Below are 224,584 nucleotides of genomic sequence, written 5' to 3' on the forward strand. Positions count from 1 at the left end.
CAGTGTTCATTGCACATGAAGTATAAAGTCCCTTCTTTATGAACGGCCATGATTTAGAATATGTAGTTTTAACACGTTCGTGGATAATAAATAGGCATCTATAGTGTCGTTCTATTGTTCACGAACATAACCCTTACGATTATGATATTAGACGGTACCTATGTCACGCTTATAAGGCCATAAAATACTTTGAAGTTGAAAAATACCTTCAGTTTTCGAATATAAGTAGAGATATATTAATTATATTATCGTTACTTTTGTAATATGTTGAAATAAAATCTAACACCGGCATGGGATCATAACAAGAGAAGTATAGAGTTATAGTAACATTAAAGATATAGTAATAAACATGAAAGCTAAATGATTATGGTTAACTATTTGGTTTTTGTAGCCTTTACAATAAAGAGGTGCAACTTTTAAGAATCGAGAGAAGCAAGGGTTTTACAAGTAAACGTAACTTAGGAATCTGAAAAGTTTTAGGCCGATAGCCATTTAAATATCGCATCAATAATATTAAAATAGACTTTGGAATAACAAACAAAATGGCAATAATGAATGTTCAATGAGCTTATAATCTGTGAACTGGAAAATACAAAAGCGCTACTCATTCGTAAATCCCTACATCCTAAATAAAGTACAAATTCGATTCAGTTAAAAACCTGCTCATTATAATACCATTCAATGTATAGTTTAATTTTAACACAGATCTTTTAGAGTAGCACTTTTGTATTTTGAAGCATGGACGCGTGTTCGTAAGATAAAGCAATATCTAAACCAGCCAGCATAGCTAAGGTAACAATCGCTTGCGCTACAACAACGAAACGCTTTGTGTCTTTGTCATTTCTGTTTTAGTGCGTTCGTATCCCTTTCCTACGCTATAAGGATCTCCCCAAACATATCGTCGCCGAATTGGCATCAGCCGACCAAAAATCGCTCGTTAGTGTGAACATGCGTACGGATGCGTTCAGTGACGACGACGCATAAGCGTCTTCATACTAACGAGCGATATTTGGATGGCTTAGGGTTGCAAATAGAAAAAAAACCGAGCACCATTGTCTTTTTTTCTAAATATGTTTTTTTTTTCAGATGAACAAATAAGTAATTCGATAATAACGGTTTTTCGTGAGTTGTAATGTTAAATAACAATAACGTACATTTTAATTCGATTCACATTCAGTATATAATTTTATTGGGAAATCCCGATGCGGCGTGCAGAGAGGCGGTGGTGTTGCCAACAGTAAATAGCGATAACTACCAACAACATATTTTGTAAATGTTACTTTTATAAGACCAGAAATTAAAGTTATTTAATTAAATTCGTTTAATAGTTAACATAAAGTCTAAAGAAACCGTATAAAAGAATTAACTGCTTTGCAAATCTTGAGATTTCGTACTTTAGAAAAAAAAACTGTTCACGTTTTTTTTCATGTTTTTTTTAAGCCAGAAAAAAAAACCGTTTTTCGCAACCCTAGGATGGCTAGAGCCGTTTCCGATTCGATAGGTTTGGGGAAACCCCGAGGCGCGAAACGATTGGCACGTTGGCAACCTGGGTGCGTAGCCGAATGGCACAAACGCTCACGAAACGAAACGCTCGTAGATATCTATCTCTATCGCTCTTGTGTATCAGCGCGATATAGCCAGACTAATTTCGCGGCGTTTCGTTTTCGTTTTGCGTCGCAGAAGGGCCATTTTTTTCAAAGTTGTCCACCCCACTTTTTTTTTTGAATTTGGAATTTTTTATGTGGTTTCCACTCAGAATCGTGAGCTCTTTCTATTCTAATAGGAGAAAAAAAGTGTCCCAAGGTTTTTTTCCCATTCCGTTACCATTTTTAGGGTTCCGTACCTCAAAAGGAAAAAACGGAACCCTTATAGGATCACTTTGTTGTCCGTCTGTCCGTCCGTCCGTCCGTCTGTCAAGACCCTTTTTCTCAGGAACGCGTGGAGGTATGAAGCTGAAATTTATATCAATTACTCAGGTCTACTGTCCCTTGAAGCTGTGAAAAAATCAAACTTCTAAGCCAACGCAATCAAAAGATACAGCCGTTTATGCCGCAAATTTTCGACACTTGCAAGGGAATCAAAACCTACAGGGTGCTTCCCGTGAACTCAGAATCTTGAAATTTGGTACGAAGCAACGTCTTATAGCATAGATAAAGGAAAAATTACGAAAACCATAAATTTTTAGTTACATCACATAATATATTTTTTTTTAATAATTTTAACCTTACTACCCATTTCCTCATAAACGCGTAGAGGTATTAAATTGAAATTCATACCAAATACTCAGGTCTATAATACCTTTAAGCTGTAACAAAATCAAACTTCTATGTCAACGCAATCAAAAGAAACAGCAATTTAAGCTGCATATTTTGAAACTCGCAAGTACTCGCAAGGGAATCAAAACCTAAAGGGTACTTCCAGTCGACCTAGAATCTTGAAATTTGGCATGAAGCAACGTTTTATAGCACACATAAAGGAAAAATTCCGAAAACCTTAAATTTTTAGTTACATTACAAAATATATATTTTTTAATAAATATAAACTTATTACTTTTTTCCTCATGAACGCGTAGAGCTATCAAGTTGAAATTCATATCAAATGCAGGTTTGTACGGAACCCTCGGTGCGCGAGTCCGACTCGCACTTGGCCGGTTTTTTTCATACATTTTGTATGGCGGTAACGGAATGGAAGGTTCGAAAAAATGTATGGAAATCTTGGGACATTTTTTTTCTCCTATCAGGATCGAAAGAGCTCGCGATTCTGAGTATTAATCGCGTAAAAAATACCCATGTTACAAAAAAAGTGGGGTGGACAACTTTGAAAAAAATGGCCCAGAAATGCCATTCGGCTACGGCACCTGAGCTTAAACTTTGTACCGTGGTCATCTTAGTACGTCAAATATCAGCTTTTTCAGTTAAACATGCGTATTTCGAGACAAAGATGGCCGCTGAACGCAGGCCCTGTTTGGTGCTGAGATTAGAAGTCGTAGGAACCAGACTCTCCTGTCTTACCGATGCGGAACACGTATCTGTAGACCAGGCCAGCGACTACACCGCCGGTGATGGGGCCCACCCAGTATACCTGAAAATAAAATGATAATCATCAAACCTCAATCATCAAATCTGGCCCAGCGCGCAGCGACCCTGCCTGCTACGCCGCGGTCCCGGGTTCGAATACCGGTAAGGGCATTTATTTGTGTGATGAGCACAGATATTTGTCTCTGAGTCATGGATGTTTTCTATGTATATAAGTATTTGTATATTATATACATCGTTGTCTGAGTCAACACAACACAAGCCATCTTGAGATTACCGTAGGACTCAGTCAATCTGTGTAAGAAAGTCCTATAATAATGATTTATTTATTTTATCAACTGGGGAAGTACCTCCGCCTTACAAAAGACCGCAGCCAAATAGCACTAGACTCTACTCATAGTGTTATGTTCCTGCCGGTAAGGCTGCCAGAGCTCAACGAGGGTGCGGTGTGCTGGTGAAAGAAGGACCTACGGAACTAATTTGTTCCGTCTATTGTCCTTTGAGTCGTCGGCAACCCAAACCCTCCTTAGAACTTGTAGACTCTTTTTTGCTGTGTACTTTACTCAATCGCTGAATTTATGGAGGATAAGAATGTGTAATTTGTCCCCTAAATATTAAATAATTAAGTAGATAAATGATAATAATAAGTACATAAACTATTGATGTTATTTTCACCAAAATAATATATTTGAAAAATTTGTAAATTTATCGTTTTATTACTAGTAATGTAAGATGTTTGTAAACAATGTTTTGCTACATCCTTGCCAGGGTCCATTATGTATGTATATGCCCATGTAACATATTGGAATGCAAATAAAGATCTATCTATCCAATAGACTTAACACAGCAAAAAGGAGTGTACAAGTTTCTAATGGGTTGGCAACGCGCACGTGACACTCCTTGAGTTGTAGGTACTGATGTGCCGACAGAAAGTTTCCAAAATTCTGAAATTTTCACATAGGAAAACTTCGTAACCTTCTTACTTTGTATGGACAATTGTATGGATGGAAACTTTTCATTTCATAAATTTAAACCCTTTATTTTTCGTGAAAGTTTCGTGAATTTTTCAAGTTTAAGATTTTTTGGAAAGTTTCCGCAACTTGCACATCACTAGTTGTAGGCGTCCGTAGGTGACGGTGACCGCTTTCCATCAGGCGGACCGTATGCTTGTTTGCCACCGACGTAGTATTAAAAAAACCTAGTTCTTAAGGCACTGTCTAGAATAGCGCTTAAAGGCTGACGATAGAAACAGTGTCAAGTTGCGGAAACTTTCCTAAAAAATCTTAAATTTCTTGATAAATTCACGAAACTTTCACGAAAAATAAAGGGAATTTAAATTTATGAAATGGAAAATTTTCATCCATACAATTGTCCATACAAAGTATGGAAAGTTTCCGAAGTTTTCCTATGTGAACATTTCAGAATTTTGGAAACTTTCCGCCGGCACATCACGACTGCTCTGACAAGAGCGTACGATAGAGAAGAAGATAACCCTGTTTGACTGTTATTGTTTTGATATTTGACTGTGATATTTTAATTAAGTAGTGTATATTATTAATATATTTGTATGCCAATAGGCACGACATAGTGATACTGGAAACAATTATTGAACATCTTGTAACTTACCTATGTTGAACAAATAAAAATCTTTGAATCTTTGAAGTAGAGTTTTTATGACTGGCGTCCACTAGGCTCGCCGAATCGGAACTTAATAATTCGGCTTTTACATTTACTAAGAAACTGCGTTAATTGGCGATGCGTCGAACCGAATTCACCGTTAATTATAGAAGGCGATTTTTGCGACGAGCCTAGTGGACGTGGAGTGTTAAATAAAAATAAATAAATAATAAATAAATATTGGGGACACCTTACACAGATCAACTTAGCCCCAAACTAAGCAAAGCTTGTACTATGGGTGCTAAGCGACGATATACATACTTAAATAGATAAATACATACTTATATACATAGAAAACATCCATGACTGAGGAACAAATATCTGTGCTCATCACACAAATAAATGCCCTTACCGGGATTCGAACCTGGGACCGCGGCTCAGCAGGCAGGGTCACTACCGACTGAGCCAGACCGGTCGTCGAAATGGTCGTCGTTATGGGTGGGGTAATTTTTTAGTTCATTTGCCATTTCGTTCAAACCGTTAGATGATAAGACTGGCATTGAAACTTGAGCAGTGTGTTTGAACATGAATCTCTGCCTATCCATTTTCGGAAAACAGGCGTGAACTCATGTAGGTAATTATAATATGTTGAATATGTTGTAATTTAAATACACGCGTAGGTACATGCTATTTTCAGCGTTACGTTCGTACAGTCACCGGCATAAATAAGTGATGATTTCTGTACCTTGTCACTGTAAATCGTTTGACAATTTCGTATGACATTTCAAATAAGACGTTAATGTGACAAGGTATAGAAATCATCACATATTTATGCCGGTGACTGTAGATACTTAAATGTATCTAATCTTTGAACAGAGATCATATCCCGTTTACTTCCTATCCCATTCATCCCATTTACAGTCTTATCTTCGGTATCAAACACTATTTTTTGCTTCCAAGACGCAACAATAGCACTTAAGTGCAGTAAACTGACCCTTGCCACTCATTAGTGGCATCATCATTATGTAGGGACTTTAACAGATATTTCATAGAACAAAGCTATCGATCTATATCGGTGAAAGTGAAATCTTAGCAAGTTATGCAACGGCATGGAACACTGTTTTATAGCAATAGAGACGAGGCCAAATGACCGCCTGGTTACGCACAAACATATAATTGCCTTTCCTCGTTTCAAAATGTTATTTTCAGTACAGATGGTGTTTTTTTTACGCACTAGTGCGAGAAGTGGTTTATTATATGCCAGGTCGAAACTTCGGAGGCTCATCTGTACTGAAAAACGTCGTACGATACACGTGCGAAAAGGAAATTCGTAACTCGTGTCGATTTAAAACACTCCCTTCGGTCGTGTTTTAATTTATCGCCACTCGTTTCGAACTTCCTTTTTTACGCACTTGTATCGTAATGTACTATTTTGTGATTAGGTTAACTGAAAGAGATCCCTCAAATGGATAAAGATCGCCTGTATATTATAGCCTCATTCTTTTTAATAAGTGTTTTTGTACCATAAAGAGTTACTAATATAATATTAGTACATTACGATACAAGTGCGAAAAAAGGAAGTTCGGATCGAGTAGCGATAAATTAAAACACGACCGAAGGGAGTACCGAACCGTACGGTACACGTGCGAAAAGGAAATTCATAACTCGTGTCGATTGAAAACACTCCCTTCGGTCGTGTTTTAATTTTTCGCCACTCGTTTCGAACTTCCTTTTTTTCGTACTTGTATCGTAATGTACTATTTAAGTACCTACACATGGTATTTTTTCCCGCACTAGTTCGTAAATTGGTACATTTTTTGTCAGGTCGAAACTTCGAAGGGCCATATCGTCACTACTTTTAAAAAAACTTGTATCGATCTTCGTCTGTCAATGAAAAGAAAATTGTAGTAAGTATGTATGGAATGCATTATAGACTTACTTCGTTTTAACTTTGAGAAGCAGCGTGAGATACGAGATTTTTTAAAAGTAGTGATGATATGTACTGAAACACATCGTACGATACACGTGCACGTGCCTTTAAGATGGATGTACGCTCTTTATAGTTTATAAATATGTAGTATATTATGGGTACTTACCCAATGGCTAGCCCAGTATCCCATGACGAGGGCGGGTCCGAAAGAGCGCGCCGGGTTCATGCTGGAGCCAGTGAACGGGATCTGTGTACAAAATATAAATCTATGGATTACAAGTTATCTTTACTAGGTTAGTTTGACTAAAAATAAGGATTTTATAACATAAACTAAAACAGGATTTAGATAAAATGTTCTCCAAAAATGTGTAGTCAACATTCTAAATAGTATAGGTACTTCGAATGTTGAGTCCACATTTTGGAGCCCTTGTACCATATGAGAGTAATGCTCCATTGATTTCGCGCATCGGCTCTTCTTCATATCATATCGATGGCAGATAAGCGTATAGCCTGTATCATACAATAATACTTGCTTATGGACCACTTATGGACGCTTATATCTTCAGTAAATGAAAAATAAATACTTTATCATAGTCTCCAGTAAGTACTGGACTAATTCCAATAAGGTCTAGTTTGCCATTCGGGTTGGAAGGTCAGATGGCAGTCGCTTTCGTAAAAACTAATGCCTACGCCAAATCTTGGGATTAGTTGTCAAAGAAGACCCCAGACTCCCATGGGCCGTGGCAAATGCCGGGATAACGCAAGGAGGATGATGAGTCTTAAGGATACTTACGCAGGCAGCATGGCAGGCGGTGATGCTGAGGCCGATGGCGAGAGGAGCGGATCCCTTGACGTCATTACGGCGGTTGTCGCACACTCCGTTGACCACCAGCACAAGCACGAATGTGATGAGAGACTCGATGAGAACCGCCTGTGTAACAGACGACAAGTAGTTAAAAAACCTCCTCCTTTAAAAAAAGAACCAAAAAAAGAAGAAAAAAAAAATGAAGTCGGTCAAAAAGTGCAAAAGTAGAACGTATGAATGAATGTTTTGAATGAATGAATGAAAGAACTATGGAGGGACCTAGTCTTCAACAAAAAGACTGTCCAATCCTCAGCATCGAGGGACGTGAAAGTGGGTCATCTGTGGAAAATTTCATTTAATTAAATCGTGTATCGAGTACGTCTATGTTCGTCGCAATTGGGTCATCTTGGAGTAAGCCTACATGTTACGAGGGGAGGTTCAAATGATCGCGGAATGAAGTATTTGCAAATTAAATAAAACAACATAAGTATTTTTCCTTTTCTATATAATTACCTTCGAGCTTAATACATTTATCAGATCGACTAATTAATTTATGTAAACCGTCAAAAAAATATTTTTTATCTTTGCCCTCAAAATGAGCCGAAATTGCCTCCTTCACTTCTTCATCGTCACAAAATTTTTTTCCTCGCAGTTCTTTTTTTAAATTTGGGAACAAATAATAATCGCTGGGGGCTAGATCCGGGCTGTAGGGTGGGTGGACCAGCGATTCGAAGCCGCACCTGTTAAGAGCAGCAGTCGCAACATGGCTCTTGTGAACCGGTGCATTGTCGTGCAATAGCAACACACCCTTGGACAGTTTTCCCGCCTTTTTTCTTTGATGGCTGCACGTAGTCTTTCCAATAGCATTGCATAGTATGCCCCAGTTATGGTAACACCCTTGTCCTTGTAGTCGATCATAAGAATTCCTTGTGAATCCCAAAAAATGGTAGCCATCAACTTTCCGGCCGATTCTGATACCCTGAACTTCTTCGGAGGTGGTGCACCCTTCTTATGCCACTGCATCGACTCTTGTTTTGACTCAGGTTCAAAATGATGAACCCAAGTCTCATCTCCAGTCACAATTCGTTCCAATATGTGGGTAGGATTGTCACCGCACAACTTCAAAAATTGCTTCGATGCCTCAACTCGTTGTTGCATCTGCTGCGGTTTGAGCATTCTTGGTACCCACCTAGCACTCACTTTTGTCATGCCAAGATGGTCATGCAGGATCCTCAAAATTGTTGTATCTGATACACCAACTAATGCAGCTAATTGTTTCTTTTTGAGTCGAGCGTCTTCTACTACGAGTTTTTCAACTTTTTGAATGATTTCCGACGATGTGGCTTCAATTGGCCGTCCTGGGCGAGGGTCGTCTTCAATTGACTCTCGGCCATGTTTGAAGAGGCCATGCCATTTGTAAATCATGGTTTTAGCAGGGCACTGATCCCCGTAGACGTCTTTCATTTCAACCATTATAAGTTGCGGATGTTTTCCTTGCTTCGTTAGAAATTTTATCACGGCACGATATTCAATTTGCTCCATAGTCGCGAGTTTATTCCGAAATAATTTGTTTGAAAGGGGAAATCTTTAAAACAAATGACAGTTTGGAATTGACATTTATATATTTTTTTTCTTAAAGAGTTCCCATACCAAACGAGCAAAGAGGTTTTGTATTTTTTTACCTCCTTGTACTTCATTCCGCGAATATATGTACCTCCCCTCGTATATACAATGCCTACAAGTCATGTTTTTATGGTTTTTATTTTTAAGATTTTTATTTGCTAAATGTAGTGATTGACATAGTAGGACAGTAGGTAACATTAAATGCTTGCATTTTACTTAAAGAAGCATGCAAATTATTCTTATTAGCTAGGGATTCTTAACTAAGTATGTACAGCATGTAAATGTTATATAACAATACACCATGAATTTTCATTATATGTACTTATACCTAATACTAGATTTTTATACAGATGTACTGATTTTATGAACGAAAACACACACAAAGAAGTAAAAAAACCAAAAGTTATGTATAATAGTTATTTGTTATACTAGGGGGCAAAGTTGTATTTTAACACAGCGAAAGATTCTAGTTGAAACGAGCGAAGCGAGTGGTTCGAGAATAGAATACATTTTTTTTAACACACGCATTTGCCCCGAGTGTAACACAAAACTTTTCCCCTCACTATAGCGAGGAAACTACAACGCAAAAAATGCGTTCATCACTGCTTCCAGTAGTTCCACAAGTGGTAAATCATCTTCATTACTAGATTCACCTACTTTTATCAATTTTAAAGCAGTTAATTTGACTATATTCAAGGTCAAATTACTTTACCCACTAGTGGATAAAATGCGTTTTTACCCGCTGGTATTAAAGGATAAAACACATGTTTCCGAGCTAGTGAGGGGAAAAAGTACTTACCTGTCCGTCGGTGATGTTCTTGCCGGGCAGGGTCATGCCGAATCCACCATCCTTCACTTCAACGTCAGGGATGGCCAACTGTTGAAGAAAAAGAAAAGTTAAAATTTCATATCAATTGCAAGCTTTAGTTTTGTATAACCAATAAAAACGTCAATAGTAACGGGTTATAACTAGATTTATAGAAAGTAAATTACACACACGCTAGCAAATATATGGGTTGGTTCGTGGAATGGATTATGTGCTTTTAAAGTAGATCAGATATGAGTCATCATAACCCTATGGCTATGTTGACAACCCTCTAGAATTACCTACTCTAGAACTCTTAATATAGCTAAGCGAGCCAACTATATGCGCACATAACCTTATCGAACCATTGCCCCGTTTCACACTTTTCTATAAACTTAGGACGGATTCCTTTTCTATTTAAATTCTAAAACCCATTACTATTAAAATACGCAGCGGTAGGTCTCATCGTGTGTGTGAACTTCACATAACCACACGCGGGAAAGCCGTGCAGTCTCGAACCGCATAAGGTCACTCGCGAATATTGATTGCTAATTGATCGATCGCTCGTGTGGCGCCGAAGGTGAGCCGGGTTGAAGATTTGCAGCTACAGTTGTAAGGGAGCTTTGTACTTTACTTATTTACACACTACATATTAGGTACAGCGGGTCAAATCTCGACTGGAAGCAAATATAACTGGTCCATTTTATCCATGTTTTTTTTTAATGAAATAGGCAGCAAACGAGCAGACGAGCCGCCTGAACGGGGAGCAGTCATTGCCGCTAATTGACATAAGCAACATCAGGGGAGTCACTTATGCGTTGCCGACCTTTGATAACCCGAAATACTTGCTTCTTTAAGGACCCCATGTCATAGCGCAAGGCAAACACCTCAGAAGGTAGCTCATTCCACAACTTGCAAGTTCTGGGCAAAAACGAGCGAGGGGCCCGTTTGTTCTTGGTTTGCCACGTGTCCAGAAAGTGAGGATGAACTTTGTTTCCTTGGCTGGAGCCGGTGATAAAAGCGCGACGGTGTTTGTTTGCGATGTTTTACAATGTTTGGATTATTAAAAAGAGTGTTCACCGGTGTTCGGTGGATACATGTAGATTGTAGAACTCAACATCATAGTGTAATAATGGAAAAATGGATTAGTTACAATTGCCCCACCAGTCGAGATTTGCCCCGCTGTTTTTCGAAGCGAACAACAGTCACGTCACAGTTACGGGTAATTGAAATTTTCTCAAAAAAAAATGCAGGGATATCTGACTGTGCATAGCCCATTTGTCTGTTGGCTAAGATGCTCTGTGCCCACTGCTCACAGTTCACACAATGGGAGAATCTTCTAATGGACTATCATTGCTGAAGAAACGATTATAGCCCATTAAAATCAATTAACCATTAAAAAAATGCAATCAAATCGTAAAACTAACACCTTTTCCTTCTAATCTGCATAGTAATGATTTCTCGAAACTGTCAAGTGTGTGTTCTCATTCTCAGCGAGATCACTTAATAACGCCTTTGAGCTGTCACCGGCAACTCGGACGCATCTCGAAGGCCGCAGTTCCTTTATACCTTTAGTAGTACCTTTAATACCAGTGTCAGGGCGAACTACACCTGGAAAGGGAATCGGTTAATGGTGAAGGTGGGAGTGTGTGGGTAGGTAGCAGTGGCGGCTGGTGAAAATTTCTGCTAGGCAACACCAAAGTAAACAGAAATAGTTATTTGTTATACAAGGGGGCAAAGTTGTATTTTAACGCCGAGTGTGGAATTTAAAAACGAGCAAGTGAAAGGATTCTATAGTTGAACCACGAGCGAAGCGAGAAGTAAAATACATTTGCACCCGAGTGTAACACAAAACTTTTCCCCTCACTATGGCGAGGAAACTACAACGCAAAAAATGCGTTTATCACTGCTTCCAGTAGATTCACCTACTTTTACCAATTTTAAAGCAGTTAATTTGACTTTATTCGAGGTCAGATTACTTTACCCACTAGTGGATAAAATGCGTTTTTACCCGCTGGTATTAAAGGACAAAACACGTGTTTCCGAGCTAGTGAGGGGAAAACAAACTTAACATTAGGTACTTTACTAGTAATCAATATTAGGCAAGCCGGTGGGAATCGGCTTGTATGGACCAGCCGCTGCTGGTAGGTAGTAACCTAGCCTAGTGGCTAAAGCATTTTCACATTCAGAACTGTGCATAGAGGAATAAATAAGGGAAGAGTTGTTACTCAATACATCAGTAAATGCAAGTTATTTGTACTGACATCTAGCTTCATCCACGCGCCAATCACGCGTCAACTAGCGGAAATTATCAGTACTGCTATTTGTCAATAGATGTCGCGCCGTCAAAAAGTCTAATGCTCAACAATTTTTATGTAATATTATAATAGTATTAATCCAGTAGGTACTCTATTTTCAATTGCTTCTGCTTGTGTAATATAAGTTGTAAACTGTTTTAATTTTACACTTTTGGCAGACGCAACACTGTTGGCACCAAGTGTCGATAATTTACGCTATTTGACGCGTGATTGACGCTAGATGTCACTACAAATAATTTGCATTTACTGATGTATGGAATTACCACTCTTCCCTTACTTATTCCTCTATGGAACTATGGGAACAATTCAAGATTTGTATCAATATAATTCTTGATATATTGTAATGTAAAAAATTCGGAAAAAACCATGGAAGCACATTATCCGCCTTCAAACTTGGTCAATGGCGTCTTAGGGTGAAGTCCCATAATATCAGCATCGAGCAATTCGAGCAGAATTTTTAATCGCCTTTAATATTTTTGTGTATATAACTCGCTTGCGTACGAATGCTTTCAGCTTTCCGATGCGTATGCGTCTTCAACTTCATACTAACGTGCGGTTTCTCATACATGAAATGCAGCTCAATGCTGATAGATGTGACCTCACCTTTAGTCTTACTAAGATATCGGCACTACTTTGAAAAAAACTTGTATCTTCTTCTGTAAATGAAGAGAAAAATGTATGGAATGCATATAGACTCACTACATTTTGTCTTTGAGGAGCAGTGTGAGATACGAGATTTTTTCAAAGTAGTGACGATATCATTATTGTAGTGGAGAAATTGGGACCGGTTCTGTCATTAGTGTAGATCTATAACAACAGCGGACCGAGGTCGGCATAAAAATTATCAAAAATTCACAGAAAAAGTTGAGCTTTGAGTGGGATTCTTACCCTGATGAAGGCAGCACCAGCGACGGCGCCCAGGCACTGCACCACTATGTAGAACAGGGCCTTGATGATCTTGACCTCGCCGGCCGCGAGCAGCCCCAAGGTCACGGCGGGGTTGATGTGCCCACCGGACACGTGTCCGATCGTCTGTCAACAAAAGAAAACGTGGATAAGCACCTTTATTTTTGGAGGAAAAAAGGGCTAAGGGTTAAACCTCGAAGACTGTTTGAAAGAAGAATTTAGGAGACTGAAAAAGTACCTAATTATACCGAATCTATAATTATTAGGAAATAGAATAGAATAGAAAATATTTATTTGGCATATAGATACATAATAAAAACAACAAGTTTAATATGAAAACTGTACACCAAATAGTGCCACTTACCGTGTCTAATAGACGACGTCTTATAACTAAACGAACTTTCTGTTCACAGCAAATGTACTAAAGTCAGGTGGGTTCAGACTTAAGGTTGGCGTCGTCCACTAAGCTCGCTGAATCGAATCTCAGTAATTTTCCATCTACATTTACTATGAAACTGCGTCCATTGGCGACGAGGCAAGAGACAGTGTTACAGTAAATGACAGTGTGCCAAAAAGTCCTTTTATCCCATGTTACCTTATAAATCATAAAAACAAAACACATGACTTTCGCAGGCAAGTACACAAAAATCATTTTCGCGCAGAATCATATTACTGTGCATAATTTTTCACAAATAAATTCTAAAAAGCGCAATGGTCATTAAGACATTACAAGTACTGTATGAAATATATCAAATAGTAAATACAGTTGTGGTACAAAGTCGTGCAAATGCAATATCCGTTAACCCTAACATTTTGACATTTCTATCATAACATGCTAATCATGCAATGTTGATAATTCACTGTGGATTTAGGTATGTACCTATAGTTAATAAAGATTCTTGTTTCAGAATTTATTCAATTGATTTTACCATAGATTAAATATAAGAAGATCATACCATCCCATACATTAAAATGCGACCGCCTAAGAACGCGCATATATACTACACCACACATAGATAGCGCCACAAAAAATGCCGTGTTGCCATCGATTATTTGTAGATTGGCGTTAAGTGTCACTTTCGAGCCATAAATCTATGTCAAAAGTGACACTTAACGCCATCTACAAGTATAATCGAAAGCTACAAGACATTCTTTTTGTGGCGCCATCTATGTGTGGTGTAGTGTATGCGCGTTCTTAGGCGGTTAATGTATGGGATGGTATGATCTTCTTATATTTAATCTATGATTTTACTTAAAGTGCGTGCGCTCGTTAAGTAGTAAAAAGCTCTATTACTTGATGCCGATTAAATGGCCTATTTCTCGAAGCAACAAGTTACAATTTACAAGTGGTTGTCAATGTCTAATATGACAAGTTGGAAAGAGACAGCTTTCAGTTTTGAGAAATGGGCCCCAGGTAAAGTCGGCGTCAATGAGCGCCGGTAGAAGTGATATTTCTTCAACTAAAAATTTTCGATACTGATGGCGTGCCACTGTACGCTTGTTCGCCGTCAATAGTAAGAAGGGGCGCGCGTAAGGAGAAAGGATTGGGAACCCCTGTACCTGTACTATGTTAAACCCACGACCACTCTCATGAAAGGTTAAACACCAGCTATCTGAACGAGAAGAAAACACCTAAACACGTTAACGTTTAGCGCATACTGAGCGACTTTTACTAAGGGATCGATCCTGAAATCCCAACTTACGTTTTTGTCATGCGAAGCTGATTTTTAAACCCCCGACGCAAAAACGACCGGATGTTATAAGTTTGACGTGTCTGTCTGTCTGTCTCTGTGTGTGTGTCTGTCGGTGGCATCGTAGCTCCCGAACGGATGAACCGATTTAGATTTCGTTTTTTTTGTTTGAAAGCTGAGCCCACTAGGGAATGTTCTTAGCCATGTTTCATGAAAATCGGTCCATTATGTCGGGGGTTTTTTCAAAATTTTCATAACTAATTCATACTAATATTATAAATGGGAAAGTGTGTGTGTCTGTTTGTTTGTCCGTCTCTCACGGCAAAACGGAGCGACGAATTGACGTGATTTTTTAGGTGGAGATAGTTGAAGGGATGGAGAGTGACATAGGCTACTTTAGTCTCTCTCTAACGCGAGCGAAGCCGCGGAAAAAAACTAGTAAATAATAAATAAATAAAACAATTTTATTTCGGATAAAAAATCTATAGATAGCTGTTAGTAACGTATACATAAACGGGTTTTCAATTTAATGATTGCTCTTCGTTCGAATACATAATATACATGCAGAACACCTCTGCAACATATCCAGTACGTTCTAGACCAGCGGTTCTCAAACTTATTTTCCCATGGAACCCTTTTAGAAAGCAAAATATCTGACGGAACCCTTAAATTAAAAAAAAAAATGTCATCTTTATTTGAATAAATAATCCTATTAGTAAAATCGAATTATTAGATTCTAATGTGAGGTAATACCTGAAACTGTTTTTTTTTAACAAATGGTGAATATTTTAGTTTTATGAAAGAGAGTTGAAGTTGCATATCAGGTAACCAAAATTCACACGGAGCCCCCAAAGAGGCTTTGCGGAGCCCTAGGGATCCGCGGAGCACACTTTGAGTATGGCTGTTTTAGACCTTCGATTGAGCAGTAAAGTTCGTTGGATTCTCTCACAGCACCTAACGTGCTATTTATGGGTCACTGAAGATATTATCAACTTACACGATGTTAGGCTTTATAAATATCAATCTCTTCTAGGCATAATTGTAATTGTACATTAGCAGCCATAATGTTAATTGATCTTTGGTGGGGCTTATGTTTGCAATATAAACGATTATCAACTAGTAGAGAATATTGGTACCTAGGTATTTATTTTCTAATTATATACATATATATAAGTACTAGCTTTGCCCACGGCTTCGCTAGCATTACCTCTAGAAAGAGACAAAAAGAAGCTTTGTCACTCTCCATCCCTTCAACTATCTCCACTAAAAAAATCACGTCAATTCGTCGCTCCGTTTTGCCGTGAAAGGCGGACAAACAAATATATAGATATACACTTTCCCATTTATAGTATGGATAGGTACTTATTAGTATTCAGCGGATGAACTTATACCTATATTGAATAAGTTTAACCGCTTATAATGAGTTAACCGTTGTATGTTTGAATATCGCGAAATTCGATCACAGAGGCAGACGCGTGATTCTTCAAATGCCAGATTAGGTAGTCCATTATGGGGAGACCTTTATAGATGAAACTTGTAATAATTAAGGCAATTAAAAAGAGTTATTAGTAATAGTGTGTTAATAGTAGTAGTGTCAGGGGTAGTGAACCATTTTTGTGTAAATTTTTGTCATTTTATTTTGACATTTCAAATCGCAGATAAACAACAAGTCTTCCGATGTTCTCTCGCATCCATTTTCTAGACGGTACTTACCAATTGCACGTAATACCTGTGTCTGGGTACCGGCGCGAATCAGACATTACAAAATGTTAAAAACCACAAGCACTCGTAATGTCAGCCGAGATTGAACCCCCGGCGATTAACCCCGTGACCTGCCGTCAAAATCACTGTCAACATCCTACCACACCAGCCATATCACCGTTAGAAAACGCATCTAGAAATAAACCTTGTTTTCCTACGATAGGAATGAAGTTAGAGTTCGTTTTGAACATACATACGGTGGATATATATTGAAATGACAGTCTCTCCATGCCGTTCAAATGTAACGGAAAAGTCGACTGCTTGTGTGATGGTTTATCAGGCTAAAAATGGCGTGACTGACTGACAGACATAAATCGGAGAAGACAATAAACTAAATCACCGACCACACGAGTAATATGATTCACATACAAAACCAAGTGTATCTTGCTTATTATGTAAGAAAGTACGATAACCCCAAAGTGTCCAGTAAATGAACTTGACAGTTTTCTTGACAATCTTTAAAACATTAGTAACAGTGATTATAGATGTAGTGCGAAAAGGGCTTCCTTCGTATTTTTCCGGAAACGTTCGTATTTGTCATGCTAGTTCAGTCAATGTTAGTACATCTTGTACTGAGACTGACTGAAATAGCATGCCACGTTCGTACGTTTCCGTAACAAAACGAAGGATTGAACAATGGGTTGTGTTCTGAAGAACTGTTTGACATGATGCCAACGACCACTTTTCATTATCGCACCGCTCGCCATCGACACACCGTGTGGTTCCAGAGGAATTTCCTCCCACGAACGCTCCGGCTGTGGAATGAGCTCCCTGCCGAGGTATTCCTGATGAACTACAGTATGGGGTTCTTCAAAAAAGGAGTGGACAAGTTTCTAATGGGTCGGCAACGCGCATGTGACACCACCCTGAGTTGCAGGCGTCCATAGGTTACGGTGACCGCTTTCCATCAGGCGGGCCGTATACCTGTTTTCCACCGACGTGGTATAAAAAAAGGCAAATATTTTCGCAGTAAATCTGTAGTGTACGTATACAGCAACAGCACTTTAAAAACATCGCTGACGTTTATGCGTTGTTCTATAAAACTATAATGACCTACGCTTCGCTTCTAGGCCGCCGCAATTCCATTTTTGGTAATATCCAATCCGAATTTGTAAAATTGCACGTGTGCTATATAAAGTTCCCACGCTACTGTTACATTATAATATAAACCGATTTTATGGGTCACCAGCGATTAACAGTACCGCGGCCGTGGCATTGACAACATTTGGAGTATAAATTAGCAATTAATATTAAATGTTGGTTTTATAATAGTTATGAATCAGAGCGGTGGGCCTTGGCGGAACGGCGGGGGTCACCGCATGACCCGCGGCGAAAACTGGAAATAAGTAACGCGCGTTAAGTACGATACACACTACATAATTTATTAAAGATAAACATCCGCAGGAAGCTGGTAGAATACGTAGATTTTTCTAGGATTTCTTAACATTCAATTGAAAAATTACGTTCAACAACGAATTACATCGAAGGAAAAAAAACAATAAAATTGTCTACAAAAGAAGGAATCTAGTTGAACAGCACAAAATGTTCGTGCTAGAAGGTATATTGCCATGCATCAACTTTCTACTAAGGTGGCTTAGTTAAAGTAAGTAGCTATAGTAAAAATAACTTCGGTAAGGTTCATATTTAACACATATAAATACAAAATTAATATCATATCGCGTAGCTATAGCTGTTTTTATTCATGTAAATAAATATGTTCAACATTATTGATATTAAAATCTGCAATCCGCCGAGTGTAACTCAGGCATAAAAGTGACATGACAGCATCGCGTACGTATCGATAATGCCGGTGCCATTAACGTTATATCCCTCATAAATATACTTCATAACGGTTACCTCAGCTCACATCACTAATTTAAGGGCCGTTTCCTGGTGGTTACTGGTTACTGGTTACTCGTTATTTATGTCTGATACGCGGAAGAGGGAAATCTATTAGATGGCATTAAAATATAATGTATTCAATAAGTGTTTACCTTAGGGAAGATTATTTATTTAAATTATTAGGTATAAAAGTTGGGAAAATAATGAGCCCTTCAGGGAAAGGGCTTTTAAATAAAACCTAATATTTATGAGCACATGAAACTGCTCATTTTCAGTGTCACTCTTGGCAATGTCACAAACTTTATGTCTGTAATGTTAAGCGTAACAAAGTAAACAAGGTTGTGAACCCCTGGATTAAAAACCCTATATTAAACATACGAGATATAGGTACGCGCTTACAAAAAATATGTCAGGTAAACACATTACTATTTATGTTTCAAATACAGCAACCTAGAAATCTAACTTGTTGCATTCAATCATAAATAAAATGGAACCCTTTCACGTTATAATTAAGTTAAATTCTTATACGATACCTACACTAAAAATTTCGCGTTCTAATCTAACAAGGACAATATTTCCGATAAAAAATAAAAGCAGTGTTAAATGCACTTATGTACAGTCGACAGCACAGTTGTGAATGCACACAAAGTTCCAAAAATATACATACACATTACACACCTTAATGTACATCAGGCAATAAAGTTCTGTATACTTATTTTTGGCACTTTGTCTGTATTGACAACTGTGTTGTTGACTGTACCAGTAAAACATTATTAAGTCCATAAACTAGGTTACTACTGACGCAGTGAACGGGCACATATCACCTATGTAGGTACTAAAGTACCAAGCTGTATTTCGTAATGGCGAAATTGTACCGGATAATAATGATTTTATATCCGTTACTTGAGACATAACTTATAGCTGATTAGATCAAGTCACAGCCACACATTTTACCGTAGAATGCAGTATCTAATTTTATTCACGGACACAAAAAGGAAAATTATACAGCCAAGAATACATACATGCCACAAAATGGTCTCATCTCAGCATATTGCTGGCGATTTACTGCGCTGATCTTCCGATGAGACCATCTTATACATATTAGAAATAGGTTACCTACGATATTATTTATCAACATTGTTCATCATTCACACACTATGTCACAGTTTCGTTTTCTTTCAACCCCTTATTTGCCAAGAGTGGCACTGAAGCTTTAGTAGTTTCATGTGTTCTGCCTACCCCTTTATGGGATACAGGCGTGATTGTATGTGTGTGTGTGTGTGTGTGTGTTCATCATTAGGATAAGGGCCATTTTTTTCAACGTTGTCCACCCCACTTTTTTTGTAAAATGCGTATTTTTTACGCGATTAATACTCAGAATCGAGAGACCTTTTCGATCCTGATAGGAGAAAAAAAATGTCCTAAGAATTCCATACATTTTTCAACCCTCCAATCCGTTACCGCCATACAAAATGTATGAAAAAATGGTAACGGAATGAAAAAAAACCTTGGGACACTTTTTTCTCCTATTAGGATCTCGCGATTCTGAGTGGAGACCACATAAAAAATTCCAAATAAAAATATAATAAATGAGAGTGACAGCTAGAGATGATCAGTTGATCACATAGACTATGATGATTTGTACAGAACAAAGCACCGCAACCTTCGGTTCCTAATGAGAGTTCGAGAACTAAACCGCTGTCGACCCTGATCGATGATTAGTAGACCCAGGATCGTTAAACACATGAAGCTTATTTTATTCGTTAAAATGTCCCCGTACTTTCTTTCTAAATTCTCACCCCCTTATTCATAAACGTACTCTAAAGTTATCAAGCCGATAAAGTTCGTTTGTCCTTTTCTATCACACCAATAGGTCGGAAAGGGATAAACGAACTTTATCGGCTTGATAACTTTAGAGTACGTTTATGAATAAGGGGGTCAGTGTATGGTACTTCCTAATTCCTTCAAAAAGGGCGCACTTTACATAGTGAAGGACTGACTATGAATTAAACAACCAGTCACAAACAACGCTAATTTATTGTAAAAAATGCCAATTCTATATACATTCTCGATAATCATTTCGATAGCGCGATGTAGAAATTGTAACAGTTGGTACAGCGACATCTCTCGTGACATATATTAAACTCATTAGTATGACACTAGCTCTACGGAATAGGCTAGTATATTTTATGGAGTACACGAAATAAAGCACCACATAATTAGAAGAAAAATATGGACAGTAATAGTCATTTATAACTTAATTTATATTTAATAAGTCAAAGAGAAAGATATAAAGTAAATGAATTGACCGTGACGTCACTCCTCAGTATTTCATAGTAAGTCCATATTATCAAATCGTTTTGACAGTTCATAAAAAGAAGCTGATTTGACTATTAGGAAACTAGCCTATTACAGTTCCGAACACTCAGCAGCCATACTTATGTGGTCCATCGAACCTCTTTCTTTATTTTCTGCGAATTCATATAAGCAAACACATTATGTAACTCCGTATAGACGGATGGCGCTAATATTAATATTTGTCATTTTAACACATATCAGGAGCCGATTTTTGAGTCTCACTGTCACTAAAATACCGGTTGAAAATTGCCTATTATTTTTAGTGACAATTTTCTGAATTCGAATGCCGTGAGATTCAAAAATCGACCCCCAGGCTAAGAATTTGGGCCAAATTGTCAAAAATGAGGTTCAAAAGTTTTAAGCCGAGAGATGGCAGTCTTGAGTCTGTGCACTGTGATTACACATTTTACTTTGACAGTAACTCTCTATAATACTCGATCCTCTTCGTAAGTATGTTTAAGAGTACAGTTAATGTATTCAACTCAGATGCGTGCCAAAGTGCCAAAAATTTTATACCTTAACCCTACAAATTTTTGGTCGTTACAGGCGTGTTTAGATATTTTTGAGTACCCCGAGCGCTCTCATACTAATGGCGACTGCGCATGTCCCCCTGTGACAGCACACACGGCCGCCGCGGCATTTCTCGACACACCTCGAGCTGGCCGACGAACCGCGGGTATAATTCACGTAATACTAATGGCTCAGTCGCGATCAAGGGCGCCTACAATCCCTAACGCAACCACTTAAGGCATGAGCGGTAGCGGCAGAGTATAGGCATAGATTAATATAAGAAGATCAACCATCCCATACATTAAAATGCGACCGCCTAAGAACGCGCATACACTGCACCACACATAAATGGTGCCACAAAAATGCCTTGTTGCCATCGATCAAGTATACTAATCGAAAGCTACAAGAATTTTTTTCGGAACTCGAGTCTTTAAATCGGTCCGGCAAGCCGTCGCGATTTAACTTACTCTCGTTAGTAATATTCAACTTCCTCCGCACTTGTTGCATTCAAATGAAAATAAAGTATTTTATTGTCAAACATGTGTTTTACAATTTTATTATAGAGCATTGGGTTGCAACTTGCCGGTCGTTTAGATACTCATAAGTGCGTTTTCAAATTATCTAAACCGATATCGGATGTAGGAAGGAAGTCAAAGGCAAATCAAAGATGGTGCCTGAAATGTTGCTGTTGCTGTCGTTTGAGTCTGAAAATAAGTGAGGTGTCTGCAAATGTACAGGATATCGGATCGGTCCTACATCCGATATCGAATCGGATGATGTGAAAACGCGCTAATAGTCGTATTATTTATTTATTTTTTTCTTCCCGTTTTTGATACGCTGGTGGCGTAGCGGTAAGAGTGTGCGACTTACAATCCGGAGGTCGCGGGTTCGAACCCCGGCTCGTACCAATGAGTTTTTCGAAACTTTTTTTTTATGGGATAGGAGGCAAACGAGCAGACAGGTCGCCTGATGGTAAGCGATCACCGCCGCCCATGGACACCCAAAACACCAGAGGTGTTGGAGGTGCGTTGCCGGCCTTAAGATGGGTGACGCTCTTTTCTTGAAGATTTGAAGTTATGTCCGAAATATCATTTGATATTTGCCAGTCGCTTTTCGGTGAAGGAAAACATCGCGAGGAAACTGGACTAGTTCCAGTAAACCGGGTTGGAAGGTCTAGCCGAATTCGCTCACGAAACGCTCACGAAACGAAGCGCTAGTTATCTATCTCTATCGCGCTTGCGTATTGGCGCGACAGAGCCAGCGGCGTATCGCTTTCGTTTGGCGTCGGAGAAATGCCATTCGGCTACGGGGCCAGATGGCAGTCGCTTTTGTAATAACTAGTGTCTACGCCAAATCTTGAGATTAGTTGTCAAAAGCGGACCCCAGGTTCCCATGAGCCGTGGCAAATGCCGGGATAACGCAAGGAGGATGATGAGTCGTAATTTTTCTACCCGCCAGTCTCTCGTGACACGCGGCCAGCGCAACCGTATCACACATGGAAATACCTTCTCCACCGGACGTATCAATCCGATTCATGTACTATTTCATTCACGAACCTACTCTGCCGGTTATCCGAACCATGTTTACAGCCTTTAATGAGATGACCATTTATTTTTAATGTTACAAGATCTTTAATTAGTTTTATTGATGTTTACGATAGTTACGTTACTTATGGATGACTATTTATCACGATATTTCAATGTAAGATGTACGATTTCCTTTAGCAAGACGTATATGTGTAATTTTAAACAGTAATAATAATTAAGTAGTAAAATTATGTGAATGAATTTGTTCCATGATGGGTAGGTATAGAAAAATGTATGTAAAACCAAATTATATTTACACACATCCAAACTAAAATTATAAATGTGTGTGTCTGTTTGTTTGTCCGTCTTTCACGGCAAAACGGAGCGACGAATTTACGAATTTTTTAAAGTGGTGATAGTTGAAGGGGTGGAGAGTGACATAGACTACTTTTTGTCTCTTTCTAACCCCCCACTTTCCTAAAATAGGGGGTGGAAGTTTGTATGGAGCATTGCGCAATTTTCGAATTTAACGTGGGCGAAGCCGCGGGAAAAAACTAGTACTAAATAAAACCCATATGATCCTATTAAGAAACGAACGAAGTGAGTATTAACCCACATTCGAGGTTTTAATGCATTTCATTATGTAGCAATCACATAAACTACTAATAATATTGTGCATGTATTTTTATTGTTTCTTATCCCGTTAGAACGACGAATTCATTAAAAACATACTAGAAGGAAGAATTGAGGCAAGAAGGCAAAGGGGGAGACCAAGGAGAGCGTATATGACCCAAATAAAGGAAAAAATCAACGTTGTGTCGTATCAGCCGGCGTATCATGCTGCCAATTTTATCACTTATCCACGTGGATAAAGCATCCGTCACGCTTTAGCAAGTATGTCAGTGTGAGAGTGACAGATGTCTTATCCACGTGGATAAGTGATAAAATTGGCAGCATGATACGCCGGCTGGATGTCAAAAGGAAGGCAGAAGACCGGCACGCATGGAAGTTGCTCCACCGACAAGAGTCCAACTCTTAAATGATTGATGATGATGATGATGATGATGATCCCGTTAGAATTTCCTAGCTCCATGTCTTATGTTATTGATGTCCATGTTAATTCGTATGACCTAGGAGCACTTCAAACTGGCACGCGTCGGTGCAAATTGTATCTAGTTACAACTAAAGCGAAAGTGAGTGTAAAAAAATGCCACACCGAAAACTCAGTTATATTTGGCCCGACGTTTCGAACATCACATTATGTTCGTGCGGTCACGGGTAGACTGGCGAGGAATTGCATCAACATCTTCTAGCCGCGCGAGTTTCTCGAACTACCCGCACTTGTTCTTGATTATTCACTTTTGCGCTAGGGTTGTCACTTTGCCCACACACAACACTCACGATATCAGCCGGTGTGTCCCTAGGTGTTTTTTCACGCTTACATTTGCTCATTCTGGTTGAAATTTCGATTCTTTCTAATTTCAATCGCTTCACGTACATACTTTTCTGCTGTAGAACCAATATATGTCTATATATGTTATTAGTTCTCTTTAATTGAATCATTAATTCATTAACCACCAAGCCATTTATTTTCATGCCCTTTTCATACACCGTGTTAATTACGCCTTCTAATTACCGCTGACATTCTATTGTCCTCTGACGTGATAATGCGTCTAATTGCGGGTGTGGCCGCTAATCTAATGATTGAGCTGTAAACTGTAATACAACTTCACTACCGGTTGTGAACACGATGTATAATTTATCGTTTTTTTTGAGGATTTTTCTATAACAGGCCCCGTAGCCAAATGGCATTTCTGCGACATCAAACGCCGCAGAAATGTAATCTATCTCTATTGCTCTTTGCGTATTGGCGCGATAGTGCCAGACTGCATTTTTGCGGCGTTTTCCGTCGCAGAAATCCCACTCGGCCATTTCTACATATTTTAATGTTTTGCCCAAAAATCGATGAATTTTATATACTCGCAATTAGAGCAATTAGAGAGGACTCTTATACTTGATATGCATAATGTTAAACTAGAAACAAATCAAATTATTTTATTAATTGTTGAGGGGTCGAAGTAGTGTAGAGGTAATCACGTTAGCGACAGCGACAGCTGGAGAGCCGGGTTCGACTCCCGGTTTCGCCACCAGTCGGCTTGATAATTTTTTCTCTGGTGTATGGTATCTATTTCGATTTATAATGCATTACGTTAGTATTAACATTAACAATAGTAACATAACAATTGGCTGAAAAACAACGTAGTCAGGTGCACCGGTCATTCATAAATACATTATCGGCGTAGGCCGCTAACTGTTAGATTCAAAGCATTTTCAATACAACGACAGTGGCAAACAAGCATAACGTCTACCTGGTGGGAAGCAGTCACCGTAGCCTATGGACGCTTGCAAATCTGAATGTATTTACATACGCCTAGCCGATCTTTTAAAAATTTGTCCATATTCAAGGTTTTTTAAATTACATAGGGCATGAAAGGGTTTTTATGATGTTTAAAAGGTTGGAATAATCTAGTGCTTACGCGCAGGTGGGCCGTAGTATATCGAACTCACATGACCTGATTCCGATGGACCAATCGCGTTCGAGACACTTATCTAAGGATTGCAGATTTCATACTGTACTGTGTTAAATATATGTTTGCGCCGGTTTTAAAGCTTGGTTTCCAAAATGTTCAGCGCCCATTAATCTAATTGTCATTTACATATTACATAAATGGTTTAGTAATAGTAAAAGATATGGAGCGTGTCTACTTCTAAGCATATCGAAGGTTAACGACAAGAAAGCAGAGGGTAGCAGAAAGAGGATGACAAACATATAAAAAAAATAAACGCAAAATGATATAGGGGTTGGTGATACAATGAGGCTACGAAAAATCATGTGGTTTTTATGAACGATTGGCATCTTGGCTAAGCGTTCAGAGTGCGTAGTCAATTGAACTGTATCTACATACACTACATACAGTACCTACCAGTCAAATGCCTTATAAAATATAAGTATAGATATTAACGTTTTTACAATATGATGCATGATTTTAACATTTTTAACCAAATTCAAAAATATAAACCATGTAAATTTACTTGGAAGCGTTTAGATGAAATATAAAGATTGTAATGTACTTAATCATCCTCATCGTATGAATGAAATATCCCATAAATAAAATAAAAAACTCATAAACATTTTACGACTTCTAATTTAATCGATATTAACGTTATTCACATAACAGTTATAACGTTTACCGTTAAAAGTGCATGCTGGCTGCATATAACTGTTTATAACATTTAACTTGAAAATCGAGACAGTTTTACCAGGTTACCACACCTCGGACACTGACGATCAAATATATGAAAGAGGCGCGTTCCTAGCACTCAGTCTTAGCTCGTGTAGGTGAACGCGTACTATGCTTGATGAGTGAAATATGACAGATCGACTGTTAGCGTTTTTGACAGGCGGTAACTGTGAGGCGACCGAGCAGGGGTGGGCGGCACTTTCAGCGGGGAGCGGGAGAGCCCATACTGTACGAAAGTACTCTTTATTATACTGTGGTGTTTAGTCTACAGGTGCTAAGATATTCATAGATATTGCCCACTAATTGAAATTCTGTAGGTGCGTAAAAAACAAATGAATTACCAATTATTAATTAAGTAGGTACATAACGTGTAGCTATACTGCACGGATGAATGTACCTATGTACATTTTAGATAATGTATCGACATGCATTTCGATTTTTCCATAAAAATAATAATTAAATATATCCATACTAATATTATAACTGGGAAAGTGTGTGTCTGTTTGTTTGTCCGTCTTTCACGGCAAAACGGAGCGACGAATTGACGTGATTTTTTTAAGTGGAGATAGATGAAGGGATGGAGGGTGACATAGGCTACACTTTGTTTCTTTCTAATGCGAACGAAGCCGCGGGCAAAGCTAGTATTTTATAATGAATCCAAGTAGTCTCAAACTTAGTATTCGATCAATGGGTAATAGGCGACGATATTCATATTTTTGACACACATTGTGTGTTGTGTTTGTTTAACTGAACTAGATAATTCTAAGTATACCCACAGTTTCCAATATTAGTTTAAAATATGCTATAGTTTGTCAATGATTTTACAACCAAGTAAATGAATTCAGTTTATTCAGTGTTAATTAGTCGGCATATGCAAACGAACGCCGCCGGCAGTCGGCTTGTCGCCTGTCCTGCCTTCGCAGGGGTATGGTAATTCGTCGGACATAACGTCACTGTCTCGTTCACTGTGACCTTTGGTGAACTTCAACTTTGGTTAGAGAGTTATTCAACCTACGACCCGCGAGTTACTTTTGGATCGCTAGGACCTAGCGATCTAGGGAATCTAGGTATCTGGGGGCACGGCAGTGCCCCCACCAAGTCGAGCAAAAAGAGGCACGGCCGTACCATCCTTTTCTCGAAGCATTTCAGACCATTTTCAACCTCTCTTTATCTGTCTCGTGTCTCGGTTACTATAACGTTTGGTGAACTTCAACTTTGGTTAGAGCAGAGGTGTGCAACCTGTGCTGCGCGAGTTACCTACTTTTGGATCGCTAGGACCTAGCGACCTAGGGAATCTAGATATCTCTTTATCTGTCTCGAGTGTCTCGGTTACTGTAACGTTTGGTGAACTTCAATTTTGGTTAAAGCAGAGGTGTGCAACCTGCGGTCCACGAGTTACTTGTGGATCGCTAGGTGGTTGTCATTTGTTCTCTGTCGTCGTATCCTCGTCACGGCTGAGGGACTTGAAGACTGTGGGCACTTTCCCGGTCCCGGTCCCGGTGCTCACGGTGATCATTCAATTCATTCACTTGCCTTTATAACTGTTCACTTGGGGTCGGAGCATTATTTTTTGGCAGGTGATCCTGGACGCGTGACGAACACATTTTCACACGTTACTTTTATACGAGTAATTCTTGTAATGTTATTGCATGAAATATAAAAGTATATTATGCTAACTCGGATCCCCGAACTAGCTTAGAGTATGGGCCGAAGTTAATTGAATTAAATTGAAAACACACTGTGTACATCCTTGTGGTTCTCATCGTGTCACAAAAGATACATTTAAGTAAACTAAGTACCTACTACATATAATGCATAAGCTAACTGTATCACAACGGAGTGTGGAGTTGAGGATCTAGATTGCGCGCGCGCATATAAATCTGCTAAGCGACTTGGCGACGAACATGCACTACTTATGTTACTGTACATTTACTGTTATAGGCTACTTGCCTCCTAGTCAAATCAGCTTCGTTTTAAGAACTGTCAAAACGAATTTGAACGACTTGCTAATATGGAATTTATATGAAATCGAATTGAGTGACGTCACGGTCAACTCAGTTATTACTTTATATATTTCTACCTGACTTATTAAATAGAAATTGGATTTAAAAATAACTTCTGTCCATGTTTTTCTTATAATTATCTGATGCTTTATTTCGTGCATGGTATAAAATATTTTATTTTAACTTCAGTCAAGTTCCCTATTTTAATCTTTCAAAATAAAGTAGTTAGCTTGTGGTGTTAATAAGCAAAAATATTTAATTGAAAGAGGGCCAAGCATTCTATTACTTAGGGCCACTTGCACCATCCGCTTAACTCAATGTTATTGGGCTGTCAACTGTCAAATTCCATACAAAATGGTGGGTTAACCTCGGGTTAACCTTCCATTTTCGGTGGTGCAAGTGACCCTTAGTTAGTCAAAGATAAGTTTTGGCATCCTCGGCGGTGCTATGTTAAACGTCAAACTTCGATGAAATTATGACGTTTAGGTCAATCAACATTGTTTATTTTAACTTCCGAAACGTCGGATCGAATATAAACGTATGTGTTTACGCGAATGAGTGCCATTTTAATTTGAAAATATTATTTACCTACTTAATAAATACCGTGCATTTTGGTAGTACTTGTCTTATAAATACCTTCTGCGAAAAACAGTTCTTGCGTAGGACCACACCTTTATCACTGGCGCGTTCGAATCTCATATCATTAAGGATAACACCATCTAATACGCTAAAAGTCATATAAACCAAATTAAATCCACAGATTACCTACCATAAAACATTTTACCGTTCCAAAATGAACCATTAGCTCCTACTGTTATCTGTCAAAGCCTATTATCGGACATTTATTGTTTTACGATTCGCAATCGATTCCCGCGCCGATCATTTGTCAGAACAATAGATATCGATTGATAGCCGAATTATTTCCGATTGTATAATTCGGACGCACATGTTAGTGGTACCTACCGGTCGTGACCTGGCCGGCACTGACGGTTTTTCGTGATATGTATTAGTAGGTCAAATAAACAAATCTGACAGCGGTTTAGTCCTCAATGTGATACCGTATAGTATATAACCTAACCACAAAATTAAAATTTTGAAAAACCCCCGACCGCGACCTAGTGGGCCGATTTTCATCAAACATGGCTAAGAACACTCCCGACTAACTCAGCTTTCAGACAAAAAAAACTAAATCAAAATCGGTTCATCCGTTCGAGAGCTACGATGCTACAGACAGACACACACACAGACAGACAGACAAACAAACAGACAGACAGACAGACAGACAGACATACACACAGACAGACACGTTAAACTTATAACACCCCTTCGTTTTTGCGTCGGGGGTTAAAAACACTTAACTAGATAGGTATTATTGTCAAAAATTAACATTTCTTCAAAGACAATTGCTAAAGCAAAACCAATAAGGACTCTGAACAATTAAAATTTTGAAAAAACCCCCGACCGTGACATAGTGGACCGATTTTCATGAAACATAGCTAAGAACACTCCCGACTAACTCAGCTTTCAGACAAAAAAAACTAAATCAAAATCGGTTCATCCGTTCGGGAGCTACGATGCCACAGACAGACACACACACAGACAGACAAACAGACAGACAGACAGACAGACAGACAGACAGACAGACAGACAGACGGACAGACAGACAGACAGACAGACACGTCAAACTTATAACACCCCTTCGTTTTTGCGTCGGGGGTTAAAAAATACATATACCTAAACTAACCTAACCACACAATTAAAATTTTAATTTTGTGGTTAGGTTATTCTCCCCGCATTTTTTTGTGGTCCCATATTAAAACTTACTCAATGTGACCTAAACGGGTTTGAGAGTTTGTTCTTCATTGAGTTACATACTGTATACTTACTTTACTAAATAATCAGAGTGTAAACGCACATAACAACATTATGGTATCTTGCGTGCGCGCATGAATAGTAGGTATATGTAACAGCGAGTGACCGTATTTATTCGCAATTATCATGCCCATATGTGCTCATGCATTATGTATCGCGGTATTTACATTAATTTAAGGTTAACCTAATAACGCCATAAGCAGGTTATGTGCTAGAGAATCTAGAGATGCCACATAGGCAAATATATACCTACTTATAAAGACCAATAGGCTACTTGACTCTTTTTTTTAAGTCTATCTTATATTTATTAATTACTGTCCAATTAACCGAAAAAAAATATTACCATATTTTTATCATTACTTGAAAACTGCAGAAAAATATTTTTAAAGAATACTTTCACTTAAATAATCAGGTAAAAACAACATTAGCCATGTTAATCTATAGATTGTCTGTGCAACCAATGCTCTTCACCAAGAATAAAGCTAGGAACATACTACGCGGACGTCCGTCGTCGATCGACCGCGGACGGGGATCTGTAGGCCTAGCACATGATGGCCGCGGGAGTATGTCGCCGCGAGATAGATGCCACGTCTTCTTCTAACTGTATTAATGACATAAGGACGGGTAGTCTATCTCGCGGCGACATATCAACTGTGAATATACACTTAAACGTGCAAACTATCGGTCGACGGTCGTGGACGTGGCCTTGAGCGCATGGACGTCCGATCGAAATCTGGCTCGCTGGATGTTTTGTTCCGTGCACACTGATCGGTCGCGGTCGCGGTCGATTTACGACGGACGTCCGCGTAGTATGTTCCTAGCTTAACAGATTGCATAGACAGTCAACCGATTAACATGCAAATTAATATTGATCATACCGAGAGCGGGCTTCGTAAGTCTTATTGTTCTTAATGTGATAAATGGCACCGATTAATTTTCTATATGTTAGGTCGCTCGATTCACGTTTGTCTAATGCGAAGGACGAAGGGCGAGAATTTTTAAACAAAAGGTCAATGAAATAGAATTAATGTACTTATTAATAAGTTTATGTGACTGCTACATAATGAAATGTATTAAAGTATGAGTGCGAGTTATTAAAAGAATCGATGTGAACAAATCGATTTTAAAGTGCAGGTACCGATTAATAATCGATTCATTGCTGAATTCCACTTGTATATTGACAGCTCTAATCGATTATGATCGATTTATTTTAGGATCGAAAGATCTAAGCGGGCTTTAGTGGGTCAAATATTTACAAGTATGTGCTTAACTCGCTGAGGCATTAATTACGTAAACAGTTTAGACAATATCAATCAATCGCTAGTATCGCGGTGCAATTAAGAACCTACTATTCTACAAATTACATCAAACTTAATAATATATTATAACACTTATTACACATTTTTTTTGTTATTGTAAGTACTTACTATCTACTAGTACACAAGTTAGTACATATACTAAATAGGTAGTTAGAGTAACTTGCTCGGCTGATCGGTCAATGACATTTGACAATTTCAACCAAAAACTTTATTACTTTTGGCACTAACATAGGTATACGATATTATGTCTTTGTGTGAAATCTTATAACTCTTATAAGCATTGCTTGAATCGTGCAGTGATACAAATACTGAAAACGTAAACCCCGAACCGAATGTCTATAATATATATTCCGGTCCGTCCCAATTTTTTGATTTGTGTGATTTTTTGACTAAATATGTTTTTATATGGCATATAATTAACCGGGCAACTAAAATATTAAACGGGAAGTTAAGTCGGGCATACAATAATATAATTTGGCTGTGTTTTAATATTGTGGCGACAAAAAAAATATATGAGCCTCAAATATTAAGCATCATTATTATTGAAAAAACGGCAGCAAATTTCAAGCGACAAAAATATTGCCGAGGAACATTAAACAATACTTTGGCGACTAAAATAATAATTGGCACCTAGTATTGTAAAGCGTAAGATTTTTAATATTTGTAGTCATATAGATGTTAGCACCTAAATAATTATACTTAGCTCATCGTTTAAAGTAGTATTTAAATTGCGGAGGCAACTAAAAAAATTACTGGGAAGTAGGTTTTTTAAAAAAAAAACATATAAAATCGTTTCTTTATGGAAACGATGGTCCCATCGGAAAATCAGCGCTGGAAGTCACCAGCAACACGCTTGGATGAGGCCATTTCGTGGCACTTCATTCCTTTCCGTCTTGTTGTTATTATGTGTATTTTGTCTTGCCTGTGTTCACAAATAAATGTTTATTCTATTCTATTCTACTTATTCTATTCAAACATCGTATTTGCGACCCGTAAACCACGAGTAGTATTTAAATATATCTATAAGGAAACGCGTACCAAATCATTTTATAATAAATACACAGCAAAAAGGAGTGTATAAGCTTCTAATGGGTCGGTAACGCGCATATACCCCTTGAGTAGCAGGCGTCCATAGGTTACGGTGACCACTTTCCATCAGGCCGATCGTATGCTTGTTTACCACCGACATGGCATTTAAAAAAAATTACCGTGATAATCGTATAAATATTAGAGGTATAGGAGCAGAATTATTTTCTGCTAGCAGAAAAGTGGGTTAGTGTTAGGTTATTTTTTTAGTAGAATATAAGTCCTACCAAATTTGCTATGGCATAATTCTTAGGTACTTTGTATGAACAAAACAACGATAGCAAAAAGTAAATGAAATACAGTCCCAGAGGCACCGTTAGGTACGATGACGAGCGAAGCGAGGAGGAGTGTTAGGTATCTTGCATCCCCAACACACAAGACTCGCTATCAAAACAGAAATAGGAAGAAGATGGACAACTTTTTACTGCCTAAATATTATGCAAACAAAAATCTACGGAAGTACTAAGAGTACTTCCGTAGATTTTTGTTTGCATAATATTTAGAAGATTATTTTGCTCATTAACATTATGCCAGGATAAGATTGGATATTATAAAATCTGCGGAACGATTTATGCCAAGGCATATTCTGAGTAAGGTTTTTCTGCCAAAAAAATGAATCTTTCAGAGTGACGTTAAGACTGCGTAAGACCGGCCTTAGATTCGATAGAGTAAACGTCATGAAAAATTAAATTCATTGTATAGAGACGAAGTTGCCAGCACTCCCAAACACCTAATTTCTTACCCATAAGTACAATATTTTGTCGACCATTATATTTTATAAGAATCCTTTTTTTTTATTAAAATGACAGCTCAGGTGATGAGTGCCGATGTATAAATTTTAAATGTACTTTTTATGTTAATTTGCTATATAAATATTTTAAAAGAACTGTATATTTTATATTAATAGATAGCCGTTTTCCTATTAAACTGTCTCTCTTAAATTGTTTCCAATATAATAATTCAGTTGCCAAATAAATAGTTGGTACTCGCGTCTGAATAAACCGTAGCCGTAATGACATTAAAATGCTACCTCATATTGAAATAATTTGAGGCCCCATTTTAGTCGCCAAACTATTATATTTGATACCCATTTCTATGGTTATTTAGTCGCCCGGTTAAATACGTGCCTTTTTATATTCTCCTCCTTATGAAGTCACGTGTGTACGGGCCATTAGTTAATAATAAAGATATCTCTTACGAACAAAATCCTCACTTTCCGACATGCAATCGATTTTTATTGTGTAACCGAATAGAAAAAATAATAAAATAAATCGATAACCGGCCACATGACCGATTTGAAAGTGTTAGATCGTCGAGCTAAAGATGCATAGGAACATATCCATAACAGAACCAATAACAGGGAGAAAGTGTCTCAGTACTTTCACTGCTTTTTAGTTTTGCTAGCTTTCGCCGCCCGGGTAAAAAACAACATGTAGCCAAGAGGGAACTTGATTGTACTTAAAATTAAATACCATGCACGAAATAAAGTATCAGATAAATACAAGGAAAACAAGGATAGAAGTTATTTTTAAATCCAATTACCATTTAATAAGTCAGGTAGAAATATATAAAGTAACTGAGTTAACCGTGACGTCACTCAATTCGATTTCATATTAATAGACTACTTACCTCCTAGTCAAATCAGCTTCTTTTTAAGAACTATCAAAACGAATTTGAACGACTTGCCAATATGGGATTTATATGAAATTGAATTGAGTGACGTCACGGTCAACCCAGTTACTTTATATATTTCTACCTGACTTATTAAATATAAATTGGATTTCAAAATAACTTCTGTCCATGTTTTTCTTATAATTATCGGGTGCTTTATTTCGTGCATGGTATAAAATATTTTATTTTAACTTTAGTCAAGTTCCCTATTCCATATTAGCAAGACGTTAAAATTCGTTTTGACAGTTCTTAAAAAGAAGCTGATTTGACTAGAAGGCAAGTAGCCTATACGATTGGTTTGAATTGGGGTTTAGGGCCAGTTGCATCAACCACATTTGACAGACACATCATCGCCACGCAGCAGATGTCTATGGAACTTCCCATACAATAACATTTTACGAACGCTTTAACGGTGACAGACGGTTTGATGCAACCGGCCCTTAGGGTTATCAATAAAGTTTTTTAAGCAATTGGAGGTTCTCTCGCTTAGGAGCACACTCTCGATAACCTCACAGTTACATCCTGTCAAAAATGGGGCCGGTCTCATACAAGCATGGTACGCGTTCACCTACACGAGCTTAGACTGTGTGCGTAGGAACGCGCCTCTTTCATATATTTGATCACCATTGTCCGAGGTGTGTCGGAAGTCTGTCCCGTAAAGTCTGTTTCCCTACGGAACCGTGTCCGGCGCAAGGGAGCACTAACCGGTCGCATGTATGTCAAGTGCGCATGCGCGCTCTCGCCATAATCGAACTTTATAAATAGAATGCATGCATAGAACGCGACCCCTCGAAGGTGATCTTTTGAAGGACATATTGTTTACTAAAACGAGTTTTTTGATTTTTGTACGCAGTTTAGAACGCATGTTTGATACAAATAAATTAATAAGAATATTATGGGCCAATATGATATCATGATATGACACATCAATTTAGTCAAGCTAATAAAAGCTTAATATGTATACTTATACGAAGTTAGTTAATTAATATCCATTATGCAATGGACCTGTGATTGTGATATACATATTATGAATTGAGAGATGTTTTAATCATCCCATGTTTTTCTGTCAGCCCTGTAGGTACATACTTAAACTTTAATAAAATATCTGACATCATGTACTTAACGATCATTATCATTAATTTGTAGGTACACTGACTGTACATTTTATTTCAAAACCAAAGTGCTTAAATACATATATTTATCTTTATCAAGAGAAATAATCTACTCTCGTTTCCCCTTGGGCTTAATCCATTTTTTGCTCCAAAATAAATGCGTTTCGCGTAATCGACTGACCTTTTTCATACATCGGTTTCAGTACCCTTTTCGACCCATTCAATCATTTTGTTACTAACCGTGACATTTCTTGGTCCTTGTGAAACATCTCGGGGGTACTTTCGACTTGGTACTTTTTATGTCTGGAAAGATCTTCTTTGTCGTGATATGACTATGATTTTTTATACCACATTTAGGCAATAAAAGAAAGAGCGAGCGACTTATAGTTCGTCGAGCGACGAACTATACCTAACTCGCTCGCGCTATCATCGCGTCTCTTTTATTTACACGGGAGCGACTATCTTTTGTTCCTTTCTGTCACCGATAGCTCATTGCTTAATCGCTTTTGGTGGGACCAGGGTGCGTAGCCGAATGGCACAAACGCTCACGAAACGAAACGGTCGTAGATATCTATCTCTATCGCTCTTGCGTATTGGCGCGACAGAGCCAGACTACCTTTCGCGGCGTTTCGTTTTCGTTTCGCGTCGTATGAATGCCATTTGGCTACGGGGCCAGTGCCGATTCCTATGTGTTTGACCTCTAGTGAGTAGTGACGTAACGACTTAGGTACAAAACGCAGTTTTGTTTTATTTTTCGTGATCGGTGTTTATTTTGTTATAATGTTGTTTAGTTTTTTTGTTTATTAAGGAATGTTGTTTTGTCACTATAAATTAAAATAAAATAAGTAAACTTTGTGTAACTTGACGAAATCCAAGTAGGTACTATGTTCGTTTAAATTTTTAAACTCGTAATAAATTAGAATAAACGCAAAACACCATAGACGGGGCAGGTCGGGGTTCAGGCAGACCAAAAAGGAGATGGCGGGGCGACCTGGACGCATTCTACCCAAAATGGTGGGAAAACGCCGACAACAGGGTCGAGTGGAGAAAACGAGGGGAGGCCTTTGCCCAGCAGTGGGACACAAAAGAGGCTAATTAAAAAAAAAAAATAAAAAGACCTAAGGACAAAATCGTAGTATGGCGTTTCAGAGTATAATGTTAAACAAGACGTAGACATAAACGTACCTATGTACAGCTATTTTACTTTGCATAAGGAACCCTAAAAACAAAATACGTATGTATGTATACATGTAGAGGTCAGTGACTCAGCCCTTTAGGCTAAATTCAAGTGGTAATAAAATACTTTGACCAGCCGCTAAAATAAAATGGCGGCTTTAACCGATGTCACTCTCAACGTCGACAGATAAGATTATTTATTTGACAAGTCAAGGAGAATTCAAACTTTTTAATTCGGCTGCATATTTGAATGCTTGGTAAGTACAGTTGGCAGCAGAAGTAACAGAAAGGACAAAGGGCAAACTGTTTGATATAAAACGTTGAAAGAGCAACTTATTGTTTAAAGGACCAAGAAGTTGACTCCACAGTGTATATGTTGTACTTATAAAATTGATGATTTTTTTCCACTAGTTCGGACTATAAAGTTGCATACAGTAATTGTGAAAAATAAGGTACAGCGGTGCAAATCTCGACTGGGGGACAATTGTAACTAATCCATTTTTTCCATTATTACACTATGATGTTGAGTTCTACATGTATCCACTGAACACGCCTACCATATATAACCGGTGGACACTCTATTTACTAATGCAAACATTGTAAGACATATGGAAAAATAGACCAGTTACATTTGCCCCCCCAGTCGAGATTTGCCCCGCTGTACCTTACTGTAAAATATCAGGCAACTAAACTGGTAAGTAAGTACTTAAGTAGCATTCAAGTTAGGGCCAAGTAATTGGCGTCACATGTCATAATACTCATAATCATAATAAATAATAAAAATAAAATAAAAATTGTTTATTTTCAGACAATTACAGTCCATAGTTGTTAGTGAACACTTACTTGCTATGTTACGTACTTATAATCTACTTACATATTTTAATGCCTAATACAAAGTGAATTGAGTGATTTACCGAATCACATGTTTGTACTCGTACACATGTAATTCGATATATCGCCCCAAAATGTCAGAGTCGATTCGCTCTGCTATCATTTTCAGGATCCCATTGGCGCTCGTACTCTATAACAGGGTTAAGAATTAAGATATTGTTTCTTAGGGCAATTGTACCACCCGCTTATCCCGCTTATACGGAGGGTTAACCCACCATTTTACATGCAATTTGACAGTTGACAGCCCACTAACCTTGAGTTAAGCGGGTGGTGCAAGCGGCCCTTAGAGAAATTAACTGTAATTCACCTATGATGTTAACGGAAGTCAATAAAAACACGGGTAAGTACGGAGGCATACACCCTGTTTTTATTGAATTCCGTTAACTTTAAGGGAAGATTCTTTAGTTCAAATACAATCAATTTCTCTAAGAAACTAGGCTCTTAACTCTTACGGTTATCGAATTATATAAAAAAGAATTCAAGGTCCACACTAATTAATACATTTATTTTGTATGGACACAAAAAAAAATTAAAAAAAAATTAACAAAAAACGACATACAGGGTGGTTTCTGATGATGGACCTAACTGCGTGTCGAATTCAACGGAAAACAAAAAACACGGTGTATGTTAAATGTTGTGTGCAGATCCCAAAAACGACAAAATAATGTAACAAGTTATGCTTATCGCGTGATAAAAATAAATCCAATAATGAAGGGCATCAAAAATGTTCCCTTGACCCCGACCGCGTAAACAAACAGCGTACCACCAATAATTCACACAAATCACATTTTTTACTTCCCGTGATCTAATAGGAAACAATTAACACATATAGCACGGCCGCGTAGACAAGGCGCCAACCGTTTCGTAGCGTACCGAATAGCTATCTCTCTTCCGTAATTGGGATGACGACTACATAAAAAAATGGCATTCTGTTTAGTCCGTCAGTTAGATCGTCCAAAAACACTGAACACAAATTTTTCGCTTTTTCTAATGAATGAAAAAATACAAATATATGGAGCATCAAATTTGAGTCGCTTTTACAAATGAACTTAGATATTAACCTGTAAAGCGACGAATAAATTCTGATTGATGCCATACGACTAAATAAATCAAAGTACCGGAGTGGGGGCTTGTGACGTCACTGCTAAGTAAAAATTGTACCTAGGCGTGACGTCACGCGAAACTTCAACGCACTGTACCGTCGTCATTTTTCGTTTACGAGAAAAAAGAAAAAATATGTGTCTAAAATTCTTTGATAATCTAACTGACGGACTATTTAATTAGTTTTTTTTTAGTCGTCTCGCCTATTATCTCTCTATCGCTCTAAGTAATTGTGCAATAAACTGAGATAACTGCGGTCTCCGGTCATGCAAATCTTGTCACCCAAATAAAAAGCTTCTCATTTTTAGGGATGATATACCTTCGCGCCTATATTACATTTTTCAAATTTACCGCCTTTTTTCATTGACAAGATTAGCTTCACCGTATATGTATAGTTATGTATACCTACTATGATATGTAGTACCCAAGTAACAATTTCTGGTCCTATAGTGGTCGAGAGCACCAAATTAAATCACATTAAATGGTCCTATAAATAGTCTATATTGGTACTGTAGAGCCGATTTGGCGCAATTATGCAGCCATTTAGTGATATAATAGGGCTATAGCAGTATCATCCGTGACGTTTAAGGTCTATAATGGTGATGTGATGATGACTATTGTGCTAATTTGTTGACATAGAGGACACAGTAACGCTATTATAGTATCAATTTATGCTATAGTAGCATTTGAGATTCCGTTATACAGGTTTTTTGTTCTGTAATAGCAGTTGCCGTCCCTTTTAATGCGAATGAATGAAATTTCTAAAATAATTTAATGTGTGTAATATTTAACAAAAACTGTTCTAAACGAGGAACTTTATGAAAAGTGGCATGTGAACTTGTGAAGTTTAGTGTCAATCAAAATAATTTGGATTTCGTATAATTCCAACATTACTGCAAAAAGGTATGCGATGGAAATTTTACCGTTAAAAGAATATTAGTTTAATGGAGTATTTTAAGTGCGCCCTCGATTTATACCTGTTTTGAATAAAATAAATAAATATAATTTAATACAATAAAATTATTGGCACCATAGTTTCTACTATGGATCCAAGAAGTAAAACATACGCTTTTATAGTTCGACTATGTCACTTATCATACGCATTCACTGCCATAAGCCCGCCATTGTGGATTCAATTAGGGTTGCATGAGACTTTAACTATGATCCAGTTTAACTTATAAGTTCTTTATATAGAAAACAATACTTGTTTTCAATGTTTTACTATAGAAAGATCTTCTAAACAGTTTTTTTTTATAAAACATAATTATAGTAAACTCAGCTATAACGCTATTGTGTTTTAAAAGAGATACCGAAACCATTATTCCACAGTTCTGTGATATAAAAGAGTAATTGTGACGTATACGGCGATGAGATATAAAAGGCATTAGAAAACGACTATTAACGCTTTTCAAAGCTATATAAACGTATCCTGAAAACTTCATTATACAGCAAAATAGCTCTATAATGGTATTCATATCACTACTACAGTGTTAAATACTGTAGCAGTGTTTTCCAAAGCCACTATATCCCAAAATAGTGGTATAGTTAGGTTTTAATTTCTGTTAATATACGACTACTAAAAATACTATAAGCGGCTTGTTGGGAACCTTAATAGCGCAAATTGATAGCATAACAGTGATTCCTAACACTATTATACAATAATATTGTTCTTTAGTAGGTTATTTGATCCTGTTATAGACCAGGCCTATAGCGGCTCTATAAAATGGTGATATAAACGTTTACATCACTTCCTAATAACACCTTTTAGCTGTATAACACAACAACTATAGCGGCTTGTCGGGAACCTTAATAGCGTAAATTGATTGCATAACAGTGATTTCTAACACCATTATATAATAATATTGTTCTATAGTAGTCATATTTGATCCTGTTATAGACCAGGCCTATAGCGGCTCTATAAAATGGTGATATAAACGTTTACATCACTTCCTAATAACACCTTTTAGCTGTATAACGCAACAACTATAGCGGCTTGTCGGGAACCTTAATAGCGCAAATTGATTGCATAACAGTGATTTCTAACACCATTATATAATAATATTGTTATATAGTAGTCATATCTGATCGTGTTATAGACCAGGCCTATAGCGGCTCTATAAAATGGTGATATAAACGTTTACATCACTTCCTAATAACACCTTTTAGCTGTATAACGCAACAACTATAGCGGCTTGTCGGGAACCTTAATAGCGCAAATTGATTGCATAACAGTGATTTCTAACACCATTATATAATAATATTGTTCTATAGTAGTCATATTTGATCCTGTTATAGACCAGGCCTATAGCGGCTCTATAAAATGGTGATATAAACGTTTACATCACTTCCTAATAACACCTTTTAGCTGTATAACGCAACAACTATAGCGGCTTGTCGGGAACCTTAATAGCGCAAATTTATTGCATAGCAGTGATTCCTAACACTATTATACAATAATATAGATCTATAGTAGTCATATTTGATCCTGTTATAGACCAGGCCTATAGCGGCTCTATAAAATGGTGATATAAACGTTTACATCACTTCCTAATAACACCTTTTAGCGGTATAAGCTTATAGAGCTAAAAGGTGTTACTGGAGGCTTTTATACGACAAGCGGTCACGCCGAAAACCTTTATACGACATCTATAGTAGCTTTTGGCGTCGAAAACCAAAATTATAGTACTAAAATGTTACTTGGGTAGTAGTAGTAGTAGTAAAACTTAGTAAATCACTTTATTGTGTACAACAGGCCTGCTAGCCGAATGGCATTTCTGCGACGCGAAACTAAATCGAAACGCCACAGAAAGGTAGTCTGGCTCTGTCGCGCGAATACGCAAGAGCGAAAGAGATAGATAGCGTTTGTGCTTTCGGCTACACACACAGATTTATTTTGCAGCTTTAATTTGTAGGAATAGAGCCAACAGAGGTACAAAGACGAGCTTATCCCTATAAGGGATCTTCCAGCTAACCTTAGAGTATATGAGACAAACATTCAAGTAGGTATGCTACGGATCGTGGATTGGCTTCTTGTCTACGCAGCCTAGTGAACTTAGCACCGCAAACGGGAAGTAGGAAGAAGCGCCAATCAAATTGACAACAATATGTCGGAGGTCGGCCGATTTTCGAATTTGTAAAATACTTTTTGTTGACTTTTTTATCGAAATACGGGAAGGAGATTGGTATTATTTAATTAATTATTTTATATTAGAACCGTGAGGTTTAATGGAGTGCGTAATTTTGAAGCAATAAATTGTTAATAAAATATGGAGAGGCTTTCGAGTGTTAAAAAAACATTATAAGAACCTCAGAGTACTTGCGCAATGAATCATAGAATTTATAGCGTCCCTTCCACGACACTTTTCTTTCCGAACAGATTACATACCTATAATTTTTTTAACTTTTCTTCTTATTTAAATTACTTAACTGCATTTTTTTTAATTATTGCATTCTGCCCAATGATCATTTGTCTTGTCGACGGTATTAATGTCAGTATATCCGTAGTGATGATGACGATACAAGTATACAAACGACACGACTCACGTGATCACGTGAGTGTTACCTAACGGTTACGTTAAGCCTTGCTATATTAATATACATACGAATACTGCCGTGTTGAGCTAAAAATAAATTATACAACGTACAGAAATAAACTGACAGGTTATTAAAATGACCATAACAGAACAACCAGTTGTTTACGATTAAAGGCCTCATCAGCTATTTTATTTTAATCGTAAAAGCACTTTCGCTGTCTAAAGAGGACTAGCTTGCGGAATGCTGTATACAAACTTTCACCCTTTCACCCTCAATTTTAGGGATGTGGGATTGTGGGGGGTTAGGAGAGACAAAAAATAGCCTATGTCACTCTCCATCCTTTCAACTATCTCCACTTAAAAATCACGTCAATTCGTCGCTCCGTTTTGCTGTGAAAGACGGTCAAACAAACAGACACACACACTTTCCCATTAATATTAGTATGGATTGCAGAACTCAATAATGTTCTCTTGCAAAATAACATTTAACAACAAACCTATCTGGAAACGGTACATCGTGTCAACTGCTCGTGAGCTCGTAACATTTCAAATTATCAAAGGTAAAAAAGTTCTGAACGTGAACCACCTATTAGTTCAGACCAAAACTTTGAATAACATACATAGGTACAGTCAGCATGCATTTTAATAAATACAATATTTATTAGTAAGAATAAAATGCCATATGAGTAGGCATTCCTTGAACTTTCTACGAATATTTTGCAAGACTTCGTTTGTCCGTCTCTCACGGCAAAACGGAGCGACGCCGACGAATTGACGTGATTTTTTATTGGAGATAGTTGAACGGATGGAGAGTGACTGGCTATTTTTCGTCTCTTTCTAACGCCGAATTCTCTAAAATGGCGGGGGTGCTAGTTTACATGGAGCATTCCGCAATTTTCGCATCTAACGCGAGCGAAGCTGCGGGAAAAAGCTGTTCTGTCATAGTTTTTCTCGACTGGGGGTCCTGGGGGACAAATGTAACTGGTCCATTTTTTCCATTTTACAATGTTTGCATTATAAATAGAGTGTCCACCGGTTATATATAGTAGGCGTGTTCAGTGGATACACGTAGAACTCAACATCATAGTGTAATAATGAAAAATGGATCAGTTAAAATTTCCCCGATTTACCCCGCTGTACCTTACATATATGTAGGTAAGTACTAAGTAAAACAAAGTAAATCATCAATTATTGGGGAAAGAGATTGGTACGTTTGATTGTAGTCGATTCTGTTAGTTGCGATGTGGACTGTATCAGTCGCCTACGTTTTTGCATTTCCATTCAGAATGTAACGGTCCCTCGAATCAAACGCTGCCAAGATAAATTGGATAAGGACAAAAAATCGCGGTGCAGGCTACTCACACACGTGCGAGAACAGTAACTCGATTATGTACGTGTAGTGTATACTAACACGTTTGGTACACGGGCAGAATTAAACAAGTTAATCGGTTCCTAGTGATCCTATAAGGGTTCCGTTTTTCTCTTTTGAGGTACTGAACCCTAAAAATGTACAATGTATAATTCTAATACGGGCGAATCTCTTAACGGTGGTTAATATTTATAGAATATAAGAAAATAATGTAGTTAGGTAACTTTTACATAGAATTAAAATTAAAATTTTATCTACGCCGTGCTTTTTTTGTTTACCGTTAAATTCGACACGCGGTTAAGTTCATCTCCCTGTATATCGCTTTTTGTTAAATTCGAAAAAAAAAAGTTTTTTTCGGTTCCATACATAATAAATGGATTAATTAGTGTGAGAGGACCTTAATCATAACGTTAAAGTCATTGTCAAGTGTTATTTTTTATTTTTATTTATTCTATATCAAAAATCTTACATTTGTTTATACACCAGAGTGCTATGAAACCCTATCAGGTTTGTGTTGACACTCGAAAACTTGACACTTGACGGCACATGTTAAAATAAATAACATTATGAATTGTAAGGGATGCCAATGCCACACATATGTTCAGTAATTAATTTTTTTTTATCATTTGATAACCGTAAGAGTTAAGACGCTAGTTTCTTGTATTTGAACTAAATAATCTTCCCTTAAAGTTAACGGAATTCAATAAAAACACGGTGTATATACAAAATAATTCGGCCCGCGATGTAATGCAACACTCGCGTTCAATTCTTGTTGACAATTTACTTTTAAGGTCATATCGCGTATGTAAAATGTCATTATTTCATTAAATGTCATCAACTCATCACAACTATTTAATACATCGGCGCAGAAAAAATTACAAAAAATAATTAGGTATGGGGTTGAAAAGATTAACTTAAAAACACCTCTTAATTATTATTATAATTCATTAGGAATTCTGTTTGGTATAAATTATTGCCGGTATAAGGCTTACACACAGTATTTTTGAAGATTTTGGCCTCTAACCCATGTTTTGGGTCATGTAATAACACATTTCGTCACTACTTTTAAAAAATCTCGTATCTCACGCTGTTCCCCAAAGTTAAAACGCAGTAAGTCTATATGCATTCCATACATACTTACTACAATTTTCTTTTCATTGACAGACGAAGATACAAGTTTTTTAAAAGTAGTGACGATTTACCTAACCCAACCTTGTCCTTGTAAAGCATGGACTGCGCGAGAAAAATACTGTGGTAATATTAAAATAATAAAAATCACAAATATTCGAGTTCAGTTTCTTAGGTTTTAATTAAAGAGGATAGAGTATTATAGAGAGTTACTGTCGAAGTAAAATGTGTAATCACAGTGCATAGACTGCCATCTCTTGACACAGGCTTAAAACTTTTGAACCTCAGTTTTGACAATTTGGCCCATATTCTTAGCTTGATATGTGTTAAAATGTCAAATATTAATATTAACGCCATCTATCTGAGCGTTCCCCAAAGGTGTAATGCCATCTAAGCCACCGTACCTTTTTCTGTATAGTACTGAGGTACGTTTTTTTTTTCTTAGACTTTATTATCTGTCTATACGGAGTTATACAGAGTGGGGCCTGTAACAAAGGCGAAGAATTGAACTGTAGGCTATTCTCCTTATACTGATCAACATTTGTTCAGTGACTTTTAAAAATTATGAAGTCTTTAAAGTTTTAATTTTTCATACAAAATAAATATTAGCTTCAATGTACGCCATTATTGTTGTCATTGACGTTGTCTGTCACACTTTAGACTTAACAGAATTCGCAATACATTACCTCTTAGAAAAAACTTTCAATGGTGATAAAAATCAAAATACAAGTTATTTTTAAAAGTCACCGAACAAATGTTGATCAGTATAAGGAGAATAGAGCCTAGAGTAATAAATAGCCTAGAGTTCAATTCTTCGCCTTTGTTACAGGCCCCACTCTGTATATGTCTTAGGTTTTAACAAAATTACGTGAAACTTACGACACTCGAGGCCGCACGCTTTGATTATTCATTGGGGTAACAATTACGCTAGAAATCAGTATTACCGGATTTAAGCTATAAAGCGAGCAAACATACTTAGGCACTAGTCCCACGAAAAACGAGTAAGCGATGCTATAGCTATTGGCGATAGAAAAGAACAAAAGGTAGAACTGAAGGTTCTTGTGTAAATAAAAATTAAAATTTTGAAAAAACCCCTGACCGCGACATAGTGGACCGATTCTCATGAAACATGGCTAAGAACACTCCCGACTAACTCAGCTTACAGACAAAAAAAAACTAAATCGAAATCGGTTCATCCGTTCGGGAGCTACGATGCCACAGACAGACACACACATAGACAGACAGACAGTCAGACACGTCAAACTTATAACACCCCGTCCTTTTTGCGTCGGGGGTTAAAAGGAGAGAACGAGCGATTTAGATTCCATCGCTCGGAAACGAATTATAACTGGGCCATTTTTTTCAAAGTTGTCCACCCCACTTTTTTTGTAACATGGGTATTTTTTACGCGATTCATACTCAGAATCGAGAGCTCTTTCGATCCTGATAGGAGAAAAAAAATGTCCCAAGATTTCCATACATTTTTTCGAACCTTCCATTCCGTTACCGCCATACAAAATGTATGAAAAAATGGTAACGGAATGGGAAAAAAACCTTGGGACACTTTTTTTCTCCCATTAGGATTGAAAGAGCTCGCGATTCTGAGTGGAAAACACTTAAAAATTTCCAAATCCAAAAAAAAAGTGGGGTGGACAACTTTGAAAAAAATGGCCCAACTAGCTCGCACCCTCATCGCGTCTCTTTTTAACCCCCGACGCAAAAACGAAGGGGTGTTATAAGTTTGACGTGTCTGTCTGTCTATGTGTGTGTCTGTCTGTGGCATCGTAGCTTCCGAATGGATGAACCGATTTCGATTTAGTTTCTTTTGTTTGAAAGCTGAGTTAGTCGGGAGTGGTCTTAGCCATGTTTCATGAAAATCGGTCCACTATGTCGCGGTCGGGGGTTTTTTCAACATTTATTTTTGTGGTTAGGTTATATAGTTTCTATCGCTGATAGCTCATCGCTTACTCGCTTCCGGTGGGTCCAGTGCCTAAGGCACTGGTCCCACCGCGAGCTAGTAAGCTATGAGCTATCGGCTATAAAAACGAACAAAAGATAAGCACTCCCGAGCGAATAAAAGAGACACGGCGATATTAACAGCTCACCGCTGGGCGAGTAACTATGAACATCGCCGTGTCTCTTTTATTTACACGGGAGTGATTATCTTTTGTTCGTTTCTATCGCCGATAGCTCATCGCTTACTCGCTTCCGGTGGGACCAGTGCCTTAGGCATAATTTACATGCGCGGTTCAAACTTATCGTTAGATCTAGAAACGGGACGGACAAGGATATAAGTAGTGTGTTGAATACGAAATCCACAATTTCTCTAGTTTTGTTCTAAGAACTTTTTTTGCACTTCTGTTTGAGTTGGGACATAGATTAAATATAAAAAGATCATACCATCCCATACATTAAAATGCGACGGCCTAAGGCACTGGTCCCACCGCGAGCTAGTAAACTATGAGCTATCGGCTATAAAAACGAACAAAAGATAATCACTCCCGTGTAAATAAAAGAGACACGGCGATGTTTATAGTTACTCGCCCAGCGGTGAGCTATTAATATCGCAGTGTATTTTTTATTTGCACGGGAGTGCTTATCTTTTGTTCCTTTTTATAGTCGATAGCTCATAGCTTACTAGTTCGCGATGGGACCAGTGCCTAAGAACGCGAAGAAGGTTTGTGTTGTGGGTACAACGTCAAAAACAAGCGCGGATCCAGCTTTGAGCCCAGGGGGGGTCACGTGGTAAAGGCCCAGGCCCCAGAGGGGGGGTCACGTGGTCTATTTATATGGCCAATCTAGGTTCCAGGGGGGGGGGTCATGACCCCCATGACCCCCCCTGGATCCGAGCATGAAAAAACCCATGGTAACTGAGTTTTGAATTGTCTGAATTTTAGGAACCCTATAACCTTATGTATTCTCTTCGCAAGAACTGGTTTTATCCGGATTGGAATAGTCCGACTTGGACAGAATTTCCCACACAAAAAACGCACGTAGTATCATTTGAGTACGTAAACATCAGACTTAGACAATTAATCATGCTATTCAGATGCCAATTGTAACATTCTTAATGAAGTATGATCGGGAGAAAAAGTGGTAAATAGAATAAATAGTAGGCAAAGAGGATCGAGTGTACCGGGTGCCGTAGCCGAATGGCATTCCTGCGACGCGAAACGAAAACGAAACGCCGCGAAAGGTAGTCTGGCTCTCTCGCGCCAATACGCAAGAGCGATAGATATACAGAGTGGGGCCTGTAACAAAGGCGAAGAATTGAACTCTAGGCTATTCTCCTTATACTGATCAACATTTGTTCGGCGACTTTTAAAAATAACTTGTATTTTGATTTTTATCACCCTTGAAAGTTTTTTCTAAGAGGTAATGTATTGCGAATTCTGTTAAGTCTAAAGTGTGACAGACAACGTCAATGACAACAATAATGGCGTACATTGAAGCTAATATTTATTTTGTATGAAAAATTAAAAATTTAAAGACTTCATAATTTTTAAAAATCACTGAACAAATGTTGATCAGTATAAGGAGAATAGCCTACAGTTCAATTCTTCGCCTTTGTTACAGGCCCCACTCTGTAGATATCGACGAGCGTTTCGTTCCGTGAGCGTTTGTGCCATTCGGCTGCGTACCCGGGTGTTCCGTAAATGAACACCAAAATTAAAAGGGGTGATAGAGGACATCTCATTACCTATCATATTAAGCGAATTTTACCTGTATGGAAATGTCAATGTTTTTGAATTACTTATTGGCACGTTTTTTTCTTTACGTTTTATAAATTAATCGGCCAAATTAAAATGTCTAGTCACAGTGCATAATTATATTACAGGCTGCCATCTCTCGTAACAGGCTTAAATTTTTTGAAATATGTTAAAATTGACCACTTGACCCCCTCTTGAGTACCCACGAAGCTCGATTTGCCCTTGTGACTGATATTTAAGTCGCGAAAGCTTGCTGTATGAAAGTGATATTTAAATCTACAACTTTTGCACTCGACAGTACACACTCGTACTAAAAAACAGTGACTCTCCGGAAACTGCGATAATCATGAATGATGTCTTGCCTTGAACGTGGTCGAATTCGCAACCGTCATCGCAAAAGGTGATAAGAATAAGCAAAACTATGGTCACTTAAGCCCTTTTGTCGCGAATCAGAAATGGCAAAACTAATCTCAGTTCACGACTAAGCCTTCGCTAAGTGTCTTTAAATATATGTGGCAATGCAAATTGATGGGGTCTTAATGTCGCAGTACGTTGCATGATTACTGGTAGGTATGTACCTATGTAAAGATATAATAAATGGTAGACATAATGCGTAGTACGAAAGTTCGCGTCTACGATTGCCAGTTAAATAAATATAGGTAACCTATACATGGAAAACGTAGAAGTCTTCACGAAGTCTTTAGAGGGCGTCTTTTGGAAAGTCTATAAGTAAGAAAATATACCTATAGGTGGCCAAACTTATTTCATTTGGGGCCAATATTTGAAAGAATTTCACAGTGAGGGCCACCTGCACCAAAAATTCATTTTTTCTACAGTGCTGATGGGGCCCATTTCTCGAAACTAACAAGTTACAATTTACAAGTGGTAGTCAATGTCTAACATGACAAGTTGGAAAGAGACTTCCGCTTGTAACTTGTAACTTTTAGTTTTGAGAAAAGGGCCACTGGTCATATCACACTCTATTTTGAAGGAGCCTTTAATTGTGTAGTTCTTAGGTAACCAATTTGTTTATTTGTTTAAGCATGCAGTGTGTTATTGGGATTTATTTTCTATCGGTGAAGTAAGTTACTTGAACACAGAATAATTAGCGCTTTAGAACTAGCAAAGTCAATACGCGAATAATCACTCGTGTCGACACTCATGATTTGCGAATAGCATTGGGTAAGCTGATTTCAAATCAACCGTTTAATCCCTATTAACACTTCGTTAGTTTTCACAAGTGTTAACCATTTGGAATTAAATGTAAGTATGTTAAAAGAGGCCAATAACCCTGAGATTATAAGAAGGTTGTTTAAGAGACAATTAATATTTAGCATACTTAGCATAAGGATCCTATTCTTCCATCAGAAAATGGGTTAAAGAATTAAGGAACGTTCTTCTAAGGTACAGACACTGTGTTCTAAGGAAAGCCAAACATACTTATTCTGCTTTGCGAGCTATGGTACCTAGTTGAATTTTTAGTTTTAGATTTACAATTCTTATAAAAAGTTTTAAAAAGCTAAATAGTATAGGGATGATTTCTGTAAAATTCACTATGTCATAAAAAGGTAAATGTTTATAAAATATCGTTAGCAATTTTTAAAGAGATACGGTACAGCGGGGCAAATCTCGAATTGGAGGCAAATGTAAGTGGTCCATTTATTATTTTACAATTTTTGCATTATTAAATATGTAGAGTGTCCACCGGTTATATAATGGCAGGCGTGTTCAGTGGATACATGTAGAACTCAACATCATAGTGTAATATTAATGAAAAAATTGGGTCAGTTACAATTGCCCCCCAGTCGAGATTTGTCCCGCTGTACTTTATGTATTTTCGCAACTTATGCGTCTGTTCACAAAAAGTTGGTTTGATCTACGTGTACATACATACACATATGTCTATTAAAGTTATTTGTATATTATACAGGGTGCCCGGTAATTAATGGACAACCTTTTGCGTCCGCAAAAAGTTGGTTTGATCTACACATACATACACATATGGTTATTTGTATATTATACACCTAATATACTGGTCCAGAAAATCGACTTTAAGGTTTAGTAAAAGTCGCCTGGTTTTCAAAATTTCCACACTTTTTAAAATTTTAATACTACCTAAAATTTTAAAAAGTGTGAAAATCTCGAAAACCAGGCGACTTTTACTAAACCTTAAAGTCGATTTTCTGGACCAGTATAAGGTGCCCTCTTGGTGGTTAAAAGGTTGTCCATTAATTACCGGGCACCCGGTATATATCGTTGTCTGAGTACCCACAACACAAGCCTTCTTGAGCTTACCGTGGGATTCAGTCAATCTGTGTAAGAATGTCCTATAATATTTTTATTTATTTATTTAAAATGCGTAACTATTATGTTTGTATGGGAGCGGTTTTTTGGACGAGAGCTCGTGAGACAACTTAAAACAGTAGTGCCGCGCCGCGGGGCGTCATTGACAATGGCCGATCTATATTGCAAAACGTACGAATTCATATGAATGTCAAGTAAGCTCTATATCAAAATTAATTTGTTGGTCGGACGTCTAGTCGTTTACCAAAGAGGGTCGAGTATTATAGAGAGTTACTGTCAAAGTAAAATGTGTAATCACACTAATCACAGTGCATGCATAGACCGCCATCTCTGGACACAGGCTTATTAAAACTTGTGAACCTCAGTTTTGACAATTTAGCCCATATTAACTTAACTTGATATGTGTTAAAATGTCAAATATTAATATTAGTGCCATCTAGCCGAGCGTTCCCCAAAGGTGTAACGCCATCTAGGTCACCGTACCTTTTTCTCTATGGCTTTGAGGTGCGTTTTTTTCTTAGACTTTATCCGTCTATACGGAGTTACATATGTCTTTGTCCTTTACGTACAACTAAGCGTCTATTTTAAGGGTCATAACACGAAAACGGAGGCGGCGCCAAAAGCAACTGTACAATCGGATTTTTATTTTTTAAACAGATGTATATTATATGCTTTATTTGCATTTAACTAGGGATTGTAAAAGAAATAAGTTTTTTGCAAAAATTAAACTTTTGGCCCAAGCTTTTATCGCCGACTGTACCTTTCTTTCAACAGTCATCTACTGCTCTCCGAGACGTTTCTAAAAACCCCTTACTCGATGGGATACGACGTTTCATGACAGAGTTCCTATGACCACCGTTCTGCTCTATAATCAGATCAGCTCCATGATACCATAATATTGCATTGTCACGTGATTTATGTATGTGTGCAAATTTCAGCTCAATCGGAAACTGGCAAGTGGGTCAAATTTAGCTTCTACGTTTTGACGCACACTAACATACTAACAAGGTAAGTTGAATAAAAGTATGTAAAAATATAAATGTACAAGAGTAGATGTTTCGTCATTCTTTCTTTGTATACATATATTCCGATTCAATTTCTACAACAAAATATAATACAAGTGAAGCCAATGTTCATGAAAACAAAATATACGTTAAAAGCGATTCAGCCTATTTCACAGTCATGTTTCTTAAATTTTGAAACTAGATCGTAAACAAATTAGTTAAACAAATATATATACATCCTGTACATATGGTATGTATTACTTAATACCTATGCCCAAAATTGGATGTGGTTCGGATGTTGACCCTAATATTGTAGGCATATATTTGAGTTATAACATCTAAATATTGGATAACAATCGGAAGAAAACATCCATATAACCTTGTCACAATGATACGTATTTCCGTGAAAATACGTAAGAAATACCCCAGAAAAGAACAACAGTCTGTTGGCTAAAATATATCAGCACATCAAACTTATTTTTAGGTTTCATTCTGAAAAAGTATTACCAAAGACATATGTAACTCCGTATAGACAGCTAAAGTCTAAGAAAAAAATGAACCTCAAAACCATACAGGTACAGTGACCTAGATGGCGATACACCTTTGGGGGACGCTCGGCTAGATGACGCTAATATTAATATTTGACATTTTAACACATATCAAGCTAAGAATATGGACCAAATTGTCAAAACTGAGGTTCAAAAGTTTTAAGCCTGTGTCGAGAGATGGCAGTCTATGCACTCGCTATAATACTCGATCCTCTTTGGTATTACTATTTATAAAATACCTGTAAGGTAAAAAGGGTCAATGCCCGACTAAAGTACCCACATCATTTACCGCCTCTCAGTTCGAAGGTTTGATAAACAACTAAAGTAACATTCGCAAATAGCCATACCTCATAAACGCAGAACTCAAATTATTTGCGTTTGAAAAACTGTTTAACCAACTTAAAACAGAAGATTATCAAGTATTAAGGTTCAATATGGCGCTGGTAGTACTTTCAAAATGGTAAAGTAATGTTTGTTGAAGTGCGTGGGATGCGTTTAAAGTTTTTGTTTACGAGTGTGTTCCTCTTGTTGACTATGCATTAACTTAAAGTAACATTTTGAGTACTTGCATACGAGTATAACCCTATATGAAGCTCACTACGTATAGAGTCTGGCCAAGTTAAGTTAGGAACAATTTTGATAGCCCAGTCATAATTTCATCGAAGTTTGACAAGTATTCAAAAATATCATTTCAACCGGCAATGCTGTCAAAATCGCTACGAAGTATTTTTATAAGAATAAGTCCGATTTCACATTATCCGATCCGATATCGAATGTCGGAAGGATTTCAATGGATAAAATCCAAGATGGCGCCTGTAATGTATGGAATATCGGTCCTACATCCGATATCGGATAATGTGAAAACACACTAACCCTGCATAGTCCTTTATTCATTAAAACGTTATTAACAAATAAAATACACAACTGTGTAGAAAGTTTAATATTCTCAATATCATATAAATAAGAAGGATTTTTCCGCATATGAAGGTAAATGCATGCATATGACTTAGGAAGATGCGTTTTCCAAGTACTTTTCCTGGACAAATATGTCTTCCGAGCAAACTGACCTAATGATCATTATCAATTTGTTATGTTAACCAGGAAATTATAACGTGGTAATATAATTAAATAAGTATGACGTGAGTGAAATTTGCGCCGGATATATCGTGTCACGCAGGTTTTTTCATTCATCTCGATATCTCTGAAAATTAGTCTAACTAAAGTCGCGCTTAGTGGAGCCTAGAATTCTCTAGCCAAGAAGAAAATATTTTTCAAAGAATTTTATAGTTAATACGATAAGTAAAAATACAAAAGAGCGCAGCCACACGACTTCTTCATGAAATATTTTCACACGGCATCGGTGTGGATGAGGAGGTCATACTGTAAACAAAGTTTCCAGCAACTTTGTGCCAGTTCATCAACAAGAATGCATGATCAACTGATGATCAATAAATCATTACAATAAATATGGGAGCTTTTAATGCTGACTGTACTTTGGTTTCAAGACTCATCTACTATTCTCCACGACGTTTCTAAAAACCCCTTACTCGATGGGGATACGACATTTCATTTTTTTTTTTTTTAATTATAAATGGGCTTACTCTTGACCACAGACTAGCCAAAGGCAAAGACAGTGTTCATATCGCCCTTTCATTCTTTCCTGTTTCATCATCAGATCAGCTCCATAATATTGCAGTGTCACGTGATCTACATAAGTGTGCAAAATTTCAGCTCAATCGGAAACCGGGAAGTGGGTCAAATTTAACTTGCAAGATTTGATTAGGTATATACAGACAACAGCGGGACAGGTGAAAGTAAATAAAAACTTGTAAAAAAACCTTTTCAGTGAACTATTAACATCTTGCCCATTCGCCCCATAAGCCCGCCCGCAAAGAGGATCGAGTATTATAGAGAGTTACTGTCGAAGTAAATTGTGTATCACAGTGTATAGACTGCCATCTCTCGACGCAGGCTTAAAACTTTTGAACCTCAGTTTTGACAATTTGGCCCATATTCTTAGCTTGATATATTTTAAAATGTCAAATATTAATATTAGCGCCATCTAGCTGAGCGTACCCCAAAGGTGTAATGCCATCTAGGCCACTGTACCTTTTTCTGTATAAAATAAAATAAATAAATATTATAGGACATTCTTACACAGATTGACTGAGGGCCCACGGTAAGCTCAAGAAGGCTTGTGTTGTGGGTACTCAGACACAGCAGACAGGTTCACTACCGACTGCGCCAGACCGGTCGTCATGGTACTGAGGTACGTTTTTTTCTTAGACTTGATCTGTCTATACGGAGTTAATATGTATATGTCTTTGCCCGATAGTTAAGCAGTTCAGCACTTTTCCGCTCGAAATATCACCGCACGCTCGACACACAAAACCAAAAGTTGACATTGAGCCATTGTAGATTGTGATGTTAATAGTTGACGGATCGTTTCGACACGTCTACGGGACCGGTTGGACGGGGTGACGGCGAAAGGTCACGGTGTACTGTTGATACACTTTTGTTGCATTCAAGTTACTCCTACGATACATGTGTGCCTTAGCGTGTGTAACGGCTCAGCCACGACATCGGTCTAAGCGCGGCAGCGGTGAGCGGCGGCCATACATTGGAGCGAGACACAGCGATGGGACTTTTCATCGCACGTATGGCTGCCGCTCAAGTAATGTTAAGCCTTATGCTATGCTTCAGGTGCTATGGGGTCTTTCTCATGAGAAATTCCAAAAAAAACTGTGATAAAATGGTTCTTATTGACGACCGGCCTGCTACACCGCGGACCCGGGTTCAAATCCCGGTAAGGGCATTTTATTTGTGTGATGAGCACAGATACTTGTTCCTGAGTCATGGATGTTTTCTATGTATGTATGTATTTATCGATTTAAGTATGTATATCGTCGCTTAGCACCCATAGTACAAGCTTTGCTTATAGTTTGGGGCTAAGTTGATCTGTGTAAGGTGTCCCAAATATTTATTTATTTATAAGAACCCTATTTAGAAAGATGGATGTCGCTGCTTGCCAAGTAAAAATGTTAATTAAAGTCACTAAATAATTGCTATAGGTACATTTTTCATTAATATGTAAAGTGTATAGTTTAAAGTATACGAGTAACGAGTCGGTACAGTCACCGGCATAAATAGAAATAGAAATAGAAATAGAAATATATTTATTGCAAGAACATAGTTTTGTTACAGTCAGTGTGGTGTTACATTTAAGGAGGTCCTTATGTTCTACCCTATGATAGGCATGCAATATAAATCTAACATGCAAAAACAGTTCTATTAAAAACCTAAATAATTTAAAAGCATATCACAATGATAAAGTCTATAGTAAACCATACACAGGCTGGTAATTTTGAAATATAATACGATTTTAGAATTATTGAATTAATTTTTGCTTTTTAGTCAACAAATAATTTTTTGTTAAATTTATTTTTTGTTGATTAATGGAAATAACGAAGATTGAAAAAGTAAAAAAAAAACTCCTAACCATTGAGGAACAATAATAGTAAAATTACACATGTCAAAATTAAGCAAAAATAATCAATGAGCATTACGGGTTTTCATCAGACATAAATTCTTGGATTGAGTAGTAACATATTTATGCCGGTTTGATCACAAAAAAATTTGAAAATCGGTCCACGATTCTCGGAGATATCGAGTAACATACATACAAAAAAAAAATAAAAAAAAAAAAACATTCAGTCGAATTGAGAACCTCCTCCTTTTTTGAAGTCGGTTAAAAAACGCAGGTAAGTACCATAATATCGGCTGTCGTTTCGGTTAGTTTCATATCGAAGCTTTATGGAAACTTAAGGCTCAGCCACGACGTTGGGCTAAGCGCGACAGCGGTGAGCGGCAGCCATACATTGGAGCGAGACACAGCGATGGGACTTTTCATTCGCACATATAACTGCCGCTCACCGCTGTCGCGCTTAGACCAATGTCGTGGCTGGGCCGCTATTGACAAACGACATACATTATTACTTATTGCATTACAATCGCTATACTTAAGACGCTACAGTAGGCCTAGCACATGATTGCTGCGGGAGTATGTCGCCGCGAGATAGATCACACGTCTTCTTCTAACTGTATTAATGACATAAGGATGGGTAGTCTATCTCGCGGCGAAAATGGAAAATTGACAAAATGGAAAGGAGCCCCCTTTTAATTTGGGAATTTTAGTTAAATATACTAGTGTTATTAACTAGATTTGCCTTCGCCTGTTTCCTCCTTCAAAAGTAACGAAATTTCAGAATCTGAATAACAATGCAATAATCTGTGTCGGACCGTTTAGTTTTTTTGGCTAATTGTTACCAATTTTAAATACCACACCTTTTTTTGCACCATAATCAACAAGGCCGTTTTTGGAATTTTTTGATGGGCTCTAGCGTCTTTAAAAATAAGAATATCAAAAAAATCAAAACGGTCCGCCACAGATAAAAATAATAATAATCTGTGTTGAAAAAATCATTGCTCTATCGTCAAAAACCAGGGAGGAAATAGTCGAGAGCGTTTGTATGGAGAATTGACCCCTCCTGTATCGTCTTAAGATCCTAAAACCAATCATTGAATTATCGAATCGCGGTCACCAAGCTTTCTCACATCGATTTTTTATCGATTCGCCATCGCCCAAATCGACTAATCGGACCAATGGGACATTTGACAAATTAAGATCTGCCGCTAACCGATAACATTCGAATTAGGAACTAGAGCGTGATTGGTGATATGCGAACAGACAGACAGACAGATAACATGGTGAGGTTAGCGATTATCGCTTTTGAATGCTATTAGTTCTGAGGTCAAATTGTGACCATAAATCGATATAGCAATAAATCAATAATAGTTTATAACTGGACTATATTAAAACGCAGACGGAAAGGCGCGGCTCAATATTGGAGGTCGAGGTTCAATTCTCGATTAGATATAAAGAGGTTCTGTTAAATTCAATGTATAAAAAAAGTAGAAAACACGTGTCTGTCATTTTTTTGTACCACGTCGGTCACCGTAACCTATGGACGCCTGCAACTCGAGCGGTGTCACATGCGCGTTGCTGACCCATTAGAAACTTGTAAAGTTCATTTATTAATAGTGGTTAAAATACTGCCTTAGATGATACCTACTAAAAGTCACAGCTCCTGTTCCAGCACTCTGGCTGTCAACTGAGCTTCCAAGACCCCACGCATTTTTTCAAGTCTTTTTGTATACATCTCGCTCGTACCAATATCCCAGTACCTAAGAGAGACGCAGAGCTTTAAGTTAGACACGCCTAGCTCGTGGTAAATGTAGTGAACTATTCTTGACTAGTTACATACGGCAATACTTTTCCTCGTCACCGTCCGACAATGACGAATCATCTTCCTCATTAACTTACAATAATATATTACAGAAAATCAATCTAGCACTTATATAAGTAATAGTAAGTAATTTCAGTCTGTGACGGTGCAGTTAGTAAATAAATACGGTATAGTTTCGCTATTTGCGGGCGCTTTGATGCTGTGCTTGTTATCTGCACGCCATTTTACTATGTATACATATATCTATTATATCTTTACATTGTTACGTATGGCTTAATAATTTGCGTTGACACGATAGCCCCTTCACATCTCCACGGAACTTTTGCGAAGGCTGCATGAAATTAAATGAAATGAAATATTTATTTTCCAAGTAGGCATATCACAATGCACATATAAACGTCAAATAACGCTACGCCGGCTCTAACCCTACGCCTCAGCCTCGAGAAGATTTCAGTCCCCCCTCAGTTGGAGGGGGGTATCTACTATGGGACCGGCAAGAAATTTAACTCGGCGGGCCACTTCTTTTCAAAACATTACATCTTATAATTAACATGCATTAAAAAAACAAGATACAATTTAAAAAGCAAAACTATTCATCAGAAATAGTTATTTGTTATACAAAGGGGCAAAGTTGTTTTTTAACACACGAGAAGTAAAATACATTTGCACCCGAGTGTAACACAAAACTTTTCCCCTCACTATAGCGAGGAAACTACAACGCAAAAAATGCATTTATCACTGCTTCCAGTAGTTCCACAGATGGTAAATCATCTTTATTACTAGATTCACCTGCTTTTATCAATTTTAAAGCAGTTAATTTGACTTTATTCAAGGTCAAATTACTTTACCCACTAGTGGATAAAATGCGTTTTTACCCGCTGGTATTAAAGGACAAAACACGTGTTTCCGAGGTAGTGAGGGGAAAAAATATTAACAGACTAGGAACCTACTCTATGCAAATTGATTTCAATAAATTATACAAAGCTGCTGCAAAGGCGGCCGAAAAGGTAAAAATTGGCAATACCGCGGTCTCGACACCGAATACAGTTTCGTTCCATTCGACGTCGAGACCCTGGGTCTGTGGGGTCCGGTCCGGGTGCCCTGAGTCTCTTTGGAGAACTTTCAAAGAGACTCAGGGACACAAGGCGACCGTAGAGCTGGCAGTTACCTTGCTCAACGAATCAGTTTGGCAGACCAGCGAGGTAACGCAGTCAGCATCTACGGCACCTTACCGTGGGGACTTTTTTTAGATTTATACTTGTAATTACTAATATGTATTCTGTGGATTTAGTTTAGTTTTTTTTATTTCTATATACCTATAAGTATTTTTGTATTAAGTTTATATGATGGAAGTAGACATATGGATGTAACTATGTTATAAAATACTAAGTTTTACTAAGAGTGTGCTCAAGAGCTACACGAGCTTATTCCACCGTCCCCATTCTACCATCGGACTTATAGACGCGCGGCCGGTTTCCACCCTCACGTGGTACATATTCCACCATTTCGCACGAAGCGCTTTGCTTCTTCTTTTCTTATACTATGCACACTGTCAGGGAGTGGATTAGGTACCTAGCGACCCTTCAAATCAAGGATGAACAGGTACCTTTTGGGCTCCATCGTAGACCACGTTTTCGACTAGTCTGTGGTCCCGAGTAAGCCCATTTATAGTAAAAAAGTCAAACTTTTGGTAAGAGTAACACAGACACATTGATTTAAAGCTTGACCAGAAATATATGACCACGCGCCATGTTGCGGAATTTTATTAGAACTATTTTCTTCATACTAAACTGAACTGTCAGTATAACAGCGCCCTCTTCACAATAGTCTTATATTTCTGGTCAGGCTTTACAGGTTGTCCGTATCGTTCACAAGTAGCATAAATTAAATATAACAAGATCAATGATCTTATGGGATTTGATCTTAGATCATACCATCCCATACATTAAAATGCGACCGCTTAAGACCGCGCTTACACTCCACCACACATAGATGGCGCCACAAAAAAATGTCTTGTAGCTTTCGATTATACTTGTAGATGGCGTTAAGTGTCAGCTGTGTCACTTTTGACATAGATTTACGGCTCGGAATTGACACTTAATGCCAATCTACAAATAATCGGGGCAACAAGGTATTTTTTTGTGGCGCCATCTATGTGTGGTGGAGTGTAAGCGCGTTCGTAGGCGGTCGCATTTTAATGTATAGGATAGTATAATCTTGTTATATTTAATTTATGATACAGTTAAATTTACTCATAAGGTCCTAACACGACTCCCTCGAGGCCGTAATATTCGCTAAGGTCTGATCTGAGTATAGACAGTTCTATACATCTTGTTAGTACCCAAAAAAGAAACATGTACATCTTCAGCAGGGTTAGCACATGATTGCCGGGAGAGTATGTCGCCGCGAGATGGACTACCCGTCCTTATGTCATTAGTACAGTTAGAAGAAGACGTGTCATCTATCTCGCGGCGACATACTCTCGCGGCCAGCATGTGCTAGGCCTACTGATGTCAAAAATAAAGTTGCAAGTGCTTCAAACCAAGTTAGATAAGTACTAGAGCGTTCGATCATGAACATTAAATGCTAAATCTGAATTTATAATCAAGGGTATTGAAATTTCACAATAATATTCCCATGACCTTATAATATGTTATACACGTGTGCACTCAAAACTTATATTGCTAACATTAAACAAATGACAAAATGAGTGTGTACAATACAGCCTAGCCGAATGACAATAGTTGACGCTAGACGCCGATAGAAACGCAGTCTCGCTCCGTCGCGCAAATACGGAAGAGCGACAGAGATAGATAGCGACGATAACGATATTATCGTGAGCTGTGCATTTGGCTACATACCCTGGCGTGGTATTCTGTAGGTACATACTAGAGATGGGCCGAATATGGACTTTGCCGAATACGAATATTCGGCCGAACATTCGGTCCAGCTCTTACCGAACCGAACATTCGGCCGAATATTCGGTTACGTCATGTTTTTAAAGGGGATGTTCATTAATGTTCATTAAAACTATTAAATGATTGATAATGTTACTACATCTATGTTTTTATGATTTAGTAGATAACTAAAACTTAGTTAAAACAACTCTGAACTCATCTCAACTCTTAAACTAAGGTTTTTTAACTTTTTACAATACAATTGTATTTATAGTTTGACGCATAGGTTTCTCTTTTTTAGCAGTTCCTTAAAAAGCTACTAAAATAGGAGCATAGCAGTTCAGCAGTTAAAAGTTTGTACAAAAATTAAGGGAAAAGTTAAATTTGTTTTTATTAATTCCTATTTTGCTACTAAAATAGGAAAGTCATATATTATCCAATGGAATACAAAGTAAATTGATCTTCATTAGTTATTTACTTTGTTTATTCGGTAAATATTCGGCAACGCAACCGAATTATTCGGCCGAATACGAACATTGAAAAATTTGCCGAATATGCCGAATACCGAATATTTACCGAATATTCGGCCCATCTCTAGTACATACATGTACAATATGATCGATTTGCATGGACCTAGGTGCTGGGCGGTCACGGTCAGATTTCAATTGACTTTTAGACATCTGATTGAAAGTCAATGAAAGAAATATTGAATAAATTCTCCATTTGTACATACACTCCCACTTTGTCTATATAGGCGGCAAATTTTAAATAGGCGCGAAGGATTGACCTTCTTTAAAGATAATTTATTTAAGTATTTATTTAAACTTTATTGCACAAATCTACAAAAAACGAGTACAAATGGCGGACTTAACGTTTGAGGCATTCTCTACTAGTCAACCATTGAGCTAAACAGAAAAGTTTGGCGCAGGATTTTAATTTAATTTCTAATAGACAGTGTATGTCAGTAATCTACGTATCTATTCTAATACATTTAAACGAGCAATTCTTGTATATTTATTTATTTTCCGACAATCTCGTGGGAGTTTTCGGGGGTGAAAAATCGTTTTAGTTTAGTGTTGGGTCCCGAGAAACGCGAATTTTCGAGTTTTCGTGCGTTTTATCGCGCACGTAAAATACGGTATTATATCATTGTATGCTACGATAGGTATACATAATAAAATAGAACTCCGAGCGAAGTTCGGTCGCCCAGCCCAGCCCAGGTTTATCTTATACATAAGATACAGCGGGGCAAATCTCGACTGGGGGGCCATTGTAACTGATCCATTTTTTCCATTATTACACTATGATGTTGAGTTCTACATGTATCTACTGAACACGCCACCTATATACACCGTGTTTCACTTAACACTAAAAACCTGAAAACAGTTTGTTCAGAATCGAGAGTAGAATCGATTGAGCTATATCGTGATGGGGGTAATATTTTTATTTAAATTAGTATTATTAATTATTGTTACGTGCCCATTTTATTGTACTCGTAATACAACATTGTGTATATCGCATTGCTAGAGGTTGTTTACCTTTTTCAGTATTTAGGGGTATTAATACTGGCTGGTTACTTGGACGATTATTTTTTCCGCTACTAGTTAGACGTTGTTTGTCAGTTTAATCTTAATGTTTATCATAAGTCATAACAAATTGAACTCGTACCTAACTACAACCTTGTCATTTTTAATATTGGGTTTAAATTTGCTTACTGCGATTACCTGTCCAATTTGAAGTTTACTGTGATAAAGCTTTAAAGTGTTTTACAGTGACATCTTAGCTGTCTATTGGTAAACCTTATGTCGTTGCAGTAACGTACACAAATAAATAGTCTTATGGTTTATGATGGTAGTTAGCAATTATTTTATTGAGTGTAGAGCTAAAAGTTAAGTAGAGCTGTACAGAAAATTAAAAATTCAATTAAAAAAAAAGTAACGATCAGATTAAAAGATGAATACTCTAGATGAGTTTAAAAAAAAAATCTGTTGGGGTGTCTGAGGTTTTGAGTGATACCGGAAACACGTTGTATAACCGGTGGACACTCTATTTAATAATGCAAGCATTGTAAAACATGGAAAAAATGGACCAGTTACATTTGCCCCCCAGTCAAGATTTGTCCCGCTGTACCTTATACCGTAGGTACATACTACATACGGCACAGCGATCTCGATTTCGTTCTGTATTCAGATAACAGCGCGGAACACTTTCATTCTAATCTTAGTATGCAACACCCGTCCGGGTAAAATGCACCTGTGAGCCATTTTACTTACACACTGTACTTTTTACACATTTCTTTTATTTTAAATATTATTTCTTCTCTACTCAGAAAATTTCTAGCCAACATTCTCAATTCTAATAAAGCTAAAAGTGTTTCAAGTTTAAAACTCCTCATTGATTTAGCAAAATAGATAGAACAGACACACGGTTTATTGACTTAGAACAAAGAGGATCGAGATATAGAGAGTTACTGTCAAAGTAAAATGTGTAATCACAGTGCATATAGACTGCCATCTCTCGATACAGGCTTGAAACTTTTGAATCTCAGTTTTGACAATTTGGCCCATTTTGTTAGCTTGATATGTGTTAAAATGTCAAATAGTAATATTAGCGCCATCTAGCCGAGAGTACCCCAAAGGTGTAACGCCATCTAGACCACCGTACCTTTTTCTCTAGGGCTTTGAGGTACGTTTTTTTTCTTAGATTTTATTCGTCTATACGGAGTTACACATGTCTTTGACTTAGTTCGTTTTCACATTATCCGATCCGATATCGGATGTCGGACCGATATCTCATACATTACTGGCGCCATCTTGGATTTTTTCTATTGAAATCCTTCCGACATCCGATATCGGATCGGATAATGTGAAAACGCACTTAGGGTAACAACGATCTATATTTTCTTATGAATTCAATACACACTAATAGAAACGTCAACTGTTCATCCTCAAGTCCTTACAAATCAAGTCAACAGGCTGTACCGATCTATAGATCTCTTATGATCTATTCTCGGATCATTTTGCGCAAGCGCACAGCATCGTGACTGCTCTACGGTTAGTTCAAATAAAAATATTGTTCTAACCAATCTAGGTTGAATAGATATATCCACTTATCACTACGCTTTTTTTATAACTATGCGTGGGATGAGAGTATTTGTTCTAAACTTGACACCTTTTATTATGAATGTCTAGTGATTTTAGTAATTTTTATCTTAGTCTATTATTTTTATAGGTGGAATAATGGAACAATGCCTATTTTTATTACAACTGAACAAACCATTTTGCCTATTAATGAATTTTGTTAGGCATCATTAGATGAGCAATAATTGCGGATAAAAATAAAAATAAACTAAAGGGGAGACATTCTTGCAAGAGTTGCGAATCAAAGCTGCGGAAGCTGTCGGAAGGACTCCAATGGAAAAAATCCAAGATGGCGTTTATTATTTGTAATGTATGAGCTATCGGTCCGACATCCGATATCGGATCGGACAATGTGAAAACGCACTTAGTGTGACTTTAAATGAATGCATTCGACACCTAGCCCTATTTACCTCTAAAGACTGACCGCGCTATGTTGCTAAAATTTCATTAAGTTGGACTATTTTCTGAACTGTCTCCGCATTCTGAGAGCAACAGCGCCCTCTTGACAAATAGTCAAATATTTCTTGTCTTTAGAAGACTTTGTATAGGGCTCAAAATCAGCCATAGGTACTCAACTTTTTTTACAAACTACTTATGTTTCGCCTCGTGCCAAAGGCCTAATAAATTAGACGTTCGGATGGCAAGGTTAATTATCTATTTATCAGGATCACCTGTCGGATAAACGGTTGAGTCACTGCTCTAAATTCTAAATATAATAAACATGATACAATTAAAGGTTTTTGCACGACACGATGCGTCCATTAGGAGTTCGTGAGGTCGCTGTGCAAAATGCCCGAATGCTGACCTTGACACCGGTTGAGAGGCTCAGGTCTGAATGGAGGTAACCGCCTACACGGTAAATAGCTCGCATGTGTGACATATACATACATACATACATCCATACTAATATTATAAATGGGAAAGTGTGTGTGTATGTTTGTCCGTCTTTCACGGCAGAACGGACCGACGAATCGACGTGATTTTTTAAGTGGAGATAATTGAAGGAATGGAGAGTGACATGAAAAAGCTAGTAGAGCATAAACTCATGCCTAATGTATTCTCAAAAGGGATCTCGTCTAGATTCTGTATAAGATTAAGAACGGTTGACATGTCACGGGGGTAAAAAAGCTGGCAGCTTCCTTGATTAACGAATAAGCATTGCTATTCAGCGAGGAAATGCTACCAGCATCTTAAGCATTATGCCTCAGGGGTCCTCGTTTGATTTAGAGTTAGTTAGGTATAATGCTCCTAGGTATTGTATCAAATTTTAAATAAAAGTGATGTTTATTGAAATAAAAATATAATTCTGTAAAAAAAGGAAAACAGAAGTTTAAAAGGTTTAATAAAAAAATTATACCATGTATAATGTAACAAAGCATGAGATAATTATAAGAAAAACATGGACAGCAGTTATTTTTAAACTCGATTTCTAATGAATGTCGGATATATAGATAATATAAAGTAAATGAGTTGTCCATGACGTCACTAAACTCGATTTTATATTAATTCCAAATTAGCAAATCGTTCAAATTCGTTTTGACAGTTCTTAAAAAGAAGCTGATTTGACTAGAAGGAAAGTAACTAGCCACTATCTTATTATTGGTGTACAATTTACCATTTATGTAGATATTTTTATATTAAAGGAAAAAATGGAAAAATTTACGCTTCCGGCGAGACTTGAACCCGCATCATTTGCAATCCGTGCAAGGCTCTTAACCAATTGAGCTACGGAAGCCGCGCCGGACATCGCAAATCTTTCCATGCCTTTCCTTATGTACACACGTCTTGGGGTGACGTCTAAATTTTTCCATTTTTAGGGTTCCGTACCTCAAAGAGGAAAAACGGAACCCTTATAGGATCACTCGCGTGTCTGTCTGTCCCTCTGTCACAGCCGATTTCTCCGAAACTACTGGACCGATTTACTTGAAATTTGGCACACGTATGTAAACCTGTGGCCCAAAGACGGACATGTAATTTAATTAAATGAAATTTAATCACAGGGGTCACCTTTGGGGGGTAAAATTGAAAATTAAAAATCAAAGTTATTAAAACTATATTGTGTTACATATCAAATGAAAGAGAATTTTATCAGCATCTGAAATATATTTTTTTTATATTTTTTGTTTTGGTAATTTAGAAGTAATTTCAGAAAATAAGCAAAAAAATGACCATTCCCCCCCCCTTATCTCCGAAACTACTTAGCGTAAAATTTTCAAAAAAATACACGAGATAGCCCTCTCCCTGTAGATTACAGGAAAACCTATTAGAAATCTACAGTCAAGCGTAAGTCGGACTTAAGAGAAAAAAACTCAGATTACGAATTTCACTCACTGCCGCTGCAAGTAGTTACTAAACGTCTTAAAATTGTGTAATCGAGTTGGACAGGTATAAAGAAATTCATTTCTGTCTTTTTCTTTTTAGAACTTGTTCAATTTTTTTTTCATTTGTACAAAATGACTTAAGTTCCTACTAAAAAGGAGGCGCTTAAGACCGTTTATAAATTGACTGAGCAAAATTTTATTCAAATCGGTCCAAAAGAAGGTGTCTGTTGACGAAAACAAAGAATTTGTGCCACCGAAAGCCCAAATCTGAAGTCCATTTTGCTCTATCTCTTATCGTTTCCGAGATATATACGTAAAGTCTTGAAAGTGCGAAACGTTAACTTTGCCATCATAGTCGTTCAGGCGCTCATGAGTTCTTTGTATGGAAAAGTCAAAAACCGACTCGCACTTGACCAATGTTCATAGAACGTTGTGGTTTTTTTTTATTAGCAAAAATGACTTAAGCGCCTTCAGAAGTGCAGGTGCTTAAGACCGTTTGTAAGTTAAAGTTAGCTGTGATGGCTCAACGAAGAAAGAAGATTTCAATATCCTACTTATACATATTATTTCATTAATTTAACTATACAGTTTTTATTACTCAAGCCAAGCGTTAGGTTAGCTATTGCTATTGAAAGGAAAACTTGTGTATAATAAAGCTTGAAACAAATTATGGGACGCGTCTGACGGACGCGGCTGACGACCGCGACTGATAAGCCGATGGCTTGCGTGGGCGACGGTCGGTAAGCGATCGGACACTTTTGAGTGTCGAATTTGTAGGTGACAGTGTACCTATCTAGCCTCGTGGCGCCGAATGTACTTTGATACTTTCTAAAGTACATATAAATGGTTTCAATGGAATTTTAACTCTCATGTAAACAAATAAAATATAATTTCTTTTGTTTCTAAAATTTTTCGAATAACTGAAATTGAATTCAATCTCAAGTACAATAAGAATCAAAATTCCCTAGCAAAAATGTTGTACGGTGGGTGCCACGAGGCTAGGGAAGTTTAAATCGATGTTATCGCATCGATCTACTGAGGGGGGCGGTGCCTACAGCAGTTGTAGTTGTATGCATACCTAGCTCACGCACACAGACGCGTCCACTGGCGCCGCGCCGGTGTCCGCGTCATCCGCGTGCGCTCTCTGCAATGTCTCTGCAAATTCTATCACAGCGCAGAATATGCAGAAACCACATGGTGGTCTGTGGCAGAAACGCAATAGATATTTTTAGGGTTTTTAAAATAAGTTTCGTTTTCTTTCAACCCCTTATTTGCCAAGAGTGGCACTGAAACCTGAGTAGTTTCATGTGCTCTGCCTACCCCTTCATGGGACACAGGCGTGATTGTATGTATGTTGTATGTATGTAAAATAAGTACCTACGTGAAGTAACATGGTAAATTAAAAATTATCATTAGATACTTATTTGCGGAGGTGTAAACAATTTCGTTCGTTTTGCCATATATCAATAATTACCTATCTATATTAAATTCATTAATCCGTATACATTACATTTTTACAATTAAGTGTATGAATTATACTTTTTATCGTACGGTCAGCTACATAAATATCTATACACCTGTATTCATTCAATTTTGAACCTTCTTCTTCAGTAATAAGTTTCGATATGTAAAGAAATTGAAGGACGATACACAGGCGGGCGGAGACACCGCGCGCCGCTGCGGGCGGGGCGGGAGGGAGGAGGGGTGTCGATGGACGATGTCACGTGGGATTCGCCGCGCGAACTCATCATTCGCGCGGTCGGCTCCCTTCGCTGCCTGCACACGTTCGCTGCTCTCGTACGATTTGATATTATACAGGGTGCCCGGTAATTAATGGACAACCTTTTAACCACCAAGAGGGCACCTTATACTGGTCCAGAAAATCTATGGGATATGGGTTAAATTGTGGTGTAGGCGAGAGGCTGGCAACCTGTCACTGCAATGCCATAGTTTCGTTTTCTTTTAACCCCTTATTTGCCAAGAGTGGCATCTTATACTGGTCCAGAAAATCGACTTTAAGGTTTAGTAAAAGTCGCCTGGTTTTCGAGATTTTCACAATTTTTAAAATTTTAATACCTACTACCTAAAATTTTAAAAAGTGTGAAAATCTCGAAAACCAGGCGACTTTTACTAAACCTTAATGTCGATTTTCTGTAAGGTGCCCTCTTGGTGGTTAAAAGGTTGTCCATTAAATACCGGGCAGGTGCACCCGGTATATTTGTCAAGCAATTTCTGTCGTAAGAAAGCGCGACTCATTCGCGCAGTCGGCTCACGTCTCTTGTTGTCGTACAATCTGACATTATTCAGCTACCTTTTATCGCTTGGCTTTAGTTCGCATATACAGTGATACAAGAGTATAGGTATAGGTACTACAAGGTCCAAGGCAAAATACAACAATAGATAATGTATTTAAAATCGCTGTCAGTAGAAATTGCCAACAATGTAAACAAACCATTATACAAAATATCAATATTTTAGCACAATTTTATTATTTCAAAGGTTGAGGATCACAATTTGATATGAATTGATTAAATAACACATGGATTTAGCCAGTATCTGATGAGTTAGAATGAAAATTAAAGACATTTTGACTACAAGGTTTGTTTACATTGTTCACAAATTCTATTGACGGCGACTTTACTAAATAATATTTATTTAGAGATGATATGAAGCGAAAGCAAGTGAATGATGAAATGACGGATGATAGGGAGGTATGGAAGCGGAAGACATGCTGCGCCGACCCCAAATGAATGGGATATGGGCAGGCGAATGATGAGTAATTTCCCGCTAGAAACTTGCGTTATACTATTCTGTATACTTTTTCAGCTACCATAACCAAATTTAGATTAGATTAAAAAACCTTTAAGTAAAACTTAGAACCTTTCAGATTGTTTTACTCACCCTTTCTGATGTTTACCATACTTACTTACCCCGTTATTCATAAACGTACACTAAAGTTATCAAGCCGATAAATTTCGTTTGTCCCTTTCCGACGTATTGGTGTGATAGAAAGGGACAAACGAACTTTATCGGCTGGATACTTTAGTGTACGTTTATGAATAAGGGTGTTAAAATTTATAGCTACGAAATTTTACATGAAACACCTACCTACTTTAAAATAAAATAAAAAATGTTGAATTTGGTTAACATTATAAAAGACCTCACGCAAGCTGTGCTAATTAGTTCGCGAATTCGTCGAGAGGTGGCGCTAAACACAATTATGCTCATTAGAGAACCTATACTTCTAGCCTAGCCCAGTCCTTAGAATTATGTGAGTAACGTAAAAGTTTTGTAGGTACGGAACCCTTGGTGGGCGAGTCCGACTCGCACTTGGCCGGTTTTTTCCTTTAATATAAAAATGTTTAGAATCGTTAGCAGACGTTTCTGCTTGTTAAAAATAAATTTATGTAGATGCTGTAGTTTAAGTAAGTAGTAGCACAGAATATATAATAAAGTACAAACAAGTGTAGTAGTTAACCTAGCGTGATGATCTCTCGTGCGGCAAATCGAAACATTAGTAATACTTATAATTTCCATTTCTATTCGAAGAAAGTAAACAACGTGTGTAATTCTGTATTTTACAAAACATTATTTTGTATTGACTGTGAGTAGACTTGTAATTATTAGGCTACTTTCCTTCTAGTCAAATCAGCTTCTTTTTAAGAACTGACAAAACGAATTTGAACAATTCGCTAAATATGTATTGAATTAATACGAAATCGTGTCGAGTGACGTCACGGTCCACTCAAAATAATAATAATATCAAAGCCATTTTTTCACTCAATCACTTTATATCTTTGTTCAATCAATTACTTTATATTTTTCTCTCCGACTTATTAAATAGCAATTGGGTTTAAAAATAACTACTATCCATGTTATTTTTATAACTATTCGATGTTTTATTTCGTGCGTGGTATAATAGTTATTTGTTTTACAAGGGGGCAAAGTTGTTGTTTAACCGCACGTGCCAATATTGATACCCGAGCAAGCGAAAGATTCCAATATTGAAACGCGAGCGTAGCGAGTGGTTCAAAAAGTGGAATCTTGAGCGTTGCGAGGGTTTCAAGGCACGAAGGTTAAACAAACTTTGCCACCGAGTGAAAAACAAAATATTTTACCACACCAACACGAGTAAAATACTGACTATAAAACATCAAACTAAATCAAATCCATCAATCTATTCAATATTTATGATTTAAAATCATTATTCATTATATAAAGGTAAATTCTACCAGCCAGCTTAAGACATTGTAACGTTATACGTTACATGAAACTATTATCACTCAAATAAATAAAATCATAAATAAATGTACCTCTTAAAACTATATATTTTACAAGCTAATACTTATAACTATTTACAATATACATCTATTTTAAACAAACAAAGTGCAACAGTGTTCGTCGGCGCCGTTTTAGCGCTCCCAGAATAATATCGCGTGCAACATTTTAGCGGCCCGGCAACTAGTCCTTTTGTTTGTCACATCTGGTGACACCTATATCGCAGCGGCGCTTAGCCGCGCGACCATTTCCGATCTTCATTCGATACAGAACGCACGGCACATTAATATCGGTCTTTATACATGTATCGTTTCGACATGTAACCAATTAAATATTTTGTCGTCTCTAAACGTTCGTCGAAGTGCTCAACGTTAATATTTTTATAGTAACGCGAGTGTAATAAACCCCAAATTGGGTAAGTGGTACATTTAATAACTCAGATGTAGTTAATTCTTGCTTATTAGATTAAAAGACTTTGTGTTGTAATTTTAGTGCTTAAAATATCTTCCTCAAACATCAACCTATTAAATACTAAATACTGTAAACTATTTTGCACAATCATTTCGTTGTAACGGTATTGCATCAGAATTTATTTCCACCCTCATTTTAAAAAAATGTAAACTGCTGCATCATCTTTCCAAAATGTAATCTCCGATTCTGATTGTGAACATCCACGGCATCACTGCTACATCTTAGGTGCTTTCTCTTCCTTCCGCTTGCCGAGGATGTTCACAAATCATGCAGCCGGACTGTTTTCTCATGGATTTGGATGACGCGTTCCAGGGTCCAAGGTTCGGGCTGTCATTTGGAGTGTCGACTCCACCACAGCCACATCACCACCATCGCTACTCTCGCCAGGCAGAGCAGACCTCCCTTGCCGAGCCCTCGGACAGCCCCTGAGTACCTACGGTCGGCTGCATTTCCAGAGGGGCGTCCCCCCACCGACGGCACAAACCAGGCGAGAGTACCTAACCGCAGTGTAGACAGGATTTTGTGTGAATTTATAAAAACTAGAACCTACGACCTAAATTAGCTCAAAATTTAATCATTAAATTTCTCGTTTCCGAACTTCGTCTCCGTTTCCGACATTTAAATAAACTAATATTTTTTGCACGAATTTGGATTACTCATTTCTCTCTTTTAGCTAGTAATTCAGACCTTAATCGTGACAACATCAAGTTAAAATTTGTATGAAATTACTTCGCACTCTTGTGGATAAAATGCAATTTTGCTATCTGTTCTCGAATAGGAAAGTAAGCCTTTACCAGTTGGTGTGGTGAAAAATATATATTAAGTACAGGCAAGTTCCATATAATTGATGATACAATGAGGAATGATCGTTCATTCTTTCCCCTTAGCAACTAAATATGTGTTTCTCCCTGTATGTTGCTGTGTGTACATATAGTTCAAATGTACTATAAATAATGACAATAAACATGCAGAATAATAGGTTTCCCACGCTCCCAGTAGTGACATCAAAAGATTGACATTGATTTTACATCGTCCAGTCCAGACTCCAGTCGGACAGCAAAAAATATTCAAAAATCTATTGTTATTTTTTTAGTGCCCGGTATTTTTGATTGTGCTTTATGATTTTGGTCGCCGTAGTCATGAATTAGCATAATCTTTATGATGATCTTAGACCTTTGCAAAAAAACAATGTTACTTATAAGCTTTTTTTTGCTTAGCGTTTGTTGTACAGTCGTAGCTGTCGAGGTGCTCAAAAATATCAGGCCCCGTAGCCGAATGGCATTTCTGCGATGCGAAACGCCGCAGAAATGTAGTCTGGCTCTGTCGCGCCGGTACGCCAGAGCGATAGAGATAGATAACTACGAAAGAGACATTAACGTGAGCGTTTGTGCAAACGGCTACGCACACTGAACACACACTCCAAATCCTTGACAATAGAGGCGTGTTCAGATATTTTTGAGAGCCCTGTCCGCTCCGATATATCTGATGGCGACTTCACGTACTTTTACAATGATACTTTTTCAATTATGAACTTATTGCTCTCATAGAAGCAATTTGTACGCAAGTATAAAATAGCAAATAAAAAACTTAGTATTTAGGAGGTAGGATATAGCGAATGATAAGTAGGAGGTAGGGCATAGCGAATGATATTCCACTTTATGTGGTAGGGCACAGCGCAGCGGATATCATCTCGCTCGAATCTAGAGCAGAGCCCAACTGGGGAAGTAGGTACCTCCGCCTTACAGAAGACCGCAGCCAAATAGCACTAGACAAAAACGGGAGTGTACAAGTTTCTAATGGGTTGGCAACGCGCATGTAACACTCCTTGAGTTGCAGGCGTCCATAGGTTACGGTGACCGCTTTCCATCTGGCGGGCCGTGTGCTTGTTTGCCACCAACGTAGTATAAAAAAAAACTTCTATAAAATGCATATAACTTCACTTTACTTCTCGTGGGCTGGTTTTAAAGTAGGTACTTAAATAAGATTAATCAGGTAGACATAATGTACTTTTCCCGGGTTTCTAATACGACAGCACCTAATTACAAAATATTATGTGAGATGCATCAGTACCCCTACCATAAGTTTTCGACCGTTCAAAATACGTATCTCGGTACTCTCGGTAGCTTGAACGCCTAAATTATGAAACGAATAAAATTATGTATCTAAATGGGCCATTTTTTTTCAAAGTTGTCCACCGCACTTTTTTTTGGTATTGGAAATTTTTATGTGGTTGCCACTCAGAATCGCGAGCTCTTTCAATTCTAATAGGAGAAAAAAAGTGTCCCAAGGTTTTTTTTGCCCTTCCGTTACCATTTTTTCATACATTTTGTATGGCGGTAACGGAATGGAGGGTTGGAAAAAATGTATGGAAATCTTGGGACATTTTTTTCTCCTATCAGGATCGAAAGAGCTCGCGATTCTGAGTATTAGTCGCGTAAAAAATACCCATGTTACAAAAAAGTGACATGGACAACTTTGAAAAAAAAAATGGCCCAAATAAATGACTTTTATTTTATAAAACACAAGTGTTTTTTTTAACCACGTCGGTGGCAAACAGATATACGGTCCGCCTGATGGAAAGCAGTCACCTTTAGCTATGGACGCCTGCAACTCGGGGATTTCAACTTTTTGTCTCTTTCTAACGCGAGCGAAGCCGCGGGCAAAAGCTAGTTATCAATAAACGAATAAAAAAATACAAAACTAAGCGGATCGTCATAAACTGATGGTAGGGGTCCCGAAGAGTAGTTTAAGCTTTAAATCGTTAATCCTCGTAAAGCCTCGAAGTGTCCGAAGAGAAAGCTCATCCGTTAGCTTCCACGGATTAATCTAACGCTTTCCGAGTTAATTAACGAAAGGTACAGCGGGACAATTGCGACTGGTGGGCAATTTTCAACTGATCAATTTTTTTCCACTATCAACTTGAGTTCCACATGTATCTACTGAGCACACGTGCCATGTATGACCAGTGGACACTCTAACTATATAATAAAGCAAGAACTGTTAAACATGGAAAAAAATCGAGTAGTTGAAAATTGTCCCCTGTCGTAATTGCCCCGCTGTACCTTACTTATTCGACCTATTTGAACGTATGTGGCTGTCTAGCTCAGAAGGGTAAATATTATGCTTGAATGAAATAAAATGTCGAATACTTATGGAAGTCATGTGGCCGGGCCGATGCCACTTCTTTTTAAACCAAAACCACAGTATAATAAAGAGTACTATCGTACAGTATGGCCACTCCCTCTAGGTTACCTCACAGTTACCGCCTGTCAAAAATGCGAACAGTCGACCTGTCATATCTCACTCATACAAGCATTTTTTACCTTGTCACTCTTGAAAACTGCAATAGGCACATCAAAATATTTACGCAACTCTTTAAAAACCTACTAAGAATCTTTATCATATTTACAGTGCAAGTGAGATGTCAGTCTGTTTGTTCGTCTGTATCTCTGTATGCGGGAAGATTACGTCGGCTCTTCGCGATTGTGATAGATAAGTCCGGTAGCGTTTTATACAAGTCTTGTGAATAATGTGGCGTTCCATGCCCAAACGATCCATATGCATGATTGAAAATAATGACTATTTTTTTTCTTGGTCCAAATTTATTTATTAATAAGTAATAACGTTAAAAAAAAGACTTAATTAACAGAAATTCCGTGGAAATTAAGGATAGACTAGTTTTTTGTTTTTAAAGTTGTTAAACCGCATTTGCCAATATTGATACCCAAGCAAGAGAAAGATTCCAATATGGAACCGCGAGCGTAGCGAGTATTCATTTGAAAGTGAACACTGATAGCGCTATTTTTATATCATAGGTACATATATACATAATAGGTACATGTTTATTCTTAGGGCCAGGGCTTAGGGCTGTCAAAGCGGACCCCAGGCTCCCATGAGCCGTGGCAAATGCCGGGATAACGCAATGAGGATGATGATATATAATATATTCTTAGGGTCGGGTAAGATAACATTTCTAATACAATAAAACACAAAAACAGTAAGGTCAGGTAGGGTAGGAGGAACATTAGGGTAAGAAAGACACTAGCAAATAACAATAGTTATGTACCCTGTTATTTATTACTAATAATCTTATAAAGTTATCATCGATCCTGCTACCTTACTAAACCTAAAGTACTTCGCATGGCGGGCAAATCATATGTATAAAAAATATTCTATAAAATAAATCTATCCAATTATCACTATTAATGTCTTATTAAGTAATTTTTAATATCATACGTTTGACGTAAAACTCAGTTTTTAAAAATTAAATAAACTTATTTCATAACTAATAGGTTCGAAGAACGGTCATTAGTCTGAATTATTCTTGTCATTAAATACTCGATTAAACTATTTTATCTTGATATATAAGACGAAACTCATTTTATGAATATGCATTTAATCAATGATTAAAAACCCATTAAGAACGCGCTGCGCATTTTCTTGTGAGCATCGGAGTCAAAAAAGGGTAAAAAAGTTATATAAGAGTAAAAACTGCCGTAAAGATGTACTACTTAAATGGATTATATGAAATGTTTTGAGTAAATTAAACTGTACTTTAAAAAGGTATTAACTCTCAATCGACTTCTCGTAAATACATATAGAACTATCCCTATAGTCCACTTCTCCCGCGCTCCCCCTAACTTTCATATCACATGAGGATGGACTTTCCTTAGAAAGCGGAGGAAGCTAACTGCCGACTTCAATTATGGCCCTATTGTGGCTCGCATTAGTCTAATAGTTCCAGTTCAACCCGAGCCAAACTGGTTGCGATAAACGACGCCACTGGCTGATTACACGGAAGGAAGCATATAAAGAAGTTACGTGACGGTATTTGTTTATTTTGCTACTTAAACAGATGCTTGTAACGGTACGTTTTAAAATGATAAAATAGAATAAAACAAAAGAACCACTCGTCACGGATATACATACTCGTACGCAATTACGCACTAAGCAAAATACTAACGTTAACTATAGCATTTCGAAGGTTCTGGTTCGTTTCAGTAAATTATTTCTGTAACAGTAGCGTAGCCTAAAAATCCCAATGCGGGTGCCCATTTATCCCTTCTCTCCCCATTCGTAACCCAACTCCCCCCGCGAACCCTACTTACAACAAATTACGGTACGTTTTTGTTGACTTATACTTGTATTTAAAGCAAACGGTTAAAAAAATCAACAAGCTACCTCATAAATGTAAGTAGTATGTACAAAAAATACGAATGATAGACATTTGTTTCTCAATTTATGTATACGTACCTATTATATCGCACTTACATACGTCGCAAAAACAAGTCGGTAATAAAATCCGATTGAAAAACGCCTAACAATAAAAATACTACTCAGTTCTCACGCCCACCAAATATCTCCTAAACATCAACAAACATATCAGATTAGTCAGTCTCTGAATCTGCAAAATAATTAAACATGAATAAATAAATAAATATGAATTTGCCGAAGAATTAAAGTCGTCTTTTATTCTGCCACATAAAACGCGTAATAAAATAATCATACCTACTCATAACAGAAATAGAAATAAGACAAAAGTGAAAAAACTACACGTTCAAAAGAACAACCTAATATTGTTTACTCATAAAATTATCACAACAAGGAGGTTAAACACATATTTGCCCCGAAATGGTCCTCTCAGCATGGTGTCAGCCTGGGAGGGCCAACCTGATCTTCTGTTAGGGCCATATCAATAAACTAAGTCTTGAAATGATCTGATACCCAACACCGTTTTCCCTGTATAAGTTTATCCCATAAAAATCACTCTCAGTTAAATACAATAAATAAATGACTAAAATGGCCGTCCCCGCAGGTATAACATATCTAACTTTATTATTTCGGAAAAAGCAAAAAGTTCATTGCAAAATGCTCTTAAGTAAAATTGTCTGCCAACTCATGCAATGCTCTGATACCTAACACCATCTTCCCCACAAATATAAGTGTCTTTGAAATACTTCTCAGTTACACTAAATAAATTGCCAAAATGGCCCCCGCAGATATGACATGCGATATCTGACTTTATCCTGTCGGAATTACGCAAAAAAATCGTAGCAAAATGCTCATACGTAAAACAGATAACAACTCATGAAATGTTCTTTAACGACACCTTAACCCTAAGATGGACGGCTGTCTATCTTTAGTCACCATGTCTCTCATGTTCTAACAAGTATGTAAGTGTGAAAGTGACGCATCATATGACAAATGTCAAAAATACGACCATGATACGGCCACTGATTAATAATACAAGACATACCTGTACAATAGTGCCGACCAGCAGACCGAAGGCAAGCGCGATGCTGGTGATGTTCCCAACAGTGCCACCGATGGCGATGCAGGACGCCACACCGATGGAAGTCAGAAGGAAGGTGCCGATCAGCTCAGCCAGCAGCTGGCGCCAGATCAGCTTGTTGTCGGTCACGTCCGACAGGCCGAGGATCGAGCTGGTCCCTGGGGAGAAGAGATAGGGTTATTTAGGAATATTGGTTAGCATCGCAAGATTCGCAAGTGCAAACTCCTGGACTAAGGGTGCGGTATTTTGGCGGGCCAATAAGAGTCTGCCGAATCACACACCGGAATACGTAGTGCAATACAGAACAGAATTCTGAAGATATAACAAAGTATCTAAAGTGGCGCTAGTGTCGGCTTGCCCTTATGAAACCTCAACAGTGTACACTGAAACTAACATTGCATGCAAGTTCGTAAGTTTGTCAAATCCTACACTACTTATAGATGTGAAACAACAGGACACGTTGTCCATAAAATGTTTTCTAGTTTTTAAGATTTATATCATAGTGTATATTTAAGTATTTATGACAGTAATTATATAAAATATGTTTGTGTACGATGAGCCATAGTCCTCTACAGACAACATACTTAACCTTAAGTAGTTAGATTAACCAGGTCATATCCTTACTCGATATCAGCCCCCAGACAAGGCAAGTTGTCTAAAGGGTCAGGAAAGAGTTAAAATTCAACGCCTAAAGGGATGAAAATGGATTCAAAGCATCAGGAATTAGTAAAAATATAGAGATAGTAAAAGTGCCCATCGTGTTAGAAATACAGCGAGAAAAACGACTACGAAACAAGAGTCGAGATGTTCTCACGCAATCTGACGACATACGATATTTAATTATTCACTTGCATTTGTAGATATTTATTCGAAAACGGTATTTGTCTTAGATTTATAACGATGAATTAGAAAGATTTATTCTTAGTGTTTGCTGCCTAGCATAAATATTATTGAAAAATACTCAACGCTTCGAAATTTAAATAATTCTTACACATGATTTAAATATAAGTAGTAGCACTCAAGTAGCAGTTTTCTCCGAGAAATATTGTAGAGTAATATTGTAATGATATCAACACGTATTTATTTACATATCTATTTATTTAAACTTTGCAATAAGCACAGTCAAAATTGTATAAAAGGCGAACTTAATGCCAGAAGGCATTCGCTTCCAGCTCACATTTGAGGCTGCAAGAAATACATATAACTACTTTTCTTTTTTTTAATTTCTGAGATGAGAACGTTATTATTAGCGTTTAAGAAAGAAAATAGCTGTAAAGATTCGTTTATATTGATCATAATTGATATTATAATTCAGAATTTGAACCTAACAGGTAAGTACCTACATAAATATATGTCGTATAAGTTGCTTACATGATTGAAAGTGTACCTTGGGGGCCATTATAATCGCTTTTTTACGCCACCAATTTATAAATAATTTTAGGCACCTCAAATATCGGGTATGACCATTCGAGTCAAGACCACCGAGATTTTTTGACAAGAATCATAATGTCAACCCAATTCGTGATAAGCAGGATTTTTACTGTAACGTTACTACGAGTTTGACACTGGCATATTCTTTAAGTCTGTGTCTTATTTTTAACGGTACTAAACAAGAACTAGATCCATCACTCGTACTCGAAGATGTACTTAGTAATTTTGTTCTTAAATAGCAATACTACACGTTGCGACTAATACGGGTCTACAGTACTTACTCAAGTTAGTAATTACTTTATTATCTGCTAATAGTCTTCTAAATTAATAAGATCATTAATCGAAGTAATTTTTAAGATATTTTATGTTAATTTTGAAGATCATTAATTTTAATCAATGTGAGCAGATAAAAGAGATCTTTTTTCAGTATTTACGTATTAAAAATAAGTAGCTACTAGAAAAACATAAAAGGTATTTGAAATATGGCATACCTCATTCGACTTATCGAAGCGTCAGTTATTTTTAATCAATTCGATACGCGCGTCTGCGTATACAATCAATAACAGGTATTATTATGCAAATGCATGACAGAAATGTGACCGGAGAGCATCAGAAAATACTCGAAATAGATTAGGTTCGAAAAGTACCAAAAATAGTGTTAAAAATATGTTGTATGTAACATTTAGGATGATTATTACAATGAAATTAGTGAATGTCGCCAAGAGACTTTTTAAAGTTTTTAACAGTGATGGGAATAACATATCTATTGAAGGTTTTGTAAAGACATCACTCGGATGATCTCCGATTTTATTTATTTAAGGATTTGTAAAGGGCTAAGGACACAGCACAGCACAGTTTTTAGGCCGGTACATATTTTTCAAAAATACACTTTTCTACTCTCAACATCTACGTATGTAAAAATGAATTAAATGAAATTCTATAATTAATAAAAAATAAGTTAAAAAATGGTAAAATACCCTTACTCTTCTGCATCTCATCCATAGCGTAATCCGTCTTCATTTTCACTTCCTACGGCAGACCGCACCGTTTGCGAAATTGATAAACTCTAATTGAAATACTCTTAATTGAAAAATTCCGCGGTCGCAGCGAGTCGGGTTTGTCAAGCGGGCGAGTTGCGATGCGAGCGACTTGACCGCAGCGGGACTTGCACTAGAGTGGCAAGGCAAGTGGCACTTACAACCGGGGATGACAGCGGTGGAACGGAAATCTCACTACCAATGTTATTATTATATGTGAGTGTGTATAGTAAAACGTCCCACTGTGTCGGTTACCATTAAGGCGAGATTTACTTGTATTTTCATATGAATAAACTGACAAAGCGGCTTTATAGCAATCGACAAAGTGGGACGTTTTCACGTGCACACTCACATATACGCATGTTATCTCCGAACGATTAAAACCCAAATACACTTTTCAATTTCAATATTACGTGGAGCGCGATTGTGTTGAGACTCAAACTGACATATGTGAATTTCATGGTCGGTATTGAAAAACATCCGCTCGTTTATTCAGCTGAAACGAACTCTCCTCTTAAGTTATACACAAACACGTGTGAGGATAACTAATGTATACTTTATTGTATAAAAATAAGGTGTACATTTACAGTTATATACACATACGATATGTTTTTACTCTTACTGGGGCAATGTTATCAACATACGGATTGTTATGAAGGTTTCTTGAGCATCGGTTGAGAGAATTTCACTTGAATGTAATGGATGTCTGTTTAATGTAAGCTTAATGCGATATTAGTAGCCCTTGTCAGGACATATTGCAGAGCACATACTCGTACTGACACTAGACAGATTTAACCGTTTTTGAGCCATTTGGTTTCAGTTCGGAAAGCAGACTAAAGTGTTATGGTACGTAAATAATATTCTAGAATTATTTACCTACGCATTTCTCTTTTAACTATTAGTATCGGGCAGCATTTTTTTTAATGAATAATATTTTATGGTTTATATTACTGAAACGATCAAGTCCACTGGTGGCGGAGCCGGGAATCGAACCCGACTTTAGCTTGCGCGGCTTTTTTTTTTTTTGTATGAATAGGTAGACGTTTGACCACGATCACACCTGATGGTAAGTGATGATGCGGTCTACGGTGGATCACGCTTACCTATGAGATACCTAATTACTCTTGCTTTAAAGAGACCTGGATTGTACTCATGTGGGAACACAGACTCAGGCAGGGCATTCCACTCCTTGGCGGTCCTTGGCTATTTAATTTACCTCTACACCATCGGCGCTGGTCACTGCTCTGGACTTTTCTTATTTCTATACGACATTCGTACGGCCAAAAGAGCTTGCCTTTGGTGATCTACTAGAAAACGTTTGGTGTGAAGGACCAGGGGCCGGCCGTTTCTCGAAAGGTACGAGTACAAGCCTTGTATTACAAGTGCGCGAACTGTCAAATCGTATGGGTTGTCATGGAAACACACTTGTAATGCTTGTACCTTTCGAGAAACGGGCCCCGGGTACCGATGGATCGATGAGGTCCAGAAAGACCTGTGTGACCTACGTGAGACTGAATGGCATCAGATCGCACAGGGAAGAATCGAATGGCGAAGTCTAGTGTCGGAGGCCCATTTCTCGATGCTACAAGTTACAATTTACAAGTGATAGTCACAATGTCTAATATGACAAGTTGCCAGTGGCGGCTGGTGAAAATTTCTGCTAGGCAACACTGAGCAAAAAGAAACCTACTTTATTAAATTAGGTACTTTACTAGTAATCTATTTTAGACAAGCCGGTGCATGGGAATCGGCTTGTATGGACCAGCCGCTGCTGCAAGTTGCAGAGACTTCCGCTTGTAACTTGTAACTTTCAGTTTTGAGAAATGGGTGCCTATCGCTGAGCGATCGAAGTAGGAATACGCGACAAAATTCTATAAAATGGAAATTCACCTTGCTAGGAACCCCGTGGAGCGTTATCAGGCGGTAATAAAATTTCAGTGCGAAGGAGTGTGCTCAAGATAAGCTCCTTGGATAACATTATTGCATTATGGCTGTTGACTCGCCTCAAATCTGCTACTTGTACCCCTACCACAAGTCACTGACTGAGGGAAGATTTCTTACGAGTTAAGGTAGAAAGCCGCCCTTAGTACTAATACTATCTATACAAGTCGCTCGCACTAATATGTCGATAAGTTACCGCCGTAGATGTTGAAATCAGGGTTGAGATAATAAAAAAATGTCTTTATAGTAAACTAGCTTTTGCCCGCAGCTTTGCAAGCGTTAGAAAGAGACAAAAAGTAGCCTATGTCACTCTCCATCCCTTCAACTATCTCCACTTAAAAAAATCACGTCTATTCGTCGCTCCGTTTTGCTGCGAAAGACGGACAAACAAACAGACACACACACTTTCCCATTTACAATATTAGTATGGATATGGTGTTTTTTTCCGCAATTGCTCGCAAAGTAAGTATAATGTAGTACCAACATTACCTACTTGTGAAGTCGATATTTCAAAGGGCCATCGCGCGACCGTCGCCCACGCAAGACACGGCGTTAGCGATGAGGCCAATAAATGGCTGCTTGGACTTAATTTTAACGAATGAAAAATCAATAGTAGGAGACCCGTGGTAGTGGTACTGGACTCGTTTATTGAGACACGATTATCATCTTGTAAATACAGTAGCAATGTTTTACTGTATACTGTATATTTGTTGAGATAAGGACGTTACGAAAAGATCAGGGCCCTGTTTCACAAATTGCAACTATTGTCACGACAGTGACGATGTTTTTTGTAGATATAGGAGACTATCCCTTCAACTATCTCCACTAAAAAAATCACGTCAATTCGTCGCTCCGTTTTACCGTGAAAGACGGAAAAACAAACAGACACACACACTTTCCTGTTTATAATATTAGTATGGATAAGTACTGCTCTTTTGGTAGCCAAGTCATAAAAATATTGTCAGACACAAAATCGCTTTTTAGCGGTCTCAGAAAAATTTGAAGAATGACATTTCGTAAGGGACGTAGTTGTGGAATGTCTCGAAATAGGTTCTTGGAAACAACATTGCTTACTTGCTGGAACTGGACCAGTAGGTAAGTTCCGTAGCCAAAATGGCAAAAACGGAACCCTTATAGTATGTCCGTCTGTCCGTCTGTCCGTCTGTCCGTCTGTCCGTCTGTCACAATTAAAATTTGATGGGAATATGTGTTGTATGAACCGCTACAAAATTATGACACTAACATGTAACTGAGGGATGAAAATTTTTTTTCGATGTACTGTGTGGGGTATCAATGATATGATATACATTTTTTTTTTCAAAATGGCGGAACGTCTAATTACATATTAGGTAGGTACTCGTGGTTTTAGTGGTAATTAATCCTAGATTAAGATTTCGATAAACCGTGATGAGCTATAGTTTTTCTTCTTATTGTTTTTTTAATTGTTATAGTAACTAATTATGTTTTCTGAACGTAAACAATGTTTAATAACATACGTCCGTATGGTAAAAAATATTGAAATGTAGTTTTGAAGCGGCGCAGTTATTTTTTGTCACAATCAAATGATGATCAGCCAACGATTTTAGATGGTTCTATATTCAAAATAACAGCCAAAAATAACTTATAATTAACGTTGAGAAAAAACTTTATTGTTAACGTTTCTGGAGGAGGAACAAAATTGGCGAAACCAATTTTATCAAGTTGTTTTGTGTAATTCAATTACAAGCCTTGTTATTTCCTGAATGGCTACCAGCAGAGACAATCAGATAATTAAGACTGTTGATAGTGTTAATGTCTGATATAATGTCTTGCCAAATAATAGTGGTAGAAGGTATTAGGTACTACTCGCGGTACTAGACATGAAATTTTTTTTTTATTATTGGAGGACAACACAGATTAACCTAGCTCCAAACTAAGCAGACCTGTGGGTGATAAGCGACGATATATGTAGATAGTTATATAGATAAATAATACATAGAAAACATCCATAACTCAAGAAAAAATATCCGTGTTCATCACACAAAATAAATGCCCTAGCCGGGATTGATGGGTTCGAAATCCAGGACCGACTTAGAATGAATAGAAAACAATTATCCACCCTAAGCCGAATTAATTCTTGATATCAGTACCGATAGATGGCGCTCCTCCGAGTCCTTTAAATACCTCAGAGTGAGTAAATAAGTAATAAGTACTTCAATTTCTTGTCTATCTACGATTCGTAGTCTTATGTATTAACTTGTCTGTGCTATTATGAATAGCTTCGGATCACACATCTTTCTCACGATTGCATCTTACGGACAGAATACAGTATGATTTGCATAACTTATTGTCCGATCATCTCAAAGATATCTCCACAATCATGCACTTTACTTCATTGATATTGTGTGTACATATTTTTGAAGTAAAAAAGTCCATATTTCCCTGTTCAAGTCACAAAATTTAAAGCTCATTTGAATACGATATCATAATTCATTATAATCATTAATAATTGAAGGGCATTTAGCGCTAGCACAAATTTATCCTTAAGAAGTATAATATAGAATTGTAGATGACCTCATAATGTGTAATAAATTAAATAATTATGGCAACCAAACCGCTTTTAATTAGGAACACAAATTCAACTAGTTTATTTCATAAATCTTGACTTTCAACTTTAGTTGGATTTATGTTATATAATATTATATTATATAAAGCAGGCAACAAAACATACCCGATACCTCAGCTTGAACTTTCTGGTGTTGTATTGAACCATGTGAAGTCCTTTAAATATCTTGGACACTGGGTGACCGAGGACCTTACTGACGATGCAGATATGGAGAGAGAGCGCAGGGCACTGGCTGTCAGGTGTAATATGCTGGCTAGACGGTTTTCGAAGTGCACTAGGGAGGTTAAAATAACCCTTTTTAAAGCATTCTGCCAGTCATTTTATGCCTGTAGCCTATGGACCAGTTATACGCAGCGTTCATATAATACCCTGCGCGTACAATATAATAATGCGTTCAGGATCCTGCTAGGGCTGCCTCGGCATTGTAGCGCGTCGGGGATGTTCGCAGACGCGCGCACGGACGGGTTTCACGCAATCGTCCGCAAGAGAGTGGCGTCTCTCATGCGCAGGCTGTCGGGGGGCCCTGGCACGATCTTGAATGCATTATCATCCAAATTTTACTTTTATTTTATTTATTGTTATTATTAGTTACAGTATAGGACTTATAATTAAAACATATCCCTGCAAAACTGCATCTACAGTTTGTCTGCAGGTATGAGTCTCTCTGTCCTTTTATGCGCAAATGGAATGAAATGCACATTAAAATTTGATAATAATTATTATTTAGTTTAATTAAAATTGAGTGACTTATTGTAGTAGTGTTTTGAAATGTAATGTTTTTAAATACCTAATGTTATTTATGTTACGTTTTTTATTTTTCTTTTTTAATTTATTTGTTATTATTTAATTTTAAATTAATTTGATATGTTCCTATTGTTCCTACACTAACATTAGTCTTTAAGAAAAAAAATGTTACTAATACAAATATGGGTACAATACCTGAAATAAATAATTCAATTCAATTCAATAATATAACTTAGAGAGAGAAAAAGAAGAGTCGTGGAATGTATTGGACTCATACATTTCACGACTCTTCACTTTTCGAACAGACTGTATTATTTCGTATGCGAGGTAAGCAAGTAGGCACGCAAGTACCTAGGTACTTCCTCGGCCTATAAGGTGCTATATATTAGGTTAGTATTACCAGAGTAGATAATTATGTATAAGCAGATAATTTAGGATTGGTGGAAAACGCTAACACTGTATGACAGGTAGCTAGCCAGATTATTTGTACCTATAGTAATAAAAAAGTTTAATTCATTGTTTTACGCCATTATGTATACAAGTTATTAAAACTGATTGATTATCTACCTACATACATGATTAAAGTTTATAAGCAACAATATTAATATTTTTAAAATTTGTCCGGATTTTTGAAGGTCGTTTTGGGTCACAGCCCTCACAGGCTTAGGTTTACATACGGGTATGTGTACCGTGTATGTACATATCAAATTTCAAGTTTCACTTTAGCAGTTCCGGTGAAAATTGGCTGTGACCACTGTGACAGACGGACAGACAAACCCACGAGTGGACCAACGGTTCCGTTTTTTCCATTTTTAGGTATGGAACCCTAAAGAGTCAAATCATTAGGCCAATAGGGGCCCGTTTCTCGAAAGTTACAAGCCTTGTATTACAAGTGCGCGAACTGTCAAATCGTATGGGTTGTCATGGAAACACACTTGTAATACAAGGCTTGTACCTTTCGAGAAACGGGCCCCAGGTCGTTTTCATAATGTCATAATAACTTCGCTATACCGCCAATGCACTTTATTGCTTGCTAGTGATGCCAGTTATCACTGAATATTATATAACATCAATAACTGATATATTTCAGTTTATCGTAATAATTAGCGAGTGGGCGCGTGTATTCCTCTCTATATTCTACCAAGTCTATGGTAAATGTTCTTACTGGGTTTTGGAACACAAGCAGGACCATTAGCCTAACAGGACTTACGGGCAAAGACATATGTAACTCCGTATAGACAGATAAAGTCTAAGAAAAAAACGTACCTCGGAACCATAGAGAAAAAGGTAAGGTGGGCTAGATGGCATTACACCTTTGGGGTACGCTCAGCTAGATAGCGCTTATATTAATATTTGACATTTTAACACATATTAAGCTAAGAATATGGGCCAAATTGTCAAAACTGAGGTTCAAAAGTTTTAAACCTGTGTCAAGAGATGGCAGTCTATGCACTGTGATTACACATTTTACTTCGACAGTAACTCTCTATAATACTCGATCCTCTTTGCTTACGGGTCAATCCGCGGCAAGGGTAACATGAGTCACGATTTTATGGCATGTTCCATTTATTTACGATGCATGTGATAGTTGTAATGATAGTGATAATCTATCTCTAATATATACTTTCCGAGATATGCATCGGTCCTTTATTTATGTTATTATATCCTGTAAATTATACATATTTGTTCCGTTTGTATGTAAAGGAAGGGTTGCCACGGAAGACCAGCGTCAAACTATCCAAAAATAATAGGTACCTTGACACCAAGCTGAGTGGAAACTTTTCAGTGACGTTTTTTTCAATTTTTGTGTCATGTTTTTGTAATTTATATTGTTTAAGCGTCCTGAATAAAGTTTTTTTCTATTCTATTCTATTCATTTGCAGTAGTTCAAATAAAAACTCAATGAAGTCGTGACTCACGTTACTTTTACGTTGATTCACGCTTACCACTCGGCCAAAATAACTTCGCTTTTTTTTTATCGGCAATGCATTATATTGCTTGCTAGTAATGCTAGTTATCACAGATTATGATATAACACCAATAACTGATATAAGTCAGTTTATCGTAATGGTTAGCGAGCGGACGCGTGCGCTTCTCGTTGTCACGGTCAAAACGCGTTCCTATTCATACGTAACTCTTTGATGAGTCGAACAAACTGGCGGCCGGTATACAACGTGTATTTATTGATTTCCGTTAACTTTAAGGGAAGGTTCTTTAGGACAATGACAAATAATTTCTCTAAGAAACTAGTTTCTTAATTAGAGATATTAAAAAATAAATTTAATGGCTCAATAAATGCACTTTATAACTTCCTAGTATTATTTATCATGACATTTGCCGTCAGATACTTTACACTAAACCACTGTATTACAATATACATTGTTTTAAACTGTGACTTAAATTTAATGTTATATTCGGGTTGTGTACCTATAATTGTATTATTATGTACAAAACAATGACTTTTTTCGAATTAACACAAACTACTACCTATGTAATTATGTACGATTAGTGCATATTTTTACGTTTTTATTGAAAAAAATAAGGTTTTGATTTTTTTATTCTGCGTTTTCCACGCTTCATCTCAGTCTTTGCAAAATTACCTAGGTCTAATAACCTTGCTAAAATCAATATTGACTAATGTATAGCTATTTCGGGTGAGCTGATATCAGCTTTCAAAGTGACATGTTACATGATAGATATGACTATAGAACGCGCCATTCCCGAAGACGTGCGCGCGTCGTATTTTAATGCTATTTAAGGTTATATTTAGCAAATTCAGGCGTCAATGCGAATGACACGATGTAAATCACCGTAATAGGCGAGTGCTAAAGATACACTGGTCAAAAAGAGAAATAAAAAAACAAAGTGTGATGTAAAGCTGCATTTTTGGTATGTTATTTGGGGTCCTTGGGGGAATGTAGGACTATATTTTGCAAGCAAAAAAATGATGTGCTAACTTCGTAATTTAAAAAAAAAAGTAAAAAAATCAGACTTTTTTTGGTTTTTGCCGTTTTATTAAAAAAATATGCATTTTTGGTCAAAAGTTGCTTTGTAATGTTGAAAGCGCATTAAATTCCAAACAGTTTGACATCTTTTTTATCAATGTCCGTCAATAATTTTTTGAGATATGAAGCGTCAAAAAAAGAGCATTTTTCCCTTTCTATTAAAATATTCGTTTTGCTAATATTTTGAGACAGATATCAGCAAAACAACTCAGTCTATTACATAAATTGTAAAATAAAGATGTAGATAAATTTCACTAGCTTTCATTTAAGACCAAAAGAGTGCGAGTTATTTAAAAAAATAGGATTATATCATAAGTCTAGTATAACTGGATCAGAAATAATCGGTGGATGGTAATGGCCAAATGGGTTAGTTTACATATATTTACAGGAGGCGTAGCGGAGAACGAATTATTATTATTTGGGAGCTGTTCAAGTATTACTCAGACACATATTTGCGTATATCAAATCAACATTTATTTAGTAAGTTAAGTTTACGGTCAGAAAGACCTCCGGATCGCCGCTTGGCGGAAAAAAATATTTACGAGTAGAAAACCCTCATTAAGTAATTGAATCAGATTGTACCGAAATTCTTCTTGTACGGACTGGTTTTTAAAGCATATCACTGAGGGTCAATAACATCGATGTAATCTCACGAGCGTTGTCGTGGACGTGCCCGAATCATAGTATTCTCCGTTTAACGAAATATCAGTACATAGTATGTGTTGTATTGCACGCGCAGGTCTCTCACAGCCGCGCAGGTGTAGTCGGACCATAACTCGACAGTATACACGCTTGTACAAAAACTGAGGAACAGCTGTCTTTTAACGCTGTCACTACATTTGGCAAATCTTCTAGCCAACATGTTTGCCCTTACTGCGGTGGCTCGCCTCTGCCTTTCTATGTCCTCCTGGTCTTTTAAACTGGACAACAAGATGTGGCCAAGATATTTGACTTCGTGTACTCTCCGCAATTGAACTCCATCAAGCAAAAGATGTGGTACATGTGTGGGCATATGTGCTGCCTCCATGAGCATAAATTCAGACTTGTCCGGATCGTATCTCATGTTATGCTGGCTGGCGTATCTCTCGCATTCTGCAAGTAATTTACGCATAGCTCCCACAGATGGTGCTAGTAGGACCATATCGTCTGCATATGCGATGTGATTTATCATTTGTCCATTGATGGAGCAGCCAACCTCGGTACTGGTCAAAGCCTGCGACAGCCCATCCATGTACACGCTGAAGAGAGCCGGAGACATACTGCCTCCTTGTCTCACGCCACAGTTTAGCCCGCTGGCTGTGGACAGAGTTGACTTCCATCTTACTACGTTCTTCTGCTGGGAATACCACTTCTCCAGTATCTTAATAATTGGCGTGGGCGCTTTCCGTTCCCGTAGTTTATTCCACAGCAATTGGTGGTCAAATACAACTCAAGTGGACTTTCTATCACTACAGGAGTTGTGCCATCAAGATGCAGAACCAGGACCCTCAAAAAGGAAAAGTAAAATGTAACTAATTCTGTTTTATTTTTCTAATTTACTAAACTTCAAAATTTTACTGTATTTTATTTCTTCATTAGTAATAGTCAAATCGATGCAAAGTTAGCTTAGACAATTTTTTCAGATAAACGGATATCAAAGAAAGTAAGATCGAATAGATAGCACTTTCAACCTAAAACTTTTAGCGTAAACTATTTTACCTTAACCAATCTACCAGACTCTTGGCTTCTCTATTTATAGATTTTTTTTTTGTTTACCAAAGTAACTATTCGTCTTACTGACCTTTATTTGCACTAAAACTAAAGCAAAATAAATTTTATACAATGTTATATTGCAATATATATCATATCATGAAGTATTTTGCAGATATTTGTTTAAAAATATTGGCAAAATGCTACATTTTATAAATGCGTCAAAAATTAACCTTTTTTGACGCTTCATATCTCGAAAACTATTTGATGGATATTGATAAAAAAGATGTCAAACTGTTTGAAATTTAATGCGCTTTCAACATTACAAAGCAACTTTTGACCAAAAACGCATAGTTTTTTAATAAAAAAATAAAGATCAAAAAATGTCCGATTTTTTTCCTTTTTTTTTTAAATTACGAAGTTAGCACACTTTTTTTTTGCTTGCAAAATGTAGTCTTACATTCCCCCAAGGACTCTAAATAACATACCAAAAATCCAGCTTTACATCACACTTTGTTTTTTTAGCCGATTTTCATGTAAGATTTGACCGGTGTAAGAGATGTAATAGACAAATAGAGTTGAGGTGCTTTTCCGTTGAAGAGGCATATCAGGCTGTTTGTGATAAAACAAATGGTAGGGCTTTACTGAACACGCTTGGCAATGGCGTATTACCGAATGCGATAAAATACTCATCTTCTTAACTACCGACGCAAAAACGACGGGGTGTTATTACGTTTGATGTGTCTGTCTGTCTGTGTTGTGTGGCATTGTAGCTCCCGAACGGATGAACCGATTTCGATTTAGTTTTTTTGTTTGAAAGCTGAGTTAGTCGGGAGTGTTCTTAGCCATGTTTCATGAAAATCGGTCCACTATGTCGCGGTCGGGGGTTTTTTCAAAATTTTTATTTTGTGCTTAGGTTATTGACATATGTACTAATAAAATTTTACCTATAAATAACGACTTTTTTGTTTTAAAGGAACAACGTTACGATTATTTTTGAGGTTATAAAATTTCAGATCTGAAAAAACGGTATTTAGAAGGTCAAGGCTAAAACGTTTTACCATAACTGAATTAATTTCAACCACTAACCGATTTAAAGCCAAAAATAAGTATGTGCCAATAAATAATTAGACACCTCATTGTAAATGGACTATCATTACATAAAGCCTGACCACTCTGACCAGAAATATATGACTATTGTCAAGAGGGCGCTGTTATTATGATGTATGGGGTAACAGATCAGTATACTATGAAGAAAATAGTTAAAACCGAAATAAATTACACATATGAAAGAAAAAGTGACCAAGTCCTCTGGTGCCTGAGGCTGGAATCGAACCAAATGAAAAAATGGAATGGAGTCCTTGTATAGATTACTATTATGAGAGATAATTTCGACCTCGACAGCTGTGACCTGGGTGGCCGAGCGGATAAAGAGGCATCTCCCGCGATTGGAGAGTACGCTGGTTCGATTCCAGCCTCAGGCACCAGAGGACTTGGTCACTTTTTCTTTCATATGTGTAATTTATTTCGGTTTTAATTTATATACATAGTAGTGTGACTACTTTAAGACAGCACAAGTTGAAATATTTTCAATAGATTATAATTTAACTTGTGTTCATTAGAAAAGAAAATAGTTGTAATGAAACTCCGCAACATGGCGCATAGTCATATATTTCTGGCCAGGCTTGGATTAAACTAGTGAGCGTAGGTATTAGGTACCTATTTATTATATAATTTGGCTGGTCCGTGAGAGATATCGAGTTTAAATGATAAACCATACTAATTATAAATGGGAAAGTGTGTGTGTCTGTTTATTTGTCCGCCTTTCGCGGCAAAACGGAGCGACGAATTGACGTGATTTTTTAAAGTGGAGATGATTGAAGGGATGGAGAGTGACATAGGCTACTTTTTAGGGTTCCGTAGTCAACTAGGAACCCTTATAGTTTCGCCATGTCTGTCTGTCCGTCCGTCCGTCCGTCCGTCCGCGGATAATCTCAGTAACCGTTAGCACTAGACAGCTGAAATTTGGTACCAATATGTATATAAATCACGCCAACAAAGTGCAAAAATAAAAAACCGGCCAAGTGCGAGTCGGGCTCGCGCACAAAGGGTTCCGTAGCAGCAAATATAATAAACCAATAACTTAACCAAAATTACAGTTAAATCAACCTATCTCAAAAACTATAAGAGATACTTTGATCAAACCAAAAATCGTTGAAAGAGTTAATTAGCATGCATCACCTCTATTTTTTTTAGAATTTTATACCCCGTAGTTATAAAAATAGAGGGGGGGACATACTTTTTACGACTTTGAGAGCTGATATCTCAAAAACCGTTCACTTTAAGAAAAATGTTTTTTAGAAAACTTTATATCATTTTAAAAGACCTTTCCATTGATACCCCACACGGGTATGTACATCGAAAAAAAAATTTTCATCCCTCAGTTACATGTATGGGGGCCCCACCCCCAATTCTTTTTTTTACTATTTAGTGTCATAATTTTGTAGCGGTTCATACAACACATATTCCCATCAAATTTCATCACTGTAGTACTTATAGTTTCCGAGTAAATCGGCTGTGACAGACGGACAGACGGACAGACGGACAGACGGACAGACGGACATGACGAAACTATAAGGGTTCCGTTTTTGCCATTTTGGCTACGGAACCCTAAAAATGGAAAAAAATGTTTTATTGGGGTACCCCCCCTACATGTAAAGTGGGGACTGAATTTGAACTGAACCCCAACGTGTGATATATTGTTGGATAGGTATTTAAAAATGAATAAGGGTTTACTAAGATCGTTTTTTGATAATATTAATATTTTCGGAAATAATCGCTCCTAAAGTAAAAAAAAGTGCGTCCCCCCCCCCTCTAACTTTTGAACCATATGTTTAAAAAATATGAAAAAAATCACAAAAGTAGAACTTTATAAAGACTTTCTAGGAAAATTGTTTTGAACTTGATAAGTAGGTTCAGTAGTTTTTGAGAAAAATACGGAAAACTACGGAACCCTACACTGAGCGTGGCCCGACACGCTTTTGGCCGGTTTTGTCTCTTTCTAACGCGAGCAAAGCCGCGGGCAAAAGCTAGTACTAATTATAAATGGGAAAGTGTGTGTGTCTGTTTGTTTGTCCGTCTTTCACGGCAAAACGGAGCAACGAATAGACGTGATTTTTTAAAGTGGAGATAGTTAAAGGGATAGAGAGTGACATATGTATTTTGGTCTCTTTCTAACGCAAAAGCTAGTTGTAATCTTCTTCTTCTTCTTTGTCGTATCCTCATGGCTGAGGGACGTGACGAATGTGGATGCTCTTCACCAGTTGTCTCCACGCCACTCGATCATGGGCCCGGTGCATGCTAGTTTGCAAAGTGGTCTTTGTCTCAGACGTTATTCTGTCTGCCCAACGCGTGCCCATGCTTCCACTTCTTCTTCGTTGTAATAAGTTGTAATAAATAAAGATGCGATATTTCGCCTCTCGATGATTCCGCCAACATCAAGGTTTATAAATAGAATGAGGAGGCACATTCAAAGGTTATGACAGATGGCGCGACCCTATTAGTCCATACGTGAGAGCGAGAAGATGATATGTTTTTTCTCTCTCATATGAATGACAGTGACATGCCTAGACACTTGCACAGGCGCCGCCTGGCGGGATAAAAAGTCATGTGCCTCCTCATTGGCCGGCGAGGCCTACATTTTTCAGCCACCTCTTTTAATGACACGATTTGCTTGACCGTCTACATATGTATTATATTATTTATTTATTTATTATTCAAATAAGTTACACAACATAACAGTAAAACCAAGGCACTGTGAAACTAAACAATAGGTATAGCATCATAAATAGTAAAAAACAGATTAAAAACAGACGAGAAAAAAAAAACAATATTCTATATATGTATATATTATATGTATTATATTATATCACATATATTGTGTCAAAGTGTGGACGACGACCGGTCTGGCGCAGTCGGTAGTGACCCTGCCTGCTGCGCCGCGGTCCCGGGTTCGAATCCCGGTAAGGGCATTTATTAGTGTGATGAGCACAGATATTTGTTCCTGAGTCATGGATGTTTTCTATGTATATAAGTATTTATATATTATATATATCGTTGTCTGAGTACCCACAGCACAAGCCTTCTTGAGCTTACCGTGGGCCTCAGTCAATCTGTGTAAGAATGTCCTATAAAAAAAAAAATAAAAAGTGAAAAATATACCAAACTAGGAAGCTCGAAGCAAGTTATTGTATCGGCAATAAAGAATTGTGTTGACATTAGCGTGGTGCTGAACAATTTGTCGAATTATCACCTGGTTGCCACTGCCACGGCCATTTTATTTGTGCCGGTGTGTATTCTGACTGTGAAGCGTGCGAGTCGAACTATACCAGTAGAGATATAATACATACTATGTATCGTTTTCGTTTGGCGTTATTATAAATGGGAAAGTGTGTGTTTTTGTTTATCCGTCTTTCACGGCAAAACAGAGTAAGGAATTGACGTGATTTTGTCTCTTTTTGACCCCTCGCTTTCCTAAAATGCGGGGTGGGAGTTTGTATGGAAGTTTGTTCCGCAATTTTCGAATGTAACGCGAGCGAAGTTGCGGGCAAAAGTTAGTGTGACCAAAACCGAGAAAAAGGCGGATGGACTGTGAGAAAGACGATGGAACGAATGCATGTGAATGATGTGATGGCGGGCGATAGAGAGGTATGGAAGAGAAGGACAGCTGCGACCTCAAATGACTGGGATAAGGGCAGGCAAATGAAGGATGATGTTTCTAGATATACACCCTGTTTTTATTGAATTCCGTTAACTTTAAGGGAAGATGCTTTAGTTCAAAAACAATCAATTTCTCTAAGACTTTAGGCTCTTAACCCCTACAGTTATCCTAGGTATTATTATACAAAAAGCGATATACTGGATGGTTCCTGATGATGAACCTAACTGCGTGTCGAATTTAACGAAAAACAAAAAAAAACACGATGTATAAGAAATGCTAGAAAAATGGAATTTGGTTGAATTAGCACCTGACGATTATAAGATACAGAGAAGAATAGCGTAAAAGGCAGCGTGCGCAAAGGCTTGTTTACCCTACTCGTATATATAGGTACACGTGTTAAGAAAGACTGTCATTCTCCTTACAAATGTAATATTTAGCGTCATTTGTAGATAGCGCTACCCAGCAATACTTACAATAGTTATTTGTTATACAAGGGGGCAAAGTTGTATTTTAACGCCGAGTGTGGAATTGAAAAACGAGCAAGTGAAAGGATTCTATAGTTGAACCACGAGCGAAGCGAGTGGTTCGAGAATAGAATCCTGAACTTGCGAGGTTTTTAACACACGAGAAGTAAAATACATTTGCACCCGAGTGTAACACAAAACTTTTCCCCTCACTATAGCGAGGAAACTACAACGCAAAAAATGCGTTTATCACTGCTTCCAGTAGTTCCACAGGTGGTAAATCATCTTTATTACTAGATTCACCTACTTTTATAAAGTTTAAAGCAGTTAATTTGACTTTATTCAAGGTTAAAATACTTTACCCACTAGTGGATAATATGCGTTTTTACCCGCTGGTTATCAAAGGACAAAACACGTGTTTCCGAGCTAGTGAGGGGAAAAATAATTCAATGTACATATTATGTTTTAAATCCTCTGACTGCATGGAGTATGGAGACTGGCAGCCTGGCAGTCTTTACATTCAGCCGTCTCTGGCACTTTGTTTATGACAAGTGTCAACTTGTCACACGTTCGTGCATCACTAATATCGTCCATATTCTCCTCTAATATAATATGTGGATGAAAGAAGAGGAAATAGGCATGATATGCCGATTCTGTACGCGTAGCACGCCATTGTGGGTCGCGTGGGACGAGTGGCAGGCGATTCAGTTATTTTGTTTTGTTAAGCACCTTCATTTATAGAAAAAGTACTCTCGTATCTGCCATAAATGTATTTAATCATTTGCCTAATGATATAAAAAGTCTCGAAGGAAACATTTTTAAAAGTTCTTTAAAAAAAATTTTTATTAGAAAAAGTTTTCTATAATTTAAAAGAATTTTATAATTATGTAAACCTAAATTAAAATTTATTACAGGATATAAGTTAAAAATTTAGTTTAAGGCAAATACATTGTATTCCCGTAAAGGGTAAAACTGTTGATACTCTCACTGAAAAATGTATCTTTTGTTTCAATAAATTAATAAATAAAAAAATCACAAACGTCGTGTCTGAAACGTGACTGACGATGACAATGGGTTTTTGATTTAGTATAGGTGTTGGGTTAGTATTCGACCAATCAATCATGGCAGATGATCTTTTTTTTTTCAACTTATTAAAAGTTAAAAACAGTCAAGATTTTCAATTTGAGTCCTTTTTAAGTTTTGTAGTAAAATACTGGTATTTGCCTCAGAAAACCTGTAATTCTCACAAGTTTCGCCTTAGGTTGAAATGCGTTCAGAGTTCTGTTTCGGGCGGCTGCCTGACTCGAATTTTCAAGTGAAAACCAGGTAAAATTACGTACAGGGAATTTTCCACGTTACTGCGTTTCATTTCCATGTTTTATGAGCATATGCCACAAAGCTTTCTCATCCATAGAGTAGTGACTGCACAATCCCACAGTCAACCCGTGGAAACTGTTTTGTGGGACATTTTTCTAATGTAAACTGTAAATTCTAGTGTTAATAAAAAAATTAAAAAAAAAAAACCTAAACGCTCCCGCTTATCGCTTACGCAGCCGCTCAAGGCCGCATCACTTTAGGTTCGATACGGAGCACCGTGAAGGTTCAGATCAGACGTAATAGGAACGACGGGGTTACCAACATAAGAACATAACAGTTAAATAGTGAAAATATCTTCAACTAGCTTTTGCCCGCGGCTTCGCTCGCGTTAATTTCCAGTCCCCGTTTTAGGGAAGTGTTGGCTTTGAAAGGGAAAAAGTCGCCTATGTCACTCTCCATCTCTTCTACTATTTTCACTTAAAAAATCACGTCAATTCGTAGCTCCGTTTTGCCGTGAAAGATGGACAAACAAACAGACACACACACTTTCCCATTTATATTTAATATATTAGTATGGATTTGTTTGTGTTTTGCCCATACAATTACATAAAAGTGACATCATTGACCATCGCTTCATTGGAAACCTATTAAAAATAGTGGTTACTACTTCGGCCTTTCAAGTCTCGTCGTCCTTTAAGAAGACCAAAGGATCTGTTGACGGTACTTATGATGTTTTTATTTTTTATAAGAACAAATGGCATGCTTTTTATTTAATATCATAATATCACGTCAATACACATTTTGAAAAAAATACATTTGTAGGCAGCATCAGTGTAGTTATGATAGTATTTAATAGGTGGCGCTAAAAAAATGAGGTACGATTCTTAGTATGAGACTGTAAATCCTATATAAATAATCCTTGATATTTCTTTTCGATATTTCGTAATCGGGTAAGGTAACAATGACAAACGAAAACAGTAGTAATAATAACCCAAGCCCGTGACATGAACGACAACCGTGACGGTTTTTTCTGCCGCCATCAAACTCGCATCAAATCACGACTAATGGTTTCTTCGAATTGCCTGCAATGGATTTTTTTGCTGAGTTCCGAGTCCCCCTTTGTTTTAGGATAGGATGAGGAAATCACTTGTAAATTTTTTGAACGAGCTTCAGGGAATTAACTAATTTAATAGAATAGGGCTTAAAGAAAATAATGAAAGATATTTTACGTAAACAGTAAACAAGCATGCATTTTCTATTTGCTTATCTAATTTTACTTTTCGATCAGTGTATTTTAGTAGATAAATTAATAAGGCCTACCTATGTAGTCTAACTACTCTAACTACTTACTTTCATTTATTATTGACGATTTTTTTCTACCAGAAAAAATCGGTAAAAGTAGTTGTAAGTAGAATCACTGTAGGTAAGTTATATATACAGTTTATTGTAGGTATTTATATTCCGTTTTATCTTTGCATGCTGTTTTTGCAAATTGTAAATAAATTATAAATTATAGGACATTCTTACACAGAATTGACTCGCACAGTAAGCTCAAAAAGGCCTGTGTTCTGGATACACAGACAAGAATATATAATATACAAATACTTATACAAGTACAAAGAAAGCATCCATGCTTTAGGAACAAAATACCTGTACCTAACTCACACAAATAAATGCCCTTACCGGGATTCAAACTCAGTACCGCGACTTAGCACGCAGGGTTACTATCCGCTAGACCAGTGTCCGTAGCTCTCATACACCACCACAGAACCTTACGCGGAACTCTATCGTATGCCTTTTCCAGATCCACGAACACCATGCGCAAGTTCTTTTTTGCTTTTCTGTATTTTGTAAAAGTATGGTGTAACAAACTTCTCACTATTAGAACCAAAATTTTAGTATACCTACCAGACAAGCATACTTTGAGAAACCTGGACGAAGTTAAGACTCCTTATTCCTTAGAGCGCTCATCAATTTCACGAAACGGCCATCGATAGATGGCGTTGGCGCTCGGTACGCGAGCACCTGCAACTCAACGCGCGTTTCAACGCCGACACAAATAATCTTGATAGTTTTGAATTAAATTGGTAATAACATAATTTTCAATTTTATACGGGGAATTTCCTGTTCATGGTATGGTAGTAGTAAATAAGGTGTATGAATGTAGTAAAAGTATAGTAGTCTACATATACATATATAAATACAGGTTTCCTAATTAATTGATTCAACAACCAACACCGCTGAGCCGAAACTACGAAAGCTAGAAAGTCGAAATTTGTATAGATTGCATTAACAAAATTTCGAAGAGATAAGAATCGATTATGAAAATTTACACCCCTAGTAGAGGGAAAAAGGGGGTGAAAGTTTGTATCGGGATCAATTTGTTTTTTTTTATTAGGAAAATTTTAGTTAGGAACTGGAAATTAGAGAATAGTTTAATAGTGATTTCTGTTTTTTTATTGAATGTATATGCATACTGATTGGTCCCATTTTTATCAGAACCCAGTTCTGATGATGGGATCCTGGAGAAATCCAGGGAACTCCTCAAGTCTGAAAGGCATACATATAGCGATTTTTGTGTTTTTATATGAATAGCATGCATTTACGTACGGAACAATGACATTTGGTGCAGTGGAACTGTTGATGATGGTCAGACCGGAACTCCCTAAATCTAAACGGCACAATTATAGTGACTTTCATATTTTTATAAGAACAGCATGCACTTACGTCCAGAATAGTGACATTTGGTGCAGTGGAACTGCTCATGATGTTGTGTCACTTTTTAACCATCGCCTCAAATCTCTCAAGGAAGGACGGTTCTCAATTCGTCTGTTTTTTTTTTTGTTTGTTCCTCGATATCTCCGTCGTTACTGGACCGATTTAAAAAATTTAATAATTAAAGCATTAAAAGCAGTTTTAAAAAATACCTACACATTTCTACATGTGCTCTGCCTACCCCTTTATGGGATACAGGCGTGATTGTATGTATGTATTTGTACATAATCCAACATTCGCAAGTAGCTTTCATCAGAACCCAAAAGGCGGCGGTTTTTTTTTCTTAAAAATTATTAAACGTTTTTTTTATGGGATAGGAGGCAAACGAGCAGACAAGTTGCCTGATGGTAAGCGATCACTGCCGGCTATGGACACCCGAAGCACCAGAAGTGTTGGTGCGTTGCCGGCCTTAAAGATGGATGTACGTTCTTTTCTTGAAGGTTTGAAGGTCGCATCGGTCCGGAAATACCGCTGGCAACAATTCATTCCACAGTTTAACTGTGCATGACGTGACCTGTGCAAAACATTGCGTCTTAGAAACATTTGAAAGGGTGAAAATCAAATTATGTACATGTTCGTTCTAAAAGTAGCTGATCAAACATCGTCGGTTTGGAAAGCCTGCGGTTAAATTTTTGCTCCTTCCTTACTATACATATTTTATTTAGAGGGTTTTGAGATTTAGGTAATAAAACAACGCTTCATTAGGTTTAATAGCATTATGTAAAGTATAATGTCAATGTAAGTGCAAGCAGTCTTATGAATAGAATAGCAGTTCTGTTGACCACCTCCTGACTCCATCATGAGACCTTGGACCTCATCTAGTTCGATGGTGCTCGTCGGCCCAAATCTAATGAGCCCAAACATGATGGGGTTATAATGAGGAGAATAGCAGTTCTGTTGACCACCTCCTGACTCCATCATGAGACCTTGGACTTCGTCTAGATCGATGGTGCGTCAGCCCAAATCTAATGAGCCCAAACATGATGGGGTTATGATGAGGAGAATAGCAGTTCTGTTGACCACCTCCTGACTCCATCATGAGACCCTGGACCTCATCTAGTTCGATGGTGCTCGTCAGCCCAAATCTAATGAGCCCGAACATGATGGGGTTATGATGAGGAGAATAGCAGTTCTGTTGGCCACCTCCTGACCCCGTCATGAGACCTTGGACCTCATCTAGTTCGATGGTGCTCGTCAGCCCAAATCTAATGAGCCCAAACATGATGGGGTTATGATGAGGAGAATAGCAGTTCTGTTGACCACCTCCTGACTCCATCATGAGACCCTGGACCTCATCTAGTTCGATGGTGCTCGTCAGCCCAAATCTAATGAGCCCAAACATGATGGGGTTATGATGAGGAGAATAGCAGTTCTGTTGACCACCTCCTGACTCCATCATGAGACCTTGGACCTCATCTAGTTCGATGGTGCTCGTCAGCCCAAATCTAATGAGCCCGAACATGATGGGGTTATGATGAGGAGAATAGCAGTTCTGTTGGCCACCTCCTGACCCCGTCATGAGACCTTGGACCTCATCTAGTTCGATGGTGCTCGTCAGCCCAAATCTAATGAGCCCAAATATGATGGGGTTATGATGAGGAGAATAGCAGTTCTGTTGACCACCTCCTGACTCCATCATGAGACCTTGGACCTCATCTAGATCGATGGTGCTCATCAGCCCAAATCTAATGAGCCCAAACATGGTGGAGTTATGATAAGTAGAATAGCAGTTCTGTTGAACATCTCCTGCCTGACTCCATCATCATGAGAACCAGAACCTCATCCTGGTCCCAAAATATAATAATAATTCAAACTCTCAACAAACTTCACGTATAACTTAAAATCCAAAATCATATGAAAAGCATGTCGAATGCTAAAATTGCATAAGGTGTAAAAAGGATCAAGATTTGTTTAGTCGCAGTTTACGGCACTTCTCGGAACTATCGCGCTGCTTACGAAAGCTAGGTGCGCCGGACGATCAAACGCAGGTCCGTTGTCTTCGAGCGCTCGGCGCAGACTGAGCGGGCTCGCGTTAGCACAGTGTCTTTTATTCGAATTTTAGGTGTTTTAAAAACATATCTATCGACAGAAAGGTATGTCTTATATGTATGATTTTTTTTTATAGGTCAATAAGAAGTTCTAGTTTAGGATAATATTATTTAAGAGTTACAAAAAATGCAGGAATCGCAGGAAAAATACATAATGTAAACCTCTTTTTATCGAAAAAATGGGGAGGATACGGAAGGTTATTTATCCACCATTTCAAGTAAATCTTAAAATGTCAAAGTATTAGCTAACTCGTACAGGATATAACAAATAGGATTGTGATCATTTATTACCCCAAATAACATTTTTAACAGCACAATCACGATTCTAAACGAGCTATTCCACTACGAAATTTGAAAACGTCTTCCGAAAAAACTGATTTTTCGGAAGTATAAAAAGACATATTTTAAAGTAGTACCAATTGACTTTCTAGCTTAAGATATGTACTTTTAGGAACATTATCATTTTTTTCTTTAATAATCATTTATAGTTTCTTTATAATTTTGAATGAAAAAGGTTCTATTTTGCAAAAATATCGCTCGTCTTTAGGAATAAGGCCTCTTAAAGATTTTTAACACCAGTACCGGTACCCAAAAAGTTCAATTCCCGGGATTCGCCCAAACGCTTCACGATTCGTGAGCGTTTCGTGAAGCGTTTGTGCGTTCGGCTACGCACACAGACCAGTCGCCAAGGTATATTAAATTAGGTATCCTTCTGTATAGAAATATTTAAATTGTATCTATTTTCATATTTTACTTTAGCAATTAGGAAGTTGCGTCCGCGGCGTGCGGTCGGCTTAGCTATTTATTTCATCGCTGCGGTTGGCACTATGACACAATAAAACTATGCTAATTTAGGTATTTAAATAGATATAAACAAATATTCCCTCAAAAGACCAGTTGAGGGTAAATTAAGAGATTAATGCGACCAAATAAGGAGGTTCATAATAGTAGTCACTCGATGACAGATCTGCTTGGTTTTCCATTTTCCATTTCCATGAGGTTTGGCCGAATAGTTCGGTTACATTGCCGAATATTTACCGAATAAACAAAGTAAATAAATAGCGTAAGTTGTTTCGTAATTCATCGCATAATGACATCCTATTTCAGCAATCTAAGGAACGCCAAACGGAGTTAAAAATGCGTTAAAAAATATAATAAAATATTTTTGTAAAAAAGGTAAAATAACGTATCTTATTATTATTATTAATAGCCTACATGGTGTCCCACTGCTGGGCAAAGGCCTCCCCCATGGATCTCCATCCGTCACGGTCTTGAGCAATCTCCGGCCAGTCGCTAAGATATGCGTCCAGGTCATCCCGCCATCTCCGCCTAGGTCTGCCAGATCCTTGCCCGTCTTGCGGCACCCAGACCGTGGCAATTTTTGCCCACCTCTGCGGATGCATGCGACAGACATTGGCCGGCCCAGTCCCATTTCAGCTTGGCGGTCTTAACTCCAACATCAGTAATGCCTGTTTTAGAGCGCAGCGTAGAGTTACGGATTCTGTCAATCCGTTTCACTCCTAGCATACTGCGCTCCATGGCTCTTTGGCAAACCTTCAATTTGGTCTTTTGCGCCTCGGTAAGTGACCACGTTTGAGCACCATAGGTTAGGACAGGCACGTATCTTATGAAACAAAAACCAAAATTGTCTTAAGTATGCACTAAATTATAGGAACATTAAGAGCCAGTAAGATAAACGTGGTACACATTACCAATCATTAAAACGTTTTTAACTCTAAGCCAGGATTTAAAATACGGCTCAACTGAATATTCGGCCGAATGTTAGGTTCGGTAACAGCTGAACCGAATGTTCGGCTGAATATTCGTATTCGGCAAAGTCCGTATTCGGCCCATCTCTAATAGACATTATTTTCCAGAGATACGGAGCACTACAGATTAATATCTGCCGGAGTACATAGCTCGCAATGCAGGTTCCGCGAAAATAAACAAAGGTTTTTACCGAGATCTCTCGTCCCGATTAGGGCGAAATGACGCAGTCTCTTACACATTCTTCTGGTGCATAAATATTTCCACACATCTAGGATGACGGTTATGTCAAACGATACATGTTAGGAAATAATGTCGTGGACTTTAAAAAAAAGGTCGGTATTAAGTATATATTTAGGTATACGACGATTGGTCTGGCCTAACGGGTAGTGAGTAGTGACCATGCGGGCAATTATAGTCGCGCGATAAGTGATAAAATAGCAGGCCGTCCCTATCGCACTATTTGTAAGTGCGATAGGGACGGCCTGATATTTTATCGTCTATCGCGCGACCATGCTTCCCGTGCATGCCTGCTAAGCCGAGATCCCGGTTAGGGCATTTATTTGTGTGATGAGCACAGACATGTTCGTGAGCAAGGATTATTTAGGACTAGCTTTTTCCCGCGGCTTCGCTCGCGTTAGAAAGAGAAAAAAAGTAGCCTATGTCACTCTCCATCCCTTCAACTATCTCCACTTAAAAAATGACGTCAATTCATCGCTCCGTTTTGCCGTGAAAGACGGACAAATAAACAGACACACACACTTTCCTATTTATAATATTAGTATGGATTTACAATCTTCATACTATGAATCGTACCTCGATTTTTTAGCGCCACCTATTAAATGATGTGTATTGACGTGATAACATGATATTCGTATTTAATAAATAAATATGCCATTTCTTATAAAAAATAAAAACACGCAAACATATTCGGGGAAAATATGATTGAGGCCACTTCCAGGCTGCGAACAGCGCCATCCAGTTTTAAGCCTAAGAGGCCCATACATTTCAAGGATACCTACCCTTTTTAGGGTTCCGTAGTCAACTAGGAACCCTTATAGTTTCGCCATGTCTGTCTGTCCGTCCGTCCGTCCGTCCGTCCGTCCGTCCGTCCGTCCGTCCGTCCGTCCGTCCGTCCGTCCGTCCGTCCGTCCGTCCGTCCGTCCGTCCGTCCGTCCGCCCGCGGATAATCTCAGTAACCGTTAGCACTATAAAGCTGTAATTTGGTACCAATATGTAAATCAATCACGCCAACAAAGTGCAAAAATAAAAAATGGAAAAAAATGTTTTATTAGGGTACCCCCCCTACATGTAAAGTGGGGGCTGATATTTTTTTTCATTCCAACCCCAACATGTGATATATTGTTGGATAGGTATTTAAAAATGAATAAGAGTTTACTAAGATCGTTTTTTGATAATATTAATATTTTCGGAAATAATCGCTCCTAAAGGAAAAAAAAGTGCGTCCCCCCCCCCTCTAACTTTTGAACCATATGTTTAAAAAATATGAAAAAAATCACAAAAGTAGAACTTTATAAAGACTTTCTAGGAAAATTGTTTTGAACTTGATAGGTTCAGTAGTTTTTGAGAAAAATACGGAAAACTACGGAACCCTACACTGAGCGTGGCCCGACACGCTCTTGGCCGGTTTTTTATAAGGGCTTTGTCAGTCTAGTATTAAATCGTTCTTGTTCGTAAGTCATGGATGTTTTAGTATGTTCATACATATTTAAGTTAGTATTTGTATATTAACCAAATTTTAAGACCTATACTAACCCTTTTTCTGCAAATAAACCATTGAAATTGAAATTAGAATTGTCAGAGTACCCACAACACAAGCCTTTTTACCTTACGGTGGGACTTAATCAATCTGTGTAAGCAGTGTAAGACCGTTTTCACATTACCCGATCCGATATCGGATGTCGGAAGGAATTCAATAGAAAAAATCCAAGATGGCGCCTGTGATGTATGGGATATCAGTCCGACATCCGATATCGGATCGGATAATGTGAAAACGCACTAAGAATGTAGGTACTATAAACGAAAAGAGAGGTTTTTAAAAAAAAATCTGTATATTATTAATGCACTGTTTAAAGTCATGTTCCTAGAACGCGCAAGGCCGCCACGGGCTTTTCGCAGAAACCCAGCTTCTATATTAAAACAGGAAAACAGGCAATTGCCAAATGTCTAGAGGTAGATTAATCTACGCTGCAATCATGGCCGGTAATGACCAATGAGCGACAGACTAATTAAAGGATCGATTATTACATTTTAGAACAAAAAGTCGAGATTGTGTTTCGCACGAGTATACGTATAGATAAGATAATACGCATCATGCGCACTTTTATATTATTATGTTATTTACTAGCGTTTGCCCGCGGCTGCACTCGCGCTAAATTCTAAAATTGCGGAATGCTCTATCTATAGAAACTTCCACCCCCTAATATTAGGAACTGGGGGGTCAGAATGAGTCATAACATAAAGCAGCCATGTCACTCTCCATCCCTTCTATCTCCACTTAAAAAATCACGTCGATTCGTCGCTCCGTTTTGCCGTGAAAGACGGACAAACAAACAGACACACAGACTTTCCCATTTATAATACTTATTAGTATGGAGTATGGATGCGCACCTATATTATTTATATGCGATGGTTACCAACAGGCCTACGATGCTTGCAATTTTATCACTAATCTACGTGCGCACAGTATAATAAAGAGTACTATCGTACAGTATGGCCACTCCCGCTCCCCGCTGAAAGCGCCGCCCACCCCCTCTCGGTTACCTCACAGTTACCGCCTGTTAAAAACGCGAACAGTCAAACTGTCAGATCTCACTCATACAAGCATGGTACGCGTTCACCTACCACGAGCTTAGAATGTGTGCTAGGAACGCGCCACTTTCATATATCTCTATTTGATTGCCAGTGTCCCAGATGTGACGTGGGTAAGGCATCCGTCATCACGTTCTGGCTAGTATGTCAGTGTGAGAGATCCACGTTGTTAAGTGATAAAATTGCAAGCATAATAGCCCGCCCAAAATCGAGGCGAAACAAATGAAAATCTGACTTAAGAAATTGGTTTTGTGTTTTACTCAATATCTGCTGCTGGATATGTAAAGGTGATGAAAACGACATTCTGAGAGTTGTACTAATTAGGAGGACGAGTATTTTCTAACCTCTTGATTAATTATTATTAATTTAGGTTGCTACGATATTTTATCCTAAGTATTTAGCAAAGACATATGTAACTCCGTACAGACGGATAAAGTCTAAGAAAAAAACGTAAGCTCTTAGCCCTAGTGAAAAAGGTACGGTGGCCTAGATGGCGTTACACCTTTGGGGAACGCTCAGCTAGATGGCGCTAATATTAATATTTGACATTTTAACACATATCAAGCTGACAATATGGGCCAAATTGTCAAAACTGAGGTTCAAAAGTTTTAAGCTTGTGTCGGGAGATGACAGTCTATGCACTGTGATTACACATTTTACTTTGACAGTAACTCTCTATAATACTCGATCCTCTTTGGTATTTAGGAACAGAACTTAATGGATTTGACTAAAAGCAAATAACCACTCAGTTGCTTTTGGTAGCTCTAGTTACCAGCTGTCACCTTTATTTTACTTGACAATAGAGTCCACTGACAATTTTAGAGCAATTAAAAAGTCCCACATCTGAAAAAAGTCTAAAGTAATACCTACAACTTTTATGAAATTGCTTGAAAGGCAGTTGTAAAATGAACATTTTTGAACCCTATCTGTAGATGACAAGGTTTTCTATTGAGATTTTTTTTTAAATTAAATGTCTTCAGTCCATCATTGGGACTATTTCTCCAGTGTCAAGGTGATATGAGCCAAGATTAATTAGTGATTTTGGTGTACGGTGAGTTAGCACTTGTAAATTGATAGCTAGATTTTATAATACACTAGCAACCCGCCCCGGCTTCGCACGGGTACTATACCTACATGTAAACCTTCCTCAAGAATCACTCTATCTATTAAAAAAAACCGCATCAAAATCCGTTGCGTAGTTTTAAAGATTTAAGCATACATAGGGACAGGGACAGAGAAAGCGACTTTGTTTTATACTATGTAGTGATATCTTTTTTTTATCTATTAATTATTCATCAGCTTCTCACTAGGTACAACATTTACTGCATAATAAGCTATCGATATTACCCTTTAAACCACATTAATAAGCAAAAGCAAAATAAATTGTTCACGACACGAGACCGCTAAGATGGCGCTCGAACCGGTAGTCTTATTCTATTCTATGCTGTCATAGTGGCAGGGAGCCACCAAAGTGGTACGATTCATTTGGACAGTTCGTCACACAGACGGTTATAGCACGCCATCTGTGCTTTGATGTCGCCGACCGGCTCACAGACATACAAATAAAGTAAAGTCTATCATTAATTTTATGATTTATCGTAGAATTAATCTATTTTCAGCATTTCTGCATATATGCAGTGACAGTTCAATATTGTTTAAAAAGTGGCAAAGACATATGTAACGCCCTAGAGAAAAAGGTACGGTGGCCTAGATGGCGGTATACCTTTAGGGGAACGCTCGGCTAGATGGTGCTAATATTAATTGTAATTTAAATTCTATTTTAATTTTTTTCTAAATACCTATGCAGCTATGTGCATGTGACGTGTAAAAGTGCCCCTATGGCCTATTTGCTGAATAAATTATTTTGATTTGATTTGATTAATATTTGACATTTTAACACATATCAAGCTGATAATATGGGCCAAATTGTCAAAACTGAGGTTCAAATAAAAGCTTGTGTCGAGAGATGGCAGTTTATGTAGTATGCACTGTGATTACACATTTTACTTTGACTATATAATACTCGATCCTCTTTGAAAGTGGCAATGTTGTAGTGCCATCCCTTTCAAATCAATGCGTGTGAGAAAACAGGACGACACTACTAAGTTGTCACTTTTTAATTTCTACTCTTGTTGGTCAGACTGTAAATCATATTTCTGCAAACGCTCCTGTTTATCAGCTCGTCCGTACGAATTCTTACTTATCTCCGCATTGTTATATTTTTTCCCCTCACTAGCTCGGAAACACGTGTTTTGTCCTTTAATACCAGCGGGTAAAAACGCATTTCATCCACTAGTGGGTAAAGTAATTTGACCTTGAATAAAGTCAAATTAACTGCTTTAAAATTGAGCAAAGTAGGTGAATCTAGTAATAAAGATGATTTACCACCTGTGGAACTACTGGAAGCAGCAATAAACGCATTTTTGCGTTGTAGTTTCCTCGCTACAGTGAGGGGAAAAGTTTTGTGTAACACTCGGGTGCAAATGTATTTTACTTCTCGTGTGTTAAAGAACTCGCAAGTTCAGGATTCTATTCTCGAACCACTCGCTTCGCTCGTGGTTCAACTATAGAATCCTTTCACTTGCTCGTTTTTCAATTCCACACTCGGCGTTAAAATACAACTTTGCCCCCTTGTATAACAAATAACTATTATCACACACATGAATAATTGGCTAAGCGCAAACAATACGTACAATATTTACAAGTGCCATTGTGTGGCACGTATTAAAACAATAGGTATTTATGAGCAGTCATATAGTGTAGGTGTTATGTAGTCATGGGCTGCTGTCATCGGATTTTATTGAAATTATTTCTAGTGTATTCACAGCGTAGTCATATTGTACAGTCAGCAATCAAAAGTAGCGGATCAAAACGCTTCAGGGTACGCAACTACTCAGCCAAATATACAAACGCTCACGATAATATCTGTTTTGTAGCTATCTATCTCAGAGCCAGACTGCATTTCTGTCGGCGTCAGCGTCGATGATTGCCATTCGGCTACGCCGTAGTATAATAGGAAGTATAGAAAAGCCCTTTCTTTTATTTAATTTCCTCCAGAATGGTAGTTGTAGTTACTTCTGGCCTTCCTCTTCGTACTATTTGTAGGTGCGATAGGGACGCACCGATGCGATAAAGATTATCCAACTAGTGTGCTACGCCCGTAGGAGTAAACTTAGCGTGCATTTCGACATCATCTATTAAATAAACGACGGTTTAAAATTGGAACAACAGCTCGGCGTAATCCCACATAAGCCAAATTGTCCAGTTGCGTCACTTTCCGCGGATAGAACTAAGACGGACTGATTGAGAAGCTCCCACGCGACTGTTCTGCAATTTTATTTAATAGTATTTACACTTAAGCAAAGCAAAGAGGATCGAGTATTATAGAGAGTTACTGTCAAAGTAAAATATGTAAGCACAGTGCATAGACTGCCATCTCTCGACTCAAGCTTAAAACTTGAACCTCAGTTTTGACAATTTGGCCAATATTGTTAGCTTGATATGTGTTAAAATGTCAAATATTACTATTACCGCCATCTAGCCGAGCCTTCCCCAAAGGTCTAACGCCATCTAGGCCACCGTACCTTTTTTCTCTAGGGCTTTGAGGTACCTACGTTTTTTTACGGTCATGTATCCGTCTATACGGAGTTACATATGTCTTTGGTAGTAAGTTATAAGGAGCGCGCTTTCATATATCCTTCACCTGAGGCGCCCTTTTTAGGGTTCCGTAGTCAACTAGGAACCCTTATAGTTTCGCCATGTCTGTCTGTCTGTCTGTCCGTCCCGTCCGTCCGTCCGCGGATAATCTCAGTAACCGTAAGCACTAGAAAGCTGAAATTTGGTACCAATATGTATATCAATCACGCCAACAAAGTGCAAAAATAAAAAATGGTACAAAATGTTTTATTAGGGTACCCCCCCTACATGTAAAGTGGGGGGATTCCAACCCGAACGTTTGATATATTGTTGGATAGGTATTTAAAAATGAATAAGGGTTTACTACGATCGTTTTTTGATAATATCAATATTTTCGGAAATAATTGCTTCTAAAGGAAAAAAAGTGCGTCCCCCCCCCTAACTCTTGAACCCTTTAAAAAATATGAAAAAAATCACAAAAGTAGAACTTTATAAAAACTTTCTAGGAAAATTGTTTTGAACTTGATAGGTTTCGTAGTTTTTGAGAAAAATACGGAAAACTACGGAACCCTACACTGAGCGTGGCCCGACACGCTCTTGGCCGGTTTTACTGTATACTTAGCGCGGTCTTACATTAAATACTCGTACAAGGCAAGCGGAGCCCTTTCAACACGGACCAAAGCATGCCTACCCTACCATATACCCCACACTAGGTGTGCATATCATCGCATAGCATAAAATCGTGTCGTGTACATTATTTTTGGAATTTTGTCCATGTTCAAATCTATTACGGCCTCCTTTTCATTTTGACCTTTGCTTTGCGCTTTAAACATTTATAAAATATTTAGGTAGGTATGTTACAAATCCTAACCGAGGTTCTTTTTGTTGAGATTTATTTATTTATTTTTATATAATTATAAATGGGCTTACTCTTGGCCACAGACTAGCCAAAGGCAAAGACGCGGCCTATGATGGAGTGAGCTCGCCCAGAAGATGCCTGTTCACCCTTGATTCATATAATTTCCTCAAATTCATATCTCTTTGGTGGATATAGTTTTACTGCATTTAAATCGAAAGTATTAGTTGAGCATTTCTTTTTTTTTGCCATTTTTTTTTTATTTCGATTTTTTTAGGGAATTTTAGGTCAATAATTGTACTCAGAATCACGAGTACTTTCAATCTCAATGGGAGACAAAAAGTGTCCCAGAATTTTTGTTAGGTACTTTCCTCTTTTGTTATCCCACACAACATGTACGGAAAATGGTAACAAAATAAGAAAAAATCGTATGGGACACATTTTTTAACTACTAGGATTGAAAAAGCTAGTGATTCTGAGTAGAAATACCATATTTTTTTTTAAAATATCACATTTTATAAAAGTGGCAAAAAAAAAAGAAATGCTTAGTTAACAGATGCAAAATCATTTGAATAAATACCTATTATTTTAAAAATAGTTTTATCTTATCTCGACGCGGTTTTTGTTCAATGTTCATTAAAATAAAACATGAAACATAATCGAGAAAAGTGAATCATTGAATTCATGACATTCATAACTGTGTTGTTTCTATTTATCTTAAACTTATTTGTATTTTACATGATTATTTCACATAGTTCTAACAAACACCACGGTACGTAAGTACATAGGTACGTACATACTTACATATCGTCACTACTTTGAAAAAAACTTGTATCTTCTTCTGTCCTTCTTGTTGTTTGTTGTTGTTGTTGTTGTTGTGTTTTGTTCTTCTTGTGTCTGTGTTCGGTCTGGCGCAGTCGGTAGTAACCCTGCCTGCTGTGCCGCGGTCCCGGGTTCGAATCCCGGTAAGGGCATTTATTTGTGTGATAAGCACAGATATTTGTTCCTGAGTCATGGATGTTTTCTATGTATATAAGTATTTACATATTATATATATCGTTGTCTGAGTACCCACAACACAAGCCTTCTTGAGCTTACCGTGGGTCTCATTCAATCTGTGTAAGAATGTCCTTTAATATTTATTTATTTATTTATTTTATTTTTAAGTATGTATGGAATGCATATAGACTTACTGCGTTTTAACTTTGAGGAGAAGCATGAGATACGAGATTTTTTCAAAGTAGTGACGATATAATATAAATAAATGGACGCATCTCCGATCAAACGTAATATTCACTAAAGAAATCCTGTTCTGAGATTATGGTCTGGTCTAGGCCAGGTGAAAGTCTAGATCAGAACTTGCTGATAATGGCTTGATATGTTATAATTTTGATCGGTTAGAAAATGTGTAGTATTATTTAATTGCAGGTACAGTGGGCCAAGAAAGTGGTCTGCCAGTTTTGACAAAAGTTTCTGTGTGCTCTAACGATCGCTAAGGTTGACTTGACACATGGCATGACGTAAGTATCATATATAGACAGAGCAATTGTCACTGATATAATATTATTGCAATGGGAAATCGACCTTGTTGTCGCATGACGTTCAAACGAACCTCAACCGTAGGGTGGTAAACCACATTTTTGGTCGACTGTACTAGTGAAACATGGTGTCGCTTTTGGTAAAAGTACTTGAGCAATTTCATTTTGAAGAATATTGTAAACTGAACTGATAAATACTTAAGTAAGATAATTAATTTTTCCCCTTACTAGCTCGGAAACACGTGTTTTGTCCTTTAATACCAGCGGGTAAAAACGCATTTTATCCACTAGTGGGTAAAGTAATTTGACCTTGAATAAAGCCAAATTAACTGCTTTAAAATTGATAAAAGTAGGTGAATCTAGTAATTAAGAAGATTTACCACCTGTGGAACTACTGGAAGCAGTGATATAAACGCATTTTTTTGCGTTGTAGTTTCCTCGCTATAGTGAGGGGAAAAGTTTTGTGTTACACTCGGGTGCAAATGTATTTTACTTCTCGTGTGTTAAAAAACTCACAAGTTCAGGATTCTATTCTCGAACCACTCGCTTCGCTCGTGGTTCAACTATAAAATCCTTTCACTTGCTCGTTTTTCAATTCCACACTCGGCGTTAAAATACAACTTTGCCCCCTTGTATAACAAATAACTAATAATGCATTTATTTATAAGACCGCCATAAATACTTAATATGAGTTATAGTTATTTGTTATACAAGGGGGCAAAGTTGTATTTTAACGCTGAGTGTGGAATTGAAAAACGAGCAAGTGAAAGGATTCTATAGTTGAACCACGAGCGAAGCGAGTGGTTCGAGAATAGAATCCTGAACTAATTACATTTTCCCTCACTAGCTCGGAAACACGTGTTTTGTCCTTTAATAGCAACGGGTAAAAACGCATTTTATCCACTAGTGGGTAAAGTAATTTGACCTTGAATAAAGTCAAATTAACTGCTTTAAAATTGGTTAAAGTAGGTGAATCTAGTAATAAAGATGATTTACCACCTGTGGAACCACTGGAAGCAGTGATAAACGCATCTTTTGCGTTGTAGTTTCCTCGCTATAGTGAGGGGAAAAGTTTTGTGTTACACTCGGGTGCAAATGTATTTTACTTCTCGTGTGTTAAAAAACTCGCAAGTTCAGGATTCTATTCTCGAACCACTCGCTTCGCTCGTGGTTCAACTATAGAATCCTTTCACTTGCTCGTTTTTCAATTCCACACTCGGCGTTAAAATACAACTTTGCCCCCTTGTATAACAAATAACTATTGCACCCGAGTATAACACAAAACTTTTCCCCTCACTATAGCGAGGAAATTACAACGCAAAAAATGCGTTTATCACTGCTTCCAGTATTTCCACAGGTGGTAAATCATCTTTATTACTAGATTCACCTACTTTTATCAATTTTAAAGCAGTTAATTTGACTTTATTCAAGGTCAAATTACTTTACCAACTAGTGGATAAAATGCGTTTTTATTAAAGGCCAAAACACGTGTTTCCGAGCTAGTGAGGGGAAAAATATTTTACCGTCATCTATCCGAGAGCCAACCAAAGATAAATGGCACTACCATTAAGTTAACCATATTTTTCTTCATTGTTCCGAGCAAGGATAATTTATATAAGGATTGACAATCGACATAAGACTATAAGAATCGGGGCAAATCTCGACTGGGTGGAAGTGTAATGTGTAAAGTGGTCTATTTTTTCATTTTTTACAATGTTTACGTTATTAAATAGAGTGTCCACCGGTTATATATATGGTAGGCGTGTTCAGTGGATACATGTACCTATAACTCAACATCACAGAGTAATAATGGAAAAAAATTATCAGTTACAATTGCCCCCAGTCAAGATTTGCCTCGCTGTACCTTAACATATCATGTATGCAAATGTTTTGGCAATAACTGCCATGTAATGTACAAGTGATATGTTGAGCACATATCTATATCTTACGTGAAGATTAGATCATTTGCATTGTGCAAATAGATACATTCATAATTGAATGTAAGTTATGTCAGTGGGAAATGCATAAAAAGTGAAATGAGACTTATCTTATTTTGAATATCTATTAGACTTTCGTGTCGTGCCGTGGGAAATAGTTTTCCTGGCATATGGCGTATAATACCTCGTTTAGAACTATTTGTTAGTGATTGTACAGTGTGACAGCGACCTCAGCAGTCAAGAGTTTTCCCTCTTGTGAGCTCTTATGTAGGTTAGGTTAGGTTAACCCGAGGGCTAACTCACCCTTTTCGTTGGTGCAAGTTGTCCTTACTAGTATACTATGGTACCCTAATTACCTACTTATATTAATATCAAATTTTGATCGTATTCCAAATTATACTGTGGTAATATCCCCATTACGTCACATTAATATCAAATTTTGATAGTTTTCCAAAGTATGAATCGGCATTTCTCTCCGACCACACCTCGGACACTGGCGATCAAATATGTATATGAAAGAGTCGCTTTCCTAGCACACAGTCTTAAGCTCGTGTAGGTGAACGTGTACTAATATGCTTGTATGAGTGAAATATGACAGGTCGACTGTTCGCGTTTTTGACAGGCGGTAACTGTGAGGTAACCGAGAGTGGGCGGCACTTTCAGCGGGGAGCGGGAGTGGCCATACTGTACGATAGTACTCTTTATTATACTGTGCTCCGCGCGATGATTCCGAGCCATGATGTCACGTTGGAATAAAAGCCCTTCAAACTATTTCAGTTTCCAGTTTTCATCAACTTGTTGCGAAAGTTTCATTTCGTAAGATTATTTATAGAAACGTTCGCTTCTGAAAGTTGGGGAGACACAAATTTCGAGCTAATAGCTGTAAAAGTTGCAATGTGATTCAAAATATGAGAATCGTGTATAAAATTTGCTTTTCCTACTCGTCGACTTTAATCTGTCAATTAGGGTACCACAGACTAAACTATAAGTGCTGACTTTTCAGTGTCGGATAGTCTTTGACACTAAATCAACTATAATATATCATTACAGTTCACTTTAGTTAACTGTAATATTTCAAAAATAGAACTCATACAAGTTCTATACTAATTTGCGATACCTCAAATTTCTTTCTGAAACATTTTTTGAATTACATATACAATTGGTGCCAAGTTTGATGTTGATACAACAAATGAACGACGCCATTAACATTAATTTTTCCTTTAATTATGATATTTTTCGTCCATTGATGATGAAGATGATGACTCGTAGAAAAAGTATTGAATACAATAGTGATCTATTTAAGTTTTCACTCTCGTACCGTAAATATTAGGCCACTCAGCAAGCTTCGTGGCTGTAAACATGGTACAGTTGCAATGTGATTCAAAATATCACGATTGTATAAAATACTATATTATAAGAGTTTTGATTTTTTTTCTCAGCAGCAGCAATAAGTCTAATGTAGTGTATTTTTACAGACACACACTGTCAATATTTCAAGTACAAGATATCGTAATTTATTATTAATTATTCTGATACGAACGCCATTCTGGGTCAATGATAGGTTAAATTTAGTTTGGCAATTTAGCGTTTTTTCAAACCTGGGTAAATCCATTCTGCTTTAAGGTTGATTATATAAAAAAAAACTATTATTATCTGAAAGATAATCAACCTTATAGCAGAATGGATTTATCCGAGTATGAAGTTAAGCGACACGAATGGAATCCAACAAGATTTTCAAACTGAATGACTTTGTTTTAATAAAATTAATAATTAACAACATTATGAACATTTCCACATGATATGACCAGTTTGCTTTAGATATTAACGATGTAAATCATTTCTACACAGAGATTCGGAGAACAGCGACCGTCAATCATTATGCGACGGATATAAACTTTTCAACACTAGTGCGTTCGCGTTTGTATTCATAATAATAACGTGAACTAAATCATGTGGAATATAAATTTTGCTAAGAAGAAAATGTTTTTGATGTTCTTAATATGTAATGAGATGCATCTATTATTTACCAAAGAGGATCAAGTATTATGGAGAGTTACTGTCAAAGTAAAAAGTGTAATGACAGTGCATAGACTGCCATCCCTCGACACAAGCTTAAAACTTATGAACCTCAGTTTTGACAATTTGACCCATATTCTTAGCTTGATATGTGTTCAAATGTCAAATATTAATTAGCGCCATCTAGCCGAGCGACCCCCAAAGGTGTAACGCCACCTAGGCCACTGTACCTTTTTCTATATGGTTCTGAGGTATGTTGTTTTCTAAGACTGTAGCAGTCTATACGGAGTTACATATGTCTTTGTTATTTACTTACTGCTGTCATCGTAGCTGTAAAGTTTCATGATTTAATCAATATTAAATACCATGAGGTGCAAAATGATGAATGTTGTATTTATTACCTAAAACATTACAATCCATACAATATAGTAACCATGTGTTTCATGCACCCTCTCAGGCCATGCATACCAGTGATTGTATGGAACCTGCATCTATCTCATTCCCCTGACTATTCTTCTTCGCAAATTTCCAGAAGATTCTGCTATTTACATTAGCATCTCACTTTTGGTGACGGTGTATTTAACTCGTGTAATTGGGCAATTTTTTTCAAAGTTGTCCACCCCACTTTTTTTTTATTTGGAAATTATTATGTGGTTTCCACTCAGGATCGCGAGCTCTTTCAATCCTAATAGGAGAAAAAAAGGTGTCCCAAGGTTTTTCCCATTCCGTGACCATTTTTTCATACATTTTGTATGGCGGTAACGAAATGGAAGGTTTGAAAAATGTATGGAAATCTTGGGACATATTATTTCTCCTGTCAGGATCGAAAGACCTCGCGATTCTGAGCATGAATCGCGAAAAAAATACCCATGTTACAAAAAAAGTGGGGTGGACAACTTTGAAAAAAATGGCCCAATTAACAAAAACTGCTAAAAGAAATCTCATGGGAACTCTCGATAGATGTAGGCAGAGAAATGAGAATCCAGGAAAATGAGAGCATAATAAGTTCCAACGATTTCAGGACCTGTGCGAGTCCACCAATGGTATTAAAGAGATGGTCACCCTAAACCTTACGTGCCCACCAATGGTATTAATGAGATGGTCACCCTAACGACCTTGTGTGTATTAAAGAGATGGTCACTATCAAACGACATAAACAGTAGGACATCACGAAAGTGCACGAGAACGCACCCCATCAAGCCTTATCAATCACCATTTATGTAATGAGGTCACAAAGTTTTTAAACAATTCTAAAAATGTGCGTACTGTTAGCGGTATTTTTGAAACACAAAGTTTAGATGAGAAAAGGGCTCCTTTCTACAGTGTAAACTGAAAATCGGAATAAGTAACATGAAAATCGGGAGTAAATTAAATTGCAATATTAAAAATCAAAAGTTGTTTTCTGCACCGATGTCAATTAATGTACGTAGGCAGTATCGAAAAAATGCTAGAAAAATATTTAGATTATTCAAAGTATCCGAAGCCTCTGATTTATTAAAATAATGCCAGTAAAGATGTAGCAAAACTATTATTTCCTCTGCTAAGCACATTTGTTTAGTGACCCTCATCTATAAATGGTGATTATAACAGTAAATCGTACCCGACATCATTCTAAGCGGGCATATCCCATGTTTTAGACGCACATCACCGAAGGACCGTTGCTGAATATAAGAAAATAGTACACTGCTGAACTCTACTAATACATTATGCCGGTTCATATAAAACTTGACTGTATCGTTCACGATTAATTAATTTATTAATTTGGTCAGAAACTAGATCTGCCTAAAGGTACTATATTCTTCTGAGTCAAAATATTCATCGTTTATCGAAAAACGTCAATAGAAAAGTAGAAATAGCATACATTTTAATACCATTTTACTTTTCATGGTCAATGTTCTTCGACGACTTCGACAAATGATTACAATCTTGACTACGGTCCCATGTCCAGTACTGTGAAAAACAAAAATGGACATTTCCCTTCCATTTTCGTTTCACGCAGTCTCTGAACAGATCCCTTACACAAATAACCAATCACTACTCCGAGGCGAACGAACCTATAGTGATAAAAATTGTTGCGTATCGTTTGTCACGGAGTACAAGATGGCCTCTTTTTTGAAGACTTAAGGAGCCTACTGCGAACAATATCCTCAAAGGAGGAGTGATAATCTGTGCGAAAAGAGAAGAGTCGTGTAAGCGTCAATACGTGAAGTACAGGATATAAATCCGGATGTCTTCGACGTCCTCATAAATAGGCGTCTGGCGAAGCCCGACGCACGAGGACTAAATCCGAAGGTACTTAAGAAGATACAGGAGGGGTCAATTTTCCTTACAAACGCTCTCGACTATTTCCTCTCTGAGTTTTAAAGATAGAGCCCATCAAAATTTTCCAAAAACGGCCTTATTGATTATGGCGCAAAATAAGGTGTGGTATTCAAAATTGGTAACAATTAGCCAAAAAAACTAAACGATACGACACAGATTATTTCATTGTTATTTAGATCCTCAAATCTCGTTACGATGGATTAAGTTTTGAAGGAAGAAACAGTCGAGAGCGGAACCTCGATTTCAAAGATTTTTTCGCAATATCTTTTAACTGAGTTGTTCTGAATGGACAATTTTTTCGATAAATCTAGTAATAACACTAGTATATAGAACTGAAATTCTCAAATTGAAAGGGGGTCCTTTCCGTTTTAGCATTTTCGCTCCTGTAGCGTCTTAAAGAGCCAATACATTTCCCAACTCTTCTCTCTCCTCACAGACAGAATGTCTGCATTAGGTCCAGCAACGGTCCATGAACATATAGAAACAAAAGTGCATCGTGCTGACCCGTGTCGCCATGCGGCTTACCGAGCAGCGGCTTGGCTGGGGCAGGCTCCTCGGGCGCCGGCGTGCCAGTCTCTACATCTGCAAACATAACTCGGTCAGGAACAAGAACAAAAGTAGGAAGTACCCAAAAAATTAGAAGCATCTGCAAACATATTTCGGTCAGGAATGTAGCAAGGAATGTGCCGAACAACGAAAGAATAAAAGTCATATTAACAAGGTTTTTCCTTGTCGGAGTCTCACAAGTATTTTGTCTTATATATAATGTGGTAATGAAGGACACCGGGGCGTCATTATATCTGCAAATATATTTCGGTCAGGAACGGGTCACAAATATAGGAAGTAGGTAGGTACCCAAGAATTAGATGCGTCTGCAAAGGGTGCGCCAAAGTTCATATAAAATTGTTATATAGATTTTTGGTAGTCCGAAAATGTTTCTCATACAATTTTACATTATAACGATCATTATTTATAACAATTTTATGTTAATAACTATCGTAACTTCGAATGACTTATGTTCATAATGTCATTCATCATAAATACGTTTTATACTAAAGTTTATGTTTATATACTAATTGATTATAAGGATTGCGAGTAATATAATTTATCGTTATATTATTGTTAACAGAACAAACATCACATGTGACAGTCCAGTTAGGTGCGATGACGAGCGTAGCGAGGAGGAGCGTGTTAGGTTGACCATGAGCGAACCAGAAACGAATTTTTAATTTAAATTGTATATGTCACTGTAAAAGCTTCAAGCGCGCTTCTATAAATGGCACAAGTTCTTCATAGAACTTCCCCAAAACTTTTTAAATAATTTTATGATGAATGATTTTCTTAAACACAAAATTATGAATGTTATTAAATATTTGTATAGAATTTATGATTCAAAATTTTCGACTAAATGATTATTATGAACAGTGATAGTAGTACTATTGATAATAATGAAACAAAATTATCATAAGTAAAATTATGAGAAATGATCATTCGGAGCACAAATCGGTATAAACAATATTTTATAACAAATAATTTTATATGAGCCAATATGGACCCGTCTGCAAACATAGTTCGGTCAGGAATATGTGCCGAACAATGAAAGAATAAACATCCTACAACAAGATTTTTGCGTTACAGAATCTCTCATGGATTTTGTTTATCAAATGTCGTTCATCTTTATCAAACGCAAGACCGCCAGTATCTCTGCAACCGTAGTTTGATCAGGGACAGGCGGTCAAAAGTATAACACGAACCTTACGAGTTCAGCAAAATTACCATAAGAATCTTACAACGATCTAGAATTACTACAAAAATGATCCCCGTGTGATTATGGTCTATGCATGGTCGTATTTTTGTCACCTGTAGTCATGCATGTCCCGTTCTAACAAGAGGGTAGGAGCAAAAGTGACTTATGAAGCGATCATCTCGTACAACAACTCAAACCTATATCTAATTTTCTCATAATTAAGCTCGCAATGCTCTCGTTTTCATTTTCATTCTACATAATTATATGCTCCATCCTTCCCTCTGATTTCCTATGATCAACGCTAGATATAGACATTATAGACGTATCTAGATTTGACGATCGGTCTGGCGCAGTCGGTAGTGAGTGACCCTGCCTGCTACGCCGCGGTCCCGGGTTCGAATCCCGGTAAGGGTATTTATTTGTGTGATGAGCACATTTTGTTCCTGACTCATGGATGTTTTCTATGTATATAAGTATGTATTTATATATTTAAGTATGTATATCGTCGCTTAGCACCCATAGTACAAGCTTTGCTTAGTTTGGGGCTAAGTTGATCTATGTAAGGTGTCCCCAATATTTATTTATTTATTTATAGAACTTCACTCACTTAGTATTACCTAAATCTGACTACTTATCAACTATGTATAGGTACGTATGTATGATGAAATCTTTAAATAAGTGTAATTGATGTGATGTCATTATTACTTAAGTCTTTTTCCAAAACTTTCTACATCATTTGTCTTGAATAGCGGCATTTAATAATAAAAAATAAGTTAAATAGCATAGTTATATCTAAATAAAATGCGACAGTATAATTCTTCAGAATATATTACCCCTCTTTCTATGCCCTAATGGCCAATAACAATAGAATGACATATTTTATAGTACTTTAATGCGTTTCGCTTATTTTCGTTCAGTTGTAAATTGAATGTGTGTGACGTGACGTAATCGAAACGTTTAGAGCATTTGGTCCAAAGAGGATAGCGGACCACCGAAGTGCAGAAATAAAACTATAACTATATGTTAGGTACTTAAAATGTAAGGGTAGGTACCTCTAATGAGTAGTAAAACTAACTACTTACAGACAGTAAAAGGTGACTGATTTTATGTAGCTTATAATTTAAGTAGCTGTTTATAATTGCAATTTAATTTACCTAAAGGTCTTGTGTCTTGACAGTGTTCAAAATATTTTTGCGTTGTTATTACTGATTTTCCATGAATTTATCCATCCATTATTTTAACTAAAAATTTCATCTCCGCTGTTCCAACATATTCTATTTTTTTTTCCGATGAAAATATTATATTATTATTGGTATTTTTAGACAGACATTGAGCAATTCTTTACTAATATCAATAAAACCACATTTCATTTCGTGCAACCGTAGCGATGACTTAAGTGCGTAAATATTTTACTACCCGTACAGGAAAACCGTTAATGACATATAAACAGGATAATTAAATGATTCCCCGGGCAAATCCGGTCACCAGTTGTAACACTTTTTCAGAATAATGAGTTTACAAAAACCGCAAGTTATTATTACAGGTAATAACTTGGTAAATCGGCCAATAATTAATATGTCAGTCATTGTTTTTCCCCGATTAAGGTAAAGTTTGGACTCTCGCCAAGCTTAAACCGGACTAGTGACGTGTCGTTTTCGGTAACTTACGGTAATTTACCCGATTTGTATGTATGGGAAATACTTCCCGGGAAGTAACTTTCCCCATATAAATACGTAATTACCGAGAAAGGCTCATCGTTAGGGACTGAACTGTAACCTCAGCATGAGTTTTATGAAGACTTTAACACTATAATTGTATTAAATGAAACGCAGTGCATCTCACTTTTACCAACGTCAGTACGAGAAATGCATATTGTGAAGACGCTAGCGAATATGTCAGAGTGTAGACTTTTCCCGTAAAAGTATAGGATGTAACCAAAATCCATGCTTAAGGGTTCCCTATTGAGGTATGCCTCTTATTTTAAATCTGATCCGTTATTAACGTGTATGAAATTCATAACTTAATAAACATATGTACCTGCATATAGAAATTACCAAAAGTAATATTATTTGAGCTCGTTCAATGCCTAATAATATCGATATCGTGCTAAATTACGGACGCCATTTTGACAACAGACTTCCGCGTATTTAACACCAGCCTTAACAAGACGGAATGTGTCAGTAAAATTGTATGTCAATTTTATCAATTATTACCGGACAGTGTTCTCAATCTATATAATTATGTAGATACGTTATTCAAGATCATGGCTAGGCCGGACTACAACGAAACATACTTATTATGTGTAGGTAAATCAGCAGCGGCTGGTCCATACAAGCCGATTCCCACAGGCTTGCCTAAAATTGATTACTAATAAAGTACCTAATGTACCTAAGGTACCTAGGTTTCTTTTTTTCTCAGTGTTGCCTAGCAGAAATTTTCACCAGGCGCCACTGGTAGGTATACAACCTGTTTTTAGGGTTCCGTAGTCAACTAGGAACCCTTATAGTTTCGCCATGTCTGTCTGTCCGTCCGTCCGTCCGTCCGTCCGTCCGCGGATAATCTCAGTAACCGTTAGCAATAGAAAGCTGAAGTTTGGTACCAATATGTATATCAATCACGCCAACAAAGTGCAAAATTAAAAAATGGAAAAAAATGTTTTATTAGGGTACCCCCCCTACATGTAAAGTGGGGGCTGATATTTTTTTTCATTCCAACCCCAACGTGTGATATATTGTTGGATAGGTATTTAAAAATGAATAAGGGTTCACTAAGATCGTTTTTTGACAATATTAATATTTTCGGAAATAATCGCTCCTAAAGGAAAAAAAGTGCGTCCCCCCCCCCTCTAACTTTTGAACCATATGTTTAAAAAATATGAAAAAAATCACAAAAGTAGAACTTTATAAAGACTTTCTAGGAAAATTGTTTTGAACTTGATAGGTTTAGTAGTTTTTGAGAAAAATATGGAAAACTACGGAACCCTACACGAGCGTGGCCCGACACGCTCTTGGCCGGTTTTTTTATTAATTTCCGTTAACTTTAAAGGAAGGTTTTTTTAGGTCAATTACAATTAATTTCTCTGATAAACCAATCTCTTAATTCTTACTGTTATTGAGTTATTCAATTAATAAATTTAATGGTTTATTATTAAACAATTATAGTACGATATTTATAACTTCCTAGACTTCCTAGTATTAATTTCTGACAAGTGCCGTCAGATACTTGACACTAACTTTAATGTTATTCTTAATGGTATCACACTTATTACTATTGCCCGCGGCTTCGCTCGCGTTAGAAAGAGACAGAAAGTACCCTATATCACTCTCCTTCCCTTCAACTATCTCCACATAAAAAATCACGTCAATTCGTCGCTCCGTTTTGCCGTGAAAGACGGATAAACAAACAGACGCACACACTTTCCCATTATAATAATACTAGCTTTTGCCCGCAGCTTCGCTCGCGTTAGAAATAGACAAAAAGTAGCCTATGTCACTCTCCATCCCTTCAACTATCTCCACTTAAAAAAATCACGTCAATTCGTCGCTCCGTTTTGCCGTAAAAGACGGACAAACAAACAGACACACACACTTTCCCATTTATAATATTAGTATGGATTTTATTATGTATGAAAAGATGAAAATATATTTTTCGAATTTAACAAAGACTAAGTACTTATTACCAGTATTAATATATTAATAAGCGTAACGATCTGTCGAATTTGTCGAACGGAAAACAAAGAAAACACGGTGTATTTATGTTGTCCAAATCGTACATGTTTATAATCCCCATCATAAAGCATTGCATTAGCGAACAATATTATAAAGTACAGCGGGACAAATCTCGACTGGGGGGCAATTGTAACTAATCCATTTTTTCCACTACTTATTACACTATGTTGTTGAGTTCTACATGTATGCGCTGAACACGCCTACCATGTATAACCGGTGGACACTCTATTTAGTCTATTTAATAATTCAAACATTGTAAAACATGGAAAAAATGGACCAGTTACTTTTGCCCCCCAGTCGATATTTGCCCCGCTGCACCTTACAGTATTTGATTTTTAATACTTTGTTCCGTGATGCTCATGCAGTTACTTTTTATATCATTTAAAGCCAGCCGTACGTAACCCCATCGGGGACGGTTGCAATTGCGAGTAGGTCAACAAATTGATAATGATCGACGCTCAAGCAATTACAGGGGACCCACGGGGGTTTTAGAATTGTCAACGTATACCTACTGAACGACATCTTCTGCTCGATTTAATCTTATTTTTACAAATGCTTGCCTAATTAATTACTTGATACTTTATTCACATCGGACAAAATTAAACTATTAGGTATTCACGAATGCTGAGCTATCAAGTTACTAGAATACTTATTTTGGCCGATAATCAGCTTATTCCCGCCAATATTATTCCTCTAAAATATGTTTATCCCGCATGCCTTTATAAACATAGAGGTAAGAGTTGTAACGACATACATCAGGAAATGCAAGTTATTTGTAGTGACATCTAGCGTCAATCACGCGTCAAATAGCGTAAATTATCAGTACTATTACTCGACACTAGGTGCCAACAGTGTTGCGTCTGCAATGTAATATTAAAACAGTTTACAACTTATATTACAAGCAGAAGGAATTGAAAACAGAGTACTGATTAATACTATTGTAATGTTACCTAAAATTGTTGAGCATTAGACTTTTTGCTCGTCGCGACATCTATTGACACATAGCAGTACTGATAATTTACGGTAGTTGACGCGTGGATGACGCTAGATGTCGCTACAAAGAACTTGTATTTACTGATGTATGGAGTTACAACTCTTCCCTTACTTATTCCTCTATGTTTATAGATAAAGAAGGCCGTCCCTATCGCGCAATTTGTAAGTGCGATAGGGACGGCCTGATATTTTATCGTCTATCGCGCGACCATGCTTCCCGTGCAGCTGTTGTGGGTGCATTAGGTTAAAAAAAAATCGAAGTATTTCTTTCTTTATTTTAAAAATATTTCTTATCCCGCATGCCTATAAAGGCAAGGCACTTTATTGATCATACGCATGCTAAGGTTTAAAGTCGAAAGTGGCAGGCGCTTACCAGGTCGATTCAGCGGCAACGCGGCCACTATATGGTCGGGTTCGACTTCAAACGTGCCGTACGCTGGAGCTGTGAAATCCATTTTATATTTAGATCGTTTTTAAGAAATATATATGCAGCAGAACTGTAAAAAAATACATTTATTTATATCTGAATGCATTTCATAGTAAACGCATGTATATTTCATATATTGTAGTACTTTTTTTTAATTTTGTATTTGTACCTTTTCAGAGAGCATTTTCAGTTATCATAAATTCATCAGTTTCTGAGAAATCGACTTTTACATTTAGATAGTTTCTGAGAAATAGTAATGCAAATTTTTTCTAATTTAACAAAAAGCGATATACCAGACGGTTTTGTTAATGAGCCTGACGACGTGTCATATAACGGAGTACAAAAATAACACGGTGTAGAAGTACAAATATATATTTTTGAGCTTAGTATGTAGGATTAAACAAGAATGTTTCTATTAAGTATTCCTCATTTATTTGAACAAGAAATACATATGTATTATAATAAAATAAATAAATATTATAAGTTATTATCACACAGATTGACCGAGTCCCACGAAGTCCCAAGAAGGCTTGTATTGTGGGTATTCCGACAACGATTATACATAATATACAAATACTTTTATACATAGCAGTGGCGGCTGGTGAAAATTTTTGCTAAGCAACACTGAGCAAAAAAAAACCTACCTCAACATTAGGTACTTTACTAGTAATCAATTTTAGGCAAGCCAGTGGGAATCGGCTTGTATGGACCAGCCGCTGCTGATACATAGAAAACATCCATGACTCAGGAACAAATAACTCTGCTCATCACACAAATAAATGCCCTTACCGGGATTCGAACCCGGGACCGCGGCTTAACAGGCAGGGTCACTACGCGCTAGGCCAGACCGGTCGTCAAAAAATAAAAACATTTGGAGTATTTAATTGCAAAATGAAGTGTACTGTAGAAAGTCGTATCGTAATCACACCAAGTGACAAGTATAGTTCTTTGACTCCCGACAACTATAAATCTGTCATGATACACATTCGCAAGATACCTCAATGATTAAAACTGTATTTATTATACTTGGTAAACAATATTAGTCACCCGTTTGTATAATATGGCATTATAAACACTCATTTACAGTGAAGAATTTGCTATAAGTAATTATCATAACTGTGGCAAAGAGGATCGAGTATATTATAGGGAATAATTTCAAACTAAAATGTGTAATCACGGTGCTTAGACTGCCATTTCTCGACACAGGATGAAAACAATTTGGCCCATATTATTTGTATGTATGTGATAACATATATGATATGTCTTAAAATGTCAAATAGTAATATTAGCGCCATCTAGCTGAGCGTACCCCAAAGGTGTAATGCCATCTCGGCCACCGTACCTTTTTCTGTATGGTACTGAGGTACGTTTTTTTCTTACGCCGTGGCCCACGCAGGGCGACGGTCGCGCGATGGTCGCGCGACGGCGATGCGACGCATACGAAATCAAACCTTATCGATATGGAAGTAGACGATGCGATGGCGACCGTCGCCCACGCAAGACACGGCGTTAGACTTTATCTGACTATACGGAGTTGACGACCGGTCTGGCTCAGTCGGTAGTGACCCTGCCTGCTACGCCGCGGTCCCGGGTTCGAATCCCGGTAAGGGCATTTAATTGTGTGATGAACGCAGATATTTGTTCCTGAGTCATGGATGTTTTCTATGTATATAAGTATTTGTAGATTATATATGTCGTTGTCTGTTGGGACGATTGTTTAGTATATACTTATATTTTAATTCAATCGACCCATTTATGCCTCGATGTATATAGCTAACATTAAATAATTATGACAAATCGCGTAACATATTAAGGTTTTTGAACGTGCTTAAATATTAATCCCTTAATAGTATGTTTATAGTTTTATTCCGTCTTAGTAAACTAGACTAATATTAAAACAGCTCGGTATAAGTAGTCGTAAAATGGAACGCATACTCTTTACGCACTAGTGTGTAAAATCCAACTTCTCGCACGCTAAACAGCCAAAAAATGGGCTCTTTTTGAGCAACTGTATTAAAAAAATATTTACCTACATATTCTGAGCCATAGCCATCCTGTAGTAAAAATAGTGTAAGGAATGTATAATTATGATACCAATATGACGTATAAATTGATATGACATGGATATCACGAGACAAACACGTAACTAAAAATAAACGCTCGCTCGTTCATCATATTTTATCAATTACTATGTTCAGATACCATCAAAATCAGTTTTAGTAGTATTTTAATCTAATCCTATTTAGATGTTAATCGGACTAACACACGGGTAACACAACACATTGTTTATGACATAGAGTGGTCACATCTCGGCCATTTTTTTTTTCAAATTTATCTCCCCATTTTTTTTGTTATTTGGTGTTTTTTATGTGGTTTCCACTCAAAATTGCGAGCTCTTTCAATCCTAATAGGAGAAAAAAGTGTCCCAAGGTTTTTTTCCCACTCCGTTACCAATTTTTTCATATATTTTGTATGGCGGTAACGGAATGGAAGATTTGAAAAATGTTTGGAAATCTTGGGACATTTTTTTTTCTCCTATCAGGATCGAAAGACCTCGCGATTCTGAGCATGAATCGCGTAAAAAATACCCATGTTACAATAATATTTTTTTAAATATTAATTTTAATCCTTTAATCCATTTTACTTGTATTTGGTAAATAAATTATAAGGGGTGAACAACTTTGAAAAAAAAAATTGCCCATCTACCAGTGTCGAGCCGTATTTTATGAATAAGAAATCGCTCGCTAGTTTGAAGACGCTTACGCATCGGAAACCTGAAAGCATGTACGTGTGCTATTTTGAAGGGCAACATGTCAAACAAGGTTCGCGGTAGGCCTACCATAGGAGGAGTAATGCATGGAACTAAAACGTTTACAAAAACATTTTTTTTATGCATATAGGTATTATGTTTACATAACCAAAGTCCTTGTGTAGACGGGTTAAGAATTTCATCACCCCCTTTCTTCTCGTGTGTGTCGTAGAAGTCGACTGAGCCGATGGGCTAGCAACCTGTCACTGAAATAGTTTTGGGTTCTGTATAAGCTATGTTGTACCTTAAATATTGCCGGTTATATAAATTACAGCCTGTATTCATGTTATCGTTATCGTAAGTCTCGCCACCGCCAAAATATGCACAGTCAGAATTACGAGCTAAACGCTGTCCTGTAGGCCTAGCACATGATTGCCGCGGGAGTATGTCGCCGCGAGATAGACTACCCGTCCTTATGTCATTAATACAGTTAGAAGGAGACGTGTGATCTATCTCGCGGCGACATACTCCCGCGGCAATCATATGCTAGGCCTACTGGGTGGGCCCAGTAGGTAATTACGAGAGAAACACGTGCAAATAATGAAAATACGGGGCTGATTTTTGCGATGCAGTCGCAATTGGTCTAAAATGCAAAATGTAAGAGTCTCAGTCTGATGTTTTATCATTTATCGCGCGACCATGCTTATTTACTGTTTTTTTTTTAAGTTTCATGACGCATTGGATTTATCTGTAATGTCATTGAAATATGTTAAAAAAAAAACAGGTATAGCTAGGTTTTGATGAGAACTGGTGGGAAACGGGTCAGGACCGGGATACATGGAAAGGGAAGAGGGAGGCCTTTGCCCAGCAGTGGGACACTCTAGGCTCATATAAATAAAAATAAATATGTTGGAGGCTTGAATAAAGCCTCAATAAAGAAATATACCAAAATATGTTAAAGAATGCAGTGCAGTTGACTGCGATACTTTCCAATTCAAATCTAACTGACTGTTCCTCTCAGGATCCAACTCAACACGGCTGTCTTAATGACAGTGGTCATCTTAACCAGCCAGGAACTAATCCATTTAACAGCTGTTCGGGTCATATAAATAACAGACACTGTATCGCAGTCAAACACACTCAAGCATAGACTATTTCCATAGACTATATCTTGACATTCCAACATCCGCAGCCGTCATGCTGCGACACGGCCATTCTGACCTTCCACACGTCCGCGTGTGGAGAATACGATCAGGACCGCACAAGTAAACACTTTAGGTACAGGAGTACACATCCACTCGGTTATCCTGACTATAATCATACGTGCAAAAGCCAAAACAAGTTCGCAATAACCATTTTTAAATGACTAATGAAAATGAAACAATGCCCTAATTGCGTAACCCGCAATCTGCATCATTGGCCAAAACGACCAATGAAAAACACACGGCACACAGCCCACATTGCGTAACCCGCAATGCGCTTCATTGGCTAACCACCAACGGGAAACTCACGGCACACAGCCCACATTGCGTAACCCGCAATGCGCTTCATTGGCTAACCACCAACGGGAAACTCACGGCACACAGCCCACATTGCGTAACCCGCAATGCGCTTCATTGGCTAACCACCAACGGGAAACTCACGGCACACAGCCCACATTGCGCAACCCGCAATGCGCTTCATTGGCTAACCACCAACGGGAAACTCACAAAAATGTATGTATGAAATGAAGGTACAGGAACATTATTGAAGTACTCATTGCGAACTTGATTCAGCCTATGCTTCATCAGTATCGTCACCATCTAGATTAGTTGGATGTGGTATTATGTGTCATTTTAAATTAATGTAGGGGATGTTATTGTTGGTAAACCGATTGCCAATTAATGGTACTAATGTGTTCTATCACTTTTGTCTTCCGTTGTTACTAGGTACTAGGCACTCAAAAGGCATTTATTCGAAACGATGCACGATAGCACGGCTCAGCTGTTCTACAGCATACTATATACGGTCCGGTCCACCATTGTACCTACCCCGCAACGTGATGTACATAAAGGTATCTAATTGACCGGTAATATACATCCTCTGGGTTCCATTTCAAATTAAATCCGTTTCGCATCAAGTCGTATTTTCATATCTCGTTTAACCAATGCTGTTATTCAACCAATCATATGCAACCAATCATCTTTCACGAACGCTTTTTGTTATGTAATACTGGTCAGTATTTTACACTCGACGACGTGAACTTTATGATATCATCCATCGTAATATTTGAACGGAATAGAAATGCGATTTAAAAGTACAGTGAGCACATCAATACTTGCATTAATTAACTATTTAATATGATCATTATTTTCTTCTCATAAGATCGGAAGTGATTCTGAGTTAACAAGGAGAGAGATAGAGAGAAATACTGGAAACCTAAAATGAAATTTGAAAGTATAACTTTTAATATAAATTTCTTAACACCTTCGTTGCGGCAATTAAAGTATGTATACTTCGTAAGAAGTCTAAAGACCCCTACTGCAGTGAAAGTGTTAATCCATCCTTCCATTAAAAATGTGAATAGTGAACATTTTTACTTAGTAGATACATGGCTTTTATCTTCTATGCTGTTCCTGAAATGAAGACTATTGATTGTGTACTGAATTGAGTATTTTCATTTATCCGCATACTCTACTGTGATAAATGTCACCTTATTAAACACAACTTAAATATGGCAAATGTGCTTAATCGCATTCTCGTCGCGGTTCAGGACCTAGTAATAAAGGAGCCAGGATTTCTTCGATTGCCTTTGTTTTAGTAAGTGTATACCTATGCTAGAATAGCTATTTAAAAACTAACGTTGTCATTTTATATCTCATTGTCATCGCTGGGCATTTTAAATAAACAGAGAACAAATAATAATTGTAATTGACAACGTTGTTATTTGACTTTCTTGATTTGATTTCCATTCATCCTACCCCTTGGGAGAGAAGAAAAAAAAAATCGAATGAAGGTAGTCTTATAACCCGCTGCATTTTAAGCCGTTGTACGCCGCGCTGCACACATGTGACCGTTTTTTGTATGCGAAAATTAAGAGCGTGAAGACGTGCGAACGAAGCGTTTAAGCAGAAAAAAATTCAGCAATGAGATTAAACGTTCGACACTTGCATTCAGTGTCCAAACTTCTATAAGTATTGCCAAGATTCAAGCCCAAGAAAATATCAATCACGCAATTCAGGAGGTAAGTACATTTAATCGTCAAGTAATTATACTATAACCGTAGAATTACGCATTTAAATGTTAAGTTAAACACACTTCATTTTTTTATGGACTGGCATCAAGACGGTTCTAATAAATTCAAACATATGTAAACTATGTATATCGCTTGAAAGAAACGTTATAATACGGAGTCGATCGGGTATTATAATACCTAATCTAGGCTTTAGTAATTTCTGGATAAACTCATATCTGAATCCGTAAAACTAATAATGTTAGCTTTACACATTATACAACACATTAGCTTCAATCGCTTTAGTGCCAATTCACGTAAACAAACTACGTATTTTTTTTGTTTTTAAACGTTATGAAGAGTGAACGGCTCTATTTAAATTTTTGTTTATCAATGTCGAGCAATCATCTCAATTAAGAGTATGTCATGTCATATTCATCAATCTTACCAAAAGATAGACAATTTTTTTTTTGTGTTAGAGGCGTCAATGTCGCAAATATCGTTCAAAGATAATGGATAGAGAGGATTTTTGTCAGAGCAAAATGTGTAGCCAAGTTTTGCACAATCCGTCATACCCCGTAACAGGGTCGAATCAGGGCTTAACTCGTAGTTATGGTTCCGAGGTACGTTTTTTTTTTTACTTTTCTTTTATCTTTATTGTCGTCGTCTGATCAAGTGATCACCATGAACAAAGGCATTTAAAGTTGTCGTGCCCGCCGCAGTTAGCGCAAAAACAACTTTAATACATCAAATGCAGAAATGAAGAGAAAGAAGATACAGTTTCGCTGTCAGCACGGTACCTAGCCAACGTCACAATCGCTCACGCTTCGCAAGCGCATCGCAGTCAGCCCTCTCCATCGCTCCTCTGCAGCGGCGCGACAGAGCCAGACTGATGCGTTTCGATTGCCGCGCAGCGCTCACGACTGACACTTCGGCTAAGCCCGCAACACATTTAAGATGTTTTTTTTTGTAGTATGTGATGTTATTGCAATTTATAGCAAAAGAGCGTAAAGTCAGGTGCAGTAAGGCAGTTTACTGCTTTGGTTGTAACGAATTCAAATATATGAAAAACAAAGGTTGATAAATTCCTTCTTCAATAGTCGTACCAAAATTAGCCAATGTACTAATTCCGATCGAATTAAAAGAGCGCATTATTCTCATTTTTTTTTTCATACTAGCCATTAATATTGTCTGCGTGTTAACTAAAACATTTTTGCTATCAAAAAGTCACCAACATGAAAACGGCTCACCAAATCTGTCAGGTGCAATGCATCGTCAGCAGGACAGGAGCGTTCCTTCAACCAAGTCTCCACACCAACACCAACCGGACACGAAGTTAAACAGTTTAAGCGGCGTGCAGCATGCAGCTAAAGTAATAGTAGCGGCAGCAGATCTTCTGTTTACCATAGCAAGACTTTCCTGGAATTGTGTTTATATGGTATGAATACTAAGCAGTCATTTGTTTTCTAAGGATGTGTGTGGTACGGCGCACCTACCAGCAGAATTTTGACCACATCTCAACAATCATAAAAATATTAAAGTGCAAATAATATTGGTTGGAAAACAAACTAGGTAGTTAATATTTTCATGGCGTTGACTTCAACCTCGTAGTTTTAGATATTGTATGATTTTAAACCTCGCTTATTCTTCTCTAACAATATCATTAATTTGAAAATTCCATTTCAACAACGTTTTTCTGGTACCTACTGGCCAATGGGACAGATTCAAGCCTCTGAACTGTTTAATCAGCAGCGGCAAGATATTTGACATCATATGTAAAATGTAAACACATCTCTACTATGAAAAATACAGTTTAAAATTGAATGAGTAAGTCAAACGTCAAAATGGTTAAAGGGTTCATTTTGAATGTAAATAAATTCATACATACTTTAAAATGGAGTTGATAATCGTGATGTGTTAAAGTCAGCGCGAAACCATATTCACGCGAGTAGTATGAGCAAGCAAGTAACCAAGCGAGGCATGTATAGACTTTACTGTTGAGGGTTGCGCTATTATCGTGGGAAAAACTAAATTTACTTATGCCTTAATGTAGAAATTAATCAACAGCAATAGTATTTTGTTGCTGCACATGAAGCGAAGCTCACAAAATGGCAACAATTGTTGTAAGTATAGTTCTATGCATAGTTTACGGCGAAATATCGGTCAGAATTTTGTGATTTATTAATATAATCAAAGATTCTTGCCGTAACTTCCTGCAAAGCTGTCGTCAGTGTACCCCTAAATACACGTAAAAGTAGAACGAAACCTTCCCTTAATTACACTTCAAGAAGACGGACAGGTCTACGTGCGCTCATACATTTGCTTGGTTCGTGGGTCGCCGTGTCTGTCTGATATACATCCAGGTGAATCCCGTGAAGGTCCGGGCTGCCGGAGGACACTACGCTCAAGTAGGTTCACCTGTAATGTTAATTTTCATCCGAGCATGACAAGTTTTAGATGTAAGCACCAACACAGTTTGTAATGTCATGGATCATACCTGAACTGTAATTAAAATCTTTATTTGTTAACTTTTCTATTTAAAATATAACATTTATGTTTTGACAGTTGTTTACCAACATAACAGTTGCTAGGCAACTAAGTTTGTAATCATGATTTGTCATGATGTACATGAAGGAAAAGGTTCGTAACCTTTTTAACAATAATAGGTCTATAATGTACTAAATTATCGGAAGTCATGGAAAATAAAAACCCTATGGTAAGAGTTTGACTTTAGGGACAATAAACAGACGACTTTCGTATGTACTTGCTCGTATCACATGCACATTTTTAGGAAGCCTCTGGTATCCTTCACCACCGTGGTAACCACCAAGAAGATGAGAAATGGAACTCAGTCAATTAATATTCTCTATATAAAACATGCGAGCATGCTAGAACTCACCGGATGGATTTTCATAAAATAGCTGATCCGTACATTTAGATGTAGCCTTACCATTACCAAAATATGCACAATGGTCCGTGCGTGAAACAACTTATTTTTAAATGATTCTGTGGGAACAGGTCCAAGGGAGAGGTCTGGCAGATCGTGGTGCTTTGCCTCCGCCTTTTAACGACCACTTCTGATGTTGGAGGCTTGAATAAAGCCTCAATAAAGAAATATACCAAAATATGTTAAAGAATGCAGTGCAGTTGACTGCGATACTTTCCAATTCAAATCTAACTGACTGTTCCTCTCAGGATCCAACTCAACACGGCTGTCTTAATGACAGTGGTCATCTTAACCAGCCAGGAACTAATCCATTTAACAGCTGTTCGGGTCATATAAATAACAGACACTGTATCGCAGTCAAACACACTCAAGCATAGACTATTTCCATAGACTATATCTTGACATTCCAACAAGAATATTATATACCATGGATTTTGCGTGCCGACCAATGAGTTGAAGCCAGGTTCATTCACCTTTACTCCTATGTTCTATCTCTTTCCGACACTGTGATGTATTGCCAGATTAGTTACTAAAAAAACGTATAAAACATTCTTCAATCAAATTGACTTACTTTTCTTTGTATTATACGAAAAAAAACTCAATCAAAAACCTTATTTCTCCGGTATTTACCTCCTGCGTACTATGGGAACACTAATAATAAAAAAATATGCCCGATATGTCAGAATTGTCAAAAGTCATTCACCGATTCAGATATTTATTTTGCAAAATAAACGTTTTTCGACGATTTACTTAAGTTCTGCGCTATGTATTGCATAGTGAACCATTGTGGAAGTAAATGGAAACCGAAATCCGACGTAAAATTTCACAAGTAAGTACTTATTTTACCAAAATGTTCATAAACCTCGCTGGCAATAAATTTTCTGCTATTTTGCTTGTAATCTTGGTTAGTTCTTATCATTATATTGTTTTCATTGTCTCAAATTATATCAAAATTCCCACGAATAGGTTTAGAACGATAAATATGACCTTTAAAGAAAAATAATGCTATGTGTGGTTTTACGACTAGGGTGACCAATCTTTTTTCTTGCATGGTATTTACTCTTATTGAATGGAGCTAAATCTATCAACTTGGTACGGTTTCTATGTTCATAGTTCATATCACAGTATAATAATACCAACTTTATTGTTTATGTCTTTACAATTAACATGAATAATATTAAACTTTTCAGTGTTCCAAAAGATGAAGGAAGGAGGCAGCGTTGGCTGTCGATTGTACCGATAAAAGGAAATGTTTCAGAGCGTTAGACAATTTGCAGATTTGCACTTTAAGCCTGAAGATTATGACACAGAAAGAAATTTTAAAAATCGGTCCAGTAACGACGGAGATATCGTGGCATAAACATTAAATTGAGATACATATATATATATATATACATGCGAAGAGAATTGAAATACGTACGAATTGAGAACCACCTTCCTTGAGATTTGGGGCGGCGCTTAAAAATAAAGATACTGTTTTAAAACGTCCTAGTATTTCATTATTTCCCCATTGACAAATACTTCCCTTATATTTTTGTGGCTATTCCCACTAGTTACCACCAAGTTTTTACCTGTCCTAACTACTGGGATTTTCCCCACATTGTTAATTACCACACCGGGGTTGATAGCTACTGGGATTAGTTTTCCCAGTAGTTACTACCAAAATATTATTGTGATAGTTTAAAGTGACTGAAACATTTTTTAATAAATACAGGTGTCAGTAAAAGAAAAGTTATATTTTAAGCCTCATGTTGCAACACTCACCACGCTCTTATTCTGGAACGGTTCTGAAAAAAAAATCCCAGTAGTTTACCACTGGTAAAAACTGTACCGTATTTTGTGGCGTAAGGCAAAGTAACTGCAGAGTGGTATAGAAATGGACCTTATTGGCGGTTGACAAATTAGTAAGGTGCATTAGAGTAATTCCGAATGACAGAAATGTTCAGATAATTCCGAAAGGGGAATCTTGATATGACGGAAATAATGGTGATTTCTATGCGACTTTCCTAATTAGACGACTTTCGGAATTGCCCTAATGTACCTTACTTTTTGAGTTTGTGAGGATGGATGTTCACTTTCGTGATAAAACGATTGATCGGATTTGAATTTAATAAGTTACAAAATTAATCAGTCGTATAAACGTAATACGTCAAATTCCGCGGGATATCCCTAATGTATGCTTAATCATGGACACCCTAAAGAAAGAGATGCAAGACCGGCGTGACGTAATTCAAGGTCAAATTTTCTGGCTTCAACGTAATGTTCGGCACGCAATATCCATGGTATATAATATTCTTGCATTCCAACATCCGCAGCCGTCATGCTGCGACAAATAAAAATAGCTAGGTTAGATACGATAGGTAATATAGGTATCATCAAATGGCCGAAGGCCAAACTGCACAGAATAGGAGCCCCGCGTAAGCGGGGCACCGTCGATAAATAAGAAAGTTAAATAACGGAAAGAAAATATATGGACATTTTGCGTTTTAGACCAGTTGCTAGTGTTGCTACTAACCCGATTTTTGAATCTCTATCGCACGATTTCACCATTCGGAAGCTTGTGGAAAACGATGAAAAGCTATTTTTCTCAAACGTGCAATTTAATATTGTCTTTACGTTCCTTAAAATGGGCTGGGAAGTATCGCTTTTTGGGCGCATCAACTCGAGAGAGGACTGTAAAGGGATTTCATATTATTTTTTAGGACTAGGCCTGCAAAGTAACTTTTTTTTATAAAATATTGTCCTTTAGAGCATTTTTTTTTTATTTCATTGTATGTTTGAGAAAGGCACCATACATGCCTCGGCGTGAAAACGGATTTCCGGCCTCGTATCCCTATCCGTATATACCCACTTGGCCGGAAATCCTCATTTTCCCGGCCTCTGATGTAATGTACTATTTTAAAAAGGCGCGATAGTATTTTGTAATCTACTAGCAATGACCTTTCATTTTTAATACTACCTATTAGTAGAATTTAAATGGCTAGTAGTGGAGACACCTATTGTAAAATGTAGGTATAATGATATAGTGACACTTCCTCCGACATATATTAGTGAACTTTGTAATTATTTGAGTAAACTATCATTACTTAATGTCATAGTTAGAGACAGCTATCACGCTAAGTATTGGTTTAAACTTTAAACATTATCCAAATGTATCATTAAGTAATTACTATTATCTGACAATAGTTATTTGTTTTACAAGGGGGCAAAGTAGTTGTTTAACCGCACGTGCCAATATTGATACCTGAGCAAGCGAAAGATTCCAATATTGAACCGCGAGCGTAGCGAGTGGTTCAAAAAGTGGAATCTTGAGCGTTGCGAGGGTATCAAGGCACGAAGGTCAAACAAACTTTGCCACCGAGTGAAACACAAAAATTTTCACCACACCAACACGAACAAAATACTGACTATAAAACATCAAAATAAATCAAATCCATCAATTTATTCAATATTTATGATTCAAAATCATCATTTTATAAGTAAAATCTAGCAGCCAGGTTAAGACATCGAGTTAAAATTTGTATGAAATTACTTTGTCCCCTTGTGGATAAAATGCAATTTTGCTATCTGTTTTCGAATAGCAAAGAAAGCCTTTACCAGTTGGTGTGGTGAAAACATATTTATATTCTGTCAATAAAATAAAGGTGCAAAAGCTGTCCATAGTAACCCAACGTGGAAATGCTTCGAGCGTCATGGGCACTTTTGCACCGGGAACGACTGGGAACAGTTTATTTGGATAATTTTATGTTTTTATTGTTATTACTTATTAAGTATTGTTTAGGTTTATATAAAGTTTGTTAGGTTATTTAGTTTTAGTTTAATTATTATGATAAGTCTTAGTTACTTTTTTAAAATAAACTATATTATAAAGTAAAGTAAGCTATAATTCATTTTAAATACTTTTTTCTTTTTAATTCAAAATTGCTACCGGTAACGACATTTTAATCTTTATATCTACTAAGTGATTAGATTAGTTTATTTTGTACTTTTATCGTACATTGTACCTACATTGTATTAAAGTTATGTGATGTAATCTTGTTATATTCTGGTTTCTGGTTTAAGACATTTATTATCTCATAAAGAATTTACAAAATTCGCTTACATGAGATGTTAATTTTATATAAGTAAAGATATTTTATGGCTAGCGTGCAGTTCATACATAATACATATTTAGGTTTACAAAGGTTTGCAAGTTATTATTTGTTAACTACTAGTTACAATTTTGCATGTATGACAAAAAAAGTGGGTAGAAATCGTTAATATAATGAACAGCGGCTTAGAAACAAGTTATTTTGACCGTTCTGTTCAGATTCGTCGCAGCGTAGATAACAAACAAGCAAGAATACGAATGTTGACGAGTTATAATGAATGCGATGTCAGTGGATGCGGCATAGCTGTGCACACTACAGATGTTATTTGTTGATTGTTTAGATGGTTTTATTTGTAGTAATTTCGTTTGTTATAATATATGCATTTAAGCATTTATTTATATTATTAACATGATTTTATTACAATTTTATTTGTTTAATTATTTATTAAGATTATTATAGTTATTTATATATTATAAGTTTTTTAAATGTTTTTATATATTGCACATAATTATAATAGATATTTTTTATATTTACATATAAGTAGGTATTCTTATAAATGAGATATTTCGCGATCTGGTGGGCTTTTTTACTAGTTTTATAATATATACTTTTAATGTTTTTATTTATTTTACAGAATTATAATTTTTATTTTTATAATTTTAAAGGTTCTGGTGGCCTTTTTTTTTACTAGTTTTTTTTTTAAATAATAAATTAATATAAATTAGTTAATTATTATACTTAATATAACAATTAAATTGATATTATTACCTATTCTAGACGTAGATTATTGAATATATGGAATTTAAGGAGTTTTTTGAATGTTATTATAGATTTGGCCTCCTTAATATCTTTCGGCAGCTTGTTATATATTTGCGCGCCTTCATAAATGATGCTCTTTCTTCCGTAACTTGTCCGTGGCGTCCGCAGTATTAAATTGTCCGCATTTCGTAATTTCATTTTTTGTACTTGGTGTTTTTTTGTAAAATTTATTTGTGAGTGTATATCTTTTTGAAGTATTTTACGGATCAATATGCATGTATGGTAGATATATGACTGCTGAATGTTCATAATTTTAAGAGTTTTATAAATTTTTTTAGTCTGTGTTCGGAAATTGTAGTTAAACAGGGTTTTTATCAGTTTATTTTGGGCTATTTGTATTTTAGATAAATTGGTCTTAGCCGCTGCCCCCCATATTTCGATCAAGTAGTCGATATGTGGCTTGATTAAAGAATTATATACTAAATATTTAACCTTTTGTGGGAGACAACTAGCAATACTGCGGATAGCCCCAGTTAAGGATGTGAGTTTCGATTTTATCTTCTCAATATGTGGCCTCCATGTTAATTTATTATCGATGATTAAGCCAAGATATTTTTCGTTGGTTGTATTACTTATAATTTCATTGTTAAGTGACGGTGGAGTGTAAGTATTGATTTTTTTATTTTTTGCAGTAAAGATGACATAATGCGTTTTCGAAATATTCATGGTAAGCAAGTTATATTGAAGCCATGTATTGAGAAGATCTAAATCCGTTTGCACTTCTAGCATTATATGTTCTATGTCACGTCCAAAATAAAATAAACTGGTATCATCCGCATATAAAGTTAGTTTACCTTTTAGCCCGATGTCTTGAATATCATTTATATATAGAAGAAATAGGAGCGGCCCTAAAATTGATCCTTGAGGTACGCCATATGTTATTAGCCTAGGGCTACTTTGTTCTTTGTCAATTTTAACTATTTGCTGGCGGTTTAACAGATACGATTTTAATATTTCATGGGCTTTTCCTATAATCCCTATGTTACGGAGTTTGTTTAGTAGTTTTTCGTGGCTGACCGTGTCGAATGCCTTTTTAAGGTCGATGAAGACCCCTAACACTATTTGCCTTTCGTCAATTTTGGTTTTTATTGTAGTGACTAAGTCGATTGTGGCTGACAGCGTATTTGATTTTGGTCTGAAACCGTATTGATGTGGAGATATTATATCCTTTGTTGTAAGGAATTTACTGAGACGAGCGTAAATAACTTTTTCATAGACTTTTGAAATCATAGGGAGTACTGAGATAGGACGGTAATTTCCGGGGTCAGTTTTGCAGCCTGATTTAAAAATCGGAGTAACTTTTGCTATCTTTAGGGTATCGGGAAAAATGCCCTGTTCCAAGTTTTTATTTATACAATTGGTGAGTTCATCAGTTATTATTGGTTTAACGGATTTTATTAGTTTTGATGTAATACCATCGTAGCCAGAACTAGTATTTGTTTTTAAACTTGTTATAATTTTGCTTATTTCATCTGTAGTGGCTAGCTCTAGCTGATTAAGGTTTTCAATGTGATTTGAGTGAGAAACTGCACGATTCTGAATAGGGTCATGATCAATTACTGGAATTTTGTCAGCTAGCGATGATCCAATGGTAGAAAAATATAGATTAAACTGCTCGCACATTTCTGCTGTGTCTGTAATGATTGTTGACTCCAATTGCAGTTTGGCTGGCGGGGCCGTTTCCTTTCTTTGATTATGTGATAGCTCGCTTATTAGGTTCCACATCTTTCGAGGCTTGTGTACGCATGCCTTAAAGGACTTGTAATAGTATGTCTTCTTTGCATTTTGTATGTTCTCTGTTACCAGGATTTTCTGTTGGTCGAGCTCTTGCTTTAATTGTTCATTTTGAGAGTTATCATTTTTCTTATATGTCTGCCAAAGTACATTTCTTTTATCTATGGCTTTTATTATTTCTTTGCTTATCCAATCTTGTTTTGGTGGATTTAAAATTTTATATTTTATGGTTTTGCATTTTAGTAAACAGTTTTGCAGCTTTTGCTCAAGGTGTTCGTATATGTTGTTATCATTGTTGTACGTATGAAGATTTCTGTAGAATTGATCATAATCTATTGCGGTATATTCGATTTTATTCCTGGGAGGTGGTTGATATTTCTCGATTTCGCAAAATATTTGTTTATGGTCGGATAGTTGTGAATCAATAATGGCTATATGGAATTTATTATGTTTCAGGTTAGAGCAGACGTGATCCAAGATCGATTTCCTTGTTGATGTTTCACGGGTACAATGTGTTGGGTCAATTTTGTTTAGTATTTTTATGTCTTTTTCTTTGAGAGCCTGTTTGTATTCCTTTGTAACTGAGTTTGGTTTAAGTAGATCGTAGTTAAAGTCTCCGAAAATCAATAATCTCTGGCGTCCCTGTAACTGTTTAGAGTATTCCTCAATGAACTCTGTAGGATTCGTACGTTCTGGTTTATATATAGTTCCAATATCTAGAGAGAACTTTTTTATGTGGATCCATACAAAGTGATTGTCATTCACGCTGCGTTCTTCAATAAGGTGGTGTTTAAGAGTTTCATGTACAAAAATAGACACTCCTCCTCCTCTGCTATTTTGTCGAAAGTTGTAATAATGAACATATCCTGGTATTTGCAGTCTTTGTGCTTCGTCTTCATCCTTAATCCATGTTTCTGTTAAGGCGACGATATGTATAATCGTTTCAAAAGAGCTTAAGATACATTTAAGTTCGTCAAGTTTCCAATATTGGTGAACAATAAAGAATATTTGTATTGTATTGTATTGTACATATAAAAGTTCGACTGATTAGCGTCTTAAAAAAAATGAACTAGAGCATATTTCTCATTAGGAGGGTTTTGTTGATTGAGCAGGCTTTAAACTTCTATCTTCTTCTTCTATATGGTGGATCAAGCAACGTTAGAGAGGGGGGGGGGAGGGATCAAGCGGTCAATATGTGCGTTATATCTATGCCAATAAGTCAATTTATTGAAAAAAAAAACCTGTTATAAATCTAAAATGACAACGCCATCTAGATTTAAAAACAGCAATTGTCTACGAAGAACTTTGTTTTTTTCAACATGGTGTTCCCTACATGTAATAGATATTATTTACGATACAAGAAGTGTTTAAATAGAGAAAAAAATACGAAAACATGTTTAACGTTTTTTCTAATAAACAAGCTAGATGAACAAATGCCGTATTTTTGGCACACTGATTGAATTCAATTCTTGAAGGTCATAACAATTACACTACGACAATAATATCATTCAATATAGCTTTTGCCCGCGGCTTCGCTTTAAATTTGAAAATTGCGGAATGCTACATACAATCTTCCACCCCCCATTTGAGGGACTCCGGGGGTTAGAAAGAGACAAAAATACGTCTACGTCATTCTCCATCCCTTCAACTATCTCTACTTAAAAAATCACGTCTATTCGTCGTTCTGTTTTGTCGTGAAAGACGGACAAACACACACACACTTTCCCATTTATAATATTAGTATGGATATCGATTATGATTGTTTCTGAAATGATACGTGGGATAAAATGGAAAAGAGTAACTTTCATGTTACATAATTTTGGAAATTCTAAATTCAAAATGTAATAATACTAATCATTGGCTGGTGTTATTGTTTAAAATGATTAAAAAATATCTTTAATATAACCCAATACCCCTATACCTATGATACCTGACAGTATTTTTTTCAAAAATCTTGCTATCTATGAAATATTAAAACAAAATGTTAATACTATACGGTTGTTTACAGTTAGGTATAATTATGTTATTGCAACATTGGTGTACTTTTCATATTGCATTGTTAGTGTCTATTGAATACATAGATTCAGAAAAATATTATCATTATGAAATGGAAAACACTAAATCCATCCCAGTTGAAACTGTTGAAATGTACGTCAACCGGGGTGGCTTTAGGAAAATTTGGGGTAACTTTGATGGAATTGGAACGGCTTGAAAATAAACATTATTCATTATTAACTGAAACTTTTCATGTAACTAGTTAGATCAATGAAATATTCTTGTAAATCTACTATCTAAAATCGCGAATTTACTTACAGTATGACTAAAATTGTGGCGTAGGCGAGAGGCTGGCAACCTGTCACTGCAATGTCACAATATGGATTTCTTTCAACACCTTTTTGCCAATAGTGGCACTGAGACTTAGTAGTTCATGTGCTCTGCCTACCCCTTTATAGGATACAGGCGTGATTATATGTATGTATGACTTTAAAACTAAATGTTCAAAGTCGCCCCAGCGTTTTAAAGCCACCCCGGTTGACCGTACTTGATCGCACACCCAAGTATGCGAGTTACGTGCGATAACATAATATATAACTAGGTACTTATAATATTGCTCAGCTGGCCATCTATTGTTCGGACTAGAACAATCACCTGTTATCGCTCTATTACACTACAGGTGTGTGAGATGATTTAATTTTAATGTTTTTGTGCTCTGCATGTAGTAAGTGTGATATTTTATAATATTGAAGCTGTAGTCAATGTTTTTCATCTCATTCGTATTGTTCTTAGATGTTTGTTCAAGAGGCTGATCCTCTCGCATCCCGTCAAGTATAGTCATGCCCTTATGGCAATTTATACAAAATCCTTAGTCACAATAGGCAATGAAATGTTAGCGATGATAAGTGGTTAATAAAATAGTTTTATATTATAAAATATAAAATAAAGTACTTTTGTAATAAAACTATACAGAAATGAATTATATCCATTGTTTTAACTCATGAGTAACTATGGCGCTATAACAATATAATGTACTTTTGTATCCTGCAAACGCAATTTTCCTTCAATTTTATTCACATTTCGAAATTGACACCGTTCAACGGTTTTAATATTATATACCAATAATAGCATTGTGTTTAGGTACTAACTTCAATATTCCTGTTTATTATAATCAGTGATCGGGGATTTGAATGCCACACGGGGTGAATGACCTCAAACATTATGCTAGTATGCCGCTTTATGTGGTTAGAAAAAGGACAGATTTTTTATCATAATATTACGTATAATTACGTATTTATCAATTTATTGCTGAATTTACTTTTCTTAATTCGTTTAGTATAGGTCTCACTTACAATAAAAACTAAAATATGTCATTTATATAAAAAAAAACACTTTATTATCGATAAATAATTTAGTGACAAAGAAAGTTTGACTTTTTAATATTATTTACACCTAAATAATACCTACATTTCTGTACTATTTCGTTATTTTTATATAATCATTCCTATTTACTTATATCATAACCAACACTTGCTTATTCAATATTGTTTATTTTATAAATATAATATGTATTACCTACACGGGAATTGCGCTTATGTTTCGACCAGTTACTTGTAACTTCATTGTTTATTAGCTACGGTAGTTTCTTACCATTATTACCATGGGGCGATCCGTCTGATCTTTTGTATAGGATGAAATAAGAACAATTATCACGGGCCGGACGGACGGCATATCCATATATGACTGTTTAAACTTGACATTCCTCAGTGTGGCACCCAAATCCCCGATCACTGATTATCATGCAGAAATGACTGCGAGCGATATAGGTATTGAAATAAAAGGAAAAAAAGCGTGTTAAAAATGGGAACATTTCTGTATAAAACGCTTACCTACGTGTTTACTCAATTTCCCGAGAGATGTCACTTTTGCTACTTACAACTAGCTAACTGTATGTTAGTTTATGTAAGAGATTTTAGCTATTTCTGCAGGCATCGATGAGAGAAGACAAGAAGACCTGTGTGGTATTCAGATGCTTATTAATATTATAAATGGGAAAGTGTGCGTGTCTGTCCGTCTTTCACAGCAAAATGGAGCTACAAATTGAGGTGATCTATTAAGTGGAGATAGTCGAAGGGATGGAGAGTGACATATAACTCATAAGGGAACATACCCAAACTACGTGACCATATTTGTGCCGTTTTTTGCCCAACTGTTTAAACTGTATATATATATATATCCATACTAGCTGAAAATTGCGAAATGCGCCATACAAACTTCCACCCCCACATTTTAGGAAAGTGGGGGGTCACGTGAAACTTAACTCCATATTTTTCTCAGTATTTATTGGAACAATTAACGAGCACATGTTATTACCGAACAATATTGCAATTTTTTTGGTAAACATATATTCTAAATACGGCGTACTACAACTGTTCCGTTCCGACTGGCCGCCATTTGCGCACTGAATAGCTCCGTGGCACAATATTGAGGCCCCGCCTACCGTGGCACAATAGTCGTGGGGTTTCTTTTTGAGAGCTCTTTAGACATCTAGGTATATTAACAATCGCTGTATTGAATATACTAGTCACTTCACGTACAATAATTTGTCACAGTAGATCAAAGATGCAGCCTGCCTATGCCTCTCAAGAGCCTAAACAATATTCTGAAGTGGCAAATAAAGATATGAGGATTCCGACACAAGTGCTGCAAAATAAAAAGGTCGTATGTGGTAAGAGGGTGGTAGAGAGATAATGCTTTTTTTACGTAACATGAAGTGTCAATCGTATTTTAAGTGCTTTATAGTGGCGCCGATTTTACTGATTTACGGTATTTCAATATGAACACAGTAAATAAGAAAAATAAATAATCATCATCATCATCCTTGCGTTATCCCGGTATTTGCCTCGGCTCACGGGAGCCTGGGGTCCGCTTTGACAACTAATCCCAAGATTTAGCGTAGGCACTAGTTTTTACGAAAGCGACTGCCATCTGACCTTCCAACCCGGAGGGTAAACTAGACCTTATTGGAATTAGTCCAGTTTCCTCACGATGTTTTCCTTCACCGAAAAGCGACTGGCAAATATCAAATGACATTTCGCACATAAGTTCCGAAAAAGTTATTGGTGATACGAGCCGGAGATCGAACCCGCGACCTCCGGATTGAAAGTCACACGCTCTTACCACTAGGCCACCAGCGCTTCTAATTTTTTGGTCGCCATAATTTAATAATAATATCAACATATTCCTGACAGCCTGACCTTGAACACAAACATGGTCATTTTATTTCAGTATACGGATTTGTTACTCGCACAGTGATAACATGTCGAGAGGAAACCGCACATAAATTAACCTATTCATAGTAACTATGTATTGTATTCGTATTTTTCCCTATACCTCATTAGGGATAAACATTTCCTTAGCCAAAAGTAGTTTTTTGTAGCAATTAAATATGTTTAAAATATTATAAGGAAATTCTTACACAAATCGATTAAAGGCTGATTTACACGGTGCGAGATCTCGCATGCGAGTTACAATGAGGCGCTGATGACAATCCGAGATGGGACACACTGAAAACACTGATTGTCGTATGTGTGAAGAGGAAGACACTGTCACTGTATAAGGACGAGTCAGTAGTCACTCTCCGGCAGCGGCGTCGCGAAAGGTACCTACTGCGTTCTAAAGCACGTAGTTAAACAATAGTTATTTGTTATACAAGGGGGCAAAATTGTTACCTAATAGTTCTCTGATGTTTGCTACTTATATATTGTAGTTTTACTTACTAGATAGTGCTAAAATATGTATTGTTTCCGCTGAATTGTAAAACATGCTGAGTACACTTGTTTTGGATCTCGTGCTAGTTTTAAACCACTTAGCATAAGTTTTAATTGTTATCAAGATTTTGTACGAAATCTGTTTGGTGTACCTAATAAAGTAAAATAAAATAAAATAAGTTGTATATTAACGCCGAGTGTGGAATAGAAAAAGAATAGAATCCTGAAACTAGCGAGTTTTTCAATACACGAGAAGTAAAATACATTTGCACCCGTGTGTAACACAAAACTTTTCCGCTCTCTATAGCGAGGAAACTGCAACGCAAAAAATGCGTTTATCACTGCTTCCAGTAGTTCCACAGGTGGTAAATGATCTTCATTACTAGATTCACCTATTTTTATAAAATTTAAAGCAGTTAATTTGACTATATTCAAGGTCAAATTACTTTACCCACTAGTGGATAAAATGCGTTTTAACCCGCTGGCATTAAAGGATAAAACACGTGTTTCCGAGGTAGTGAGGGGAAAAGTTACTTTAAATGTTACTCGACATTATTTAATACTATTAACTTTAACTATTACAAATAATATGGTATTATATTATATCAGTCCGAAAACACAAAAAATATCATTATTCCTGCCAACAAACTGCTCTACAGTTTGGCGGAAAGTTTTATGTAAAAACTGTTTTACTTTTATTGAATAAATAATTTAAAATTTAAAAAATTTAAATTTTAATTTAATTATGCATATTATTCTTATCCACGTATATCCAAATCCGCTTGCATGTGTTGCGTACGTACACGACGCGCTAGTGTGCACCCCACTCGGCGTGTAAATGATATACAGGGTGTAAACCTAATACGGGCGAACCTCTTAACGGTGGTGAGTATAGGACATAAAAAATGGAATTAGATAACTTTTACTTAAAATAGATTTTTTTTTATCCATACAAAATTCGGCCCGCAACGTAATGCAAACACACTCGCGTTAACCGCTCGTTGACAGTTGTCATTGATTGTCATCGCAACCACGTTTACAGTACATTGCTGCTGGAAATTTTTTCAAAAATTCATTATGGGGTGAAAACTAAAAGTAACTCAAAAACACCTCTCAATTAATGATAACAATATTGAATTATATGCCTGGTTTCATTTATCGCCCTTATTAAGTTTACGAGCTGTATTATACGTTTGTTAGACGAGTTATTACTGGTTTATACTGTGATACTGTCAGACACTTAATGTGCAAATGTCACGCCCTCGCCAGACAAAGAATAAAGGATTTTGGAGCAGGTTACCTGGAACTAAAGGACTTCACAGAGCTACCCATGAGCCTCATCATCAAACACATGGAGATGGTTGAGATGAGAAGCTTTTGAATAGCTGAAGGATCTTAGGATCATAGAGTGCAATTGCTTAAAAGCTCCCTATGGGTCGTAATTATATCCGTAAGGCCATCCGCAGATATAATATAAGATGAGATCTGCCGTCTGAATCGGATGTAAATTAACCTCAATAGTCAATGTATCTAAAATCGCATGCGAGTTCGCGCGCCGTGTAAACGAGCCTTAAGTCCCGCGGTAAGCTCAAGAATGCATTTGTTGTGGGTATCCAATATCAAAACGATATATATATATACATATATATACTCCTTGCGTTATCCCGGCACTTGCCACGGCTCATGGGAGCCTGGGGTCCGCTTTGACAGCTAATCCCAAGATTTATCGTAGGCACTATAGTCTTACGAAAGCGACTGCCATCTGTCCTTCCAACCCGAAGGCGTTATTGGAATTAGTCCAGTTTCCTCACGATCTTTTCCTCCACCGAAAAGCGACTGGCAAATATCAAACGACATTTTGCACATAAGTTTCGAAAAACTCATGAGTTTTTCGGAAAGTATTCAAACGATATAATATGCAGAATGTTAGAATTTACATGATCCAAGTGATATATAAACTGATATGAAATCACATAAGCATAAAATCTGGATTCCATACATCGTGTATCGTGTCAAATTCAAACTATACCTATTTTGGGACGGCAAAAAAGATCGGATTTAAGAGTGTATATGTCTGTTCTATCAAAATTTATGATTATTACAAAAATCGGGCCTGTATCAGGATTCAAACCCAAGATCTTCGGCTTTACAGGCAGGGTCCCCAGCTAGGCAAGGCCAGTCATCAAATAATAATATAGCTTATAGCTATATTAATATTATATCATAAATAATAATATATTGTAAAGGTATTAGTTTAATTTGGGACTCAAAGTTTCCGTTTCCGCTTGATAAATTGGTATTTTTAATACGATAAACGCGATAATAATGGTTAATTAGGCATTACTCAAAAAGATAAATATATACCTAAGTAAGTATGTAAGTGTATGTACGTTAATCCATACTAATCCATACTAATATTATAAATGGGAAAGTGTGTGTGTCTGTTTGTTTGTCCGTCCTTCACAGCAAAACGGAGCAACGAATTTATTTTAATTTTGACCTTTCGTGAACCAAATAAAGTAGCATTTCTTTTGTCTCATTGCCTTTTAAAACTTCTTACCAACTTCTTATAGAACAAGATCAATTTAAAAATTTAGGAAAACTATAGTTCCCTATCTGGGGGCCGATTTTTGAATCTCACATATGGGATTTGTCACTAAAATACCGGTTGAAAACAGTGAATTGCTTAGTATTTTCAGTGACAATTTTCTGAATTCGAACGCGTGAGACTCAAAAATCGGTCCCCTGGTCCCTTAATGTTGGAATTTCACACAATTTGATGTATTAGGCCGGGGAAAAATCTTTTTATATTTTCTATGGATCAGGGGCCCGTTTCTCGAAAGGTACAAGCCTTGTATTACAAGTGCGCGAACTGTCAAATCGTATGGGTTGTCATGGAAACACACTTGTAATATAAGGCTTGTACTTTTCGAGAAACGGGCCACAGGCCGCAACAAAATAATTATGATTTAACGTTTTAATAAAATAAGAATAATACTTATTATGTTTTTTTTTTTAAAGTACATAAAAAAATGTTTTGCCATTTTTCATGTTTTCCGCAACAAAATAATTATGTTTAACATAAAAAAATGTTTTGCCATTTTTCATGTTTTCCGGCCATCAAAAGTGAATTTGATAAACTAGGTTATTGAACATTTTCAAATTTGGGCATGGATATATTTTAATATTAATATAAATTACGGGGATTCCTAAGTCCTGAGTTTAAAACGAGCAAAATAAAAATCGCATTTTGAACTACAAAGGAATTAAGCAAAGTATCAAATTCAACACAGAAAAAAAATTCTGGGTCTTACAAGGATAAACGATTGAAGATCTCCAAAGTAATTAATTTTAATACCAGTCTCTTTGAATAAATGATTTAAGCCCATAAATGCATGCACCTTTATAATTTGCGAAATTTAAAACAACACGGTGTATACCTATACCAACTTCTCATTTGATCCCAAAAGTAAGCACCTAATAAAAATACTACAGCAATACGTTCTTAGTAAATATAGTCTTTAATCGCAATAGCTAATTTCGTAAAGGTATACCTAGTCAGAAACGGGCATTTTCGCGAAAAAAGATTCAAAAGCTTATTTTTATAAAATAGGTAAATTTAATGTTTTTCCTACTCAGAATCACGAGCACTTTCGATCTTACTAGGCAAAAAAAAAGCGTCCCAAATTTAATTTTTCCACTTTGCACAGCGGTTACAAAGTGTATGCAAAATAATAGATAGGTCATAGAAAATTTTGGAACCATTCTTTTGTGTCTCGTTTTTTACCCTAGATCGAAAGGGTCGTGATTCTGAGAAAAAAAACATAAAATTTACCTACCTTAAAATTTTTTTTTTGGTGATTATTCTTGTGAAAATGCCCAAACATATTCGACTCAAAAAGTCAAGAGTGAAAAATCATGGCCCTAAACAAACAATTTACAAAAGACAAAAATACATTCGCTGCCAGATTAAATAGTTCACACAGATACTAATTCGTATAAAATGTCTTGTTATTTTATATACCTAAGTATAAAATTACATAAGACTGTTATATAATTTGAAAAACGAAATGAATTATTCACGAGATTATTATATGTGTATAATTGTAACACGAAAATATTCACTGACATTAATGTGAGTTTGTATTGAGCGCACGGCTGTATACATCGTAAATATTGTAACCGTTATTATTCAAACGTTCGATTTTCGAATCTCATTTTCGCTCGAATACAGAAGTCGCAAAAAGTTTCATTATCCTTCATGCGCAAAAAACTAATTTAGCAATTATATTATCCGATATCATTTTACCGAATACTTAAATCACAAAACATCTAAATCTCCCTAAAAAAACCCGCTACTGAAAAATACACGTTCCAATTTTAAAAACGTAAACATTTCAAATTTCGAAACTTACTTTGAGTGTTCTTGGCAGACATTCTGTTCGTTCGTTCGTCACTGATGGGGAACACGACACGTCTTGTGTAGTACGGGCGATAGAAAACTAAATTAATTACGATTTCAGCCGCGTGTGTTCGTAGCCGCGTTCAGACTGCGAGTGAGTTCTCCCGGTGAATATATTTATTAAAGCGATAAGTGGTAAATAGTTGGATAAATACGGTTTATATGGTGACGGATGACGGTTATATCACTGCCGGGAATATAATAATGTTGATATAATAACATTTTAGACACTGTAGAAACAGTGACGCCTGATCGCGCACGGCCGACTTCAAAAGTAAATGCCTTGCACTTTGAGGTTCCTTAGCTAAGAAATGGCGGTGGTTTTAAAGCTTCACCTTTACATGTTCTAAGTATATGTCAGTCACTGACAATCTAATGGAAAACTAATAAGATTGATGTTTTTTTTTGTAATACATAAGGTACAGCGGGAATTTCGACTGCAGAAATGCCACTGACACATTTATTCAATGTTTTACAACGTTTTCGATCGGTATTAAGTATATAGAATTCAATTTAATAGACTGTCCACTGGTTATATTATGCCACGCGTGTTCAGTGGATGAACGTGGAACTCATTTTAATAGCGTAATACATGGAAAAAATGGATCAGTTGCAATTGTCCCCCAGTCGAAATTGCCTCGCTGTTCTTTATTAAATTATCTATAAGCGGCAGTAGCAGCTTACACGTAGCATGATTCGACTGTTTTGTTTCTGTCCTATCTTTTCCCGAGAGTTAAATATCTCAGCATTTTGCTACGTTTGATAAAAGCTTGGGTCCGCTTTCACAACTAATCCAAGGATTTGTTTGTCTCACAAATGACACACGCTTAGGGTCGTAAGGTCCGGCATACTAGTAGGTACCACACCTCGGACACTGGCGATTAAATATATGAAAGAGGCGCGTTCCTAGCACACAGTCTAACTCGTGTAGGGAACGGTTACTATGCTTGTATGAGTGAAATATGACGCGAATATATTCGCGGTTTTGACAGGCGGTAACTGTGAGGTAACCGAGAGGGGGTGGGCGACACTTTCAGCGGGGAGCGGGAGTGTCCATACTGTACGATAACACTCTTTATTATACTGTGCTAGTAAATACCTATCCAACAATATATCACACGTTGGGGTTGGAATGAAAAAAAATATCAGCCCCCACTTTACATGTAAGGGGGGTACCCTAATAAAACATTTTTTTCCACTTTTTATTTTTGCACTTTGTTGGCGTGATTGATATACATATTGGTACCAAATTTCAGCTTTCTAGTGCTTACGGTTACTGAGATTATCCGCGGACGGACGGACGGACGGACGGACGGACGGACGGACGGACGGACGGACGGACGGACGGACGGACGGACGGACGGACGGACGGACGGACAGACAGACATGGCGAAACTATAAGGGTTCCTTAGTTGACTACGGAACCCTAAAAAGTCAATAGTGAAATCTGAATGACAATATGTCTAGACACTATTGAAACGTGATTATACTAGTTACTTGTATTCCATCCAGTTTGTTATCGTTAGGCGAAGAGATTATCTCCGTTTGATACACGTGTGAAATCAGACAATGACATTTTTGATCCCAGATTTAAATGCCATGTACATATTTTCCCCAGCCTAGCAATCTAGCAAACGACAGGATTGCTTAAGACGACACAGGAGGGGTCAATTCTCCATACAAACGCTCTCGACTATTTCCTCCCTGGTTTTTGAAGATAGAGCAATGATTTTTTCAACACAGATTATTATTATTTTAATTTGTGTGTGTCTTTTGATATTCTTATTTTTAAAGACGCTGGAGCCCATCAAAAATTTCCAAAACGGCCTTATTGATTATGGCGCAAAAAAAGGTGTAATTATTCAAAATTGGCAACAATTAGCCAAAAAAGCTAAATGGCCCGAGACATTATTTCATCGTTATACAGATTCTCAAATTTCGTTACGATTGATTTAGTGTTGAAGGAGGAAACAGTCGAGAGCAGAACCTCAATTATAAAGTTGTTCACAGAAATCGCGAAGCGTCTGGTTGAGGTAATTGGTGACCGAAGAGCTGGCGACTTCCTCCACAGAATATATAATAGTACAAGTACAGAAGGCTCACTGCTTTGATGTTCACGAAATGCCGCCTTTTTAAATACCTACAAAATTCTTACAAAGAAACGAGCCGCACGTGCGCGGCGTCCGGTGATAGGGTTACCAATGGATCCAAACGAATTAATACTCACATAAAATGTTATACTATTATATTCAAGTCTTGGGTATTTTCTAGTTATATAATTATACTGTATTTATATATTTTTGTTCAAGTTCCAACATCCTATTTTATTTAATATGTCTATTTAAGTAAGTATTATTGGCCATTCCACACGCGGACATCAAAAAACGTAAAGTCAGCATTTCCGATAACAGCCAGGAAATGTCGCCAGTGTTCTTGGTACAATTGCCCAGGAAATCAACAATGGGCCTATTTTAGACATTTAACTAGCTTTTAAGTTTAGTCTTAGTTTCTTATATAATTATGGAAATATGTTCATGTAAATAAAGAATTTTACAACATTATAAAGATTTTTTCGCAATATCTTTTAACCGAGTTGTTCTGAATGGACAATATTTTTTTGACAAATCTAGTTAACTACAATAGTATGTTTAACTAAAATTCCCATATTTAAAGGGGGTTCGTAGCTAAACTAAGCGTCTCGCTCTCCCTGTAGCTCTTCTGTAGTAGCTTGAAAAATGAGAGACAGAGAGGCAGAGACGCCATGTAGCGTCAACCAGTGCCACTTCAGTTTTTAAAAATTCTGTTGATTACTTGATTCCATAGGAAGTCACAAAAAATATATGGTGGTTTTACGCCACCTAAGAGCTCTTTCATTAAGCAGAACACCTGACTGTTGAAAAGAATTTAAAAAAAAAGTATCCTCTTTTTTTTTAATATGGCTTTACGAAAAGGTAAAAGATTGAAATCTTTCTCTTATAAATCTATCTGCTTGTCAAAAATCGATGAAAACCGTATGGAGAATCCTAAATAGTGTAAAACATGGAATATATTTCATCTAGTTGAAATTGCCCTGATGTTCCTTATGTATAAATAATACAATTAGATAATTATTTCAAACTCTAGTTTTTGTCGTATATCTATATCATCTATCAATTAATTTGAATGTGAACATAGCAAATTATATTTATCAGTAATAATCAATTCATTTTGATTAATGATTAGCAGCGGATGTCAGCTAAAAATGTTAATCACTATTATATACTAAACTAAATGATAACAAACATTCACTCATTTTATGATAAAGAAAAATATATACCGTATGTATACTGGATATACCTACAACTAAGTCAACTAACTCATTCAGAAAGGGCACACAGTCAATATAATACCCATCTATAACCTAACCACAAAATTACAATTTTGAAAAAACCCCGACCGCGACATAGTAGACCGATTTTCATGAAACATGGCTAAGAAAACTCCCGACTAACTCAGCAGCTGTCAGACAAAAAAAAACTAAATCTAAATCGGTTCATCCATTCGGGAGCTACGATGCCACAGACAGACACACACACAGACAAGACAGACAGAGACGTCAAACTTATAAAACCCCGTCGTTTTTGCGCGGGGGGCTAAAAAATGTCATCTTAGGTAATTAAAATGATTTACCAGCTTGAAAAAGTAGCATCATTTAAGGAGAACAGTGTTTGTGTATCAGGATTATCAGGAACACTTACTAACTTAAAATAGTACAGTCAAGTGTAAAAAGATGGGTGCGTACAACTTATCAAAAATATGTCCCATAGCACTTTATGTCGGCGGAATAAGGTCTCGTTACATATTTTTGAGCGGATAAAATCGATACGTATTTTTGCACTTGACTGTACCTATATACATATATTACGAATATGACGATACAAGTGCGGAAATGAGGAAGTTCGAAACGAATAGCGATAAATTAACACACGATCGGAGTGTTTTAAATCGACAAGAGTTACGAATTTCACCTTCGCACGTGTACCTATCTATTGTACGACGTTTTACAGTACAATATCTGGGCAACCGAGCTTCGCTCGGTTCTGTTTCGTATCCTTGACATGTGTCGCCATCTAGTTCAAAAATGAATAGTACCTACATCGAGCGAAAGAATTCTCAGCCTTAATAACACAACTACTCCACACGAGATGGCGCGCATTTCGCCACAAAAACTCAAATAGTGTATTTTCTATTCGTTTTAGCCTTGACCTGTGTCGCCATCTAGTGTTTGCAATAAATTGTACTTACATCGACCGAAAGAATTCTGTCTTAACAGTACAACTACTGCACACGAGATGGCGCGCGAAGAAAAACGCATGAAAACTCGAAAATTCGCGTTTTCCGGGACCTAAGGATAAGTTAGACCGATTTTTCACCCCCAAAAACCCCCACATAACAAATTTCTGCGAAATCGTTAGAGCGGTTTCCGAGATCGTCAGTGTAAATAAATAAATATATAAATAAATAAATAAATATACAAGAATTGCTCGTTTAAAAGTATAAGATATGGCCCTCTGAAGTTTCAACCTGAAAGCAACTAGAAATGAACCATTAGCGACGCAAAAACGACGGGGTGTTATAAGTTTGACGTGTCTGTCTGTCTGTTTGTCTGTCTGTGTGTGTGTCTGTCTGTGGCATCATAGCTCCCGAACGGATGAACCGATTTAGATTTAGTTTTTTTTGCCTGAAAGCTGAGTTAGTCGGGAGTGTTCTTAGCATGTTTCATGAAAATCGGTCTACTAATGTCGCGGTCCGCTTTGACAACTAATCCCAAGATTTGGCTTAGGTACTAGTTTTTACGAAAGCGACTGCCATCTGACCTTCCAACCCGAAGGGTAACTAGGCCTTATTGGAGTTAGTCCGGTTTCCTCACGATGTTTTCCTTCACCGAAAAGCGACTGGCAAATATCAAATGACATTTCGTATATAAGTTTAGAAAAACTCATTGGTACGAGCCGGGGTTCGAACCCGCGACCTCCGGATCGAAAGTCGCACGCTCTTACCGCTAGGCCACCAGCGCTTCAACCGTAGAATTGAATAACTGATTGAAACTTGTAAGTTATTCAATAGAAACCGGTCATACGAGAATATTAACCGCACAAATCCCAATGTGCATTACAATGTACACTAATTAACTAATTATATACCTATATCTTCCTAAGTTTTTGCCTGACGTCTGTGTGTGTAGGAGTTTGTGTACTATCTTTAAAATAGTTTAGTCATTAAGGTCACACACTAACATAGCATAATTAAAACCTAAATGTTACTAACAATAGCTATACCTAAGTTACTTAAAATATGTAAAAAGAGTGTCTCTTTTCGCTAACAAACTGCTGTGCAGTTTGGCGAAGATTTAAATTTAAATTTGTGTTATGTGTTTTCTGTAATAAAAAAAAAAAAAAACCGATAGCGATGGTGGCAGCAGTTAAAAGGTGCGACTTTTAATCCATAGGTCGCGAGTTCGAACGCCGGAACCAATGAGTTTTTCGGAACTCATGTGCGAAATGTCATTTGATATTTGCCAGTCGCTTTTCAATGAAGGAATACATCGTGAGGAAACGGTGACCGGGTTGGAAGGTGTGATGGCAGTCGCTTTCGTAAATAACTAGTGCCTACGCCAAATCTTGGGATTAGTTGTCAAAGCGAACCCCAATCTCCACATTTGACATTTTTTAGTTTTTACCACCCCTCGAAAAAAGTCTAGATCAAGCCCGTTTCTCGAAAGGTACAAGCCTTGTATTACAAGTGCGCGAACTGTCAAATCGTATGGGTTGTCATGGAAACACACTTGTAATACAACCTTTCGAGAAACGGGCCACTGGTGCTACATCCATCTATAACTGTGTCTGGCTTCAGGAACATGTGACAGGCGTATTCAATACAAACGCCCGACATGTCCGATCTTCCCTCCTATATGTGTGGCACAGTATAATAAAGAGTATAGTATCGTACAATATGGCCACTCCCGCTCCCCGCTGAAAGTGCCGCCCACCCCCTCTCGGTTACCTCACAGTTACCGCCCGTCAAAAACGCGAACAGTCGACCTGTCATATCTCACTCATACTAGCATTTTTTTATGGGATAGGAGGCAAACGAGCAGACAGGTCACCTGATGGTAAGCGATCACTGCCGCCCATGGACAACAGAAACACCAGAGGTGTTGGAGGTGCGTTGCCGGCCTTTAAGATGAGTGTACGCTCTTTTCTTGAAGATTTGAAGATCGTATCGGTCCGGAAATACCGCAGGCGACAATTCATTCCACAGTTTAGCTGTGCGAGGCAGGAAGTTTCTGGAGAAACGCACAGTTGAGGACTGCCAGCCATCTAAATGATGGAGATGGAAATGTTTTCGCGTAGGGCGATGGCGGAAATGGTGCATGGTGCGCGTTCACCTACACGAGCTTAGACTGTGTGTTAGGAACGCGCCTCTTTCATATATTCGATCGCCAGTGTCCGAAATGTGTCTGTGGCTGGATTGTTCTCCGGCGCGTTGTATCCAAAACAAAACGTACCCATTTTTTGTTTGTTTACCGTGCAAAAAAATGTGCTTTTCCGAATGAGGTGGGAATGCAGCAATAAGAACGAATAATGGACGGAAATGATAATTATACGGTGCAGACGTGTCTCGTCATCGTGACGTCGTTGGACATTGCAGTCATGTGTTTTATCTGATCTTCCATCAGGACTGATGAGAGTTGCTGATGAGTAAAATAATTCATTCGTTTTTTTTTCTACAAGGTGACATATCCTCAGAATCGTTTAGTTTCCGGAAATAATAAATAGGTTTGTGTAAAAATCTGGAATTTATTGACATGTCTAAAACAAATCCGTGTGCATCTATTTTGACCAAGGGCGGATCCAGCTTCGTGCCCAGGGGGGGCACGTGGTCAATGCCCAGGCCCCCATAATCCCCCCCCCCCTTCCCCTGGATCCGCCCATGATATTTTCTTTCTTCTCTTGATCCTATTCTAATCACATCTGGAATTTCTAAGTGCAGCCGATTTTAAGAATCTATGACCTCACACTCACCGTTAATATCCCCATCGTTTTCGCACTTGTCTCCTCATTGACTTGTTTTCATACCATCTTTAACATTTTCAGGATTCTACGGGGTAACTGTGGAGCAGTTGAGCAACTATATAGACACAGTATAATAAAGAGTAGCCGCCCACCCCCTCTCGGTTACCTCACAGTTACCGCCTGTCAAAAACGCGAACAGTCGACCTGTCATATTTCACTCATACAAGCATAGTACGCGTTCACCTACACGAGCTTAGACTGTGTGCTAGGATCGCGCCACTTTCATATATTTGATCGCCAGTGTCCGAAGTGTGTGATATATAAGTCACCAAATGCAAAAAATCAACTCCAGCAAAAGTTAACCGTGGTACGTGTGAACGCGTCTTTAGAAACATTTTGCCAAAGTCTTAATTGGTCGCTGACATTTAAGTATCCTTGCAAATTTATCCAATTATTTTATTGCTTTAAAAGTTCAATCAAAAAAAAAAAGTAACGATCAGATTAAAAGATGAATACTCTAGATCCACCGTGTAGGGTCTTAATTGGTCGCTGACATTTAAGTATCCTAAGCATTTAATCTCATTAAGAATTTTACAATTCACTATAAGCGCCTTGCAGCATGATCCAGGGGGCGCCATAAAAGCGCAGCAGCCGCGGATTATCGCAAAACCAACATAGCGGCCAAACAGAAGAAAGTAGCAGTGATAATAGTGACGCAATGCTTGCTTTGTCGGCGCCGGCCTTATCTGGTGTTTGGATAGCCAAGGCCAGTTTGCGTACCAATTGGTGAGAGGAAAGGGACAGATTTTTAAATCGCTTTTTCCTCTCTGGGTGATATTAAGGACAGGGTTAAGACAGGTACACATTCTATGTTGCGGAGGAGTGCCGAAAGTTGCGGAGGAGTGCCGAAACGTGCCTGCGACCTCGTCCTGTAAGCCCTGAGGCGGCAATCGAGGGGTTTTAGTGGGTACACCATGGGTCTCATTAGCCTATATGGGAGTCCCACATAACCATCCCAGGCCGGTCCCTGCGCCTGGGATGGTATGCGTAACGCATTTCCCCTCGTTAAAAAAAAAAGTACACATTCTATACCTAGGGTGCATAAACTCACGCCTTTATTCCCAATAGTGACAGGTGCCACTATCGCGACGCTAAGCGCGATGAGCTAAAAGCCAGACCACCTGTGGCTATTATAGTACGAATCTTCTGAGATGTTTTTTTGGCTTTTGCCGTAATCAGTTAAAATAAAACCCTTTGTTTCTATTATTCACGTCGGCTAGCTCTCGTCTTCACGGCACGCGCTGTAATCTCAGTGTAGTTAAAAAGCAACTATCACGATAGTAATAAGGTTCAAATCCATAAAAAGCCCTTTCGGAGATAACACGTTTTGTCATCTTCAAATAAGTTACCTGCATACTGCAAACTGTTTCATTTTGAACCTTATTGCTATCATGATAGTTGCTTTTTAACTACACTGAGACTTTAGCGCGTGCCGTGGAACGGGAGCCAGCCGTCGAGAATAATAGAAATAAAGGCTTTTCTTTAACAGATTACGGCAAAAGCCAAAAAAACCATCTCAGAAGATTCGTACTATACTTACAATAATGTCGGAGAGGTGCTGACCTGCCGTGAGTGTGGCCGCACGTTCGTAGCAACAATTGGCTACGTTAGTCACCGTATAGGTATGAGTAGAGAGGTCATATTCATGAGTAGGTAGAGTCAACACAGCGGCAGAGAGAAGAATGGAATGGCGATTACTCCACATACAAGAGCCAGGCTCTTAAGAATATGTTGATAATGAGAGCATATGAAACTTCTCAATTTTCAGTGCCACTCTGAGCAATTAAAGGGTGAGAAGAAATCGAAATCGTGACATTGCAATGACATATTAGCCCTTTGGCCTGTTGTACAACACCCACGGGCAGAAAGGGGGTAGTGAAATTGTTAACAACCCGTCACCACTCGTGTAAAATATTTTTGGGTTTGCACTCGGTCTGTATCGGCTTTCTTTTTTCAGGGTTTTTTTATGAAATGGCTGGGCTGTCACGTAATGGTTAGGTATTAAATATTACAATGAATATTGAATATAAACACGGTAAATCACGAGTAAACTGACAGGGACCAGATAAATGCAGTTAAAAAATAGATAAACAATAAAATAATTATCCTGTTTATTAATTAAACATTGAAATAATATTTACAACCGATGAAGCAGTAATTGCATGAAGTTCAATAATTAAAAAATACTAGTAACATTTTATATAAGAAATACAAATAAATTAATAGTTATATTTCGTTTTCCTTATGGGTGCAGGGTCGGTCAAGTCTTATAAAATGTGGCTCTCCTCGTTTAAAGGGTCCAGTCACCGGCTATAAATATAATATGTTACTATCCGAAGTGCAGTTTGTGCCATTCTAGAAAACATTCTCCCGTATCCGAAGGCTACATCTGTTATACGTACAAGGGTGTAAAGTTGTATTTTAACGCCGAGTGTGGAATTGAAAAACGTGCAAGTGAAAGGATTCTATAGTTGTTGTTGGTTCGAGAATAGAATCCTGAACTTGGCGAGTTTTTCAACACACGAGAAGTAAAATACATTTGCACCCGTGTGTAACACAAAACTTTTCACTGTAGCGAGGAAAGTATAACGCAAAAAACGCGTTTATCACTGCTTCTAGTAGTTTAACAGGTGGTAAATCATCTTCATCACTAGATTCACCCACTTTTACCAATTTGAAAGCAGAAAATTTGACTAATTCAAGGTCAAATTACTTTATCCACTAGTCGATAAAGTGCGTTTTTATCCACTGGCATTAAAGGATAAAATAAAACACGTTTTCCGAGCTAGTGAGGGGAAAAAATTTATGACACGCTCTAACTGATCTACGAATAAGATCGTGTCAGATATTTCAGCGGCCTTAAAACAGTAAAATATAATTGCCGCAGGGTTAGCACATGATTGCCGCGAGATAGTCTACCCGATCTTATGTCATTAAAATTAGAAGACGTGTGAACTATCTCGTGACAACATACTCTCGCGGCCACAGATGTCATATATACCATAGATCAAGCAAACGTATCTACTTAGCGTGTCAAATGAACTCAGTGAAATCCACTGAGTTGTCCGTCTTTACTCGCAGCTTGCAGCTTTCGGGCGTCAATTTTTGTAAGTTGAAGTCAACCAAAACATAAAACAAATATATAAATTTGTTTCTTCTATCTAAATTAAGTTCTGTGCTCGCGGCAATCGTGTGCTAGACCTGTTGGTTCTTATGCTTCATAATGAGGTCCTTTTAATTCGAAATTTTATCTAAAATATAAGCTGGGACTGAGGCCGGACCAGGTCAAATAAAAGTCCAAATGGAACTCTAACTTTAGTCAATTAGTTATGATTATGATCTCATAATAAAATTATTTTAACCTTAAAGAAAGACAATTATTTTAACCTCAGAGAACACGAAAGAGGACACAGGGTTTTCCTCAAGAAATATGGTTTGTAATTCAAAGAAATTTATAAATAAAAATCGTGCTGGTGGCTAACAGCTCTCCAAAGTATGTAGGTAATAAAAACGCTATGCAGCGACGACTCAGGCTAGTTGTATGAGTTTCAATTCTGTGAGTCTAGTGAAAAAGGGTATAACTCAAATTGACTCGGTGAAAAGGTCACAAGCCCGAGGTGGGACTTTTGCCCTTTTTCACCGAGTCAATTTGAATTATACCCTTTTCACTAGATCCACAGAATTGTTTGACATGCACGCCACAGGCCCCGCCCCGCCGCACAACCAATATGAGCGTGTACAGTCAACCAATTGGAACCCTAGGCCAGTCTACAACCATGTCAAAATGACAAGCAGTAAGAGATTTCTTACAATATGATTTCTAACGTCACTATGACATGGTTCTACAGTGGCCTAGGGTTCCAATTGGTTGACTGTACTCAGGCCTTACATTAAGATTATCCAATATTTTTTTAAATATATTTTAACATTATAAATTATAGCCGCGCCTATTTCATCATTAAATTGATTCTGGTCCAGTCAACACCGGATCTTCCGGTCACTACCTCGTGCCAAGCGAACAGGGAAAATTATAAATAATTAGGCGCGCGACCTGGTGGCACCAGTGTCAACTAATAATACGAGACGAATATTGATTCGTGTTGACACAGCCCATAGCACAGTATTAATAAAGAGTACACTGAGAGACATTTGCATTGTGAATTTAACAAGTTCGACTTGTTGCGGGTTTATCGTTTGAAACAAAAGTATTTATAGTAAACGGAATAATTAAATGACAATATTGATGATACAAGTCGAATTTGTTCGAACAACAAGGTCAAACTTGTTAAAAGATATTTGATTGAATCAGCCAAATATAATGTTTAAAACAATATATGTGTCATGTTGCTTTTATAAAATAGACTTGTTGATTCAAATAAATATTTTTGATTCAAATGACGAGTAACTTGTAGAATGTACTACCTACTTACCTAGTTACACGTAACGAAATCCAACTTGTTGTTTGAATCAAAAATCATGTAGGCGCTATTTTAACCAAAAAACTTGTTGAACGAACATGAAAACATGGTTGTTTTTTCTCTCAGTGTACTATCGTACTGTATGGATACTTGCGCTCCCCGCTGAAAGTGCCGCCTAGTGCTCTCAGTTAACTTACACTTACAGTTACCGCACGTCAAAAAGTCGACCTGTCACATCTCACTCATAAAGCGTGGTACGCGTTCGCCTACGCGAGCTTAGACTGTTTGCTTACACTGAGAGAAAATACAACCAGTTTTCATGTTCGTTCAACAAGTTTTTTGGTTATAATAACGTCTACGTGCTCTTTGGTTCAAACAACAAGCTACTTGTCATTTGAATCGGCAATATATTTGAATCAACAAGTCGATTTTATAAAAACAACCTGACACATATTGTTTTAAACATACGTTTGGCTGATTCAAACGGATAAACCGCAACAAGTCGAACTTGATAAATTCACAATGCAAATTTCTCTCAGTGTAGGATCGTGCCTCTTTCATATATCTGGGGGTCATTTCTCGAAGCTACAAGTTACAATTTACAAGTGGTACCTAGTCAATGGCTAATATGACAAGTTGGAAAGAGATTTCCGCTTGTAACTTGTAGTTTTGAGAAATGGGCCACTGATCGCCCATAGAGTAAATTGCATTCGTACTACACGTGACGTTTCGTTTTGCGGGAGTTAGAAAAATCGTTCTCCCTATTGAGTTATCAAATTTCTAGTAGCATATTTTTTCTTCTTTTTAAGATATATATTTCATATAAAAAAACATTACGTGTAACTCGGGGCGTAAGAATATTACAAACTCAAGTTTGAGTAAAGATATTTTGAGACGGTCTAACTAAATAAACCAGTAATTAAAACTAAGTAAATGTAGAAACAAAACTATAGGAAACATTGTCAAATAAAATATACGTACATGAGGTGGAAACCAGGATGGTATTTTTACAAATTCTATTGGGATTTAACATTAACCTCGTACATATCGGCAATTCACCCAAGCGTAACATAATTATAAGTTTTATTATAAAGTTCAAACTGACGACGACCATCTTTATCTCCATACAAAACTGCAATATATCGTCATACAACTAGGTTTTCAAATACGAAAACATATGTGCTATAATATATACGAGCTTGCGAAAACTACTTTCATATTGTCCATGTCCAAGCACCAAGTAAAAACTTATTATAGCATGGTTATAAGAAATCGCACGACTAAAAAGCTTTAAGTATACTAACATCTAGTAAACTCCTGAAAAACACCAAAATCGACAGCTTAGAGTAAATTTTCTAACGAACTTCTTCAAATTTTCTAATCGTGGTCAAACGTCTACCTATCCATACAAAAAAAAGTGCGTAAATTAAAAGTAAAAATCTGAAAAGTTTTTTGTGAATTAAAAAAAAAAGTTTTCAAGATACAAACACGATTATATTTTTCCTGTAATATTTAGCATAAAACCAATGTTTCCTAAAATTTTCATATTTTTTCGTTGGAAAACTTCGGAGATAAGGGGGGAACGGTATTTTTTTTTACATTTTCCTTCAAAATTCTTTTTTTTTCACAACAAAAAAATTATAAAAAATAGTTTATTTACGTTCAATTTGAGGTCTTTCTAACGATACCCCACTTGACCTAGTAACTTGAAATTTACAGTTTGCCCCCCTTTCATTTTGGCCATTTTCTACAATTAAAATTAATAAATTTAAAAAAATTATACCTTCTATTTGTAGAGGTTCCCAATGTTCACAACTATTCCAAATTTCAAGTTGATAGCATTAGTAGTTCTCGAGATATTTAGGAATGTGACAGACGGACAGACAGACGGACAGAGTCGCACCATAAGGGTTCCTGTTGTACCTTTTTGGTACGGAACCCTAAAAACTAAATAAATGAGTTAGGTTTCTTTGTTTTTATGCTTTGCACTGATTCCACCAAAAGCGAGTACCTAAGCGATGAGCTATCGTCGATAGAAACGAACAAAATACAGTGTGAGTTTTTTTTATGTGCACATCGGAAAATCCGAGAAACTACGACAAATTTTATCGATGAAAAAAGGGTTAAAATTTTTTTTTCGCTTTTAGGCTTTTAGGGTCGTTTATTATGATTTTTCAAAGTTTTTTTGTTCGCAATTTTATTTTATTTATTTTAGTGATAACAAACAACTATACAATATATAATTACAAGTATAAGTACAATAAAAAGAACTTAATGTATAGCCAACGACATTATCCACGAATTACTACTTACATCAGAAACTATGGTTGGCTTAATAGATAGGAGACAGTTAAGTTTTTAATACGTTATTAAAACAACAATATATATCTTAACATGAAAAGAAAGAGGAAGAAAAAAAAATGCAACATAGAATAGGAATGTGTGTGTTAGAGAGAGGGGAAAAAAACATGTGTTGTATACACAGTCAAATAACTTAAACTAGGTACTTATGAATTAACATGCAAGCAGGGAAAATTTCAAGCCGGATTTTTTATAGAATCTAAAATAGCATACTTATACTTAGCCTTGGGCAGATGATATATATCAAGGTGGGTAAAAAGTTGATTATACGTAGTAAGGAGCCTGCGAAGAGGCGCGCGCGCACCGGCGTTGGTGCGACACGGGGCCACCGCGAACAGCCGGTACGCGCGCGTGTCTCGGCGGTTAACAGTTCTGGGCCCTATGTAACATATCTTATTGACAAGCTGTTCACAGTCGAATTTGTTCTGGCAAAGTCCGTGGAGGAACATTGCTTGAAGGAGTACGCGTCTATTTTTTAAAGAGATTACTCCATACTTTTGTGTTAAACTACTGTACGTTAATTTCCTATTTCGATAAAGTTTGTAGTTGACATTTTTGAGGAATTTGTATTGTATTTTTTCAATTGCTTCTATATATTTATTATAAAAGGGATGAAAGGGAAGGGATGAAGATGATACTGGCATATTCAAGCTGAGGGCGAACCAGGCTATTAAACAAATAAATATATGTACCTAGTGGCTTTTTTAAAATCTTTAGCTGCTCTCGTAACAAACTGAAATATTTTGTATCCCTTTGAGACAATCATTTCTATATGCTGGTCCAGATGCAACTTGGAGTCAAGAGATATTCCTAGATCTCGTACGTGGTCTACTTGTTGTAAAGACTCACCGCAAAGCTTATATTTATAACAAATTTTATTTTTGTTTTTAGTGAAACTAATAACGTTGCATTTAGAGATACTTAATTCTAATTTATTTTCTTTGCAATAATCAGTCAGGCGATCAAGGTCATCTTGTAAGAGTTGGCAGTCTTTAGTTTCTGTAACTTTACGGTATATTTTTAGGTCGTCCGCGTATAGTAAGATGTTAGTATTACTAAAACAGGTTTTTATATCATTAATGAAAATATTGAATAGCAAGGGACCTAAAATGGACCCTTGTGGCACTCCAGATGTTACTTCTACTACGTCTGACCTAAAACCATTCAGCACAACTCTTTGGGTTCTATTCATAACATATGACAGGAACCATCAGAGCAGATTTCCACGAATGCCATTAAAAGCTATTTTGTCAAGGAGTAGCTTATGGTCAACCCTGTCAAATGCTTTGCGGAAATCGGTATAAACCGCGTCTACCTGAGCAGCGCGGTTCATATGTTCAAATAGGAATTCAGTAAATATCATTAAGTTGGTATTGGTAGAGATCTCTTTTTTCTTAATTCCATACTATAAATCAATAAAACGTAACAGAGGATCGATTTTTGAATTTCGAACGCACGAATTCGCCGTTCGAAAGTCTGTGGAAAATGACGTCATGCTATTTTTGAAAAAGGACGGCTAGTAATTTTAAAACTAGTGGTAATGACCACTCGATTTCGATTCTGTTAGTAGGATTTAAATCGCTAGCAATGGACATATTAATGAACGAATTCGAGATTCAAAAATCGGTCCACTGCTCCTAAACTACATGAGGTCATGTAGTTTAGGAGTGAAACAAAGACAAGAATGATTAAGGATGACAAGGCTAAAACATAAGGTAATAATTTAAAAAAAAAATCACCCTCAACTTATTATTACAAGATTCGCTCCTGTGTAAATAAAAGACAGTGAGCGATTTGTTCATCGCTCGGCGACGAATCGACGATCTATAACTCGCTCGCGCTATCATCGCGTCCCTTTTTATTAGCGATCGACTACTTATTTATCTTTTATTAGGGTTCCGTAGTCAACTAGGAACCCTTATAGTTTCGCCATGTCTGTCTGTCCGTCCGTCCGCGGATAATCTCAGTAACCGTAAGCATTAGAAAGCTGAAATTTGGTACCAATATGTATATCAATCACGCCAACAAAGTGCAATAATATTTTTTTTTAATAAAAAATAAAAAATGGAAAAAAATTTTTTATTATGGTACCCTCCCCCCCCCCCCTACATGTGGGGGCTGATATTTTTTTTCATTCCAACCCCAACGTGTGATATACTGTTGGATAGGTATTTAAAAATGAATAAGAGTTTACTAAGATCGTTTTTTGATAATATTAATATTTTCGGTCCTATAGGAAAAAAAGTGCGTCCCCCCCCCCTCTAACTTTTGAACCATATGTTTAAAAAATATGAAAAAAATCACAAAAGTAGAACTTTATAAAGACTTTCTAGGAAAATTGTTTTGAACTTGATAGGTTTAGTAGTTTTTGAGAAAAATACGGAAAACTACGGAACCCTACACTGAGCGTGGCCCGACACGCTCTTGGCCGGTTTACGTTTCTATTGCCGATAGCTCATCGCTTACTTGCTTTTGATGAGACCAGTGCCTAAGTAATAATTTGCAAGGATTTGCGTTGCATTCAACTCGCGTACGAATTTGAATAATTCGACCCCTGGACATGCGAGACGCGTGACGACTGTTTAGCGCTTCCTTGATTTGGACCTAGAAAATCTGGTTTTAGGACCTTACAATAAACATAATATATTATTGTCTTTTTATAAGCGCTAGTGGCCTAGCGGTAAGAGCGTGCGACTGACGATCCGGAGGTCGCGGGTTCGGAAACCGGCTCGTACCAATGAGTTTATAGAAACTTACGTGCGAAGTGTCATTTGGTACTTGCCAGTCGTAAAACTCGTCGTCGTTTTGTAAAACTAGTGCCTTGGGATTGGTTGTCAAAGCGGACCCCAGGCTCCCATGAGCCGTGACAAATGCCGGGATAACGCAAGGAGGATGATTATTATCTTTTTACGATACTTAATGGAGTCTTGCCGATTTTTCTGATTTTTATGGATTCTTTAAGATGATGATGTGCTGTATAAAAGTTAATTATGAATTGATATATGTAACAGCAAATTAGGCGGGCAACCACGTTCGCTTGATTGATGCTTAGCGCATAAACCCATTCCTTTCTCACTTAGTCCACCCTAAGACAACCGCATTACTGGCTTAAGTGCACTGATTAAAATTATTATCAACTAGCTTTTGCCCGCGGCTGCGCTCGCGTTCAATTCAAAAATTGCGAAATGCTCCATACAAACTTCCACCCCCCATTTTACGGAAGTGGGGGGTTATAAAGAAACAAAAAGAAGCCTATGTCACTCTCCATCCCTTCAACTATCTCCACTTAAAAAATCACGTCAATTTATCGCTCCGTTTTGCCGTGAAAGACAGACAAACAGACACACACACTTTCCCATTTATAATAGGTATTAGTATGGATTTGCCTTCAGATTCTTCAGAAATGTTCAAATCATTTCATGTTAGATAAATGGTGGACGCTTACAATTTGATTGCAACATATTAAAATATCACATGTTTGCTGGTATGTATAGTATAGGTATTTGTATATGTTTCTTATGCTATGTCTTATACAATATCATCCCATTATTGGTGCACCATCCATCAAAGGGTCGTTTATTATAAGTACACACTTCACGTACACATCTAATATTAGAACAGATGAATCTTAATTCTACGTTTCATTCGCAACGCACTCGCTACTTAACTACACTAATAATTATTCTATTAAGTACATGGTTTGCATTTAATCGCGTAATCATATGTACATACCAAGAACGAGCCTTGATGTTTTTTTATGATATATATTGGCTACGTGCACACGACAATTACGCCCACTACCATGTGAAATTGAAGTGGAAAATGTCAAAAAATGACATGTAAACAAACTATATTTTTTTAACGATTTTTCGTTAATTTTAAATAAATCGAATAACAAGAGCTACTATTTCAAGTGTAATTTAGGTAGATAGATTATAAAGACATGGATATAATACCAAAAATCAGTTTCCAAAGCATTACTCACGGTATAAACTTCCAACCCCAGACTACAGAAAGAGTCAATAAATTGGTGCTGGCAGGGCATATAAGGAATCTTGAAGAATATAGGAGTAATGGTAGAAGTTCTACGAGCGAGTGATATGGTATTCGCTAAACCTCCGTCCCGTTAATGCCATATAAAACAAATCTAAACGTAAGTACCTAGTCATGTCCGCGGCCACAGAAATATCCGACACGGGCCTATTCCCAGGCTAGGCCTGAATCTTTAAGCATAATCTTTTACGGTAGGAAAAATACTAACAGCGTATTGAACAATATTAGGTAAACAAAGCTTAAATATAATTTATTATAATGTTTTGTTTCGACATGTCACTTACGTTTTCTTTTCACCGTAGCTATCCATTTAGTTCTTTGATCCAATTTCCAGTGTGCTCTAAGAAACGCATAGAACGTGCAACGACTATTTATGCCATTATTTGTACAATTAACAACGAAACAACATTGATGCCCCATATCAAACATTACACATTGTATTATATTTTATGAGTTTTGATAGATGACAACCACAATCAGTGTCGATTTTGACCACCGCAAGCACGGCGATCGCTTTGCTTACCCCCTCCATGCACTGCGCACGAAGCTAATAGCCGATATAAGGAGGAAAACGAGCTGGGGCCCATTTCTCAAAACTGAAAGTTACAAGTTACAAGCAGAAATCTCTTTCCAACTTGTCATATTAGACATTTACTACTACTTGTAAATTGTAACTTGTAGCTTCGAGAAATGGTTGTCAATGTCTAATAATATGACAAAGAGACTTCCGCTTGTAACTTGTAACTTTTAAATTTGAGAAATGGGCCCATTGACTACCACTTGTAAATTTTAACTTGTACCTTCGAGAAATGGGCCCCCGGTGGATCACCTGATGGTAAACAAACAGCGCCACCCATGGACACCAGAAGGGTTGTAGTTACGTTGCCGGTCTTTAAGATGGGAGTACGTCGAAGATCGCATAGGTCCGGAAATACTGCAGGCGACAGTTCATTCCACAGTTTAATAGCTGTACGAGACAGGATTATAGGGATGTCACGAATGTCGCAGGTGTCACATTCGCGAATGCGAATGCGAATATTCAGAATGCGAATGTGCGAATGCGAATGCGAATATCGCTGAATTTCATAAAAAACCACGGCTGGTCGGCCCAGATACCGCTGGGGAGACAGCGTGATGGCGGATCTGTGTCAGCTACAAGCCGATAATTGGCAGGAAGCTGCGCAGGATCGGGATAAGTGGCGTGCTCTCGTTTTGGAGGCCAAGATCCTCTTTGGATCACAGTGCCATACTAGTTAGTTAGTTAGTTCATAAAAAACCAAGCAATCACCAACAACCCGCTAGGTAAAAATGCTTACTATTGGTCAAAATGCCGAGTACGAACTTCACGCCGTACGAATTTGAGCTATCTGCGCATGCGCGAGTCGACCGTCGACAAGTAGCAATTGGAGCGGCCGGCGCGGGCGAGGAACAAGCTGCGACTTGCACACATTCGCATTCGCAAAACATTCGCATCGTTTGAAGCGAATGCGAATGTCAATGCAAATGTTTAAAAGAATGCGAATCATTCGCATAATTATGCGAATGCGAATGCAAATATTCGTAACATCCCTAGACAGGAAGGTTCTGGAGAAACGCACAGACCGCACAGTTGAGGACTGCCAACCACTAGAAGTGTTAAAGAACGAAATTTGTCATGAAGGGCATTAAGATGTACCTAAATAAATAGTCATTTGTTTTACAAGGGGGCAAAGTTGTTTTTAACCGCACGTGCTACTATTGATACCCGAGCAAGCGAAAGATTCCAATATTGAACCGCGAGCATATAGAGTTGTTCAAAAAGTGGAATCTTGAGCGTTGCGAGGGTTTCAAGGCACGAAGGTTAAACAAACTTTGCCACCGAGTGAAACACAAAATTTTTCACCACACCAACACGAACAAAATACTGACTAAAACACATCAAAAAAGAAAGAAAGAAAGAAAGAAAGAAACCTTTATTTTGCAAGAATGTAGGTATATAGTTACAAGATGTTAAAGATGATTAGGTAGTTTCCATTTACATTCAACCATTATTGGTGTGCAAAAATTCTGTCGCATTTCATACACAAAGTAAATAAATGTCAACATATTATTATAATAAACTAATTAATAGTATTGTCGGATATAAAATACAATTAAAATTTAGACAAATGAAATTTAACCAAGTCAAAAGATCACTATACAATTCAAAATACATAACAATTTTCTACAATTTTCGATTTCAGTCAATATTTATAAATATATTTTAATATAATTAAATGTAACAAAACCAAATCAAACTAAATCAAACTAAATCAAATTCATCAATCTATCCAATATTTATGATTCAAAATCATCATTTATAGGTAAATTCTACCAGCAAGCTCAAGACATCAAGTTAAAATTTGTATGAAATTACTTTGCATTCTTGTGGATAAAATGCAATTTTGCTCTCTGTTTTCGAATAGCAAAGAAGGCCTGAAGACCAGTTGGTGTGGTGAAAATAAATATAAACCACCTCTAGGATTGTGATGATAATGAAATTGTTTCTTTCCCGAAAAGCCCCGCTTCTCTGCGGCTGAAATTTAATGCATACTAATAGTATAAATGGTAAAGTGTGTGTGTCTGTTTGTTTGTCCCTCTTTCACGGCAAAACGGAGCGACAAATTGGCGTTATTTTTTAAGTGGAGATAGTTGAAGGGATGGAAAGTGACATAGGCTACTTTTTGTCTCTTTCAAATGCGAGCGAAGCCGCGGGCAAAAGCTAGTATAATATATGTATATACAATTATACATATACATACCTAAAAATTCCATGATCCAAGATAAAAATGCAGAGCTACCATCAGTCATAATAAGATGTCTTCCGTGAACACTGCAGTACTCAGAAATAAGGAAACCTACCTCACTTATTGTTCTCCACACATCATTAAAACTAAAAGAATTAAAACATAAGTAAAAACACGACTTTTAAGCCCTTTTAAAGAGATTTACGGAGCCTGCACATGAATAATAGTATACTGAGAAATTAATTGCATTTTAACCTTATAGTAATTTTTCTTGGCCATGTGCAACAATTACATTATTAGTGGCGTAATCAGCGTGACCGTTTATTGTAATATTACAATATACAACTAAACAGGAAATTGTTATAATAATTAGCTCATCTTTTAGGTGCTTGTATCCCTTTAGCGTGGTGGGTTCTTTGGAACGCAGTAAATATTCAAGAGATACATATCGTCACTACTTTTAAAAAATCTCGTATCTCACGCTGTTCCTCAAAGTTAAAACGCAGTAAGTCTATAAGCATTCCATACATAATTACTACAATTTTCTTTTCATTGACAGACGAAGATACAAGTTTTTTTAAAAGTAGTGACGATATGCCTAAATATGGCATTTGTATAGTCAACCAATTGGAACTATGTCACAGTGACGTTATAAATCAGATTGTAAGAAATCTCTTACTGCTTGTCATTTTGACATGGTTGTAGAGTGGCCTAGGGTTCCAATTGGTTGACTGTACAGTCAAGTGTAAAAATATGGGTGGGATGGGTAAGAGCTACGAATATCACTAAAAAAGGCGGCAAATTTTAAAAGTTTAGGACTCATGAAGTTAATTTGGATACCGGTGACAATAATCTAATTGACAGATCGTCACTACTTTAAAAAAAAAACTTGTATCTTCGTCTGTCAATGAAAATTGTAGTAAGTATGTATGGAATGCATATAGACTTACTGCGTTTTAACTTTGAGGAGCAGCGTGAGATACGAGATTTTTTAAAAGTAGTGACGAGATATAAGTGCTGGAGTAGAAAAAAAAATAATTATAAAAATGTAGGGAGAAGTTTTATCGTCCATATAAAATTTGATCCGCCTGTTTAATTTGGTGTCTACATATATTTATTAGACACCAAAAACAGGCGCGATTAAATTTTATATGGATTATAACTGTACACTCATATTTTTACGCTTGACTTTAAATAGACAATTGGCCCATTTCTCAGCTGAAAGTTACAAGTTACAAGCGGAAGTCTCTTTTCAAATTGTCATATTTGACAGTGACTACCACTTGTAAATTGTAACTTGTAGCTTCGAGAAATGGGCCACAGGTACGAATTCGACGCTAATATTAGGTACGGTACAGATATATTATTAGCGCTCACTTACTTTTTATAATTATCTCTAGCACTTAAGTTAATACGGGCGAGGCGCGTAGAAAGAAAGTAAAAACTTGTAAACATAATTATACAATCCGGAACCTGTTAGTATTTGAATTTCCGAATTTTCTTACTATAACATTTAAGATTATTTTAGCAGTGGGCGATTAAAATGATGATGATGAGATTATTACTAACTTATTGGGAAACTTTAAGCAACCTGCACATTTGTATTAATTATATGTAAACAGCAGTGATTTGTATATTATATGTATATACTTATATGTACTATGTTTGATAATTATTGTTTGTTGTTGACCGCCAATAATAATCAAAACAAACAATAAAACAACATTCCCAAAGCTTCAATTTACGAAACAGATTTATCCTCATCAAAGAACGATCAAAACGTAAATACAGACTAATAATAACTTTGCGTTTCCCAAAATAGCAATGTTTTTGTCGTTTGTGACCCAGGCGGACGCAAAAAAATAATCATACCTATGTAATCCCACTATGACTGGGATTTTGGCTCGATTCAACCATTTTTTTACGTCATTCCAGAACATTCTTGAAGGTCTTAGAAAGATCATTCACTTCTAAAAAGCAATTGGATGCAACCGTGTGTAAAAACCATTGTATTTAGATACGTAACACGGTGGACGCGCTTCTGATCGACGCATCGTTTAAATTTGTCATTGAGCACTCGTTAAACCGAAAAGAACACTTTTTTTGCCAGTTGAATTATATTTTGCATTGTTTAATGTCTAATTTATATCGAAAACAAATGTTTAATAGTGCAAGATACAGCCAAGTTGGCAGCTGACGTAGGTACCTAAGAATTGCGTAAAGAAAATTCGAGCTACGTACATACAAAGACTGAAAACATACCGTAGAACGTGTGGAACGCTGAAAAGCCAATTATAGTAGATTAAAAGCCATAGAAAAGCTTTCTAGAATGATAATGAAGTTTCATTTCACCTATAATCTATATAGATCGAGCACAGACCTACTGAAAGATCGGTCTTAGTTAAAAATAGATGCATGCTCGCGTCGGCTCTGTACTCCGTCGCCTAACCTATAAAATCAGTAATCACTTTCTACCCAGCGTGTATAGTCGAGTAAACAGAGCAATAAGCTTTAAAATGTCCACAAATACGGTCGGTTTCTTCAAAAAGTTCCACGACACAATAAACGAAAAGTTAGACGACGTCGCGCGGAATAACTTTGCTAATTTAGAAACTAATGCGAAGCGTGTGTCCTATTTGTGCAGTCTTCCTTTGATAAGGAACTATGAGCTGGACGTGAAATGTCAGGAAATGCCGAGGAAAGACGTTGCAAAGGCGAAGGAATTGAAGGACGGCGGGAATGCGGCGGTGCAGAAAGGAGATTGGGGCCGTGCTATGCAATTGTACACTGAAAGCATGATTTATATGCCGAGAAAAGAGAGTAAGTATGGTTTTAACTTCGAAAGAAAGTGCTTTAAGTCCTATATCGTCTCTGTGTTGTTTCTAACCCTTTTGAAAGCAAAGTACCTACAGATGTAGTTCAAAAAGATTTGCCTCCGTATTGTTACGGAAACGTACGAACGTGGCATGCTATTTCAGTCAGTCACAGTACAAGATGTACTGACATTAACTGAACTAGCATGACGAATACGAACGTTTCCGGAAAAATACGAAAAAACCCTTTTTCTACTCCCGTGTTGTTATTCGCCATTTACCGTGTCGTGCATAGTTGTTAAAACCCTACATAAAAGATGCCGCCGGTGTGCCCCGCGCACCTACGCAAATATAGCTCTTACAGCATTGTTAGGTAGCCGTTAAGGGATATAGCGGGCCGCGGGTTGAACCACGAGCGAAGCGAGTGGTTCGAGCGACAGGGTGAGTGCAGAAACATTGCAGAGGACAAGTCAAAATACTTATAGAAACAGTGCGAATTTCACAAAACTTATTCTAGAGGAAACTACAACAAAAAAATGCGTTTATCAGTGCTTTCAGTAGTTCCACAGGTGGTAAATCATCTTTATTACTAAATTCACCTACTTTTATCAATTTTAAAGCAGTTGTTTTGACTTCAAGCCTCAAATTACTTTACCCACTAGCCATAAAATCGTTTTTTTGACCTCCTGGTATTAAACGCCACGTGTTGAGCATAGGGGAAATACTTTTCGCACTACATCTGTGCCCATAAACTCCTCGCGGAGTATTATGCCCGTTAACTTTTAATGTTGTCAAGTAATACTTAGAGCTTCCTAACTTCACACGTTCAAATTGTGTGCGTTACACTTTTGTGAATGACAAATTAAACTAGATCGGCTAAAATTTGGACAAAGAGTCTGGTATTAATACCGACGAAATAACTACTAAGTACAGTCAACCAATTGGAACCCTAGGCCACTCTACAACTATGTCAAAATGACAAGCAGTAAGAGATTTTTCTTACAATATGATTTCTAATGTCACTGTGACATAGTTCTACAGTGGTTCCAATTTGTTGACTGTACGTACACAAATAATATATGTACATAACAGTACATAATATCTAATGCTGCTGCTTTAAGGTACTTGTTGATGTATATAAGCATAGATATAATATTTAAGATAGTATTCCATTCGCGCACATGTCATGTTATTGAGTATGTATTGAATCACTAACATTCTTTTGAAAGCATTGCGAATTTAAACTGTTCATTATCTTGCAAAAATGTAAACAAATTAAATGTGACATAAGTGTTCGACATCATAATATTACGCGTAAATACCTACTCGATTTCGATAAATAAAATAAATAAAATAAAAAAGCCTTTTAGTTCTTGCTCATCAATCAACGGAATGTCAATACAGTGTCACATGCATTACTTAGAATAAAAATTGTTAATATGTCATGTCATTATTTTTATAAATTCCAATTTAATAATAAATCTAAAACTAAGTAAATTTCTACCTTCTCGGGTACTCCTCCAGATTTGGATCGATAGTCAATGCTTTAATTTCAGACCAGCTGCAGCGTTTCGCACCATGAAATAACTCTTGTCAGCCATCCTTGTTTTTCTTGCGTAATCTAGTGCGTCTATCCGATCCGATATCGGATGTGTTTGTGAAGACAAGATTTCAATAATTTGAGAATTTCGGCAAACATCAAAGATGGCGCCTATTGATGATTACATATAATTTCGGATCGGATAATGTGAAAACGCATTAAATAAAACTGACAAAAGTTTGCTATCACAGACAGACAGACGGACAGACGTGCGAGTGAATCGATAAGGGTTTTCGTTTTCAAGTACGGAACCCTTATAAACCAGTACTATAGGTTAAAATATGCTTTTAAGTACATTTTACAGATGTAAACCCTTAAATAAGTTATCCATACTAATATTATAAATGGGAAAGTGTGTGTGTCTGTTTGTTTGTCCGTCTTTCACGGCAAAATGGAGCAACGGATTGACGTGATTTTTTAAGTGGAGATAGTTGAAAGGATGGAGTGTGACATAGGCTACTTTTAGTCTCTTTGTAACGCGAGCGAAGCTGCGGGCAAAAGCTAGTTTTAAATAAAAGGCTATATATCTACTAAGAACAGCTATTTATTTACTAGCAATGCGCAGTTTTTTTTATTGCACCCTGCACATGACGTTTTTACTTGATTAGTTGACTTAGAACTGTGGGTGCAACGGTGCATGGGTGCACACTCCCTTGCTCTCCCTAGAAAATTTCTGACTAGCTGTAGGTATAAAAAATAATAACAGAGCTTTAATTAATGCGTCCCAATGCTGGTCGCAGTCCTCTTATGCGAGAGAGAGCTTATGGCCTAGATGTGTACTTACTCACTTCACTGGCTCAGCGACCCAAAAAGGATCTTGGCCTCCGACACAAGAGATCGCCACTCTGCCATATCCTGCGCCACGTCACGCCAGTTGGGTACACCGAGTGCGGACAGGACTTTTAGGGCTTCCTCGCACCAGCGATATCTGGTGTCCCACATAATTATGCTCTTCTCACTCCACGATCCTCTCCCATCCTTTCCAGGTGGCCAAGCCACGGAGTCGTGTGGCTTGTCGTGTGAAATTTATATAGAAATAATACCTAAAAGCTAATTGTAAGGGGTCCATACTGGTCATCATCGCGGATGCTACGCATAAAACTGAGCGCATATAAAATGACAGCAATCAATGTACCTACCTATAGATTCCGATTTATTGGAAAAAGATGATTGTGACAGATGATTCACGTCGATAAGTGATAAAATTGCAAGCGTTCCCTTAAGGGAACGCGGTAGTTTTAGACGAATACAAGTACCTACCCCATTACCTATTTTCAGTTATTCTAAGGTTAGCTGGAAGAGATCCCTTAAAGGGATAAGCTCGCCTTTGTACATAACCGTTATAATATTCTCTGTGCATGTAATTTGATCTGTACAATAAAGTGTTTACTACTGCTACTACTATTACCCCCCGACGACCGGTCTGGCGCAGTCGGTAGTGACCCTGCCTGCTGCGCAGCGGTCCCGGGTTCGAATCCCGGTAAGGGCATTTATTTGTGTGATGAGCACAGATATTTGTTCCTGAGTCATGGATGTTTTCTATGTATATAAGTATTTATATATTATATATATCGTTGTCTGAGTACCCACAACACAAGCCTTCTTGAGCTTACCGTGGGCCTCAGTCAATCTGTGTAAGAATGTCCTATAATATTTATTTATTTATTTATTTATTCGGGGCGAACTACTAGGTACTGCTACTACTTAGTTATTCGTCGCTTAGTATCTTGAGTTAATTCAATGATTCATAGTTCATAGTATTGATCGTGATAAATCAAAGTAATCATATGGAATTCTACTGTGGCAAGAAAAATTCGCATGGCATATAATCTAACAGTTTTAATGGAATCCTGTTTGTATTGGAAATACATAGGCGCCAATTCCGTTGGTAATTGCGACCTGTTGATGTACTTATGTACGTTAATTATATGACAGGATAACGTGATGTGATGTTGCATTAAAAATTTAGTAGGAGCTATTAGGTGCTTTTGCGAACTGTTAGATCGATAAAGAAATGGCTACTACTCCATAAACTAATTAATTCTAACAACAAAGGCCTTAGGTACCTTTTTAGGGGTTTCGTAGCCAAGTTCTCAAAACTGCCCCAGGAATTTTACTTGATGGATAATAATGTATTTGATACAAACAATTTACATAAAACCTGAACCGTTATAGGGTCCATCATAAGCCGCGCAGAATATAACACATCTCGGACAATGGTGATCAAATATGTTATAAAAAGCTCGTGTGGGTGAACGAACGCGTACCATGCTTGTATGAGTGAGATATGACAGGTCGACTGGTCGCGTCTTTAACAAGTAGTAACTGTAAACGCCTGGGCGGCACTTTCAGCGGGGAGCGGGTGGCCATGCTGTACGATAGTACTCTTTATTATACTGTGGTTACTTATAGTATCCCTTAACTTTTCAGGTGAAGAACTCTCCATACTTCTGGCCAATCGCTCAGCAGCGCTCAACCATATCGGGCTATACGAAGAGGCCCTGGCTGACATCAAACGCTGCTTGGCTCTGGGATACCCTGAACATCTTCAATACAAGGTGCAGGAACGCAAGGCGAGGTGCCTGCTGGTGCTGCAGAGGAATCAGGAAGCTATCAGCGCGTTCCAGTAAGTAGACAAAGATTTGTAATGATGAAGACCTGTGGTATAGCCTAAACCATCTCGGACACTGGCGATCAAATATATGAAAGAGGCGCGTTCCTAGCACACAGTCTAAGCTCGTGTAGGTGAACGCGTACTATGCTTGTATGAGTGAAATATGACAGGTCGACTGTTCGCGTTTTTGACAGGCGGTAACTGAGAGGTAACCGAGAGGGGGTGGGCGGCGCTTTCAGCGAGGAGCGGGAGGGGCCATAGTGTACGATAGAAATCTTTAACCCTGCCTAAGCCCTGCATGCTATGTTGGACATTGATGGGTCAGATGATGCTCTGGGCGAAATTCGCAGCAGCCGGGCGCTGGGGTACTCTGGGGGCTATCAGCGTTTTCCAGTAAGTACACAAAAATGTACGATGATGATGCCCGAGGTACAGTCGACTACAAAGAGATGTTTCCACTTTTTCACCTTATTGCATTGTAACAAGGTGAAAAAGTGGATACATCTCTTTGTAGTCTACTGTACCTGGAGTACTTGCAGAACAAGGTGACTAATAACAAAAATTGTCTAAATCTCACATACATCAATGAACACCAAAAGGTACTGACTTTGAGATTGCATTGTTTGTGTTTTAGTCGCTAATGTTCTTTAGAAGAGTTATGTACTTACTTACTGTTTAAGTATATGCACTGTTAGATTTGTTACAGGCTTGGTTATTCTGTTTACCAATATGTTTTGATTTTCTAGAGAAACTATCAGAGCCCTTGACCGCGCCTCAAGACTGGCCAGCGATAAAAGACAGAAGATGCACGCCGACTCCAAACTCATGATAGAACTCCTCAACAAAGGCATGGTGCTGGCCGGTAACCCAAAAGACCCAGCACCAGTCAAAAAATCTCCTCCTAAACCAAAGCTAACTGGGAAACATAATCCGAACTACCCCGCGGCTTCCGAAGCTATTGAGATCAAGTATAGTGAGAGCCAAGGAAGATTTGCTGCAGCTACAAGAGATATTGGTGCTGGAGAAGTGTTGTTAATTGAGAGACCGCATAGTGGGGTGTTGCTGAGCGAGTTTGCAAAGACGCATTGCCAGCATTGCTTTATAAAGTAAGTGTTAAATCTTAAGTCAATGTTTATATAACTATTTATAAAAGTTGAAGAGCAGTAGTTAAAGAGATTAAACATTTACATACCTGCTGCTGTTTTGTTTTAGTGGGTGTATAGGGTATAGGTAGGTACCCTATCTAAACTTGTGTCTAAACTCGGGTCCAATGCACTTTGACTGTTTGTACACTTTTCAAACACACACTTTTAGTGTATTTGTCAATAAATAGTATTAACAGAACGTTATTCATCGCAATAATCGTCTTAAATTGGTCTTAACGAAGTAATGGAAGTGACATTGACGTGTTTATAAAGTTTTTCAACTTCTTGTCCCTTAATATCAAAATATCTAAGGAGTCTGTACTTGAACGCCAGAAACCATAGACGATTCATGCACAGTACAAGATAGTCTGCTACAGTGAGTTGAATAATTATCGGCTATCATTCGTCTTGCAACAAAGACATCTGCTTAGCAATAACACGTATTCACTCTTCCAGATGCTCGATTCCTCTGGCCTGTCCAAACTGCCCCAACGTCATCTTCTGCAGTGACAGCTGCCTGGAGGCCGCACAGAAATCCTACCACGCCTACGAGTGCCACATACTTCCCCTCATCTGGCAATCTGGCTGCTCCATCACCTGCCACATCGCTTTGAGAATGATCACCCAAAACAAAAAGGAATACTTCAAAAACCTCAAAGACTTAGACGTCAAAACAACAGGCCCCTACCAGACTGATGACTACAGAAATATATATCATCTGGTTTCACACGAAGACAAGAGAACTAAGCAGGATTTTTTGCACAGGACACAAATGACAGCTTTCCTAGTGAAGCTGCTTGAAATCAGTGGTTACTTCGATGGGAAACCACGCAAAACTCATATAGAAACTAATGATGTGAAAACCATGGGTGTGAATGAGATTTACAAGGATGATATCGCCTTAATCGGAGGTTTAATTTTAAAGAATCTTCAAGTCTTACAGTTCAACGCTCACGAAGTGTTTGAGCTCCAGTGCCCGAAGCCCAAAGTGGGCCAGAACGTTATAAAACACGTGGGGAAATCCGTGTTCATCGCTGGCGCCGTGTTTCCCACTCTCGCGCTGTTCAATCATTCATGCGATCCTGGTGTCGTGAGGTGAGTGCTAAGGTATTAATTACATTCAAAACAGTCGTTTGCAAAGTAAAACTAGTGTCATTAATGCTAAAATAAAGATATGCCCTTTAGCACAACTTGCCTTGTCGCGCGCGAGTCCATACATCAAGCGCGACTTCAAGTATGAACTCGCGCGCGATAAAGCAAGTTGTGCTAGAGGGGCTGATGTAACTGTGATCCGCCAAAGGCAAAATAGCGACCTAGGAAGTAGATATAGGAACCATAAACAAGCATTCCTTACAGGGTCCGGTGAGTTGTTGACTTCATAATAATGCAAACTGATGGAAATATGGCAGTGTGATACGCGATGACAACATATTAAACTTGAAAGCACGCACGGGTAGGTGAAATACCTATGCTTGGCGTTTTAATCCATATTCCATACTTTAATATTATAAATGGAAATCGTCACTACTTTAAAAAAAACTTGTATCTTCGTCTGTCAATGAAAAGAAAATTGTAGTAAGTATGTATGGAATGCATATAGACTTACTGCATTTTAACTTTGAGGAGCAGCGTGAGATACGAGATTTTTTAAAAGTAGTGACGAAATGTGTGTGTGTCTGTTTGTCCGTCTTTCACGGCAAAACGGAGCGACGAATTGACTTCATTTTTTAAGTGGAGATAGTTGAATGGATGGAGAGTGACATTGGCTACTTTTTGTCTCTTTCTAACGCGAGCGAAGCCGCGAGCAAAAGCTAGTTGTTATATAAATGGGACGTATTCCATGTTCTGGTTCTGAGTTCCAACCTCGAATAATAAAATAACCGTTTTGATTTTTCGAATAAAATGTAATAAATATCCGGAGAGAACATCTCCAAATTCTCCAATTCCAACCTGCCTAGCCTATGTTTTGTCTATGTTTCTCTGCGATCTGTTTTATTCAGATTGGGGAAATAAACACTCTCGACTTTCAGGTACTTCAGCGGCAATCGCATCGTTGTCCGAGCCGTCAAGAACATCCCCAAAGGCGAGGAGGTGGCGGAGAACTACGGGCCCATATTCACCACAGTGCCCAAGGTGGAAAGGCAGGCGCAACTAAAGGAGCAGTATTGGTTCGACTGCACTTGCACGCCTTGCCGCGAGAACTGGCCGCGATATGAGGAGATGACGGAGAACTATATGAGATTCAAGTGAGTTCACATGACTATCCAATCCATGCTTCCATACTAATATTATAAATGGGAAAGTGTGTGACCACAGATGTCATATATACCATAGATCAAGCAAACGTATCTACTTAGCGTGTCAAATGAACTCAGTGAAATCCACTGAGTTGTCCGTCTTTACTCGCAGCTTGCAGCTTTCGGGCGTCAATTTTTGTAAGTTGAAGTCAACCAAAACATAAAAAATGCCTCGTTACGTGATATTCAATTGCAACAAGACAAAAATTATGAACAATCAAGAGCCTGAGACATATTTAAAATTACAGGCAAGAATCAACTTCAGTACAAAATTTGATACGCTCGGCCCCTATACAAATATATGAGTGTGTGTCTGTTTGTTTGTCCATCTTTCACGGCAAAACGGAGCGACGAATTGACGTGATTTTTTAAGTGGAGGTAGTTGAAGTGGTTGAAGGGATGGAGAGTGACATAGGCTACTTTTTGTCTCTTTCTAACGCGAGCGAAGTCGCGGGCAAAAGCTAGTATGTACATAAATACACAACACAACGTAATGGTTTAGGAAGGAACGCGTTTCATAAAGACGATTGGCTGAGCACTAGGTTTTGTTGACCGTCTATAACATTACCAGGGTGCCTAGTAAGGATGCCAGTTTAGCAACAATACGTTTAAAAGCATGTCTCTCTTTCGCTCTCGATTATCGGCTCAAAAATTGGGCATCGTAGGCTACTTATGTCCTCAGTTTATGTATGTATGTATCCATGCTAATATTATAAATGGGAAAGTGTGTGTGTCTGTTTGCTTGTCCGTCGTTCACGGCAAAACGGAGCGACGAATTGACGTGATTTTTCAAGTGGAGATTGTTGAAGGGATGGAGAGTGACAGACTATTTTTAGTCTCTTTCCAGCAACCATTTCCCTAAAATGGGGGTGGGGGATGGTAGTAAGAAGCATTCTTCAATTTTCGAATTTAACGCGGGCGGAGCCGCGGGCAAAAGCTAGTGTATGTACAAGCTTTATTGTACATAAAGGAAACAAAAGAGACAAAGTTACAGAGTCAGTAATATACAATGTAGGCGGACTTATCCCTTATTAGAACCAACCAATCCAATAGGTACTTAACATTTAAGATCCTTTTCAGATGCGACTCCGACCATCCGTGCCCCAACGTGATCGCAGTTCCCTACGACGCTAAAGAGTTCATGATCCAATGCGGACTCTGCTCGCAGTACACCAACATCATGAAGGGTCTCAAGTCTTTACAGGCGAGTACCTTTTCATCGTGTGCTCACTGACAGTCGTGTCATATACAGTAATACCCCGCTTTACGTACCTTTCTTTTAACAGTCATCTACTACTCCGAGACGTTTCTAAAAACCCCTTACTCGATGCGGGGATACGAGCGACATTTCATAACAGAGTTCCTATGACCACCTTTCTGCTCCATCATCAAATCAGCTCCATACCATAATATTGCATTGTCACGTGATTTCCATATGTGTGCAAAATTTCAGCTCAATCTAAAACCGGGAAGTGGGTCAAATTTAGCTTCTACGTTTTGACCCAAACTAACATACTAACAAGGCAAGTTGAATAAAAGCTTGTAAAAATGTTCACACAATGTTCTCCGCATATTTTTATAATCACTTTATCATGCTGCTGAAACAACAATATCTCGAATTCCGTCAATTCACAAACTGCCTGTAATTCATAAAGTAAACAAGTACGGGTGACTGAACAATTTGGCTATGTATAAGGCATTAGTGGACGTCGAATAGACGACAATGTATTGATTCAATAAACATGATAAATATTACAAATTTTCCGCGTTGTGGAGTGATGTAGTTGTAAAATTATTTTAGTAGGTAGTAGGTACAATGTGGGCAAAATTTTTGACCTTTAAGCACGATAATCATGAAAAAGTCCTACTAAATAAGTACTAAGGCAGTAACTATGTTACCTCTTCTCGTATAAACTGCTCAACCGGTTTAGATTTTGCAGGCCGATTTTTGAGTCTCACGCGTTCGAATTCAGAAAATTGTCACCGAAAATAATAAGAAAGTCACCGTTTTCAACCGGTATTTTAGTGACAAAATCCCGTATGCGAGATTTAAAAATCGCCCTCCTGGTATTGTAAAAAGATTAAAAGACAGGGTGGTATTTGTCAATCATCGTCATCATCATCAAAAAAGTAGGTACTTACATCATCATCATCATATCAGCCCTTTATCACCCACTGCTGAGCATATTAGGCTTCCAGGCAGGCAATTATGGTCGCGCGATAAGTGATAAAATAGCAGGCCGTCCCTATCGCACTATTTGTAAGTGCGATAGGGACGGCCTGATATTTTATCGTCTATCGCGCGACCATGCTTCCCGTGCAGTACGCCACTTTTCCCAGTCCTGAGCTGGTCTCATCTAACTGTGACCCGCTGTTTTCGCATGTCATCGACCCAACGAGCCAACGGATGCCAGGTAATTCTTACATTTGTAAGCGGCCACCATTCCGTTAACATTTTTGTCCACCTGCCATCACTCTGCCTAGCAAGTCTAGCAACCTGTCCCGACGAAGTAGGTTCATGAAGAACCAAGCACCTTAATGTCCTTAATGTTGATTAAGTTGAGCTACGGTATAAATCTGTTACAGTTGGTTTAATCATATTTGTCTGTTTTTAAAACTAATAAGGTACAGCGGCGCAAAACTCGACTGGGAGGCCAATGTAACTGGTCCATTTTTTCCATGTTTAACAATGTTTGCATTATTAAATAGAGTGTCCACCGGTTGTATATGGTAGGCGTGTTCAGTGGATACATGTAGAACTCAACATAGTATAACGCCGTGTCTTGCGTGGGCGACGGTCGCGTCTCATACTTCCATATCGATAAGGTTTGATTTCGTATGCGTCGCATCGCCGTCGCCAAGCGCGGATCCAGCTTCGTGCCCAGGGGGGGTCACGTGGTAAAGGCCCAGGCCCCAGAGGGGGGGTCACGTGGTCTATTTGAAATGAAATGAAATATTGAAATGAAATGAAATATTTATTTTCCAAGTAGGCATATTACAATGCGCTTATGAACGTCAAATAAAGCTACGCCGGCTCTAGCCCTACGCCTCAGCCTCGAGAAGATTTCAGTCCCCCCTCAGTTAGAGGGGGGTATCCACTATGGGACTGGCAAGAAACTCGGCGGGCCACTTCTTTTCAAAACATTACATCTTATAATTAACATGCATTAAAAAACGAGATACAATTTAATCAGCAAAAGTATTCATCAAAAAAAAGAAATATTAAATTAACAGACTAAGGTACCTACTCTATGGAAATTCATTTCAATAAATTATACAAAGTACAAAGCTACTATGATTAATAAGAGATTTTAGAGATGTATAGTCTCTAAGTGTTAAAAGTACACCAAAAAAATTTGTATGGCCAACCTAGGCTCCAGAACCGGATCCCCCCTGGATCCGCGCATGGCCGTCGCGCGACCATCGCGCGATCGTCGCCCACGCAAGCCACGGCGTAATAATGGAGAAAATGGATTAGTTGCCCCCCAGTCGAGATTTACCCCGCTGTACCTTAGATTTTTCGTCAGTCCATTGATATATTAAAATTAATATTTCCAAGCGATAGTTGATCCATATGTCAAGTATACTTTCAATCCGTACTTAATATCATAAATGGGAAAGTGTGTGTGTCTGTTTGTTTGTCCGCCTTTCACGGCAAAACGGAGCGACGTATTGTCGTGTTTTTAAGTGGAGATAGTTGAAGGGATGGAGAGTAACATAGGCTATTCTTAGTCTCTTTCCAACGCGAGCGAAGCCGCGGGGTAAAGCTAGTTCCTACATAAAATACCTTACGTATGCAACATTTTAGCTAAACAATGTTACACATTAAAGTTATCAAAGTCATCAAACTGTAGCGTGTATGGTACGCATTACAATATACTACAATACACTATAATATTTATAACAACGATTGCCGTGTATGGCCTTGCTTGCGCGGTGGCATGACTATTTACGTAACTAAAATAGTTATACGTAAATCGATAACTAGATTTGGTGTGACGTTAAATGCAGTTTTTTGACAAAATTTAATGCTTGGGTTCTTTTTATACGTGTTTTTAACCCCCGACGCAAAAACGGGGTGTTATAAGTTTGACGTATCTGTCTGTCTGTTTGTCTGTCTGCCTGTGTGTGTCTGTCTGTGGCATCGTAGCTCTCGAACGGATGAACCGATTTTGATTTAGTTTTTTTTTTTCTGAAAGCTGAGTTAGTCGGCAATGTTCTTAGCCATGTTTCATGAAAATCGGTCTAATAGCCTGACAAAGAGGATCGAGTATTATAGAGAGTTACTGTCAAAGTAAAATGTGTAATCACAGTGCATAGACTGCCATCTCTCGACACAGGCCTGAAACTTTTGAACCTCAGTTTTGACAATTTGGCCCATATTGTTAGCTTGATATAATGTTCAAATGTCAAATACTAATATTAGCGCCATCTAGCCGAGCGTTCCCCAAAGGTGCAACGCCATCTAGGCCACCCCGCACCTTTTTCTTTAGGGCTTTGAGGTACGTTTTTTTCTTAGACTTTATTCGTCTATAGGAGTTGAGTGACGTCATGGTCAACTCAGTTACTTTATATATTTCTACCTAACTTAGTAAATAAAAATTGGATTAAAAAATAACTTCTTTTCATGTTTTTCTTATAATTTATCTGATGCTGGTATAATAGTACATTGTGCAACAAGGGGAGGAAGTTGAATATTACTAACGAGAGTAAGTTAAATCGCGACGGCTTGCCGGAGCGATTTAAAGACTCGAGTCTTTAAATCGCTCGATAGTAATATTCATACTTCCCGAGTTACACACAATGTTTTTCATCAGCATCACACTTGCATCATAAAAAATATGCAAAAAGGTAAAAAAGAGTTCAATTAAGTATTAGAAATTTATTAACTCGCCTACGGAGAACGATTTTTCTATAACTCACGCTCCGCCTGCGTGCAATAGCACGTTTAGTGTGCTAGTGTGATGAAAAATATTTTATTTTAACTACAATCAAGTTCCCTATATAAGACTACGCGCCATGTTGCGTAATTTTTTTTATTAGAACTATCTTCTTCATACTATACCAGGGGCGGCTCACTCCGCGATTCTATCGCCGCGCTACAAGTACATGCCGGCGGCGGCGATTCAGCGGTGACGACCTTCGCTCGGCGCAATAGAATTCAATGTCGGCTGCTCGCGTGCGGGCCGTTTGTTAATGTAGATAAGAATTTAGAATGGCGGTATTTTGGGAACATCAAAGGAGTGAGCCTTCTGTACTTGTACTATTAAATATTTATGTGACTATATTGAACTGTCAACCCATACATCAGAATAACAGCGCCCTCTTGACAAAAGTCATATATTTTTGGTCAGGCTTTTATGTCATTCTTACTGATGGGAGTGATGAGCATTTTTATTCAAGATAGTATTTTTTTAAATAATTACACTAAAAATCATGAGATTAAGAAAAACGATTATTTTTTTTATTATGTCCTACATGTTTATTGTGAGACATATCGAAAACACCCTGTGCTATCTAGGTATAGGATAGATTAATATTAAGCACAATGACAGGAAAATTGGTCAAATCTAATATTTAACCCTTAAATGCATAATTTTTTTAACGAGATATTAATATATGTGATAGAGAACGGTTTTCTGACTCTGGGAAAAATAATAAAAAAAATATTTAATACCGATTTGTATACTAAATCAGTGTTAGAAGTTAAATAGGCCAAAACTTATATAAATATATAATTATTGGTAAGTTTTATTTGTAAAGTTTTACTACTATTAGAAAGGTACACTATTTGTAAAACCCCCATGATAAAATTTTTAAACATAAACTAATTAAATTACTAACTCCGAAAAAATCTGCCTAAATCACATACTAAAAATCGCCATCATCCTGTTTTTTCACACTTTTCCGCCATTTCGTCTTTATCCTCAAATAATAAATAGTAAATCATTATATTATTTAATTTATTTAATTATTTATTAATATACTCCTTTGGCATACTACGGTGGACCCAGACTGAGCTGGACGCCCTGGATCGGAGGGTCCGCTCACTGCTTACCACACACCGTATGTTACACCCGCGCTCGTCTGTTATGAGATTGTACATCCCACGGAAGTGCGGAGGTCGAGGCTTCCTAAACGCCAAAGATCTCCACAACCGTGAGGTGTACAATCTCAGGAATTACTTCCTTAACAACGAGTGCGGGATGCATCGTGATGTGGTGGCAGTGGACGGAAACCTCACGCCGCTCTCCTTGGCGAAACAGAACTGGCGCAAACCTGTGGTACTAAGTACTGCGGACCGCAAGGCGGTATGGGAGAGCAAGCAGCTACACGGGCGGTTCTACAAGGCCCTCACGGGACCCGATGTAGATCTGCTCGCATCGGTGAACTGGTTACGATTCGGGGACCTCTTCGGAGAAACCGAGGGTTTTGCCTGTGCAATTGCGGACGAAGTTATGATGACGAACAACTACCGGAAAAGGTGGCTAATAATAAATACTGAATAATAATTAAGCTATAAATGTGATTTTGGATAGCTACATATTGAGCCACAGGCCATCAAATATATGATGCATATATACATCACCATGGATTTAAGGGTTAATAGCATGAAAATATGTACAGTAAACCAATTGGAACCCTAGACCATTGTAGAACTATATCATAGTGACGTTATAAATCAGGTTGTAAGAAATCTCGTACTTCTTGTCATTTTGACATGGTTGTAGAGTGGCCTAGGGTTCCAAGCGGTTGACTGTACCAAGGCACGCGTGATTGTGAAATACACAATTTATTAGAAATAGTTATATACCTAAGATACAAGATCTGAATCACACGCTCTCCTACTTACACACCCTAAACTGTAAATCCTATCATAATAAGAATTAAATAACAAAAAAAAATTAAAAATGAAGCAAAAATACATGTCAAAAGAAATAAATAGTTCATAACCTAATATTTGTTCTATGCTATATACTACCTAACTTAACTATGCATTAGGTACTAATTTATTCAGTATCAGAATAAGTATTTACTACGTGATACCTATTATAGTCTGACCAAAAAGAGTACAAATTAATAAGTTTTTTTGCAAAAAAATCATTTTTGGCACAAGCTCTTATTGCCGACTGTACCTTTCTTTCAACAGTCATCTTCTACTCCAGATTCAGATTCAGATCTTTATTCATAAAACACAATATTTTACATATCCCCGAGACGTTTCTAAAAACCCCTTACTCGATGGTGATACGACGTTTCATAACAAGAGTTCCTATGACCACCTTTCCGCTCCATCATCAGATCAGCTCCATGATACTATAATATTGCATTGTCACGTGATTTAAATATGACGTGTGCAAATTCCAGCTCAATTGGAAACCGGGAAGTGGGTCAAATTTAGCTTCTACGTTTTGACGCACACTAACATACAAGGCAAGTTGAATGAAAGCTTGTAAAAAGTGGCAACATTGTAGTATGATCCCATTCAAATCAATATGTGTGAGGAAACGGGACGACACTACGATGTTACCACTTTTTATTAGGGTTCCGTAGTCAACTAGGAACCCTTATAGTTTCGCCATGTCTGTCTGTCCGTCCGTCCGTCCGTCCGTCCGCGGATAATCTCAATAACCGTAAGCACTAGAAAGCTGAAATTTGGTACCAATATGTATATGAATCACGCCAACAAAGTGCAAAAATAAAAAAATTGAAAAAAATGTTTTATTAGGGTACCCCCCCTACATGTAAAGTGGGGGCTGATATTTTTTTTCATTCCAACCCCAACGTGTGGTATATTGTTGGATAGGTATTTCAAAATGAATAAGGGTTTACTAAGATCGTTTTTTGATAATATTAATATTTTCGGAAATAATCGCTCCTAAAGGAAAAAAAGTGCGTCCCCCCCCTCTAACTTTTGAACCATATGTTTAAAAAATATGAAAAAAATCAGTAGAACTTTATAAAGACTTTCTAGGAAAATTGTTTTGAACTTGATAGGTTCAGTAGTTTTTGAGAAAAATACGGAAAACTACGGAACCCTACACTGAGCGTGGCCCGACACGCTCTTGGCCGGTTTTTAATTACTACTCTTTTTGGTCATACTGCACAGGGTGACATATATCAAAATCGCTATAGGATATGGCTTAATGGCTCAGCCACGACATTGGGCTAAGCGCGGCAGCGGTGAGCGGCGGCCATATATTGGAGCGAGACACAGCGATGGGACTTTTCATTCGCACGTATGGCTGCCGCTCACCGCTGTCGCGCTTAGACCAATGTCGTGGCTGGGCCGGAGTCAAATATTACCCAGATAAAAAATGCTTCAAGGTGATTTTCACAGTATTTCACGTCAGCACATGGTCTGACTTGATAATTTTTAAAATCAATTTCTGTACAACTTCTTGAACGCATCTGCGATGTCACCCTGTATGTTACAAGTATATGTCCAAATATATTACATAATACATTAACAGACTACGCAATAAAAAACGTCATAAAGTCACAGTTAAACTGATTTACATTCAGACCAATCAGACATCGCAACTTTTCCAGCAATTTTATTTTTTAACCCCCGACGCAAAAACGACGGGCTGTTATACGTTTGATGTGTCTGTCTGTTTGTTTGTCTGTGTGTGTCTGTCTGTGGCATCGTAGCTCCCGAACGGATGAACATGTCTCTCGCTCTCTCGGTGTACTACTGTACTAAATGTCCTAAAAGAACGAACTAGTACACTTTGGAGATCGTACTAGTTGGTAGCGATCTTTTCAGTGAACGAGCAAGCACAGCTCTATTGTACAGCCCTTAGACATAGTCGTCAGAACTCTAATAGGAATCCTTATGAACCATGTAAATATATCATTAGCATAATTATCTCCTCAAATGCATGTGTAGGTACCTGACTATAGTCAATAGTGGCGCCCTCAGTACATATATATGCCATAGACGGTACAGTGGCACAGTATGCTGCCGTCCTTGTATAGACCGTGGACGTAGTCATCAGTCTCGGGGTCCCAGAGACACCGCTGGCCCATCTTGATGCCGGCGCCTTTCATTTCGAGGATCACGGCCTGAACTAGAATTTTGTACCTGAAAGCAGTTTTATTAAACTGTTGAATGAGCCGTTAAAATTAATTAAACTTCAAATTAAGTGTAGGCAGGGGCGGCTCACTCCGCGTTTCTTCCGTACATTTCGACGGCCGCGAGTTCGCGGCCCATAAAGTTTGACAACCTTCACGCTGCGCAATGGAACTCAATGTCGCATGCAGTCCGTTGACAGGTTGTTGAGAGTGAGCCTTCTGTACTTGTACTTTTATATATTCTGTGGTGTAGGCCCAAAATTAAATATTAAAAAGTGTAATCGTAATAAAAATAAAGCATCGGACAACATATCGTAAATAAAATATAGGATTAAATGTCCTTTGCAAATTACAGAAGTGCAGGCAAAAAGTCTAATTGAAAAGGGGCAGGAAAAGAGATTCAAAGACCTATTTTACAAGCTTTTATTCAACTTGCCTTGTTAGTATGTTAGTGTGTGTCATAACGTAGAAGCTGAATTTGACCCACTGCCCGGATTCCGATTGAGCTGATGCACACATAACACATATGTAAATCACGTGACAATGTAATATTATGGTATCATGGAGCTGATCTGATGATGGAGCAGAAAAGTGGTCATAGGAACCCTGTCATGAAACGTCGCATCCCCATCGAGTAAGGGGTGTTTAGGAACGGCTCGGAGAGCAGTAGATGACTGTTGAAAGAAAGGTACAGTCGGCGATAAAATCTTTTGTAAAAAACTTATTATTTCTAATGGAATTAGTAACTATCTAACTATAGACAGTTCCATCAAGCTTGCTTACTTTTTTCTTCTTTTATTCCCATAAAATTCTGCTCAAAGTTTTGCCATCCACAACAAAAATTACTAGGAACAGACGAGGCAAGCTACGATGCCATCATGGTTGAATGATTAGTAGTTGCTAAACAATCGATAGATATGTTACCTCTTCATGCCCACTATGCCCAGCTCTTGTGTCCGTTGAGGGACATTTGCGCCCAGTACCAATGACATCCACACCTTTCATTCGCGCGAAGAGGTATTGCCTCTTCTTTCCTAATGCGAACCGCTAAGGAATGGAACATGCTCCCCTCATATGTATTCCCGGCCGAATACAATCATTAGCGCCTAGTGCTTGCCTTTACTGGGGCCATTTTTTTTTTCAAAGTTGTCCACCCCACTTTTTTTATAACATTGGTATTTTTTACGCAATTCATACTCAGAATCGCGAGGTCTTTCGATCCTGACAGGAGAAAAAAATGCCCCAAGATTTCCATACATTTTTCAAACCTTCCAATCCGTTACCGCCATACAAAATGTATGAGAAAATGGTAACGGAATGGGAAAAAAACCTTGGGACACTTTTTTCTCCTATTAGGATTGAAATAGCTCACGATTCTGAGTGGAAACCATATAAAATTTTCCAAAAAAAAGAAAAGTGGGGTGTTTGAATTGAATAGTCAATATCTAAGTACAATAACTACCTCTTCCATATGAACTTCACTATCTAAGTACACCTACCTCTTCATGCCAAGCTCTTGTGTCCGTTGCCTGACGCCATTGACGATCATTTGCGCCCAGTGTGGCGCCTGGTCGGCTCGGTACGTTCTGCCTGTTAACTGCTGCTGCATAGACGACAGTATAATCTCGTATATGTTCTCAGCTTGAAATCTGGAAATTCATTAAATGATTAGCTTATTTTGTGATTATATTTGTGTGTGAGAACGAAGATATCCTAACTTAAATAGGATAAGGTAAAGAAGAAAAGTTGTGGGAAATGTATCGTTTAAATTCAATCTAAGTGAATCCATATTCACCTAGGTTGAAAAAACTTATCAAGTTATCATTTAATTCTTTTTCGTCGATTCCTTATGTCTTTTAAGTTATGGAGGAGGGATGAAAATTATCATTAAGGGGCCTCTAGCCAATACGTCTATTTCAACTTTCTTCTGACCCACTGACTGTTTGCCATATGATATCAGCCTAGAGACAGCACCAAATAACTTTCGTTTTTTATGCCTTGTCTACACAACCCAAAGGTTGTCTGGAAGAGATTGCTCTTTAGCGATAAGACCACTTGTTGTCTAGGTCTACCATAGTTAAAGTTATGTACTTTTATGTCATGATCTTTTAATAGTGGTATGCATTAAAGAATATTTGTATTGTACTCATAGTCATTTATTCTATGATATTGTATGTCACAAAGTATTGTATAATCCAGCAAACTGAGCAGTGGACTTAAAACATGCAGACGTTTACAGCCTCTCTCCAATTTAAAAGCTTTTTTTACTGAAACAGAAACCACTTTTCTGCAAGTCCGGGCCTAACTTCATACTTGGGCGGGTCCGGGTACCGGACTGAGTGTCATCTTCATAGGCCTTACAATACTCACTAAATCCTAGCAAGCACTTACTGAATTACCATGGTTCAGCGATTAAACTGATTATCTGTAAACCTATGACTTAATAGTACATTACGTTACAAGTGCGTAAAAAAGGAAGTTCGAAACGAGTGGCGATAAATTAAAACACGACCGAAGGGAGTGTTTTAAATCGACACGAGTTACGAATTTCCTTTTCGCACGTGTATCGTACGACGTTTTTCAGTACAGATGAGCCTCTGAAGTTTCGACCTGGCATATAATGAACCACTTCTCGCACTAGTGCGTAAAAAAACGCCATCTGTACTGAAAAAATTATTCTTGATAACACTCACTTTTCTCCGAGGCCGGGCCTAACTTCATACTTGGGCGGGTCTAGAGGCTGCACGGGTACCGGACTGAGTGTGTCCTCTTCATAGGCCTTACAATACTTACTGAATCCTAGCAACCGTTCACCGAATTACCATGGTTCAGCGATTAAACTGATCATCTGTAAACCTAAGACTTAGTCTACTTTTAAGAGTTTTGAATGATTCACGGTTATTTTCATTATACTTATATTGACCGGGATATAGACCGTGATTACCTTTTTGATTTATGTCGAGCTCCCGATATTTCGACGCAGTTGCATGCATCATGATCACTCTAGCTTTAGTCTACTTTTGATGGAATAACACTCACTTTTCTCCGAGGCCGGGCCTAACTTCATACTTGGGCGGGTCTAGAGGCTGCACGGGTACCGGACTGAGTGTGTCATCCTCATAGACCTCTGGCTGCTGCTCCTCCCCAACATCCTCGTTACCTGGAAATTTTACAGTAAATTTATCAACGAAAGATAGTATTTAAGAAATATTTGAGCAAAATATGTTTAGTTTGAATAAAATCTCACAACTTACTAAAAGTTTATGATTCTGATAAAGTTTTAGGTCTGAATATCATCCAAAAACATGCCATTATTAGCTACTTATAGAACAAGTACTTAATGTAAAAATTCTTACCTTCATCATCCGCCATTGTGGATTAATTTTCTGAAAATAAAAATGTTGCATATTAATTCAGTACTAACGGCCCGGCCACGACATTGGTCTAAGCGCGACAGCGGTGAGCGGCAGCCATACTTGCAAATGAAAGTTCCATCGCTGTGTCTCGCTCCAATGTATGGCCGCCACTCACTGCTGTCGCGCTTAGACCAATGTCGTGGTCGGGATGTAAGCATTACCAAAGGAGCAGGTTTGCATCTAAATGCTTACACTTTATCCCAAATGCAGACTTTCAAAAAAGTTTGAAGTTTCCAAAAAATATTTACAACAAACAATAACTTTGCAGTTTGTATATATAGAGAATTTTGTCTCGTTGATAACAATCCATACTAATATTATAAATGGGAAAGTGTGTGTGTCTGTCTGTTTGACCGTCTTTCACGGCAAAACAGAGCGACGAAATGACGTGATTTTTTTTAAGTGGAGATAGTTGAAGGGATGGAGAGTGACATAGACTAATTTTTGTCTCTTTCTAACGCCAGCAAAGCCACAGGCAAAAGCTAGTAATAAATAATTCTAAATCTTTAGTTAAGGTCAAAGGAGACTACTACTTATTTGTTTAACTCAAAGTATTGTCTTATATTTTATTCGTCTTCCTATTGTAGGATGTCAGTTTAGACTACCTGCAAAATAAAAAAAATAAACCGTTCCCACAGAGGTTCTAAAACAATCTTTCTTCCAACAGGACACCGACATGCTCTACCGCCTCGGTAAAGGCGCCATGGAGGAAGGCAACTACGGTGAAGCCATGAAGAAGCTCATCGAGGTCCTGAAGCTATATGACGTCACACTCCGGCCCCCGTATCGCTCCTACTACGACTGTGTACAAGACCTGAGAAGGTCTATGCTTTCTATCGGCAATTATAGTCTTGTGTAAATGTGTATTATTTCGTTTTTGTATTATTAAATATTGAATAGTAATTGTTGGTTTACATAATACATATCTAAGTATATCCAGTCAAGGAATGAGCTTGTCACTAAAAGCCAGAAGCAAATTTGAAAAATTTTGGGGTTAATTTCTCTTTCTATTCATCCCATAGAAACCATGTTTCATAGATTGAAATACTAAGAGCTAATGGAGCTAGACTGTTTTTCTCCTTCTGAGAAGAGAGAGAGAGAGATTTTACTGAGAAGATATCATGATAATTTCTTGTAATACAAATTTTTGATATAGAAATGTCTCCTAACTGCGAAATGCAGGTAACATAGGACTAATATGATTTACAAAAAGCTGACAATACAAATAAAAACATACGACAAATACTCATGGAAATATTGAGCTATTATTGTCACTATATTAATAGTGCCCTAGTCAATTAAGAGAAACGTAAACAATATATCAAGAAACTGCGAACCTAATTAATCCAATTCTTATAAAATACAGAGAATAACAAACTAACCTTAAACTGTCGAGATTGTTGACAAGTGACCGTTGTTCGTTGTTATGACAACTCATACGTTCGGATACTCGTCATAATGGCCGCTGTACACATATGGCCAACGGTTCCACCAACCCTTTGTGAAACCCCTTGGCCAAGATAAGAGCCGCTGTTATACTTCTATACTCCCTGAGCCGCTGTTTACACATTGGCGAACCAATCACTTGGCATTGGCTCTTCATGAAAGATGGACGTGGAATGGAAAAGTCTAGGAAATTCTAGGTCATAGACGTTGTCAGAAAAATTTGATTAAAAAATAATAACCCCGTAGTAAAATTAAATTATTTGAAATATTAACAATTTTTTGAATATTCTGATAAGAACATTTATCTTTTTTAGGAAATACATTAAACATTTGCAAGGTTATTTTATTTCCTAAAATCTACACTATTATTGGCATAGATAAACTTATTATTTTCGTAAATATTTCACTACTGTCCTCTCTGACGGCTGACGACCAACTGAATGAAGCGCCAACGTGTAAACGCAGTTGGCCATTGGCGCCAAGATCCTTTGATGTGTGGACAAAAAACCGACACCAATCGGTTGGCCGGCAAGCGCAAGCGCCAACTGCCAACTTACGGCCAAGTAGCCCTCTACACGCTTGGCCAAGGGGGTTGGTGGAACCGTTGGCCATATGTGTACAGCGGCCATAAAATTAATGAAATTATGTCTAACTTATTTAAACTAATTATACACGATCAGACAGACAAAGACAAACCGAAGACAAACCGAAGACCTCGTATGTGCGTGACCGCGTACGTGTATACAATTATGCTGTTTATGGGTTCCAAGAAGCTTCAATCAAAAAAATCTTGTGAAGTAAAATTATTTAAGCGTTCGTGTTATCGTTCTCATCGTCTTCTCCATTAAATCATACCGCAAGTATACTGTGTCCTTGTGTCCGTACAGTCCCTCACTACCATAGACAAAATAAACAATAAAAAAATACAAAATCTCTATGATTAGATTGTGACAGATAATTATTTGTTTGGGATGGCAACTTGTGCATGTGTTTTGAATTGAAGAAAATAGATCGGGGATTTAAGAGCAATTAATCTTGTTATAACTGAAATTACGATGGCTACATTAGATAACAAGATATGGTTGCTCAAAAACATAAGAGACGCGTTCATAGCCACGGACGATACGGGTTTGTGCGAGATAGTTATGGCTGGGGAGGATTTTTCAAAGATTTTCCAAGCGAAAGCGGCAGATGAGAGGATCAGGTTGAAGGATGAGAGGTTGTGCCGGCCGAGCACGAGCCACGGGCGGGACGGTATGGGCAACATCTCGGAGGACGAGGACCAGGAGATCGTGACTCAGTTCGACGCATATCCTCAGATGGAAGACAGTGAGGAGGACGATCTCATGAGCGGCAGCTACATACGTTATGATGACATTGGAGGACACAGGTATGCTAAACATTCTGGTTGGGTCGATCGTAAGTCCCGCCTTCTTGAATTTTCAGTCAGGATCAATGAAGAGAATAATTAAAACCATTAAATCTTCTCAATTTTTGTACCAAAGTACACCAGTCTAGCTAAATTATGCTTCAGATTCCTTTAGTCTGTTGTGTTTTTTAAATCTTTGTTTCGTTATAAACTTGGTACCCCATCTAAGCCTTCTTAGTCTACTAAGAGTCCACTTCCACTTTAGTCATCCACATTTATCAAAACAAGATTCATTATATAGTTACTTTGCTATTACATACTATTAATTTTATGTGTGGTTCAGTGTTTATAGTACTATTCACCGTTCTATGGAATTTTTAATGTTGTCTCAAGGATGGTTTACACTATGCAAAAAAAATAAAAACTATAAATTTCCTTAAACTTGGGTTAATGCATAGCAAAGGACTTCTTTGTATGCATTAATGAGAGAAAATGGTCTGTTAACACATCCACTATGTCTTTGAGGCTATTCACCAATCAACATGGACTAAACTAAGTTACTCTGGGTACCTGGGCTAGATGTCAATAATATGCTTTGTACAAGCGCGGATCCAGCTTTGTGCCCAGGGGGGGGTCACGTGGTCTATTTGTATGGCCAGCCTAGGCTCCAGGGGGACTTTTTTAACGATAATGAATAAACAAAGTCATGACCCCCATGACCTCCCCCTGTAATGTACATGTGAATTGCAATAAATAAATACAATACAATGGATCCGCGCATGGCTTTGTAAGAAATGAAATAGTTTTCTAGTTAATATAGAAGAGTAACAGTGAAAAACTACTATTTCATTAACTATGACATAAATATGCTCATTTTAATGATTCATCCATTTCTGCTATGCATGGTCATATGTATAATCAATTAATCATAAATACTATGCAGTGGTATATCATTTATATATTTATAGGAAAAAATCTTATCATAATGGTATTTCCAATCAGCTATGGGTAATTTGTATTAGACTTATAGTGACCTGGATATGTCCCGGTCAATTTAAGTTTAATAAAACTAACTGTGACGGTCTCTAAGCGCAACAGCGGTGAGTGGCAGCCATATGAGTGAATTAAAAGTCCATCGCCGTGTCTCGCTCCGATGTATGGCCGCCGCTCACCACTGTCACGCTTAGACCAATGTTCTGGCTGAGCTGTGAATCATTCAAAACTCTTATTCTATGATTCAGTACTTCTTCTTCTTTAGAAGAAGAAGAAGAAGATGATTCAGTTACAATTTCTCATATACTAGTTGCTTTGCTTACAATATAAAATGAAATATAAATATTGTTTTATCATGTTCACCCCATGTGTGACTTTACCTGAAATAAACTTGAAACAAAAGGTTGTCCCATTTATATTTAAAAATATTTTAACCGGGTTACTCACATATTAAGTCGATATAGCATTCGACATGTTTCAGTCCAATTTATATTACAAATGCATAGACAATTTCTAAAGAAAGTCATCTAACTATTTACTGTATTTTAAAAAGTCACACCAAATATGGAGTTATTAAAAGCAGGTCAAGTTATTTATTTATTTTATTTATTTAAGTTTGTTTAATTTTTTTCTTATTACAACAAACGAAATCAGGACAGAACAACAACTGATAGTTATTTATAGATTACTGTACCTATTGCTATATGTAATATACTTGAATCATCTAAAAATGTACATGGATTAGTCACCATATCTCACCCATCTTTGTGTTACAGTCGAGTTCATTAATATCTGTACATTTCTTCACCTTAACTCATAGTAATATGGTGAAAGAATGTACATATATTTATGAACTCGACTGTACAAAATTATGCTTACATGCAATCTTGCCTTTAATTGATTTTGTTTTCTTAACATACTTATTTTAAAAGTGATCTTTATTTGTAAACTCTAAGGTTGCTATTGCGCATATAAAAGATAATTTGTGAATGCTGACAATGTAAACATTATTTTGGGCATGTGATGATATTTACACTCTATTGCAAATGTTTTATGGCTTGTGTGTATGCTTTATATTTGTTTTAGGCACTGGTCCCATCAACAGCTAATAAGCAATGAGCTATCGTTAACAAAAGTTGGTTGCTCCCGGGTAAATAAGGGAGAGAGTAAGCGATTTATAGTTTAGTGCTTGGCAACAAACTATTACTAGCTTGCGCTTTCGATTTCTGCAATGCAGTTTTGTATTTAAATCTGCAATGTATTTTTTTAGTTGAATACCTACATGATATCAAATAATTTCCCTGTTTTAGTTTGTAAGTTATATTTCTGCCTGTATCTCAGGATCTCTCTAGTTCAGGCACGGACATGTTGAAGCCTATTTTGTGTTAATATAGTTTATGGCCTGTTTATAACTGCTATTTTTGGTTCATGAATAAATGATTTTTTTTCTCTGTCGCTTATAGCTCATCGCTTAATCGCTTCCGGTGGGAGCAGTGCCTTATAGACAAACCGTACATATTCTTCGAAGTTGATGCTAGTACAGTTTAGCTGTGTCAGACCATTTCAAACCTCAGCGAATGTTCTTTCTTTCTCAAACACGTATTGAAGAGCAAGTTGGTGTTGTTTACGTATTAATTTTGTTTTTATGGATTTTCCCGGATTTGATCAGCCTTTGGATCATTATGGGTATATTTTTTAATATTTGAATACTACAATTATTTTAAATTGTTCGATTATTGTACTTTATTACAGTTATAACAAATAATTACCGTCAATCCGTCCTTTATTATACTTATAACAAATATATCCGCAACCTTAACATATAAGCAACTAGCTTTTGCTCGCGGCTTCGCTCGCGTTAGAAAGAGACAAAAAGTAGCCTATATCCCTTCAACTATCTCCACTTAGAAAATCACGACAATTCGTCGCTCCTTTTTGCCGTGAAAGACGGATAAACAAACAGACATACACACTTTCCCATTTATAATATTAGTATGGATAAAGTTATGTATACATATTTTTATACTTTGTCTACATATTTAAAGCAATTTAAAACTGACTGTACAAATGGTGGCCTTAAAATGCCTGTGTCATTCACTAGAAGTCTATAAAATAGGGTAGACTATGAATCTCTCCCTACCCACTTTTGAAAAATAGTACCTATATTCCGTCATTTCTTGAGTAGGCTTACTTGCAGTATGGGACTGTCAGGAACAGTTTTGTATTTTTGTAATTAAACTACAACTAAGAGTAATCTCGTATATATGATATTTCAATTTTCGCCATGGACTTTCCAGGATTCGACCAGCCTTTAGATTATTTTGGGTAACTATAGATTTTAATTTTCTGTATCTGTTCATTTTTAACCCCCGACGCAAAGGGTGTTATAAGTTTGACGTGTCTGTCTGTCTCTGTGTGTGTCTGTCTGTGGCATCGTAGCTCCCGAACGGCTGAACCGATTTGGATTTAGTTTTTTTTTGTCTGAAAGCTGAGTAAATCGGGATTGTTCTTAACCATGTTTCATAAAAATCGGTCTACTATGTCGCGGTCGGAGGTTTTTTTCAAAATTTTAATTTTGTGGGTAGGTTATATACTAGAGATGGGACGAATATTCGGTAAATATTCGGTATTCGGCATATTCGGCAAGTTTTAGATGTTCGTATTCGGCCGAATAGTTCGGTTATATTGCCGAATATTTACCGAATAAACAAAGTAAATAAATAGCGTAAGCTGTTTCGTAATTCATGGAATAATGATATCCTATTTCAGGATTCTAATGACCAAATGGGGATAAAAATGCGTTAAATATAAGAACCTACAATAATTATGTAAAAAAGTAAAAATAACGTAGCTTAAGAAACAAAAATCAAAATTTTCTTATGCACTAAATTATAGGAACATTAAAAGCCTTAATTAGTACCCATTACCAATCATTGAAAAGTTTTTACCTAGCCAGGATTTAAAATATGCTGGAACCGAATATCCGGCCGAATATTCGGTTCGGTAACAGCTGAACCGAATGTTCGGCCGAATATTCGTATTCGGCAAAGTCCGTATTCGGTCCATCTCTATTATATGTATACCTCGCACTTTACCCCCTTATTCATAAACGTACTCTAAAGTTATCAAGCCGATAGAGTTCGTTCGTCCTTTTCTATCACACCAATACGTCGGAAAGTGACAAACGAAACGACCTTTTCCCCTCACTAGCTCGGAAACACGTGTTTTGTCCTTTAATACCAGCGGGTAAAAACGCATTTTATCCACTAGTGGGTAAAGTAATTTCACCTTGAATAAAGTCAAATTAACTGCTTAAAAATTGATGAAAGTAAGTGAATCTAGTAATAAAGATGATTTACCATCTGTGGAACTACTGAAAGCAGTGAAAAACGCATTTTTTGCGTTGTAGTTTCCTCGCTATAGTGAGGGGAAAAGTTTTCACTTGTGTTACACTCAAATAACTATTACTTCTCGTGGTGCAAATGTATTTTACTTCTCGTGTGTTAAAAAAAATACAACTTTGCGCAAGTTCAGGATTCTATTCAGGATTCTCGAACCACTCGCTTCGCTCGTGGTTCAACTATAGAATCCTTTCACTTCACTTTAAAATACTCGTTTCTCAATTCCACACTCGGCGTTAAAATACAACTTTGCCCCAACTTTGCCCCCTTGTATAACAAATAACTATTATCGGCTTGATAACTTTAGAGTACGTTTATGAAGATGGGGGTTAGAATTGTACCAAGTTGTATGAGAATTAGGTTGGTCTGTTTGTTAGTCCGTCTTTCACAGCTAAACGGAGCGAAGAATTGACGTGATTTTTTAAGTGGAGATAGTTGAAGGCATAGAGAGTGTAAAGGCCAATTTTTGTCTCTTTCTAACCCCCCACTTCTCTAAAATAGGGGGTGAAAGTTTGTATGGAGCATTCCGCAATTTTATAATTTAACGCGAGCGAAGCCGCGGGCAAAAGCTTGTACACTGGCGATCAAATATATGAAAGAGGCGCGTTCCTAGCACACATTCTAAGCTCGTGTAGGTGAACGCGTACCATGCTTGTATGAGTGAGATATGACAGGTCGATTGTTCGCGTTTTTGACAGGCGGTAACTGTCATTTTTTCAGCGGGGAGCGGGAGTTACTGTACGATAGTACTCTTTATTATACTGTGCTTGTGCCAAAAACAAAAGAAGCGAATTTATTCTTATTTTTTACTTATCCCGTGTTTCTTTTAAAATCGTCGTCAATAGAAATTGTTAACAATGTAAACAAACCATTCTATAAAATATCAATATTCTAGCACAATTTTATTATTTTTCCCCTCACTAGCTCGGAAACACGTGTTTTGTCCTTTAATACCAGCGGGTAAAAACGCATTTTATCCACTAGTGGGTAAAGTAATTTGACCTTGAATAAAGTCAAATTAACTGCTTTAAAATTGATAAAAGTAGGTGAATCTAGTAATAAAGATGATTTACCACCTGTGGAACTACTGGAAGCAGTGATAAATGCATTTTTTGCGTTGTAGTTTCCTCGCTATAGTGAGAGGAAAAGTTTTGTGTTACACTCGAGTACAAATGTATTTTACTTCTCGTGTGTTAAAAAAACTCGCAAGTTCAGGATTCTATTCTCGAACCACTCGCTTCGCTCGTGGTTCAACTATAGAATCCTTTCACTTGCTCGTTTTTCAATTCCACACTCGGCGTTAAAATACAACTTTGCCCCCTTGTATAACAAATAACTATTAAAGGTTGAGGATCATAGTGTGAGATGAATTGATTAAATGACATATGGATTTATCCAGTATATCTGATGAGTTAGAATGGGAATTAAAGACATTTTAGTTACAAGATTTGTTTACATTCAAAATTTTTATTGACGGCGACTTTATATTGTGTGTATTGTGATTTCTGCCAGGAACTTTGTCTGTTTTTGAATAAAGATTTAGCGATCTATGCAATGAGCCTTAGTGAGTTTTTACATTATCCGATCCGATATACGTTTGTATGGAACATTCCGTTGTTTTCGAATTTCACGCGATCGATGCCGCGGGCAGAAGCTAATCCATACTAATATTATAAATGGGAAAGTGTGTGTCTGTTTGTTTGTCCGTCTTTCACGGAAAAACGTTGCAAGGCAACATTGACGTGATTTTTTAGGTAGAGATAGTTGAAGGGATGGAAAGTGACATAGGCTAGATAATAAAATGTTCAGAATAAAATATCTACATCTGCTTTAAAATTATTATACTGTGTAACAGGACAATTAGTATTGAAGGAAAATGGTCATAATCACCATTTCTCTTACTTATGGGAATCCCTTTCATATGCGTATAGTTTTCCTTTACGTAATTTCCAATTTGATATCGTTATTAATGTTATTATGTACATGCATTCAGTTGCTATGCGAATTTATATACTTTTACTGTACATTGTGATAGAAAAACTGTAAAAACGCCTTGCATAGAACGGGCCACGGGCGCTTACTTCGGGTAGCATTCACCAGTGATTTTTTTTATTTTTTAACACAAACCTTAAATACCCATACAGACTAAATTGTCAAGTTCAAGTACATACATAAGTATACTAAGGTCATATATATGTTTGTCAGTACCTAATATGGTGCTACTTTATCACACTAGTGCGAGAAGTGAATAGAATAGAATCAGTTTTATTCGTAAACACACAGACAATAAACAATATTTATGAATGACATAGAAGAATAAAGTGCCACGAATGGCCTCACCTCAGCATATTGCTGGCAACTTCCAGCGCTGGTCTTCCGGTGAGACCATTAAGTGAGAAAAATCACGGAAGGCAACAGACAAAAATAGAGAAACACGAAGCATAAAGAACGAAATACAAAAATAACGAAACATACAGCATAAAATAGTTATAAAATATAAACATTAACATAATAATAGATGTGGCGATCGAACTTGTATTGGTCCGGTCGGACACAGCGTGGCTTGACATTAAGCGTTCGCATGTTAAGCTAGGAACATACTACGCGGACGTCCGCCGTCGAGCGACCGCGACCGATCAGTGTGCACGGTCTTCGGGACGTGGCTTCGGCTAACCAAAACATCCAGCGAGCCAGAATTCGATCGGACGTCCATGCGCTCAAGGCCACGTCCACGACCGTCGACCGATAGTTTGCACGGTTCATTGTCCAGATCCGCGTCCGCGGTCGCGCTATAACGGACGTCCGCGTAGTATGTTCCTAGCTTTACTAGCGCCAACGGTCGCTAAGTGGTACTTAAGTGGTACTTTATGTGCCTACGTCGAAACTTCAGAACGCTATATGTCCTGAAAAACGTCGTACTTTACACGTGCAAATATTCCCCTTGGTCGTGTTTTAATTTGTCGCCACTCGTTTCGGATTACGTCTTTTTAACCCCCGACGCAAAAACGACGGGGTGTTATAAGTTTCACGTGTCTGTCTGTCTGTCTGTCTGTCTATCAGTCTATCAGTCTGCCTGTCTGTCTGTCTGTCTGTCTATCTGTGTGTGTGTGTGTCTGTCTGTGGCATCGTAGCTCTCGAACTGATAAACCGATTTAGATTTAGTTTTTTTTTTGTTTGAAAGGTGAGTTAGGAGTGTTCTTAGCCATGTTTTATGAAAATCGGTCCACTATGACGCGATTGGGGGTTTTTCAAAATTTTAATTTTGTGGTTAGATTATCCTCACTTGTATCATAATATACTAATTATATCATGATGTACAGTACACAGGTATGACATAAATGAAATACAAACGTGTATCTAAATCGACTATTTATTTTCTAAATATACATATTTTTAAAGACAGGTATATATTAAAAACAGGAATTATGCACATAACAACAATTTCTTAAATGTACAAGTATAAATGATGTACAAATAAAAACAAACAAATAAATTATGTACGAGTTAGGAATTTCCTTTTTCCACGTGTATCGTACGACGTTTTTCAGTACAGATGACCCTCCGAAGTTTCGACCTGACACATAATGAACCACTTCTCGCACTAGTGCGTAAAAATTTTCAGTACAGATGGTGTTTTTTTTTACGCACTAGTGCGAGAATTGGTTCATGGAACTCGTGTCGATTTAAAACACTCCCTTCGGTCGTGTTTTAACTTACCGCCTCTCGTTTCGAACTTCCTTTTTAACCCCCGACGCAAAAACGAAGGGGTGTTATAAGTTTGACGTGTCTGTCTGTCTGTCTGTCCGTCTGTCTGTCTGTCTGTCTATCTGTCTGTCTGTGTCTGCCTGTGGCATCGTAGCTTCCGAACGGATGAACCGATTTAGATTTAGTTTTTTTTTGTCTGAAAGCTGAGTTAGTCGGGAGTGTTCTTAGCCATGTTACATGAAAATCGGTCTACTATGTCGCGGTCGGGGGTTTTTTCAAAATTTTAATTTTGTGGTTAGATTATTTAAGCACTTGTATCGTAATGTACTATAATACGAGTAGGAGTTGACAGTTTATATCCATACTTCGTCTTTAAATGCAAGTAGGCGTCAGGTGGCCGTGTTTTGCACAATCAACATGTTTTTACTAAACTATGTACTACTCTTAATAAAGTGCGTCAGGTGTTATTCAGTATTTTAATTGGGTCAGCACTGAAAGTAGGCGATGACGAAGTGTTATGATTATCAAGTATTACTTGTACTGGTACAGAAATAAGTGTAACATATTAATAGGCTAGCTTTTTTAAGAACTGTCAAAACGAATTTGAACGACTTGTTGATATGGAATTTGTATGAAATCAAATAGAGTGACGTCACGGTCAACTCAGTTACTTTATATATTTCTACCTGACTTATTAACCCTTAATTTGGCAAAGTCCGGTGGGACGGACAGGTGATAAAAAAAATATTTCGCTTTTTAGGTAGAATTTTATTTAATTTAACATATGGAAAGAGACTCTTTTATGATACATGCTTTGTATAAAAATACTATTTGACCACTGTCAACACTCGTTTGACAGTTACTCGTCAAGATGGCACCGCATCAGAAGTCAACTGTTTTTAGCAAAATATTTATGCGTTTTTCTTTTGGTTTTTGTAAGAACAGGGTATTTCTGTTGTATAAATAATAAAATATATTACATAATAGTTGCAAGTGGTTATGTTTTCAATTTATTTCTCAATTTCTAATACTCATAATCATCAACTAAACAAGTTGTCCGCCGCACCGGACAGTGCCAAATATAACTAAATACGATTTGTCCGCCGTGACGGACTATGCCAATGTTGCGGTGACACGTGTTGTAATAATAGTTATTTGTTTTACAAGGGGGCAAAGTAGTTGTTTAACCGCACGTGCCAATATTGATACCTGAGCAAGCGAAAGATTCCAATATTGAACCGCGAGCGTAGCGAGTGGTTCAAAAAGTGGAATCTTGAGCGTTGCGAGGGTATCAAGGCACGAAGGTTAAACAAACTTTGCCACCGAGTGAAACACAAAATTTTTCACCACACCAACACGAACAAAATACTGACTATAAAACATCAAAATAAATCAAATTCATCAATTTATTCAATATTTTTGATTCAAAATCATCATTTATAGGGTAAAATCTAGCAGACATATTAAGACATCGGGTTAAAATTTGCATGAAATTACTTTGCCCCCTTGTGGATAAAATGCAATTTTGCTATCTGTTTTCGAATAGCAAAGAATGCCTTTACCAGTTGGTGTGGTGAAAATTATTATATTGTTTTGTTTATTATTTTGATTTTCTTGTTTTGGTGGCCTGCTTTTATGCTTAGATTTTTTATTTAATCCAACAGCGTGTGGTGCTGGACCAAGCAGTTAAAATTTTGGCACTTTTAGGTATACGTAGTGCGCGGATATTGTGAATGTTACATGTCGCGCGAGGGGCAATAAACATTAAAGAAAACCGGGTAGATCAAAATTTATAATTTCTTTGTCTGCCCCGAACATTGATATAAATAATTTCGGGTAGTTTGTGTTGTTTACATCTTCGACGACATTTTGCTGGGACATCACTGTCACATCAGTCTGTCGTGATCACGGCCTGTGCAACCTGGCCAAAAAGTCGGAAAAGAGTTAAAATAATGATATTTGACTATAAATATGTGTCAGTTTGATTTTCATACAAAATTATTATATTTGTTAATTTTTAAAATAAATATATGTTAAGAAATACTTGTTTATTTTAAATGACCGTATGTTTGGCAGTGTCCGCCTCAGCGGACATATTAATGTATCCCAATATTTGGCAGAGTCCGCTGTGGCGGACATATTTTTTTTCCAAAACTAATAAATCTAGATTTTTTTAAATATTTTTCGGACGCTTTAAAAACACCTGTTATTCAATATATTAAGTAAAATCGGAAAATTTATGTCACCAGAGTCTCTGCCAAATTAAGGGTTAAATAGAAATAGGATTTAAAAATAATTTCTGTTCATGTTTTTCTTATAATTATCTGATGCTATATTTCGTGCATGGTATAAAATATTTTATCTTTACTACAGTCAAGTTCCCTATTCAAAATGTGTGAAGTCTTATTATTATCACTTGAACTTTGAGGGTAGATGTTGTCTACCTTTAAATAGATACCTAAATATACATAGTCGCATTATTTTTAGCATTAGAGAGAACGTAAAAGCACGAAACACGAGGTATATGAGCTGTCAATGTTGTCAATACTTAGTATTTATTTATCTGTACATGGTAGGTACGTTATTTTTTGTAATACCGTATAGAATTTTTGATACGAGCACTTATTTTATTACTTTATTATTAATATTCAATTTGAGCTGTGTGTTTGGTGGCATTCGACTGTGATTACTGCAATGGATCAGCCGGAAGCAGGTCCAAGTGGCTTGCAAAAACACCGTCACGTAGACCTCTGAAAGTTAATTTCTCCAATCAATAAATAAAATACCCCCCCCCCCCCCTATGCCTGTGTGGTGACGGGTTAAGAATTTCACCACCCCCTTTCTTCCCGTGGGTGTCGTAGAAGGCGACTATGGGATATGGGTTAAATTGGTGTCATACTTTCTAGCGGTGACATGGTATCGTATGAAATTCAAAGCTACATCAAAAAAATGTACGAAAATTGTTCTAAATTGTACGCTTATTAAAAAAAAAGTACTACACGCATTTACAAGAAAACAATGATCAATATGTCACCGCTAGAGAGCATTCTTTCTGGCGGGCGCTATCTATTTCACTATGTAACAGTCCACTTTTCAGCTTTTTTATGAATCAGAAAAAATGTACGAGAATTGTACTAAGCTGTCCGATACTTAAAAAAAAAATAACTACACGTATTTACAAGAAAACAATGATTTATATGTCACCGCTAGGAAGCAAACTTTCTGGCGGGCGCTATCTATTTCACTATGTAACAGTCCAGTTTTCAGCTTTTTTATGAATCAGAAAAAATGTACGAGAATTGTATTAAACTGACCGATACTTAAAAAAAAATAACTACACGTATTTACAAGAAAACAATGATGTATATGTCACCGCTAGGAAGCATACTTTCTGGCGGGCGCTATCTATTTCACTATGTAACAGTACAGTTTTCAACTTTCTTGTAAATCAGAAAATATGTACGAGAATTGTTCTAAATTACACGACAATCTTAAAAAATGTACTTCACATATTTACAAGAAATTTCACCACGCCAACTGGTACGGTCAGCTACATAAGATAAATATATTTACCTGTATTCAATTTTGACCTGCGTTCTTCCCAAGTAATAAGTTTCGATATGTATAGATATTTATAGACGAGACTGTAAAGGCTCATTTGATTCTTCGAAAACAGATAGCAAAATTGCGTATTATCCACAAGAGTGCAAAGTAATTTCATACAAATTTTAACTTGATATTTGCTTGCTGATAAAATTTACCTGTGTATAAAATAATGATGATTTTGAATCATAAATTATGAATAAATTGATGGATTTCATTTAGGCCGCCTTTACACCTGTAAGTGACTTACGTAAATCTTTGGTAAGCGACTGATGGTTCCATTTACACCTATGAAAAACTTATCGTAAGTTTTGCTTACGGAAGTTTTGTGGTTTTCATTCAACTTACTAAATGTCTACATTGTTCCAAGCAAGCAAAGTTGAAATGAAAAAAAAAACGACCGCCCTAGTTCGTAAGGCCAAAACTTATCAGTTTATTTCGATAAGCTGAGTCGCTTCTGTAAGCAAACTCGTATACACTTGAAAGTTTTCAGCTTACGAAAGTAGTTAAAACTTACCGTAAGCTGCTTACAAAAACCATTAACATTTGAAAGTTTTACATAAGTCGCTTACGTAAGCGGTACAACTCACAGGTGTAAGGGCGGCGTGCTACCCACCAAAAACATACCTGTTAAAAAGGGGGCCAAGTTCCTATCGGCTAATTGGGCAGGTAAAGTTTTCCTGATAGAATACTTTATAACGATCTTGGAAAGGTGGCTCGTTTGTTTTTATTTCTTATTATTTATTAATTATCTTTTTTTAAGTGACCGAAATGACGTTTGTGAAATTTACTGGCGGATGAACTATGAAGTGACAATGCATTTGTGCGTTCTGAATGTATGAAATTCCCAAGAGTCGCCACCACACACAGTTCTCCGTTTCAGAATACTTCTAAATTTGACCTTGGCAGGTTTTCATGCTGCACGTAATTATTTATAAGATTAAATGAATCTATTTATACAAATAATTAAATTAACCTGCAAAGTTCAAATTTAGAAGTATACAGGAATGGAGGACTGCGTGTGGTAGCGCTGGCGAGTCTTGAGAATGGCAAATGTTTACCAGTGGACCCGGCTGTTGATGAAGATGATTATGATCGATTTTAAAGTGCATCTAAACATGGCATTGGATTGGATTTTAACCCTAATTTAGGCGAACAATTAGCCGATAGGAACTGAGCTACAGGGGGTCAAAAGTGGGTCGAAACGGTTCGTGTAAATAGTGCACAGTATGTGCGCCGCCTGTTGCTGGAACTTGGCCTGCGCAGTGTTCTACCGTGCGTGTGTTTTTGTTGCATAGTAACATAGCAGTAATCTATAACAATTTATTAGAACAAACTTGTAATTATTTCTACGCATGTCAGTGGCACCATTGGCCTATTGCATAATGGTTATATATATAATTATCTTCGTCAAGTTAAAATTTATATGAAATTACTTTGCACTCTGTTTTCGAAGAATCAAATGAGCCTTTACAGTCTCGTCTATAAATATCAATACATATCGAAACTTATTACTTGGGAAGAACGCAGGTCAAAATTGAATACAGGTAAATATATTTACCTTATGTAGCTGACCGTACCAGTTGGCGTGGTGAAATTTCTTGTAAATATGTAAAGTTCATTTTTTAAGATTGTCGTGTAATTTAGAACAATTCTCGTACATATTTTCTGATTTACAAGAAAGTTGAAAACTGTACTGTTACATAGTGAAATAGATAGCGCCCGCCAGAAAGTATGCTTCCTAGCGGTGACATATACATCATTGTTTTCTTGTAAATACGTGTAGTTATTTTTTTTTAAGTATCGGTCAGTTTAGTACAATTCTCGTACATTTTTCTGATTCATAAAAAAGCTGAAAACTGGACTGTTACATAGTGAAATAGATAGCGCCCGCCAGAAAGTTTGCTTCCTAGCGGTGACATATAAATCATTGTTTTCTTGTAAATACGCGTAGTTATTTTTTTTTAAGTATCGGACAGCTTAGTACAATTCTCGTACATTTTTTCTGATTCATAAAAAAGCTGAAAAGTGGACTGTTACATAGTGAAATAGATAGCGCCCGCCAGAAAGAATGCTCTCTGGCGGTGACATAGTGATCATTGTTTTCTTGTAAATGCGTGTAGTACTTTTTTTTTAATAAGCGTACAATTTAGAACAATTTTCGTACATTTTTTTGATGTAGCTTTGGATTCCATACGATACCATGTCACCGCTAGAAAGTATGACACTTAAATTGTGGCGTAGGCGAGAGGCTGGCAACCTGTCACTGCAATGTCACAGTTTCGTTTTCTTTCAACCCCTTATTTGCCAAGAGTGGCACTGAAGCTTTAGTAGTTTCATGTGTTCTGCCTACCCCTTTATGGGATACAGGCGTGATTGTATTGTATGTTGTATGTATGTATGCAATAAGAGTTTTGAATAAGAGTTTTGAATGATTCACGGTTATTTTCATTAGACTTATATTGACCGGGATATAGACCGTGATTACCTTTTTGATTTTTGTCGAGCTCCCGATATTTCGACGCAGTTGCATGCATCATGATCACGGAAAACTGACGAAGGCGGGTGGATGTTAAAGTTGCATAGACAGCGCGCGATCTACCCTCCTTCGCGCGCGTCGGCTGCGTTCACTTTCAGCGTTACCACTGGTCGCATTCACACTCGATGGTCTGTCCAAACACACTACACTCACAGTGTCACTACGTTTGTTCAATTCTGACTTCACCGGTTTTTTACACAAACAAATCACTGGATTCCATACATTAGATAGTTTTGAAGCCATCCTCACGATTGAAATTTTTATATTTGTGAATCTCAATGGCTTCTCTTACCAATCTCGGTATGTAGTGGCGTTCCGTCGAAATTACCTTAGGACTATGCAACTCGATCCAATGATTATGAAATGAGTATGTATGCAAATAAAATAATCACTCCAATTTTAGCAAATAATCAAATGATGCGGTTGATACGGGTTTAATTAAAAAAAAAAAACTAATACTGACCTGTTATAATATTATGTTCTCGTTCTGGTTAAAATTCTTAACAACTAATATTTGTCCTAAGAAGATAGGTTGACAACGACTGCCTCTTTGTTTACCAAATTTCTAGTTCTAAAAAACGAGGTATAATAAGAATATCTTTCCAATTTCAGACAGCGGTCCAACACAGCGCAATGGCTCGACAAAAAGGAGCAAGCACTAAAAAAGGCATCTAAAATAAAAGTGATAAAATGGGACGACTCATCCACCGAACTAACAGAAGAGCAAATCGCGGACAATTTCACCAAAATGGAAATCAGAAAGCCTAAACAGAAGTCGATGCTAACCGAGCTATTGGAGAAGTGCCCCGATCTACCTCATATGCAGTATTTGGAGTACGCCAAGTTCGATGGCACGGCGCAGTTGGGGCTGCAGACTAAAATGTTTAAGATTTTTATGAAGATTTCGGAGAAGTACCATAACTATCCGTTGGTTGTGTGCGTGATTGCTACGGCTAGGATTAAGGATCTGATTGGATTCACGTGCTACAAGTACAGGTAATTTATTTTACTTTTGACGACCGGTCTGGCGCAGTTGGTAGTGACCCTGCCTGCTGCGCTGCGGTCCCGGGTTCGAATTCCGGTAAGGGCATTTATTTGTGTGATGAGCACAGATATTTGTTCCTGAGTCATGGATGTTTTCTATGTATTTATAATATATTATATATCTTTTCTTGAAGATTTGAAGGTATAAGTATAAGTATTTATAATATATTATATATATCGTTGTCTGAGTACCCACAACACAAGCCTTCTTGAGTTTACCGTGGGCCTCAGTCAATCTGTGTAAGAATGTCCTATAATATTTATTTATTTATTATACTTAGGGGCACTGTTTTTGAAAATGACACGCGTCATTATTCATCAAACTACGTTGTCGCTCGTCCTATGGACGCCTGCAACATGCGCGTTGCCGACCCATTAGAAACTTGTACACTCCTTTTTTGAAGAATTCCATACTGTAGTTCATCGGAAATACCTCGGCATGCTCATTACACAGCCGGAGCGTTTGCGGGAGGATATTTCAATTATAATACACTAGTTTTTGCCCGCGGCTTCACTCGCGTTAAATTCGAACATTGCGGAATGCTCCATACAAACGTCCACTCCCCATTTTAGGGAAGTGGGGGGTTAGAAAGAGACAAAAAGTAGCCTATGTCGCTCTCCATCCTTTCAACTATCTCCACGTAAAAAATAACGTCAATTTGACGAATATGTATGTGTTTTTTTTTAAATTATAAATGGGCTTACCCTTGGTCACAAACTAGCCGAAAGCAAAGACGTGGCCTACGACGGAGTGATCTCGCCCAGAAGAAAATAAAATACAAAAAAATGTTTTTGTATTTTATTTTCTTGAGCTTGAATAAATGTATTCAGCAAATAGGCCACAGGAGAACTTTTACATGTCAACATTACAGACTATTCATTAAAATGAAATATATTAATAGAAATATTACACATACATACAATTACGCCTGTGTCCCATGAAGGGGTAGGCAGAGCACATGAAACTACTCGTTTCAGTGCCACTCTTGGCAAATAAGGGGTTGAAAGAAAACGAAACTGTGACATTGCAGTGACAGGTTGCCAGCCTCTCGCCTACGCCACAATTTAATCCATATCCCACTGTCGCCTTCTACGACACCCACGGGAAGAAAGGGGGTGGTGAAATTCTTAACCCGTCACCACACGGGGAATATAAATATTACCTAACTACTGAAAATATTAATTCTAAGCAAAGTAACTGATATAAAATGCCTGTTGATGTGTTGACCCTAGATTTGAAGGTTGCCGGGTTATATGATCTCGGAAATATATAAAGGAATATATATATGTATAAATTTACTTGAAATTGTTCCAGCATCGAGCACCCAGACATATCCCTGGGCAACATAAACGAGTACGGGCTCTGTATAGCGGAGGACGACGGCGATGTCGACCTGGCCTTCCCCTGCCTCGACGCGCTGGAGCCCTGCTCCAAGTTCGGCTTCACCTGCCTCGGGCTCATCGAGCTCAACAAGAGGGGGGACGACAACATCACCAGCTCGCTGCCCGACCACGCCACCAGTTTCCAGGGGTTCATGTTTCCTAAGGTAACACCTCCTGCATACATTTACATCAAAATTATACATATAGATATTAACCACCGCGCCATAACACTTTTCGTTACATCTGGTTTTCGGTCCATCCCCTGTAATTCGGGTTTTTAAAGACGTTCACCGAACGTTTAACGTCAAAAGTAGATATTTTATCGTTTAGGGCCAGTTGCATCGACCACATTTCTGTCGCTTAACTTCAAAACTGGGTAAATCCATTCTGCTATAAGGTTGATTATTTTTCAGATCATATTGTATTTTTTATATATTCAACCTTAAAGCAGAATGGATTTACCCAGGTTTGAAGTTAAGCGACACATTTGACAGATACATCATCGTCACGCAGCAGACGTCTATGTCGTCTATGGACCTTCCCATATAATTAAATTTAACGAACGCTTTAACGGTGACAGACGGTTTGATGCAACCAGCCCTTAGTAACACTACGTTTTCTTTTATCAGGTGAACGATTCTGGACAAAGTCATCAGAATCCTTCGAGACACAACACAGGTGGCAGCGCTACTTCTGAGGCGGTCAAAAATGCTCTGGAGGCGGTCAATGAAGGTAAACAACATTGTTATATCTAAGAGACATATTGCTATTTGAACCATTACAATACGAAACGATGAAAAGTTCAACCAAGTTACACTAATCATTTGCCACCTTATGGGATAATACAAGTTAAGTTGGCAGACGCACCAAAGTCAAGGTTAGGAGAGTCAAGGTGCGTAACGTGGGTGACGTCATTTCCAAACTCAAATGGAATTGGGCGGGGCATGTTGCCTGGCAGAGTGATGGCAGGTGGACCAAAATGTTGACCGAATGGTGGCCGCTATCGGATGTAAGAAGCGCCTGGCATCCGTTGGCTCGTTGGGTGGACGACATTCGAAAAACTGCGGGCACTTCTGGATGAGATTTATTAGCCCAGGACCGGATAAGTGGCGTACACAAATGGAGGTCTATGCTCAGCAGTGGGCGATTAATGGCTGAAATGATGATGATGAAGTTGGCAGAGATTTTAACTATGCATAAAAGGAAATCTGATAGAAAATGTGAACGCATGTTTGCAATATCCCATACATAATATGATAATAGATGTGGTTACACCCTAACACTACATAGTCAGTGTTGTTCCTGGTGGTTATTAAAGCTGCCAGAGCTCAATATAAAAAGTTCTAAGGTCGGCATTGTCCATGTAGCCACTCAAATGTTACTTAGTTATGGACAAGCCAGGGCTAAAGAAGTTTTATAACGAGTTTATCCTATAATTTTGCAGCTTTTACTTATTTTAATTACTTTCGTAGGTCTCAAAAAAGCGGACAACGATCTAGATAAGCTACACTCTCACGCCATGGCGACTTCGGCCCCGCAATACAAGGCGTACAGGGTGCATATGCTGCGCCGAGTCAGGGCTAACACGCTCATACAACTCGGCGTGTCAATCGACCGCGTTGAAGTCGAGCCGCTAGCTAACAGCAAGCACACGCACTGGGTAAGCCCATAGATTAAACATAAGAAGATTCGGCCCCGCAATACAAGGCGTACAGGGTGCATATGCTGCGCCGAGTCAGGGCTAACACGCTCATACAACTCGGCGTGTCAATCGACCGCGTTGAAGTCGAGCCTCTGGCTAACAGCAAGCACACGCACTGGGTAAGCCCATAGATTAAACATAAGAAGATTCGGCCCCGCAATACAAGGCGTACAGGGTGCATATGCTGCGCCGAGTCAGGGCCAACACGCTCATACAACTCGGCGTGTCAATCGACCGCGTTGAAGTCGAGCCGCTAGCTAACAGCAAGCACACGCACTGGGTAAGCCCATAGATTAAACATAAGAAGATTCGGCCTCGCAATACAAGGCATACAGGGTGCACTTGCTGCGCCGAGTCACGGCCAACACGCTCATACAACTCGGCGTGTCAATCGACCGCGTTGAAGTCGAGCCGCTAGCTAACAGCAAGCACACGCACTGGGTAAGACCTTAGATTAAACATAAGAAGATTCGGCCTCGCAATACAAGGCGTACAGGGTGCATATGCTGCGCCGAGTCAGGGCTAATACGCTCATACAACTCGGCGTGTCAATCGACCGCGTTGAAGTCGAGCCGCTAGCTAACAGCAAGCACACGCACTGGGTAAGCCCATAGATTAAACATAAGAAGATTCGGCCCCGCAATACAAGGCGTACAGGGTGCATATGCTGCGCCGAGTCAGGGCTAACACGCTCATACAACTCGGTGTCTCCATCGACCGCGTGGAAGTCGAGCCTCTGGCTAACAGCAAGCACACGCACTGGGTAAGCCCATAGATTAAACATAAGAAGATTCGGCCTCGCAATACAAGGCATACAGGGTGCACTTGCTGCGCCGAGTCACGGTCAACACGCTCATACAACTCGGCGTGTCAATCGACCGCGTTGAAGTCGAGCCGCTAGCTAACAGCAAGCACACGCACTGGGTAAGACCTTAGATTAAACATAAGAAGATTCGGCCTCGCAATACAAGGCGTACAGGGTGCATATGCTGCGCCGAGTCAGGGCTAATACGCTCATACAACTCGGCGTGTCAATCGACCGCGTTGAAGTCGAGCCGCTAGCTAACAGCAAGCACACGCACTGGGTAAGCCCATAGATTAAACATAAGAAGATTCGGCCCCGCAATACAAGGCGTACAGGGTGCATATGCTGCGCCGAGTCAGGGCCAACACGCTCATACAACTCGGCGTGTCAATCGACCGCGTTGAAGTCGAGCCTCTGGCTAACAGCAAGCACACGCACTGGGTAAGACCTTACATTAAACATAAGAAGTTCCGCCCCGCAATACAAGGCATACAGGGTGCACTTGCTGCGCCGAGTCAGGGCCAACACGCCCATACAACTCGGCGTGTCCATCGATCGGAGGTTGAGTCGCTAGCTAACAGCAAGCACACGCACTGGGTAAGCCCATAGATTCAACATAAGAAGATTCGGCCCCGCAATACAAGGCATACAGGGTGCATTTTGCCGCCGAGTCAGGGCCAACACGCTCATACAGCTCGGGGTGTCCATTACCGTTTAACAATAATATTCTTGACGACCGGTCTGGCTCAGTCGGTAGTTACCCTGCCTGCTAAGCCGCGGTCCTGGGTTCGACTCCCGGTGAGGGCATTTATTTGTGTGATGAGCACAGATATTTGTTCCTGAGTCATGGACGTTTTATATCGTTGTCTAAGTACCCACTACACAAGCCTTCTTGAGCTTACCGTGGGGCTCAGTCAATCTGTGTAAGAATATGTCCTATATATGTGTTTATTTTATTTTTATTTGTCTATGTTATAATTAATATACGAAACGTTATTACAGCTAAAACCAAAATACTTCATGCACAGTATCGACTCCATAGCCTGGTGTCAGATAATGGAGGCGAAAGGGAACAAGTGCGTATTCCGGATAGTGTATACAGACGAGCAGAAACAGTCCACTTTCGACCGTAGTACAAGTGAGTATGAACTTACCCGTAGTACCAACTTACCTACTCATCCCTTGGGCACTGGTCCCACCGCGAGCTAGTAAGCTATGAGCTATCGGCTATAAAAACGAACAAAAGATAAGCACTCCCGTGCGAATAAAAGACACGGTGATATTGATAGTTCACCGCGGGGTGAGTAGCTATAAACATCGCCGTGTCTCTTTTATTTACACGGGAGTGATTATCTTTTGTTTGTTTTTATAGCCGATAGCTCATAGCTTACTAGCTTGAGGTGGGACCAGTGCCTTGGTCTTGAATACCTATCCTTTCCTACAAATGCATAAGTCACTTTAACTCTCATTATTAAAACTATTGTTAGTTATTTATTTAGGCTTACAATAAGTACCTGGGCGGCACCGTATTTTGCGTTTAATAATGTGAAAGAAAAACGCATGAAAATCGCGTTGCCCGGGACCTAAGATAGACAGATAAGTTAGATAATCGTTTATTCAACACACAAGGTAATAGCAAAGACATATGTAACTCCGTATAAACAGATAAAGTCTAAGAAAAAAACGTACCTCAAAACCATACAGAAAAAGGTACCGTGGCCGAGATGGCATTACACCTTTGGGGTACGCTCAGCTAGATGGCGCTAATATTAATATTTGACATTTTAACACATGTCAAGCTTATATCGAGAGATGGCAGTCTATGCACTGGGATTACACATTTTACTTTGACAGTAGCTCTCTATAATACTCGATCCTCTTTGGTAATAGGTACATTTAAAATATATGTTCATTGTGTACAAAATATCTATACGACTAACAAGTATCAAGAATTTAAAAATTAATAATTGCATTTCATTATTTTCACATTAACATTTCATAAAATCCACTAATAGTAGACACAGTCTTGCTTAATAATAGTTCTTTCACTCGAGCGCGAAACACTCAGACTGTGTAAGACCACACCTCGGATACTGGCGATCAAATATATGAAAGAGGCGCGTTCCTAGAACACAGTCTTAAGCTCGCGTAGGTGAACGCGTAATATGCTTGTTTGAGTGAAATATGACAGGTCGACTGTTCGCGTTTTTGACAGGCGGTAACTGTGAGGTAACCGAGAGGGGGTGGGCGGCACTTTCAGCGGGGAGCGGGAGTGGCCATACTGTACGATAGTACTCTTTATTATACTGTGTAAGACTAAGCTAGATTGATTTTTCATCCCCTAAAACACTTACATGACAAATTTCAGCGAAATCGTTAGAGTTGTTTCCGAAATCTTAACAATGACGGAATTATATCGGATGACAGAGATCGAATCTAGTGCATAAATTACCATAAAAATAATTATACGGGTACTACGGATCATTCTAACGGGTTCGGATCGGACGTAGTGCGAATCCGCTCATACAGTTAAATTATCTTTCTAAAATAAATTACTAAATGACTATTTGCTTTTCCTGAAAACATCATCGGGAACATTTCGGGATACAACGATTGTACAGTCAACCAATTGGAAACCTAAGCCACTGTAGAACTATGTCACAGTGACGTTATAAATCAGATTGTAAGAAATCTCTTACTGCTTGTCATTTTGACATGGTTGTAGAGTGGCCTAGGGAGTACAAAATCCCGGCTAACTAAACAACTAACCTTTCCAGGTTTCTTCCACTCCAACACCAATTACAAGTACCACGACTTCGAGTGCGACCATCAAACGGCTAAGGAGATCGTCGAGAAGGTCAACACGATCCTCGAGTTCCGGAACAGCCCCTGCCGTAGAGAGTACAAGACGGCCAAGGAGAAAAAACAGCAGACCCGGAGGAGCTTCCACTCGAAACATCTGACTAGCAGCTAACTTAGCTTAACTTTTAAGGCCACGGTGTATATAGCAGCATAGATTAAATATCAGATCATACTATCCCATACATTAAAATGCGACCGCCTAAGAACGCGCATACACCACACATAGATGGCGCCACTAAAATGCCTTGTTGCCATTCGATTATTTGTAGATTCCAGGAGTTAAGTGTCACTTTCGAGCCATAAATCTGTCAAAAGTGACACTTGATGCCATCTACAAGTATAATCGAAAGCTACCAGACATTTTTTTTGTGACGCCATCTATGTGTGGTGTAGTGTATTGCGTTCTTAGGCGGTCGCATTTTAATGTATGGAATGTTATGATCTTATATGTAATTTATGATAGCAGGCAGTATGTGCATTTGAAAGTGAGAACAAGGATTATACATTTCTAAAGTCACACTGCGGGTCGAACGCTATAAAATAAGTTAACATTATTTTACCTATTTGCCGACTTCTTTCTTATTTTTGGTATGATTTTAAAAATGTCTACAAAACGCGAAAATTTAAAGTGTTTTAGGCACTGGTCCCACCTCGAGCTAGTAAACTATGAGCTATCGGCTATAAAAACGAACAAAAGATAATCACTGTTCACAGTTACTCACTCAGCGGTGAGCTATCAATATCGCCGTCTCTTTTATTTGCACGGGAGTGTTTATCTTTTGTTCGTTTTTTTAGCCGATAGCTCATAGTCTACTAGCTCGCGGTGGGACCAGTGCCATAAGGATTGTACAGCCTGGCAAAAAGAGATAGAAATTGAAAAATAGCGTCGTTCGGTTTTCATATATTGATTTGAAAGGGACGACACTACGAAGTTGTAAAGTTTTAATTTCTACTCTTTCTTTGTCAGGTGAAAACAAAATGAAACTCGAGTGAAAACTGAATTATTTAGTGAAATAATTCGACGGTAGAGGATCATATTTATACGTTTTTGCGCACGAGTCCTTACTTGAAGTCGCAACTCCGTCTATCTGGGTACCTAGCCAACGTCACAATAGGGTATATGCACGATTTTTTTATACGTTTCTACCAGTTATTACATTACTAAAAATATTTAAAAAACACAAAATATAAACTAAGAAACTAGAAAAAATAATTAAAACTTAATTTTGTGTGTTTGAAAATTTGTTTAGCAATTTAAAAAATCCACTATTTGAAAATTAAATTCAACTATTAAATAACGATAAATTTCAAAAGTATTTTGTAAACAAAGGTATACTGTATGTTTTTTACAAATAAAAATATTTTGACCATTTTGGAGTTACGTGCATATTCACTACTCTTCGTAGCGTATCACTCTCTAAAGGCCCAGCCACAACATTGGTCTAAGCGCGACAGCGGTGAGCGGCAGCCATACGAGCGAATGAAAAGTCCCATCGCTGTGTCTCACTTCAATGTATGTAATGTAATGTCGCGCTTAGACCAATGTCGTGGCTGAGCCGTAACGCTCTTATTTATTGGCGCGACAGAGCCAGTTGAGTTTCGATCTGCAGTTCCTTCTTTAGAATGTAGCTTCAAACGTTGCCTCGTGCCTAAATTTATAATTGTTATATATTAGTAATAATCTATTCGTTTATTACATTATATTAACTTTACGTTAGGCCAAATCAAATTAACGTATTTGATTAATGATAACTGTACAGTGAAACTTATATTATTTGTTATACAAATAATACTTACAAAGTTCATTATACTAAAATGGTTACCATAGTTGAGATACTGCTTTGTTATATGTACTGTGGCTTTGTGTTTATTTAAGTATTTATTATATAAACATACAAAAACAATCGCTAAGAATGTCTTTAGTACAGTGTATATTTTTCATATGAGTATTGTATAGAAGATTAATGCAAATATTTATAAAACGTCAACAGATTAAAATATTCTAAGTTTAAGTTTATTTGAATAATATTTGCCCGTATGAAAAATACACTCTGTATGTTGTTTCAAGTTTTTACCGCTTTAAACCAGGTATACAGTAGGGGACAAATATTCGCTAGTTTATCACCAGCAATGTCAAGTGTTGCGACGTTGCCAGATCGCGCGATAAATCCGGCAACAGCTCGCGTTACCCGTTGCCAGTTTGTTCGTGGAAGTTGAAATCTGTCCAGGTCGATTCACGAGAGTTGCGTGCGTAGCCGAATGCCCAAGCGCTTCACGATTCGCTCACGATTCGTTCACGATTCGTTCACGATTCGCTCACGATTCGTGAGCTTTTCGTGAATCGTATGTGCATTCAGCTACGCACACTGGCATGAATGGAATTAACAATACTTTGATCGTATGAGTGACACCAAAATCGGCACACACGACTCCACGCATTCTTTTATTTCTCGCTCTCATGTACGTGAAACGTTTCTTACACTCATTCTTCCCGTTCCTGTCAACTCTTGCACGACCAGCAGGGTTAGCACATGATTGCCGCGAGATACACACATGACATAAGGAGTAGTCTATCTCGCGGCGACATACTCTCGCGACAATCATGTGAATCATATGCTAAACCTGCAGTACAGGCTTCAGTCGCGCGACGTTGCTATGGCAACAGAAATTAATGGACGCTCACTTGTCTTGCTGATCTCGTGGGATATTTGTCCGGTAGAGTACCCCTGTCTTTATCTGTCATGAGACTGATCTCTATTTTCCTCTCTATCTGATTTCTGAATCTTTGATTTTACTTTTTGTAATCTATAGCGTTACTACGAGTGTGTGTATTTATTTTTTACGCATCTAGCTCGTACTGCCAAATGTAAGTGCGAGTGACATGTAAGGGTGAAGTCACATATTCCGATGCTTAAGGGTCTTCGTACTAACGAGCGATTTCTCATCTTAAATACGACTCGATGGTGTTAGACGTGACTTCACCATAAGGTTATTATTCTATTCAATTTATAATTGTCATTATTCTTTAAACTGTTCTTTTTTAAATTACTGGAAACATAATTATAAATAACCTTAATCTCTTTCTTATAAAGGAGCATTTAAATTAACGTTGCGCTAGTCTTAAAAAACTGATTAATGATTTTTTCGGTTCCTCCTATTTTCCTAAACTTAAAATAAAGCTGATTATTAGATTGTTTAAATGTTTTTAAAATTTGATTAATGCCGAGGCCGCTATTAAATTTAATCTGATTGTATAACACAAACCGAGGTATTTGTTCCATAGTGTATTTCTGGCCTTATAATATTTTAAAGTGTTCATATTAAGGTAAAAGCACCAGTGCTCGACACTGTACACGTAGTCATTGGCAGGGCCCGTAACTTTCATGTCGATGACATCAATTTGACGTCATGTTGATTCAAATAGTTTTATTGTAATAATTAATTAAAAATGATTGATGAAAAATGAATAATTATTAAATAAAACTCTTGAACGGCCTTCGAAGTGTTACATATTATTGTTGGTGACTGTACCAATAGATATAACTTTCTATCCTAAGGCACTGGTCCGACCAAACGCGAGTAAGCTACGAGCTATAGCCATAAAAACGAATAAAATATAGTCGTCCCGTGTAAATAAAAGAGACGCGATGATAGCGCGAGCTCGCTCTCTCTTTTACACGGGAGCGACTGTCTTTTGTTCGTTTCTATCGCCGATAGCTCATCGCTCTCGCTTTTAGTGCCACCTGGCAGGCAAGCATGGTCGCGCGATAAATGATAAAACGTCAGGCCGTTCTATCGAACTTATAAATAGTGCGATAGGGACGGCGTGATATTTTATCATTTATCGCGCGACCATGCTTGCCTGCCACTTTAGTAAACTCTTTATTGTACCACCAACATAAAATATAAAGGAGGATCTAATTCATTGTCAATAAATGTAACAGAAAGTGTGTCAAGCACTGGTACTTTTACCTTATATTTTATTTATTACATCTCTACTAGGCTATTAAGCTTCCAATTTTATCACTTATCAACGTGGATAAGACATCTGTCACTCTCACACTGACATACTTGCCAGAACGTGACGGATGCTTTATCCACGTAGATAAGTGATAAAATTTGGAGCATAATAGCCTGGCTGATGTTCCATTTCGTCACTACTTTAAAAAAAACTTGTATCTTCGTCTGTCAATGAAAAGAAAATTGTAGTAAGTATGTATGGAATGCATATAGACTTACTGCGTTTTAACTTTGAGGAGCAGCGTGAGATACGAGATTTTTTCAAAGTAGTGACGATTTACAATTGTAAGAGTTGATTTATGCCGAATTTCCTTAATAGATTCTTCAATAACCAATCACATCATTAGAATCAGACGATGAGGCGATAGAGATAGTTATAGTTATGTTAGCTTCTGCTATTGTTGTTATTTATTTCGCTGTTTTAATTCAGTACGTACGTCTTGCAATTTACAACTTTATTGAGATCACAATATTTATTAAAAAAACTATGGAAACGGATTATATCGCATAAAATGAATTTACAATTCATACCGACGTTTCGAACACTTTACAGCGTTTGTGGTCAACGGGTGATACGAATGCTGTAGTGTTCGAAACGTCGGTATGAATTGTAAATTCATTATACACGATGTAATCCGTTTCCATAGTTTTATTTCATGAGTAACTATCGCGGTAACCGAAGACAATATTATCACAATATTTCTTGACCTCCGTTCCGCCTAGAATAGGCTAGTTTCCTACTAGTCAAATCAGCTTCTTTTTAAGAACTGTCAAAACGATTTGCTAATATGGAATTACTATGAAATACTGAGGACGTCACGGTCAATTCATTTACTTTATATCTTTCTCTTTGACTTATTAAATAGAAATTATGTTTCAAAATATTTACAGTCCATATTTTTCTTCGAATTATGTGGTGCTTTATTTTGTGCACTGCATAAAATATTTTATTTTAAGTATAGGAAACTAGCCTATTCTTACAACGCTTCCGCCTCCGCTCAACGGTTTCGCCTACAATTACTTGTGGTTGGACACCTTTCTTACTTACTGACTTAGGTATGTAATCTAATATTTCAACTTTTTAAAGTTAAGGCATTTTTCCATGTTTGCACCTTGCTTTCTTTTAAATAGCACAGAAGGTTAAATTTTTTTTTCTTCCATTTATCAACTTCTCAAACGGTACCGAATTAAAACAGCGATTGCTTTTGAAAATGTAAATAAATTTCATGTATTTCCCTACCGGGGTGACGTGTTAGTTTATTTAGAATTTTATGTAAACACCCTAAGGTTAAGTTGCTCGTTTATATTGTTCTATTTATCTCCGATAGAGGCGCCACTTTAGTATATTAAACCCTTTTTTTTGAGTATTCAAACTCTTACGGTGCACAATTCTAAGCAATTTGCACACCATTGCCGCGTTTGCTTCGTAGTTAGTTGGTGCGTATTGAATAAACGCGGCAATGCTATGTAGATTGCTGGCAATTGTATTGCCCGTGTAACAGCACCGTTAGGAACCTTTTAGATTTTTCTTTAATATCTCTTAAGTTATATATTTAATTAATTTATTAGAAGTCACAATTTCAAGCCATTTATACTAAAGTGACGCCACCTAGGCTTTACATTAGTAAGCCAAGTTGTAAAAAGTGATTTGAATCAAGTCCTAAAAGCATTTATTTATGCCTAAACCCAGGGACACACTATTCGAATGTCCTACGACGCGCCAGCGAAGTGGTGCGACGTTGCGAGTTTTCACTTATTACTTAGCCAGCGAAGTGCGACGTTGCGAGACCTCTTGATCGTGCGCCTTATGACGTGTAAGGCCGTTTTCACATTATCCGATCCGATATCGGATGTCGGACCGACATCCTACATCCGATAAACGCCTCCGATAGTGTCGGATGTAGGTCCGATAAAACGCATTGTTCCAAATCAATGAAATATGATTTTGTATCAAAAAATATTTAAAAAATGTTTTATATTTAATAATTATAAGCACTATACTCCAAATATTATATTATAAAATTAAAATAACGAGCATAAAAAATACTCAGAGTGTCAGACAAAATAAATAATTTTACATTCAACTATATTTACTAAAAGATGAAAAAACTAGTATCCGCAAT

General features: G+C 37.5%; 4 protein-coding genes across 9 annotated transcripts; 2 read left to right on the forward strand and 2 right to left on the reverse strand.

The window, feature by feature from the left end:
- Positions 1-2,816: 2,816 nt before the first annotated feature.
- Positions 2,817-150,018, reverse strand: LOC125240805 (aquaporin AQPAe.a). 5 transcript variants are annotated; one of them, XM_048148913.1, is made up of 8 exons: positions 149,868-150,015; positions 117,767-117,823; positions 76,526-76,719; positions 13,022-13,165; positions 9,810-9,887; positions 7,376-7,513; positions 6,749-6,829; positions 2,817-3,081 (listed from the first exon to the last, which is right to left on the reverse strand). In XM_048148913.1, the coding sequence occupies exons 1-8, from the start codon at positions 149,887-149,889 to the stop codon at positions 2,977-2,979; spliced, it is 819 nt and encodes a 272-aa protein (XP_048004870.1). In that variant the 5' UTR covers positions 149,890-150,015; the 3' UTR covers positions 2,817-2,976. The 5 variants fall into 5 exon arrangements, with proteins under 5 accessions (XP_048004870.1, XP_048004869.1, XP_048004874.1 ...); XM_048148912.1 differs by having other exon boundaries at positions 117,746-117,823; XM_048148917.1 differs by lacking the exon at positions 117,767-117,823 and having other exon boundaries at positions 149,868-150,018.
- A 22,729-nt stretch (positions 150,019-172,747) lies between these two features.
- Positions 172,748-194,492, forward strand: LOC125241473 (SET and MYND domain-containing protein 4). Its single transcript, XM_048149984.1, has 7 exons — positions 172,748-173,446; positions 177,470-177,665; positions 178,400-178,759; positions 179,255-179,893; positions 180,829-181,044; positions 182,176-182,299; positions 194,257-194,492. The coding sequence occupies exons 1-7, from the start codon at positions 173,038-173,040 to the stop codon at positions 194,446-194,448; spliced, it is 2,136 nt and encodes a 711-aa protein (XP_048005941.1). The 5' UTR covers positions 172,748-173,037; the 3' UTR covers positions 194,449-194,492.
- Positions 189,082-195,024, reverse strand: LOC125241474 (dynein light chain Tctex-type protein 2B-like). 2 transcript variants are annotated; one of them, XM_048149985.1, is made up of 5 exons: positions 194,972-195,024; positions 193,530-193,559; positions 193,213-193,333; positions 191,673-191,822; positions 189,082-190,183 (listed from the first exon to the last, which is right to left on the reverse strand). In XM_048149985.1, exons 2-5 carry the CDS (start codon positions 193,543-193,545, stop codon positions 190,018-190,020), a joined length of 453 nt encoding a protein of 150 aa, XP_048005942.1. In that variant the 5' UTR covers positions 193,546-193,559; positions 194,972-195,024; the 3' UTR covers positions 189,082-190,017. The 2 variants fall into 2 exon arrangements, with proteins under 2 accessions (XP_048005942.1, XP_048005943.1); XM_048149986.1 differs by lacking the exon at positions 194,972-195,024 and having other exon boundaries at positions 193,530-193,615.
- Positions 195,025-196,078: 1,054 nt separating this feature from the next.
- On the forward strand, positions 196,079-218,664 carry LOC125241264 (stress-activated map kinase-interacting protein 1). Its single transcript, XM_048149651.1, has 7 exons — positions 196,079-196,425; positions 211,258-211,641; positions 213,005-213,236; positions 213,702-213,804; positions 214,545-214,732; positions 216,582-216,717; positions 218,357-218,664. The coding sequence occupies exons 1-7, from the start codon at positions 196,091-196,093 to the stop codon at positions 218,551-218,553; spliced, it is 1,575 nt and encodes a 524-aa protein (XP_048005608.1). The 5' UTR covers positions 196,079-196,090; the 3' UTR covers positions 218,554-218,664.
- The last annotated feature ends 5,920 nt before the right edge of the window (positions 218,665-224,584 follow it).

Source organism: Leguminivora glycinivorella, chromosome Z, assembly GCF_023078275.1.
Source record: "Leguminivora glycinivorella isolate SPB_JAAS2020 chromosome Z, LegGlyc_1.1, whole genome shotgun sequence".
Taxonomy (NCBI): domain Eukaryota; kingdom Metazoa; phylum Arthropoda; class Insecta; order Lepidoptera; family Tortricidae; genus Leguminivora; species Leguminivora glycinivorella.

Coding starts and splice junctions, on each gene's coding strand:
- LOC125240805 (XM_048148912.1), bottom strand. CDS start 149,889: ATGTCTGCCAAGAACACTCAAA. Junction 117,824..149,867: donor GTCTGCCAAGAACACTCAAA/GTAAGTTTCGAA, acceptor TTATGTTTGCAG/ATGTAGAGACTGGCACGCCG. Junction 3,082..6,748: donor GATACTGGGCTAGCCATTGG/GTAAGTACCCAT, acceptor TTTTATTTTCAG/GTATACTGGGTGGGCCCCAT.
- LOC125241264 (XM_048149651.1), top strand. CDS start 196,091: ATGGCTACATTAGATAACAAGATATGGTTGCTCAAAAACATAAGAGAC. Junction 213,237..213,701: donor AGGGGTTCATGTTTCCTAAG/GTAACACCTCCT, acceptor TTCTTTTATCAG/GTGAACGATTCTGGACAAAG. Junction 213,805..214,544: donor TCTGGAGGCGGTCAATGAAG/GTAAACAACATT, acceptor TTACTTTCGTAG/GTCTCAAAAAAGCGGACAAC.
- LOC125241473 (XM_048149984.1), top strand. CDS start 173,038: ATGCATGCTCGCGTCGGCTCTGTACTCCGTCGCCTAACCTATAAAATC. Junction 181,045..182,175: donor GAGAACTATATGAGATTCAA/GTGAGTTCACAT, acceptor GATCCTTTTCAG/ATGCGACTCCGACCATCCGT. Junction 182,300..194,256: donor AGGGTCTCAAGTCTTTACAG/GCGAGTACCTTT, acceptor TTCTTCCAACAG/GACACCGACATGCTCTACCG.
- LOC125241474 (XM_048149985.1), bottom strand. Junction 191,823..193,212: donor AGGCCCGGCCTCGGAGAAAA/GTGAGTGTTATT, acceptor ATGAATTTCCAG/ATTTCAAGCTGAGAACATAT. Junction 190,184..191,672: donor CAAGAGCTTGGCATGAAGAG/GTAGGTGTACTT, acceptor AACTGCTTTCAG/GTACAAAATTCTAGTTCAGG.